Source organism: Lingula anatina, chromosome 3 (assembly GCF_051362555.1).
Source record: "Lingula anatina isolate TDL-2025a chromosome 3, LinAna3.0, whole genome shotgun sequence".
In the NCBI taxonomy this organism is placed as follows: Eukaryota; Metazoa; Brachiopoda; class Lingulata; order Lingulida; family Lingulidae; genus Lingula; species Lingula anatina.
This window is the reverse complement of record NC_141769.1, coordinates 20,535,781-20,814,573: the sequence shown is the minus strand read 5'-3', so window position 1 is coordinate 20,814,573 and position 278,793 is coordinate 20,535,781. Positions and strand designations below refer to the sequence as shown.

The 278,793-nt window shown below is 36.5% G+C and overlaps 16 protein-coding genes, 1 long non-coding RNA gene and 1 pseudogene across 28 annotated transcripts; 10 read left to right on the top strand and 8 right to left on the bottom strand.

Moving 5' to 3' along the window:
* The first annotated feature begins 1,536 nt into the window (after positions 1–1,536).
* LOC106161381 (uncharacterized) lies at positions 1,537–5,218 on the top strand. Of its 2 annotated transcripts, none has more exons than XM_013538321.2 (5): positions 1,537–1,693; positions 1,861–2,040; positions 2,347–3,705; positions 3,997–4,240; positions 4,437–5,218. In XM_013538321.2, exons 2-5 carry the CDS (start codon positions 1,927–1,929, stop codon positions 4,589–4,591), a joined length of 1,872 nt encoding a protein of 623 aa, XP_013393775.2. In that variant the 5' UTR covers positions 1,537–1,693; positions 1,861–1,926; the 3' UTR covers positions 4,592–5,218. The 2 variants fall into 2 exon arrangements, with proteins under 2 accessions (XP_013393775.2, XP_086865571.1); XM_087009445.1 differs by having other exon boundaries at positions 1,597–1,674.
* Positions 5,219–9,915: 4,697 nt separating this feature from the next.
* Positions 9,916–12,782, top strand: LOC106172277 (collagen alpha-1(XII) chain-like). Its single transcript, XM_087009593.1, has 3 exons — positions 9,916–10,050; positions 10,250–10,831; positions 11,508–12,782. The coding sequence occupies exons 1-3, from the start codon at positions 9,972–9,974 to the stop codon at positions 11,888–11,890; spliced, it is 1,044 nt and encodes a 347-aa protein (XP_086865719.1). The 5' UTR covers positions 9,916–9,971; the 3' UTR covers positions 11,891–12,782.
* Positions 12,783–31,115: 18,333 nt separating this feature from the next.
* On the bottom strand, positions 31,116–37,934 carry LOC106172286 (uncharacterized). Of its 2 annotated transcripts, XM_013540691.3 has the most exons (6): positions 37,790–37,934; positions 34,627–34,740; positions 34,047–34,088; positions 33,290–33,427; positions 32,735–32,797; positions 31,116–32,360 (listed from the first exon to the last, which is right to left on the bottom strand). In XM_013540691.3, exons 2-6 carry the CDS (start codon positions 34,680–34,682, stop codon positions 32,066–32,068), a joined length of 594 nt encoding a protein of 197 aa, XP_013396145.2. In that variant the 5' UTR covers positions 34,683–34,740; positions 37,790–37,934; the 3' UTR covers positions 31,116–32,065. The 2 variants fall into 2 exon arrangements, with proteins under 2 accessions (XP_013396145.2, XP_086865008.1); XM_087008882.1 differs by lacking the exon at positions 34,047–34,088 and having other exon boundaries at positions 37,790–37,929.
* Positions 34,869–44,460, top strand: LOC106163176 (uncharacterized). The gene is made up of 3 exons (XM_087008883.1): positions 34,869–35,031; positions 40,155–40,428; positions 43,278–44,460. Exons 1-3 carry the CDS (start codon positions 34,964–34,966, stop codon positions 43,503–43,505), a joined length of 570 nt encoding a protein of 189 aa, XP_086865009.1. The 5' UTR covers positions 34,869–34,963; the 3' UTR covers positions 43,506–44,460.
* A 7,306-nt stretch (positions 44,461–51,766) lies between these two features.
* Positions 51,767–74,995, top strand: LOC106151760 (anoctamin-7-like; annotated as a pseudogene). Its single transcript, XR_015333317.1, has 26 exons — positions 51,767–51,917; positions 52,943–53,382; positions 55,219–55,333; positions 55,813–55,913; positions 56,275–56,341; positions 56,563–56,613; positions 57,051–57,393; positions 57,683–57,760; positions 58,119–58,213; positions 58,557–58,678; positions 58,915–59,004; positions 59,299–59,452; positions 59,684–59,720; positions 59,922–60,031; positions 60,519–60,664; positions 60,909–61,098; positions 61,764–61,893; positions 62,704–62,837; positions 63,517–63,597; positions 65,116–65,216; positions 65,548–65,679; positions 66,059–66,219; positions 67,371–67,454; positions 71,017–71,149; positions 73,016–73,048; positions 73,770–74,995. The product of XR_015333317.1 is annotated as an anoctamin-7-like (transcript).
* A 432-nt stretch (positions 74,996–75,427) lies between these two features.
* Positions 75,428–88,649, bottom strand: LOC106179484 (serine/threonine-protein kinase PLK4). Its single transcript, XM_087007479.1, has 19 exons — positions 88,347–88,649; positions 87,747–87,842; positions 87,293–87,388; positions 86,868–86,982; positions 86,390–86,502; positions 85,903–85,991; positions 85,340–85,572; positions 85,071–85,141; positions 84,475–84,740; positions 83,295–84,201; positions 82,854–82,958; positions 82,345–82,481; positions 81,777–81,892; positions 81,327–81,460; positions 78,037–78,128; positions 77,491–77,620; positions 76,326–77,144; positions 76,036–76,142; positions 75,428–75,753 (listed from the first exon to the last, which is right to left on the bottom strand). The coding sequence occupies exons 1-19, from the start codon at positions 88,362–88,364 to the stop codon at positions 75,657–75,659; spliced, it is 3,741 nt and encodes a 1,246-aa protein (XP_086863605.1). The 5' UTR covers positions 88,365–88,649; the 3' UTR covers positions 75,428–75,656.
* Positions 88,650–88,753: 104 nt separating this feature from the next.
* LOC106179492 (heat shock 70 kDa protein 4-like) lies at positions 88,754–104,964 on the top strand. The gene is made up of 18 exons (XM_013563136.2): positions 88,754–89,063; positions 94,763–94,961; positions 96,125–96,247; positions 96,740–96,839; positions 97,362–97,495; positions 97,928–98,172; positions 98,547–98,623; positions 98,872–99,127; positions 99,474–99,616; positions 99,914–100,053; positions 100,452–100,562; positions 100,712–100,756; positions 101,012–101,164; positions 102,209–102,334; positions 102,805–102,912; positions 103,258–103,377; positions 103,691–103,852; positions 104,084–104,964. Exons 1-18 carry the CDS (start codon positions 88,957–88,959, stop codon positions 104,294–104,296), a joined length of 2,562 nt encoding a protein of 853 aa, XP_013418590.2. The 5' UTR covers positions 88,754–88,956; the 3' UTR covers positions 104,297–104,964.
* LOC106151772 (uncharacterized) lies at positions 104,909–109,062 on the bottom strand. Its single transcript, XM_013525175.2, has 7 exons — positions 108,890–109,062; positions 108,265–108,361; positions 107,950–108,061; positions 107,294–107,450; positions 106,892–106,961; positions 106,481–106,665; positions 104,909–106,197 (listed from the first exon to the last, which is right to left on the bottom strand). Exons 1-7 carry the CDS (start codon positions 108,930–108,932, stop codon positions 105,872–105,874), a joined length of 990 nt encoding a protein of 329 aa, XP_013380629.2. The 5' UTR covers positions 108,933–109,062; the 3' UTR covers positions 104,909–105,871.
* Positions 109,063–109,194: 132 nt separating this feature from the next.
* Positions 109,195–111,360, top strand: LOC147763059 (uncharacterized). Its single transcript, XM_087007480.1, has 2 exons — positions 109,195–109,536; positions 109,868–111,360. The coding sequence occupies exon 2, from the start codon at positions 109,922–109,924 to the stop codon at positions 111,149–111,151; it is 1,230 nt and encodes a 409-aa protein (XP_086863606.1). The 5' UTR covers positions 109,195–109,536; positions 109,868–109,921; the 3' UTR covers positions 111,152–111,360.
* Positions 111,361–117,783: 6,423 nt separating this feature from the next.
* On the bottom strand, positions 117,784–121,452 carry LOC106151769 (uncharacterized). 2 transcript variants are annotated; one of them, XM_087009026.1, is made up of 3 exons: positions 121,127–121,451; positions 118,829–119,102; positions 117,784–118,780 (listed from the first exon to the last, which is right to left on the bottom strand). In XM_087009026.1, the coding sequence occupies exons 1-3, from the start codon at positions 121,192–121,194 to the stop codon at positions 117,896–117,898; spliced, it is 1,227 nt and encodes a 408-aa protein (XP_086865152.1). In that variant the 5' UTR covers positions 121,195–121,451; the 3' UTR covers positions 117,784–117,895. The 2 variants fall into 2 exon arrangements, with proteins under 2 accessions (XP_086865152.1, XP_013380624.2); XM_013525170.2 differs by having other exon boundaries at positions 117,784–119,102; positions 121,127–121,452.
* A 1,290-nt stretch (positions 121,453–122,742) lies between these two features.
* LOC106179496 (uncharacterized) lies at positions 122,743–137,980 on the bottom strand. 3 transcript variants are annotated; one of them, XM_087009024.1, is made up of 22 exons: positions 137,662–137,980; positions 137,376–137,445; positions 136,854–136,921; positions 134,618–134,711; positions 134,136–134,258; positions 133,757–133,868; positions 131,756–132,055; positions 131,396–131,466; positions 130,818–131,043; positions 130,202–130,278; positions 129,675–129,975; positions 129,272–129,342; positions 128,666–128,849; positions 128,322–128,461; positions 127,937–128,033; positions 127,533–127,720; positions 126,793–126,969; positions 126,170–126,400; positions 125,515–125,609; positions 124,918–125,207; positions 123,335–123,486; positions 122,743–123,079 (listed from the first exon to the last, which is right to left on the bottom strand). In XM_087009024.1, the coding sequence occupies exons 1-22, from the start codon at positions 137,748–137,750 to the stop codon at positions 122,897–122,899; spliced, it is 3,339 nt and encodes a 1,112-aa protein (XP_086865150.1). In that variant the 5' UTR covers positions 137,751–137,980; the 3' UTR covers positions 122,743–122,896. The 3 variants fall into 3 exon arrangements, with proteins under 3 accessions (XP_086865150.1, XP_013418608.2, XP_086865151.1); XM_013563154.2 differs by having other exon boundaries at positions 125,515–125,606; XM_087009025.1 differs by having other exon boundaries at positions 130,818–130,998; positions 137,662–137,979.
* A 1,348-nt stretch (positions 137,981–139,328) lies between these two features.
* Positions 139,329–141,447, top strand: LOC106179491 (uncharacterized). Its single transcript, XR_001240046.2, has 3 exons — positions 139,329–139,461; positions 139,656–139,753; positions 140,700–141,447. It is a non-coding gene; the product is annotated as an uncharacterized LOC106179491 (long non-coding RNA).
* Positions 141,448–151,329: 9,882 nt separating this feature from the next.
* LOC106179486 (glycine receptor subunit alpha-2) lies at positions 151,330–164,596 on the top strand. Its single transcript, XM_013563130.3, has 8 exons — positions 151,330–151,550; positions 155,618–155,682; positions 156,062–156,129; positions 158,675–158,904; positions 159,256–159,338; positions 159,600–159,746; positions 163,280–163,626; positions 164,276–164,596. The coding sequence occupies exons 1-8, from the start codon at positions 151,474–151,476 to the stop codon at positions 164,459–164,461; spliced, it is 1,203 nt and encodes a 400-aa protein (XP_013418584.3). The 5' UTR covers positions 151,330–151,473; the 3' UTR covers positions 164,462–164,596.
* A 581-nt stretch (positions 164,597–165,177) lies between these two features.
* Positions 165,178–189,654, bottom strand: LOC106151774 (ELMO domain-containing protein 1). Of its 3 annotated transcripts, none has more exons than XM_013525181.3 (9): positions 189,450–189,654; positions 186,085–186,132; positions 185,405–185,585; positions 176,685–176,811; positions 171,692–171,821; positions 170,425–170,558; positions 168,382–168,450; positions 167,297–167,430; positions 165,178–166,746 (listed from the first exon to the last, which is right to left on the bottom strand). In XM_013525181.3, exons 3-9 carry the CDS (start codon positions 185,559–185,561, stop codon positions 166,586–166,588), a joined length of 912 nt encoding a protein of 303 aa, XP_013380635.2. In that variant the 5' UTR covers positions 185,562–185,585; positions 186,085–186,132; positions 189,450–189,654; the 3' UTR covers positions 165,178–166,585. The 3 variants fall into 3 exon arrangements, with proteins under 3 accessions (XP_013380635.2, XP_013380634.2, XP_013380637.2); XM_013525180.3 differs by having other exon boundaries at positions 185,405–185,589; positions 189,450–189,653; XM_013525183.2 differs by lacking the exons at positions 185,405–185,585; positions 186,085–186,132; positions 189,450–189,654 and adding an exon at positions 181,576–181,851.
* Positions 189,655–189,930: 276 nt separating this feature from the next.
* Positions 189,931–233,107, top strand: LOC106179494 (transmembrane protein 131-like). Of its 4 annotated transcripts, none has more exons than XM_087007975.1 (38): positions 189,931–190,105; positions 190,308–190,363; positions 190,826–190,891; positions 191,058–191,092; positions 199,481–199,549; positions 202,839–202,962; positions 204,982–205,095; positions 207,314–207,436; positions 209,629–209,709; positions 210,255–210,405; positions 211,678–211,796; positions 212,091–212,199; positions 212,537–212,642; positions 212,779–212,938; positions 213,283–213,453; positions 213,851–213,961; positions 214,252–214,374; positions 214,659–214,763; positions 215,110–215,196; positions 215,462–215,614; positions 220,713–220,906; positions 221,163–221,319; positions 221,628–221,737; positions 221,945–222,023; positions 222,258–222,430; positions 222,569–222,711; positions 223,085–223,280; positions 223,560–224,611; positions 224,858–225,272; positions 225,505–225,662; positions 226,880–226,987; positions 228,233–228,460; positions 228,617–228,785; positions 229,275–229,393; positions 229,719–229,850; positions 230,370–230,521; positions 230,765–231,028; positions 231,387–233,107. In XM_087007975.1, exons 1-38 carry the CDS (start codon positions 189,991–189,993, stop codon positions 231,486–231,488), a joined length of 6,129 nt encoding a protein of 2,042 aa, XP_086864101.1. In that variant the 5' UTR covers positions 189,931–189,990; the 3' UTR covers positions 231,489–233,107. The 4 variants fall into 4 exon arrangements, with proteins under 4 accessions (XP_086864101.1, XP_086864100.1, XP_013418592.2 ...); XM_087007974.1 differs by having other exon boundaries at positions 229,716–229,850; XM_013563138.2 differs by lacking the exon at positions 190,826–190,891 and having other exon boundaries at positions 229,716–229,850.
* Positions 233,108–233,234: 127 nt separating this feature from the next.
* Positions 233,235–249,461, bottom strand: LOC106151765 (sushi domain-containing protein 2-like). Its single transcript, XM_087007977.1, has 20 exons — positions 249,191–249,461; positions 246,486–246,604; positions 244,805–245,025; positions 243,998–244,124; positions 243,636–243,779; positions 243,070–243,241; positions 242,619–242,870; positions 242,079–242,251; positions 239,013–239,188; positions 238,326–238,607; positions 237,873–238,005; positions 237,410–237,545; positions 237,105–237,236; positions 236,573–236,752; positions 236,215–236,351; positions 235,945–236,041; positions 235,370–235,621; positions 234,863–235,066; positions 234,372–234,510; positions 233,235–234,145 (listed from the first exon to the last, which is right to left on the bottom strand). The coding sequence occupies exons 1-20, from the start codon at positions 249,264–249,266 to the stop codon at positions 233,926–233,928; spliced, it is 3,372 nt and encodes a 1,123-aa protein (XP_086864103.1). The 5' UTR covers positions 249,267–249,461; the 3' UTR covers positions 233,235–233,925.
* A 5,983-nt stretch (positions 249,462–255,444) lies between these two features.
* On the bottom strand, positions 255,445–264,493 carry LOC106179489 (uncharacterized). Its single transcript, XM_013563133.2, has 8 exons — positions 264,357–264,493; positions 264,064–264,120; positions 262,658–262,865; positions 262,056–262,269; positions 259,413–261,759; positions 259,083–259,290; positions 258,164–258,386; positions 255,445–256,941 (listed from the first exon to the last, which is right to left on the bottom strand). Exons 1-8 carry the CDS (start codon positions 264,469–264,471, stop codon positions 256,807–256,809), a joined length of 3,507 nt encoding a protein of 1,168 aa, XP_013418587.2. The 5' UTR covers positions 264,472–264,493; the 3' UTR covers positions 255,445–256,806.
* A 2,614-nt stretch (positions 264,494–267,107) lies between these two features.
* Positions 267,108–272,711, top strand: LOC106179482 (uncharacterized). Its single transcript, XM_013563124.2, has 5 exons — positions 267,108–267,335; positions 268,376–269,262; positions 269,734–269,936; positions 270,433–270,561; positions 270,839–272,711. The coding sequence occupies exons 2-5, from the start codon at positions 268,383–268,385 to the stop codon at positions 272,099–272,101; spliced, it is 2,475 nt and encodes an 824-aa protein (XP_013418578.2). The 5' UTR covers positions 267,108–267,335; positions 268,376–268,382; the 3' UTR covers positions 272,102–272,711.
* Positions 272,712–278,793: the final 6,082 nt, after the last annotated feature.

Genomic DNA, 278,793 nt, shown 5'->3' with positions numbered 1-278,793 from the left:
CCTTGGTACTTGACGGCACGGTCATAACCTGTTTTACTGTTTACTTATATTGTTGTAAACAAAACATATAAGAAATATAATCATGGGATATTGATTGAAAATAATCCTGATCTCAGTTGTAAATATGTGTAATAAGGTCTTTAAGAACATCACCTATGGTATATTTACATAAACACTGGAACTGGGAGAAGAGAGCTTAGAAAAAAGGTGCGGGCTTAGAATAATCAAGATGAGAAAGCGTAGTGTTTTTCTGTTTAGGTATATGCAGGAACCAAGATGAAAGGCAAGCCTAACTATGTGTTTTCGCGTCCACGGACCCACCCTTTCTCCATATATTTTCATTGTTACTCAGTGGCGGATTTAGGCGGTGTCAGGGGAGTCCTGACCCCCCCCCCCTTTCTATTTCTGAAAAAGAAAAAAACACCAATGGTCCCCTCTTGAAATGAGAATTTGACTAGCTGATTCATAGTTCTAAACCGTACTAAATGGCACCTTTCGCCCTCTAAAATCACAAAATTTTTCGGCCGCCCCCGAATCCCATGCCAATGGGGGGGGGGGGGGGGGGGGGGGGGGGGGGGGGGGGCGGCGTTGGCTTCGCATCCGTGGACAAACCCCACTCTCCCACTTCAAGTAATCCTTAATCCGCTCCTGTTACTGAACTGGTAAATATATATGAACACCACATCCGTTCCTGTGAAATTGCTTCAGTTATCTGCCGTTATATGGCCAGCAGACCCTTACTGTGGGGTGTTTTTGATATGGGGACTGTGCATGGAAGTTTATACTTCCGTGGTTATAGTGTACTGGTAACCAGCACATACCGGTACTGCTACGTGATGATAAGTGCACGTCCTGGCGAGTGAAGGTGACACATTTTTAGAAGTTCTTGACTTCAAAGACTATCCCTGAGAGTTCAAATGAGCCATGAACCTATTTGAACCCCCATATGTCTTGTTGATAAACATCGGCGTGGTAAATATAAGCGTTTGGATCCTGGTTTTGTCGCTGTTTATTCTCAGTCCGGCGTAGAAGTCAAGGACAAGCAGTGTATAAAGAAAAATCATTGTCGGGTCCGTTCGAGAATTAAATAAGGTAGTATAACTGGGGATAAGTACTCAGATTTAACCACGAAAAATAACATGTCGTAATAAACGGGTACAGCAAGCAAAGTTCAAGTTCGAAACGAAAAGGTACAAATCTCGTATTACGGTTTAATTTCATGTCCAAGGATGACATTGTCAAGTTAGCTTTAAGGTATACATTTATCAGATTTTATTAGAAATTCGTATTAATGCTGTCTAAGAATCTAAATCAATTTATAAATATTATTCTTCAAAAGCTATAGATTATGCAAAATGTTATGCAACAGTTGATCCCGATACAAAAGTAATATTTCAATGGATAAATTAAGTTAAAGTTGTGGACTTGATTTAAATTAATGTTAGCTTAAGACGTCACACAAACAACGCCTATTGACATTTGAGACAAACATAAATACTTTTAAAAAATAGGCGCATGGTGACGTATTTCTCTAGATTGGATTGCGGAAAAAAAAACGACTGTTGACAAGTGGAAGGTGACCTTGCCATGCTGCACGAACCCTATATAAAGGCTCCGATTGCTAATAGTAACAAAAAAGTGAAGCACGAAGTAACAAGACACGTTACGTATGTTGTAAGTGGAGTGGAAGTAGGTTAGTGCAGATATACCGAATAGAGGCGACGTTGTATATATGCTAAGTGTTAGACGCGGCAAAGTTATCGGGAGCTACCAAAAAATCAAAAAATATTTTCTATTTGCAGCTTTGTAATTTTATAATTGCATGGCGTGTTTCACTTTTATTTCATTTTCTAATTTCAGAATTAAGAGAGAAACGCGCAATTCAGAATAAAAAAGAGACACACTTCATTCGGAAGAAATCATCAAATGGCTGAGGACAAAACTCATCTCAGTCTCACATTACAGTTAATGCAGGAACGAAAGCTGATCAGAGATGAAGAAACCTTCAAGGTTGATGGGAACTCACTGAATATTGCACACGTACGTATTAGTTTTCTTTGCAGATATCAGCTTCATATTTACAGACGTAATGGATTGGGACGTTTCTCTACATCTTAAAATAATTTTACAAACCTCTCCACATTTCTTGAACTTCTGAGCCAAAAAATTGTTATGCGCTTTCTTCAATTTGAAGACTATATTATGACTATTCGGTATCAATGGTTTCGATCTTTTAGTGGGACACTAGTGCAATCTATGCTCCCTTTATAATATACATTTAGCTTCAACTGAACAAGTTCTTTGAAGCATATTTTTCTAAGGGCTTTATGAAATCTAAATTTCCAGGTACACGAGTGCAGCAAAAATACGCACATCAGGCTGTCTACTTCTGACCATTCCCTCATTGAAATGGCTCTAAATGCCGAATACCTCCGAAGGAAGATCACCGAAGAGAGGCTGGTTATATATGGCGTCAGCACAGGGTTCGGTAACAGCGCCGACACTCGGACATGGGAATTTGAAAAACTTCAGCAAGCGCTTATAAGACTTATAAATGCCGGGATGGGTCGAACATTTCCTCCAGACATGGTGCGCGCTGTGATGGTTACAAGGGCCAATTGTCTCGCTAAGGCTTACTCAGGAGTACGGCCAGACGTGGTACAGTTACTGGTAGCCATGATTAACAACGATATCGTTCCTATCGTTCCTCTGCGTGGTTCTGTCAGCGCCAGTGGTGACTTGATGCCTTTGGGTTATATAGCAGCAGCCATGATCGGAAGAGAAGATATCAACGTAATGGTCAGAGGTCAAATCATGCCATGTCCTGTTGCCCTTAAAGAAGCCAATCTAGAACCATTGGTGATGGGACCAAAAGAAGGACTCGCCATTATCAATGCCACCTCTTTCGCTGCTGGGACTGCCGCTCAAACCATTTATGAAGCCAATATTGCTGTCCTGCTAACACAGATTTGCACAGGGCTGGCCGTAGAAGCGCTACAAGGTAAATTAGAAAGTTTCCATCCTGTCCACTATACTTGCCTTCAGCACGTCGGTTTGAAAGAAGTTTCCAACAACATGTTGAAAATATTGGACGGAAGTCAACTCGCCGTTTCGACGTTAGAGATGCATCTACCTGATACGTACGGGTCTTTGAAGCAAGACCGTTACAGCATAAGGACGGCCCCACAATGGCTAGGCCCGGTGATCGAGACTCTCAAAGAGGCGTGTCGGCGAATAAACGTGGAACTGAATTGTGCCAATGACAACCCGGTCATCGACCACCGCACCGACACCATTGCTCATGGAGGCAATTTCCAAGGTGAAACGCTTTCAATAACATTAGATCAAACTCGTCAAGCGTTGCAGGTCTGTGGGAAGCTTCTATTGGCACAATTCCAAGAAGTTGTCAACCATCGTATTAACCACGACCTCCCGCCAAATCTCTGCGGGTCAGACATCAATCTCGATTTTGGTTTCAAAGGAGCTGATATTGCCATGGCATCGTACATGTCCGAGTTAGACCACCTGGCCAATCCAATGTCCAACCACGTGCTCTCTGCTGAATGCCAGAACCAATCTGTCAACTCCATGGCTCTCGTCAGTTCTCGTCTTACTCGAGAAGCGCTAGAGATTTTACAGATGATGTTAGCCAATCATATGTGTCTACTGTGTCAGGCCTTGGACCTGAGATATCTGCGTAATGTGGTAAGCATTGACATTGTCATAAAAGATCAATATAAATATAATATAATTTTCGTTTTATTTTTGCGCAGTTTAATTCCCATATAAACTAGAAATACGCCAATAGCAAGTTATATTGAACATTGCTTGAGGAATTTACCATAGAATAATTATCCTATTTAAGCGTGTTTTATTTCAAACAGCTTTTCAAATAACAAAAATGGGAATATATTTAGCTGATAACAATAAAGACACATCCAGAATGTCAAAACAAATGACTGTTTTTGATTGAAGGTCAATGTTATTCTTTTGTAGGTGCTGGGTTCAATATACAAAATGGGAAAACGCCATAAGGAATTCCTTGCCACGTTTCTCAAAGAAAACAAATGGTATGATTTCCTGTTCCACCCAGAGGAATCTGCAGCTAGGTTTGCTGAGAAAATTCCTAAAAATGGTCACAAAGAAGAAGACATCCGCAGTGAGATATGTGGCGCTATGAAATCACTGATGTCTGATGCGTGTAACGGTCATCTAGGGACTGCTGAATGCCTAGGAAAAGGTGAGCTCTTTTGCAAATTTTAAAATCTGCGTGCATTGAGCGCTTACTCTTGAGATGTTGTCTTTGAATAAAGTCGTTTTAACGAATTGCTTAAATAAACATTTGTAGAATCGAGTCTTCGGCCGCTTTACCTATTACTAAGATATCTGATCTGACTGATTTGAGCACACTAAGTATGAGGTTTATTTCCCTTTAGGTTCACAGAGAGCGTACTGGTACATACGTCACACGGTGGGAGTGCCATTTTACCACGGCCAGGCAGCAATAGACACGTGGCTGGAGAAGATTTTATCAGTTGTTCAAAATGGAGACTTTGAAAACGTTTTAATTTCCGTATTTGAGGAGGCTTGATTTTCAAATTATGCAATTATTTTATAATTCAATGCACTTATTTTGTATGATATATTTCGGAATATATATATTTATATGATCTCAACTAAATATATATGACAGGGATTCTCTTCCCGAAAAGCATGAGCTTGGGTAGGAAATTGAAAGTATGTTTTAATTACGCATTTAACAGTTATTTAGTACGGGTAAATTGTGGCCCTTTAGATTACGTTATACCAGTGCACAATTGTTAATTTTTTGCAGGTTGTTATTTATGTTATATTTCTAATAAGAATGGGACATGTTATTTTGTATGGGTAAATTGTGGCTCTTTAGATTAAGTTATACCTGTACACAATTGTTAATTTTTTGCAGGTTGCTATTTATGTTATACTGTATTTCTATAAGAAATTTTTTTGCAGGTTGTCATCCATGTTATATTTCTATTAGAAATGGGACATGTTGCATTAAGTCAGTTTTCAAGTGAGGCCAGTAATTTATCATATAATATTCATTACAAGATGTGATATCTGTAAGCAATTACAAGTATTTCGTTTACTTTATGAACCAAAAACTTTTTATAATACTTTTATATGGACACGGTATTTGTATACATTTTTTCAATAAAACAACTCGAAAGGCGGAAAACGGGTAAGCTGTTGTCCTTACGGTACTATATAGGGTATATAAATATATATATAACCACTCAAACTCTAGTGTACTTCAACAAACACCAATCTCATAAATATCCCCGATCCTTCCTGTTTCATACATTGAAGAATGACTGTGAAGAATGCACTCGTGAGATAACAACTATTTGTTCTACGAAGAGTATTTTTCGTGTCAGTGTACTTTATCAACATGAACACCGTGGCATATTATACGAAAGAAAGACTTACGGTTTTTCTTAGTGTGCCGCTTGCGATTTTAGTGGAAATGTCAAACCACCGACGGACGACGGGACAGGTGCACGGGATAAAATATCCTCCTCCCTTTATCACGAAATCTGGGGGAAGATAACAAGCGGCGTATGGTCCATTTCAAATATAATGGCTAAATTTCAACAAACTATCAGATATTATGTAAAAAAAATATTGAAATGTTAACCTTACTTCATCATTAAACGTCTTCTGCAGAGCACCTTTCATTTTTGTTGAGAGTACTGTTTGATAAATCTTTATCTTGACTGTATCCTTTGTTCATTGCTAGTGTACATTACATATATGTATATCCATTTATATGCCTGTAAATTACCTGTCAATAACAGCAAGAAGGGGACAATGCTTAAAAAATCAGCTGCACGTTTGGCAAAATGGAGAAAGAAAGGGAGAGAAATTCGGTATAGCAGATATGTAACAGAAGGGAGGCAGAGTTAAACAAAAGATATACGTTATATGGAGAAAATACTGATGAATCTTTAGACGGCAAAATTAAAAAAATTAAAAAAACATGACACATAAACATCCGATCTCCAATGAAAAAAAAATTATAGCATGGGGGGGGGGGGGGGGGGGGGGGGAGGGGGTTATATAAAAAGATCAGCACAATAAGTTGGGAATTCTTTGCCAAAATTAAGGTCCAAACACCTAATTACAGTGGAACAGTGCCTCTATAAGCAAACAGAGAGTGTGTGTCTAAATTCTCTCCCTGCAGTGACATTCCTGGTGGTGTGGGACATGCCAGAAAGAAAATTGGTCGTCCAGTCTACTAGTAATTAGATAGTTAGCCCAAAAGACAATATAAACAAGAATGATTTAATTCTTCTTCAGTCAACAGCCAGGTTTTTACCAGGTGAATAGCCTCTTTCAGGAGATACATTTGCCCCCCCCCCCCCCCCCCCCCTCATTCCCTGATGAAGATGTTCTGCTAGACATCGAAATATTGGAGGTAAAAACTCAATATTAATGTCAATATTAGCTGTTGACTGAAGAAAAATTACACCATTCTTATAACATAACACAGCTAATGAAATTCTTCTCTGACTTACAATATAAACAAGTCTAAAAAAAAAAAAAAAAAAAACAACTAAAAGGCTCTCAAAAATGAAGTGTCTTGCATCAAAGAATGCTTGAGTAAAAAACACCATACTGATAAATGGAATTTGCCTAGAAATAATGTGCAACATAAAAATCAGATTCAAATGTGTATTATTAAAGTGAAAACATATTCACAGTTAATCATCGTCCATTAGTTTAAATTCCATATGACTTATTTAAGCGCAATTCAAGTCATGCTGATACTATGTTCATTTATAAAAAGATAATTTCAGATTAAAATGCTCACATTCATTTTTAATAAATACGGTATTTTTTTTTTAATTAAAAGCAAGTGTTACCCTCCAGTCCTATTTCTCATAATAAAACATAATCCAATTACCTATGGAATTGACGAAATTTTGGATCCTGAGAATAATTGAGTCAATATTTTTTTTAATTGGCCCACATCCCTCAACTAGCCAAGGGGTGCGCCCGCTGCCCATGCATAATTTGAATGAAAAAATACCAAACAAATAGAGGTATTTGGAATCTCGGGAATTTGAGTACGAAGACATTTGGGAGTGTGATTTCGATATACCAGTAAAAGAGATCTCCCAAATTAAACATTGCATCGACAACGTACAAATTGTCGTTCCTCTTAACCCATAACAGACCTTTAATAGTGAGAGAAGAATCGCTACTCCACTGTTTTGTAGTACAAGCACGTGTGAACAAATACGCTACATTGATGTTTGTAGTCTATGATAACAAGCACTGCTTGTACCTTGTACATTATCTCCATGTTGTGACCGCTAACATTAAAACATATAAATCGTTGATTCTTTCAGATTCATGCCTTGCTAGTATGGGGAAGAATAACGAAAGTTTAGCCTATTTTGGTAACGAATTAAAAAATAACAGCCCTTTTAGATAATATTTGGACGTCATTAATACTAACAAAATTGAGACCGCGCAAGAGGGGTAAGATGCACATTTACTTTGCTGACACATTTTGCTTTCAATTTCAAGTATATTTTTTTCACAATGCCTGGTAACCACAGTTTCTGCAAATTACTTTCTATAGGAATGCAGTTTTGCCGTGTTTCGTCTAAAATCTACATGTATGTCCTGTCAGCATATTCTCTTGCTTATACCGGATAAAACTATATTGAATATTTTATTAATGACTAAAATATTACAAAAAAAAACGTAACGAAGGTTTTTCAATTTTTGAGAATCCAGCGACGCCATGAAAGTAGCCGCTACCTATTTAATGAGTTAAGCATAATAAAAAAAAAGAAAGAAAAAAAAACATTCAAGACATTTTCCGAGAACTAAGACACCAGGCTCGCTCTCTGACACGTTGCAAAATTTCTTCTTTAGTAAAAATGAACTATATCGATTGGAGAATGTGAGATGGATCTGCGAGCGACAGTAACGAAGGTTTAAAATTAAGTCCGTTTATGTTGTTTGCGTGAGAACAGATAAGCTAGTAATTATTATTATTATTATTATTATTTTTGTAAGTTGATACACTCATGATAGTTAATATCCACTTAGACAAACAATTCTTCCGCTCTCTTACTTTTAAAAATATGAAAAGGTGTTAATGGAAGAATTAGAGTATCATTATTATTATTATTATTATTATTATTATTATTATTATTATTATTATTACGAGTGTATGCTTACTGGGACATGGGAAACAGTTAACCTCAAACATGGTAACAGATTGATTTTTTTACTAGATAAGTCTTTGGCTAATTCATGACTCGATTCTCTATTCGCGCTGAAGAAAATTCCGTGAAATCTGGCGCTACGACACGCTTTCCTACAAGGACTAAGCAAGGGAAGTCTTTAACCAAGCTCTGTCACTTGAAATACGAGAGTGGAATTAGTGATTTAGCATATTTTAGCTAAAACGTCAAGTATTTCAGCATTTGTGGGGAAATTTTATAAGAAAAATATAAGATGACACTGTTGAATTACACTTTTTTATTTCTATTTCATGGACGCCCCAGGTAAATTTGGCCAGAAGTTAAGCCGGCTTATAAGGACAACGTACAGGATTAAGGGCTATTTTGCTTATCTGCTAGACAAACAACGTTACGAACGTCATGTTTTTAACCGATGACCTCATGGAGATCAATTATAATGAGCGGGACGAACGACATGTAGAAGTATCATCCGATAACAATTATATCGTCATCGCTGCCTATATGCGGCCCATGCACGATTTAAACTCTTCGAAGCATTGGAGTTTTTTAGGCAAAAATGCCCTTTACTTTGACACTGACAGTGTCATCTTCAAAGACGGTTTTAGTCGTGAGACAAAGACATTTCTAAAATCTATTATGGGCTTTTATTTGGTGATTGTACAGATGAGGGGGATTTCATTAACATTACATCTTTCTTGTATGGGTGTCCCAAAAATCACGGATAGGTGACCTGAGAGGAAAAGACCGTTTGTAAAGTGCCAGATATCAGTTTGAATTTCACTACAGCTCAATCAGTCAATTAAGAGGCTTTGAATAACATGGTTCAAGGAATAAGCCCATAAGACGTCATCGACATTTTGTATAATTTACTTTCTGGTGACCATGTTTCAGGTTTTAGGGTTAAGAATTCATTGAAGAAGCGCTCTTGGTCTGTTTTATACATTAGATATTAATCTTCAATGGCGCATGTGTGCACAAGTGACAATTTTTTCAGTTTCCGCCTGGTGCGCCACCCTGTTTCGGTTTGGAATTTATGATCACTAAGACGTAGTTTATAATATTTAGCAAGGACTAATAAGGTGTCGTCATTTGTGACGGTATCAACATAGGTAATATTAAAGTTATTAAAGGCTCCAGCATAATACCCTTTGAAAATATTTCAAAAGACAACTACACGCATTTCTTCAAATAAGTTCCTCCTTTTGAATTTTAACTATTTATTTTTACCTGTATAATAATAATAAATTATGAATGCTTGTACTCGTATCTAACCGTGATGAAATTGGGCAGACTGTCAGAAAAAGTCCCTGGATCCGCCTCTGATATCCAAAAATTAACATCTGACGCTGGGAATTTATTTTAGCAAAACTGATGAATTCCTTTTTCATTATCTAATCTATTTCGATAATTGCAATATTGTATAGTATATCTCATTATTGTCAAGTCTCTTCATAGAGAGTGGCATTGTAAACAATAAAGAACTCTAGTTTATTAATGTGATAGGAATGTTAACAATTTCATCTGTCGAACGCAACGCAATGAGTCGATAGGTGATGGCATATGTCAGCAGACCTATTCTGTTAGATAATGGAGGAAGCTACCAAACCTATATAAACGGTTAAAAACACCCCACTATCAGTCCGTGCTCACTTTCTCACACTTGTAAAGCATTAAGTGAAACAAATCCACCGGCTTCACCGGTAGAGGATGGGTAATACAATTTATGCGTATCTGATTTTGTTGGTCATCTCTTTGGTTTTAACTCAAGGATCAAAAGATATTTGTGGTATGTTTAATTTTGATTTTATAAAACTAAAAAGGAAATGTAATGTCATAAATAAATGATAGAATTATTACCATTGTAAAATATAAAGAAGTGCACTCTTGTTCTAACTAAACGAATTTTTCTTTGTTGGGTTATGATGAATTTTATCTTTTAAGAAAAAACTTTTTAAAAAGTTCAAAATCCAATATATTTGTTTCAGTAACAGACAATGCAGACGTTGGCTTTATGTTAGACGCGATTGGATGGTCAGATGAGGCTGCAAGACTTCAGCAATTTATCAAGAGTATGATAAATACCTCATTTGTGTTGGGTCCAGAAAACGTACGAACAGCAGTGTTTTCTGTTTCACCTAGAAATACGCCCCGGTCAATTTTCAGTCTCAACAACAGACTCACGAGCGATTTAATAGACTTCTTCATCGCGAAAATTACACTTTTCCCCTATTTGAAAGATGATAGCACATATTGGGCGCTGTTTTTCTTGAAATCAGTTGTTCTTTATCCGGGTAATTTAGTGAAACGGACAAACGGCACAAACACCAGGAAAATTGCAGTGTTAATTACCACGCAGAAGCCATCCTATTTGTGCAGGGTTGTGAGGGAGGCGGATAACATCAAGAATAAGGGCGCCGAGTTGTATATCATAGGCGTGGGGGCAGGGGTAGATGTCCTGGAACTACAAGCTATGGCCACAGCCCCCGCAGAAGAACATACTTTCGTCTTAAACACATTTGATGACCTTGTTCATTTTACCAGCAACTTTTCCAAGGCTCTTTGTTCAGGTAAGTGAATGTTATTATTATTATTATTATTATTATTATTATTATTATTATAAAGCAGATATCTCTACAGGATTTTTTCATACTAGTTTGGTATTAACGATCAATATCTCTTTTTCAAATATATGTACTATCTCTGTTCAAGTGCGGAAGCGGGGACAATTAGCCAGTCACTCTTAGGAATATCCAATGTTACATTTTCCTCGCAAGGCATATGATAAAATTTATATGCTATATTTTATTTCCTTGCTTTTTTTGTATATATTTGATGTCAAACTGTAGAGTCCGAAATGTAGGCACCTCTTTACATTTGCACTGCTTATTTATTCCAATAAAGTGGAAAATAACATTCTTTTTGCGGTTAGAATTTTAATAGTAAATTTCTGTCCAAAGTAATTTTACCAACAGACCTTGGTATTGCTTATTGACAAGATTTTCTTGTACTTGTATTAACCTTTTTGTGCAGTATAATGTAGCTACATAGGGCGCATTCAGAACCATCAAGGCGCCACCCACATAAAAGCCTAGATTTAATTGCTTTGCCCCTGATGGCACGGTGCACGTGAGAAGCCGGAATCCATTGTCTATCTTGAATCCACTTGCAAAATTTTAGTTGATATACTGAAGATATTGTTGGGTCCGTATGTTCGTTTTGAAGGCTCCGGTCTTTTTCCTTCAGGTGGCACTGCAAGCAGCACTGCAACACCAGAAACTTCAGACTGGTATAAACACTACCAATCTAAATGTCCAAAGCCTACAACCATTCAAACGACATCATCGGGAAGCGAGACAACTGTGAGTTCCGGGGACAAAATAACATCAGTTTCTTCCAAATCTGGAACCACAAAGGGCCCCATTTCATCATCTGTGGCATCTCTGACACTTTCACCCAAAGAAACAAAGACTAACCCTACAGCCCCATCTTCAAAAGCCCAATCCAGAATGCCTGGCAAGACCGGGATCTGCATGGCAACGATCGCAGCACTACCAGAAGGCGCAACGAAAGAAAACCTCACTTGCCAATGCAACGGAGTGGACGGAGTGGTGGCGTGGTTGCCTTAATTGCTTACCTGAAAAAGCTGCCACAACGTGTTTGAGCGAGTATGGTAGAGTTCCAAATGGAATTTTAATGATAATAATAATAATAAAATAATAATAATAATATATTTATTCAAAGTCTTTTAAAAATTCATTTCAAATGTTTAGCACACTTTACAGCGGTAGATTCACACAATAGGATAAATAAAATGAAATACAAAATAGCCAGCTAAAATATTAAGATAATAAATATATAGTAGTAAATACAGTATATAGTCAAAGTCAAATCACTTATAAACTTTAAAAATAAATATCTCAAGTTCTTCTTTTTAATTGTCCTCAGTCTCTATGGTTTTCAAATAAATTAGACGGCTGTTCCATTTATCAGGCTCATAAACTTGTAGAGCTAGGTCGCCATATACATGTATGTCTGGCTTGACATGGTGTCCTATATACTTAATCAAGTGATCTTAAGTTAAGTTTTGGCGTATTATGTTTGACCAAGTACAGTAGATAAGAGGGTCCTCATTGATACAGTATTGCATGTGTGACCAGGGCATTATATCCGGTACAATTCCCCGGTGTGACAAAGTTGTTGTCTTTATCTTTTGCTGATGTTACGCGAGGTAGCAAATACAACTCGGAGATTATCTTTCTTATTATTTATTTAACTACAGTTCAGTTGTTACCCGCGCCGCTCTCTTCATTTCTATCAATGCCTGCAGAGCAGAATTGGGTAGATACCCAATTCTTACAGATATGATTATATCCATGCAAAAATACTACATCAGATTTAAAAATCTCCCAAATACAAGAATATTGAAACAAACATTTAACGAAGAGAAAGAACCTGCACACATTGTAAAACAGAAATAGAGGACGAGAAACATTTCTTCCTCACTTGCAGCAAGTACCAAACACAGCGACAAAGCATGCTCAATTCCCTCCCAAATACTGAGAGACAAAATTATGAATTAGGTGCCAGTGATCAGAAACTATTTATCCTACTCAACCTTCAAGATCATAAATCACTTAAGGCAATATCACAGTGTTATCAGTTAGCAGCACAATGAATAAGCACTCATCACATTTTTTAAAACTTTTCGCTTTGACAGATATATTATTCTTTATTTTATCCTTTATTTATATTTTTAGATATATTATTCTTTATTTTATCCTTTATTTATATTATGTAAGCACAATAGAGTAATATAATCATCGGAAAGGCTGTGGCCCCAATTTCTCCCCCCCCCCCCCCCTATTTGCCCCCTTCCTCCCGGAGTCCTGGGCCCCTTACTCGACAGCATCGCGCATTGCGAATAGCGGTATCACATAGAGGCTACAATGTTTAATATGGGGCGAGTATGGGCGAGACATGGAATCGAGGCGCTTGCGCTCGGTCGCAATGCGCGATGCTTTCGAGTTACGGGGCCCTGATCATAAGCCAGTTATGGGCGAGGCGACCCAATAACTGTCGGTATTATTGTAAGCCAACAACACTTCAATATAGAGTCACCTGTAAGACTGCTTGGAAAATGAAAGTTTGTGTGACAATCATTCTTCATTTCATTAATTTTTATAATTATCCTCTGTACCTCTTTGTTCATTCAAGGAATTTCTTTGTGTATTTACCTTGGTTATGTACATGTAATTTTAAGTTCTTTGTATTATTATTTGTTTACCTTCATTATTGTTACTCTTTTATTTGTGTAACTGTCTTTATTTATCGGGGTAATTTTAGTTCACGATACGATCGGTCAATAAACGACCACTTCACCATTTGTCAGTTGTTGAATATGTGCACTTTAGAACAATGTAAAAGCTTTATTATCTTATCATCAAGCACTATTGCTTGACTTTTGTATCGCTCAAAATACGACCTTTACTCCAAATATTTTCTATTTTACATCGAAAGGCTCGGGTAGAGCAGCGAAGATAAAATTTCTGAACGGAGAAAACTAGACAATTTTTTACAGCTTGGTCCAAAAAGATGTTTCCATATTTGATATAGTAGTATTTTCTACTGAAAGGAAAACTTAACTTTTTGAAATAGACCTGTCTTACAGACATGTAAGTTTTGTGTGGTGTAATTTTTTCCTCGTACATGTATACCATTAAATTTCGAGCACAGCTCAATAGTTCATAATGTTACTGAATCACTGTGGCTTCTAGCACACTGAATTTTACAATAATAATGTTAATTTGTCATAGGGAACTCTCTTGATCATGATCGCCGTTCGAATGTTATTTTTGAGAGCATCAATAGCTTGTGGATTGTAAGGATAGACACTGTCTTTTAGGTATTGCCAAAGAAAATACTCCAAAGAGGATAGGTCTGGGGGATGAGCAGGCCAAGGGACGGTGACTGATTTGAAACTTACTGGCAATTACTAGCACTGTTACACATAGGCACATGCAACAGCAAACATTAGCACTGTTCCTTTTTAATTAAGTAGGCTAGGGGAAGAGGCTGTCGTGTAAAATAATCAACGGGAACTACACCCATTCTTTTCTTAAAAACTATTGTAACATATGCATGAAAAATATTTATGCATCAAATGATCATCAAATGATCGTGCCTGCTGTACATTTTTATTTATTCATCTGTGTCATGAAAATTAATACCTTTTAAATAAACCATCCCTGCAAATCCCTGCACCAAATCATTTCAACAAAAGCAATATACATTGAGGCATATTTGATATGCATGTAGTTAATCAATATACGGATAAATTGATGGTATTCGAGATTAGGATCCTCCTGCGCACCCTTGTAGATAGATTCATAAATGTTGATAGTAGAAGAATATAAAAGAATATATTTCTACAAAGGATATATTTCGTGTGAATGTACTTATCAACCTGAACATTACAACAAATTATCCTCTACCAGGGCGACAGATTGATTTTCCACAGATATTCGCGGATCCGTCTATAGCTAAATAGACAGTCATTTTGGCTCTCAGTCGATTCAGCAAAAAATGTCCAAAATAATAATTGCGGCCCTGGTAGAGGGTAACAACAAATTATATGACGGAAAGTTTGGTGGTTTCAATAAAAGTGCTGGCTACGCTTTTGACCATTTTACCTGAAGACTGGCAATAAAATAAGCTCTGTATATTAGGAGGCTGGAATGATACATTTAGGTTATACGGCACTTCCGGCCTTCCTTGTTTAGCAAGTTTGAATCAAGAAGATTTGCATATAAGAGAAAAATGAGTTTATTTTTCAATTTTGGATCATTTGAAAATTTTGAAATAAATTTTAGAAATTAATTTGTTCATTTACCTTTAATTTGATGTGTTATTTTTCATATCAGAGTGAAATTTTACTGCCTGGGGCCAGTTTTACATGCCCTCCCCTCTGCTGCATTTTAGTGCTTATTTTGGCTGACTGGCGGCAGCACCTTACGGGTCATGTCATGTCACTGGCAAGCTATGCCATTAATGTACCCTGATTTTTTAATATTGTTATTGAATAGAAGTATTTAAACCTGAAGTGTTGTGTTTGTTGATGCATGGGAAATATTTTTAAGAGAATTAAACGTTACAATGGAAGTGAATGGGATTTTTAATAGTGGTTTGTAACCTAAAAGCAAGCAGACGTATTGTGCACAACCACATGTATTGCAATCAATAAAGAGCAATTGTCACAACCGAACTTTGCACCTAACACAATCATGTTTTTTTCTGAATTCTATAAATTTTTTTGTAAACGGAGATTCTAGTTTCTGTTTAATGGTCTAGGAGGAGATAGTGGAAATCACAAAATAATAATAATAAAAAAAGAATCGTCACTCCCAGGTGTCCCAGAATTCCGAAGGGTCCATGCATATTGTTATAGATGGTTCAATCACTCTAATACCCATATTCCACGCCGACTACGAATTCCACGAACCGCGTGGAATCGATTAATTTTACAAATCGTGCGGAATCGTGGAATTTTACACATTTCTGGTAGAAAACTTGTCCCTGTGGGATTAAGTTACAGATTTGTTCAGATAGAATTAAAAATATTCATAGGATCCTGCTTGAACCGTACGTACCGGTATGTTGCCAAGAAACAGATACGAATTACTTATGAAAACATCACAAAAACTCGGACTTTTTATAAAGACTTTTTATATATAAATTAAAAGCAAGCGTTACCATCCAGACTTTTTTTTTCATAATAAAATATAATCCAATAACCTATGACATTGATGAATTTTTGGATCCTGAGAATAATTGAGTCAATATTTTAATTGACAAAAATATTTTAACTTGCCAAGGGGTGCACCAGCTGACCATGCATAATTTGAACGAAAAGACAACAAACAAAAAGAGGTATCTGGAATCTCGGGAATATGAGTACGAAAAATTTGGGGGTGTGATTCCGATATATCAGTAAAAGAATTCTCAAATTAAACATTGCATCGACAACGTACAAATTGTCGATCCTCTTAACCCCCAAGAGGCTTTTAATAGTGAGAGAACAATCGCTACTCCACTGTTTTGTAGTACAAGCACGTGTGAGCAAATACGCTACATTGATGTTTGTTGTCATTGATAACAAATACTGCTTGTACCTTGTACATTATCTCTATATTGTGAAGCTAACATTTATCTTTTTAATTACATGTACGATGGTTTTATCAAAACAACAGTCATGTTCACATGTAACAGTATAAGCTTAATACATTATTATTATTATTATTATTATTATTATTATTATTATTATTATTCATTCTCAATATAAAAGTACATTTGAAGAAACCAGAAAAGTGAAAAATGAAGTTAAAGATATAGTCGCGAATATTTTTTTCTAAATCACTGACAGAAAGTGATTATTCTAGGATTTTTTTTATAAGTCATTGATTTTTTTTTTCAAATTCATGCCTTGTTAGTATGGGGACGAAGTAACGAAGGTTTAACCTAATTTGGTAATAATAATAATAATAAACACTTTTGGATGATATTCGCACGTTATTAATACCAACAAAAATTAAACCTCGCTGAAAGGGGTATCACAAGAGGCTCATTTATTTTACTGACACATTTTGCCTTCAATCTCAAGTATATTTTTCACAATGCCTGGTAACGAAGGATTTGCAAATTACTTTCTATGAGAATGCAGTTTTGCCGTGTTTCATCTAAAATCATTGAAGTCAACTGTGTCCTGTCACCCTATTCCCTTGTTTATAATGGATAAACTAAATTGAAGATTTTATTAATGGCTAAAATATTAAAAAAAAACATTAAGCAACTAAAAATGCGTGCACCAATAAATAAATAAATGAACAAATAAATAAAAAATAAATAAATTAAATAATTTCAAAAAATTAAATAAAATAAAAACTTTACGAAGGTTTTTCAATTTTTAAAAATTAAAAATCCGCCGATGACGAGCTATTTAGAGAGTATAATTTGAAATAAACACTCAAGACATTTTTTGAAACATTAGACCCCCATACTCGCATTCTGACAAGTTGCAGATTTTCTGCTATAGTAAAAATGAACTAGATCGATTGGAGAATGTGAGATGGACCTGCCACCAACAATAACAAATGTTTAAAATTTAGTCCGTTTATGTTGTTTGTGTGAGAACAGATAAGCTAGTAATTATTATTTCATTTTGTAAGTTGGACAAATTATTATTTTATTTTGTACTTAGGACAAAAAATTCTTCCGCTCGCTTATTTTTAAAAAAATATAAAAAAGTGTTAAATGGACCTATATGAGTGTATTATTATTATTATTATTATTATTATTATTATTATTATTATGACCAGCGTATGCTTACTGGGACACTGGAAACAGTTACCATCAAACATACTCACAGATTGATTTTTTACTAGATATTCACATATAAGTCTTCGGCTAATTCATGACTCAATTCCCTTATTTTGTCTACCTTCAGGGCACACAACTTCGTAATGAACGTCATGTTATTAACCGATGACCCCCTTTTGATCCATTATAAAGGGTGTGACGAACTACATGTCGAAGTATTATCCGATAACACTTAATCATTATCGCTGCATATAATAAAGGAGGATACAGAATTAGATATAAAAACTTGATCACATTCCGCTATCATTCTAACACTGGAAAACTGTAGTATTGACGTTCAGTCCACCAGCGTGAATCGAAGGGAGAGGGATGGGTAATACAATATACGCGTATTTGATTTTGTTGGTCATTCCTTTGGTTTTTACTCAAGGAGCAAACGATATTTGTGGTGCGTATAATTGTGTCCTTTTATAATAAAAGGGAAATGACACTAGTAACCGTCATAATTATAAAAGAATGATCAAAGACCACTGGTATAATTCAATATCAAGAAAGACTTTTCCTGATCTAATTGATAAGTTATTATTTGCTTAATTATTATGAATGTCACATTCACAAGTTCAAAATTCAATATATTTGTTTCAGTGACAGACAATGCAGACGTTGGCTTTATGTTAGACGCGGTCGGTGGGGCAAATGAGAGTGCAAGACTTCAGCAATTTATTACCAGTATGGTCAATACGGCTTTTGTGTTGGGCCCTGAAAACGTTCAAATAGCTGTATTTTCTGTTTCGCCGACTGATAATAACCCTAAGCCTTTCATCAATCTCAATAACAGACATCCGACGCCTGTATTAGACTTCTTCATCAACACAATAGAACTAAACCCGTTTTTGCAAAGCAACAGCACAAATTTCGCCCTATTATTTTTAAGATCGGTTGTTCTTTATCCGAGTAATTTAGCGAAACGGCACAAATACCAGGAAAATTGCTGTGCTTATTACCACGCAGAAGCCATCCGATTTGTGCAGGGTTGTGAGGGAGGCGGATAACGTCAAGAATAAGGGGGCCGAGTTGTATATTATAGGTGTGGGGGCAGGTGTAGATGTCCTGGAACTACAAGCTATGGCCACAGCTCCCGCAGAAGAACATACTTTCGTCTTGAACATATTTGATGACCTTGCTCATTTTACCAGCAACTTTTCCAAGGCTCTTTGTTCAGGTAAATTATTATTATTATTATTATTATTATTATTATTTTTATTATCATTATTATATTAAAGAAGAGATCTCTACAGGCTGTATTATACTAGTTTGGGTAAAACGATCTCTTTTTTAAATGCATGTATCTCTATTTAAGTGCAGAAGCAAGGACAATTAGCCAGTTACTCTGAGGAATATCCATTGTAACATTTTCCTTGCAAGGCATGTGATAAAATTTATATGCTATATTTTATTTCGTTGCTTTTTTTGTCATATATATATATTTAAGGTCAAACCATTGCGTCTATAATGTAGGCACCTCAATACATTTTTCCCTGTTTATTTATTCCAATGTAATTTAACTGAAAGATAACATTCATTATGCAGTTAGAATTTTAAAAGGAACTTTTTGTTAAAGTAACAAATTTTACAAACAGGCATGGGCATTACTTATTGACAAGATTTTCTTGTACTTGTATTAACGTGTTATGTCCAGTATAATGTAGCTACACAGGGCGCATTCAGAACCAACATAGTGCCACCCACTTGAAAGCGTTCCGAGATTTAATTGCTCTGCCCCTGATGGGACAGCGAGAAGCGGGAATCCATTACCTATCTTGAATCCACCTACAGAAATTTTGTTTACGTACTCATAATATTGCTGGGTCCGTATATTGATTTTGAAGACATTTTTTCCTTCAGGTGGCACTGCAAGCAGCACTACTACACCAGGGAATTCAGACTGGTACAGACACTACCAATCTAAATGTGCGGAGTCTACGACCATTCAAACGACACCATCAGGAATTGATACAACTGTGAGTTCCGGGCACAAAATAACGTCAGTTTCTGCACAAGACAACACTGATGCAACAAAAGATACAAAGACCAATCCCGCAGATGTCAGCGATACCACTGTGCGTTCTGAAGACAAGATGACATCAGTTTCTGTCGAATTTGGCACCACACAGGTCCACACTTCACCATCTGTGCCATCGCTGACAGTTTCACCCAGCGAAACAAAGACTAACCCTACAGCTGCCCCATTTTCAAAAGCCCAAACCAGAATGCCTGACAAGAAAGAGATCGGCATGACAACGATCGCCGCACTACCAGAAAGCGCAACGAAAGAAAACTTCACTTGCCAATGCAACTGAGTGGACGGAGTGATGATTGGTATAATCGCTGGCATCACATCTGTGGTCTTCCTTGGTGGCGTGGCTGCTTTAATTGCTTATCTGAAAAAGCTGCCACAACTTATGGTTGGGTTCCAAATGGAATTATAATAATAATATAATAATAATATATTTATTCAAAGTCTTTTAAAAATTCATTTCGAGTGTTCAGCACTCTTTACAGCGGTAGATTCACACAATCTGAAATAAATGAAATGAAATAAAAAAATAACCAGCTAAAATATGAAGATAATAAAAATATAGTACAAGGTAAGATTTAAAATCCAGTCCAGTCAAAATCCAGTCAAAATTATCGTTAAGGGTGTGGTCCCAATTTCTCTCTCTCTCTCTCCCCCCCCCCCATTTGCCCCCTTCCTCCCGGATTCCTGTGTTATTGACATGTGACGTTGACTCAACGTTGTATTTTGGTCATTGACACAACCTTGCAGACATGGATTGTAATTTGAAATATAAATTGTTGAAAACGCGATACTTTGTTTATCAATACTGTAATTAACTTTATCAAAATAATAAAAAAGTGTTTAAAGTAAAAGTGACAGTTGTTTTGTGTCTTAAGTGAACTAGTGAATTTTCTTAACTTGTTATTCAGAAATACATTCCAATAAACTGAATTCCTTGCAAGGTCAGCTAACACTAGGATGAATACTGTAAATGTGATGGAACGTAGTTAATTAAGTTGACAGTTCTCTGTACCCTGTTATAGATAGACAGGTTGAGGTGACTGTGACTTTGTCATATATATATATATATATATATATATATAATCCTTGGAAATTTTAACTTAGGGTGTATTCACAGAGATTTAGATCGATCCAGAGATTAAAATTTAGATCGACCTAACTCCCTGGGGGTTCACGCTAATTTGCAGTCAGCCGAGCGCGCACCATAGTTAATTACCCCCTTACATTTTTTAGTAGGCGGGACAGACGCTTAAGCCGGCTAAGCTGATAGATCGATCTAAAATCTATGGAAATGGGGTCTTAAAGGCCATACATATATACCCTACATATATTTAGCCATCAAACATGTCCTACTGCTAAACACATCCAGCCTAAAAGGGTGTACCATGCTCAGTTGCAAAACATGCTTAGGAGCTAAATGCGTTGAAAAAATCAGACAAAGCAGGCACTTGGATGTTTTTACAGTGTACGTTATAATTATGTACCTGTGTTTTGTACCAAAAATAAAAACATTTCAGGTCATTTTAATGTCTTTTCATGCAAGAACGCTGTCTTACAACTGGGGTTGATAAAATGTTGTTATCTGACGTAGATACAACGTTGTTATCTGAGGTTGAATCAACTTTCAAATCCAATGTTAATCCTAAGTTTTATCAACGTTATGGTTCAACGTTGAAACAACGTTAAAACAACATAATTTGCCCGCTGGGTAGGTACATGCAACAGCAAACATTAGCGGTGCTGCTTTTTGATTAAGTAGGCTAGGGGAAGAAGCTGTCTTGTAATATAATCAACAGGAACTACACTAATTCTTTTCTAAAAAATCAACTATTGTAATACTGTATATGTATGGTGAATATCTATGCAGTTTGTTCATGGCTTTAGTAGATTCTCATCAAATAATCGTGCCTGCTGTACATTTTTATTTATTCATCTATGTAATAAAAATTATTAACTTTTAGAAACCATTCCTGCAAATCCCTGCACCAAATCATTTCAACAAGAGCAATAGGTAGACCGGGGCTAAACGCCCAGTCGGGGTCAAACGCCCACCCGCTTTTTTCAGGTATTTCGTATAAATACGCGTCTCTTGATGTTTTGTCCACTTACGATTTCCAGCAGACTAATCCTCCATGACGGAGATGACCACAAACTAAAAAGTAGGCATTTTATGATGATTTATTCATTTTTGCCTTATTTACAGTTATCTAACCTTTTCCTTAACATCAGTGACACCACCTACCAAATGCACGAATTTAAAAAACTTTGTTGGTGACAGATAGGAAGATATCAGACCTCCATACAAGTCTCGATGAAGTCAAATTGTATAACACCTTTCCCGCCGAAATTTGAAAAGATATACAAAATCTCACTTTGGGGCAAAACGCCCATGCTGATATGGGGCAAAACGCCTATAGTGGGCGTTTTGCCCCTTTTCGTTTTTCAATGAAAAATAATTCTAAAAAGATGCAGAAGTGTTCGTTCATGCATGTTTTTTATTGTTTATCATCAGTTATTACACTTACATAGGGTAAAGCCAAAGCAAGTGGCTTTACTAGGAACTTAATTTTGGAAGTATCACAGTGCCCTGCCGTAGAATTACAGCTGAAGTTTCAAGTCATTGACTTGCAGAGACGAGTCTAAGGGTTAAAAATCCTTACATTTCATGTAGTAGAAAATGCGCAGGACGCCCATCCGTTTGTGTGCAACCACATGTATTCCAATTAATTAAGAGCAATTGTCACAGCCGAACTTCACACCTAACACAATCATTTTTTCTAAATACACTTTAATAAAATTCTTGTAAAGGGAGGTTCTAGTTTCAGATATTCTATTTAATGCTCTAGGAGGAGATAGTGGAAATCACAAAGTGATAAGAAAAGAATCGTTATTCCCAGGTGCACCATAATTCTGAAGGGCCCATGTACATTGCTAATGAGGGGTCTATCAATCTCCAAGTTCTTCACTCTAATTGTCGTAGAGGAGATAGCGGAAATATCAAAGGCAATACTTTTTTCACGAAAATGTAGGGATTATAAACGGCATATGGCCCATAAGAAACCACCCTGTTCCTAGCTTGTTAAAATGAAGATTTCTGCAGGGTAGAAATTTTTTATCTACTCAAAACATTATCTCCCTCCCAACGTGCGTACTCGAGACGTACAAATGTATGAGTAACAAGTTTAACGAACCCCTTGCGTTTCTCTGCATGCTCTTTAAAATATTTAGTGCACAGATTGCAAACTATGTTTTATTATATTAGGGTCCAACATGAAGTGTATCAAAGTTTAACTCTCCTGGCACCATGAATAATAGAAAAATAATTCATCGTCTAGCCCTAAAACTGAGCGTAGGCCTACGTTACTGTCACAAATGCAAAACGTTCAGAGACAGTCGTGGATTTTTGTTCAATAAACATATAGGCCTATGTTTTAAAAAACTGAATACAACTTGAATTCATTAAATTTTATTTTTTGACATTTCAACATGTGAAATGCACCTCTTTATTGGGTTTGGATAATGAGGAATTTTTCTCCTGCGTTAGTGCTATACGCTAAGTACGACAGTACCTTAACGGCAGTCGTTGTCAAGATGCACATATAAACAAACTTTTCACCAGCCTTGCCACTAAAAAATCCGAGAGAATCTAATAAAACATTCCGCTTATGTAATGAAGATAGATATTACTATCTGGTGTGTACCACATGCATTGTGAAATTAGAAGACGCGTCGTTAAGATACCATGTATCAGTTTCTTATCTTCTAATAATATCCCGCGACTACTTCACTGTATTGATACATGTAATCCACCCTTACGATTTATCCCAAAGTAAACGGCAGCGCTCTAAACTTGTTTCAATAAAATTGACAGATTTATTATTAATTGCTCGGGCTCTTTCAAGCTTATGAGACAGGCGCTAATTGCAGTAGCGAAGTCAGATTATGTGATACATCTAACAACTGTTTAATTACTGAATGTGCCCGTTTATGTCATTAATAAAGCGCCATTATATATGTATATATACACATTCAAACACAAAATATCAAGCGATAACGGAAAGGTACGTCTTTGGATCTCAATCCCTTGATAGCATTTGAAAAGTAGGCAGTCAATTTCAACTCTGGACTGATACCTGTATATTCCATGGTACAGCAACAGGTGAAAAGAGGCACGTTTTTGCTATAACATTGAGGTCCCATAGAAAAGTACATGTCTGCAGAAATAAGATTTTTGTGATTTAATTAGTGCATATAGGTTGTATTTAAGACAAACTATTTTAAAGTTCACTTAAACATTCTGCACAATTAGTGAAATTCAAATCAGTCAAACACACCGTACAAGTATCACATTTTCTACATTTTCTTGGCTGGTCAAAATTGGCCTAAGCATAGAAATTGAGTTTCATAAATTATCATTCATAGTCAGAGGATAGAAAATGTGAGATTTTGAAGATTTCAACTCCGGAGATTTACCAAAAGTAATTTATATCAGTCTGAATCATTAACTCTTTTTTAAGAATCTGTGGCACCGCTGACGAATATCAATTTTGCCTTGAAACTGTGAGTTTTGTTAGTTTCTTTCAATAACCAATGACAGTCAGTGAATCATGAAGGCATGTCTTATGATGGATAAAGACTTACCATGCTTAAGTCTTTAATAGATAGCAAGTATCACTTACTTATCTTCTAATAAGAACCTGCGACTACTTCACTTTATTGACACACACAATCCAGCCCTGACTTATCCGAAAGTAAACCTGGGACGCTGGACATTTATTCCAGTAAAATTGATAAACTTATTTTTCATCGCCCAATCAATTTCAATAACTGCAGTATATTGTCAAGTGCCGTTATAGAAAGTGGCATTGTAACCAATTATGAACTCAAGTTTATTACTGTGATAGGGATTTAAACACTTCAATTCAATTGTCGACTGAAAGGAATGCACCGTCAGTGGTGTTTGATAACTTCACATAATCTTGTAGTTTTAGAAAGATTCCTCTTTTGTGTCGAGCATGACAGATACTCAAACCAAATCTCGTAAACGTCCCTCCACAAATCAAAATAAGCCGATAGGTGATGTCAGATGTCAGCAAACCTATTCAGTCAGATAATAAAGGAGGCTACTGAGCGTAGATAAACAATTAATAACATCCCGCTATCAGTCCGCGCTCACATTCTCACACCTGTATAGCATCAACTCACTTTAAGTATATCCACCAGCTTCACTCGAAGGTAGAGGATGGGTAGTACAATTTACGAGTACTTGATTTTGTTGGTCATCCCTTTGGTTTTAACCCAAGGAGCAAACAATATTTGCAGTACGTATAATTTTGATTTTATACATACAAGGAGAAATGGAAAAGTAAACGTCATAATAATTAACGAAAAAATTGTGAAAGACTTTTGAAAAAATACACGCATGTACCCTGTTAGTATAGACTTGATCCCATTTAACTATTATAAATGATTGTGCTCAAACATCATAAATTCAATATATTTGTTTCAGAGACAGACAATGCAGACATTGGTTTCATGTTGGACGCAGTTCATTTTTTGGATAAGACGGAAAGACTTCAGCAATTTATCAAGGGTATGATAAATACCTCATTTGTTTTGGGTCCAGAAAACGTACAAACAGCAGTGTTTTCTGTTTCATCAGCAAATGCGCCCAAAATTATTACCAGTCTAGATATACAACTTTCAAACGATGTGTTAGACTTTTTCATCGGCAAAATTACCTTTAATCCGGATTTGCGAGCAGACAGCACATATTGGGCAACAAAATTTTTTCCATCAGCTCTTTATCCAAATAATTTAGCAAAACGAGCGAACAGTACAAATACCAGGAAAATTGCAGTGCTTATAACCACGCAGAAGACATCGGATTTGTGTAAGGTTGTGAGGGAGGCGGATAGCCTGAAGCAGAGGGGCGCCGAGTTGTATATTATAGGCGTGGGGGCAGAGGTTGATATCCTGGAACTACAAGCTATGGCCACAGCCCCCGCAGAAGAACATACTTTCGTCTTAAACACATTTGATGACCTTGTTCATTTTACCAGCAACTTTTCCAAGGCTCTTTGTTCAGGTAAATTACTATAATAATAATAATATTTTTGTTGCTTTTATTTTTTTTTTTTTGCCATATACTTCATGTCAAACTGTGGAGATTGAAGGGCACCTCATTAAACTCTTTCTTTGCCTATTCATTGCAATTTTCTTTATTTGAAAGAGAACACTTGTTTTTGTTGAAGATTTCAACAATAATTTCTGTCCAAACACATACATTTTACCCACGCTACAAACATGTAAGTTACTGACAAGACTTTCTTGTATTTCTGCGAATGTACAGAGAACTGCATAAACTAGTGTAGGAGGAGACGGCATCTCTCCTATATTCCAAAATAAAATTCCAGATCAAGACTTCCGACTCTAACTTAAGGGGGTTTGAAGCGAGTGGAAATGTTTAAAGGCCTACGGAAGTAATTCAAAACACCCCAAATTACACCTTATTTCCAATGTTTTCTTCTTAGCAGGGATATTCTCATGCCGATATTTAGATTCCGCATGCGAAATTTTAGTTTAAGTACTGAAGACATTGTTGGGTTCATATTTTATTTTGATAATTATTTTTCCCCTTAAGGTGGAACTGCAAGCAGCACTGCTACCCCAGGGACTTCAGACTGGTACAGACACTACCAATCTAAATGTGCGGAGTCTACGACCATTCAAACGACACCATCAGGAAGCGAGACAACTGTAAGTTCCGAGAACAAAATAACGTCAGTTTCTTCACAGGACAACACTGCACCATATGTGACGGCAAGGACAGATTCAACCAGAAATACAAAGAGGAACTCGGTAATTGCCAGTAATACCACAGTGAGTTCCCGGGACAAAATAACATCAGTTTCTTCCAAATTTGGCACCCTTCAGGACCACACATCACCATCTGTGACATCGTTGGCCGTTTCACTCAGAGAAACAAAGACCAACCGTACAGAAGCCCTATCTTCCAAAGCCTCACCCAGAATGCCTGATAAGACAGGTATAGGGACGACACCAATCGCCGCAGAGCAAGAAAAATCCGCGAAAGAAAACTTATCTGGCCAATCGAACGGAGTGGACGGTATGATGATTGGTATAATCGCCGGTGTCGCCTCTGCAGTTGTCATTGGTGGCGTTGCAGGTTTGACTATTTACCTTAAAAAATCCCCGCAAAGTGTTCGACCGAGTATGTTAGAGAACCAAATGGAAGAGAAGCATAAAAGTGAAGAAAAACAGAAAGCGGACTCTATGGTTGATGTGTCGATATAGGATAATAGAAGCTTTGTATCAACTCAGTGGATGATAAATGAATCAATACTGTAGCACTGTAAATAATCTTATCATGAAGACATGCAATTGCTTGAATTTTTGTCAAAAATGCGACCCATATTCCAATTATTTTACTGTTTTACATTGGATGGTTTAGATAAGGGTGTCGAGAACATTTTTTCTTAAAAGAGAAAACTAGATACAAATTCTGCGCATGGTTAATGAAACAGAATGTTGTAATAATTGCTAGTTCAGTAGTGTCAGTTTTAGCGACAGATCGAGGAATCTTAGCGCAAACAAAAAACGTTATCGACGATATGTTCAAGTAAAAACCGACCACCACACTTCCGAGTTTCTAAAATCAGATACAAGGATTAAGCTAATATATCTAACGGTCACATGCAGATTTTCAATTTTCGATTTTTTTTTTACTTATGTTCATTATTTTAGATGATGTAACATGTTTTCGAGACAGAGCAAACTAGGGGAAAATGGCACTGTTATTAGCATGAACATATTTAAAGCGAAACAGCAGTTCGAACAGTAAAACGATCATTCATTTTTTTACATAAATGCGATTAAATTCCAAAGTTGCATACCCTTTGATATGGGTTAAATGTTAAAAAGTATTCATCATTGACGTCAGTTAATGGCCATTCTAATGTATATAATGTACGTCATGATGAACAGTTCAGTTTTTGACTCTTAGTACATAAACGTTTTTCAGTTTCATTCAATGTTTGTATGGTAGTGCCAGTAAAATGCTGTTACCTTTAACTCTATGTTATTTTAGAACGTATGCTTTTTCTTCATTAGCAGTTTTTTTTCACTAAAAATCAAAGAATGTTAATATAAGTATATTTTCAACGGCTGAAAATGCAATGTCATTAACCGTTATTTCGGTATCAAATTCCGTCTAATGGTACAGGTCTGCAAAATTGACCTTCCTTTAAAAACACACGAACCCTACTTTGTATAATTTGGCAATTGTTATTTGGCAAACATATTTGGAAAATTTAGGAGTTATGATATCAAAATACAGGGCTGCGTGGTTCAATGTGTATTTTACCACTCAGGTACTACCATACTGAGATAGAGAAAAATTCCAATCAATATATTTTCATCAGCATCCAAATATACTTAATAATAAACAACTATAGGGCCATTCAGAATAGATGTTCCGAGTACTAACTGATCAGCCGATTAAATATGGCCTACCACACTTCAAAGCGATGCCGCTGATTCCCGATTTTCTTCCCGCCTCCACACGCGCTATTAAACGGATTAAATCTCGGCTTCGATATTTAATTGTTAGGTCCCTGCTTCATTTGTTCTGAATGGCCCACTATGAATACAAAATTTTAGACAGGATAAACTCTCCAACATGAACATATGCATGGCTACTTGTTATTTATTGCATTCCGCTATCTTTACCTACACTACAAATTCAGTTTACGAGGATGAACAATCTCGTATCCAGCAAAACAGTTCTTAAATTACCACAGCGGAATCTTTTATCTTTTATGACCCTGATAACGTAAAATTTAATAAAAAATGAGCCAGGAACCACTTAATAATGTGGTACCCATGGAGTTAAATAGACATTAAAGTGAGATGTAAACTACAATGAATGAACAATCATTTGCATATATCACTATTGAATTGGTCTACTTACCTTTTTGTCAAAAGCTTGCGAAACGACCCCGTCGTCAACAATCTATCATTCGGTTAAATGCATAGTGATGAATTATCAGAGAGAAATACTGCATAAAAAATACTATGATAGCGTAATGTCTACTTTTCCTTTCGGCCGTCAACGTCAACTTCCCCGCACTGATTTGACAAGTCATTAATTTGACATTCCCAAATGACAAAAAGCCTTAAGTATTGCAGCATAATAATAAAGTTATTTCGATTGAAGAGGGTCTAGTTGTTGGAACGTAATATTTGTTGCAAATCACCCGTTCATTTTTACAGAGGTCATCCCGCTAAAAAAATGAGCCTACGCATTTTATATAAAATTTGCATAATTTTGCCCAGAATCCATTATTTTTTATGTTTCATACAAAAGTACCCTCAAATGTGGAAATAATCCAACGGTAATTAAAAATCACGGCAAAATACTTAATTATATGCTAATTTTACACAAAATGGATGCACCTCTGTCGTTGACTCAAATGTTCACTTTTTTGGTGGAATATCCCGTAGATTATTCGCATATAATTATCTTTTTCATTTCTGAAGTTTAAATATTTTAGGTAAAGTATTCAACAATGTTCATCAATCTAAAAACAATTGCTAAATGCTGATACGAAATAAAATCGACTCCGTTACTTTTAAAATCCAATCCCTTTGTATATTAATTGGACCACGAGGAATTTTTGTGTACGCTATTTTTGTAGGACCTGAGTGGTGTTGCTTATACTAAAATCAGGTCGATATGTTTATCACGTATGAATACAAAAGTTGTCAATTGTGATATTGACCGTAGTTATAGATGTGTCCATAGTAAACATTTCTCAAGAAATAATCAATGTGCCGGGCAACGTAGGTTATTAAAATGCCAAATAACTCATTAATACAGATCGATCACTGCGGCCAATAAGCGTCCACTAAGCTGATGTAGGACTGTGTTAAAGTCAAACGGACGCATTAAGCTTGATTAATTGTGTGTAACGCTGACAAATGAGAAGACTGATTAGAGACACTGTGTCATAAGTCCCCTCCTGACATGGCGTCTTCCGATGATACTGACCTGGCAGAGATAGCGGCCGGGAGGAGGAGGTTCGCCTGTCTTATGACATTATTAATGGAGTATGGAGGCGACGTTGTTAAGGATGTTTTGGGGAAACAACTAGCATTGGAATATCCAACGCGGTACGACAGCGACAGAAAATGCTTTGAAAAAGTTTTGATGTTTCATTCCGTGAAGACGACACTGTTTAGCTTACCTCGGACATATTTCAACTTGTCTCTGAAGGAGCAATTGTATCCGAATGGAAAACCTTGTCCAGGTATTTCCTTGGAGCAGATAGACATTGCAACCGCTGTAAAATTGTTGTTGAACATAACGTCACTGAACAAAAAAGCAAAGGCCTGGATACGCCCTACTCCTCGCGATGCAGCCGTTCGCGCTTTGATATCTCGCATGAAAACGCACAGAGACATCATGCACGCTTACGCCAACGGTGCCTCCCCACTCAGCCAGGCAGACTTCCTGAAGCATTTTGAAAACATAAAAAACATTCTCCTGCGACTCTCGCCGTTATATAGAAAGCAAACATACGACGCTATAATGAAAGACGATGCCAGCATCGGGTCGCTGGGTGAGCACATCGAATCCCTGCAAATTTGGTGTTCGGACATAGAACGAGCAAGGACAGCGCCTGCGAGAACAGGCATTACCAGCTCTCACGTGGTTGATACCCTTTAATACAGCTACACAACTGACTAGTAAAAGATCACTAGCAACTAGAGTTTCTTAGCTGTTTAAAGGGAGATGGCGAATCGATTAACATGTGCAATTATCAATATCTCCACAATGTAACAATATTTCCCATACCTTTATAACATGGTATAATTTCGGTTTTTTTTATGAATGTTAAATAGCGGATGCTACTGCATTCTCAAATCATGTTCCGATGCGACAGCATTTAACGTGCGCATTATTGTTAGATGGGTGACGTAAAACATTGTCGATAGATGTGACTTGATCATCAATCAATTAATGAGGTAGGAGAGAAACAAATACATGTATGTAGGTTATGCGGCAGTGAAGTAGTGTCTCTGTAGTTTTGTAGCAAATACCACATCAAGCCACAATTTAAAAGCAAAGTGCATGGCAATTGAGCTACAATGTACAAAGTCTTCCCTTCTATTCAAGTATTCGTTTAATAATCAATTGAGTTGATACCAGCATTTACAGAACGCAAATTTATTTATTGGCATTTTGCTTTGGGTCTATTTATTATAATGGCGGGAAATATAAGTCAATTGATAGCAACTTTATTTTGATATTGAAATGAGTTTTCGTTTTTACAAAATGACTTATGTACGTACACAACAGACCAGACTCACAAAGATTCTTGGTTGCAATGCTCTTTATTTGTCACTAATAAATTTACAGTGTGTACAGATTTCATCTTATACAACATGATGATTGTCATCTTTCTTGGTAAAAACGGTCATTTGAAGCAGCTCTCTGCTCAGTTATGAATAAAATGAAAAATACAGTTTTGAGAATCAAAATTACACTGTAGAGCTCTTCATTAAAAGATTTCGTCCTCATACAAGTCTTGATTCAGCTTGCACAGTACATATTTATTAAATCAAATAGTGTAAAATATCATAATTATGTAGAACTGTACTTTGTACAAAGATATACATGCACAATGACAGTGATCAAATATTTTTTTCTCCAACGCGCCCCCCTTTCTCTGATACACGCACCCTTGTTAGAGATGTTCTATTTCTCATCCTAGGAACACCCTGTGAATAAACATAATACTTTACAATATCTTTATATTGTGCTTTGAAATGTGCCATTTACTAAACAGCAAACTCAAAGTGACATATTTCAAATTGTGCTCTTTAATAACATAATACAGTATTATCAACTGATTTACCAGTTAATTATGCTTTTCTTATAGCCTGTGAAACATTTGTAAAGATTTCTCTTAAAAAACTGTTCAAGTAAAATGGGCATGGAATGAATCCTGCTCTTGTTCAACTTCTGCATCCCTGTGTTATTTATTCCAAAAAACCTTCAAAATGTTAAAAATCGCAACAGTTAGATCCCCTTTTTTCTCTTCAAGTAAAAGACAATGACACATGGGTAAGCGACACTTTACCACAAAGAGTGAAAAGCACTTGTTGTGGAACTACATCAACAGTGAGTGAAGAAGCAAAGCAAAATGAATATTTTGAAAATTTTGAAAAAAACCTTTACTGATGTGAAAAGCATCACAGATTTATAACTCATAACACAGCCTGACATTGGAATAGACAAGACAGAGTTCCTGGGTCACCATTATTATGCTGACATCTTTCTTTTCTTTTTCTTGCTCTTCTTTTCATGTTCTGAATCACTGCTAGAGTCCTCAAATGAAGATGATGAGGAGGAAGATGGTGAAGAAGGAGAGGAGCCCATGTCCATTGTGTGTTGTCTTCCACCTGCAGGGGCTGTGTGAGGTCTCTTAGACTTCTTTTTCTCATCTTCAGATGAGGAGGAGGAAGAACTTGAGGAGGAGGAGCTGGAGGAAGAATCACTGTCCTCACTATCTTCAGAGTCAGAGGAGCTTGAGCTGGACTCACTTGAATCAGATTCACTGCAAGAAAGACTCACATTATTGCTTCACTCTAAATGATGGTTATTAAATAATGCCTACTCTGACATTAATTTTTTTTCACTGGCTATTAAGTATTCAAAAAGTTAATTGAAAAAAAAAAACAAGTATTTTGGCAATTTGTCAAAATGAAATACAATGGAAATATACCCATGGAGCACAGGGAAAGTTTGAATCTTATATGCAGATCTATCTTCACCAAGACATAAAAAATAAGCAATGGAATGAAAAAATACAAATTTACATCAAATGAAATTTACATTGTATAAACACACATTAGGACAGCACTTCTAAAATTTAAGCTCAAATACCTACTATACAAACTACAAAGCCTAGAAAAGAAGTTACATCCTTACCTTCCCTTCTTTTTCTTCTTCTTTTCTTTTGTTGCCATGGTAGCTACTGCAGCTCCACCAGCTCTGAAATTGAAGAGATACTAGTGTTTAGAAGAAAAATAAACATAATAAAATTAAACTTACTAAAATAAACTTTAAAAAATTAAAATGTTTAAGACAGAGATTACAAGATACTATTATAAGTACTGATTTTTCTCCCTATTAAAGATGCACTTGAGGACTTTTTTTTTTTTGCTACAAAAGCCAACCAAATGCCACCATACTGTATCAAATAATATAACTTAGAAAAATACCAAAAGATGGCATGTCGTATTTCCCAAAAATGATATTTTAACAATATTTTATGCTTGTTTTCTCTGATGTATATACAAGTAAATGGGTTAGATAAATAAAATGCCTTTCTAGGAATCCACATTCCACCAATGCTCGGTTCAAATGTTCTGTTTTAATTTGCAGATATTTCATTAATACTAAATTGCTAATTGGTTTTTGTCTATTATTTCAAATTACTACTACTAGTATATATGTTTGTCCGTAAGAGTCAAATGTACATACAACATAGCCAGTTTCTCTTGTTTTTTCAGCTCTTTGGTTCTGCTTGGACGGTAAGTATACTTTCTCTTAGAGGTGCATTCATATGTGTAATGGCCTCTCTCCATGCACTTCTGGCAACGGACATTTTCCACTGGCCTCCTATACATGTAAATAAGTCATAAATGAATGTCCTAGCAAATAGGAAATAGCAACAAAACAGAAATATATAAAGCCTCATAAAATATTCATTATTACAACTTATAATGAAGATAGTTGCTGTATATTATTTACTAATAACTACACTGCATGTAAAAATAAATTTTGAATACTCAAACATTCAAATACTCTTTTTATATATGTACATTGTTTTATCAATTGATTTTTTTATCAACGCAAAATCAGATTAACCTGAAACAAGTACTAATACTATACCAACTTGATTATCAAAAAGGCAATGAAAAAACCTTTCAAGGTAAGCACACAAGGAAATATTCTTTAAAAATTCAATGCAAAGTAGTGGTAGAGCTAGATTATATGTATTGTTTAATTCTAAAAACTGTAAAACACAAAGAAAACAAGCCTGTATTGTCCTAAAAGTAAATGCATAGTAAAACTCAAGACAAACAGGATCGCATCCTTTTTTATCACCTAGTATCTAATTCACTTTCATTTCTAGATATCACAATTTAATGTAAAAGTTTGTTATTTCAGAGAGGCTGATTTCTATAAAAGAAAGAAAGACTGAAAGAAAAGGTTTACTATCTATATAAGTACTTACCGACAATGACCATATCTATTATACTTTGACTTGGACATTGATCTAGAGAGCAACATTTAACAACAGAATTCAGATTTGTTTGCCAGTTCTAAACCTGTGCATCCTTCCCTAATCATACATCACTGATAAAAACCTTGTTGTCATGTTTTGCATAAATGAGGTACTTGTTTAAAACTCAGTAAGTTGGGGGCGGCGGGTGGGGGCCTTACTGCGTTCATTCTGACATATTTAGCAAAGGAGACACCCACGTAAGGTCCAACTTTTTTCAAACAGCAAGTATTTTTTAATGGACTCGTATAGTAAAATTCAGATTACTGATGTGGAAGTGTACAGGGAAATAATGAAAGAGTCGGTCAGCGTTCAACATCACAACAACATCAACAATTTTACACAATTTCACAACATTCAACAAAAATTTTCAAAGCACTAGACCACAGCACTGGCAGGGCAGAAGTAACACTTATGGCATTTTTTTCAGTTTCATAACTGAAGTATTTGTTGATTCATTTCGAAAACAAGTAACTTGAGATTCATAGTTGGATAAAAATAAATATTCGAATATAAAAATCTCCTTCCTTACCCGCCATGATTTCTTTTTGAGCCGAAACCCATGTATCTCCTCAGTTTTGAAGACATTTTGATCTTGTTACTGGACGTAATTGCTTTGAGGGAATGGACTTAATTCTCGCAGTGCCTGAAGAAACAAAAATATTTAATTTTCACAACTTTTATGTGGTAAATGTGCTCTATGGTCTTCATACAAGTGAATTATTTTATTATTACTGTCTTTAATACTTTGTGTAACTGTTATCTGTTCCGGTTTGATCTCGTTATTAGATGATATCGCAACCGGAAGTTTACTCAAAACTAAACAAGTAAGCTTCCTGTAGATTTGAGTGCAGGTGAAATCGTGGAGCATGACGTTGTTAGCAGGGGCGTTGTTTCTCTGTGGCTATGTTGCTGTTGCCACTGCAGCGGAGTGCACGTAAGCAGGATTTTACTTTTGGTTTTTGTAAATGTATGAAATTGCCTAAAGGAACATTATTATTCTAAAACCCAGTTTAAAAATTAAAATAAAATAATATACTAATAGTGATTAAAATACAGTTAGTGTTAATATCATTATTACAATCAGAGTTGCTATCTTACTTGAAAAGTTGGGGAAAATTATTTTTCAAGGTCTGTGAATTGTCAGGGAAATTAACGTTTTGGTCAAGGAAAAATTTAATTTTAGAAAAGTCGGGGAAAAAATAAAATTCTAGGTAGGGACCACACATGACTTTTGCTAATTGGGCAAGGGACTTGATATTTTTTAATCTCATTTAGATCATAAGTTTTTCCACTTTTAGTGATGCCATGTCTGTCATTTTTTTCAGATGTCACTTTAAAAATGAATCAAAAGCTGCCCCACTTGATTTTCATCCCCTAAATAATGTCATAGAAACTTGAAATTTACCACATCAGAAGTAGAGGAGCTAGGCATGAACACCCAATTTAAAATTTGATTTTTTGACCCCATTCCCAGAGATTAGATCGATCTAATTTAGATCGAACTAACTCCTGGGGGTTCACGCTAAATAGCTGTCAGCCGAGCGGACACGAAAGTTAATTACCCTCTTACAGCTTGTAGTAGGCGGGACGGACATTTAAGCCGGATTATGTGACAGTAATCTAGTGAGACTCCCCGCGGGGATAGATCGATCTAAAATCTATGGGAATACGCCCTTAGATATTTACAAGCATAGTTATATGTTTGTAAAGTATACAGAGTGATAAAATTTGTTTGCAATATGGAATAACAAATTGATACAATGATAAAGTTTAACATTTGAATGATTGTTATCTGTGTAAGTCATAGTAAAAATTAGATTGGTGAAAAAAAATTATAGTTTTGGTTGGATTGGGTGGTTGTAATGGAGGTAGAGGTTGAAAATAAGGTGGTATTGGTCAGCGAAAAACAGGATTTGGTTAGTTAAAAGTCAGGGAATTTTATTTAGCAAGTCAGGCTATATGTTGCCTTGTGTGCTGCATCAGTGTGTCTTTTCCTGCTTGTGCATAAATACAAATGTCATATGTTACTTTGTACTGCATCAACATGTCTTTTCCTGCTTGTGTATTATTACAAATGCCATGTTTACTTGTATTTTTATGATGCAATTTTTATTTACGAAAGTGTAATATTTGCTCATGACAATGTTTGTATTCTTGTATATGATTTGAGTGCAAAACAAAATTTTATGAGTATCCTGGTTCAGTTGTTTAAAAAAAACTATGAAAAACTATCGAAAAAGGCACTTAATTTGCAATCTATTTGTAATTATAAAAGTAATTAGGTGGAAGTCTTCTAGTCAGCTAGCCTGCCGGTATATTGTGCAACTCTCTGAAGAGATGCAGGTTTTTAGGTACAGCACGCATCCCAGGAAATTTATTATAACTCAAAATCAATAATAAGATATCTTTCTGAAATTTTCTGACATTGTTTAAAACATATTTAGGATGTTTATGAAAAAATTTCAACAAATTATTTGGTAAATTGAAAAAGAATGTGCATGCTGAAATTAAAGTTTTGTTTTTTACTTCTCTTCGAGAAAAGCAAGTCTCATATTTAAACTCCTGCTATTTCTACCTAAGTTAAACAAATGTGAATAAAACTGATATAACTTTTAAGCTTACATTCTTGGCTTTCTAAGAATACATGTACAGTTCTTAGGTGTTTTCTAGACAAGTGAATACATTATCATTGATTAAATGAGGCCGCCTGTAAAATCGAGTGCATCCGGGTAGAGGGCTCAGGACCAAGGGCACTTTCTAGGTCACATACTGTCAGGCTCTATGGGGTTACAGGCCCGTAGCCAGCAATTTAGAGGGAGGGGGGTCGTTTTCTGAAAAAGTGGACCTTTTACCATAAAATCCTCAAGTACATAGATCAAATTGTACCCAGAGTGAACCTTTTCCCAGCAAAAAGGGTGGTTCTTTCGAACCCCCTGAACCCCCCTGGCTACGGGCCTGGGTTAATAACAGGCAATGAGTCCAGAGTATGACATGAAGCAGTAACCTTAAAATTTTGACTTTTAGGTAACAACATTAGTGTACAAAAGGCTAAACTTATGCAATGCATTACTCAGCAGCCACCTGCTTTTTAGGGCAAATCTTATTGTACATTTGTCTGGGAAATTTGAAACATACCCTTAATTCCCACCTTTATGCAAAAAATCGGTAAAGACATTGTTTACAGGGATGATACTGCATTTGCCCTGGGATTTTCAAATTTTGTAATGGCTTCAAATGAATAGAAAGCAATCACAAGCACCTAAAAAGTGCTTTCCTATTGTGTTAACGGCATTTGGAGGAGAAATGCCATTTGACAAATATAAATGTGCTGGATTATTTGAAACAAGACATAATCATTGACATCTGTGGCAAACAAGGGCTTTTAAGAAGTGAAGACGAATATGACTTTGATAGCACAGTTTTATACCTACAAGCAAAAAACGAAACCAATGACAGTAAGTTACCTGTAACGTACACTGTTACACATCATTAAGATAAGTGGTGATTCCGCTGTTAAGCATAATGTAATATTGCACTGCCACCACAAGACTTACAAGAAGAAAATTGCATTACTTCTCCTCAAAACAAGAATGATTGTTAGGACTAAAACACAGCTACAATGGGAAAACCAGTCTGATTTGATTCTTATTCTTGTAGCCATGCATTTTTTAATTAATGTGCACGACACTTACCTTTTTCACCTACTTCCTTGCTCACCTGTATTAAATGGCAAGTGAGCTAGATTATATGAAAATCCACCAAATTTAAACCACTATTTCCTACAGTCAAAATAGAAACTTAATATGCTCTCCCACTTTAAGCAGCTGTTGTTACAGTTCTTGTTTATAAAACGGGAATTATATTGACTTAGACTGAAATTGTGCTGGCCATACATGAATGTGTTTATTGTCTATGTACGAATCTATTGTTTGAATAAGGACTGACATTGTGTTTTCATGGGTAAGACCCAAATTGAATGCCTGCATGTGGTGGATAGGCTGGGGATTAAGATTTGGTGGCCCAGTAAATATAAAAGCATAAATTTTATGCTATTTTGTCTATTGCAAGCCTGTATCTTTTTGAGAAGCAGGTTTTAAGCTCTTTTCAGCTATTAAGAAGCCCAGGGTTAAACAAAATTCAAATACAAAAGTAGAATACGACAATGAACAATATAACTAGAAAAGCACTTAGAGAGCACAAACCTCTGCCAAGGACTTTACCTGTAAGAAATAATAAACAACTGACATGGCATGTGCTTAGAAACACTTTATATATATGGGCCATTTGTGTCCTGGGCATAAAATTTTCAAATGTATAAAAATCAATCAAAAGTTGCATTTTCTGAAAGAAGAGACTTCAGGGGATAAGAATTTGTAAAAGATTTACCTGTATTTTTAGAATTCATGATTTTATAGCGCGTTAAACTTGAAAAATGTGAAAATTAGCATTTTTATTTTTTGCCTATAACACTCAAAATAAATTATATTTTTATTATATATATATATATAATAAAAATGTATTCAGAACAGATGATCAGTGGACATACTGATCTGTGGATTAAATGTGGCCAACCTCATAAAGGTAGCCGCTTAGAATCCCTAGATGGTCTCCCTGCCTCTACATGTGTCATCCCTGCAGGGACCTAGGAATTAAACCTTGGAGCCATGTTTAATCAGTTTAATGGTGCAAGTGGAGGAAGGAAGACCATCATGGATTAAGTGGCTTCTTTTTATGTTGGGTCTGCCATATTTAGTTCCCAGATCAGTAAGATCATTTGTTGTGAATGAGCTCAGAATTGCCTATATGTGTCAGTGGTGGATTTAGGGGGGTGTCAGGGGGGTCCTCCTCCCCCCTTTGGTGTCTGAAAAAAAATCACACCAATAGTCCCCTCTTGAATTTAGAATACTGACCAGCTGAATCATAGTTCTGTACTGTACCACTGTACACCCTCCAAAACACCAAATTTTTTTAGTGACCCATTAGCCAAGGGGGGCTTAGGGTTGGCTTTGCACCCTAGGCCTGTCATTCCAAATAAAAGGGGACCCTTCCTTCAAATAATCCTGGATCTGCCCCTGTGTGTGATGTGTGACACAACTTGACATTTTTTTGATGCAGCGCATGGTTGTGTGTGATGTGATAATGTCAGGTTATAGTTCTAGCTGTATATAATTACTGTACTAGTACTGCTTGTATAGCTGAGATGCAAAGCATGTCCCAATGGTAATTTGTATCACCCCCAAAAAAACCTAATCAATTCTTTCTTGTTTTATTTGTGACCTATTCTGGGATTTTTACCGAAGTCCATGAATTCTTGCATAATGCTATAAACAGACAAATAAATGAATAGAACATGTGTCCTCTTTATTGGAGGTAATAAAAGAATAAATAAGTTATGACAATAAATTAAAAGACATGAAAAAAATGTGGGACTAGTGTTTAGCTTGTACATGAAATCATTGTCTGAAATCTTGTACATGAAATCATTGGTCTAAAAGTAAATGTAAACAATCTAGCAAAGAAAAATATTATGTAAATTTCAGTAAGTTTCATGGTACTGTTAATGGAGTGGACAAAGATAAATGACATTACGCAACATGCACTAGTCTCTTTTACAAACTGAGACACATCTTAAATGACTATCAAGTTATTATTTCCTTGAATCACAAGGAATCCGAGACCTGGTTTACACCATCCTGTCTTGTCTAGGGACACTCAGGATTAGGATACTATAGTAATACAAGGACTTATACTTCATTAAAAGTCCTTGAGTAATATGACTAACATCTAATCTAATTACTTATAGCATAAAGGAAAATGGCAAATATTTTGCAGTGTTAAGTAGTATATATTTTTGAAAAAAGTTTAATTTTTAATTTGGCTCAAGTGAGCCATCTGTTTAGAATAAGGGAGTTGTATCCTAGAGTAAGCTCAGCCATTCATTGAAAAGTACTATTAAGTTTTCTGTGTAGAATAAGCTGGTTATAAGGCGAAGTCAAGCACATGAACTAGTACTTTTGTCATGCAGTCATTATATACATCTGTCATATTAATTTCCAGACGAGCATGCTCCGTTCTCACTGATCCTGATCTTGCACCTTGCTGGCAGCAAAGCACAGAATACTTTGCTCAGACTCTGTCCAAGGCCATAGAGGACTTTGCTGCCATCAACGTCCATGTGTCTAGGTGGAAACAGAACCACAAGGAGCAGAGTGACAAATATGCTGAGTTTGACCATGAAATTGTAAACAAGACGCTGGATGGAATGGATTTTGCTGGAACTACACTAAGCAAAGAGGATCTGGCTGAGATTTATAATTTGATTCTGAATAAGGCAAGGGGTTTAATTTGATTTAGTGGCAAGTTTGATTATAAATTCATTTTAAATTGTGTAGCTTGCTCCACATTTAAAATGAAATATATATTTGTACCACCAGCGTAGGCGCTGGCGGTACACATGGTTTTAGTCCCGACCCGTATGTTCCGCCGGCTCCTGCGGCTCCTGCGGCTCCGCCGCCAAGTCACCGTTACCGCTTCTCCTCCTAGACGGTAAGGGCCTCCATACCCATCTCTTGGATTTAGGTCACCTATAATCTCAACTCGTTCCACGTAAAATTTGGGCTTTGTCGGTATTGGGGTCTAGGTGTGGCACTCATTGCAATGCACCCTTGTCCAAAAATGGCAAAATTAAATGCTAATTATCTCCCCTACAGAAGGAATTATGGGAAAAATTTCTACAGACAGCTTTCCAAAAGTCATATGTGTAGATTTCAAATATGCCCTTGGATTTGACCTTTGACCTTTATTTTAAGGTCAAACGGGCCAAAATTTTCAAAAAAACAAAATTTTTGCCGAAAAAAAAATTATTTGCGGTCTTATTCAGACACCACACAGACTTAACTAATAATATTAATGGAAAGTGTTACCCTTCAGGTCATCTTTCATCTCCGTGAATTTGGGGTCAATCGGTGCATTTTCACGGGAGTAGCGGCCATAAGATATCGAAACTGAAAACTGTCTCTAATTCGGGAACCGTTAATGCTAGACACCCATTCTTTTTTGCATTTTGTAGAGCATGTAAAGCCCAACACTGGAGGTGGTCTCCGTTTTTTTGTATTCCATACGGTTTTCGAGTTACGCTGTATCAAAAAGTACATATTGGTGGTGAAAGCAAAATGTGCAGTACGGTAATGGATAATAAATTTTGAACTCCGGAAAAATAAAACATAAGGCTTGGCAAAGCAGACAACTTGTGGTCAAAAATGACATTATTTCAACAAATTTGAACATCTGGAACTTCAGAGCACCTCCCATTTCAAGAATTTTGACCAAAATGACCTTTTCTTTATTTTAATTAATTTTTTTTGTAGGAAATTTATGGCACATTATGGTAACTCCAAAATTATAACATTTAGTCCCTTATATCTCCAAAACTGGCAGAGATAGGTCCATAGTTACTATTGAACTTGAATAGGAAGTCATATACTGGCAATCTAAATGTGACCTTAAAATTGACCTTTGACCTACTTTTCACCATGAACTGAACTTTGCAAATTTTGCTTCCCATTTATCTCCAAAACTTGCAGAGATAGGTCCATAGTTACTATTGAAGTTGAATAGGAAGTCATATACTGGCAATCTAAATGTGACCTTAAAATTGACCTTTGACCTACTTTTCACCATGAACTGAACTTTGCAAATTTTGCTTCCCTTTTATCTCCAAAACTGGCAGAGATAGGTCCATAGTTACTATTGAAGTTGAATAGGAAGTCATATACTGGCAATCTAAATGTGACCTTAAAATTGACCTTTGACCTACTTTTCACCATGAACTGAACTTTGCAAATTTTGCTTCCCTTTTATCTCCAAAACTGGCAGAGATAGGTCCATAGTTACTATTGAAGTTGAATAGGAAGTCATATACTGGCAATCTAAATGTGACCTTAAAATTGACCTTTGACCTACTTTACACCATGAACTGAATTTTGCAAATTTTGATTCCCTTTTATCTCCAAAACTGGCAGAGATAGGTCCATAGTTACTATTGAAGTTGAATAGGTAGTCATATACTGGCAATCCAAATGTGACCTTAAAATTGACCTTTGACCTTCTTTTCACCAAGAACTGAACTTTGCAAATTTTGCTTCCCATTTATCTCCAAAACTGGCAGAGATAGGTCCATAGTTACTATTGAAGTTGAATAGGAAGTCATATACTGGCAATCCAAATGTGACCTTAAAATTGACCTTTGACCTTCTTTTCACCAAGAACTGAACTTTGCAAATTTTGCTTCCCTTTTATCTCCAAAACTGGCAGAGATAGGTCCATAGTTACTATTGAAGTTGAATAGGAAGACATATACTGGCAATCTAAATGTGACCTTAAAATTGACCTTTGACCTACTTTTCACCATGAACTGAACTTTGCAAATTTTGCTTCCCTTTTATCTCCAAAACTGGCAGAGATAGGTCCATAGTCTCTATTGAACTTGAACAGGAAGTCATATACTGGCAATCTACATGTGACCTTAAAATTGACCTTTGACCTACTTTTCACCATGAACTGAACTTTGCATAGTTTGCTTCCCCTTTATCTCCAAAACTGGCAGAGATAGGTCCATAGTTACTATTGAACGTGAATAGGAAGTCATATACTGGCAATCTAAGTGTGACCTTGAAATTGACCTTTGACCTACTTATTATCATGAACTGAACTCTGCTAATTTCTTTCTCTTTTAACTCCAAACCTGGCAGAGATAGGCCCATAGTTACTATTGAAGTTGAATAGGAAGTCATATACTGGCAATTTACTGTGACCTTGGAATTGACCTTTGACCTACCTTGCGATGAACTTAACTTTGATTGTACCATTTTTAGTAACATATATATTTTTTGCATATTTTGAAAATTCTTGTTGATTGCATTTTTACAGCTTGTCAAGCACAAGACTGGTGGCTGTTTTCCTTATTTTGTATATGTGGGGGTCTATATGAATGCGCTTGCTCCAGCTGGTGGTACAATATTCGGAGGCGGTATCGCCTCTCTGATCCTCTAGTTATGATTTTAATTTTAAGAGAATCTTTGTTCAGTCCATAGTGATACAGGCAGTATTTTTAGTGTAACATTGAAATTTATCATCATTATGTTAAATGGTTTTTTCATGCAGTTCACTCTTATCTTGCAGACAAGGAAAGTTGAACCAAATTATGAGCAGGAAGATGAACTGGTTGAGCTGCCTCATGTCGAGTGCCCTGTTCCATGCTCGTACACAGTCACCATGTGGATTGCCCTGTTCTCAGTCATGATTGTTGTCACTTTTCTCACATTATTGGTGACAGGTGCATACTTGTTTACTCTCCATAGGATGCAGAAAAGTCCACATTCCAAACCCTTGGTGTCTACTCCAAGCTAATGTGTTATTGCAAATAACTGTCACAGTTTTTAGGACTTCCCACAGCTGATTTAGATGCCTGTGAGTCTTATGAGGATAATTTTCATAACATTTATATTGGTACTAAATTTTCAAAAGATATCTGATTTTGAAAACAATTCAACACATATGTTTGTGTTAAACTTCATATTTGATTTATTTGTTTTGGAAAAAATAGCTGTTTATCTGCAACAGAAAGTATGCTAACATGACCACAGAGCTGAAATGACTTATTAACCGAAAAAAAAGCATCCTTATTTGTTATTTTGGGCCCAAATGTGGGTCAAAGATAATTTATAAAATCAATCTTCAATTGAGGGCTTCCAATCATTCATTTGATGTGCATATTGTTGAGCTTGTGTCTTTGTTCATCAGCATTGTTGTAGTCACTCTCTGTTATATCTCTAACATTTTGATACACTACATGCAGTTAAACAGGTCTGTAGAAATAATCTCATTTTAATCTTCAAATATTTTATTTCTGTAATAATTCAGGCCATTTTTGGCAGAGATTTTATCCAGCCTGACCCTTAAGCTTGTCATTGTAAATTATACATAAGTGTAATGGCAGCTTGAAACAGGTTGCAGGAAAAAATATTTGAGCTTGTCATTGTAAAATATACATAAGTGTATTGACAGTTTGAATCAGGTTGCAGGAGAAAAATATTTGTAAAATCCTTGATAATTACATGGATATGATGAAAAATATATCAGATAAGTGCAATTGTCATGTAAGGCAGGTATTAAGATTTTGTTTTACTTTCCCTGTAAAGGAATCTTTTAAAAGGTTGGTAGTCATTGTGTGTTGTTATTAACAGTTCTAACCTTCCTATTTCTAAGACTTTTAACAGATCAGCATCTTTCTATTTTTCTTTTCTTTTTCTTTTTTTTTGTTACGATTGTTAAAATATGAAATAAACTATTCTTTGAAATGTTATTCTTGACTCTTAAACATTTCATATCTGGCATTTGCTGGGACTTGTAAATAAAAGTAAGTGTCACTGTTCTCCAGTCTCCATTGGGACCACCACTTCCCTATTATTTACTGATCTGAAGTAGGAGAATTTCAGTGGTAAGACTGAACATTTTCCCCTATTGCAATAATATTTGTAATAATAAGACCTTGATTTTGTCAATTTTTTTAAAAAACAATTTTCAAGTTACATTTCAGAAAAAAATTAAATCAAATTGCAAACTTTTTTGAAAACTTACAGAAAAAAATTAAAGAAAAAAAAAACAGGTGGTACCAGCAGCTGAAGGTAAAGAACCGCCATAGACATCTGTGAATGGCTCTCCACGGATTATTACATTTTTCTTCTGAAAACATATAATAATTAAAATTATACCACACAGAGAGGAGGGGGGGGGGGGGGGAGGCAAATGCATTTTAAACTTATTATTAAAAAGGGGGTGAACTGTACTGGGAGACACCAGCCTCTGGCTTCTCCACATTATCTGGCACCTAAACAGTGAGATCTTGCACAAGGGTCGGTAACAGACTGCACCAAATGGTGAAAGAAAGAAAGAAGGAAAATAAAAAGACAAGAAAATGGACGGTCTTCATAAAAGTATTCATTTTTATTCAGTGTGAACTTTTCAAAGAAAATAGAAGAACAGCAATTTCTGAACATTTCAGCATTACATAAACAACAGTACAGTCCAAGTACTGATTTTGAATGCATAATTTTTCTGAAAAAAATTCTTTTCTGAGTCATTTGAAGTCTCAGAATGTTGCTTGAATGGAGATACTGAAAAAAAAAAAAAAAAAACAGATTTGTAAAACTTGAAAAATATTTTCAACTTAAGCTTATTTTGGATGTTTTCATGACTTTTGTTTGAGCATTTTATCAAAACAACATGAAGCATATAAAACTTTCCATTCATTGCTGGACATGCTTTCTGACAAAATGTTTTTTGGATAGAAATCTTTTACAGTATGTATATCACTGCTTTTATCAGAGTGTAGGAATTTTGGAAAAAGATTCACCAACTTATTGTTTTCCTCTTTTTTTCTATTCCATCAAGATATCTCTCCTTTTTATTATCAATAACGTTTCTTGGGCTTTTTGCTGTTATCTGGAAGATTAGTAAATCGGCAGATATACACATTGCAGCAACAAATGAAGGATTCATTTTTTCATGTCACATTTTTGATTGAACAGTTAACAGGTTAACCTCTGACTGAAACGCCAGGATCAACAAAACTCTATGCATGCAATGATGAAATGAGCAATCGAACTGAAGTTAATTGACCTGTTATGGCTGTCACCTGTCAATCAACTGGTTAAAAATGAAGGGATGGTGTCAATGAGTGCAAACACCTGCTGGTAGGGCAATCTCCCACTAGAGAAAACCATTAAGATGAGCAAAATACCAATGATAGAATAGTGAAACACATTTCAATTAATTTTTATGTTTCTGTAATCATCTTATCATTTTATTCATTTATATATAAAACTTAATCTATTGAGGGTAAAAACATGGTAAATATAAAATTTATCTTCCACATGGCTGTCATATGATATATAACATTTTTAATGATGATAAATGTATGCATGCAAAATGTACAATATCATGATTTTATTTTAAGTGACTCTCTGTTTCTTCCACATTAGGGCATCTTGATGTTGTAACCATTTGATTGTAAAGACCACAATGAAAGGAGCAACACACATCTCCTCCCTTGCTCTCCCCAGCCCCCCCCCCCCCCCCCCCCCCCCCCCCCCCCCCCCCCCTTCCCGGCTGCTAGGCTAGCCTGTGTATCAAACAGCATAAGTTGCCGCCTGTTCTGAGACCACGCTTGGTCGCGTTTCCCGGGAGCTGAACAATTAACGCGGTCTGAAATATTTTTGGGGAGAGACGGATGAAATATAAGTAATTTTTGCGTCACAATTTATCTGCGAAGGTAAACATCATGAAACTGATGACTTTAATTAATTTTGATACAAGTTGGAAATAAACTCTGCTTTTTAAAGTTCCTGTGCATACCAAACAGTCGCTGATAATTTGAATAACTTTCTCGCCTGTCTTCCCCTGAAAAGTTCCATACTTAGAAAAATCAATAATCGTATGGCAAATTTATACGGGCAATTGCCTTACTTTTCCCCCAATGCAGTCATCGTCGCTAAAGAAACATTTTTATGGCTCTTGGGTGGATTCGTGATATTCGCCTGTGACATATGAAAGCTATTTATGATTATATGATTAATAATCATCATCTGCCAACCAAATTTTCCTCAATTTGTGAGCCACAAAAGGAATGCAACTTTTAAAAGCAATAAAATAAATTGCACACATCCCAAAAGTCAGGAAAAAGCATTTTTCTCTTGTATGCAAATCACCTTGCCTCAAGTAATATAAGGCTGGCTTTTGGGGGGGGGGGGGGGGGGGGGGGTTGGGGGGTTGGGAGGGGTATAGTGATCGATATGAGTTTAGGCGATTTATATATATATTTTTAATCATAGCTGATGAAAGTGTGTATCTGGTGAGTGACCATGTGAATTTTTCCATGTATTAGGATCTATTTGGTATTGAAATAGAGGTGGTTGTTTATAATGATAAACTTATATGCAAATTTATGATTTTCTGTGGCGTACATATAGCGGTTTTATTGAATTAGTTCAAAAAAAAAAAAAATTCGACCATTCATTTATTTTTTTATATTTTTGTCTTTGCATCATGACAGAAGTTCATGAACTATAATCATGCGTGCTGGTATTTTGATGCCATGAATAGGGGCCTACAATACAACAAAATAAATTTTTATTTCATGTCGGGTATGAATTGAAACATTTGCTTTGCAGCTATTCACCGACTGAATATATATATATATATATATATATATATATATATATATATATATATATATATATATATATATATATATTTTTTTTTTTTTTCAAAATAATCTATTTCATTCCCAATTCCCTTGCCAATCGGTTTTGATCATTCATTCAGGTGCAACAAATATAATATATAGTAACAATAATAAAGAATATATAATCCACAATAATAAAACCAGTCTCGCAATGCGTTATTTATTTATTTATTTGTTTATTTTACAATATGACTGTGACATTCGATCCTGACTTCAACACTTAACGCACAATCATGCAGATCGCCAGGAATAGACTCCGCTGAAGACGACATAGCTTTAAAAAAAGCCATAGTCTATATCTTGACGTATTATACTATATAGGATCGTTTAACAGCTTTTCACGTCAGTTTTAGGGATTGTCTTGTCTGATCACAAACAATATGCAGAAAAATGACATGTCCATTAAACTGGCAAATTGAAAGTCTTGAAAGAAATGCGCATAAAAAATGCTCTCGATACTAATATAGGCTAGACGCTACGGGCCTGAAAAACGGTTTTTATTTCCTCGGTGATCTATACTCGGTTTGACACTGGATTATGATGAACAAATGTATGACGGTTTATTTCAGGGTGGTCGTCCTATAAAACCAATGGGCCGTGACATTGATAGAGGGCGCCAAAGTCAGAAAGGTGCGAAAATTTGGACATTTTAGCTTTGTTGCCAATATTTTATCGGTAATTACGTAATTTTACAAGTGACTTGAATCCCCAAAATCTTTGAATCAATCAACAATATTTCTTTCAATAAGATAACTGATTTTGAAGGTTAAAGAACAAACAATCTTTTCAAAATCTTAATTGAAACATAGTCTACTTTTCTATACTATTGCGGCAAATTTGCTATGTTGGTGGTCTTTGGGCGATCATATTCTTTTATATATTGCACTGAGAGTAATACAATTTTCCCTGTCCATTAAATGTTATATTTCTATCTGTCTTATGAAGTTACACTTGTATTACTTCAATATACGCCGTAATGCTGCCCATCAAATGTAAATAAAAATTCTGGACCATCAAGCAACACTTTTTTTTTCAGTTACAAAAACTAGCTTAAAATGCATTAATTTCACACATTAAATATCCGAAGTGCAGGCTAAATGATGATTAAATATTTGTAGAGATATGAAAATGCAAAATAAAAAAATGTAATGTATCTATTTGTCATCTTGTGCGACGCGCATCTATCCGCTAGTACAGGCCTACAGGGTTGCTACCTAATATGGAATATTTTTTATCATTGCTATTTTTGAGTGCTGATTAATTTTTTTGGCTTGAGTCATTAAAAAAAGTATGTCACTGAGTGATAAAAATATCCAGTCTTCTGTTGTGAGATATTTTGGTCAATGATATCAAATCTGACATAAGATGCCATTCAAAAGATAAGAACACTCCCAGAAAACCATATCAACAGTTTGATGTTAGTATTAACTTTAAGCTAGGATATTAAAGAAAATGATAGCCTCCGGACAGTGATATGTTACACAGTCAAAGAACTCACTACAGTAAATCATGAAAAGTCAGTAATTGCGGGTATGACCTCCAGCAGCCGCTTGCAGCGCCTACATGGCATACCCTGTGACACGTTTTTTAGAGTTTGGGTGGGGATATCATTCCACGCAGTGATATTTAACTGTCGCAGTTCATCACTATTTACCGACCGATGACCATAGCTATTAATTATGTGAGTTACTTTTGCCCAAAGTTTTTCAATTGGGTTCATATCTGGAGAGTTTGTAGGCCAGGGCAGTTGCTGAACCCATTGGTTTTGAAGAAAAACAGTAATTCTGCGGCCTCGATGTGGGGTTGCGCAGTCGTCTTGGTACACAAAGTTGTTCCTGAAGATGATTCTTACCAATCGAAGCATTGTTTGCCGTAGAATGTCTCTGTAGGAATCCTGGATGAGGTTGCCTCCTAGAAAAACAAACTGGTTCTGGGCACCAACATGAAATGCTCCCCAAACAGAGACGTTACCATCCCCTGCTTGCACCCTAGGCAGTGCACAATCATCGTTTTATGCCCCTCGTACACGTCGGTGGACACGGATTCGACCATCATCCCTAAAAAATCCATATCTGGCCTCATCACTGAAAACGGCGTGATTCCAGTGTTTTGGCTGCAAACGCACGTGGTCCGTAGCCCATTGTAGACGTCACTGTATGTGACCTGCTGTTAACAGTGGTTTCCCTACTGGCCTTTGTGCAAAATAACGGGCTTGCAGTAATCTCTTGTTCACGAGGGACCCTAAAACGGGCATTTGAATGACATTCTGCCTCTCTTTTCTGAGGACACTGGTTGTCTTTGTACGACCAGCACGGCGTCCTCTAAGGAGAAGGCGATCCTGTCTTCTTGGTGTGATACACGGACACCCTGGTCGAGGTATTGGAGTAGGTGCCCCTGTTGCAGCATTTCTTTGGAGGACTTTACAAACGGTTCCTGATAAATGTTGAATTACCTTGCAATGGCTGTCCGTTTCTGGCCATTTTCTCTGAGAGCAAGAACCCCATAGTAAACTGCGTTACTTAGCTGTCTAACCATATCTTCACTATGGTACCTGTCAAGTTTCAAAGCGATCCCTTTGTTGCTTCTCTAAACACAGTTCATAGATTGACCAAACCCATGCGTTTTTATGCAAGGGCAGAAATTGCCGAAAAGACCACCCCTCACATTTCTGATCACAGAACATGCAACTGCATGGATCAATTGTTTCGAGAGTTGTGTGGTAATTAGGTAACACACCTGGCTACACATGGAGTGACACCTCAGCTTTGGATTTAAAGTAGTTAGAGAGAAATTAAATATTTTGTAGAAAATTTACTCGCCAAAAAATAATATTCCATATTAAGGGGTAACCCTGTATATGATACACATTACACATGCATTTATTATTGATAAATTGGTTTTTAAAACAGGTAATTGAAATATTATCAACATCAATACGTACAGTATATAAGGTGCGGTAGCATGTAACAAAATAGTTTAGATTTAATTCATAGAAAAAAGCCTTACCGTTCTTACGGGATGCCAGACCCCAACATGGCTTATTACTTCTCCGATATATTCATTTTTGTATACATGAATAATTATACACAAAAATATTATATTTAATTTTTAAAGCCCTCATCACAAAAAAAAAAAAAAAAAAAAAAAAATGGAAATATATCAATCAGCACATGGCAATGTATGTTTGTGAGACGTTAGTACATGTACACCGTAACGTCATGTTACAAGGCCGGGATTTTGAATCGGACAGGGGATCTAATCTTACAAGAGTAAAAGAAATCTCATACATGCCTCTGCCTCACCCTTTTTGTCTATTACAGAACAGATATCTAACAGTTGCTTAGGCTAATTACGTAATGTAGGGGTCAATATCATACTTTGCACAAGAAAGTGTAGAAAAGCACATTGGAATGTTTGGAAATGGCAGTCTGTAAGGGGCTAGTTTTGACATTGCTCTTGAATTAGATTCAGAGAAAGCTTTCGACTTGGCATTTTGCATAATCCTTGTCTGGTCCAGTACAATTTCATTTAATATTGCTGAAAATAATACACTTACATGGTAAAAAAAGACCATGCCTTGCAGTTAAGAAGATCGAGGGCGTCTTGATAATCCGAAGGCTCATTGGTCCGAAAAATCATATGCACGCGCCTCTTATGAACTTCGCTTTATTACTGAGTACACTATACACTTTATTCTTGCATTAATTTGGACTATCGAACCTTCGGACCAATGAAACTCCACGTGTGCAGACTACTGGATAAAATAGGCCCAATGTTCATATGCCTGGGTGGGGGAACTGTTAGTGGTCCATAATAATTAAAGTCGGTCTCTTCGGTCAATTCCTCAACAAACAAAGAAACAAACAAATAAAGAAAGAAAGAAAAAAGAAAGGGACGTCTTCGAATTATATCTTTATTCATTGTATCGCATGCATCTACATGGGTAGATGAACATGTACAATAGGAACGAAGGGGTACGAAAGGAAAAGGTCTACTCTGGGTAAAATTTGATCTAGATACATGAATTTTTTATATGAAAAAGGTCCCCGTTTTCAGGAAAAGAACCCCCTTTCGAAATCGCTGGCTACTGGCCTGCTTGATAACCACAAGTGATCAGTGCTATGTCCTAAAGGTCATAAGCGTCACTATCTAGCCTATAACTATATGTAGCCACGTAAATTGTAATGCCACTTTTATAGCTGAAAAATCACTGTTTATGCCTACGTTTCAATAAAAACAGATATTTGTTGCTATCGTTTCTATATTAAAAAAAAAGGGGGGGGGGGTCTGTAACCTGAACGACCGAATGGAAAAAAATGATGAGCTCATCTTGAACTTATAACGCTACCTTAAGGGGAAAGGGCATAGCAACTGTCACGTGACCAAACAGCAGCCATCTGTGGACACCTGCTACATGTAACTGGGGCTGATTATCGACCAATATGTGACATTTAGTCCGTTGCAGCGTTGAAGCTTATCTGTAATTTTACATTCCGTCCATGTTTCAAGTATCAAAGGTAATTTAATATATTACATATGAATATTGCCAAATTGTAGGGCTGTCAAACCAAGGGACAGCCTATGAGAATGGAAAATTTTTGTTTGCTTGGATATTACTGGTAAGGATTTTAACGTTACTGGACGCATATGTGACATTGTTTTCTGAGTATCTGACCAACCAATTGGGAATTTGATTTTAAGTGTGCATATTGTGTGCATATTGCCTTCACCATATTGCCTTCACCAACATATTGTATACCGTATTACGACTATTGAAAAAGAAATGAACCTGTAATTTCATAACAGCGTCTTAGTATGTTCAAAATCGCATGCGGATCTAAGATTTCAGAGGGGAAGGGTGGGTGTGGGTGTGGGTGGGGTGGGGGGGAGTAGATTCTGATGCAATTTGGGGATGTAGAGCAAACACTTACATTATATTAAAACCCAACATTAGATCAAAGGTCCTTTCTACTTGGCTAAGTTCAAGGTATTTTTGTTACATTGCTTTTCATCATTGGTACCCGGTATGGTAATTAATTATAAAGTCAATCAAAAACATTAAAACACCCCCTCCACTTCAGCTCTTATGAATAGATCACTGCGAGTATCAAGCTAAATTGTCTATTATAAAATATCACTATGCTTTTAAAGTTGTATGGTTAAAGCACAAATTAATGTTATCTGTGATAAATTGTCATGTACCATGCTTAGCACTTACCCCGACCTGGGGTAGTGCTAGAATTTTTTTTTCACTTAGCCAAATCACCACATTTATGCCAATTTGATATCAAAATGGTTATAATTTGGCTAAAACATGTCAAATCAAGACCTCTTTCTTCAGCTGATTTAAGTCAGTTTTAGCATTTGGCTAAATTGGCGAGTGTTAGAGCTACCCCAGCCAACTATGTAGAATTGTGCATGCTTCATTAAATCTATGCAGCTTTCTTTACAATCACTGGAAAGAGCAAATGATTTTGTGTTTTTGGTACCAGCACCTTGACTGATCTGAATTGCTGAAATGTCACTGTTTTCTCTTCCACAGCTGCACTAGTTAGCATGTCTGCAGGCTTGCACACTATGAATGGTGGGTCCAACCTGCCTCCCATCACTGAGGGGAAACCCATGGACAGCATCCTCAGAGCTAAAACTACAGTTCTGAAACATAAGAAGAGGAAAAGAGAACGCTCAGTAACAGGGATATCAAGTGAAAATGCCAATAAAAAAAGAATTGACTATGTTTTGGTGTATACAGAGGAGCAGCTGAAGCCAGATGCAGATAAGGAAGAAATTGAGGAGTTTGAACAGAGAAAAGCAATGAGGACAAAGTTTCAGGGAGCTCTGATGGCTGAGGGATTGACATTGAATGAACTGCATGTTGTGGATAAAGATGATAAACATGAAGTCTTTGTCTTGGTTCACACTGGCTTTGAGGATCTGTGTCTGGAAGCTGAGAGTGTTCACCTGGAGATGCCTTTAAAAGGGGTAAGTTTAGCTGTCTGGGGTGGTTTGATAGGCTCCATTCAGAAATGGGGACTAACTAGTATGAGGGATAAAAAATGGTGATTGACTTCAAAGCTTGCCATCTAATCCGCTAATAGACACTGACTAGATATCCCGTGGGGAAGTATTCAAGTGAGTTGGCCATATTTGACCCTTGGACTAGTTAATCCCCTATTCTGAATGGGACCATAGAGATTATTAGGGAGCTGCCAAGGCCACTAATATTTTGATAAATTAAAATCTTATTTGCCCAAGTTAAAGTGCTGGGGTTGATCCAGTATATCTTGTGACATTTCTTTTACTATTAGGCAGTAGCTGAGTACTTAACGTATAGGCAAAAAATTTTGAACTAGATTACAGATATTTGGAGGAAGCAGTTATATGTTTAACATTATTTTTAGTTGGAACAAGTAGATATTTAGGATTTGAATAGATGTAAACATTGCTATGCTTGACTCTAGCGTATGCCTATACCTGGTGCAGACTACTAGTAAAGACTTTTGAACAAGAGAATACTACAATTTAAGTCAAATACAAAATGAAATTGATCTCCCCCTCCACCCCCCTCCCCCCCCAAAAAAAAAAAAAAAAAAAAAAAAAAAGAATGTGAAGACCAAGGTCACTAGTTTTGTAAGTTATGCTAAAAGTGAAAAATAAATAATTTGAAGTAGTAACATGTCCTGGGTTTGATAATATTTAAGCTTTTAGCATTATCAAGCTGGTCAAATTGAAACTGGGATACATCTGCGTAATTCCTCTTAAGATCTGCTGTGCTGGATGACCAAGAGAATATTGCTTAGAAATTATATAGTATTTACCTGATATAATAGTAAAAATGATAGTGTAAATAAAGAGATTTGTGTCTTTGAATGTGAATGTAAATAAAACTAATATTGACAATTAGAACTGGTAGAATTGATTTGTACCACCATTAATGTTTTAGACATGATCTTTCCAATGCAATACATTACTCATATTGGACTACGTGTTTGTGTTTTCCCTGGGTAAACATTTTGGTTTACTCTAAAGATTTCTGTGACTTGTTATTAGCAACGGCAAAATTTGCATGGTCACTCTGTGTTGATTCATGGCCACTTGAATCTATAGCATTAAATTACCATACATTAAATCAAATTATTTGAAAAGCATTACCAGTACCTCACTGAAATGTAAATGATATTCATATTTTAAAAAATGATAGCATGACTGTTCTGTTAGTTCATTTAGAGAAAGGTGCTTAGTTTGAGTCTCTAAAAGATGTCATTTAAGAACTGTAGAGAGGGCAAAGATATCTGTCCGTTTAGTAACCATTTAGTTACCAATTATCTGAACTAAACAAGCTCATCTTATGTAAAAAAGAGGAAAATTTAAATTTAAATGTTAATTGGTAATTACTATTAGACTATCTGGAGAATCTTACAACTCATATAAATGTCAAAATTTGAGGTGAAGTGAAAGATTAATGATTGGTATAAGTCAGATTTTCAGACTTTCGGTTTCCAAATGACTTTTTTTTCTATGCTGGAAAATTAACAGTGATACTGACAATCATATTCTGGTATTATTTAGATAGAAAATAAAAGAAAATACTTCATGATAAATTGATAAAGGTTAAATTTGAACTATTATTAATTTAAAATGTTGAATGTTTGATTTGTGCCAAAAATCAATGTGAAAGCACAGGCTAAGTATAAAAATACAAAATTGATACCTAAGTGAGTAACTGTGTAACTGTTGATACCATAATAACTGTGAATGGCATCTTTAAATAACTTTCTCTTACATATCTCTTGTATTGTGCTGCTGGAATCATTTCAGCTGAAGGTCAGTGAACAAAGAGTAGACATTGAGGAAGAGGAGAAGTCGTATGGTAGAAAACTACAAGACTGGGTTCAAGAATTGCAAAGAGTCTATCTGCAGACAGATAATGAAGGTAATTATAATAAAAAGACACATTTTTCTGTTGCTCTTCAAAATTTACTCTTGCAACCTGAAAGAAACAATTGAAGCAACTCTGCATTCTTTTAATTAATATACAGCAATCCTGTCTCTATGGAATGCTAAATATTTAGCTCAGTTGGCTTAGTTATAAGAAAATTGTTTACCTTGGAAGTTGGTTAATGTTAATGTCCAGACTGTTCTACTGGCTACATGTACATAATTTCAGCAGTATGTCTGGTTCTTATATTGGTGTCTTAAGTGATTGAATTTTTTTGGTATTTTAAATGCATCAAGCAATAATGTCACAAACCTCATTTATGTATTGTTTCACAGTCTTTTTTTTTTGTGGATCTTATTCTTGTGTGTCATATCAATAGATCCTCCATGGAAATAAGGTAGACATTGATAATTGATGCAGGTGTGGATTGTGCTACAGATTATAATGAATGATGGTGATTTCTTCTGTTCCAGAGGACTACATCAGTGCACCCTTTCAGTGTTCAAAATCTAATCACTTTAAAGATTTTGAGGACAAGGACAAGTTTTTCCGTAGTTCTTTGCGAAGTTTATTGGTAGGTCTTTACTTTAAGTTATTTATCCATGGCTGCAATGAATAATTGTATTTTTATGATATTTTTGATTACACTGATTGGCCCCCATAATCTAGTTTAAAAACTAGGTTCAGCTGTGAAAAAAATGGTTTTTTTTTGATTGACAAAATTTGAAATTCTTTATATAGAAATAGAAATTTGCTACCTATGTTAAAATGCATGGTACATGTATATATAGGAATCTATTCATAGGGGTCAATTTTAAACAGATCCCTTTAGAGATGTATCTGTATCTGTATATAATTGTTACAAAGATGCTAAAATGCATGTTCATTACTGCATGTAAGACTAAGTTCTAACTTATCTGATCTATTATTTTCAGACGCACAACATATTAATCAACACAGATGTCAGGGACAAGACAGAAAAGGAATCCATTCTGAAACATGGTGGGGTGTAGTCGGCTGATGTACTGTTGAGATAATTATTGTATACTAGTAATTAGGGCCATAATGAGCTGTTATTTTTAATTATCTTATACAAGGTTTATACACAAACTTATATATTAAGAGAATGGTGTAATTTAGGTGTTAAACTTGAACAATTATGTGAAGTTGCTTACTATAATGATAGTATAGCATTTTTATGCAATGCTGTTTGTATTCCTCAGCCAACCTAAAGAACCAGAATCATAAGAAACCGGATATCCTGGCCAAAAAAGGTACAGTACACTTTTACATGCAGGTATCATATTTTGAAGCCTGATAATATATAGTTTGAATGTGTAGCATTTTACTTTTGACATCATAATATATTTTCAGTGTTTCTTTTTATGATGTTGCAAGGTACCCAACAGTTTTCCTGCATGCATTTTGTTGCAAAAAAAAATAATAATAAAAAATAAATAATAATAAATAAATAAATAAATAAATAAATAAATAAATAAATAAATAAAAAGAAATTAAAATTATGTTGAAGTCAGAAATAAGCCCAAGAATTAAGTAATATTTTTCTTCAATCAGTAGCTCCAATATTTCAATGTCTGTCAGAGCATCTTCATCAGGGAATATTTAACTGTTACGATATTTTTCTCTGAGACCTAAGCCCACAATGTACAAAATTACTAGCTGCATCATTCTTGTCTTTTTATTTTTTCAGCTCTTCCTTATCTTCTTCACAAAAAGATCTACACAGATGCCTTCATCATCCATGATGAATCAGTTGATGATCCTGAAAATCCTAGCAACAAAAACAAGAGTAAGCCTTGTAGCTCATGTTGTGAGGAGGAGTTTGTCAACCCAGTGGGGTTTGATATGGACCCTCGCTGGACTCTGAATCACACATGGACTAGGGTCTTCAAGTACCAGCCCCTCTGGAAGATAAGGAATTACTTCGGGGAAAAGATTGCCCTGTATTTTGCATGGTCTGGTTTGCTCATTACCTCACTATGGATGCCAACTTTGTTTGGCCTGAGCATATTTTTCTATGGGTTGCATCTGAGGTGAGTAAAAAAGGAACATCATTCAAAACTCAAGGCTTGAGTGCATTCAGATTTATCAAAACATCAACTGCTATAATTGTTTTATTTAAACCCTTGTGTTTCCCTGTAGGGGTAGAAGTTAACACTGACTTCCTGACTTGGATGTTTTAAGAGGGGTCTCTACACAGCAATTCCAGTAACTGGGGAAATTTACCCCCCATACATTGCAACATTGAAAACATATTCTACAATTAAAATTGATTCAGCAAAGTAATTGCTTGAGTTAATTCAAAGAATTTCTCCATATCAGTGTCCAAAGACTTGGCAATCCATTTCATGTCAACACCACATCCACTGAGAACCAGACAGAGCTGGAACTTATTAAGAGGTTTGTATTTTGCCATAATATATGATGCACTGTGTATCTAATAATGGTACACCTTTAGCTTGACACAAAGTATGTCATTTTACAAAGAAACTGTGTCAGGAATACTTTAAAATTTATGTTTGAAGCTAAAATTCTTTTTTTTTTTTTTGCTGAAAATGTTGTATTAATCTACATCTGTTTTTGAAAAAAAAAATTATTTAAAGAAATAAACACCCTACCAGGTGTCTTGTCATGCTTTTTTTGCCCTTGTTTTTGATCTGAATTTGTAAAAAAGAAAAGAATCGATCACATATTATTAATTGAATGTGCAATATGTGGGAATATGTTTGGTAATACAATTATTAATTTATCTTAAAAGGCTTGTGGACACAGCAGAAAACCTGATGGACGTGATCAAGGAAGCCTGTGATAATGAAGTGACTCCATTCTTTGCTCTAGCCATATGTCTCTGGGGTGAGTTGTTAACAGGATTGTGGCACAGGACAGGGAGCTCAAAAATGTTCCTACAATTTCTGAGGGAGTTCAGCTACACCAAAATTGTTGTGAGAGGGAGAGGGTGGGATTTAACTATACAACATGGCTTTTTTCATTAACTGTTTTTTCAATTTTTTATTTGTTATTGAAATGTTTAATAGTAAACACAAAAGAAAAATGCATGCCCCCCCTCCCAAAATGAAAAAAAGTTGTTGAACCAATTATTACTTTCATTGGTAGATTTTTACTTGCTTTTCTATCTTTACACTTTTTGTAATGCTAGTGCAGCAGCTGTTATTTACTTGAAAACAACTTTTTCCAGGCACAATTTTCCTTGAATACTGGAAGCGGACAAATGCTACGCTGGCCTATGAGTGGGACGTGAACAACTTTGAAGTGGCTGAGCCAGATAGACCAGGGTTTAAAGGGACTCACAGTAAGATGGTGAGTGGAATTACATAGTCGATTACCTCATGCTTTAGCTACATTTGGTTTTGCCCTATGTTTAACTGTTTATGATGGTTGGCTTTTTTGTTTTGTTAGATATTGTGTATCCCTTGTTTTCATTTTCATTTCATAAAATGAGAATTTTCTCCCTCTCCTTCTTCAGGCTCTTCCAGCCTAATATGAGGACATATTCAATTTGTTTGTAAAAGTTTCTATGATTTATAACTTTTCAGGATCCAATAACAGATGAGCTGACGTGGTACTACCCCTTCTACCGCCAGTGTACCAAGTATGCCGCGTCCTGCATGGTCCTAGTGCTTATGGTAACCTCTTATTTTGGCAGTGAAAATCAAAATTATAATAGTTAATAATTTGATTGTGCAACACAGAATTTAAATTCCATACTTACCCAGTACACGTATCTTTATCAAACACATTTATTGAAATGATTTTCTGAAAAAAGATTACATAATTTCCCAATCTTCCCTGTTCTGTTAGCAAAAATTTCCATCATTAAATCATTGTTATCGTTATTAAATCATAATTTTAAAATAATAATGGTGCATTGAGATCCAGTTTTAAAAAGAATACTGATAAGACTAATTGTCTGTGTCCAGGTGTGCCTGGTGTTCATCAGTGTGGCTGGAGTGATATTGTACAGGGTGGTGATAACTGTGGACTACTGCACCATATGGCCCTCTACCATGTCTGCTCTTTGGCACAATAGCTTCCTCACTCATGAATGCCATATCCATACTCATTCTGGGCAAGGTAAGGAGGAGGTTGGAGGAGAAAATATCCACTGACTTGAATTGTTATTTATTTTCAAATGTGTATTGCTTGTCAGTTTTGTTGTTTGTGGGTGGTATGACACGTTATGTCAATAATTTAACTCTAAATTGCACGCAGTATTGAGAAATGTGCACACACATTTTATTCATTTAAATTTGACCTAAAGTGCAACTGTTAAAATGTCAAAATGTATTTTTAATTATTTTTCAGATTTATGACAAAATAGCATATATTCTCACAGATTGGGGTAAGTATATAATTTAAAATATAATGATGACTTTCTTGAGTGCAGTTTAAGACAGTTTTTTTAACTATTGGGTTTCACTTTCCAAAATGTATAAATTTATCTAGTTAAAATGTAAATTGCAGGTAAGATCTAAGAAACTGGATTCATGTTACGCCAGCCTTGCTGTTTAGTTTTATAAATTATCCTTTCTGCTTTTTCAAGAAAACCACCGAACACAAACAGCATATGACGATGCCTTGGTGATCAAGCTGTTTGCTTTCCAGTTTGCGAACTCCTACGCCTCTTTGTTTTACATTGCCTTCTTCAGAGGGGTAAGTCCTGCTCCCTTGGATTACCAGTATTTTAAATACTGAAACATTAATTAAAATATCAAGCTTATGGCTAGCTTACTTGAATCAGTGTGTGTTCTAGCTTACTCGAATCAGTGCACATTAAATCTTCATGGGAATGAATTTTAATTAATCCTGACACCCTGAAAGTAAAATTTGTATTACCAAGAAAATCTGTTGGGAATAGTTCTAATAAACATCATTACAAAATGATTATTGTCAAGTAGGTATCATGATGTTGACCAAACTTCAATTAAATTTTAATCATAAGCCTCATACTAGTATGAAGAATGCATTGTATTTTTTCATGATTTAATTGAATGAATTTCTTATTCCTTTAATTAAACTTCTTAATGCAATGTGGGTTTTTGGTTGAAAGTAGTGTAACATCAAAGTATAGAATAAAAACTAGTGCATGTGCCAACTGTGACACTATTTCATCTTATTGTGTTTACTTGTTATATTGCAGTTAGATGAAGGGTTGTTTGGTTTGGGTGATAAGTATGTGGACACCTGTGGTACTGGCAATAACTGTATGTCCATGTTATCCTTCCAAGTGTTGGTGCTCATGATTATCAAACCCTTCCCCAAGTTATTGAAAGATGTCTGCATACCGTAAGTAGAGCAAATTTCCAGTGTAAGTTATTGTAGGTTTTTCAAGCTGTAAAAAAAATTAACTTTCTGAAAATCATTTGAAGATTATTCAAGTGTGATTTTCAGATATTATTTGATGGAAATGTTGTGGTAGATGTCAGTAATTTTAAAAAGTACTCCAAGAAGAACATTAAATAAATATAAAACAGAGACATGCAAATAGAGACTTTCATATGTAACTATACCAATCCAACCCTCATTTCAGTTACCTGAAGCAGTTGTGGAGGGAGAAAATCAAGGGCTGTTGCAGTAGAAAAGAAAACAAAGTCAGCCCAGAAAAAGATGTCAAAGTGGCAATAGATGACTATGTGGAAAGAGAGAGACAGAAACCAAAGCTGGAAGACTTCACACTGAGTGAATACACCGAGAAGGTCATCCAGTATGGCTACCTTATGGTCAGTGATGACTTTTTTTTCAGCTGTTACATTTTAGTTTTTTACTTCCGCCAAGGAGGTTGTTTTCACCCCTGTTTGTTTGTTTGTCTGTCTGTCTGTCTGTCATCAACATAACTCCCAAAGTTATGGATCGATTTTGATGAAATTTTCAGGAACTGTCAGAAGTAGGCCAAAGAAGAGATGCTTAGTTTTTGGTGGTGATCCAGATCAATAATCAATCAATAATCAAAAATCAAAATAAATCATTATAGAATGAAAATTTAGGGGTGAAACAGCATTTGCTGCCTTGGAGGAGGTCTGCCCTCTCTGGGTGCTTTTCTAGTTCTTTTATTATTTTGAATGTTTTGTAGTTGACAGTCAGTTGGTTTTACCTACAAATATTTACCCACACACGCCTATGCATATGCATACACCTGCTCACTCACCTGTCCAATCTGTTAATATTCACACACATTACTTGATTGGCTTTCCCTTACAATAAATAAAAAGATAATTTACCATAAACTTATATACACACTGTAAATAACATGCTATATAATATATATAATGTAATTGCATCATGCCTGTGGTGCCAATATGTGAAATATTCTTCGAATGCACGTGTTCCTTGCCATATTTTTAATGATTCTAGAAAAGGTTGTGTAAATTCCGTTTCGTCCTTGCAGTTGTTCTCGGCCTCACTGCCGCTAGGACCTTTGATAGCCCTGCTGACCAACCTGTTTGACCTGACAGTGGATGCCAAGAGACTACTGTGGTGGTACCGCCGACCAGTGGCTTTTGTAGCACAAGATATAGGTGAGAAGTCAGTTGAGTGTATGATACATGTGTGCCTTAGGGGACAACACAGAGATGTAACTTTTTTTGTGACATGTTGTAGCTTTACCTTGTCATATAAGTATTACAAAGGTTAAAAGAAAAAAGAAAACAAAAACTGAGGATGTAAATTCCTAATATGTTAGATGACCTACACCAAGAATTTTTGCCACAATTCATGATATTTTTATATACCAAAATGTCAAGTTAATTTCATTTAAATATCAATGTAGTTCAACATGGCCACAGAATAAAGAAGCCAAATTTCAATGGGCATAATCTTTTATTTTTCCTAAATGCCAGACACAGGTGAACAAAAAACCAATGACAACTCATTGTTAAGCACACAAATTAACTCATACTTTAAATGCCTTTTCTGCTAACAATAGGCATTATTCAAAGTTATGAACTATATTACCTTTCAAATTGAACTGAAATGCATTGCCACAAGTTCATTCAAAGAATTCTACTCTTACAATCCTTGACCAATGAAAGTCATTACATGACCAAACTAGCATTTACATCATTAGAACATGTTAAACAAACACATTTAATAAATTATATACATAAATATTTCACCCACCATCATATGCTTCTTTCCAATAAATTCTGCTACTATCATTGTGAGTCTTACTGAATGGCACACACTGAAGGGTATGACCGTAAGAAGTGTTCAGTTATGTTAATAAGGTGCAGTGGATGTGCATGGCTTACACACCCACAGCAATACTGACCACTTTGTTCTTACAATCAAGATGATTGTAAATGATCATTTCTTTTTTTATCTGCCAGGCATGTGGTACTCCATCTTGCAGTTTGTCAATGTATGTGGGGTGGTAAGCAACGCCTTCCTCATAGCTTTTACTGCACAGTGGGGAAAACAGTTTGGTGCAGTGGAAAAGCTTTGGCTTGTCATCATATTTGAGGTGAGAGACAAATAGTTTCTTTGTTTGAATTGAAGCAAAAAATATAAAATGACTTAAGGCTGTGCCATTAGATGTTTGCAATATATATAAATACAACCAGACTGAAATAAATCATTATTCCCTGCTTAACACCTTTACCAATGTCCTTTAATTTAGTCTTTTTAATAAAATTGTTGATGTGATAGTTACATTTTTAGTTCTGTTTGTTAAAAGAGGAAGAAATTGTTTTAAAGAACGCTAAGTGGCATTTTTATATTTTTTTAGAAATTTAGGTAAGAAATCCAAAAGTTACCAGAATCCCTTATATCCCACTTTGTAATTTGTTTAAACATAACATTTGCTTGCTATACATATATACATGAGATTCTAAGTTATCTTAACTTTGTAAGTTACCTTGCAAATGCAGATATCATAGGTTATAAAATGCACTGCATGGTTTGCATCTGTTCATACAGTAACTGTATCTAAAGTGTAAGATTGAAAAAATGAAAAAATGAGCATTGCATGAAACATTCATTACTTACCAGAATTTAAAATCATGTATTGCTATGGCATGGAACTTAATGTAATTTTACCTACATTGTTATACAGAACAGTATCAAATGAAGTGAATTTAGATATTATATAATGATTAGGCAGGGTAAAGAATATATATATATGATTTTGTTGTATCCTGAAGCACACTGTGTTTGCCCTGAAATTTCTGCTGACCTATATCATCCCTGATGTCCCATACAAGATAGAGATTCAACAAAACAGGGTAATTTTTGAAAGAAAAAAAAACAGCACACAAGCAAAGCAAATTGCTCATTAACCACTAATGCAAACTGAGATGGTTTTAAGATTCCAGCAATACTAACTGCTTGCAACAATCTGTGATGTATTCTAACCAGATAGCCTGTGTATTAACTAAATTACATGTGTATTTTTTGGTGAATTTTGTGAAAATGTGGGAAGATGAGCATCAAAAGTGGCAATTTCAGTGATGCGGTATAATCACCCCAACAGTGAATATCTCCAACATCTGCTGAATTTTAATATTGAACTAAATGTTTAAAATCTGTTCATTGTTTCATTTTATCATGGCAGCATGTGGTATTTACAGTGTATCTCTTGCCACGCATATCCAAGCCATATATTTTTCTTAAACATAGGGTAAGAAATGTGTTTCAGTTTGGAAACCAAGCATGTTTTTATAATAACTATATAAGAATGTGAAAAAAAGCCCTTTTATCACCATATTTTCACCGTTTGATATTTCATGATTAAAAAAAAAGGAAAAGCATCTGCAAATATATTGCTACTGTTCAACATGTTGTTTCCTTTTTATTTTATTCAGTATCCAGGACACAAAAATCTCAATACAGATTTTCTCATCAATTAAGAACATTCTAAATATTCTTCTGCTTACCCTACTTATTACTGTTTATTTCTGAAGCAATTGAAATTTAACAATTAAAACTAAAACATTCATTATCCTTGTTAACTGTCCAACCTGAAGACCATGATGCCACATTTGCTGCATTTTACACCCAAACACTGGAGAATCTGTTTTATGTCAGACAGCAACACATGGGCGGATCCAGAGATATTTTCTGACAGTCCTCCATTTTATATTTGTTGATCCATCCTCCATTTTTGACCGTCTTCCGTCAGAAAAAATAAGATACCTGTCAATGTAAACTTGAAAATCTGACCGTCTTCCAGAAGACCCAGAAGACAGTCTAAATCCGCCCCTGTCAACACTAACATTGCACTCTGTCTAAGTCACTGTTTGCTTGGTGCTTGCAACACAAATCACTGCTTTTTTTCTTCTCCTCACTTTGATTTTAGCACACTGTGTTTGCTGTGAAGGGCCTGCTAATGTGGCTTATCCCAGATACACCACTTAATGTGCGGAATGCTATTGGAAGGGTGAGAAACACTGTACTGCAATTCGAGTTTGTCAGGATTTTAGGGTTTTTGCTACTAACCACTAGTGTCTTGTTGCTTTTTTTCTAATTTTTATCACTTTTATATTAAACACTTAATTTTTGTTTTGAATTTCTAAGATATTGTTTAACTCTTTACTCCATAATTTGATTCAAATTTGGATTCCATATTTTTGATGTTATAAAATGCAGTGTTAAGAAAAAATATCAGCATGCAATGTTATTCTTAGCTTGTCTTTGTGTACTGTTAGTAATTTTCAGCAAAACATTTGGTTTATATTCTTTATAAATTGGTAAATAAAGAGAGTTTCCTTAGTTGTGTCATGTCATTGTATCTCTGTATGCAGGAAAAGTACCAGGTTGCCAAGAAGCTGGAGAGTGGGCAGTTCTTGAATAAAGCACAGATGAAGATGGACATCATAGCACAAGCAGCCACCTATGTAGCAAGGTGGGGGAATACAGTGTGACATGTTTATACTCAATAAGCTTGTCATTGAGTTGTTTAGGCTCAGAATTAAAAAAAATACTATGGTTGATATTTGAATCACTGTGTTAAAAAATTTAAAAATTGAAAAAATACATCAAGCAAAGCAGAATTTGGAATCTAACTAATAATTCCATCATATAATTTGGAATCTAACTATAATTCAGAGACATTCTGATTATTTGTAAAATGATTGAAAATGATGTCCAGTTGCAGTACTACATAGTGTCTCATATAACACAATTTAAAATACTGTAATGCAATATATTATTACCCAGCATTGATATTGTTTCAGAACTGGCTCTGTTGATGCTTTACAAAATAACCCAGACTATTTAAAAGCAGAGGAACCCACACCACAGGGTAGTGCATCCTCAATAAAACACAGGCACAAGAAGAAGAAACACAAGCTGAAACCTCTGGATAAGTGAGTGGATCTGGAAACTGCTCAACTTAAACTGTATTCAGTTGATTTTAAAAGAAGAGTTAAAAGCAATTTTGGTGATTATCAAGATAGAAGGAAGTCAATCAATATTTAGATTTAGGGAAAATCACAACCAAATTGAATGATAAAAGTGTGTTTCTGTGAAACAGTATCGATGATAAAATCCTCAAAATATTGAAATTATCCACAACACCACATACAAAATTTGCCAATAGGAACAGTAACTTTGGACATATTTTTACTAAGTGAGAGACATGGGGGAAAAGGCATCATGGTAGTAACACCTGTATTACTATTAATAACTTTTATTACAATAATTTCAATTCCCTGACAAACCTAAATATCTCTACCCTGTTTTCAGACTTGGAGTTGCTGATCAGTCAGCCTCCAAGGCCAGCTCCAGGGCGACACTGAATGATGCTGATGATGGGACGGCCCTGGTACCTAGCTCAGAGAGGAAGAAGAGGAAGAAGAAGGGTCATCATCACAAACATGGAGGGCATGAAGACCAAGGTTATACAGGTAGGAACCATGATGGCTACAGTAATATCACCACAGTGGACTAAGTAACGACTGCACTTCCAACATTGAAATCAGATTTTATTTTTCAGATGATTTGATGGATTTATCGTTATCAATATGGATTATTTTCATTTATTTAGTATTATTATGCAGTGTAGGCTTTGAACTTTTGGATTATAACTAGCACATGTATGATTTCACTATAAAGCACCGTCCAGTGCAGAAAGCAGAGGAACAGCAATATCTTTAATAATATATAATTTTAATTAAAGTGTAATTCTTCTCAAAGATGAGTTTTGAGTTACAACATTATACTGCTTTAATAAAATTTGTCAAATATTGGGTCAGATGTATATTTTCTGCTTTAGAGACATTGCATACTTTGACCTAGTAGCTAGGTTAGTCAGGCTGTAATACTCCCCTTATAGGACAAAGATAGAAGCTAGATGCTACATGTACAAGATATTTACATCCTTTTATAGAATAGATAGAATAAATCATTTAAATCGTGTAGGCTGTAGGCTTTGATCATACTTTTTTTTATTTTGAAAAAAAAAGAGTTTTCATGAAAATGTTATACTAGTATTTTTTGTAAAAGTTCCCTTTTAATGAAAGCAAAGATGGGATAATTGTGATACAAAACATGAGATGTTTGTGTCTGAAGATGAGTGTTCTTTGTAAATCAACATCATTATATTAGACCATGTTTGACCATAAATGAAAGCTTAAAAGAATAGGGTGACTTGCTACATAATGGTGAGTTGTAGACCAGAAAATCAATGGCAGTTCAGAAAAACATTTGTCCTCCTTATGAGAGTGGATATGGATATTATAAGCTAGAATTCAGTGATTTAACATGTAATCAATAAAACATTATGTTATCCATGTAGAAAACAGTAAGTAGTAGCTTATTGTATGTCTGTCATTTGATTGTTGTCATATTTTATTTGGTTTAAAGTAGTTTGATAAATACAAAACGTCAAATTTGTCTAAAATATGTTTAATTTTCAAACCCAAGTACCCACTCACGCTTATAGTGTCTTCCAACTGAGTGCTTTTCTTCTACTGCTTTTATTGAGTGATTTTTACCCAATACCGTCTTCAATTAGGACATTTTGAGATAATTCTCTATACCTTGGTTTATATTACAGGTGTTGGTGAGATGAGTGTTGAGGAGTGCAGTTCAGAGAGCACTGTCTCTCCTGATTCTAACATTTCTGCCACTTCTTCTAACAGTAACTATATCTTCTACCTTTTCCATTCCAATTTTTAAGTCCAATTAAAACTAATTTTTACATTTTTTCATTTAACTTCACCATCTTTTTTTATTCTTTATTACTAAAATATAGCCTTTGGTCAGTATTATTTGCTTACTATAACAATGACTTCTTTATTAAATTTAGCATGGAAGGACCATAGCCACTTATGATTTTGAATCATGTTATTTGTTTTTACAATGAAAAACTATATAATGATATTAGACAGGCTTAAAGTACAGTTACTGTATTACGGTATTTGGTTTACCAAACATAACCAGGTTTTCCTGGTTATTATCATTAGTATCTGATCTAGCAGTAGTTATTATAAAGTTTACTAGACTAAGTTTCCCTTGTTTTATACAGTGTTCAGTGCCCTCCTACTGTCAGATTTGATTGATATTGTGGTGTTCAAACTCCTTGGTTACAACCAGTTAAACAATTTTCAAACCCCCCTTGCAGTGCCCTATGTATTGTTAAGGTCCACTAAATGCATGTGATGAAATCACTCATTTACATATTATGTTTACACTTGTAATCAGTCAGCATATTATCATTCGCCTTACTTCAGTCTTGAATGAATATTTATCATCCTCTGTATAGGTATACCTGATAAGTAGAACTGATATAACTTAAAAGTAGAAGCCCTCAATTGTTATCTATTGCATTGCAATTAGTATTTAAATGAGTTGCTGCCACTGTGGCATGCAGATAGATTCTCTGGAGATAATGTGTATAAAGGCTGAATGCTTGGACTTAATAAAGGACTTTAGACTTGGAACTGAAGATGTGAGTCTGTGGATATATTCCCTCTCCCAAGCATCAGTGACAAGTAAAATATTAGAAGAACCTGGGTAGGGTGGAACATGGACCCCTACGTAATGGCGAGCTCGACCAGGGTCACTGCGGGGGAGGGATATAACTATGGATCCAACTTTGAAGATGAGTATGCGTACGAAGATGATGACTGGGATTCTGAAAAGGACTATAATATTAACGGCAGACTGGTAGAATGCCTGTCCAAGCTAGCCGACTTGTTACAGAGACAGTATGGCAGTTTGCAGCAACAGAATAATGACATTACTGCAGAATCTGAAATGAAACAAGAAGTTAAAGAAAGAAACCAAGGCAAAGTAGATGAATTATTAGAAATGGAGAAGGGAACTCATGATGAGACACTGACTACGGCTAAAGAAGATGAATGTATGATGGAATTTGTGAAGGAACATGATATAGGTGAGGAAAATGATGGGAATGAACTCAGCAAGGACATTATGATTGTAAATGATCCAGAGGTAGAAAAGAGAACTGATTTCAAGAAAGGGGAGAAATGTGAAGGGTATGTCGAGAAAGAACAAGAGCTAGGATTGAAAACTGATGATGATGATGACAACGGATTAATCGGAAGTGAGAGTAAAATGGGTGAACTGAAGTATTATGAGAAACCTGATGTAGTTGAAAAGGCTTTAACAGATGATGTAAAGAATACGGATAAAGGACTTGATGATGGTGATGACCCAAAGTATGTGGAGAAACATGGTGTAGATGAAAATGCTGTAACGGATTATGTAAAGAATGCTGATGAAGGACTTAATGATGAACGGATGGAAATGGATTTTTCTAATTTCAAAAATACAGACGGAGACAAACCTTCTGAAGTAGAGATGGAACAAAGTGCAGGTGAGGAAGAAGTTGAAGAGAATGAAAAACAAAGTGCAAGTGAGGAGGTACTTAAAGTTGTAGAGAATGAAGACAAACAAGGTTCAGACACAGAAAATGTTTATGAGAATGCAAAAGAATGGACAGGTGTAAAATGGGATTTTCACAGAGACAACAAAAAGGTGCAGAGAAAGTTTATGGCAAAGAAACTGAAATGGACACTTCTTCCACACTGCAAATTAAGATATGTTTTTTTTTTATTCAGTTAAAGGATGGTAAATCTGTCAGAGCAGTAGGTTCAGAAAAAGTAGATATGTTGATATAAGCTATTCACCACTCAGTTCAGTATTTGATAGTCTTGTTTCGATGTTCACTGTAAAATTGCACCAAATGATTCATAACTTAAATATTTGAAAATAACAAGATAAATTGTGTTTACAGATACGGTTTAATTGAATTATAAAGAATATGTGATGGTATTTTTTTTTTATTTAAAAATGGTAAATTTCCAACAGGTATTATGGAAGAAAGAATTTAATTTCGTGATATACCTGATACTGAATTGTTTAACTGATGAGATTTTAAATGTACAGTCCATTAGAAAAGATGTTATTTAAACCATCTGTATGATAACTGGACATTTTTCTTTTTCAAAATATTTTGGAAGCATAAAAATTCAAATTTAATTTCATTAGAATAATGACGTCTTTGTAAAGCAATGGAATAGACAATGAACTGAATTAATTACAATTGTTAGTTAAAGAAATGATATTTGACAGAATAATATATGGATTTTTTTGTAATTGAATCATGACATAGATATTTTGCATAAGTGTTTAGCTGTTTAAATTTTATCTTTGAGCATTCTGTGGAATCTTTATTTCAAAAAATTATGTAACCATAATTTTTTTTGTGGGAAAAGAAGGAATATGTTAAGGTCCACTAAATGCATGTGATGAAATCACTCATTTACATATTATGTTTACACTTGTAATCAGTCAGCATATTATCATTCGCCTTACTTCAGTCTTGAATGAATATTTATCATCCTCTGTATAGGTATACCTGATAAGTAGAACTGATATAACTTAAAAGTAGAAGCCCTCAATTGTTATCTATTGCATTGCAATTAGTATTTAAATGAGTTGCTGCCACTGTGGCATGCAGATAGATTCTCTGGAGATAATGTGTATAAAGGCTGAATGCTTGGACTTAATAAAGGACTTTAGACTTGGAACTGAAGATGTGAGTCTGTGGATATATTCCCTCTCCCAAGCATCAGTGACAAGTAAAATATTAGAAGAACCTGGGTAGGGTGGAACATGGACCCCTACAGTATGTCAAATTCTGACAAACTTGAACAGATATAGTCTGAATCAGATCAGGAATTGATGAGAATTCTGCCCAACAGACTGCTAAGCAGTTGGTTAATTATGACTAAGTTATAGTGAAACAGAGTGTTGAGAAAACTTACAAGACCATGCTGACTTCTGTTTTACTGACTAAGCCTATTGTGTATATAATATATAATATTGTAATAATATGTAGGATTGGGAAGATAATGTCTATTCCTGCTATATTGAAAACAGAGTTGTCATCTCCATGTGTTTACACTTATTGTACTTATTTCCACTGATGATACCTGCTGTTGTCTGTGTTTTATATATTTTGTTTATGACATTGGTGAACATGTAGATGAAGCACATAAAGAACTATAATGTTGGTCACTCTTGTATACATATCAACCATACTAGGTTAGGTCTATCAAAAGTGTTACACTGCAAAGCAGCACCACCAGATACTCTGTAACAATAAATACCTGTGTACTGTTAAATGATTTGTATTAGAAAATATCAACACAACCATGTTGTATTCTCTGTAGGTGACACAGACTTGACTCCACGGCTGGAACAGGGCACACTCGCCCCCCGTGTTGATGTGGGTGCGTACCCCATGGAACAGGTGGAATATGAGTATGAACCAGGAAGACAGCATCTTCACAACAAGTCTGACAGGTATGCGTGTCGATGTAGAAAGGAAGGAAGTTCAGAGAGAGAGAGAGAGAGAGAGAGAGAGAGAGAGGGTGCTGATAACATGTCCACAGGTCTTATATATTCTAATCCAGTGTACAGAGCAGTACTTCTCAGTGACCATTTAGAACATGACACTGAAGCTGGAGCAGCCAGGCCATGTGGGATAGAAAATATTTACCCCCTCCACATATTTGAATTATATTTATGAAACTAGGTTCAGCACAGTTTAGTGTCTGGGAGGGGTAGAGGAGGTCCATGCCAAATGAGACAAGATGTATGAGAAGATAGTCTGAAGTCAACAGCAGCTCACCCTGAGTTACCTCTACTCATATAATGTTCTGTCCCCCTTCCTGGCCTACTAATAACAGACTTATTTTGTGTGGAGACATTGAACCCAGGGGCACAGCAAGCCAGATAGACCTGCTTATTGCCAGAGAGTGTCCATGGCTTATATTATGCCCTTATCCTAGACACAGCGGAGAAGAAAAAAAACCTCATAGGCTGACTGGGTAGACATACTGAAGATTGATAATACGAACAGAGACATTAAAAATATGGATACTTGTTGTACATATGCTTTTGTTGAATTATGACTTTGCACAAAAATGTGCGTATTTTAAACTACATACATAACACAAACACTTTCCCAGTTTATTTAAATAATGGACCAGTGTCAGTGGTAACGGTAGGTTGCACATTGTGGAATCCTGCATAAATTCCACATTGTGTAGTCATAGTTAATCAACATGTTACTATCTAATTTGCGTCTGTCCTGTATACATTTAAATATTATTTTCTGTAAAGGCCCATAGGTAGGCCTATGCTTGAGACAGATGCATATCACCTGTTAATATTGCACAACAATTGGTATGTAAATAAGTAGCAGCCACATGTACACGTATGTAAATAAGAAGCAGCCACATGTACACTTAGATTCCCTGTAGATAATCTGTATATAACTTGAAACTTGTCCATAATAAAGACACTTTTTGATCTGAGACTGAAGATGTGAGGTTGTTCTGTTATGCTTCTCTGTGCACGTAAAGTGAAAGACTGAGTCGAATCTGGAGTCATGTCGGAGCCCATAGATTAGTTAATTCGTTAATGGAAATTGATACACTGAAATTCAGTACAGTTGTAAATTAAAGTTAAAGTCATTTTAGACGGTTCACAACAACATGTACTTATTGCTGAGCTTTTTGCATTTTATTTGGCTTCAGATTCCTTTGCCCACCCTGTCAACATGAGAGGCGTCTTAAATTAGGTATTATTTTTTCTTTGTTCTCTTTTTTGATGGCCTCCTGTAAATTAACATTTTTGATAAGAGTGCAATGCATGCCAATATGATTTCATGTTTTCTTATTATTTAGTTTCAAATTTTGCATGGAATCTGATATATCACCATCCTATTTGTATTTTGATGAGTTTTGACAGCTATAAAAGTAATAATTCAATTAAAATTTTTACAAATTCACCTTCCTTATGCATATCAAATCCTACAGCTTTATGGATTATCACTGTATAAAAGCATATAAAGCTCTAAATCTGAAATCAACTGATGAAATTGGCTGATACAAATATGAAAACACTATCATTTTCAGCTTGCAGCTGAATATATTTTTATTATTATCAATTTTCATGAAGTCAATATCTTATTTTGATTTGCTTTAAGTGCTTTTATTTTGAATTAGTTACTGTTTCGAATGTCATTCATTTTCATGTACTGCAAGATATTTTTCGAAATACATTTTTTGTGCAGGTTTTCCCTTTATATTCATAGGTTTTAACAATAAACAGGTTAATTGATAATAGTGAAATATTCTGAGCAAATTCTGTTATTGTTTACAGACGCAAAATATATAAGAAACTAAAGCCTATCAGGTTAGTCAGTTTTTGTTAAGTTGCCTATCATTGCATGCTTCATACTAACACAGAACAATGCAGAGGCAAGGAAGGGAAAGTTGCATCGCTTTTTTCTTTTCGCAGTGTTGAGATTTTCATCAGTGGCACTTTCTGACATAATTGGTTCTTTGTTTTATTAAGCTAGGTACCTTTAGACACCACAATGTTGAGACAACACCAAGCAAGTTTGCACTGTACACTATCAAGGTGGCATTTGGTGTGATGTACCATTTTTTTTTTTTACTGAGAAACTCTTTTTTGTCGTCATTGACAAACACCAGTTGTGTTGAAGACAGCACTGACTTGTGTGTGATCTACAAAATAAATTCACTTGTTCTTTTTCAGATTCTACTAATTAACACTCTGCTTTGCTTTGTTGTTGATTGAGTACCAAATTGAGTTAAATATGAAAGTTAAAGATTTAAGACAGTCAAGATACTAATTTCACTCAGTAGTAGTTGCATTCTGCAAACTAGTGAATCTGTGTTTTCATTTTAAATTATGTGGTGCATAATTGATTAAGTTGTGAAGACATGTAATTCTCTCGTTTTTCTGAAAATATTTCTTGATTCCATCCGTATCTGAACTTTAACCCCTGAAAAAGTGAAACTTAATACACAAAATAAAATATTGAATAAATATTATAATAATGATATAAGGTTGGGATGTCTTTGAAACATGCAGCATGTTATCATTCCAGCAACATCAGCTATGACAAGCAAGGGATGACTTACCTGAGTATGGAGGAGAAGTTTCCAAACTCCAGGCCTGGACCTCCCCTGGAGAACAAGACCGTCCTGAAACAACTGCCCGCCATTGATGAGGTGAAGGTGGCTACTCCTGCTGGCATTTACCAAATTCCTTGGGAGAGTCATGCATGAAAATCGTCTCATGTCATCATGTCATCTGTGATATCTCTGAGAATAAACTTGTTATCAAATGTTATTGCAAAAGAATATACTAGGATCTCTGATTTGTTTGGTAACTTCAAGAATTAAACATATATACATATTATTATTAAAATAAAGGGTGCGATAATATTTTATTCAGGGTTGGTATTTTACTTAGGGTTCATTTGACAATCTCACAGATTTGCAGAATCTTCGTTTTGTTTTAATTGCAAATCCATGTAACGTTTATTAAGTGAAAAAAAAAGCACGAAATTGGATATTTTTGTAAAGCTATACCAGTATTGAGGGTACATTTTATATAAAGAAAGACTGATCAGTGATGAATTGCTGAGCATTTTAAAGATATATGTATGAAGTTTTCAAAGCAAATTCTTCAAACACCAGAAATATGTATAATTTTATACAAAGGATAGCAGGTCTATTTATAACAATAAATTAAGATAATTATAGATTTTTAAAAGGAATACAATTGTAGTCTTTTTTAGTGAAATGTTGGTACATTTCAGGTTTTTATATTGTATGAACATTGTTTAGATTCTGTATTGTTATCTTTTTTTAGCGTCCATTTGAGACCATGTAATATTATGTGCCACACAAAAAGGCCCTATTTCCCATGGTAAAGGTATGTAGGGCCTCCTTATCTCTAAGATATTCTGGAGGTAAAATTTATCTCTCTTCAGTCAAAATTACTTAAAATTATTTAAGGATTTTGAATGCTTTGTTAAGAAAATAATTGTCCACAACTGTACAGCAATAAATGCATCAGCCTTATATCTAATCTCAGTGAGATCAACCTGGGTGCCACAGAGAGGGGAGTCATTAATGTTATTAAACTTGCATTTTGTAAGAAAATCATTACACATTTATCTTTTCATGAAAATGTGTAGTTCATTTTGTGAAGCTTTGAAAAACATAACCATTTTATTCTGTGATATAGTATCTTAAATGAGTTATAGTTTATAGGTTTTCATCTGTCTCAGAAGATGTTTACTAGTAATATGGAATAGATAGTCTTATTTTTTTAAAAATTAAAATGTTTAAGATGGGACTGTTACTGATAAATGTTTAAGGACAAACCTTTAACTTTAGATTCTGTTACCTGTTATGACTTCATTTTTTTCCGTTTGTAATTATTGTTTTGGGACCCTTTTAGTCAAGTTTACAAACACCTGTAATTTGTATGGGCGATTATTTGGTATTTCTTTTGACCAAATTTGTATACAATGTACTTGTTATATTCTTACTTTTGTAGAATAAATATTTAAAAATATATCTCTCTAATCACGTTTTCAACTGTTTGGTTGATGACTAAAACATATATCCAAATATCTATATATCCACTGCAGAAAGACCAAAATAACTAAGATGGGTATAAAAACTGCATTGCTTTACAACCAATAATCCTGATATGTACAAAAATATACATAGAAATAAGTAATGACTCGAATATCTCGCAAAATATATTTCTCAAAAAAATAAAAGTATCACACAGTTTTCTTTTTATCAACAGACAACATGTTAAAAGGGTTTCTTTATAAATTTTGTGTATTACTTTGCATATTCTTCAGATGAAGCAGGCTTCAATATTCCTTCATCAAAACAACTGCCATGAATAAGTTAAGACATCTATTAAAATAATTGTCTAAGATAATGAATGAATTTAATAGTCTGTTAAACTACGAGTCCCCTGTTGCTGCCAACTTTTCAACCACTGCAGGAAGCTTTTCCAATTTCTTCATCACGTGACTTGGGAGATGGTCTGTCTCTCCATACCTAAAATATGGAAGTACACAGGGCCTAGTTATCTATTCAAGGTGGCAGCATAACCAGCACACCTAACAAATGTGTTTATCTTTCTTCTCTAAGCTTCTTTAAACTTCTACAAAACAAAACAAAAAACCTTAAACTTTCAATATGGCAATCTCTTTTCTTCATTACAAAATTAAATCCCCCCTTTTTGTGTGCCACACACCTCTGCCTTCCTGCTCTCTCTGTATTTGCCCCCCCCCCCCCCCCCCCCCACCACCACCATCACCACTCCTTCCAAGCACTTACCTTGACACTTTTCCAGCCTGATCCACATATTTGATGGCAGTCTGTGAAGAGCTGACACACACCTGTGTCCCATCATTGAACTGCACCCACACTGAGCCATCACAGTGCTGGAAAGAATCACAATCAACATTCTAAATGGAGGGCCTCTATTGCAAATGGACATAAACTCTACTGTTTAAATCAAAAATTATTGTGCTATGTGAAGAAGATAAATTTATTAATCTTATAAAATTATTTAATGATCTTTTCTCATGTTATAAAATCCATAAATAAGAGTGTTTCAGTCTCACCTGTGATGCCCAGCCCACATCTGGCACAAACATCCTCTTTAACACTCTCGCTGATGGTGAGGTCACCTCAGGTGATTGTGTCACCCGTTTCTGAGACTTCTGCCGATCTCTAGTGTGACTGGCAGGGGAGGATTGATTGGAGTGGTGACGTTTTGCACTGCTACTCCGTGTTGGTTCACTAGGGTAAGGCTCTGCAGTACTTCCAGCTGTTGGTGTGTTGTGTCTGTGGCTCCTGCCTTCCCCTGGGAGATCTCTTCCTGAATGTGGAGGTCTTTCATCTGAAATAATATTACCATCTGACCTCTTGTGCATAGATGTGCTTTGGCCTGTATTTTTCAATTTTTCCTTCTCCCAGTCTTGTATTCTGTCACTGCTATTACCATTTTTCACATGCAAACCCCTCTGGTGTGACCTTGTAGTCCTTCCAGTATGTTCAGCACCACGTCTAGGTCCTACTCTTCCAGTATTATCGTGATGCTCCATGTTTTCCTTCTGTGATAAGTTACACGGAGTTTTGCTGTAGACCTCTTCCTCTATTGACTGTGTTCTTTTCTGAGATTCTTTCTCATGTAAACTTTTATTTTTCCTGCCTCTATCATGTAGTGCTACTCTAGCCTGACTGTCAATAGGATGTTCCTGGTTTTTTTGCACACCTAGGTCTCGTTCTGCACCATGAGCCTGTCTCTTGTTATCTGAGTTCTGAGATATGAACAGTTGTCCCTTTGCTCCAGCGAGTGTGTTATGAACGTCTTTGGTCGCCCGTGGTTCCTGAACTCTGGTCACATGACTGCTCATCACCGTCCCATCAAATGACAGCATCTGATACATTATTTAAAATACATGATAAATTAGAGGCTTGGTGGAAGTTTTATAAAAACATCAATGTTCTGTACTTGTATTAAACTTTCAAGTCAAATTCAAATGACAGCAGTCCCTGATCTTATCAATCAAGCAACAAAATTAGACATTTGACTGTAAATAATGTTCAGAGACGTTAATTATAACATGTTAGTTCTGTACCTATTGAAATTTAAATACATACAACAAGACAATTCATCATAAAGTTTAACAAATTAAGGCAACCAAAGGGTTTAATTGATTCGCAAAATCAGACACAAGATGCAAAACATTCTGAATCTTTTAAAATATCAGGATTAAAACTTACAGTTGGTGCTGGTACTGCCACTGGGGAGCCCTCAGTCTGCTGCAGGAAACCCCTGTTGTTCTTCTTCTCACCAGATGGCACTTGCTTCCCATCAGAACTACTGCCTGTTGTACTGGGCATTGTGGGCCGCCTGAATGAATACAATCAAAGCAACTTTTTTTAGTTTTTTTTCTGATGCATATCTGTTCCATCAATGCCTTGAACTATAGGACATTCAACTTAAGTACACAATGCACATTATACCTTCATAGAGCAAAAATTATTTTGAAATTCCTTGAAATTTCAAGCAGTTTCCCAGCTATGAGTATGTTCTATCCAAAACTGGAGAAAACCTCTAAAATTCATAAACCTTTTTTGTTATTGCCTATAATGTACACCCACCGATTTGCTAATTTTAATTGAGTCGTCTGCAGAAAACTTGCATTCCTCTGTCAAAGTACCAAATATCTAAAGGTCTGGTAGTATCAGCAAAGAAGCAGTACACTAGAATAACGTAATTGTTCAAATGTTTATTACTTAATCTTTATTTTAAGCAATGCATATTACCTGCCAACAATGACTGGGAAGTAGTGGCCTATCCCTGCCTTTTGTTCAGCGATGGACAAAGCAGCCTCCAGGTCCAAACAGTGCTGACGCAGCTGAAACAGATATTTAATAACAATTAGTTAGTTTTGGCAACTGCCAGCATGACATTTCTGCTGTAAGAGAAATAAATGGCATTATATTGTAATTATGAGCAAAAACAGTTTTGCATATTAATATATCATTCAGGCATATAGTTTTAGTATGTTCATATCTAAAGAACAACTCATATTATCCAAGTCCATTTGCCTTTTCTGCATATTAATTGAAACAAATTCAAAATATTTTTTAGAAATCATTCATTCTTTTTAAAATCGAGAATTAACTTCTAGTGGAACCACACTATATACAGTTTCAACTTAGTTATTATTATTATAATCAGTGTATGAAATTCAAGGAAATTACTAGCCAGACCGCCGGGCAGGTAACTCTGAAAAGTTACCAGCCCGGCCATGTAGTTACCTGCCCTAGTTATGATAACCCCTAGAGTTAAGAGAGGTATGCTGAGGGGGTCTAGAATGCATTCTTGGGAGAGTAATTTGGAAATGAAAGGGCAATATCATGCCTTATGCATGGACATTTAGAAATTGGTTGGAATTTCTACTGAATGATACTTGTCAGTGTTGGATTTAGAGGGGGGTCAGGGGGGTCCTGACGCCCCCCTTTTAATTTCTGCAAAAAAACTCACCTCTTGAAATAAGACTTTCACTAGTTGAATCATAGTTCTAAACCATACCAAATGGCACCATTCACCATCTAAAATACCAAAAATTTTCAGGGCCCTTTAGCGGGCGGGGGAGGGCGGGGGGGTAGTCAATCATGGGCGTAACTAGGCATACGCACGGATGCACTGTGCGTACAATTTTTGGCCAACCATGATACTATTTTATATAAATTTAGTGTAATTTTCACGGAATATAAAAGAAAATCCTATGCTTATTAAAGTCACCTGTACTAGTATGTACAAATCCTCTGTATCAATTGTATAGGCACAATTGTTCTGACTCCCCCCCCCCCCCCCCCCCCCCCCCCCCCCGGCTTGCATACTTTTATTGAACTGAGGTTAACAATACATGTAACTTTAACAAGTCCTATCTAACTGGAACTTCCTTTACCTCTTAATTGGAGGGTTCAGTGGCCCTCAACTTTCCTGTAGCCTCTTTCTTTCGCTGGCGATATTTATCTCAGGTAAAAATCTACCTGAGTGTTATTTTCAAAGAGCAGCTCCCGAAACCCTGGGGGCACTAGATAAAATCTGGACACCAGGTTTAATAAGGAGCTAGAGAAACAAAGGAAGATTTTTTCCTGCAAAGCTTCAAAGAGTTTTGACACGGACTTGACGCAGCTTACCCCTCCAAACTAACAGGGTGACATGGGCAATTTTTACAAACAAATAATTAAACTTAGATGTATCAGAGCTCTGTCGTGTCGTACAATTGGTTGTTTTTGGGAGCCATGCATCCACATGTAAGGTGAATGAAACCGTATGTTAGTTCAACTCAGAGGCGGATCCAGGTTTATTCGAAGGGGGTTCCACGTATGCGAAGCTAGCCTCCTTTTAAATAAATATACCGTTCTGGGTAATAAGAATATTGAAACTTTTTTAATTGCGAGAATATTTCTGACTTAATGATGATTTTATTATAAATGGAAATTAAGCTGCGATGTGTGGTACATATGCTGTGATTACGCTGTCCTTCATCTGTTGCGTTAGTCTACATTTTGCAGGGAATTTTAAAAATCTGTGCGTACAATTTTTAAAGGTCTGGTTACGCCCCTGTCAATTCAGTTTATGTTCACCTTGCAGGCTGTCTCATTTCTTCTTCAATAATTCATTTATAACTATTATTCCGATTTCATGATATCATTTGATCATAATTTTTGCTTTTCTGTGTAGCAACAAGTATGACCAAATATATATATTGTTGTCAAATAAATCGATCTCTGTGCTGACAATAAAGAAGAAAGAATTCAGCATGAGGGTCCCTTTGAATATCGCTTTTAAGCTTTAAAAAGCGGTCGGGAACGGTCCTGCACGCTAATCGCCCATAGACAGTCCTGCAGGGCCCCGTATCTCGAAAGCATTGCTTATTGAGAATAGCTATATATATATATCACATAGAGGCTACAATATATTACATGGGGCGAGTATGGGCGAGTTATTGGATCGAGATGCTTGCGCTCGGTCGCAATGCGTGATACTTTCGAGTTACGGTTTTACAAAAAATGTTGCCGCTCGACTAATTGCAAATTGAAGTCACCTTAATTTCCATGGGTCCCAATTTGTTCTCTTTCGATTGGTTCTGTCGTAATCTTTGTTATTTTTATTTCTTTCCTCAATTGTTTTTCTTTTGTGAACTTCTCTATCGGACTTGATAGAATTTTTTTCATTTTTGACAGCCCGAGATGAAAGCACGTGGGAAAAGAACTACATCTGACGCACGGCGTAAACTCGTACGTTCACTCATAATTTTGGGATTCAAAGTTTTGTAAAATTCTCCTTTAATTTGCCTCCGTTGCCTTTATTACTGTTGATTATAAGCACTTCATGTACCTATAAGTCTATTTAATCAATATCGTAACTTTTTATACTTTCACATTTTTATTACTCTCAACCTACAAATTGCTACTCGCGGTATCTCCTCTACACAAAACAATGACGTAACGTTATCTGCTGTGCACCGAAGCTGGTTAAGAACAATGTGCCTCGTTTCAAATTGTCTTTCAACTTCATATCACACAGACGGAACTTCGAAAACGAGGCCACTGAGAGGGAGACTGTTGGTTACATTTCGAAACGAGCGTTCGATTGCAAGCTATGGTTAGTTCTTTGCTTCTGTGAAAGTGGGTGAAAACAGTGAGTTTATTTTGCTGAAATCGCTTGTGAACATAGACAAAATAAAAGGTGAAAATAGGCTGTAAATTAGCCAGCCCGTCGGGCGGGTAATTTGCAAATCTTACCCGCCCGGCCTGAAAGTTACCAGCCTCGGGCTGGCGGGCAGGCGGCCATTTCATACACTGTTATAATGCTAGTGGTAATTCTCACTACTATACAACGTTCTCAGGCCCATAACCAGCAATTTGAGAAGGGGGTTCTTTTTCTGAAAAAGTGGACCTTTTTCTATGAAACTTCCATGTACCTAGATAAAATTTTACTCAGAGGGGGACCTTTTTCCATCAAAAAGGGGGGTTCTTTCGCACCCCCCCCCAAACCCCCCTGGCTATGGGCCTGGTTCTCCAGCTGGGCATTTTACCTGTTTAACATTCTCCCACAGTTTCTGGGCATCAGCAGAGAGGTGGTGGACTCCAGATTCCGTCCCCAGGGTGATGGTAGTGCCATCCTGCTCAATTATCCTTGCACCCTGGGGATTGCAGTTTACTTTGGCACCTTGGAAACAAAATACAGCACCGTTTTGAAATTTAGTTCACCTATGCCACCAGGGCGGTATCTCCTGCAGCGAACCTGACGCCACAAGGAAGAATCCTTCATCCTTTTTCATTCACAATTTAAAAGCTACTCGGCAACAGAGACGGAACAACTTAAAAATAAACACTTGCCTCACATAATAACTTTTTTCAATACTTTCCCACATTCTATTTTACATTGTTGAAAAACATTTTGATGTCTTGCCTATAATTTATCTGTACTTATTTCACATAATTAAACTAGAACATTTCTTATACAATATGATCTTCCTACTCACCATCAGCAAACACCACCTCGAAGTCAGCACTGGGGGAGTTCTCCATCAGCATACACTTGGCTTTGGTGGTATACATAGTCACCTTGGGGGTTTTAGAGCGCACCAATTTGACAAACCTAAAAAAATGATAAATTTATATGTTAACCAATGTTCTGCAGTTCATATCTATAGTATCTAGCAGAAGGAAAATAAACACTGAAATTGGAGATAAACAAGATTAATAACTATGACAATTAAGTTAACATGTTCACGTGCTATTTATGGTGTCAAGTGCTAATCTGTTCCTCTTGATACAAAAGCAAAAACAAACAAAAAGAGTGTATGTACACAAGGAAGTGCTTTGGCTTGATAAAAGATAAAACTCTAGAATTCCACCAGTATCCAAACAATTTGATAAAAATCCAACAATTTTCTAGTACATGTAAAAGTGTTTTGGCCTGTTAGAAAGAAAAAGTGCGCAAACTTTTCAAAGCATTTCATTTAAAATCCTGCAACTTTCTATACTTCTAAATTCCCATCTAGGAAGCAATTCAAAGAGTTTAAGTGGTCATGATTTTGTTCCCCCTACCTGGCAGCATACTGGTATTTCTTCCAATATTTGCTGGGGAGGTCATGGTAGGTGTAGACACAGGCAGTATCACCTGGCGGAGTGGGGGGACGGTCCTGGACAGGCTGGTGGGGAATCTTGGGCTGATACACTATGATCTAACAAATATATACAACAATCTTACAAATACTTAAGTATGTATATGTATATGCATAGGTTTGATTTTAATCAAAGAGAATAATTCCACTTAATTCCCGTTTTAATTCTTAACATAAATATTTATCTTAAATACTGACTTGATTCATATTGAGGAAAAAAAAAACAAAAAACAACCTATGAAAAATATGTTTACAGTGAAAGCAGTTAAACAAACTCATCACATCTTTTTCATTGTGTGTAAAAACGGTCAGTGAGCCATTTCAACTTCACATGGCCAAGACAGAAAGAAATAGATAAAGAGTTCCACCAACACATCATCTCCCCTGAAGGATCCTACCATTCATCAACAGTTCATTTTGTTATCTGCTCACCTTTCTCCCATCTGCAGATATCTTACAGACCTCCACAACTCTGTCTTGGTTGTCTTTGCTCTTGAAGAACTCCAGACACACTTCCCCATCTTCCAGAATATTCATCTACAGTCAAAATATGATATTATTTGTAAGTTTTTCTCTTTATCCAAATAATTTTTTTATGTCAGATAAAAAAAATTATAAAGATCACCAAAGAATTATGTGATCAAAGAGCTAAATAACATGATGAAAAAGCAATTTTCTTAAAAAATATATGAAATTTAAAATGTATACTTTACTAATTTTGCTTGAGGATAGGAGGTTAAATGTAATTTTACTGATCAGAAGTTGCACTTAAATTGTAAATGAATATGATATTATTTCAGCACAAACAACAAGATGGCATAAATATCATTATATTGTATTCTTATCTAGCACGTCAACTCCAGGCCAGCTTACCACAGCATTCCTGGTCTTCTGCCTGATAGGTCTCAGTCTGAGAGAGTTCAGAGGAGAGGCCAGGTCCCTCAGTCTCCGGCCATCTTTACTGACCACCTCTGTTCCTGTAGTGACCAGGTCATTCTTACCCCTGGCCTGGGCATTGTCCACTCCATCAATAGCCTGCTGACCACTGCTAACTGATTTCATATCTACATCTTTGTCTTGTTTCAACCAGTTTCCTGTGGTTGTTCCTTCAAAGTGACTCCTGTTCTGTCCTTTCCCAAAGTCCTGGTCTTGAAGTTCATCTTTAGATTCCAACCTGTTTATATGACAAACACTGTTCATAGATTTCCCCCTTTCTGATGGGAAGACCATTAATTCTTCCTCCCCTGCCTGACTATTTACTCTGTGATGATGGTGGTAGTTGCAGTGGTGACTTGCCGTGGGTGGCTTCCCTGTCAACTGCTGCTGAGTCATGGAGCTGTGGCCTCTGCGTTCAGCTTCTATGAAGCCTGGTCTCTCAAAGTTCTGCTTCCTCTCAGGAAATCTTGGAAGTTCAGGGTGTGGATTTTCGTCAACTTGACGACCATGTTGAGATGGGTCGTTATTATAGTTATTATCACCATGGTAACTACGGAGCTTAGCACCATGGTAACCAGGACCATCTTCTACATCATTAAACCCCCTTACAGATTGTTGCTGGCTGAATTTGTGTTCTTGGTTTTCAGCACCCCTGAGGTAATGAGAAAGTTTAGACTGGAAATCTGTGCCTTTATTTGAGTTCAAATTAACAGCTTGATGACTGGAGAAAGTGGGGTTTGAGATGGTGGACAACATGGCGGAGTTGTGGGAGCTGCTGGGATACCTGGTCTCTGCTGATGTGCTCATGGTTTTTTCTGGAATCTTCTGCACCCTTTCATTTGGACTGAAATGATTCAATAATTTTTTTATCACACAAACTACATGTTCAATGCACTTCACTTGCATTTATGCCAGGGTATAATATTCAGTTATCCAATATTGTTATTTGAGAATAAATAATTTCAGGGAAAAGAAATAATCAGTACACGTACCAAAATTAATAAAACAGACAAGTTGTATGTCAGGTTGCTCATGTCAGATTACAAAATTTTTACTTCTGTTTTTGTCCTTGCTGACGATTCTAATAACTATCACCACTGACAGCAGTCAAACTCACCTGCTTCTTAGTCTAACAGGTGGGGAGGGTGGGTGTGTGGGGTGGTGCCCAGTCACCCCATTATTTCCTCTCCATGACCACCCCGAGTCCTGGGCACTCCCTCCCTCCTCTTCCTCAGCAGTGGAGGTGAGAGGGCCCAGGCTGGGGGAGGGGTAGGCCCTGGTGGGGCGCAGACGTGAGGCGGAGGTGTAGCGAGTGTTACTGGTGTTGGTGGACATGGTGTTCATTGTGTCGTGACCACTGTCCATTGAGGCTTCATTGGTCAGCTGAAAGATGAGGCCAAATGGGGACAAGAAGTAAACAGCTAGATCCCTTGCAGCAGTACCACATGCAGTTTCTCTGTTCATCTTTTAATGCACAATCATGGTGTATTTTCTGGTACATAGGTAATATTTTCCTACTTAATTCATTAGCATGGCTTTATCCAATGGCTAGAAGATAACTTCGAATGTTTAAGTCTGATCATTTAAGCAATCAATACACAGTGTGACTTGCTAGTGTGTGTCTTTGTATCATTTCTTATTTCCAATGTATAAATTTCCAGTAATTTCACAAATTAGCAGTACTTTCTAAAATCTCTATAAAAGTCCTCTTACCATGTTATGATGCACTCTAGATTTATACTCCCTCAGTGATGTGTTGGTAAGAAAGGGGTGCTCCAAAATATCTACAGAGGGGAAAAGAAAGAAGAGACAATCATCAAAGTATTAATTTCTGAAATTTGCAATTAATTTTTTCTTTTATCTTTTGTTGGAAATTCAGACAAACACTTACCTAGTCTACTTTAAAAACTGCATTGAGCTTACAAGCAAAACATGTAGAAGAGTGTGTGCCCTGAATAAAGGCATAGCTGATACCCTCTCACCATGAAGACCAATCCTCTCCTTGGGGTTTTTCTTCAGCAGTGATTTGATAAGATCCTTCGCCTCCAATGACAAGTGGTCGGGCATGTCAAACTCGGCTGATATCACCCTGTTCAGTGTAGTGCGCACAGCCTGGGTATCAAAAGGAGGCTTGCCCACCAGGAAGGTGTACAACATACAGCCCAGGGACCACACATCTGCTTCCAGCCCATGGGCTCCACGCATAGCTATCTCGCTGAATATATCATATTATAATTGTTTCTGAATACTGTGAACTATGACCATTGTTATTAGACTGTGCTTTGTATGAAAAAAGGTGAAAAAGAAAAAAAAAAGAAAAAAATCAAAAGAATATTTTTTCTGTGCACAAAATTAACCAACATACAAACTTATTGTCATAAAAGAAATCAAAACTGCCATGTTTAGTATATTATTTTCCTTAGTCAATCAGCTGATATCATTTCTCATTTCTTTATGACTCATCAAAGAACAATACTTTATACTAAAATAGATATTTTGGTAAGTAATTATCATTCTGGATATCAAATAACACTGCCATCCTTACGGTGAGATATAGTTCGGTGTTCCACACATAGTGAAGTGCTTCTCATCAGGCACACTCAGCTGGGTAGCCAGACCAAAGTCAGCTATTTTCTGAAAAAGATATATGGTTTAATAACAATGATAATAGTTTATTTTACTGTATATGAGTCCTTCAGCCCAATAACAATCATTAGTTCACTTCATTCTGAATACAGTTAATTGATAAACTTTCCTGCTTTATTTCCAATACTGATTTCAAGTTTCAAGTTTCCTAAATCATCCAGGAAAAAAATTGAACTGATGCAACAACTAAGGTTAAGATAATATTTGAACTGATGCAACAACTCAGGTTAAGATAATATCTGAACTGATGCAATAACTTAGGGTAAAATAATATATAAATATGTATACACTGTGCATTTATTTCTCACTGTGTTCAGTAAATATCTAATGACTATATCCATCAACTTCTACATAAGTTAATAATTGTTGACCACAGCAGCACATACCACGTCCATATCCTTGGTCAGAAGAAGGTTGGCCAGGGTCAGATCTCTGTGGAGAATACCATGAGAGTGAAGATATAACATACCCTGGACTATCTGACGCAGGAACACACGAGCTGGAATGGGACAGACGATTGCAATCAACATATGTAATGTAAGCTGATATACAATGAACTTGCAACATGGAAACTGTGTTGACTTGTCAGGAAACAATTTTTTGTGTTCTGATTTTAATTGTACACTGATCAAAGGGCAGTAACTTTAAAATTCCAAAACTAATTTACTATTTTTGAACTCAAGAATCTGATTATTGTATGCACAATTCAATTGTATTTTTTACAAGTGGGGCACTGTCTACAAGTATCAACATTTCCTAAAATTTTGTGTTGTACTTTATAATTTTAGTGCTGTTAGAAAGTAAAATGATCCTACATATGTAGGAAGCTGCAGAACAACAAATAAGATGAAAGGGAACACCTACCCTCCTGTTCAGAAAGTACCTTGCAGTTAGTTTTGAGGTACCTGTACAGCTCCCCATTATGACACATCTCCAGGACAAGATACACATAGTTGCTGTCTTCAAAATAATTGTACAGCTGGAAATACAGTTAATTCTTTAAAGCAATAAGCATATCTTTACATTTTAACTTCTTGGTGTGGTGTTTATTTTGAACATTCATAAACAAATGAACAAACCTACATGTAAAGCAACAACTTTTAAATTTGAAAATGTTTCATTTTTAATGTGACAATTTGCTTTTGTCCCTTTTTCCTATTATATAACCATTCAATTGAAAGTAAAATAAAAATTACAGGTTTCATAACAATCCACACAAATTTTAGATATCTTTTTTGTAAAGTTCTCTTATCCTTTTTACTTAATTTAACCTCTGCACTGGTCATTACCTCCAGGATGGCTGGGTGTTTTAATCTGGAGTGGATCTCAACCTCCTTCCTCACCCGTGCCACCATCCCTGCAGCCTGCATTAATTTCTTGTCAATCTGGGAAAAGAAATTCAAAATTCACTGTAACCTTTAGAGATAAGTTGCACTGGCAAATAAATAAAATTATAATAAATAAATAAATAAATAAATTAAAAAGGATAAAAAATATAAGATCAGAATCAAGTCAAACATTTATATAGAAGTTTCAAATGTGCTGTCACTGGATGTGACCCTTGTCTTACATGGCAAAATTTGTACAACTTTGATCATGAAAATGGAATAAAAACACATTTATTTAATAAAATAAGTTAGTTTAAAACAGCAAGGATCCTTTTTTAATGTAAGCCTTTTCAAAAACCTATTCAAAAGCTATGATATATCATACAAAATTTGTTTTTAATGTTATGGAGCTCACCATTTTGATAGCCACCTCCTGTCCTGTGGTGAGTGCTCTAGCTCTGTACACACAAGCAAAAGCCCCCTTGCCCAGGAGGTTGAGCACTTGGTAATCCTGGATGAAATGTAAATTATTTTATATACAGAACCTATTTGGCTTCAAAGAAGTGGGCGAGTTGATGTAGAGGGGTTGATAAAAAATTCAGTGCTCCCGCATCATGGTGCCCATCTGGACATCATTTCATCCTACTTAAAAACCTTTGCTTTCGTGTGTTAGCACATCGTACCTATCACAAACCTTAGATAATTCATCCCATATTTCGTGCTAGTAGCACTAGTAGTAGTGAAGGCAAATGACATAAACGATAAACAGCAGGCGTTTGCAACACAGTATTTTTCTCGTTCACTTTATCTTTTGAATCAAGAATATTTCATTTTTACAAACACTTTAATTTAAGTAACAGAAATCTAAGACTTCAAAACTGGAAATATTGGGATTGATAAAATCTCACTTGATAAACATTCCCAAGTTTGAAGTTCTTGATTAAATTCAATCAAGACGCTCGTGTTTGAAAGGATCAGATTTGGTTCGGTAGATTTAAAGATTAAAAATACCTACCTCTATACTTTCTCCCATATTTCCAACGTATCAAATAAAAATCATAACTTTATGCAGTACAAATGTAATCATAAATAAATGTAACTCAGCTAGTCGCCATGTTCAAAAACAAGACGTATGCCTCGCTTTCATAACGAGTCAGCGTAGTATAAGTGTCTTGTTAGCTGCTGTCTTATTGGTTGAAAGCACTGTGTGGCAACTTGATGTGTTATCGAATGTTCCTTTCATAATCTAATTCTCCCTCTATTTGTGATCTGGAACTATGAATCAAAGTCATGACCATATGCCTTTGCAAGTTCTAGTCGGGTGAATGATATTAAGGGAAAAAACTGTCATATTAATCTGAAGAACATTACAATTTTCTGACCAATGAAAAATCAAATAACAACACGTAATTCGGATAATTCCGGAACAGATCACGGAAATACCCGAACGTAGCCGGCATGACAAAATTGTGTCAGTAATCCAGAAAATTCCTGAAAGTTCATTAATAGAATTTTAGTGTAAAGATTCACTTTAGCCGGTAATTTAACTGGTGGTTGTGTTGGAAGAAAATTCAAAAGGCTTCTGTTTAACTGGCGTGTCAAAGGAACATTTTATTCGTCACAAAATGGCCTGTGTCGGCTTTGATTTTGGGACATCCTCGTGTTATGTTGCTGTGGCAAGGCAAGGTGGAATTGAAACAATAGCTAATGACTACAGTGAAAGGCGAACACCGTAAGTATTCACTTATGATATCGATCTGTCAGACTGCCCTGCCCTTTGTTCAATAGATTTTCCAAATCGATTTCAAAATTAGTGTTGAGGCGCTACCAGAGAGGTAATATCCCAATTTTCTGAGTGGTGTGCCTATTTTTAGTTTAGAAAGTATTTCATTTTCAGTTTCAGGCTGCATATAGTGTGTGGAAAATGAGGGTCTAACCTTGATCCTGTAGTATTGTTCTTTTAAGATTAAAACGACAAATTATCCTCATATTGGTATAATATGGTGGAATGTTTTAGTTACAAGAAATCCACTGTGATTCTCGGGTGAAATATGAATGTGTTGAGAACTGATAAGGTGTGATGGCTACACCCCCTCATTGTAGCCTACGGCATATCTCACTTTGCTGGGTGATTACACAGTGTTGTTATAATAGAAAAATATTTGGCAGTATTTCAATAATGTAGAAATGCATACTAGTATGAGCTTGTTCATTTCCTGTCAAGTGACCATTTAACAGATTACACACCTATTTTATCTCCTTGAAAGTGATTCTTTTGTCATGCCAAAATGGGCATATGTGCCAAAGTAACTACATCTGGTGATTATCAAGACTGAAAAGCAGCATGTTGATCTGTTCAGCAAAGTTTTATTTCTATACTTACATAAAATAGATTTAAAGGAATCTAAAATATCCAAGTCACTTACTATAGTAAAATTTAAAAAAAAAAAAAAAAAAAAAAAACAGAGATGACATAAGAATGATTTTCAAATGTTACTCCCACATACACATACATTTTTCTTGGCAGGACACGTGTATAGATTTGGTACCAGGTCATTATTTGTACTCGAAACTGTTCTTTTATTCTGGTGGTGAATAACCGCTTTATGATATACCAAGGAGTGATATTCTAAACACACCAAAACAGGTGCATGAACAGGTAGTGTACACTGGTCTTATAAACAGATTAGGCATTTACTAACACTACCTGCAGATCTTGTAGCACTAACACCCATATTAACCACAAAACCCACGAGTAAGCCAATGCGTAATCCGTTTATGAGGCCTGGTACAGTATCAAGGTAATAAGCAAGAAGAGCAGTACTCGGTCTTCTTACTCCTGGAATTTCCTTTGTTGCTTGAAAAACGGAGCTACATTGTTAAAGGGTCATATACAAGCATTTTAATTTAATGTCTTCAAATTTTTTTATCCATTTTAGATCTGAAAGGCATGTTTAAGTTTTCAAATAACTGCTTATTGAATGGATTCCCTTTCTTCAAGATAATACTTGTCAGTGTGCAAAATTAATATTCAAAGATTGCATGTGGCCATTAAGCTGGTTAAAACAAAGTGACAGAGGAAGTTATTTGAACAACTTTATGTATACAGGATATTTCTTAGTTGGTTAACAAGAATGTTGATGCCTTTTGTGTTATGCCAAAACTATATGCTGGTCTGTTAAAGTCCTTGCTTGAGGAAGGTTAATTATTAGGTAATATATCCTTGAGCATGCTTTCTAAAGGTAAATTTCCTAGTTTTCTATATATATCAGTATAATGTGAAACCCAGCAGAAAGCATGCTCTTGGTTGAGCCATTGCCAGAATGTAGAAAATGTTGAAATTATTGTTTTCTGTTGATTTTCGTTTGATTTTAGTTATATTTTATTTTCTTTTGTTATGTCAGAGTTTTTGCCATCTTCCATAGCTAATGTCATAGGGGAGTGTACTTAGAATGCACTAAAAATCTATTAACAGCAAATGTGTGCAAGGATTTTACATTGTCTGCCTGTCGACTGTGACATGCATTCATCATTATAGAAGTTCTGCTGAAAAGGTGGTTAAACCTGGAATATCCATTTATCGTATGCAAATAGCGACAGCCAGTGTCAAATCCGTTCATTTCTGGTAATATGTCATCAGTGGGTTACTCTGTGTGTGTGTGTGTGTGTGTGTGTGTGTGTGTGTGTGTGTGTGTGTAGAGATGTTTTGAAAACGTAGACTGTAATTCTAAACTATTCATAAGCGTAGTATATTATAAGGGCAAAGAATGAAGAAAATGATGAAATGATAATCCAACATTTTGAGTTGCTCTTTTAGGACCATCTAGAACGTTGATAAAAGGGGATGTTTGTCTGAAACGATAAAATGTCACTTTCACACAAAAACAACATTTACAGCCCGTCAAATAAAGCATGGATACTGCATACTTGCAGCAGTGGTAGATAAAAAAGATTCTGGAATCCAGGGTAAATAGGATCTACTGCTGGTCATAAAACTAGTTGATAGCTCTCCAGACATCGTGTAGGTGTGCTGTGGAGGTGAAGACAGGTGTGGCTTCCAGATTACTACATGTTCCTAGGAGGAGGAACATACAACACGCACACACACATAGTTTGTAAATGAGTTCATAGCTTGAGAAGTGAACCATGCCAAGGTTATGAACTATACTATAGGACGTTAATTTAATTTCTAGGAGATGAAATAGTATTGTATGGAATGGTGTATTTCTGCACCTTGCCCACTTTAGTTCGTGGATCGGGTATCTTTATTAGAGAGCTTTCGCACCTGCACGTTTAGGCGAACGACTACGTTTAGGTCATCATAATTTGCTGTCTAGTGACGTGTACACATACGGTTAGAGAGAACATTATCCGCAGCTAGATTGCTACCCGTCAATGAAAAACGGTTTGACAAATCAGCATAATTTCATGAAATGAAGCCTTTCAAAGTTGACCGTTTCTCTACTAAAATCGTATTGGACATTTTAATTTTGCAATATATGTGAAACATTTTGTCTCTGTTATTTGTGTGTATGTTTTTGTTACTATTGAAATATAGGTTATACCCGTAAAAAAGGCATTTCCCACTGACCACAAGGTAGTCAGAACTGGCCTTCCGCACGCGTGACGGATTGTATTATAAGACTGTTAGGTCATCATCTTGTGAGCAGTTTTTACGAGTACACATGCCTTTATAAGTGGTCTATAGACTAGCCGTCTGCACTTGACGTGTAACAAGCAGGATATCCGTCAGGTAAAGGCCGTTTAGTAAGACACTACTAGTAGCTCGATTTTCTCCATAGTTGACAGGAGACATATCCCCTGACTTTTAATGCAAATTTTTATGAAGCCTTGTTTCGAAAGTCACACGGCGTCCTGTTTTGTGTATTTGAATGAATCTGTACTCTGAAATTTTGGGATGAGAAATATTGATTAATATTAATTATATTAGTAACAAAACTGACGCTGCATCAATTGGTGACACTGTTTTTTAGCTTAAAATTGCGACAACATGCCGCCAACTAAGAAGCGCCGAACTGATTCATCAGCAGATTTCGTCAGTTACCTGAAAGACAAGTTGGCCTTCGAGAAAGAACGCTTTGAATTAGAAAACAAAGAGCGAGAAAATAAAATTGGAAAAGACAAACACATGATGGAGATGGTTATATATATGTCTTTGGTTAAAAAGAAAAACTGAATTGACATACTAGGTTCTTGCTGCCTACAACATACACATGGGATGGATCTTTGTTAAATCTTTGTTTTTCTTCAAGATTTCATTTCAATAAAGTTTGCTTGCTGTATGAATTTTAGATTTTACTCTTTAATTTTTCATACGCACAATTTACCCGTGTACAGTTCATGCTAAATAGTTCTCCAGGGTGGGAGGATCTAGCTGAAAGTACCGACTGGTCTGATTGCCATACACACAGGTATGGCAGTTAACCAGAAGACCACCTACCAAGTAGTACTTAGCTACAGGAGACAACAGAACTTTTAAATTCTTTCGAAAGCCCAGGAAGGCAAAGTTTCGCAATAAGTTTCCGAACTCCCACTCGACGCATTCCCGGACAGATGACATTCTCCTATTGAATTCTTCTTCTTCGGCACTCAAATTTGCTCCTCTGAAGGGACTCAACAGATACCTTCTAATGGGGTAAGCCGGATCTCCATAAATTGCGTATGGTAGACCATTCCTATCAGTAAGCTCTCTAGCTTCCATTTGTTCCATCAGTCCACTCAAACGAAGCAGTGCACAATAATGCCTTCGCCCTTCTAGAGGACCATAAAGATGCGCAATCAACCCGCTAGGTATCACTACTGATTGAAATTTCAATGCGTGGATGCGCTTGTGTCCATTGTAACATACACGTTGATTGCGTGTTGGCCTGCTTATAGGACGAACCGTGCCATCCACAAAACCTATGCACCCTTCTCATGTTTTTTATCAGCATAAATTTGAAGTTGTGCAGGACCCAACCACGGATTATCCAGTGTATCCAAACGATGATGATGACTGTCATAGAGTAGACCAACAGTGTGATTGATGATCACGGATAAGGTCGATGCAGGTCGACCAAAAAATCTTTCCAAATCACACGATTTGGGTGCGAAAATATCTTTAAAACCATACATTAGGCAACAAGTCCGCTGCACCTGCATCTGTTACTTACAGTTATCATGTCAGGAAGTCCTAATAACGTTACCAAGCGATATACATCTTCCTTTTCAAAGCGAAAGGCGTTCAAACACTGATCGTTAGTAAGGGTACCGAAATTAAAACTTGGCCATTCAGGGTCATAGGTTATCAGCATTTTCTGAGGTCTATCGCGAAGGAGAGCGTATATCAAATCCTCATCATCGCCTTGAACTGCCATTTGCAGGAGGTCCATGCTGAGGCGTGTGTAGTTTAGGTAATAGATAGACCCCGAGTCAGCGAGGGTAATGTGGCATACACGAGTGCGTAGCACGAGTGGATGTCACATAACCCCCGCTGACGAGGGGTCTATCTTATTTTGACCACGGTCCATAAACAGGTTATAACGCATTCATTCGAGACGTGCGGTTATGCGAGTTACACCACGTCCGAGTCTTTTGTTCTTCACTTGCACCGTGGTCTAAAGTGTGTTTACCCCTGTAATGTTTATCATGCCTATTCGTTCATCACCCGCGTGCAGCAAAAATTACCTAACCTGTCCAATGGCGTATGACCTCATTTAACGTCTCTGCTTACAGCACGGGAAACATGTATCAGCCTACTATACAATTCGACTATCCGTAAAGGCTAACCGGGTCTTTCTGCGAAATCACGAAAAAATAAACGTTGGTCACTTTACGGTTACGGATAGCTAAATGTAGTCGGTCGCCTAAACGTGCAGTTGCGAAAGCTCTCTATTATCCACTTTTAGACTACTTGACCTCCTACATTGTAAGACAGTTTCTTGCAGAGCAATTACTTGACTTAAAGTGTGCATCAGTTTTCAGAGCTTACAATTTAAGGATATCACAGTTTGCAGTATTTTGACCGTTTTGACCTGGATAATGGCCATTTGTAATTATGGTGCACATGCACTGTAGTGTTGCATTCTTTCAGAGGGTTAAGGGGTGCAGATATGCTCTCTCTGATTAGAACTATGCTGCAAGCATCTGATGAATATCATACCTCAGATGTGAGCTTTTTATGCGGAAAAGCGGAATTCTGCATTTTTAAACTTGATTCCAGAGATGATGGTTCCTGAGATTCATCAAGGTTAGGTGTTAATAAATGTTCAGAGGCTTTTTTTGAAACCTAGGCTCATGTCTGATACCAGGCTTAGCATCTTGGCCCTTTCATCACAGAGCTGCAAAAATAACTAAATTGAAATACATTGTCTCATTATTAAAAATAAATGAATTTCTGATGAATACCAAATATATTATTCAAAATTTCAGATCTGTCGTTGCCCTTGGTGAGAAACAGAGATTTCTAGGAGTAGGTGCCAAGAATCAGGAAGCAACAAATGTGAAGAACACAGTATCAGAATTCAAACGCCTTATTGGCAGGAAGTTCAAAGATCCGATGGTGCAGAGAGAAATAAAACACTATCCAAATGAAATAGTGGAAGGTGTAAATGGGTCTGTGGGCATTAAGGTAAGTTGCCAAACTATAACTGGGGACAATGACGTGCTCATTTGTAGTCAAGATCCAACCTCGGGTCTTGGTAGAATTGAGAAAGGCGTGACTAACTAGATTAACCAGTTCAATTCATGCCTAGGGTGACCTTAAGCAATGGATTATAATAAAGATGAGCACAGGTGTGTCTGTTGTTGAAAAAGGTGTTTGGTTAGTATCTTAGTGTTATGACTGCTTGGAAAAAATTATTTTTTAAAAATTGCAAAATTTGGCTTTCTGATGATCACACCTTCCTTTGGAACACTGGAAATTCCCTTAATGCTGTGGATCTTACTTATTATTTTGCTGATGTGTTGTCCTCAAAGTTCAGACTTGAGTCGGACAACATGATCTCAGAAATATCCACTATTCTAGTATGGTGTATGAACCCAGACTATGTCACTCCATGCCTACAAAGCTCTGTCTGATCCTTAAAATAGATAGCTGGCACCAGATATACGCAATAAGGTTTAACACTTACACTTAACCTGGCACAGACAGGAAGATAGTGATGTATGTTACTGTCATCTGCATGTCACTGAAGGACAACCTCCCTTAGTCATTAGCTTTAGCTTTAGCAGGCTTTTAAAGAACACTGCAAATAAGGCAGTGGAAGGGTGAATAAAAACCTACGTCAAACATAAGTTCCTTTTTAATTGCTGAAATTTGATAAAGATGAAAATTGCGCATGTATGTTTGACACATCATTTACAATGAGGGGAAGGTATACAAGATAATATCAAACTAGTCAGAAACTTGCAGTGGTTTGCCACAAACATTGATGTCAGACCTAGTCTTAATGCTAGTTGGGGTCAAGTTGCATAGTTCAAGCTGATGAAGATGTATTTTCTGTAAATGGCATGTGATAATGTGACAGATGATCATATAAGATATATGCCTCTCTGGGACATTGAAATCTAGCTGATATTTCATTCAACAGATGGAATAGTTGTAGACCATTGATATGTATGCGAATGTTAAAACCTATTTTATTTCAAATTAATTTTGTAAAATTGATAGCCATATCTGCAAATTTAATGTCTTTGTTACTAAAAGTGTTTATTTTTGGACCTTAAGTTAGACAAACATTTTAATGAATTTCATTGAGCCAAATAAGGACTTGAATGATGTTTTTTTTTCAGGCACGTTACTTAGGAGAGCAGCATGTTTTCACAGCAGAGCAGTTGGGTGGTATGATGCTGACCAAGCTTAAACAGACAGCAGAGCACGGAATGGGTACCAAAGTAGTGGACTGTGTTATTTCGGTGAGTGCTTTGTGATCAGGCATGCACGCACACACAGGTTCATGCACACATTCTAATCTTCGTATACAGCAGATGCTGTCTTGCCACTTGTCTACCATGCTTTATAAAGGTTTGAAAGTTCTGCAGTCTTCGCAGACAGGTTCTTTATTTTAAACCTAGAATAATAACAAGACTGCAGAGAAGGTTGACCTAATGTCAATGTGAACACGACTGAATATAGCAGGATGTGGTTGTAGCATGAGTGTCACTTCCACGCGGTAGAAATGGTATCTATTCTCTCCAATTTAACATGCATTGGGTGAAAGTTTTCAGTACTATGCCCGTTTTAAGGATTTTTATTCTGCATTTTGACTGTTTTATATACCAAATTATATCTGTCTTAGAATTTCCACTTTTAGTATTACAAATGTACTGTCCAACTTTCATTTGCAAATAATGATTATTTAATAATAATTAAATTTCTGCTTGATTAATAATTGTTCTTATTTATAGGTGCCAAGTTTCTACACTGATGCCGAGAGGAGAGCTATGATTGATGTGGCCAAGATGGCTGACCTAAACTGCCTGAGGATTATGAATGACACTACTGCAGGTTTGTCTTGCATGTTTGTGTGCATGCACGTGTATGTGAACGCATGCACATAAGCATGTTTATTGTAATGTTTAAACTATTTCCAATTTCTTCATTGAATCAGAATGAATCTTAAGAATGGCTTTTATGTGTACACAAATTCTGAGACTGATTTTCCCAGAGAATGCATATTTCAACCCACTGCTGCTGATACACTATACACCAGGGTGGATATTTCATATGCTATATTCATGTTATGTGGCTCTTAGCATGGATGTCTGTCTACTGTGGCATTCTTGTCTCTCAACCACTTTACACAGTTTTTATAAGATAATCAATGTATTATTAATAATAATGGCTGAAAGTTTCCACAAATCAATGAATTTAACATTTAAAGAGTATATATATTTTTATTGTCACACACAGTGTTATTGCTTACAACTTTTTCCTCAACCTTTGATGTTGTATCTCTGTGTGGATATTCTTTTAAACTCCAACCATGTAAAAGATTATTGTATTCAGTGAGTTCGTACTTTGTTCTAGCTGCCCTGGCGTATGGCATCTACAAACAGGATTTGCCAGAGGAAGAGGCCAAGCCACGGAATGTCGTCATAATCGACATGGGTTATTCCTCCCTACAGATCTCTGTCTGTGCTTTCAACAAAGGAAAACTAAAGGTATGCTTGCTGTGATGCACTCACCCCAGCTGGCCCAGTGCTAGCATTCCTAATGTTTTTTTGGTTGTTTGTAAATGGGTAACACAAAATTCGTCTTTGATGAAGATTTGAGGAGTAATGTTTGTTTTCACAAGAAAAAGCTAGGTCCTTGAATGGTTTTAATCTGCATTTTTGTATGGTATGTGCAGTTTTTTTGTGATGAAACATTTTTTTTTATTATTCTGCAAAAAGACATTTTTTGCTCTTCATTTCTAATTGTTATTGGTAAGTTATTGTTTGAAGAATAAAATGACGTTTCATAAAATTCAGTTGCAATAAAACTGTTCATACATGAGTTCAACATAGTGAAGCATTCAATTATAGACAATACCCGTTCATCATATGATCTTTGTTCAACTTCATTTATTTTTTTATGTGGTCACCTTTTTCCAGGTATTAGCAACAGCTTGCGATGCTTTCTTAGGTGGCAGGGACCTGGACAGACTTCTTGTGGATCACTTTGCTGCAGAGTTCAAGGAAAAGTACAAGATAGATGTGAAGAGTAACGTGCGGGCCATGGTTCGCCTGAAGACTGCCTGTGAGAGACTGAAGAAGTTGATGAGCAGTAACACGGAGGAGCTGCCAATGAACATAGAGTGTATCATGGATGATAAAGATGTCAGCGGGAGAATGAAACGGTAAACTACTGAAATGGCAACTTTGTTCTAGGCTAATACTAGCACAGAAAACTTTTTCCAAATGCTAGTCATGTATTGATATTAGCAGTGTGGGTGCCTGTTATTTTTGATGCTTTGCTGACTTTTAGCAGGTAGTTTAACATGTCTTCTGTTAAAGAAAAAAAATAAGAAGTAGTTTGTTGTTTATATATAACTTTATGCCTTGAGAATGGTTAAAAAAAAGGCCAAAATGTGGTTAATATGAAAAATTGACCACAGGATAAAGTTTAAGGACATAATTCAAGTTGTCCACTTATTTGTCTGCTTTCTTGAAAAGTGAAACAGGAAATGTTCCAAAGGTCCAGCATTTATATTCTTTTTTTGTTTTAATTCAGAGCTAAACTTGAAGAGTTAGCAGCCCCACTAGTAGCAAGAATTGAGACAGTGATGAGACAGGCGCTACAGTTATCAGGTAGTAATCAAACTAATATATTCATTTACTCATTTAGTTCCTGCTTTTTCATCAAAAAATAAAGTGAAGGTAAAAAAAGAAAAGATTTTCAAGTTTGATTTTAAAGTTTGAGACTTGAAGCAAGCAAAAGATGCCATTTTGTACTTTTCTCTTTTTTGTCCCATCTTATGCTTTGCACATAACATTAGAATTGTGTCACTTTAAAAAAATGATGGAGATCATTTAACTTTGCCTCTTATATTTTCCAGGGCTGAAAACCAGTGATTTATATTCAGTAGAGATCATAGGCGGGTCATCCCGCGTGCCAATAGTGAAAGAGACTGTGAAGAAAGTGTATGGTCTTGAAGCCAGCACAACGCTGAATGCAGACGAGGCAGTGTCGCGTGGGTGCGCCCTGCAGTGCGCTATACTAAGCCCTACCTTCCGTGTACGCGACTTCTCAGTGACAGACGCCCAGCCTTATCCAATCAAATTAGTCTGGCAGGGTGTAATGGAAGATGAGAGGTGAGCTTGAACTAACTTTTCTGTATTATTATTATTGTTAGTTACTGAAACAAAGAGGTGTAATGTTTTAACAGGCCGGTTTGAATAATTTGAAAGATTTTTTTAAAATAATTTTGAATGTGGGTTTCTGGTGAAAAGGAACCTTGCAAAGTTTTATTCAGGGACTTCTTAAAGTATGTCAGACTGGCTGTAGTGATGCAAGCCTGACATTGGCACTGGAAACAGAGAGTCCTCAGAATTAAATTGCTTTATGATAGTTACATATTTGTTTGCAAGTATTCAGAAAAGTCCAGAAAAAATAGACCAGTCCTTGTTAAATGGATGTTGTAATGCTTTTTTATTCCAGTGAGGTCAATGAGATGGAAGTCTTTCCAATGTTTCACGCCATCCCCTTCACCAAAATGCTGACATTTTACAGACGAGATGCGTTCACACTAGAGGCTCAGTATGGGGCCAGCACCGCCCTGCCTTACCCCACAGATACCTTAGGTACGGGCTTGACTGCAGACTTTTTTTTTAATTTATTGTTTGATTATTTAATTTATTGCACCATGTGAATTTAGCTAAGATCATATTTAGGGGAAAAAAGTACTACATGCTGTGTAGGAATTGTCTTACTAATTGGAATAGTTTCTGTGGAAACCATATTTATAAGATAAGATATCCATCCCTTTAGGGGTAAAATGGACTAGATACCACAGTTTTACCACTAGATGTGATCTTTTAACTTAAATGCAGGAGTAGTCTGTTGACTCGATTAATCTTCAAAGTCTGTTTCACTGATAGGTAGTTTTACCATCAAAGACGTCAAACCTCAGCCAAATGGAGAAAGTGCCAAGGTCAAGGTGAAGGTCAGAGTGGATATTCATGGCATCTTCAAGATTACCAGTGCCACAACCACAGAGAAAATAGAAAATACATCACAGGTGAGGAATTGTCACGAGATGGCTTATTGTATATGGTATAATACAGTCCATGCTTTATGTTATTAATATAAAATGTGATGTGATTTATGAGAAATGAACAGAAGTCTTTTCAGTTGTAGATATTTTTTTACGACATGCTCTTTGTTGTATAGTAGGGTTTAGCATAGTGTAATAAAATGTTTTCAACATGAAAGTCCTTTTTCTGTAAAATATCTCATGATCAAGTGTTGAATGTTTTTGCTGATTCCATCGTTGAATAAATACTTCAAAAACAAAATGAACAAAACAATTGAACATTTTTGATAGACTTATGATTTTTGCCAAAAAATGTTTTATACTTAATTTGAAATTCCTAGATAAACTGTAGATAACTAAGTATGTTTGTTGAAATGATGTAGGAAGAGCCCATGGAGGTTGATGAAAAGGTAGAGACAGTGCAAAATGGCCCTAAAGAAGGAGAATCTAGTCCTGCAGGTGGAGAGGCAAAACCAACAGAAAATGCTGAAGAGGTAGGAATACTGGACACAGTAAATTTCAGCAAAGTGTACGTTAAGATATTTGAAAAGTACACTAGTTTCAAATGTAGCTCATGTTTGCTGTCATAATTGATATTCCGCACCCAGTGTAACAAAAAGTTAATTGTACGTTTTTGTTTCAGACTCCAATGCAAACGGATCAACCTAGTGAAGGTCAAGTTAAAGAGGTAAAAAGTCTATTTTGTACATTCTGCAGGTATTGGTGATGATTGCCATATCACCTTTCAAAGGCTATCATGTTTTTAAATTTATTTCAGTGGAATTACTTAGGCAAGAGCTTTGATGAAGTAATGCTTGCTGTTTTAAAATTATTATAGCTTTCAGAAAAAAGGACAAATTTTATTAGGGTCTAATTGCATATTTGAATCTAGGTCATAATATAAAAGAAAGATGGAATAAACAGTAAATAATTCCTATTGCAGGATGAAGAGAAGAAAGAAGAGAAGGATGAGAAGAAAGATGATAAAAAAGAAGCAAAGAAGAACAAAGTGAAAGTTAAAACGATAGACCTGTCAGTTGACTCTAATGTGCCGGGATTGGATAAAAATACTCTGAATTTGATGATAGAAGAGGAGGTAGGGTACATGGTGTTTTGTTATTGAATTGAAAACTGAAAACAAACATGGTTTGAAGTCATGTCATAAGAACCAGTGATGCAGTAGTAGTTTTATACTTTGAATAACCTTTAAATAGATTTCATTCAATACATGAGTGGAAGTAAAATTACTTGCTGGACACTCTCATACAGATAGTATAAGGCTTCGTTCACATGGAAAGTCTATTTTCTAAAAATCTATTTTCTATTCGCGGTATATCTTGTGATCACGGTCTGCGGCCTGAATATCCCGCGGCGTAATTACTGGCAGCGCGAGCCAGTTACTTCCAAAACTGTAATTAATTCTCAGCTATGCTCGGAGGAGATTCTGATACCTTGACGCTTGCGCAGTAGGAAGTTAGTGGTGGTCGCGGTTGCTTTGAAAAAGGTGTTTGTCGATTTTGTGCAACAACAAGACGAAGAAGATGAAGAAGCTATACACACGACAGATACGAGTGCAACCGTCATGATCCGATGGCAAGCGATGCGGCAACGGAGGATGAGATTTTATAGAATGCGAGCACAGCAGGGAATTAATTACAGCTTTGTATAAGTAACTGGCTCGCGCTGCCAGTAATTACGCTGCGGGATATTCAGGGCACAGACCGTGATCATGAGATGCCGCGAATAGAAAATAGATTTTTAGAAAATGGACTTTCCATGTGAACGAAGCCTAAGCTTTGATGTTTTTCCCTATCTCATAGACTTCCTCGGGGAACTGAACTAATTGTCACTGTTCCTGTTTGTTCAGTCTCTGATCTAACTTCCATTCTTTAATTGGATGAAACTACAACAGGATGAATTGAAATCTATTAATTTGAAATTGGTTTTTATGTTTTAAATATGGTTTGTATGAAAATACAAGATTGAATTTTAGTTACTATGAATTCATCTTGTCAATTTTAGTTATTATGAAAGAATGCTGATTTTTTAAATGAATCATTAACTGGTTAAGGACCATTTGCTTTGAATATTAGAAAAACAGAATATTAAAGCATGATAGTAAACATTATTATTTTTCTAGGCTAAAATGATCATGAGTGACAAACTTGAGAAAGAACGTGCTGATGCCAAAAACTCTGTAGAGGAATATGTCTATGAAATGAGGGATAAGATTTCTGGCCCACTGGAAGAATTCCTCACGGAGAAGGTAATGCATTGTGGAAAGTCTTGGTACTTTTGATAATATATAATCTGTCGTGCATTAGTGTGTTTTTTTGTTTTATACATAAAGTTTGAGGGTGTGGTTGTGATTTTAGGTGCAACTCTATGGTACTGGTCTGATAAATTCATTTAGTGTATTTCATTTTCTGTTTTGTTCTGAATCTAATTTTTTAAAGACCAATTTTATTCCAGAAAGTGATATCTTTGTATAAAGGTTGAATACTCTTGAAAGAGAAGAAAACTTACTGTATCTTATGATCTTATGCAGTCGTAGCTTCAAGTAATTCAATAATTTTTTATTGATGTATAATGTTGTGCATTTTAACTAGACAAATGAAGTACATTTCAAAGACAAATTTTCAAAATGATTTAAAACATAAAGAAGTGTGAGCTAATATCCTAGAGAAAATTGTGGTTGGCAGTGCAGTTTTGTCATGATATCTATCCATGTTTCAGGACCGTGAACAGTTCTCTAAGATTTTGACGGAGACAGAGGATTGGCTGTATGAAGATGGGGAAGACTGCAAGAAATCCGTGTACATAGATAAACTAGCTGAATTAAAGGTATTAAATGACTTGGATTATTGGGTCACATAAGAAGGGAAAAAGAGATGTAGTTTGATTCTGTGAAGTTTCTGTGATCATTATCCTTGCAAGTACAAAGAATCAAATTTTTTATGAGAAACTTATTTTTATAAAAAAATTATTATATGCAAATTGATTATAGTAGCATAAAGAATCGGATTTTTTATGAGAAATTCATTTCTTAAAAAATTGTATTACATGAAAATTGATTCGACTATACTAAACTGAGTACTGTAAGTGCTGAGTTTCAGCTGTTTCTTCCTTGATTAATTTGGTTGAGTAAATTGTTGTGTAACTGGGGATTATTTTCTGACGTATCTGCAGAAACTTGGTGACCCTCCAGGGAAGAGATTCCGTGAGTTTAATGAAAGGCCTCAGGCATTTGAACAGCTTGGTGGAGCGCTGCAGTTAATCCGCAAGGCTTTGGATCAATACAATGCCAAGGTAATTACTGCTCATTTATATGTTCATCTCTCTTTATTGATTCAACAGCAATCATGTTATTGAAAAAATAATGATTAAAAAATGAACAAAAAGAAGAAAAAATATATTTTGAGGCTAAATTTTAACAGTGTCTGGAATTGAAGATGTATTTTGATTATTGTAGTGATGAAAACCTAGATATTTGAAAGAGGAGTCCCCCAGTTTTTTTACCATTTTTTGACTGTTCATAAAAAATCCAGCAACTTCCTAAACTTGCTCATAATCAAGAGTTAAAGGAAATTAAAAGATCAAATGTTGACTGATTCTGTTTTAGGATGAGAAGTATGAGCATATTGAGGCCTCTGAGATGAAGAAAGTGGAGAAATGCCTCAAGGAAAAACAGGATTGGTTTGACAAACAGTTCAATCTCAGCTCACAGCTACCTAAACACAAAGATCCAGCGGTATTAGCATCTCAGATAAACTCTGAAAAAGAGGTATGTAGCATCAGAATAACATTTTTAGTAATATTACAACATAAATAGATTTTTTTTTTTTTTTATTATTAGTAATGATTGAAATTTTTAATAATCTCGGATTATACTTGATGTGCAGGTTATGTTGGGAAGCTTCTTTGTTAAATTCAAATCCCCTCTCATCAAAGATATGTCTGTTTGGTCAATTGCTGAATGCACATGTATTACATAAAAGCATTTTCCTCTTTTCAGGCACTGCATAGACTGTGTTTCCCAATATTAAATAAACCCAAGCCAAAGCCTAAAGAAGAGCCCCCAAAAGATGACAAGAAAGATGAAAAGACAGCAGACGCTGCAGCTGGCGAGCAGACGGCTGCTGGGGAGGGAGATGGACAGAAAAGTGGAGAACAGAATGAGCAGCAGCCACCTTCAGAAGCTAGCACAGCAGAGATGGAACTAGATTGATACTAACTTCTCTTAGTAATTACATCACCTGAACTGGAATGTGGATCATTTTTCTTTAAAGACAGACTGGAAAATGTAAACTGCAGAACATAAATATGGAAAATTGCTGTAAATTCATAAACAGTGAACCCAGTTGGCAGGGAATATTCCAATTGAAAGATCTTATGCATGATGACTGACATGATTATTGGTCAGTTGAATTCTTTTTTTTCACTGATTTGCTGTCTTACAACAGTATTCTTTTCAGTGATTTGTCATTAGCTGCAACAGTTTCCTTGTAAATGATCTTGAAATATAGTCAAGGGATGTGTATACTCTGGATGCTTCAATCTAGACCACTCAGTAAATAATTAAAGCAATTTAATCACCAGTGATTGACTGGTAAATGAACAAAATAGGCCCATTCTCTGTTGATCTCTCCCCACATGTGCGAACTATTCAATAAATAATTTAATGTGCAGTACAAACATTCTATTTAATAACAATACCTGTCATACAACTGGGTATATTTCTCTCTAAATTACAGGTTGCAAATGCAATGTGAAAGCCGTCATAATAGTCTAAACAGTGAAAATTGACTGCTTTTGGTGTAGAGATAATTCTTAAGCAGTGTAATTTATTAACTTTTATATGTCATCAAAAGAATCATAAAGTCTGTATATCAGAAAGTTTGTTTGTTTCTTCTTTTCCAACCATCATTATTTGTAAAAATAAGTTGTATTTCCACAATCATTAAAACGGAAATAACTGTTTAAGTTAGCATGAAAACTTCGGCTGCTCTGAAATCTTAGTTTGAGTGAAACATTTGTGCTGTCAATGTTTCAAGTCAATTATACACAAACATCAACTGTAATATTGCCATGTATATACTGTGACAGTCATGTACATAACAAGGCCATACATTCTGATGGCCAGCTGGTCACAGGTGCTTACTCTGCTTCAGGGGAGTTTTCAAGTTATTTAAAAAAGCTAAAAAGGCTGTTCAAAAACGAAAAATGGCTGTAAATTTCAACGTTGTAGTACTTGTTATTAGCCTCGACAGTGTTACAGTGCTGTGTTTCAGTTGTTAATAAAGAGAACAGTTGGTAATTACAAGTATGCATGTATTCTTACATTTTTTCATTCTATTTTTTTTTCATCAAATTGGATATTAATTAACCGATTGTCAAATGTTAATTTTCGCTTGCAAACACAGAAATAATACTTGCCATAATGTTTTAACTGAGACAAAAACACTTATAAAATTAAAATTCCATTAAGATGAAAAACCTGCATCTTAGCTCTGGCATAAAACAACTACAAAAAATGTACTCAATATTTCTCGAGAGCTGCCTCTGAATTTTTGCACTCCACTTATGAAAAAAATCTTAAGAACGCAGACAAGAGAACAGTCAGGTGCATTATACTTGGCACACTGTTCAACCAAGTTCTGCGACATGGAGTGTGGTCTTGTTTACTGCCTTAAACAGGGCAAAAACAGTAGACCTTCCTCTGCTTGCAGACATGCTGTGTTTGTGAGCATGTGATTTACTGGGTAAATGGTGCACTGCGGTAACGCGATAGATGTAAGGTCTACTACCTCTCGCTCTGAGTTGGAATTGGTGGGAGAGGGCTTCCTTGTGATCCCAATCTTGATCCAGAGCGACTAGTTGGTGACACTGGGTGAGCTAATGGTGACCTTGACCCAGATACTCCTGTTGATGACCTTGAGCCTGTGGATAGTGCACTTGGAATTCTGCTATCAGACATGTTAGATGCCCTTGAGCTAGCCAACTCTGGTATTGCAGACTGGCAGCGGATTGCTTCAAGTTCTACATTATGAAGTTTGTGTTCTTTAAGTGTGTCTTCAAGACGCTGCTGTGATCTTAACAACATATCTGAGGTGAGTGTTTTGAAGACACCTGGAATAAGATGAAATACCTATTTATATCAACATAACATTTCTTTCTTAAGGCATATGAGCCTTTTAATTATCCCTTTGGCATAATGACTTTATAAAAACAGTTTGACTTAGTAAACAGCCACATCAGAGATAATTTTTTTTTGCACTCAATAAATACCTACATATTTCAAGCCTTTAAGGGCAAAAAGTATAATTTTTTCCCCACATAAAATCACAAACCAAACCTATCGGCAAAAAAACTGAAGCAGCTTCTCTATTTCATAATGTTCACATAAAATAACCTTTGATTTGCTCTATGGTGTGTTCAACATCAGCAGCAGCATCAACATTGTTTTCTTCTTCTTCCTCCTCTTCCTCTTCCTCCTCATCACTGGATATAACATAACCCACAGCCCTCTTCTCAGATGTCCTGACCTCCACTCCATCCAGCTGGCGCAGTTTGGGCAGTTCTTTTATCAACCGAGGCCTGGTGTTGTAATACAGACAGGCATGGTTTCAAAAGTCAGCATAACTTTTTATTATAATAGTAGTCTCACACGTGTAAAAAAATATCTAAATCCTTCAAAAAAGGAAAGAAGCAAATAACTTATCAATTAAATATTATATTAATGTGATGTGGTTGTACTGACTTCCAGAAACAGTACTCTGTAATTTCTCAAGTTGTCTATTACCAGTGACAGCAGTACACATACCTGTAGCCATCTTCTGAGGTACATTGGTTCTCTTTTAGGGACAGGATTATCAAGGACTGCGGTAATTCCTCTAGAAGTGATAAAATAATTCCTTTGTCAAAGATTTTAAGCAAGTTATTCAAATGCATTGTAAATGTGCTTGATAATAGAGTTTTCCTTTGTACATCATAACATTACCATAAATTCATAAATTATGCTCCCTGTCTTAAAACTAGGACCATGAAATATTTCCGAGTTCCTAGCTCACAACTAAATTTCAAATGGACTGAACTGTTTTCACTTATATCTAGGTGCATCTTTCTTAAGATATTTCTCTGTAACAAGTACATGCAATATGTACTCTGTTTACAGATAGTCCCAGCCACAGCCAGACTATGTTACAATAGTTAGGGGGTGACGTACCTACATCCAGGGTCTCTATCAAGTTTTCAGACAGATCAAGAAATGCCAGCTTTGGCAAACACATCAGATTTTCTATTGTCCTGATCTTATTTCCAGCTAAAGTGAGGAAACGCAGAGAATGGAGACAATCAAGGTTCTCAATTCTCTTGATTTTGTTCTGAAAACAAAAATCATTATGAATCAAAATTATATTGAAAGAAAAACACAGCTCACCTTAAGAAAAGTCAGTGGCAACATGGTATGAATTAAAAAAGTCATTAGCTTCTCATAGTGAGCAGGTTAAGGATGGAATGTAAATTATGGAAAAGTTTTCAGTAATTAACATAGCTCTACAAGTACAGAGTGAGTTCTTTGTGTTCCTTTTGCCAGAATGATCAATCGTTAGGCTACTTTCAACTACAATAGCAAATCTTTGCAAATGAAAAAAATTTAATCTAGAAATGATAAAGTGTATGTTTAACTATAGAAAATGTCACCCCATTCAAATAACTTGCTAGGAGCTACTGTTGTCTAAGTATTTTCTACTGCAAAATTAATTCAACAAAAAGGAGGGATTTTTTTCCTCAAAAAGCAAACATGAAAGAAATGGAATCCACTGTCTTTTTTACTTTCTTCCAAATAAAGTTTGCTTCATGTAAATATTGTTATAATCCTACCTGCTGCAGATAGACGTTGGTGACAGACTTCCCCAGAAGTTCTAGACCATCAATGTCTCCAATATTCTCTCTGTCTAACCTCAGATGGGTGATTTTGTTTAGTGACTCCACACTGAAAGGCAAAATGCATAATTTGTCTGAAGTCTCATTCTTATCAGTTCCATTCATCAAGTGCTTTTAATAATTTTTTTACTAGTACCCTAGTACATTACAATGTGCTGCTCTATTCATTAATATACCAGAAAGCTTCAGTGTTTTCAACAATGCACTCAGATGCTGACTATTTCCAAGTGCACTGTGTACCACTGTGCTTACATGAGGTCCTGTGGCCAGTCAGCAGCTTCAGGCGGCAGGTGTCTCCTGACAATCATGTGCAGTGACAGTCGCTGTGGTCGCACCTCAGGCTCAGGCTCTGTGGGAAGAGAAAACATTGAATTTCATTCCAATTATTCCATTAACTTCTTCAGAGACATCAAGTTAAACTGGTCACTGTGCAATTAGTGTGATCGCAGCAATCAAGTCATTTTCTTGTGTTGCATAATTATATCATTCATGTTTACTAGTACTATGGACATATCAAATACATTTTTATTGATAGACTAATTTTAAAAATAAAGAAATAAAAAAAAACGTCCAAGCTTTCTGCTTATACTCCTTCAACAGGGGCAATCAATTTATAAATTGATCTTTACATGTACTGCACAGAGCCAATTAAAAATCCATTTGTTAAACTATATTAAATACAATGGGGCATGTATAAACGGTATACTAGTATCAGAGTCAAATATTTTGAGGCCTAAAGACTGATCTTTCTCAGTTTTGTCTTTTCACATATCTTCGGCCATCTAATTTTATGAGAGAGAGAGAGAGAGAGAGAGAGAGAGAGAGAGAGAGAGAGAGAGAGAGAGAGAGAGAGAGAGAGAGAGAGAGAGAGAGAGACCTTGTTTTCCCATGTATTCTTCAAAGTCATCTTCTACATTCATATTGGCCCGCTTTTCTTTTATATTTCTCGGAGAACTGCTGTAACTGTTTACCTTAGATTCAAAATGGCCGGATGGGACTTCACCTGTACAAGATAAGACCCATCCAAGGTTTCAATGACGTCCCAAGAACGGGAGGCGTGTATGCACGATCATTTGGCGGATATAAGAAGCACCGGTGACTTAACATTGAAGAAAACAATTGGAGAAACTGATGATAGATATGGGTCAGAGTGGGGCATTTAAATTTTGTTAACATGGACGAATCTATAGAGCGAACTAATTATGACGTCATCATTTTTCCCGCGTGTCCTAGCGTCGCCATATTGGTAGTCGGAAGCAACATAGCGGTAGCACCGGTCGATTTTCACTATTTGCTTTAAAATGCCGACGATGTGTGCCGTATATGGCTGTTCAAACAAACATGGTGCTAACAAGGAAAACAACAGGTCATACTATAGGCTGCCAAAAGTCATTGCCAATCAAGGGGACAGGACAAAAGAACTCTCACTTGCGAGACGTGTAAAATGGCTTGCGAATATTGGGAGAGCAGATATCAAGGAATCAAGCTACAAACACATTCGTGTTTGTTCGGATCACTTTATGGGTAAGTTATATGTGAAGCAATGTAGTTATGTTTATATTTGATCGTTTCTTTTAAGTATTTTGTGTGATATGTACTTGCTGTTTCAAGTATAATTGACAAGTGCATAGTACGCCATTTTTGCTTTTTATTTCCGCATGCAGATCAATTTTGCATTGATTAATAGCCTTAATTGGAAATAATCATGGTGAAAATTGATTATTGCTTGTAATTACCAGTAAAAAAATCAGAAAACAAAAATCATTTCACGTTTTCAGTACACAAATATTCTTTCATGGGTTCAGTATATGACATGTGTATTATCTTTTTTCCCATAGATATTTTTGTCTTCTAGATAAACCAGCTGCTTGTATGACCATCTGAATCCTGACTGGGTCCAACCGTTAACATGGGTAGAACTTCTCCAAGTGACAGCATGCTATCTGGGTCTGCCTCTGACAGATACACTCGGTCAGTCCAGAGATCTGTGAAGCGGAAGAGGCAAGATGCAGCCGAAACATTACTGTCATTGCAAAGTGCCCCTGAACTTGACACACCAGAAGACCCACAAGAAGACCCGCAAGAAGACCTTCATGAAGACCCCTTGCCAGCTGAGACGGGAACAGCTTGTCAAACAGATGATGACATGAAGTTATATGATGCCAAAGATGCTGAAATATATAGACTACGAAAAGAAAACGAAGAACTGAAACAAATTAATGAGAAATGTACATTCGACATGGCTTTTTTTGAAAATGATGATGTGTTGGTTAGATATTACACTGGGCTGCAAAATTACCATATTCTCAAGTGTTTATTTGATTACGTTGAACCAGATATTATTATTCAATGCAAAAGTATACTAAACAAATTTCAGCAGTTGATCTTGGTGCTCATGAAGTTGAGATTAAATCTGGGCAACAAAGACTTGGCTGTAAGATTTGGCATATCTGATTCAACAGGTTCTAGAATATTTCAGAATGTCTTGAGTGTTTTGTATGCTTGTTCACTGCCTCTCATTTATTGGCCAGAAAGAGAGCAACTTCAAAAAACAATGCCCATGAGTTTTCGTGAACATTTTGACACTAAAGTTGCTGTTATTGTAGATTGCTTTGAAATTCCAATGGAATGTCCATCCAATCTTAAAGCCAGAAATGAGACCTGGTCTGCTTATAAACACAGCAATACAGCAAAGTTTTTGATAGGTATCACTCCGCAGGGTGTTGTCAGCTTTATATCAGATGGCTATGGAGGCAGGGCTAGTGATAAGCACATAACAGAAACTTGTGGTTTACTCAATAAACTTTTGCCTGGTGATGTAGTCTTAGCAGATCGGGGGTTTGATATACAGGATAGTGTGGGTAGCATGTGTGCAAAATTGTACATTCCCGCCTTTACCAAGGGCAAACCACAGTTAGGAGCACACGATGTTGAGCAAACAAGGAGAATAGCAAATAGTAGAATTCATGTTGAACGTGTCATAGGAGTTGTTCGTCAGAAGTATACTATATTACAATCAAGGTTACCTATTGATTATTTTTCAGCAACAAAGAATGATGCTGTTCTTACAATTGACAAAATAGTTGTAGTCTGCTGTGCACTAACAAATCTATGTGATTCTGTTGTACCATTTGATTAAAAGAAATTGTAAGGAACTTAAAATATTGTTAATTTTAAGAAAGCATATATAGTGTTATTCATTTTTGTAATCTCAAATTGATATACAATCGAAAGTCATTTTGCAGCACTTTAGAATTATGTGAAAATCATTGGATGTATTTGCATCCGCTACTCAAATGTTTAAACTTGGGTATGTGTCATGAGATCAAATAAAATTTGTGAACAACATATTTCTATTCATTCATTCATTTATTACCATCATCATTTTAATATTTCTTTTTGCAGACACCTGGGTATTGCAGAACATAAATACATAATGGGATTGTACATACTGCACTTATTACAGAAATGGCAAATTAAATTTTATTATTCCCTTGAGCATCAGTGGAGATGTTGGTATATACCCATTTCTCATTAAATTTTACATATAACTTCATAAAACTTAAAATTAAACAGTTCAGCTGTATATAAGACAAGTAACATGGCAAATCAATCATAAAATCTACAGGAAGGGCTCGAGTCTGACACTATGGCAAGCAGTAATAAAAAAAATGTAGCAGTCCCAGCACCAAAATTACAACTTAACGAACTAAAGCAAATACCTTTCTTACAAATGTAAAAGGACAGGAAAATGCAAAATTCCGATATAAAGTTTGTACAAAATCACAACATCATTCTAGGTACTACTATGACTAATTAAAAATATACACATATAAAAATTCAGTTTAAATTCCTGAGCATTAACACATTTATGCACAATATCACATCCATGAACTGGAAATACAAAAAAAAAAAAAAAAAAAAAAAGTGTAAGTACTAAATGCAATTGCACATACAAGTTCACATTTTGACCAATTCCTCACATTTAAGCAAAATGACACTAAGCACAGAAAAAAAAAATCACACTGGTAAGTATAATCACATTTCCATGGTACAGAATATGATTTCACATATAATGAAAGTTCCCATTCTTGAGTCAAGACACGTCTATGCATAAGTACCACCAAGTATAAAGCTATCTAATCTGTGCAAAACCACAATTTTACAATCTGAGTAATACTTGGACTAGTAAAAAAAAGCAAACAAAATTCAGTTCAAATTCTTGAGCGTCTGTTGACCATGTGGTAGTTTCATATGGGTCTTTACCGTCTATAATGCCCAACTTGTCCTCATACCTCTTCCTTTCTGGTGCAGGTAGACTTAACTTATAACTGTGAAAGTTGTTTTCCTGATTTGAAACGGCGTTTGTCTTCGTATCTTTCACCCTAACTCTCCTCATGTTAATCGTGCTCGACGCCATTTTCCGGTCTACCAATATGGCGCGAGCCCAAAACGAGGCCGCCTAGAGAGATCGCTCTATAGGCTACCTGTCACCCATCTGTGGGAAATTTTACATCACAGTATTGTCGACCGCCACGTAAAACGACTTTGAATTAAACAATTTTAAAACGTTTTCAATGAATTTATAATTTCAGTAACACTAGGGGCCTATATACATGAGCAACTATAGGTATCTAGGTCTAGTCGATGTAGTAAGAGATCCTCGTACACTGCAACACAAGAAACATAACTGAGTCGAGAAACCTCGGTGTCAATTTATATTTGAATCTTCTTGCGATTGGCAGTGGTCAAGGTCTAAAGTGTCGCTTTCAATGAAAATCACGCCTTTCCGATACCTGTCTCGAAGCACGTTATTTGACCCTTATTGCTTGCTTTTAATAAATTCCCCCTTTGCGCTTTCCAGAAACCATCTATAGGGCCTAGGCCTTAACCATGCTTAAGATATGAAAATATCTTGGCTTCGACAATTATTGTCACTTTTTTATGCCACAGATACTGTAAAGACCACGTACCCAAAGTAGATTTCCATTTACCTTGCTGTCGCAAGTGAAAGGACCTTTAAATCGAGGTTTGTGTCCATGAAGACCACGTCCCCAAAATATTCCATAAATCTTTAAGATACTGGAACTAGATCTCTCTGGAAAAAATATGATATGGCGATATGACAGCGGAACTCTTTTAATAGTCGAGTCGCCAGTCCCATAGGCCCAATAGTCGAACCCTGCAATGTTCTTTCCTGTAAACTTTTTTTGCTGAAATGCATTCTTCAGGCCAGGAGAAGCAAAATTAGCTTGGTTGCTATTTCCGAGACCTTGAGCATTTTTCAATATGGCCGTCAATTTATGAGGAAAAATAGAAAAACGACCAGAAGTCGCCGGATAAACTTTATTGACAACTTTTTTGAACGTGTATCCTATCAGGAGAGCACAACAGTACTAGTGAATACGCTTAATCGCGTACCACTCAGCAAAAAAACCAAAATGGCCGTCAAAACATAAGGCAGAAGATGATAAAAGCTGCAGAATCAGTTTGTTTTTTGCGTATTTATTTTTATTAAAACCATATCCCCTTTTTATATTTATGTTAATTATAATATTTTGTTAGTCATGATCCTAAACTCTTGGAATCACTTTATCTGACAATTCAATAACCCCCCCCCAAGAATCTGTTTGCTACTTCCCTGGGTCCCCTAGTCAAATACTTAGAATGTTATTCCCTGAAATTTTTAAAAGAATTTAATGCTTGGGGGGTATAAAAGCCATTTTGATTTGGGCTTTCTTGGCAGTGGCTACATACAGAACATTGATCAATTTTCAAAATTCAAGATGGCCGTCAATAAGAAATATATTATAATATCATTATATAATAAATAAATAATTATGTAACATAGCAAAGAGTCGGTTTTAAAGTGGATGGTATTCCGCATTTCAAATGACCGCTAAAACATGCCCAAAAAGGTAAAAAAATCAGTTAAATTACACTTTAAACTGATAATTCGGCATAAAATATATATCAAACCCTTTTATTTATTGACAAAGTGTACTTGAAAGGTACAGTTAAACTAAGACTATAAAAGAGGATAATGCTGACCATTATGTAAGTTCTCTTTTTAATACAGGCTCAATCTGATGAAAAGTTAATCAAGGGCCAACAGGAGGTTCTGCAGGAATTTGGGCACAGGGAGTCCAAAATCTTTTGGTTATATACTGACAGCCATTAAAATCTTTCAGGCCATATTTTTCAAAATAATTTTTATTTTGAAGCACTAAACTGGATTATTTTCATATGAATAATTTGTTTAGGACATTGGTATACAGAACCATAAAATCTTAAGTTTCATGAATATTTTCAAAACAAAAATGGCACCAGCCCAACACAAAGTTACAATAGTCAATAGCCGGTACGATCTCCGCTTGCTTCGATGCAGGCGGCAATCTGTTGGCGCATGTTCGGACAATAAGTGTGGATGGGATGGTGTCGTGCGAAATCCTATTCCAGCCTTGTCATAGTGCCTGGATCAGCTGCTGCCTTGGCCAACGGACGGCCAAGATATATGTAGTACCACAAGTGTTTAATCGGATACATATCTGGAGATGAGACAGACCGGGGTAGGACATCCACCCTTGGGACTCCAGGTACGCTTGGATCATTTGTGCCGAATGTGAACGGGTCTTGTCCTGTTGGGTAACGGTGGTACCAGTTTTCTGCTGGATGAACGAGGTCATGTGAGTTTGCAGAATCTGATCTATGTAGTGACGAGCACTTACTGGTATGTTGCCATCAACGACCACCATCGGTTGACCCCCAGCAAGCGTCGACGCACAGTGGGGCTGCTGCTCCGGTTGGCGAAATTGGTCCCACAGCTGATGCAACCTGATGTAGCGATCCTGGTCTGGAGTTGACACTCTCTCGCCCAGGCTGCGGTATATGGCTTACAGAGCCTGGCATGTTGTGGCATTCAACCAGGTTCCTGATTGTGGGGTGGGAACAGCCCCTACATTATAGCTCAAATCAGACTCCCCTCACACCCAGTGCCCAGAGATGTACGTTGTTCACATGATAGACATGGCATGATTCTGTTCACTCGACTAACAACATGGGTGGCCTTTTTTGGGCCTTTATAGGCCTCCAAAACCAATCCTCAAAATGTGCAGGTGCCCACTGAGTATTGCTCAATGTGTATTTGGTCCTGGTCCATTTTTGCAAAAAAAAAAAAAAAAAAAAAAAGCTTACCCATGTGCAATGAACCATGTCAACATTACAACTCATCATTATCTTAACTACCCGAGCACTAAGTCATCAATAAATCCACAATAAATAATTACATCTACCCTACAAGTAGAAAAATGCATACATTCCTGTCTCAAAGCTTTCATTATCTGTAAGTATAAATTGGCAAAAACAACATTTCAAATACATGATGTCGATGGGTAGCCCTCGCATATCCCCGAACCATGTCATGTTGTCAAGAATAGCTGACCTCATGGGCCCTTACCGCTGGGTTTGTATACCCCTGCTTGGATCCTGATTATTTATAATAAAATTCATTATTAAACAACAAAAATGCCTTTACCCATAGGTGTTAAAATATTTAAAAAGTTTACAAAAAAAAAAAAAGGATAAGAATAGTCAAACCTGAAGAAAAAAGATTTGGCGCATTTTTTTTATTTCAGAATGATTTAGTTTACACATACTAGAATGATAATGCCTTTCATTAAATCATCCACGATGTAATTTTTGATTTAGAATGAAAACCTAGTTGTCAGGACTGAGATATCCGCTACCAATGTTTGGTTTGATCATAGAGTAGCATTGACGGACATAATGGTTTTCGTTTTTCGTATCATTTAACCTTAAAATATGTTTTATAGTGTGCTATGTTTTGAACGCAGGTATATCGTTTTTTACTTTATATATGTATTTATATTTGTTCCAGTTAAAGTCTATTTCAGTTAAAAGCCTTGTAGTTTTACAGTTGTTTCTTTGCCCTTCCATTATGTTTTGGAGGCCATTTTTATTAAAATAACTTGCAAAAATTAAATAAATGATCGCACTTTGCATGTATATAAACATAACTATGCAATGATGAACAATGAAGTGAAGCATCAAATTTTTTATTTGAATGTATGGCTCTCGCTATTCATATAACAAATTGACGGCCATCTTGAATTTTGAAAAATTATCAATATCTCGTATGTATCATCTGGCAAATAAAGTCAAGCTTATAAGCTTCTCTAAGTTTTGTAACCCAGATGAAATGATTTCTTTTAAAAAAGCTTGCAACATATAACAAAGCAAGCTTTGATTATGGGGCTCGTCGAATGGCATATGGACTCTCAGGAGATGGCACCGTCTGCCACCATCTGATTAATGTCAAATAAGCAGTTTCTGAGAGTTTAGGATCATGACTAACAAATTATTATAATGGATAGAAAAGGCAGATATGTTTTTAATAAGACTAAATTAAAAAAAAAAAAAACGAACTTATTTTGCAGCTTTTTTCACATTCTGCCGTATGTTTTGACGGCCATTTTGGCTTTTTTTTTTTTTTGCTATATGTAACGGGCTTAAGTGTATTCACTAGTACTGTTGTGCTCTCCTGATAGGATACACGTTCAAAAAAGCTGTCAATGAAGTTTACCCAGTGACTTCTGGGCTTTTTTCTATTTTTGTCATAAATTGACGGCCATATTGAAAAATGCTCAGTGTCTCGGAAATAGCAACCAAGCTAATTTTGCTTCTCTCAACCTAAAGAATGCATTTCAGCAAAAAAAGTTTACAGGAAAAAACATTGCAGGGTTAGCGTTCTGGCTACTCGACTATAAAGCCTAGATCACATTTGAAATGTGATGCTCGTACGGTGCACGCATACTGCCCGTAATACCCTTTTCGTACGGCGTCTGAGCGGAGGTAGACAGTGGCCGTGCGAAATCGCACGGACTCATACTGATTAAAGGCCATGTAATGTAGACATACTCAGCGAAGCTCGTAGCTCCTTACGATTTCAAAAAATCGTACGGACAATTTCATCGCACGGTGCCTGTATAAATGAAATCCAGGCTTAAGGTAATTTTAAATACCGCGATTCGTAAAAATCCAATTGATCAGCCATTTATTATTATTATTTCATTTACCTTGCTTTCGCCAATAAAAGTACGTATGCCTTTTAATCGAGGTTTGTGGCCATGAAGGCCACGTCCACAAACTTTGCTCAAGTATTTCATAAACTTTTTGAAACTAGAACTAGATCTCTATGAACAAATTAATATAGCATACCGATATGACTGCTAAACTCTTTTAAGCCAATTTTAAATACCATGATTCGCAAAATTCCAATTGGCCAGCCGATTTATTAATAAATGCATTTTGCAAGAAATTTCCTCTTTGTGGTTTCTTGGACTTGGCTAATAATAATAATCAAAATTTAAAAAAATGTAACCAACGGTTAAAATAATTATATATTGTCAGTTTGGCAAAGTTCAGATGTTTTCAATTAAGTTAGTCCTGAGTGGGATATCCAGCGTACAGCATGCGCAGTTTTTGAAAAAAAGGTTCAATTTTGAAGTACGCCTCTATATCTGGCTCATGGTTTTTGTGGGCCCTGTAGAATGGATTTATGCGCTAGATTTTTTTGTTCTGTCTTTTTTCTTTTATACAAAAAATGCAAAGTCAATAATTTTATGACCTTGCACGCATATGATATACTGGATCTGAAACGCATGATCTTCTGTGTTTAATCATATTGTTGTAACTTTCCATGAGGATGTGCTCTTTGAACAGGGTTTGAACATGATTATTGCAGAAAATTAGTCAGAAGCAAGGTAATTTATTGCAAAGATTAATTTCACAAATTAAGAACACACTCTTGACTGATTCAAATTTTCATTAACATTTGACGTTTTATAGTTTAAAGAGAATTCATTTACGCAGCAGTTGGTCGTGGCCGTTTTGGTCTATCACCAGTTGGCTTTGGTCGCTTCATCCCTTCTGGCTTGTCACCAGTTGGCCTTGGTCCTTTTGGTGCCTTGCGCTCTTCTGGACCATCACCAGTTGGCTTTGGTCGCTTCATTCCTTCTGGCTTGTCTCCAGTTGGCTTTGGTCGCTTCATTCCTTCTGGCTTGTCACCAGTTGGCCTTGGTCCTTTTGGTGCCTTGCGCTCTTCTGGACCATCACCAGTTGGCTTTGGTCGCTTCATTCCTTCTGGCTTGTCTCCAGTTGGCTTTGGTCGCTTCATTCCTTCTGGCTTGTCACCAGTTGGCCTTGGTCCTTTTGGTGCCTTGCGCTCTTCTGGACCATCACCAGTTGGCTTTGGTCGCTTCATACCTTCTGGCTTGTCACCAGTTGGCTTTGGTCCTTTTGGTGCCTTGCGCTCTTCTGGTTTGTCACCAGTTGGCCTTGGTCCTTTTGGCGCCTTGCGCTCTTCTGGCTTGTCACCAGTTGGCCTTGGTCCTTTTGGCGCCTTGCGCTCTTCTGGACCATCACCAGTTGGCTTTGGTCGCTTCATCCCTTCTGGCTTGTCACCAGTTGGTTTTGGTCCTTTTGGTGCCTTGCGCTCTTCTGGACCATCACCAGTTGGCTTTGGTCGCTTCATCTCTTCTGGCTTATCTCCAGTTGGCTTTGGTCGCTTCATTCCTTCTGGCTTGTCACCAGTTGGCCTTGGTCCTTTTGGTGCCTTGCGCTCTTCTGGCTTGTCACCAGTTGGCCTTGGTCCTTTTGGCGCCTTGCGCTCTTCTGGACCATCACCAGTTGGCTTTGGTCGCTTCATACCTTCTGGCTTGTCACCAGTTGGCCTTGGTCCTTTTGGTGCCTTGCGCTCTTCTGGTTTGTCACCAGTTGGCCTTGGTCCTTTTGGCACCTTGCGCTCTTCTGGACCATCACCAGTTGGCTTTGGTCGCTTCATACCTTCTGGCTTGTCACCAGTTGGCCTTGGTCCTTTTGGTGCCTTGCGCTCTTCTGGTTTGTCACCAGTTGGCCTTGGTCCTTTTGGCGCCTTGCGCTCTTCTGGACCATCACCAGTTGGCTTTGGTCGCTTCATCCATTCTGGCTTATCACCAGTTGGCTTTGGTCGCATCATACCTTCTGGCTTGTCGCCAGTTGGCTTTGGTCCTTTCCCCATTCCTTTCCATGTCCTAAAAAGCAACAGTAAAAATTTTATATAGTGAAGACATATTTGCAGCATCTATTTGCAGCATCCATCATAGTTGATGATTTTGTGGTTGTTTACAGTCTTTCTACGTCCTTGTTAACTTTCCTGTGTAATAAGCGCCGTTGTATATTTTTGAGGTAATGAAACAAAGAACCCTGCTTAAAACATTTTTTATGAAAATATAGGAATTACATGCGGCAGCTTCCGTGGCTTGGGCAAATAAAAAATTGTATATCTGTAGCATTGCTGAGTTTGGAACTAGATAAAGTGATGCCAGTTAACAGAAATAGAAAATGGTCAAGTATACCATATCTATGAAGTAAAGTCAGCAAATTTCTGCGCCAAAAAGTAGACTATAATACTTTAACTTTCTTCACATGACTGTGCATATCTTAGGACTGCTAATGGATTTAAATCCAAATGGTAAAAATTGCCTTAATCTAAATTATTGACAATGGAAAAGCATTTCAGGTCCAAAAAAGGTAATGTTTCTAGTTGCCGCGCGTGTCACATGAATGCTTGCGCACCACATTTTTACGTTTTTTGGCCGGAGATGGTGCGTGGTCTTCGGCACCAAGTCAGGGTCGGAGACTGGTAAAAAACCTTATGTCGTTTGTATGCTTATTTTGAATTCATATAATAAAGTTAACTTTAAAAATCGACTTAATGGAATACCATTTACGGACAATTCGTCTACACGTTATCTAGGCTTGTCACTTCTTTTTCAAAATGTCAACGTTAACCACGCGAAAGAGCACTACATAAAATTGAAAACTCTGGGTATATTCTCAATAAGGTACGCATATGAGATTCCTTATAAAGATTGCATTTTTCTCAAAACATGTTTCGAACATTTGTGATGTCGTTGTCATCCTTGATGCTGTACTCTTTGTATGATTGTCTTACTATCAGGGCTCTTATTAGACTTGAGTCATGAATCACGCTCACCCTTAGCCAACGATCAAGTTTTATATCAATGATATTTCAAAAATCCATTTCAGTAGGTCTTATACATAAACAAGGACAAAAAATAAAATAAAATAATAAATGCCTTCAATAGGATTTAAAGCTTATATATGATAATAATAAAATACAAGCTGAATTTTTTCATACATGTACCGTAACCATAATGTTTGTCTGTGAAGCATAGATTAAATTTGCCACGCGCGCCGTACGATTTTTTTGACATCGTAAGTAGTTACGGACTACGGCGAGTATACTACGCCTACATTAATTACGTGCTGGTGCCCTGTGATTTCTCCGACTACGGCGAGTATACGTACGCCTACATTAATTACGTGCTGGTGCCCTGTGATTTCTCCGACATGTCAAGTAAGGAAGATAGGTTTTCGGTTAAAAAGTGGTCGAATGGAGCCTCTTCAGTCTCAGTGCAGTTGCTGCACGCCTTCCGCGCCGCTGCCTTTCAGATGCTTTCATAGTGCATTAGTTTTTTCACCCAAGTGATTACCGCAAGCCCAACAAAGAATGCCCTTACGGGAAATGATTTTGGCCTACGGTCTTACGATTTAAAAATAAATTGTCAAAGTGTGTTATCTTGACAAAATCGTATAGGCTACAGAAGCCGTGAATCCGTACGATTTTGCACGATTTCGCACGGCCACCGTGTGCCTCCGCACAAACGCCGCACAAAAAAAGGAATTTACGGGCAGTAAACGAGCACCGTACTCACATCGCATGGCAATTGTAATCTAGGCTTAAATGGTTGTCAGTAACAAAACTAATTTTTCCCAAACAAGGATATTTAAAAAGGCAATTTTCCTCGCAGTAACTTAAAAGTAACAAACAAGGTATCATTTTTTATCAAAATTAAAAGACAATTGTCATTAATAACGTAAACTATAAAATTATGAGAATATACCACAAAGAAAGCTTTTCGACTTAATTTGTTCAAATGAAGTCGAACGCGTTCCATCTACCATCGCAAAAATACTGCCATTTCGGTTAAAACACAACGTAACGCTAAATAATGATAAGTGATTTACTTACTTTCCGCGTGGAAAAGCCAAAGCAGCGCAGACCAGCGCTGTCAATACGACGAGAGTTGCAAGCTTCATTTTCAGTTTTCGGAGACAATCTCTTCGAGTAAGTGATTTGTCCTGATTTTCCGAGAACTTTTATAGATAATAATTGATTGACCACCTGTAGGTCGTGGGCTGGTCAGTTTTGAAAAGCATGCAAACAGGCATGCGTCTGAATCTACATTTTAAAGTAGAAACAATGGTTCTGTTTGACCTGCTGCGATTCGTTTGTGGAATTAAATTGAATGTTACCCTTTATGTAACCCACCACTTAGTGAGATCATAAATTTCATATTTTTCAAACCAAAGGAAAGACAGTTACTGTAGTTAAAACTCAACTCAAGTTTCTTTCTTTCTTTCTTTTTTTAAAAATAATTTACAACAAAAGAATTCAACCCTGGATCTCTGACTTAAAGCTATTATCATAACATTTCACGACCGAATTTTCGTTATATGTAAAAATATTTCACGAGAAGGCGGACACCCTGGAGGGTTAATTTCTTAGTTAACAGCCTAACGGATGTTGACAAAATTTTCGTTAAAGGTAAAAAAAGGCTAACTTAAAATACATTAAAATTTGGTGGAGATCCATCAATAAATAGATTAATTTATTATGAGAATTGAGCTGCGTTGGCGGAAATCTGGACTCTCTATTTAATTGTGCAGTACTCTCATGATGATATTAGTTGCCTATCTGGTATGATTCGCGGCGGGCCATTTCAATTTCATTTACTGTTTGTTCATTTCATTTTGAATCTTGCACATATCCCAAAAGTAATCGGATTAAAGGGAGGCACACGAATTGCGGTGACATTGCAACAAAACCTTGTGACTTTGCCTAGTACTGAAGAATTGATGTTGATGTATCCTTGGTTAGTTTTTTTTTTTTTTTTTTTTTTTTTTTTTTTTTTTTTTTTTTTTTTTTTTTTTTGGGGGGGGGGGGGGGGTCGCCCTCGTTTAAGTTCCATTAAAAATTAAAATCAATTATCCAATTATCCTACCAGTTACGTGAATAGCAGTAGTTGAGAAACAGACTGTATAGTGCAAATATCAACTTCACTTTAAAAGGCTTTGAATACCGGTCTGCATGCGTGACTGGCGGTGAGATCAAGCTGGGCAACCATAAAACGATTTTCTGATTACTGAGAATCGTGTCTCGGGGGCGAGTAACGTGTTTGAGATTGAATACAATTTTCCTGCATAAATAAAAGGACATGCTTGAAAGTGTTTACATTATTTGTTCATATATGGAGTCTGTTCAAACAAATCTTAGTGAAACAAACAAGAACGGATTTGGTGTTGCGCAATAAGTGAAGCGGGGGAAGTTCGTTTTTCGTAACACGCCCGACTTCGTTAAGTCAAACCAAACCCCAGTTCAAAATAACAACTTTAGTTTTGCTTTAGATTCATGTACAACCATGGAAAGACACGTTGAAGAAACGTTTTTTTTATTTTTTGCATGTGTTCTATAAGGTAATATAAATAGTGCATGTCTCATCAATTGCTAAGAAAGACTATCCACTGTAGTACGAGACAAGGTCAATGCAAAACGATGTATTATATGTGAGTAAATAGCAATAATCATTTGTTATAAATATCATTATATATCAGTATAAATAGTACATACATTGCTGATTATACATGGTGACATTTTCAAAATATTCTTTTTTAAGTCACAAAATTGAAATAAAGTGCGTCTGTGAGAGTTCTCGTTGAAAAAGGATTGCAAATATTGAAGTTATTGCGAGTGTATGATTTTAACATTGGTTCTGCATCTCCGGAGTCTAAATATCACATCCGGACTAATGTTCAGCTGATCCTGCAAACTCAGGAAGCGGAGTTTTGGGAGAAGTTTTTTGTTAAACAGCTGTTTTACCAACTTTTCTGTCAGCCTCCCACATACTTTGTCGTTGCCGCTTATCTAAAAATAAATCGATACAAAATTGCAATAAGATTAATTTTTCCTTGAAGAATTTCATCTTATAAAATCAGTCTTAAATTTGTCATCTTTAAAACTAATTTAAAATACAATTCTCTATTAGCAGCAAAATTAATAGAGCCCGACTCCTTAAACTGATCCATTGCTTTCAGAAAAAAAGTGAGTTACTATGAAATACAAACTTTGAAGGTTATATTCCTGATCTAATTTCTCGTAAATTTTTAAAACAGATCTCACCTCAAAGCACTCCAAGTTTGAGCACATCTTGAAGAGCCTCTGAAGGGGTTCATCACTGATGCTGGTGAACGATTCCAATTTTAGCTTCCTCAGTTTAGGACACCGGTCAGCTAGGCATTTTATTGCCCGGTCACTTACTCTGGCCCCTGACCCTTAAATGAAGATAGCAAGTAAATATAAAATAAACTTCAGCATTTTTACTTGTCTTTGATAAATGAAATCAAAATTACTTGTTCAGAGTTACCATTTCCTCAGTGTCATCTACAAAATACTAGCCTTTTCTGGTAACAGGACAATTCCCCCCCGGACTATTCCCCCCTTTGGACAATTCCCCCCCCCAGGACATTTCCCCCCCGGACGATTCCCCCCCCCCAAAAAAAAAAAAAAAAAAAAGAATATATATTTATATACAAAATATAAAGTAAAGAGTACAAAGTTCAAATCTTTTCATCCATTTTATGAATATTTCTCAGTTTGATGAAGCAACTCGAGGATAGATAATATTCATTAAATTATTTTCATGTAGTACAAGTACAGAAACTTTAAGTGATATAAGTACAGAACATTTTGTTTAAAATCTGATCAAAGTACATCTCTAGTTAAGGTGGGATAAACAGATGATCTCACTCATCCAGGTGACCCTTTGATAAATTATCTGTTACTTTTTTAAAAGTTAAATTATAATTGCTTAATTACTGTCCCCCCCCTTGATTAAGTCTTGAATCAAGGTGCATCTCTAGGGAGAGGTGGGGTAAACAGATTTTCTCGCTTATCCAGGCATCCCTTTGATTATATGTCACTTTTAATTGCTTGACCACTACCCACCACAATAAAATATTCATAAAATATCTGTTTATCTGTTTACCCAACCTTTACCTGAAGGATAGGTGGTTATACTTTGATTAAATGTTTAATAAAACTTTCTGTACTAGTACTAAATGAAAAAGGACTTTGTTATAAAATAATTTGTTTCATGATGAAGTTGCATTATCACACTAAAATATTAATAAAATGAATGAAATGTTTTGAAATTTACACTTTTTACGTTATATTTGTGTATAAATAGATATTTCTTGGGGGGGGGGGAATCGTCCAGGGGGAATTGTCCTGGGGGGGGGAATTGGCCGGGGGGAATAGTCCGGAGGGTGGGGGGGAATTGTCCGGGGGGGGGGGGGGGGGGATTGTCCTAGAATCGCCTTTTCCATACAGCCTGAATTAAGACTGTCATTGAAAGTCCAATGTATACAAATATTGTTAAATATTACAGTGCTATTTATTAGAAGTCAAATTTTGAAAATTAATGAACAATCTCTTATCCCATCTGAGTATCATTCAACAAGTGTAACTTCTTCTCATCCACAACCAATATTGTCAGTGGTTTAACTTATTTTGAATTTGCTAGCTATCAAGGCATGGGCTGCTGCTTTTACCTCAAGAATGTTGCTCACATTTGGAGTTCCTCCAGTTAAAAAAAATGCCCAGTAACAATTGTCTGAATTCTCCATTATACATAAAATGGATATATTCCAATCCTTGGCACAAGGACTGGTGGGCATGAAACAACTCTTCCTTCAATATCTCACCTGTGTCAGAGGAGCCCATCTCTAGCACTTCCAACTTGGGACACTTGGAAGCCAAAAGCTCAATATGGTGGTCCTTCAGATCCACATCCGGCCCAAACTTAATATTTCTGTAGCCCTGTTCGCCTTTCTTCTGCAGGGCCTCCCCCCAATCTGCATTAGACAAGATGTGGAGAAAAGGTTTCACGGACACGTAGCGGTGGTGGTTGGGGATGTCAATATGGCCGACTCCATCCTCAAAGCCCAAATTGTGGCCATGAATTTCACACATGCGTTTGGAATGTCTGCAGCACCTGAAAGAGAGGAAAACAAAGACATTTACATCATTTATTTTAATATATGCTACCTCTTTCCACTTTCAACTCTTCCAACACAACAGGACTATTTTCCTTGATAAATTCATTCATTTACTACAAGGTAACATGGATATGTGATATACTTTTAAGAATCTTAGAAGAAAACGTCACAGTTTTCGTATATTAAATGAACAGCTTTAGTATCACAAATGACATGATACCTTCACCTGTTGTAAAAAAGCTCTTACTAAACACTGCCCAATTATCTTTTGCTTTTATTTTTCACCTGTCAGAGTTTACTTACTTACTACACATCCCATTTTCACACATCTTCTTGGCCGAGTTCTTACAGTTACCTGACCTGCCTGCACAGTGGGAGCCAGTGTTCCCAGAGGACTGCTAATATAATATAATATAATATAATATAATATAATATAATATAATAAGTCAAACTGATGTATCAATTCATAATTGATTTATCTGTGCAGCCTAGTTAGCTTCATTTTATACCATAACTGAGACCACATTCCCACAGATTTTAGATTGATCTATCCCTGTGGGGAGACTCACTAGTTTACTGTCAGCTTAGCCGGCTTAAGCACCTGTCCCGCCTACTAAAAGCTGTAAGGAGGTAATTAACTATAGTGTGTGCTCGGCTGACAGCTATTTAGCGTGAACCCCCACGAAGTTAGGTCGATCTAGTTGGATCGATCTAAATCTCTGGGAATGTGCCCTTATATTGACAAAAATTGAACAACAACAATTACCTATACTGGCAAAGCAAATTTCCTTCTCACCTATTAACAAGTTGTATTTGTTCAAGTAGATATTTGGGATTAAAAATCAGTTGGTTGATGAAACTCCGCTCATTCAAAACTTACAAAATGTATTGTAGGGGAGAGAAAATAAACAAAACAAAATCCAAGATAAATCCATACAAAAGAAAATTTAGTACCTACCTTAGGCTTGGCCTCAGACTCTGGAATATGTTTCATCAGTTCCTGCACCAGTCCAGGCTCGTCTCCGTAGTACTTGAGGATGTACTCCATTGTATACGGCAGAGGAGTGCAACCTTTAAGTATAGCCCTGACCGCCTCCTCGTCCATATCACCCCTGGACCTGTCCAGTAGGCCGTACTTCTCCAGGGCACTACTCAGGCAGTCTGTATGCCAGAGCTGGTACGAGGCTTTCTGTAAGGTTGCCAGTCAAGATATTTATATTTAACTTGATGGTGAATATCTTAAAACTGATAGATACTTATCACTGGTGATCAGTTATATTTAAATCAAACTTCCTGCAATATAAATATATATATTTTTTTTGTTATAACATTTGCACAACAAAACTTGTTTGATTGTGTTGGCTGTGATGCAATTCTGTTGGATATGTGCAGAACCTAAACCTTTTTAATGTTTTATTTGTTCTTTCCAAAAATGTAGTTTGATAATGCTTCAGCCAATTTAAAAAGAATTCAATATTTTGGCTAAAACAATCACAAAATGACTTGAAAGATGTTAAAACTTCTCAGTCAAAACATTTCCAATCACTTATATGACACTGCACCTGTTCTTCCTAAAGTTACCTGGAAAAAGAGTATCTTGTTTTCTCTGTCCCAGCCTGCCATATCCGCCAACTCCTTGAAGACATCAGTGGAATATTCCCAGTCCACCTCCATATCACACGTACACTCTGGTGTCTTACAGCGGCACTCATAGGGGTCCCGGATCCCATAGGTTAACTTTACATATTCATTCACAAACTGAAATAAATGAGTCAATTTTAATTTAATCCTTTAATCCGTCAATTATTGTAAAGAAAAAACCAGCTAATGACTAAGGTCCAGTCTTAATAATCCCTTACAAGGTATTATTAAGAAAAAAAAACTAGGGACTAACTTTGAATGTTAATTGGTATGGATTCATGAACCAATGTTTAGTATGGGAAAAAGGATACCCCCAAAATATTCATTTTTTTTTTTTGGCCAAAATGAACATTTATACTCCCTTGAAAAAATACCAAAGGGTATCATCTCATATACTTCCTAAAAAACATTATTTGAAAAAGTCAAGAAGGAACACGACTCCTCTCTGGCTGAGAGCCATGCATATACTAATTATCCCTGTTCTCCTTCCAGAGATCATGTCCATGATTGTGCACAGCCGGGGACTCACCAACTGGCATTGCACTTGCTGCCTGTGGCAGTCTCGACTATACATATGACAATTCACAAAGAGGACCATTACTAAAAAGGCCCGACTTTTTCTTCATTGTAAAATTGTTTGCGAGTTTTCTTCTGAAATGAACACACCAACTGCCACATACCTGAGCCATTTCATCCACAGACAAGTACATGGACATCCCCAGCAAAGCCCGAGCCCTGTCTATGCAATTATACCCTCCCTCCTCCAGCTTCTGAAACAGATGAGCCACTTCCTTATTCCCCCAGTCTGGGTGGTTCAGTTGTAACAGGCCAGCCAGGAGACCCCCTATGAATACCTCAGCATCTGTGTCTGAAAGTATAGCGGTACGTAGTATTGGTGAAAAGAAATGCATTAATTTACAGTTTTAAATCAGCTTTTGCTTGCTGTTGGGTTATTAGCCATTTTTCTATCAGAAGAGATGCAAGACAAGTTTTATTGAGAGGATATATGCCATGACTAACTGTATGTAATGGTGGTACAATAAAAACTAATTTAGATCTTTCAATTTAAAATCATGTAGCTTACATTTTTTGGCCATCAACATTGCAAGTAATGGTGCAGATTTCCTTCGAGGTTCAGGAACATCAAGACTGACTTCCAACTTTGATTGTTCGGTTTCATTCTGAAAACATCACTGAAATGCATATAATGGGTCAATACTGTGAATACACATGAACTCCCAAGGGGAAGACTTAAAGCCCAAGGGCAGTGGGGGAGGGGGGGCAGTGACATATTGCAATGGACTTTTAGCTGGACTTATAGCTCACAACTGATTTTGTTACCAATTCTGGTACCTGCACATTTTGGAAAAGTATCACAATAGTTGGTTTTCATTATAGTTTCCATGAAGTGTAAACATTTTTTAAGAAAATCCCTTTTCAAATAAAATATTTAAATTCTTGAGATAAACCTCTGAACCAGGCTTTTCTGGCTCTGTTTCCTCAGTGTCATTATCAGGAATAGTTTGCTCATGTTTATCGTCTTCAAAAGTCTTCTCTTCGTCTTTCTTCTCAGAATTTTGAGCATCATCTTCCTGGGTCTCTTCAGCTTCTGCAAATAAACATGGAATTGATTAATTGTTGAAGGTAATATCTCCTATGATGATAGTTGAAATATTTCTAAAAATAAGTAGGAATAATGCCATCCTGGCACATAGTGTAATTCAGTTTTGGTTTCATTTACTGTTATTTTAATAAATATACATTAAAAAATATAACTAATTGACAAATTCTCACTTTGGCAAATGGTTTTTACCTTTTTTTATGCCTTCATCATTATTATTGGTATCTGTGTCTGGACTACTGCTGGCAGGTATTGGGATATCCTCCATTTCTATCCCATAATTTCTGAGGATTTCTGGTGGCAGTGATGAGACAAATTCCTCAAATGGTATTTCTGCCATTTCTTCCAATTCTTTCAGTTCTCTTCTTAGGGATTCCTTTCAGTATTAAAAAAAGTCTGTTAAGAAAATATCAGAGACTGTAAAACATTTAAAAAAGGCAATGTTCCGTGGGTGAAAGTTGTAAAAAATGAAATTCCTGATAACAATTTCTCCTGGCATATGACCATATGAAAAAAATGCATAATCCAGAAAACTTTCACTCATGATCTTTTCATACCCAAAATGTTGAAACATAATGAAGAGTAAAGCATCACCTATACCTGAATTAATTGATTAAACCACAGCACACATTGATGATACATTAAAAAAAAACACAGTTAACTATTCTTAAAATTTTCAATAAGTTTGCTTAATTATTTATCAATTGTTTATTCAATTGGCAATTAAAGAGAAATTAAGATAAATATTCTTAAAAACAAATCACTTCCTATATAACAGAGAAACATGTGACAGTAAACCTCATCTGTTTCTGCAGATGTGCTATCTTCATCTGTGGTACCTTCCTCCTCTGCTGGCTCATAGTCTTTATCTAAAATCAGAACATGTTGTCAAGTATTGATATGTATACTCATGCCTTGGCCAAGGCACCCAAATGTGCTATTACAGTCACTGACAGTGGAAATAATTGAGAATCTGCACTCTACACTCACAGTGGAGTCCTGGAAAAATTTTTTTTCTCCAAAGTACAGCAGACAGCCAAATTGTGACTGCTTGGGTTAATTCTTGAACTTTTTGAATTAAGCTGAATTAAACTACTTCTTTCACAAAGGATAAATGTATCAGAATTACTAGTCTCTGAGTAAAAGCTTGGACCTAACTAGAGTCTCTATTTAGGTCCAAGGTAAAAGAAATGTTTTTTACCTTCCAAATCATCTTCATCATACAGTTCCCTGTCAGTGGCCAGTGCAACTGCCCAGTATTCCTCCTCCTCCTCCTCACCTATCCCATCATCCACTTCCTCCTCCTCCTGATCCTCATCCTCAGCCATATCCCCTGCCACTCCTTCATCCTCATCTTCTTCCTCCTCCTCCTCCTCCTCTTCATCGTCTTCTGATTCAGCATCAGGAGGCTGGAGAACTTCTGGTGGCAGACTACTCAGTAGCTCTTCTTTGGACATCTTGGCCATGGCTTCCAGGTCTTGGAGCTCCTCCTTGACAGCAGCCTGCAGAGAGAGGAACAGAGAAGAACTTGAGGACAGTGGTAGTTGTGTCAATTGAGGGCGTTTTTTGTACAATTTGAGAAAGCGCAATATTTGTAGAGATACACAGGTCACTTATTAGCTATATGCAGATACATTTACATAATTTATGCTGAACTGTGTGACCAGGTTTGCTGATCTTTTTAACCATTTTAATTATATAAATGTAACAAATTATGCCAAAAAATACCTCATCAGCTTCAGCTTCCTCTTGAGCAATGGTTTCTTCATCATCACCCTCGCTCTCCTCTGGCTCATAATCTAAATCTGTTTTGTATAATTAATATAAAACCAACTGCAGATTTGGTATATATTTCTGATTGCTTGACACTAATTCAAACAAACTGTCATCAAATATGACTGACAATCTTAAGGAATTGAACAAGATTCAGTAACAGCAATATAGAAGCTCAACTCGATTTTCTTGGTTATTTCTGCTAATTCATCTATTTGTCACTTAGAGTTCATTCCCAATGAAAGTATTGGTCTACCCGCAAGAAAACGCAGTAGATACTCCAGCGCAGTAGACTACTGCAATCATACTGCAAACATGCCTCAAAGCTGCTTCGAGTAGGGAGCTCATTAGCATATTTGAAACATGCTTCTATCATGCTGCTAATCTACTGCATTAATGCTCCTCCTCTGTACAACCCTATGTAAATTTTGAAGTAGAATTGCAGTAGGCTATACTGCATTTCCTTGGTTATTTCTGCTAATTCATCTTTTTGTCACTTAGAGTGTCCGAAAAAGTGCCCTGGTGTGTGTGTGTGTGTGTGTGTATGTTTGTTTGCATGCATTCTACTCACCCTCAGAGTCGTTCTCCTTGTATTCTACCTCAGTTAGAGCTGTGAACCAACTGTCTTCATCTTCCTGATCTGGGTCCATGATGTGTGGCTCTACTATGTCATGAGGCAGGCTCTGGATAACCTCTTCCAAGGTCAGATTGGCTGCTGCTGACAGGTCCTCTATTTCTAGTTTCACCATCTCCTGCAAATAGACACACAGATCACCAATCTCTTCAATCACCACGCGCTGCAAATAAATAAATAAATAAATAAATAAATAAATAAATAAATAAATACTACTGACTATATATATTTTAATAATGATATATATATTTTAAATATTTTAATATCTTAAAATGACTATATATATTTTAATATTCATATTTTAATATTTTAATAATTAAAATGGTTTAGAAAATTTTAGAAAATGTACGTTTTTCAGAAATATCTAAAAAAACAAGACCTCTACTGGCAAATTCAGTTTGTTATCATGATTTTTCAAAAAAGTGCCAAAGCATCTTCTCCAAAGATATCACTGATGTATAGTTAATATAATGAAGATGCCTAATTAAGAAATAGAACTTATTAGGCAAAGGTACCTCGTTTTCTTCATCTTCTGTGAAATCTTCATCACTTTCACTCTCCTCAGAATCTGGCTCATAATTTTCATCTAAAAATACAATTATCATTATCAATCTAAGTTCAAGGGCCAAATTCATTAAATAAAAAAAAAAAAAACTGAAATCCCCAAAGTTACACAATTATTGATGTTTGTAGTACAAACATATAAAATAATAATACTATTAAAATGTACTTATAAGGACAATTGCAAAAATCTTTTATTTTAATATTATTATTATTTATTAGTATATTACTTATATTCATTATATATTTTCATGTCACAAACTTTATTATTACATCTTATGCACCTTTTTATACATCGCACTTTTAAAGTTTACCTTCAATCTCACAGTCATCCAGAGCGGCATTCCAGGCCTGAATCACCTCCTCCATGTCAACCCACTCCTTCAGTAAGTCAACTATGGCCAGGCATAGCCTGGCCCAGGCCTGCGGGGAGGGCCGCCACAGCCGGAATAGAGGGCCCATCACAAAGGTGAGAGGATGGTAGTACTCCTGGCATTCTGTCTGGTCACTTATGTTGAATGCTGAGATCAACTTGATGTGGTCATCCACTGACCAGTCCGTGAGGTCATACTGGTTGACAAACTTGCGGAAATTGTGGCAGATTTCATCAAATTCTGGAGAATGCAAAAAATTGTGTATTTATACTGTGCATTATCTGCTGATGAAAGGTTCCTGGTAATATCAAATGATATAGTTACCAACAACTATCTTTTTCTTGTGAAAGGTATTTTATTCTGCTCACACAGACTACACCGAGTTGAAGATGTGACCATGATGTCCCCTGCCCCGTCTACCATCAGTTGCTCCTTTCTATGGCTCTGTTACACGTCTATTTTACTTGCAATTAAAGCGAAACCTTTGCTTACCACTACCAGGTTTTTTAATTAAACATGCCTCAGCTACTTTTTAATTGAGATTGGAAGGTTATTATATTTGGTCATTGCTTGCACATGCTTGACAAGATAAGACTCAAATCCAAAATGCTATTATAATTACTTATCGAGTTATTGCAAAAATGCATTATTTACTTTTTTATGTTTACACCTTTAACACTACCATGTTAAATAACCTTTGGTCTTCGAAGAATTTGGCCAGCCAAATTAATCATTAAAAAAGAAAAAGAAATATTAAACTAAGTAAAAGGTTTTATTTCCCTCAAAAAGCTAGGCTTGTAATGCAGTGGGGGTCGAGGGGAAAAATAATCATATTCAAAATTACTTGAATTTGACTCATACATGTATTAAATTCACATTGTCCATTCTGGAGATTTTAACTGAGGTCTGGAAGCTCATCCTCCACACTGGCAGGAAAGATGTTGGTCGTTGGAGATATTGATTTGTGTTTATAGGGCTCTTGGAATTCGTCATCCTGCAGACTCTGGATCCTCACTGGCTCCGACTGGATGTTTATAGGGGACTCTAGGTGGGTTGTCCTCTGCATCCCAGTCAGAGTCTGATGAGTACACCAGTCTTCTGGCACTTCTTCTGGGTGCTGGGCTTGGGGTGTCCTCTCTCCTTAGGGATATAGTAGGGTTCCAGTCATGGCATTGTGGATGATCATGGCCAAGTGGGCTCGGCCTTGTGAGACATGGGTGTCCATTCTGTAAATTTGGATGGCCAAGCCCTGCAGGAGATCTGCTGCTCTGGCCAGCTGAGTTTGAATATCCGGGTGAGTGGTGAAGCAGCTCACTCCTCAGTCCTCTGGCCTGACAATGGTCTGCTCATATGGCCCTAGCTGGTAGACAAACCAAAGATTTCTCCCACAGTCACATTCGGCTTGGGTGGGCAGTCCCTGCCAAGGAACTGTGCAGTTGTAAGTGGCCTCCAATCATCAATGATTATCATTTGAGTGGCTCACTATTGGCACCATATCGCCCAATGTCTCGTTATTCACTATGGCCAAGTTGCGATAGCAGATTAAGTCCATGCTGTAAAAATCTTTTCAGTGTTTGTCTGCCATCCATATGATGTAGCATGTGTTTCAGCATGGCTGCAGCAATGATGAGAATTTCCAAGTTGGTGGTGTGGTGTATTCTTTCTGCTGTAGATGAATGCTTGGTGTTGAGAAAATCTGGGGTTTTATGCCGGAAAAATTTGAAGCCAGTACAAAGGCACTTCAGAAAATAATTTGTTGTACAGCTTCTTTCAGAAGATAATACATAAAAAAAAACTTTGCAAAGATGTGTTAAGGGAAGCCTAATATATGAACAAAAAATGAAAGGACATAAAGAGCAGAGCATTAAGATACCTTATTTACAAAATTAAATGCTATACTTAAAAAAAAACAGTAAATAAATACGACTGAGGGCAACTGACCACAAAAATCTTTCCATTCCACATCCTCTATGTTTTCTTCAAGTTCTCCTCTCTCTTTCTTCCTCTTCCGTTCTTCTTTTTCCTGTTCTTCCTCCTTAAGTTGATCAGCTACCTGAGACAGAAATGTAGTAAAATGGTAACTTTGTTGTAAGCCTGAAGCGACACGTGCTCTTGATGTTAATCTTACATATGAAAGGAGCGTGGATTGCTAAAAAATCTTTTTTCAAATGCTAAAATAAGTTTAATGACTAAATAAGAGAAAAATGTTCTTTGTTTACTGGATTATGTTTGATTTAATAATTCTCGGGGCATTTTGCTTATACATTGTAACAAAACTCATGCCAATACATACTTTACCTGTCTTTTATCTGTGCCTCACCTCATTTTTGATGACCTCCAGTTTTGATAAAGCTTTTTCTAAGGTCAACTTTGACTTTGGTTTTGGCTCTCGGAATTCAAATGGTTGGATAGAACGTAATCTCTCTTTCTCAGCTATTTGTTCCTGTTATAAATATATGTACTAGTATAGTAAATGTGGTGACATACAACAAACTGAATATAGATGGAGCTAAAAGCAGTGATTCTCTTCTAAAAAGCTCATTACAATTTTCAGATTGCATTATCAAATTGAAAAAATAATTAAAGTAAAAATACACCAAGGAAAAAGTATAATATAAAAGTAAAACAGCTGCAACAAATTTGTTTAAAATACACAAGATAAAGAATTAAAAACATTAGTGAAACATTCAAACATAAATTCACCCATATGCTATGTTCATTATTAAAGATGTACGTAATTTTTATAAATCAAAACAAGGTGAACTTAATGAAACAAAACAGTGTTTTCAAACTCAGACTTACTTTAAGTAGCCTAGCATTATGTTCCTTCAGCTCTTCTAGTTCCTTTTTTCGCTTTTCTTCCTTTTCTTCTTTCTCCTTGCTGACCTGCTCTGCCCTAGAAAAACCATCCAAACACAATGTAATTCAAATTCAAAGTTTAAATTTTCTTCATTATATTTCAGGGGCAGGTCCAGAGATATTTTCTGACAGTCTTACAAATTATTTTTGTTGGCTCATCCCCTACCGCCCCATGCCATTCCCTGCATGAGCTCCAAAACATACACACACACACAGAAATTTATTTATTTTCAAACGTGTTTCGACTCGCTAATATGCAGATTTATGAAAAAAAGTAATCCTTGTAGTCAATTGTCAAATGTATCCAAGATGCCCCAAGAGACATTGCTCATATGTTATTTTGGAGTCATCGTTTCTTATTCTATTTTAATTATTGAAACCACAGCCGACTTTCCTTACGCTACCTCTTTGGTGAAACAAGACTTTGAAGGAAAAACCAACTGTTCATTTTTGCCAAAATGGATTTACCTGGGGATAACACCATTTCCCCATACAAACCAATGGTTAATGAATCCATTCGGCCATTCACAGTTAGTCCTGTTTTTTTTTTTTTTTTTATAAAAATTTGGTTACTTCTTATAATCTCTTAAGAGATGATTACAGATTATAGTCATCTATGAAGGTGATGTGGTCTGATGGAAAGCAAAGATTCCAGAATAATTGTGATATCAGCCGTTAGGTAGTTAAAAAGAATGTAAGTTGTTAACATTGTTTTAATTGTGAAATATGAATCTCACATGAAGAGTTGTTATCCTTAAAAGAAAGACAGGAGGTATTAAATAATAGTTAATTTTTAAATCTGTGTTTATCAAAGGTGACCTTTATGCATCAATGCATGACCTGTCCCAATATAAGTATTCGATATTTTATCCAATCTTGATTTCATAATTTTGTTCTAAATTCTTAGTATATAAATAGCACAAAAAGAATATATTCAAGGGAACACTCAATCAAATACATTTTCTCATGGTGTGTTTAAAATTATTTCATCTGTTTGAATATTAAATTTTATGATCAATTCCCATACTCGTTACGTATACATTTATGAGGTATAAAATTGGGCGCCCCTGTTAACATGTAAAATTTTATGATTTATTCCACATATAAATATTCAGCCATTACAAATGGACATCTCGACGCCTCGTTACTTCCAGCTCTAACGACTGAAGTGGCTGGAAAAAATGACGGGAGTAAGGGTAAGGGGACAGTTCTTCTGAGGACAATGGAAAATGTGTACACAACTCAAAACCAAGAGAAAAGGTGCATTTTTCTCTTATATGCAAATTAGATTGCTTCGAGTTATAAACTGGTCGGAAGTGATGCTCATCTCTGTACCGAGGCCGTGCAACACATTCTAAAAGACTAAAAGACGCTGCAAACAAATTTGTCAGACATTCGTATTTTGGAAAATTTCAAAGAAATACAAAAATTTTCCAAAATTGATGGAAATGTGAAAAAAGTTATCATAACTGGCAAATAAAAATTTTCTCTTTTAGATTTAAGAGCACAAAACTGAAGATGCTTTTATGCTATCAAAATATATTGAATAAAATGCTAAGTGAATAAAAGAAAGTGTTTGATTAAAGTTATTTTCATATAATTACTTGTACATTCACAAATTTAGAAAAATGAAATCCAGTGAAATATGCATGTGTTTGCAACTAATGTCTAATTTCAAATACCTTATTTTGGCATAATTTCCCCTCAAAACAAACTCTCCCAAGTCGGGAATATTATTTCAAATAGAAGACTTATTGTGTGAAATATATAGACTTCATTATATTTGAGAAATACTGCTTATGAACTCAGAAAGTGTGCATTGGTATATCGAAAAATTCCGAGGCTTGTTCTTTGAAATTCTACCCCCCCCCCTTTCTACAGCTACCGTTCAAATAAACCGCTTTCAACCGCGTGTTGAACCTTTAACTTATTAAAAAATATTTGTTATATATTTGCAAATCTTCCGATAGAAAAAAGAATATGCCCGTCGACTTGAAAAATGCTGACCGTCTTCCGGAAGACCCAGAAGACGGCCTCTCTGCGTCCCTGTATTTAGCCAATTAATCAATGACTTCTCAATAAAGGTCACATAACATGCCTGCTTTGCTTCACCCTTTACCTGTTGAAGTTTCACCAAGAAAAATTAAAAGGGCTCAAATGCCATTCAGATAGTGCTTACCCAATGTGCCTGTACCAGCAATTGTCACCAAAGGAACAGGATCCATCTCGAAGGTAATTTTTGCAAGGCTAAAAGCAAAAATAATCAGCTAAAAGTCTAAATGATATAAATATATAAATAACAAATCAATATTCTTAACTTTATGATTATGCATTCACTTACAAAAAAAAAAAAATAAAATAAATAAATAAATAAATAAATAAATAAATAAATAAAATAAAAAAATCTGCTTATCTTTTGTAGTAAAAACTAACAATCAATGTTGAGTTAAACTCAGTGATACTCTACATATGATTGTAAAAGACATTTTCTTTTTATAAGGCTCAAGCAGCTTCAGCATTTTAAGTGCTTTTATCATTATTCTCATGGGATTGTAAAGTCTTTGGGATATAATCAAAAGCTACATACAAAGAAAAAAGAAAATTATATGTTAAGAATACCAAGTTTGGTTTTCTGATTAAAAGAAGGTGCATTACACCGCAGTCACTGAAAAGTGTTGAACATAATTAATATGGTATTTACCTTTTTGTCAGTTATATCGTGTGAGAAGTAGCAATCATTCCCAAATTTACAGCTACCCCTAGCGAAGTATCTGAAATTGCCATTTTTGGATTTTGATAATAAAAAATAACACTTGTGCTAAAGAAAAATGTCGATCCAAGTCTAACGATGTCCTGACACTAGTACAATGCATTATAACTGAAAATAATGTATTGAAGTTAACAGGTATAATATTTTACTATTTCATTATCACCGATATTACGATGCATTATCAACTTCAAAAATACCCAAACAAAACTAAACTCACTTGCAAAAGATGTGGCTCGTGTCGGGTGAAGAATACGATGATTTTCGAAAGGCGTGGTAGAAGAAAAACTCGTCATCGTCGCAGAACATGGCAGGCTGATCAGTGTCAGCAGTGGGCGTGGTAGCGACGGGGGCCGGAGGGAGACCGAAGGCACGGACCGAGGTCGGCAGCAGCTGGCTTTAAGGCGACTTTCTTGGCCACCCTTTTTGCTTACCAAATCTCTTGTCGGTCTCCTTCTCGACAGCCTCTGTCCCCACGCTGTGCGTCCTCCTGGAATGAGAACGTTTATCTGAGGTATTCAAACTACGGCGCCAAATGTCACGTGCACTGCGCTAATAATAAGGTGGCGACACCATTGCAAGACGGACTTTACACGTACTGGTTAGATAAAGAATTGGATGGGAGGCGTTGAACTTTCAGAATTTTCTCGTGTTATTATTGCGGTTGTATCCTTTTTTCACACAAGCAATGAGTTTATTAAAGAGTGTTATGTAGATTGTTATAAATGTTGAGATCGAAGTCAATATGCGAGACGTCAATTTGACCAATTTTATGAACTCTTTTAGGTCACGCACCTTTAAATGGGCGAATGCTTACATGCCACTGGGGAATCCAGGATGCCGACAAGGGTGGGCGTTAAAGGGATAATAACTCTTCGTGTGAGATCTATATTTCACAATAAAAACATAGTAAACAACTCACAGAAATATAATATATCTGTTTTACCACAAAAAAGGCAGTTATAGCTATTATTCTAATATCTGAGCTTGTCATCAGACCACGTGAGCTCCATAGATGGCTATACTCTGTAAATTATGTCTTAAGAGATTATAACATAAAACCAAGCTTTTTAGAAAAAAAACAGGGACTAACTTTGAATGTAGAAATGGATTCATTAACCATGGGTAAGTATGAGAAAATTGTTGTTTACTCCGGGAAAATTAATTTTTTGGCCAAAACGAACAGTTATTATCGATGGGCCTAAATATATGGAGCGGAGGGGGGGGGGGGGGGTTAAGCTGATGACCCCTACCATGTCTACAGCTCTTGGTACATGTAACATGGATTTAAATCCATATTATGGTGTAAAAGGCAAAATGATACATTAATTGGAATAGCCAAAGAAGCTGTGTCATCCCTTTCTCTCTTTCTTTCCACAAAAAGTGAACACTTTAGTCACATCAGTCACAAAAACATTTGGTGTAATATTTGCATCGTTTTGCCAAGCCCCATTATTTTCTCTGTTTTATATTATAACGCTCTCCAATATAACGGAAGGACATCAACGAATAAAAGTGGAATAAAACTATTATGCAAATATTACACAAAATCTGTGCGTCACTGACGTCAGTCAGGTGTTCGCTTTTATTTTTGTTGTAATATTATTGCAAGAACAATAACCTGTTGCAGTAACGTAGTAAATGTAGCATCATGTCTTCTCTAACACAATCCGGCGCGCGTGATTTTCATTGAGTTTATTCAGTCGATCTGTGAAATTGATTGCTGATCACTGAACAAGAATTATAGTGGCTGATAAAATGTGAATACTTTTGCCTTTATGTAGAAGCCGATTCACTTTCTCTTATTATAAAATTAAGACAAAATATTTAATCAAAGCTTTCGTACGAAAAATGGGTGAGCAGAACGCCAATATGTAAATCAAGTGAGGATTTTTGTGTGAGGTGTTCAGGTAGGACAAAGGTCAGAAGGAAATGGTGCATATGGAAGTTTCATGCCACATTGCTACAATTTCCACATATTGTCCGAAAATTTGGCTCTGAAATACTGCAACAGTCTGTTGTAAGTACCACACAGATGATCTAAGATAACCTTGTTTGTTTTGCGTGGACGCAGTTTGCCAAATATTGGTATGGTGAACTTCAGGCATAATGGCCATGGGGAGATTTTAACTGAAACGAAAGATTCTCCCCGTTTAACTAAAAAGTCGAAAATCATTTTGAAAGTAAATGATTTATTATCTCTTACTTATCCAGAGGGAGCGCATTCGCCTAGAAAGATGAAAGAAGAAATGACCTATTCCAGAGGTCCAAGGTTCGAAACTTTGCCAGTATAACGTAAGGTAATTGAGCAGGTAACTTCACAAGCCACTACCTCTGTATTGCTGACAGTAGCAGTTTGTATTTAAGTATAAAATATAGCCTGTTTTTAAAGTACACTAACTGCAAACAATTCTTTCTAGATACAGAATCAGACGATAGCAAATAGATTTGCTTGATTCTTATGAACGAAACGAGACAAATCTATTAACAGTGTAACTAATTCCCTAGATTTTATTTTTCATCGTCCAACCGGTCGTTTACACTACGTGTTTGGCGAGCACCACATGTAAATCCATCTCCTCTTTTTTTTAGTTATATATATATATATAATTCTAACATGTTTTAAAATTATTATAATTATATTTTGTTGAGCTTCGATGGGACCCTTTCTCCCTCCTCCAAAACCAATCTAACGAACGAAACGAAATCCCCATTCGCACCGTTGTGCTCTACAAATTACAGTAAAATTGTTCTCTTCTTTCGTTTTATATTTTTCTAACAAAGTGAGACGATTATGTTATCCTAGACCCCCCTCCAAAATCCTGGATCCGTCATTGATCACGTGTCTCGATTATGATTATTTCGTTCTTTTCTCTTATGTGAACTAGATCATTCTGTCAAATGTTTTAATTAATTGCAATTAACTTCCGTGAACATCTGTGCAATCCGACCTCTCTTATACAACCTTTTTAATATCGATCTTATATCAATTAGTATCAATTAATGTTTTAATACAGTATGTTGTCGTGTAACATTGCATAGGCCTATATATTATATAAATGAATGGAAATTATATTATTGCATCAAGTGTGTGATTGTATAGAACGTGTTGGTTCAATGCACTCATGATTTTAAAGTTGGATAATGATTTATTAATATACTATGTTGCATACCGATTGGATTGCTCAAAGGATTATTTTGGTTTATCAAGTCCTTAAATATCATTTCGTGAATGTGTTTATCATTGTTTCATTTCAGTGACTCTTACCTACGGTTCACAAGGATACTGGGGTCCTCCATCAAAGACACGAGATTCATGTTCGACATCACCCGCACCCAAGCCAAGATTGTCTCGCTTGTCGAAGTTGGTTTTAGTGCAACAAGCATTTTGTTCATGGAATTTTGACAGAAATAAGGGAAAAAAAAGAAATGATACTAAAGCTATACGCTATACGCTGGTTGAATACTATACATATGCTACCACGTCGCACATGTGGCACAGTGCGTTATCCTTTCATGGTGTTTTTGTTGTTCATTTGTTTATACACTTGGGTCCTGAATGAGTTTGCGTCAGATCTCGAAACTAAAACATTAAATATTATCACTAACAAATGTTCGGCTAGAGTTCTGTGCTAGTACATATGTACGCCCGGTTTTCACTTTGGCAGTATTAATGTGGGTAAATGTTCAATGCATTGTTTGTTCATTTTAAGTTAAATTCAAATGTTAATAATGATGAAGTTTATTTCTGAAAAGAAGAAAAGTCTTTACTCTATAACGTATAAAACAAGTAGGAAACTTTTTTGAGGCGCACATTTTGTGCGTTCAGTTGAAGGAGAAGGCGAGATGTAAGGATATTAAAACTTCAAAACACTCTAATCAAAGTTACAAAACTCTGGGAATTACAGCATTATAAAAGTGACAAAAATGTACCCACACTATTGCAGAATTGCCCACATGTATTAGAACAAACTTCATAATATAGTGAATATGTGGTTGTAACGTATTCAGTATTTTGAGTGTTAATATAGTGTAAATGTACTATTATAAGTAATGCAGCCATATGTTCTCTGCTGGGAATGTGTCTGAAATGTTTGTGTGAAGAAAATGAAAGCAGGGGTTGGAAGAGATCTTCATGTCCAATATTAATATATTATTGCTGTAGGGGGTTATGTGTTGAAAACATGATAAGAAATATTGTTTGGTCTTTCCCAGCATTGAGCCCATTTTTTGTTGTTCAATACTTTTTGCTAATATCACAGATTATAAATGGAAATGCTTATCTAGAAAAAAACAGTAAATCATAGAAACTATTTTATTTTATTTGAAAATCTATGTAGAACTGGAATTTATAGTTCAAATTTTTGGAAAATTATCAAATTTTGCTTTTTGTTTTTTTTTTTTTTTTTGGGGGGGGGATATCTTAATTAATTCGGTGATAATTTTTGATTGTCAACTTTTGTCAGTTTTGTCCGAACAAAATGTTACAATCTAAGGGTCAATATAAAAACGTTTAAGGAGAATCTCATTAACGTTTTTTTTATATATTTTGAACATTATTGTTCGGCTTTTGTTACATTTTGGTCAGTAACTTGGGAATTCGCTGAATCATTGTTAAAACTCACTTTTTTCGTAGCATTTTCTTTTTCTAAAACTTTGACAAATAATTTGCAGGTGAACGTTTTATTCAGTTAGGCCGGTCTTGCACCTAGCACTTTCTTAATGCATTTTTTTTTTTTTGGTCGGGATCCCTGGGTTATCGACTTCGAGAGGGATGATAGTTGCCAGTCCCACGCCCTGATAATTTATCTTTACTGAGTGTTTTTTTTAAACACTGAACACCATTTTGAAATGCCGATATCGTCCACACAGTAGAATTTTGATTGAAATTAACCTCGATGCAATTTGCACTCAATTATAATACAGGTATATATATGAACGTCAAAGTTTAAGAGAATGAAAAGGTTTATCATCAATATGCTTTATTTTTCAATCCTGACCAAAACCTTGAAGATATTATAAACTTTTCTTTAATAATTGTTCAAATTTGAAAAGGATCCTTTTGTAGCTAACATGGTTTTACTGTTTTATTATCATGTATTAAGTATGTATCGTGTATATCGACCAACTTGAGTATAATTTCGTTTTTGTAACGCTGATTATATATATATTTAGTGCATTCTGGGGTTTGTATAAATACTTTGTACTTTCTGCTCACGTTGAAATAAATCATTTAACTATTTATCTAGTAGTTTAAATTTAATTTAAATTTAAATTGGTCTTGTGGACTTTTTTTGCAAAGGGTAATTTACTGGGACCTAGTAACACCAGGAATCGAACTCGGGGACCTGCTGGTTCGGAGGCAAGCGCGCTACCTACTTCTCCAAGTGTTCCCACCCACCCTCCGCGGATAGACTTTCGTTTTATAGTAACCAAAGAAAAAATTTTATAGTCCTTCTATAGCACGTCGAATTTTCAATTACCCAAGTAAGAAATTGAACCCTAATCCCTGTTTACCCCTTAGCTATGCAAAAATTAGAGAAAATAATAAAACTTTTGAATATTTGAAAAGGCTTTTTATTAAAAGCAAACGAACAAATATCAGTTTATACAGTACAGTTATGTATTCATTTATGTTAAATTTTCTTACTGTAAAAACAGTTCTTAATATTTTAATCAATACAATGTTGAATGTTTGAGTATGTAAGTAATGTCTGAATATCTTACAAGTTACAAACCTTATTTCACTTGACAAATAAAATATCAACTACATTACTTGCCTTATATTTTGTCTTAATTGATATCAAAGAAAGTAATTTAAAATACAAAGACATTTATACATTCTTCGTTAAAAAACAATGATGGACATGGACCCACCGACCCCCCAAAATGGGGTATCTTAATCAAGAGAAGCAAGAGCAGCATATTTTAAGAGATGATCAACCCTTTTCCCAGAATCAAAAGTAAATCTCGAGAAGCACATATTGAAACTGAGACTTTTATATAGCAAAAATTTAACTTTCTCGGAAATTTCACTGTTTTTCGTAATCACCGAGATATACCAAATACGATTTCCAAAGTTCTCGTCTTTTATTCGCAATGGAGACAGAGAGCAGTGACAAGCTCGTGACGATAAAAGTAATAGAAATTTTGAACTCGAACTTTACTTTATGTGTCGTAATTTTCTCAACTGAGATAAATGGAAATTGTAAAAGTTTCCAGGACCTTTTTTAATTCTGCTTCATTTATCTTTTGCCATATAAAAGTCTTATCCGAGATGTTCGCCTTTATAATAAATAATTGATTTTCTTACGTTCAAAGAGAGTGAAAGTATCTTTCATGCTTGGTGCAAACTGACGAGTAAAATGCTCGTAAGTTAAAAACAAAAACTACCATCAGCATTTAGTTTAACACTTAATGTATACTTGTCAAATCATCATTGAAATTGGATAAAAGAATGGGTCTACTTAAAATGTAAAGACCAATTACTTGAGGCTACTTCTATATCTCACTGATTACATTTGCCATGGATTCCGCCTGATGAAAACGTATACGATTATCCGGACGATTTTTTTGACATCGTAAGTATTCACGGGATACGGCGAATGCGTTAACATTACGTGCAAGTGCCGAACCATTTCTCCGAAATCACTTTTAAGTCACGTGGGCAAAAAGTCGGTTTTTCGGTTGAAAGTGATCGTACGGAGCCCTTTCATTCTCGGTGCAGTTGCCATACGCTCTTACGTGCGGCTTCAATCGTTGTCGGCGCAGCCCCCTACGATTTTTTTCGCCCATGAGGTCAGGTTAAGGAAAATCGCAATTTCAAATTTATAAATGCCATCTACGATAACACTACGGGCTTACGATTTGAAAAAATTGCCAGAAGTTTTAGCTAAAAAAATCGAAGAGGCTACGGAGACCGTTTCGCACGGCCACCGCCTGCCTCCGCAAAGACGCAGGACGAAAAGGGATATACGGGCAGTACACGAGCACCATATACGGACATCGCATGGCATATGTAATCTAGAATTATATGAATTCTTTCTCTCCGCTACATATAAAAGTGAAAAATGTTTACTATTATAAAAAAACGTTAAGGTGAAAATATGCAAATATACACGACCAAGACTCAAAGACGCTTGACCATTTTGATAAATTGCTTCAACTTCAAATGATCTTTCTTTTGTCTAATGACGAAAGTGTCAAATTGAACTTAAAACCATTTATCTGCCCCAGGAAAACGTTTTCCTTTTTCGTGCATTTTATTCGCATTAGAACTAAAATACCGCAAATAGTACAATTTCACAAATGTCATCCCGGCAAATTTGAGGGAATTATGTGAAAAAATGATCGCTGATTCTTTATAGAAGCACAGCAAGTTTTGTAACTGATGTTCACACTGTTGTAAAAAAAAACATTCAATATCTTATTTGCAAAAACGTTAAATTCGTGATATCACATAATAATAAAAATATTTTAAGCACAAGTATGATTTTACATCTATAATTAGTTTTAAAAAATGGTTTAAAGCTCATTCATAATTTGCTTTGAAAGCATATAAAGATGTCCCTTGCCAGAGGGTTTGAATTAAAAGCGTGTAACTAGCAAGCCCTTGACAATACGATCAACATCCGTTTCAAATAGTCTGGATGACTGGTGCTATATTTTGGCCAAATTGCTCAAAATGTGGAAAAAGCATGAAACTTGGCACAATTGTTCTTTGGTCTATGCTGATCATTTTCAAGGGCAGTGCCCAAAATTTCCAAGCGTTGTTTAGCAACCGTTGCTATGGAAGTGAATTTCCTTAGTAACAAGCTAATTAGACCTTTCTTGTCCAGTTTAAAATGTTTATAAATGCTAATAACTATGTTTCAGGGCATCAGAACTATCACTAGACTATTTTAAGGCAATTAAAACCCAAATTAACCTTAGCCACGATTGCTAGGCAGCATATTACCCTAGCAACAAGCATTTAAAGTTGCGTTAGTCTATTAAGTAAGGCAAATCTATAATACTAGCTAAGAACTACACTTTTGAGCAAGATATTCATACTTTTAATCCAGTAAGTTGAACCAATTGTGTGTTTACACACATCCGATCAAATAAATTGCCAGTGCAGATACTTAAGGCAGCACGTTCAAAATTAGTAACCAGCCATTTCCATGCTTTTATCACCTTACGACTCTTTATAAAACTTAGTTAATAATAATAATAATAGTTAATTCTCCCTTGTATGTGCAATATACAGTGCATTTTGCCCTTGCACATTGTCAGCCTCTACATCTGTACCTACATGCACACTGGAGCAACTCTGGACAGGTCAATAGCTTTTGGCAAATGTGTCCACTTAGGCCCACTGTTCTGCACAAGTCCAACCAGAGTGAGCACATGGTATCTGATGACATGGCACCGTAGTGCTGATTCAGATATGTTCATCTCGCAAGAATACTCTTATATTGATGTAGAGCAGCCTTGGTGGAAGTAAGATATGGCATCTAACGGCCTTTGGGTGTGAACAGAAACTTTTGAACTTTATTGATTAACAAATAGAATTAAAATAGAACCATGCTGAACTGACAAAATACAATGTGAAAAAACTTTTTAGAAAATATTGAACAAAATGAAAAATATCTTGGAAATCTGGTCTCTGAGAAACCTTTCAATAATAGGAAAGTCAACAGTGGTTAAACCTTTAGTATTTCTCATCTTACGTAGGGCATGTATAAACTCTCCTACCAGCCCCCCCCCCCCCCCTCCCTCAATACTTAAAATATGCATATCATATTTAACTTTATCAGGAATGGAAAAAGATACAAAATAAAATGAGCAAGGATGGCGTCTGATTACAAAAATGGACGGAAAAAGGTACAGCAAATAAAAATTTTTCCAAGGCCCTAAACTTTACATGGCTTAAGAGACTTCTTTATGAAGAAAATAAGAGTAAGTGGAGAGCGTTTTTCTTGGCAAAATGTCAGGAATCGGTAGTAACAAAAGGTGGATTAAAGATACTAAAAGCAACTTCTTATCCCTTTTGGCAAACATTATTGGTTCTTTGAATGAAATTCAGGAAAATTTCAATTTAACCCCATATGAAATCTTATCACAACCATTATGTCAAAACTCAAAAATTGAAAAAAATTAAAAAACTATTTTCCATAAAAGATGGTGTAAAAATGTTTTTGTTTTTTTTTACATCAATGATATTATTAATGACATTTGAACTCCCCTCTGTCTAGAGGAACTCAACAAAAAATCAACCTTAACACTAACTTTCTGGGCTAATTCAGCATGTTAAATACTTGTTGCTAGGGTAATATGCTGCCTAGCAACTGTTGCAATGGTTTACTTGGGTTTTTAATGTCTTAAAATAGTATAGTGATAGTTCTGATGGTTTGAAACATTATTAAAAGCCTTTTTAAATCATTTAAACTGAACAAGAAAGGTCCAATTAGCTTGTTACTAAGGTAAATCACTTCCTTAGCAACGGTTGCTAAGCAACGCTTTGAAATTTTGGGCACTGCCCTTGAAAATGATCAGCATAGTCCAAAGAACATTTGTGCCAAGTTTCATGCTTTTTCCACCTTTTGAGCAATTTTTGCACCAGTCATCTAGACTAAAACAGCATTTCGCGCTATCATGTCGCCCGTATACCTGAAACCTGTAGATCTACAGATAGAATTCGGCTCACAAATTTGACGAATTGAAATAATACAACTTAATTTGTGAAATCGTGCCAAAAATTGAAACAGAAGTATGTTGTAACACCTTTCATATGTACTTAAATTACTCTACCAACGGCTCAATGCACATGAACATGCGGAAATCTAGGCTGTCAAGCGGGCCATTCCACAACATTTTCCCACGTTAAACTTTTACTGTTACTGATTTTTTACACTATACCCAAAGAATTGGAATTGTTACTTGATAAGGTGACGGCGTGACGGACGAAGCAAAATGTTACGTGTGGGGAAATATCGGTGAATGGCCAAAACTAGTTTTCAGCATGAACGCATCAAAAAGCTTTTTTAAGAAGCACAGCATCTACATGTACCACCACTATTATCTTAAAACATTACATCGAATCTGTTATAATTAAAATATTCGTATACTTAATATCCAGGCCACATTGCATCCACTTCCTGCTCACTAAAAACCGAAGAAATGACATCTCTTTCTTGGTTGGAGATTCAATTAGATTAAAGGGGGACCAGGATGAAGTGAGCGCCTTTTATATTCAGCAGTCACCATTATATCACCGGTGAAACTCGATTTGCAATTTACTGAAATAAAAATATATGGGACGCATTCATTTGTGTCCAACATCTTTCAAAATATACCTGCAAAAGACAGATCCCGGACCCTAATCCACCCCCAAATAAAACGACCTTACGAAGGTCACTGGCTGTATGGTCCACTATATTTCACCTGAGCAGTTTTTGCCAAACCCGATCGTACGGCAGCACCACCTGGAGGGAAAATACATGACCTTTACATTCCTTCCATTTTTACAAAATTTCTGAGTTTATTCAAAATTAGCCATTATTCTTGAAATGGCCCATATAGCCATTTCATATCATTTCAAGAAAATAAAATAATACATTTACGCCTGGGCTTTTAGTACTAACACCTGTGAAAAAACGTTACTATCTTTCTCCAATGTTATGTAGTCAAATTGCTGGTTTAGTTTTCCCCGTCCTTTTCAAACAAGGACCGTAGACAATTCTAAGAAATTACTTAGGTTAATGTGCTTCTCAAGGGGATAAGGCGGCAAGTGGATTTATCGGTATCTGGTCTTAAAATACGAGTACGTAAATCTATAGGGACGTAAACGATTTAGAGCGCGTTACCTTTTCAAACGTATCTATCGAGACTCTTTCTAAGAGAAATGCTAAAAATTTTAAAATATATTTTCTACCTCGAGTTACAATACGTCTTGTGATTGACAGCTCTCAATCAAATTCATACAGTTTTATTCAACTTTGACGAAAGCTGTCAAATAAACGTGACTTTGATTGACAGTTATAAACAAACGTCAATCACATCATTGCACAGTTGAGCACAATGGTCGTCTAACATATAAAATTCCAGCTTCTTACATCCTTTGATTGACAAGGTGCCAATCAAATTCATTAAGTTTTGACAGCTGCTGTCAAGTGATGACAGTTTGATTGGCGGTTATATAAACAAACGTCAATCATCTTATGATAGAAGTACCGCGCGAGAGAGAGAGCTATCCCCAGATATTAGTATAGTTTATTCAAATGCAAACCTATGAATGTCCATCAATTTTCATTAAAAAAATATAACATTTTAAGAGTTTATATATAATTAAAGGGCCTTCCGTTTTCAAAACTAATTTTTTGCTAACTTTTTTCAGCGTGTCTATAACGTGATAACAAAATACTTTGTTATTAACCAGTTTAAAGGGTCCAGTAAAGAAAAATGACTTTTTCTGGAGGAGATACACGTTTTTATTTTATTTTAAAATGTCCCAATTCCAAATATGGGCTGAACAAAGGATGACTATTCTGCATTAGTAGCACGGCTTAATGTTAGACATGGATCAATACAATTTGTGGATGAAAAACAAAGACCTTACTGTGAACAACTCTTGTCAGTCTTATTCCCGTTTAAGAAAGATTGCTTTTTGTAAATATATTGTTGGTTTATTTTACTGTCATGTTGGGAATGTTTACCAATTTACTCAACCTTTAAATTAATCTATCAGTGCCGTTAACTATAAACTAAAGGTAAAAGGTGCTTATGGGCAGGTTCATTGGTATGGTATCTAACTTAGGGCCGTCAAGTGAGGAAATTCGTACCTGTACATGAGTCATATTTTTATTTATACATCACTCTGACTGCCCACCAATGGAATGAATCTGATCTTGATTACCCCCCCCCCCCCCCCGCCCCCTCTCTTGAATTCTTACCTGAATTAAAGCAATAGACAACGGAATGTATAAAATATCATGTCACCATAACATCAAACTGAAAATGTTGATCTCAGCTACCACAATTTCCTGAAAATTTATAGTGATCTTTAGTCAAAATCCGTATTACAGTTATAATTGCCATTGGTTGAATCAGTGCCCAACCCCCCAAATGTATTACTTGAAAAATTGGATGTCACCCTGCTTAAGACAAAAAGTTTTATCTCGAAGGAGGCGCGTAAGAACGCAAGAATATTAAACGTGTGTGAATGTATGTGTGTGTGTTTGTGTGTGTGTGTATGTGTATGTGCGCGCGCACGCGCGTGTGTGTTTTCCCGCTTGCGTGCTTGTTGTGACATTATCCATATCTAACAATATCAGCGGACAAAGTAAGTCTGTTACTTTTTCTCATTGGGTATAACTAAGGTGCTATACAAGATATGGTGCATAATGATACCCGTGTATACATAGGTTGCGATTTGAAAGGAATATCTTGTGCCACATCTCATTGTATTATTAACTATAGTTCTTAGCCATGGAATATTCCCAATAAAACTATCCTTCTACTTAGATCAATCCAACTCCGCGGGGACTCTCGCTGAATGCAATCAGATAAACAGATTAACACGCTTCTTTTTGTTTCCTACGTACTCGTACAATCACAATCTCCATTCTGTATTTTTTCAACGCTAGGAGGAGGCGTGTAAATCTGATTGCACTGAGTTGGGTAGATCTACGTAGATCGATAGCTTCAGACTGTCGCGGTGTGCCCATGCGTGTTCTTTATTAGCATAAATAAAATGTGTTTAACGTTTTAAAAAGTTTACATTGAAGATTCACATCAAATCACTGTATAGAACTTTAAGAAGCAATTGGGTTATTATACTGATGCATCTATGAAGATCTACTATAAAGATGTAATATCTAAACCAAGCTGTCGGCCTCTAGGCCTTCTTCAGGGATTTTTTTCAGAAATGTTCAAGCAGAATATGACTCATATATACCTCGGTTACTTTCCTGCTTGTTTTTCTTGGTAATTATAACATGGCTGCCTTTAAGTCGATAAATAGCCAGCAAACTGTGAAATGTGAAAATGTAAAAATGTGAAGGATGACGTGTCAAAAAAAAAAAAAAAAAAGAAAGTCGATTGAATTGTGCGAAAGTCCTTTCAAAACAAAACATCGCACTCTGAAACCAAATAAGCTGAATAATAGCCAAGTTGTATGCTGTGCATTTACATGGATACCCATCATTATTAAGTTGGCCATATGAACTAAAGTCCATATTTAGGAATATGGACTATTAAACATTTCATCTGTCAGGAAAATTGAAAAGATGTGCAAAAGCAATAAAATTCCCTATAGGGTTCTGTCGTAATTGAACCCAAAATCCAAATCCCCTTGGCGACAACACTAACATGGGCACGTATCATTTTTAAAATCCTTATATGGATGAAATATTGACAAATATACGAGTAAAAAAATAAGAAAATTCTATCAGACAGATATATTATAACAGTATGGGTTATGGGACCAGGGTTTAGCTAGCATCGTGAATGCGTGCTGCACGTGATGAAGAAAACGAAGGCGAAATGTGTGTGTGTATGTGTCCATGTGTGTTTTTTGGGGGGAGAGGGGGATAAGCATTCAGAAAACATAGCGGTGGGGGTGGGGTATCCGCAGCCCCTTTACATCCCTGGGGTTGGAACCCCCTCATTCAGGGGGTGGGTGGAGTGGGGTGGGGTCCTCTTAGCTCCTTAAATCCTTGGGGGTGGGGCAGGGTATCAAAGCATGTCCTGCCTTCCGGAGCGTGGGTTCCCCCATCCCGCTTCTTCCCACGCTTATGACTGATAATGTTAAAAACACGGGAGGTGGCTAGCCCCCCCCCCCCCCCCTCCTCAATACTGCTCTGACGCCTCTGCTATAAATCACTGGATACTCAGTGGTTAAATCTACACTGCGCGAGTCACAATGCCTCTCTCTCAGAGCGAGAGGAACCCAATGGTATACTATGCTAGGGTTCTGGCAAATGTGTCAGTGGTATAGATAGAATACGGGAAGACTTGGCTAAGTCAGAGTGCGAGCACCAAAGAAAGAAGAATGGATCTCAAGTCCACGGCGTTGTTTTTGATTTTGGTGTTAATCCATTTGACAATTTCAGAGTCCAAAGCCTCCAGGTGAGTGGTGGATAAATACTGGTGACATTTGTTGAACAATTCAAGTAACCTGGGAATATTTTATTATTTACTAAATATTGCGAAAGGTACAGTGCTGTGTAGTTGATGAAAGATGGTAAAACATGCTTCCAGATGGTAAGATGGTTCACCCGATTTCTCGGAGATGCCTATATAAAAAAATTCAAAATTGATGAAGTATTATTATTGTTTAATGTGGAATAATAATAATATGTTAATATTTTGTTCGAAAATTATCCACCAAGGTTACTATATATAGGACTGTTGTTAAATTGTATGGTATTGCCAGTGCAGAGTACCCTCTACCAGGGTGGCAGATATTATTGGAAAATTTTCAAAAAGCAGATAATGACATGACTGTCTATTTATCTAAAGACATATCTGTGGATATCTGGTGAAAAATCAGCCTGTCGCCCTGGTAGAGGGTAAGTGCAGAGTCAGAATTTGCTTTAAGGTCGTTGCCTTTTATTCTTCTAAATTTAGAATAGTCTAAAGGGGCCCTTGATTTACCGGGTGGTCCATAAAACATTCCTAACCTCTTAGTATCAAAGGAAAGGAAAATTGATTGACTTTTGTGTCTAGGAACATAAATTGCTAGACTCAAGACAATTACACTTTAAAAGCTATCCAAATGTATACTTTAATGGATGTTTTTTATATTAAAATTGACATTTAAATCAATTTAATACCAAACTGGGCATGTCCATTCAGTACTCGTTATTAAAGTTGGTTGAATCTTATCTTGATGTATCTCTCTCTCTCGGACTCTCTCTTTTCCTCTTTTTTCTTGCTTGTGGGGGTACATGTGTACAGAATATATTAAATGAGCTTATCAAAATAATGCCAACTGGGTGTGTGTGTGTGCGTGTGTGTGTGTGTGTGTGTGTGTGTGTGTGTTGCGTGCACCCGTTTCATGTTACTTTTTTCTTTTTTTCAAGATGGGATGATGTCCAAGTAGTATTTCATGTCCACCTAGTGTTTTCCCGGCCTTCCTGACTACAGCATAGTGTGTTGATCAACGTTTTCGCATCAACACAGGGGTGGTCTTCCGTAAATCGATGGATAGAAAAAGTCAATTGAATTTATATGATCGATGCCTAACATTTTGTTTGTTTTTTATATCTACAACCGTTTTTCATGTCTGTTCGTGTTGGCTAAGGGTCTTTAGCGGAAATACCACAGCAGGCAACCGGTTCATTTAGTCTTAGGTACAGGTATACAGGGCGAAATACTGTACAGATACGGTTTTTTTCTACATTTCTGCATTGATGGCCAATGTCAACATGCATTTTTCTTTCCTTCTAATACTGTCATAACTCGATTTCTAGAAAGAAACCGTTATAATGCCTTCACTCAGCTTAGACTCGTTGGTTCTTCCTGCTGCGTTTACAAATATTACTGTTATTGATCACGTTTTAAACGTGTATTTTCCCATTAATGAATCACAAATAAACTCGATCCACTTTTGAGCCGATGACACTAGCAGGCATTTTTTAGTAGGAAATTAAAATTGCTATCTTTGCTGCCATCTACGATTGTGCACATCATTGCATACCTCGCATAGAGCAGAACTTGCCTCGTGTTCACTGATATTCCGGGTGCGTGTTCCATTCGACAAGATCAGAGTAAAGGTCGTGGCACCTGCCTGGAATGAGATTGGCAGGATAGGTGTAAGTGATAGCTACCTGGTTGCCTCAAAGCCAAAATTTATGTAATTTCTCCCAGACTATTTAATTACAAGTTATGACCATGAGATATAGATTCTGGAGACGTATTTGCTTTTCCGTCAGTCTAAGTGTGGGTCCTGCCCCTCATGTCCCTATTACCGCTCTGTGGGCGTGTGCCATTTTCTGGTGCAGTAACTAGTGTCGGCGTGATGAGATTTCCGTGGATGATATATATATGGAATATGGATTTGTGTGTGTGTGTGTGTGTGTGTGTGTGTGTAGGGAGGAGGGGGTCTTGCTGCATATAAGAGGCAGGCCTGTAGCCAACAATTACAAAATGGGGGGGGGGGGGATCTTTTTCTGGAAAAGTGGACCTTTTACCATGAAACCCTCGTATACCTAGACAAAATTTTATCCAGAGGGGACATTTTCCTGTCAAAAAGGATACTTCTTTCAAACCCGTGACCCCCCCCCCCCCCAGTTACGGGCTTTGGAGGATTGGTGCTGGTGGATGAAGTTAGTTCGAGTTCTCGGAATCTCCTACTCTTAGGTTATAAACCGTTTCTTTGATTACAGTACCGCTGAACCATCAGTTGTAACTCAATCATCCAGGAAAGAGTGTATCTTTGGAAAATATCAGCTAAGGTTATGATTTTTTAAAAACTAACTACGCCTTTACATGGCGCTCCATTCAAGTGGCGGCCAGAGCATGTGGTCTCCCTGTCATGGGGCCTACTCTATATGTGCCACAGCAAGTAGAGCGAACCAGACTCATCTGCCGGCTGATTTGTACGCTCAATAGAAACCAAACTCGTTTGCAAAGTGGGTGGTGCCTGGTAAATCATGGTTATTAGATGAGTGTGTGTGTGTTTGGGGGTGGGGGGTGGGGGGTGGCGAACAGATTGACTCGGTAAACCAGCGCAGCTTGATGCTCCACTTTTAAACAAAGCTCATGGCACTAACACCAGGTGCAGCACACCTATGCGGTCTTAGCAAGCGCCATCTTAAGCAGGGGTCATATATATTTATTCTTTTATAAATATTTACCCAATGGCCAATATTTCTGGACATAGAATACCTGGATTGTATCAAGTCCAGTTTGCTATTATACACCTTTCAGCACTGCGTGCTCTGCGTTCGGTAAATTAATAGGTTGTAACTATGTACACATTTTATAGAGACAAGGGGGAGGGGTGTAGGTAAAATATAAAAAAAAAATGTACGACGTAGTTTTACTCAGCTGTACTATAGCTGTGAGCCTCGACCTGCAACACTAGTATAACATCCCCGGTACGCTATTTCTGGTAATTTGTTTAAAACTCTCTAACCAAGAACTCACCAGGGGAATAATTCTGAGGGTCTTTCGCTCATAGCGCGCATTAAAGCATCTGCTTCAAATGGGACTTTTAGATAACTGCACATCTGTGTTCACAAAAAAGGTTGCAGTGGCTATTCCATCTTTATATTTTATTAGATTTGCTTGCTCATTTACTGTATGTCACTAGTAATTTAGCCCATTCTCTGATTATGGACAGCGTTTCTATTTATATTACATGAATGTCGAGTCCGGGATCCATCAAAACTTACGTTTGGTTGTTATAGATTAAATTGACCTTCACTGTTATTTTGCAACATTTACTAGTAGTTGCTTCCTATATATATACCAGTTCTCATCCAGCTAAATCATGTATAGAACAGAATGGGTCATGAGTCATGAGTTTCCAGTTTAGATGGTCAGGTCTATCTTAGTAAGGTCCATTTAAGCAGGTCGTCTGATTACGCTTAGTTCACCCTAGGAAGCCAATCGGATGGCATGCAACTTACCTGTATTACACTGGCCGTGGATGGGGCAACAGAAGGATTAGATGTGGCCCCTATGGCGAGCTAATCGCAATGAGACAGCTTATTAACATAGTCAGTGAGATAAGTCGATTCATCTCCTTGAGAGGTGAACTGTTTCAAAGTGCCTGTCTCAGTTTCTCTGTATTATATGTTTACGCAAAAAAAAAAAAAAAAAAAAAAAAAAAAATCTTGCAAAAAAAAAAAAAAGTGAATTTTTGAGACTTGTCAGTATCATTATTATATTATATGCTTCTTTATATTTATTATATTATATTATTTACACAACAGTTATATAACTTTTAATCACTGTTGATTTATTTCCTTATTGGGAGTTATAATACATGTAATACGTATTAGAGAAAAGATTGCAGCAGTGAGGATTATTCAAATTTTACACAATATGTGTGCGTCACCGACGTGACTCAGAAAGTAACTTTTTGTGTAAGGGCCCAATTAATATCTAGAAATATCTGTAAACAATCTTGAAATGATAATTGAGATGGTACGTCAACATTCATCCACTGTTACATCTGTTTTCAGGTCCAGCCTTCTGACAGAATTATTTAATGGGTATGATGCCAGTTTACCACCAAATATAAACTCAGGTATGAGAAAAATAATTTAGATCTTAAAGACGTAAATTTTAATGATGACATGTTGCCCAGTTCTTGTTGATGCCTTATATAACGGACACACGATGAGGATGGTATGCTGCTCAATAACTTAATATTTCACTGATCATATAAGCTAAAACGAAGACATGAATAATCCTTAGTCGCATTACTTTATGCCAATTTTCTGTTTGCTTCTTCCAGAATCAGACATTTGTTTTTTTACCATTCAACCTCAGGCAGTCGTGGTTTCATAAAGGAGTCATAGTCCATATTTATATATAAATGAACATATGAACATCTTGATAAATATTTTATAGTGATATTCTTCACCGTGATGTACAACGAGCTTTGCTGTTTTGCTGTTTTTCAGATTACCCGGTTGAAGTTAAAATTGAAATATTCGTGAATAACTTTGATTCTATTAATGAGCTGAGTATGGTAAGTGATTTCTGGTAGGAAATGAAAAATATGAAGGACTTCATTTCCATAAAAAATGCGAGTGATAATGTTTTGAAAGAGTGCATTTTAAGTAAGATAGATAAATAGTGTTCGTGTAAAAGATGAAGTTAAAGACAATTTGTTGATAAACAATCCATTCAAACCTTTTACTTCCACCTGGCAACCAAGTGGCAGAGTGGAAGGAGACCATTATTTATTTTTCCATTCTCCGTGAACTTTTTTTCGTTTACATTGCGTATTCCCTTATACCACATGAAACCTTTTCTTCTGGTAAACATTACCAGTAGAAAGAACAGCAGCTTTTTACGTGGTGGTCTCACTCAGAGCGCGTTCAGAACAGAAGATCCACGGACTTACTGATCCGCGACCTAAATATGACTTTTAAGCTTTTAAAAAAGCAAGCCGCGTAATCCCCTGTTAGTCCTCGGATCAACTTGTTTTGAACGCACTTTGAGGCCACATTCACAACAGCGGACTTAGGGATCCGCGGATCAAATATGGCGACCAAGTTAAAAGCTTGCCGCGTAATTCTCTAATAGACAATGAATAGATATTCCGCAGGTATTACGCAACAAGCACATTCGGGTGGGTCGGCCACATTTGATCCGAGGATCTGTCAGTCTGCAGTTATGAATGCAGCCTAAGGCTCTGATAAGTGCTAACTTACTGTAGGGGATTATCTAACTCTCGGAAGAAATTGGGATTTTGGGATTTCTCCTCCTCCTTTGTGTTCACATATCCATTTAATATCTAAAATAAACCAACTTGTTTCTTGTCATGTTTTTAATCAGATGAACAACTTCATGATTTATTCACGACAGAGATGCCTGTTGCATACAGAATGTATTTCTTTGAAATTGTATTTTCGTGTTTGTGAAAAACATGGCGAAGAGTTGTTTGCATAGATGGCAAACCATTACAAGAGACCCTTGATACGGGCGAGTGATAACAAGCTGAGTAGGTTGTTTTTTATCACCTGGGTTCTGCCCCAAGCTCACATTTCATATAGGAAACGGACTCATTAACGGTCTCAAGTAATTTGTTGGCCGTTTGAAATACTGTACAACCCTGACTTTTTTCTTGATTGTAGAGGAGCACGTGGAGAACAAAAAAGCTGCCTGCTTTTTTGATTATCCCTTTTTTCCGGAGATAAAACATCCGGAAGACAAACTATTGAAGAAAAGGCATGTTTCACATTTTTGTCGACAAGATTCTGAATTGCACCACAAAATGAAAAAGCAAACAAACAAACAAACAAACAAATAAACAAACAAAAACAATAAATAAATATGTAGATTAAAGAATAATAAAAAAGACATGTAGATAAATGAATAAACAAAAAAAATGAATGAATAAATAAATAAATAAAATAATTTAAATGAAAAAAGATAACGTTGTAGAGGCCTTTTTAATAAACAAACAATGCCGAACTGTTATTACTGATAGTTGCTCTGTGGAATGAAAAATCCCTTAATCCGAAATTTACATTCGCTCTCACCTAACACAAGAAATGACAGAACAGGACTATCAGTAAAATCTATGAAGTATGCCTGGTAACAATCATTTCGTAAATACCTGTCGAAGTTCCCTCTTTAGAACTGACAAACAACTTCTAACTCTCATCTGACTTAAAGGTAATTGGAACGTAGGAACAAAAACGCCCCTGGAACTACATAATTGCACGTTTGATATGTTAAAAAACAGTCTCTGAATGTGTGTGTTGGCTACAGTAATACACAGCTACAGTGTACTGTATTTACTTAAAATGGTTTATCTCTTTTCTTACTGGCCAAATTTAGTACGCAATCATCGGCTGTGATATTAAGATACTCTTAGAAACATTCAGCTGCAGTTCCCAGGGATTTCATAATTAAGTTTGGCTAATATTCCAAGTATTCAATCAGTATTGATTTATCTCATACCGTGCTTTATTTACTTAGCTGTATCTGCAAACATATGTATAACTGACCAGAAGTTCGACATTCTACACCTGCCTTTCAAATCATGAATCTGCATCTCCAGGCAGTGAGCGAGGATGCATGGCCTTCAGATGGACAGGTGGATTGGCTAGAGAATGACCGCAACAGTATTTATGTCCGAAGAAACTGTCCGAAATAACCAAGTAGTCGTGAAATAGGCAATATTTCAGCTGTGTTGCAAGTTAACCATGGGCCGGGTGATTAAATGGTCTAAATAGGAAAACATAAATCTAGGATCCTTAGTTACCAATACGGTAAACTCATTGTGGGCCCAGACATGTCTGGTATCTCAAGTGCACATATTGTATAAGTAGACAACAGACTGTTAGACAACCGCAGAAACAGAAATGAACAGCCATAACAATCGTTCCTTTCCATCAGATAATATCAGATAATATAAATGCATTACTATAATTTTCTTTTCTGTTGCCAATCGTCTTCTCTGTTACCGAATCTTTTTGTTCGCAGAAGTTTTTCTTTCGTATTGCCTACCTAACTCTTCTGAGGGAAGTTTTAATTAACTTAATATGCATCTTTCTTTCCAGGATTATTCTATGAATATATTCCTAAGACGAACGTGGACAGATTCTAGGTTAAGTTTCGACCCTGAAATCTACAATATCTCCGAGATCAATTTAGACCCTAAGAAAGTGAATGACGTGTGGGTGCCAGACTTGTTCTTTTCCAACGAGAAGAGCGCGAGATTTCACTCCATTACCACCCCCAATCACCTGATGCGCATTGACAGTAATGGAACTGTGTTCTTTAGTTCAAGGTACACGTGACCAATTCACGTTTTCTAGTATTGATAATTTAAGAGTTGGCATGCAAACCTCCCACCCCCACTTATGTGATACGGATATAGGCAATACGATATACAGACTGCTAAGTTCTCTTCTTATTAACTCGGGAATAAGGATATATACCTTCCCGTTTGAAACATGACAGAAATAGAAACCATCTTACCTTTTTATCTATATACAACGTGTATGTCTCTTAGAAAAAAAAACTTTTTTAAGAGTAAGTTCGTTGTCCTGTAAATGGCGTGGCAATATTTTATCATAAACGCTTATGGATAGTGATTAGATTTGATCGTTATTGCACAATCTTAACGTTTGTATTTTAGAATCTCTCTCACTGCTGACTGCCCAATGCACTTGGAAAAGTTTCCTCTTGACACGCAAGTCTGTGCTCTCGTTATTGAAAGTTGTACGTAATCTTTACTCTCTCTTTCTCCCCCCCTCTCTCTCTCGTTTATTACTTTTAACGTACACTGTATAAGGTTATCTGATGAGTTTAGAATTTCTCTTGTACATTTTTGTATTTCGCATATGCATGGAGGTAAAACTTTTCTTTGCGTTCATTTACAATTATAATACAAATAATGGATTCTTGCCAAACATATGTATAAAGTATCACCCAACATTAAAAAGCAGTATAGATTTTGCAATATTGTATCTTGCATTACAGATGCATACAGCACGGACACCATCATATTCCGTTGGACACAGCAGAAAGAGCTGGATAAGGCCGACACACTGACGCTGCCTCAGTTCGTCCTCGAGGATACTTCTTTTCACGAGTCGATGAAATCCTACAAAAGTGGAAACAGTTCTCGTATGGGTCCGTGTATGGGGGGGCAAAGTGATTTCCATTTCGTCAGAAAATGAAAAAACGGCCGTTTTTCCTTTTCATTTGATAAATTGTCAAAGTGAAATGGAAAATCAACCTCGATTTTCGTTTTTCCTTTTAAAATGAAAAATGGAAAAACGAGATTATTTTTCGTTTTTTCCGCTTTTTTGTGACATAAAAAAAAAACAAAAAACGACAGATTTCCAAACGTGATAGAAAATAGAAACATCCACTGTTTTCCCATGTCAAGAGAGTGAAATATATTAGAAAATACGTCCTTTTCTCCTTCTGTGAAGAAATGAAGTATCGAAGCATGTTTATTTTTTGCCATTATGGTTTCAATGGAAAAACGGAAGTCAGTTCGTTTTTCTGATTTTCATTTTGGAAATAAAACTTGGAAAACGGAAGTATATAAAGACATACAGACAGAAAAATGGCAGCCCTTGAAACTTTGACTTCACGAGACTAGGATTATTCCTGGTTTTGTATAAGTATTCGGAGATTTAGTAAATTACTTTAAGAAAAATGAATTAAGGAATTTCAGAAATTCTATAAACTGTGGACAATTATGGAAAAACAATGCGCCCTCGCTGTGTGTGGTTCAGAAATATGAAATAGGCCCCTAGGTTAGTGTCTAGGTCAAAGTGGAGAAGAGATGAAGGTTGGATCTGTTTCTGTAAGGACTTTTTGTGACAAGATTTTGATAGAAAGTAGAAATTTTTATCATGAGAGAAATATTTGAATGTTTATTAAGTCGCCTGGACTGTAGTGCTGGTATAGCCTCAATTGATGTTCTTTTAACTAAGTAGGCCTACTGGTGCGTGCGACTGGGCAAAGCAGTTATGTAGCTGCACAAATTTTGTAGCTGTGTTTCTGTGGATAACACTGGATAAATTAATAAAATGTTTGTTAGAATCTTTACACCCCTGCGTCTTGTTGCTCTTGAATGTTATTGTTCCTTAGTCAAAGAAGTTATTGAGTTAGTTTTTACAAACCTACAGGGCCCTTTGCGCAATGCATTTGCGTTATTATCTTATGTACGTAATCACAAACTAATAAACAAATTATGTATTTCCTCTTCCTAAACATTTTAATGCAACCTTTGGGGAGGGGGGGGGGGGGTATTTTATTTTATAAAAATTCACACATTTGCATCTTGAGTTTGACTCTCTTTTTTAATGCAATACGAGTGTTGGAACGGACAATCTCAAATATTCGTCGTGTTGATAAAAATAAGCTGTACATAGAAGGAAAAATAAGTGCAAGATTTCTCTCTTGTTTCAGTTTTTACTGCTGTTACTGTACAAACCAGCAACTAATCAGGTAACAAAAACAGGGGTGGATCCAAGATTATTTGAAGGGGGGGGGGGGGGGGTCCGCGGGTAAGCGTGTCATTGTTGTAATATTATAATATATTAATATATAACCTTTCGAAAAAATAAAGATGTTCAAAAAAACAGTCCTTGGATGCGAAGCCGACCCCTCTGGCGTGGGTTTCGGGGCCCGCTGAAAGGCATTTTAGAGAGTACCATTTGGTATGGTTTACAACTATGATTCAGCTGGTGAAAATTCTAATTTCAAGAGGGGATCATTGGTGTGATATTTTTCATAAATCGAAAGGGTGGGGGGGGGGGATGTCAGGATCCCCACATAAATCCGCCACCTAAAATGTTCACCAACCTGTATCGATCAACTGTATCGATATTCTGAAGGAGTGAATGAGTATATCATCTAGTAAGGTCTTGACTTCCTAGCCCGTAGCTGTGTTTCAAGCATAATTAGATGTTTTGAAGGTACATTAAATGAATATGACAACTGAATAAAAAACTAAGACCTTTAGTTTAAGAGAAAGTCTTTAAACCCCCCCCCCCTTAATCATGAAATGTTCCTGACGCCTTTTTGGCATTTCACAACCGTTTTGGTGGGTTTTTCTCTCTTAAAAATTTGCTTACAGCTAGGATAGACGATAATAATTTTGGTCCTAGCTTACAGATAGCCCCCCTACTCCCTTTCGGCCCTTTGACCGGAGATAACTGATCAGCATTTTCTGACCAAACTTTCAAATAAGAGGAAACACGTGCTGCGATAAATCATTAAACAATAAGACTGATTTTAAAGAAGTAAGACTGATCAAGGATGAGAACAAAGACAAATTGTTTAAGTTTTTAATCGTGCCGTTGAAGCTAAATGGTAGGCCTATATTATCTACAAATCAGCGGATCTACAATAAACAACAACAAAAATATGACAATAACCAAATACTTTATTAAAACCTAATTTTCCATGAAAGTTATTCACAGTGGGTAGAGGGTTAAAACAGTCTGATTAGAATATATTTTCAGCACACAAACAGCTGGTACATGCACTGGGTGCAATAGGCCTATACCTGTCTGTTGCACAAAGTTGAACTCCCTTGTGCACACTAGTAATGGATCTCTGTTTCTGTTATGCCTTTAAGTGGAAGTTGTAGACCAACGTCAACAGCATATCCCAAATTCTGCATTATTTATAGAAATAATTCATTGCATTTAAGCTTTAACTGACAGAATTTAGTCACCAATAACTTGCAGCTGCTGCCATTTCTCTGTCTGTGTGTCTGCACGTCCGTTTCTCCATTTTCATTCATAAAATGAAAATCAGAAAAACGAACGGACTTTCGTTTTTCTATTTGAATCGAAAATTGAATAATGAACATTTTTCGAGCCTGTCAATTCCTCAAAGACACGGATAAAAGGGTATTTTATGATTTATTTCACCTGTTAAACATTAGAAAAAACGAAAACGGTCGATATTTATATTTTTGTATCACATCGGGGATCTGTCGATATTGTATTTTGCATTTTATAGTAAAATATAAAAAACGAGGGCAATTTCCGTTTTTCCATTTTTCATTTTAAATGGAAAAACGAAAACTGAGTTTCATTTTCCACTACATTTTGGCCATTTCTATAAAATGAAAATGAAAAACGGCCGTTTTTTCATTTTCTGACGAAATGGAAATCACTTTGCCCCCCCATACACTGACCCGTATGTCGACAATAGTGTATTTAATTTTTTTACGGTGGAATATGCATAGCTTCAGCGACTCAAGTTTTATCTTCTACTACATACGTTGATGCTTATAATTGTAAAGTGCCACTTGTAATCAGTCTTCTGTAATTTGGGTCCTATTCTCTTTTCCCTTGACACTGATAATACTCACTACGGGAAGAAAACCCAAACCTTCATATTGATCTGGTAATAAGATTTCTCCCACTGAATCCATTATGTTTGGACGGTGCAATCTCGAATGGTAATTGTATTGATTGGGGCGAAGGGGTTAATTTTTGAGAATACTCCAGAGAAAACTGATCCTTCTTGAATAAAGACTTTAGTAGAGAAGTAATGGCATTTTTAAGTTTATACGAAAGACACGATTCGTGAACACCATGGCATAGTTAGATGAAATATTTAGTACATATACAACTTACCCGACAATGGTCCCACACAAAATGACGGATGTAGTTATTTCTTTCCAGGCGATTTCACTCAGCTAGTGATAGAATTCGTCCTAAGACGTGACATCCAGTACTACATAGTGCAAACGTACGTCCCGAGCATGCTGATAGTGGCGCTTTCATGGGTGGCGTTTTGGATCAGCTACGACTCTGTTCCGGCCAGAATCACGCTGGGCCTCCTCACTGTCCTCACGCTGACCACGCAGACGTACGCCATACGCCAAACACTTCCCCGTGTGTCCTACATCAAGTCCATTGACGTCTGGATGTCCACTTGTCTGTTCTTCGTCTTCCTGGCTCTACTGGAGTTCGCCTTCGTTAATGTCAGTCATAGGAAGTTCACACGGATGAGCACTAGAAGACCAAACGTAAGCCTACTTTGTGTTTGTCTTATTAAAAAGAGCATATTTCACAAGTAGGAAGACGCTTGAAAACGATTCATTATTTTATTAAAGGAAAATCTGAGAGATTTTTTTTACAATGTCCTAAAAATCATAAACATAAATACACGTGTAAGAGGGGGCTTTTAGAAAAACACTCTGTATTTGCCGCATGTAACGAACATGTTGTTGACATTTATTTATGTCACCTTTGAAAGCAGTAGAAAAATTGTCTCAACTGTTGCAATTTCGTAATGAGAAATTAATGGACTCGTCAAAGCATAACGTGGTAAACCATAAACTTTTAAGTTTCAGACGTTGACAATCACATTTCTAATTGTTTTAGTGTTTTGTTTATCAGAATGATGGATATCTTTTCTTAAGTCTTTACATGTAAAACACAGTATTTCAGTCCATGGCTTTTATTTTAATCCATTTCTTTTAGCTATTTCTTTAAGCCATCTTACTTCATATCTTTTTAAAACTGAGACGGTAACATAATTTCCTTTTTATATATCTTATAATATCAGGAATATATACCATGGCTGAGTAAATATTTTTTATTATGATCATTATCATCATCATCATTTTATTATTATTATTATTATTATTATTATTATTATTATTATTATTATAGATTCCTAGCAAGTCCAAGGAGGACGCGGAGGACGGCACTCCAGCCAGACGACAGGGCCATGAAATCCGCGCCAGTACACTGGACAGGATCTCTAGAGTGGTTTTCCCGGTCTCTTTCTTAATCTTCAACATGATCTACTGGACGGTGTACTCGCTGTGGGAAGATGAAGGACCGGCACACAAATAAAGGACAGGAATGACAGAGAGTTACTGACCTTGTTCATCTTTATTTGCTTTCAGTGTGAAGAATTCGATACCCGCGTGAGACTTAAAGTCAGTTGCACAACCGTATTTCATCCAGCTAATCGCGTCACAAACGTCATTATTATCACGTACATTTAACCAGCACGTACCCCAGTTACAATTAACTCTCTTTGTAAATTTACTTTTGACCAAGTTATACAAAATTCGCCATTTTCGAACAAATGCATCGTTTTGTTATAATTTTTATCAAAAATGCAATCCTCCCTGTATATTTCCTTTATACATAGCCCATTTCAGTAACAAAATAATTATTCCGCGGATAACTGTAAACTTATTTTCTCAACCAAGCATTGTGTTAGGGCACAGCTGTCGCAATGGGGATCCAACTCCGGTCGCGAAGACTCCAATATTGTGTTGGCCGCCTTACACGACAATTTCTCATTGCAGAGAGAAGAGTTTGGGCATCCCATATCCAATGAGTACTAGCAACACGTACATGGAATTCTTGGTTTCTTCGACTTAAAATGCTTCATTTTAACGCTCTTCTATTTAACACAAACGAAAACTGGCTACATGTACTGTCGTTTAGAACATGATCAATTTGTTTCATAATTGACAACACGGACAATATAACCAGATTTACAAGTAGAAATTTAAACTGGATTCGATTTACATTGAAAAAAGTCTTTGAAGTCTGTGTTTATCAGTAGGTTTCTCATTTTATTTCATTTACAATTTTCATATCAAAAGACAATATAACAAAATGCCCAAGAAAGTCCTGCTCAAAGTGACATTTCTAGGGTTTTTTTAAATAAATTTTTTCTAAGAACATGTGGTAGTAATTGTCAATCCTGCACACTAAATGCAGGACCTTACACGAAGTTCTATTGCACTGTTCAATGTCTAAACTTTATTATACAATAAACAACGATAAAAATGTAATATTTGCAAATTTAAGTCTTCACTACATTGGCTGGAGTCAAAAATTTCATTAGTGATACATCAAAGCAACGCTTTGCTTCTTTTTTGGCCTTCTTCAGTGAAATATAAATAAACATTCTTTAGTACAATTTTATCGAACCTGTTTGACACTGACGTCCCAATTTCCAAACAGACTGGAAGCTAGGACTGGAAGTTGAGATTCCCTTCTCTGTGTGGTGTTTCATTTCATCCTTAACATCCTAAACATGATTCTAAAAAGTGATCATACAAGCAATGAACAAAATAAACAGACAATGAATTAATCTCTCCTGCTCTTACTTCAAAACGCGTAGGTTTAGATGACCATCCAAATGTGCTCTTTCATCAACTCTCAAACAACTGCATTCCTGTGACACTGAATACATAGAGATTGTACTTATAGGGTAACATTTTAAACCTACACCACTGCTGCTCACATAGCAAGTAGCACATCTGGGCACATATCCACGTACATAGTTACAGCAGGTGCTTAGTCTTTGAGGTGCACAGAGATAGGGGTCTTGTGACATGTTTTTCACCAAAAACTAAACAACTGTTACAGCAATACATCCTTGACTCCATTGTGATTTGATAAAACAATGAAAATAAATATAAAAATGTGATAACTCTGGAGATGTGATAGCTTTGGAGATTTTCTTAGCAATGTATGTCTTAGCAGCATTATTAGTTTCGGGAAGAACACCAAGACCATACCATACTTTGCCAGAGCACATAGACACAGGGCTAGGTCTCCTGCATTTATCACTGACTGGACAATGTCCAGTACTTACTGACCACCTTCCATCACATCACTGACAGCGATTGCTTTACACCATGAACATGAGAATACAGCGAAGGACCTAAATATTGGTTAACCTCTTTGGTATCAGCTCTCCTAGCAGGAGAAGATAAAGACGGAATAACCAGCGATTCCTCTTCCAAGCAGACTGCAGCACAAGTAATGATACACACATGCACATAACCACAGCTTCACAACGCTGACGTGCTGTTATATACCAGTGTCACCAAATAAAAAGATATTTTCTGATTGTCATTTGAAGTCAGCGAGGCGGGTGACACTGAGCTGGGGGGACATGTGTTACTGCCCATCTGTACTTCATAGAGTGCCGTACTCAAGGAATGACAGTCACTTGGCCTCACTTGTGACAAACTTCATAGATAAAGTGGCATTTCTGTCCTTCAGATGCATTACAATCCTTTTAGCAAACTTGGCCTTTACTTTGTTGAACTCCATGATGTGGGGCTTCTCTGCAAGCCAGAACTTGTCAAATTCATGGAAAAGATAGCCTAAAAGAACAAGCAAAACAAAATTCAGTTGTTTTTTTTTCACAAAAAGTTATTCTCTAACTTTTCAAGGAATTCATTTAATACAGCAGTATACAGCAGTTAAAAATTGTGAAACCTCTAAATTAACTTTGAATCATACAGCTCAGCAATAAACATGTATCTCTCATAGTAAGAAACATGCTGTTTGGTTCCAACCAGAAATATACCAGTTTACTTTTCGCATACACAAATAAACACCTATTATTTCCCAGACATGTAGGCCCTTCTCACATTGCACAGTTCAAGTTTTTCCATACCATTATTTGACACTGATAACTTATTAGCCATAATAGTGTAAGAAAATTGCTTAAATGGAGCCCCCACTATTGAAACGGCCAGATTACTGGATTAAATTAGATTGGTACATTGAGGCTTGTGAAGGATAATAGATCATAATGTAATTGCAGGGCCAGTCAAACTGGTATGATACAGAAAACTTCCCCACTCAATGTGAACAGGACTGTGGAACAATTAGCCATTCTGTTCAGGCAGGGAGGCAGGCAGTACTTACAATACACTTGATGGAAGTGATCTAGCTTAGGTTTGCCCTGTACCACATTGTAGAAGTGTGTCTTGAGAGCTCCTGAGATCAACAGCTGGTGAGCCACCCCCGTCAGGTTGATACCCACTATAGCAAAAGAATACCTGAAATATACAGCAATTTGTTATTATACTTTATTATAGAGCTATTATCATAATTATCATTTTTTAAATAGGTGCATGTCTGGCAAATGCCAGAACATCTTTTACTAAATTTTTTTAAAATCATATTCCAACTAAGTAGGATCTTTTCAGCAAACAAAGTCAAAGAGTTTTTTTAATCCCTACTGCATTATAAAAACCAAAGAAATATTGAAAACTGATATATTGTGAGTTAGAAATGAATGGAAGAAATATAAAACCATCATTGTCTGTTCTATGTGTTCTTCTTTGTCACAGGTGTTTGAAAAATAATCTGCAGATTTTCTAATGAAATCTTTACATGACAAACATGTTTATCCTTACTAAAACTATATGTAAAGGTTCCATCATATGGACATATGGCACAGGCGACATCTGTTATTTTTCTTATGTTAAGGTGACTGACACTAGAGGTTATGAACAGAACTGATCAGTCAAATGAAGTAAAGCACACAGTACCTTTAAGACATCAGAAACTTTCTTAAATTTCAGATCACTGCAGTAACTCAAAACAGCATTTAATTGCCTCTGACAAGGACATTATGTATTTTCTGCCTTTATTAAATTGTTAGTATACAGCCTAACTTGAAAAGTTACGGATATCGAATTTTGTTGTTGAGCCATAAATTAATAATGAGAAGAGAGCTGCTTTGGTGGGGGTTGGTACTGTCTGAGTGCTTTTCTCATTCACCCTGCAATCTTAGTAATAAATGCTATGATATAGGCCCCATTCAGAATGGGGGAATAACTAGTCTGAGGGTCAAATATGGTGACCCACTACAAAGCTTGCCATCTAATCCGCTAATAGACACTGAACAGATATCCTGTGGGCAAGTATTCAAGTAGGTTGGCCCTCAGACTAGTTAGTCCCCTATTCTGAATGGGGCCATAGACCAGTGGTTGGGTCAGTCTTACCCATACTGAGGATGGTGCGAGTGAGACAACACTTGTCTTGCCGTGGAGTTATGCTGCGTGGCAAAATATCTGGAACAGACAAAAAATCCTTTGACTTATTCATGTCAAACAATGCAACTTTCTCACATATCAAATAATGCCAAAAAGTATCTTGTTGAAAAAGTTAAGAGACAAAAATCAAAGCTCTGAAATGCTTCATATAATATTTCTGATGGCTCACCACCATGTAACAACTTTTGTGCATGTCTTAGAAACAATGCCAACATCCGTTCATTCAACTATGATAAATACACACGATAAACATGAAGGATTAATTATAAAATGTAAAGTACAATTAATTGTTGAAATTGCATGTCCAGATTGCACTAGAAACAAGGACAGGACTAGGATAGAACAAAGAAATAAGGAAATACCTAGAAATAGGATTTATTTCTGATAGGTAGGGGGAGGGGATTGATTTTCACCACCTTTACGTCCAAAAAATTGTAAACTAAAACAAAACTTAATTTTTTGGGGCAATTTCTTAACAAAGATTAACCAATGGGTACAAAGGTACTCTTTTTCAGAAATAGAGTCCCCTTTAGAATTTTCTGGCAACAGGCACAATATAACACAAGCTATTCCTTCTTTGATTTAAAAACAAATTGCATTGCATCTGGATCCAAGCCAGATCTTGCTCTTTCTAATGCACTTGTCCCTCAATTGTGGTTTCTCTGTCAAAGACCTCCAACTAGTATATATATATACCACAACAATTTCATGCTTTCATGGATAAAGAGCAATTGCACAGTTATCAAAACAACAGCACATCCCACCCATGTTATCATCTTTGTTCAGAAAAGAAATCCACAACTTTACAAGATTAATTTTCTTTAATCATCTAATTTCAAGATGATGCACCTATGCATAGATTTCCACGACTTATTAGATATAGCAACACCAAGGGAGGTTCCTCCTAACCAAACCCAATGTAACATGAAATTCCCTTTAAAACAAGTAAACTGCCACAGTCTCTGATCACTGGTGGCGCATTATACTGGTAAGAAATCAACTGGTGCCATCCCCACCCCTTGCACCAACTGCCACGCTGTCACTCAAGCCAAACCAGGCGATAGCATCATCAGCTCAAACTAGTCATTTGGCCATTAGTATCATTATCATCACTTTAAGTGGCAGTAATCCCAGATCTCAGCGAGCTTTGATAGACAGCCCTTTATTTCCTTGTCTACAGGACTTGCCACTTACGCAGGTTTTTAATTCAAATAGATCTAATAATGGCCGTTTGCTTTGTCATATGTATTTGATCACCAAGTGCATACTGATATACCATGTCACTCTCGTCTCCAGTATAATGCAACATGTATTACTGCACTGGTTCCTGTATTTTCTTGTTAATTCTTGGTGTACTATTTCCTCAACCATGTTTCTTGCCATTAGAAATATAGTTATGACAGTGTCAATGCCATTTCAGATGGTTCATCTGCATTAAATCAGAACCAAAAGAAGAAAATTCTCTCTCTCTCTCTCTCTCTCTCTCTGTGTGTGTGTGTGTGTGTGTGTGTGAAGGTGCACCATAATAGAAAGTGCTTCCTCCCTCCCCCTGCATTACAGAAGGCAAGTATCTTTCTATAACACAATAAGCAATATGTTTGCATGGCATCTTTTTAAATAGCAGATCCCAATATAGAGACTGGTGTCTAGATCTTGTTCTAGAACAGCTAGCAGATGCCCAAGTTTGCTCAGCAGATTTTATCACGTCCTGGGGGAGGAGGGGGGGGGGGGGGGGCTCCCAGCTGTCAGTTCACTGACATAGCCTGATGACATGCCATAATTTCCATCATCTCAAATTAAGAAGAAACCCAATAATCTAATATCTAATGAACTAATTGCCCTTGACACCCCTCATATCTGCATGCCATATATCACTTGAGGGAGTACTGTAGTCTGAATGTCTAGAGATTGGTAGGGGGGTATATTATAATACAAATCATTAGGGGGGTATATTATAATACAAATCATTAAAAAAATGTGTGAAATACATACAGAAGATTTTGTAGTCCCAGGAGTCCCATTCCCCTGAAGTCTGTCATGGGGTCGTCACCTTGGAAGCCAATGTCTCCCCACTGCCGGTTATATCTGGACTGGAGAGGAACGTCTGGCATCAGCTTCTGCCATAACTAGAACAATGACAACAACAGCATTAACATGTTATCTCTATTTATCAATGTCTTTATTTATTTTTATTTTTTTCTTGACATTACAGAGACAAATATTTGTGGCAGCATTATGATTTCGACAAAATTCCACCTAACCCTTTAAAAGAAAATGCAAAAAAAATAAAAAATAAAAAAATTAATTAATGATCAAAAGCAATAATAATATTGATAATAAAATTAAAAAATGATCACGACAACATTAACAGGAGGTTATTATGCTTGGAATTATCTTTTATCAGCTTGAAAAAGAAACCGATGTCGACTTTGTATTTTATCAGCTTAAAAAATGAAATTAATGTCACTTCAGTTGCACTTAAATTGCAATGCGATCAGGAAAGCACAGCTCTGGTCCAGTACCTCCTGGGCAGATTAAATCTGAAAATCTGATCTTTTGGGCAGCAATTGAAACCTTTCTGTAGAATGGACCCTCATCCAAGGTATACAATGATCTTATAATTCTTACCATTATCCCCACTTTACAAACCAACAATCACTCCAACCCAGTAAACAAACATTGTCATAAATACAGGCACCTGATACAGGTATAACAGTGTATTATGTGGAACAAGTGACACTTCAACTCTAGTGTCACCAAGTCAAGTGAATTGTGATCAGTCTAAGTAGAACACCTCCATGCTATTATATATATATTTTAATGATAACAACAGTGTTTTTCATGTAACTTAATACATGAATATACCAGGCCAATGATGCACATAGTGTGTGGTAAGTGGAGGCACTGTCAGAGAACACTTGTGTGAACTGGTGTCCCTGAACTTATCATTGCCCTTTTCAGCACAAAAATGTGGCAATTGAAAAAGTTATTTTTCTTATTTCTTTTCTCTGTTGAGGTGTTCTTTTTGTGGTCTACACACTGTGACACCTCCGCTACACATGGCAAGACATGTGTTGGTTGCTTTCTTCTACTTCTTTCTCCTCCTTTTTCTTTCTTTCTTTCTTTCTTTTTTTGCATCAAAGCTTTATGTTTATATACCAACACATGTTGGTATTAACACCCAGATTAACACATAACACAATCACTTCTGAGAATCAAAATAATAAATGTAAAAAAAAAATTGCAGTAAACATCGTACCTCAAGTAACATTTCTTCATGTCTGTTGTTCTCTGATGAGTACGGTGTTTTCCTAACGCTCTCCAGTTCTGTGATGAATTCTCTGTAGCCACAGATCTGTGTGAGACATATATGGATTGTAGGTTGGAACCTGGCAAAGAATTAAACATACATGCTTTAACTCAAATTGAAGAAATAGTGTTCAATGATAGCAAGGTCCTATGACTTTGACATGAACTGCAGAGGTGGTTAAAAATCTGAAATCAAAATTTCAGTAAAAAGTATAAATATACATACATAATCACATAATCTCACTGTCCAGTGACTCAAGTCAAGACTGCCACCTGTCATCTCCATCCTCCCAGGTGCTCTAATCAGGGGATACCAGAACAGAAACTAAGCCACTGACAACAATAAACATTGCCATTGACATACCAAGGACTTGAGTCAAGGTGACCATCTGCTCAAGCTTTTTTGTTTGTCTGTTTTTTTTAAACTCCTTATGAAAAGTATTTGTGAAAATGACAAAATCAACTGGAATGCTTCTTAAGCACAGACAACAGGCATAAAAAAACTCACTGTGGAATAAGGCATGCTACTTCTTAATTTAAAAGGGTGCTATCAATAAATATGATAAATAAGGAAAGATTACCCCTGGAGTCACTTTATTTGAAAATAAATCTCTATCTCAGCTGCCTTTGTTACTGTTATAATTATCATCAGCTGCCTTTTTTTATACCTTCTACCATAATAAATTGGACACCATAATAAATTGGACATATCTTCACAGACTTAAGATTGTTTTTGCAGAGTTCTCAGCATAGCAAGGAGCAGCTCTAGTCACAGCCCATACAATCACTAATCCAGGTGTCTGTAGCTAGAGCCTATCATAGTGCTATGTGACAGATGTGCAGGTGTCAGGTGAGACAGGTGGGGACTGCAGGTAAAGCAGATGGGCATACCTGGACATCCAAGGCTCCTAGGTGGACCCCCAGCCCAGATATGTGGTGGAATGCTAACTCGCAGGTGGAAATGCCAATACTGTTCTTTCCAAGACCTCCCTTTAACAGAGATTTATTCCTTAACTCAATGCAGCTCCAGACTGGAAAGAGCATGACCCTTTAGGCTGAAGGTTTAAAATCCTCTAAATGATATCAAGTTACTATTGAATCTTTTTTCATTACAACTTGATTAAGCAATTGACCACAAATGGTGGTAAGCTTTCCTAGCTGTCATGTAAAATATGCTATTAGTGAAGAATAATTCATTCTGTCAGCCACTGTAAACTATCTGCCACCCATCTCTCAAAAATACTGATGTTTGCTTATAATTTCCTGACAATTTCATCATTTTTTAAAAATGATATTCAAGAGATCCAGGTAATTCACATTGCTTGTACCAGAATTGAAACAGTGAGGTGTATAGTTATATCTAGTATGTCACTGCATGGACACTACATTCTACCAACTGAAACAAGTCAGTTGGACACATTTTAATGTCACAGTTAATTTTAGACCCATATATAGCTGAATCAAGTCATTTGTATAACACAGACAATACCACGAATCCACCAAAAACTGACAGTTAAACCCTCCCCTCCGCTTAGAGACAGACAGCCTCATTAAGGCTTGTATAGGTCAATTACAAAGCACATTGCCACATGGCTTTTGCAAGTTTTTTTATGGTACATTCAATTCATCCCATATTTCACTTTGTTAAGAGTTCTACTGCCATCAGAACTGTTCTTTTTACATTCACAACGAAAGGACCATCAATTCACGTCAATCTAAACACTCCACCTGCACAAAGTTTACTTCTCTGTTGCACAGTTTATTTACCTGCTGGTCTGCAAGGTAATTTCCCAGGGCTGTGGAGATCATGGGAGGCCATTACTGTCTTCTACACAGAGGATACTATGTCACTTGTTTTATACTCAAACCCTGAGAACTCTGACCACTGCATGCTCACAAGGAGACTTCCCACTACCTTACAATGGAGGAGGCTGTAATCTGCTTGGGAACAATTTCTTTCTTGTCTCCATAGTAAAGGTTTATACAAGTACAGCAAAGCATAATTATAATGACAGGAGTTCAGCTAGATACAAGTGAACCTATGTTCACAAGACAGTTATATGGCACAACTTTGTATTTGGAGTAAGAAGCATGAAAAAACAATGCAATCTAGGTAACAACATTAAATCTTTGTATAAAGCAACTCTGCTTTAACACTGGTGTGGTTTTTACACAGAGTGCTTATCAAGTTCTAAAATCTGATGAATTTGGGATATGATAATGACTGCAAAACAATTTGCTAAATGCAGTAATTCAAAAATATTCCTCTGGGCAGCAATTAATTAGAATAAAAACGAAGGCCTGAAATTTGTCCTGCAGAGAATTGAACTCCATTAACAAGAGTCCACAGAAAATGTGCCAAAAAAGCTTTATGCTTTAATCATTTTCACATTTTCATTATTTCACTGCCAGAATCCAATTAAAACACTGCTGCCTGGAGTGAAACTAATTAATTTTTACCAAGCTGTGCAAACAGTAAGACTTCTGTATAAATCATCCCGACCTTAAATTTGAGTAAAAAATGTGGGCTACAGCAACTGTGCAAAATTAGCTCACATTCATTTCTCCCAAGATGGTGAATAAACTTATTTTCCTGAACCATTTGTAATCATGTAACAAAACCTGAGATAACAATACTTGTAAGTCTCGACTTGTAGATTAATGTTATGGATGTTACTCCACAAAATCAGTTTTGTTGTGAAAGAAAATAAAGATGGCAACATGTAACATATACAGCTGTGCATGTGTGTAGATCATCACTTCATACTTCCACAAACTCTGACAATTTTCTGAAATTAACTGAAATCACAAAGAGCACACTTTTCTTATAGATATTTCTTGTAAATACAGACCACAATTAACAAACCAGATACTCTGTTTGCCAAAAAGTGGAACATTTTTGGTTAATTACAAAAAATAGAAATCAATTACAAGTAGAAGCACTGTTAATCCCATAGACAACAAACATTTTGCAACTTGATGCAGGAAGATCAACAAAAAGGAATCCCCCAGACAACAAACAATTTCTGCCACTAGATCTAGCAGGTGATTCCAGTAGTGACACCTTCCTCATACAACCTGAGCAGTAAGCAAACATGGTCATCCTCATGTGTTGTTACTCTGAAGATACGTGTAAATGATGGCAATCTAAACCCATCATCTAACTGGGACCCCTCAGGAAAACACAACAGAGATGATCTGACGCTTCCTCTCCCCTCAGATGACACTGTGTTGGCAGATATTCTTATCAAAGAAACTTAATGTTACATATCTTAGACACAAATCTGTATCCTGGAAAAAAGCTCAGCTAATATTTCCTTGATTCTTTCATTATAGTTCACTGACTGATCTCCCTAAGACTCAAAATAAATAAGATATCCTGGATTATATTTGCCTTGCTCCTCTAGCCAATGTTATTCAGCATTACCATTTTTTGTATTATACAACTAATCTTCTTAAGACTAAAAAATCAATTTTGTGTGCGTGTATCCTTGATTTGGGAACAGCTCAAGTTTCCTTAATAATTAGTTCATTCCTTTCAAGCTCTATAAAGAGAACCCAGAAAATTTTACTCATTTGACTCCCAGAAGGATTGTTAACTTTCATAAGAACCTAAGAACAAAGCAGTATCCTGTCTATAATTTTGTACATGACTTAAGCTATTCATTTTTTTTTTCAGAATGATCATGCAAACCATTGTGTAATGATACCATAAACTGGGCTAACAATTTTCAACAGAAAAGATCAATTTGAGACATTTGGGAAATATTATTTCTTTTGCAGTATATCCTTTCCTGTGGAATCATTTCAAAATCTGGAGAATTATTCTAGATCAGGTAATATTAAACCTTTTTCTAATAAGTGGACAGTAACCACATTGGTTGGTAGTGGACAATGTTCACTCATAAATAAAAGCAATAATATCACATTTTCCTTATTTCTTTTTCTCTTGCTATTACACATATTGGGCAAAATGACTGAACAAAACGTGTTTTATCTCCTAATTTTTGCAAAAACTTTTTCCATTTTGGCAGCAACTAGAAAATTGGAGACTTTCTAATTATAAGTTAAAACCCACATCAGAGTTAATAGAGCTTCCCCAGCTGTCAACATACTGGCAACTGCAGCACATTTAGTATTAATTAAATATCTGTATTGTACACATAACTGCTGTTTAATATTCACTACGCCTTTTTCCTTTTTTTTTATTGCACTACATCTTTTTTATGTCTTTTTTTTTGTAGTCCCTGTTGTACATAGCCAGTAGTTTAGAGAACAGACTACTGTAAACTATTCAACGAATTATTATCATCGTGATCATTAATAACTGGATCTCATACATCTGTCCCTATAGGGACTCATAGTGGTGATATATGCTGTTTGTTAACAAGCTCTTCAGTCCTGTATCATACCCTCATTTGTCCTGGTAGCACTTCAATGTCCATCTGTTTTGATTAATTTACCACAGGATGCTGTTATGTATCTAATGTTTTACAAGTGTAATTTACAGTTATGCTGCTTTGAAGACCACCGGAAATCAAAAGTAGCCAAGACCATTTCAGGAAATTGAATCTAGCAATGCCCATCACAGGAAATCAAAAATTGTGACAGTATTCAATATAAGAAAATCTTTATTAAAAGAAAAGCACTAATAGTCTAGCAGGTATATTAAATTTTTTACTATACATACTGCAGCCACAGTTATCTTTTCTAGTCTCAATCCTTTAATTTTTACAAGTACTTCAGTTTAATTGTAAAAATAAAAATAAATAAAATAAAATAAAAATCCAACATTCTCAATTAAGCTATTCACTCATTTGTATAGACTAAGGGCAATGTTTCAAAGTATGCTGACAAATTATAAAAATTAAATCTGAGCATTAAACTCTTGGGCAAGACATTTATACATATAATAAAGTACAATGAAATACAGCCCAACTTACTGAGGGTGGACTTCCACTGTGATGGACTTGATGCTGAGGATCTGTTCTACTGCCTGATCTATGTTCACATGATTGTCTGTAAGCAGACGCTTCAACGCTTGGAACTTGGAATGTTTTAACGACTTTTCTGGAAAAATAAGATACATCAACATTTATATTGTATATATACTTCATATCATTCAAAGAATTAAAAAAAACATTGTTAAGCATATCGTGGGAACTAAGGTTATCCTGTGTCATATTCTTCACAAAAAGTTGAGAACTTCTTTCATGAGAAAAATACAATCCTGAGATCATATATGGTCATTTCAAATAGAAAATATTTAATCTCACAAGCACCTTTTTTTGCAAGCAATGATTATGCTTTACATGAACGAAACATAATAAATCTTAAATATTCTAGCACATCATTTGTAAGTAGCGTCAAGTCAGAAAGGAAAGTTGAATCTGTTATTCTAAAATGCAGCTTTCTTCCTTTTTGCTTGGATGAAAAATATCAACCAAATTTCTAACAAACAGAGCAGACAAACAAACAAAAAAGTCAGCCTTAAACCCGACACAGTTTACAGGCAGCCGACCATGGGCAATATCATGACACAGGTACTTAACCAGTGATTTGTGACTACTGTCCACCCAGCAGCTATTGAAGTAATGGTCATCTTACTCTGGCTGCAGCTTGACCACAGGAAATGAGGAGGGCACTGCCCATTAATAGGACCAGGCACGGTCTTGTGACCACTAAGAGCTTTTAATTCCTTTTCTCTTACAACAGGTATGTGTTTAATCACATGGTCTACTGTCCACAATATTTGACCACTGTCACCAAGATGACCTCATACCCTCTCCAGGACACTAATTGCTGACCGGTGGACGTGAGGATAAAGATTGTAATCAAGAAGTTTATGAGAATTAAATGGCTGTTGATGCAAACTGCGAAGTACATGTTGTTTATGTATATATATACACACACACACACACACACACACACACACACACACACACCACTGGGGGGAGGGGGGCACATAATTATAAACAAATCATTAAAAATTTTACTTATTCATATTTATACTACAGCTGCAGTTCTTCCAACACCATGAAAAGCTACCTGAAAAGAAATATCATTTATCTTCTCAGGGTTGGCTAGATTATAAGTATTATGCTAGTATAGGCAATTAAAAAAATGTCTCAGTGCATGCAAACCTTTAGAAACAGATTTCAAAGCCCATTCTTAATATCAAACAGTATGCCCTTTACAAAGCATCTGCCTACACTTTTGGAAGACAGTTTTGAACAAACTTGAGTTGTGGAAAGCTGATAAGCAACTCCAAATTACAAATCTATAAACATGCTGATACCATCTATCTCACATCTCCTCACTACCTCACTCAACTCATTCCCATCTACACAAAACTTGCATTAATTTACACAACTCAACCTCATCCTTACCCAACATACAGATAACAGTGGACAATAACTGTGAAGAAGGTTGCCACAATAGTACACTGAAATTGGCAACTCAAATTTCCTACTGGAACATTGTCACCTGCATGGGAACAGGAGAACCAAAACACACCGGAGACCCCACAGTTTACCATATAGAAACCCTTTATCAAAGCCTACTGGCATGGGCTAGGTTGTGGTGGGAATTCTTCTACAAAAATTACAACTCCTATTGTGTAATAAATGATACTTTACTTATATTAATTGAGGCAATCCTCTTAAATGTCAAAGCTGGCTATAGCAATACTAGTAAATATCACGCAGGGTTGGTAAAACATGACAGAGGTATTGCAAGGCATATTTCACTTTATAGCGACCCTAAATATCACATGTACCAGCACGTTTTTGTCTGCCCAGTAAATCCTGGCAGTTAATAACACAGTCCAACCCACTGTGAGCCTTTAAGAAATGCTACATTCAGTAAATTGTCCATAATGGCCCTGTTTAGCTAAGTGTTGCGTAAGTACATCCTTCACCACAGCTAGAGGTCTGAGCCTTCTCTCTAAGGGCCTGTGTTGTAGCATGCTTGCTTCCATCACACACTGGATTTAATACTGAGATGTCAAGATAGGAAAGGTGAGAAATAACAAGATTAAAAAAAAAAAAAAAAAAAAAAAAAGCATATTTATTCACACAACTCAAAGAAACATGTGGTTTAATTCATGTATCCCTGTATCATTTCATGGCAGATTTAATCAACTGGTTTCTTTGATCTTTACCAACTCATGTAATATCCTCTTCTTAATATCAATTTCAAGCATACAAGTCGAGTACTTCAGTCTCTTTTACTTCCACACAGAAATTTCACATATCACAACTTAAGAGTTTTTTTTTCGCGAATAATAGAATAAGCTGCATACCGAGTCAAATCAACCAAGACAGCTGGTCAATGGAGAAAAATTAGTTACAACTGCTGAATAATTAATGAAGTTATATTTTTCAGTTATCTTTCAGTAATCACTAAAACTCTGGCGCTCAAGAAGTATCAGCTATAAGGAAATCTGTCTAGCCAGGTAATATTAACATACTATATTTGCATACAATGACACAGAAAGTGCTTCCATTTTAATTGATCTTAGTCATTCCAGGGTGAATCCCCCCCTATACCTGGGACATCCCTGATACTATCAGGTGTATGACTGTTACGTGGACATCAGTCAATGTGTCACATGGGGCATTCCCATACCTGAATAATGATTTAATGGGTGTTCATTTCAGGCCTTTCTTTTAGCTGAAGGTGTCATTTATTTACCTGGTAGTTCATTGGTCAGGTATTTCTAAAGATGGAAATATAATTATTAAAAACCATATAAATGATACCTAAGGCCACTTTTTTTTATTGCAAATCAATGTCACTTCTTTTTTTGCTAAAAGCGATGTTTGAGGAATGAAAATATGCTGATATGATAATGGTGATATGATAATGCCTTTTAATACTATATGTTTATGTTATAAATTTGTGTACAAAGAAATGAGTTTAGGATCTCCTACATTTTAGTGCATTTCAATAAAATAATTGTGCAAATGCTCCATCTACAATTAAGTGCAGCTCACTGCCAAATTACTTCATCACCTACTTATATGTATATGAATCCTCTTGAAAACCCCTGACTATGAAACGGAAATTTAACCTTTTAGTATCAGAAACAATCCTACAAAGAGATAATAACACAAATCACACTTCCTACTCTAACTGATTAAAACCACAACTGTTCAGAAAGATTATAACATAATCAAATACAAACTCAAAAGATAAGTGCATTTAGTTGATAAGGAATGCTCTTTAAAAACACACACACACACACACACACACACACACACACGAAAACACACACACACACACACACAATGTGCCACACTACCCATGACAAGTACAAAATTTTCAACAATGAAATAACTCAATTATTTCATATTGTATCATTGGATTAGACCAGCAAACAGTACAAAAGCATACTACTTTCCGTATACCCTGCATTAATCTTTACTTGTTCTTGGCCCAGGAGGTAAACGTACAATCTTTTCATGACCAGGTCAGAATAGGAGACTTTCATAGTAATTTCCCTGGATCAAGTCACATTAGCAACCACTGTGATATTGTCCATGCACAGCAAGTACACAACATTAATGAGGAGATTGCACAATTTTCTCTAATACAACGTGAAACAATATTCTTTTACTAACAAGAAGAACATTGACGTAAACATGCACTTGTTAGCAGCTGACAGCACTCATCAAGACTGTAATTAGTGTTAATTAGCAGTTAAGTAAACTGTTATACTGATTGTATCTACGTATAAAAGTCAAACACTCCCGCCAGGAATTTTATCAGCTGATCTGTTGGTGTATAATTCCACAAAAATTTCATCTCCAGGAAAAGTGAAAACCTACTAGTAATTCTATCCTTAAGTCAAGCTGTCAAGATGTTGCAAATCAATATGCAAGTTACATTTCTACTTATGACAGCTGCTGTAATATTAAAGCTTATGACAGCAGCTATGATATTAAAATGCTAATACTTAGATGAACTAGTAAATTTCAACATTTTGCTATAATAACATCCCTTTTTACCATGCAAATACCGTTTTGAAAATTTCTCAAGTATAAAAATTATTTATAATTTGGTAGTAAAATTAAAACAGTTCTGTCATTAAAATATTTTGAGATTGTAAACTTGACAATCAAAGGAACAAAAATGTTTTTATTTATGGTGATGATTATTCTGACCTTCCATAAAAAAAGATATTAATTCAATCCATTTATGAGTAGTCACCTTTTTGTTTAATCAGTTGTCTTAATTCATCTAAGGGAGTATTTAAAAACTAACTGACATTTATTCCCATCAGCTTCTACATTGTTTGAGACACTTTTCAGGACATTCATCATGCAGCATGCTTAAACCAAAACACACTACATAAAGAAGGCCCAAAACCATGTACAATCTTCTACATCTTGATTATGCTCAAAAATGCAGTCAGACACTCAGAGACAATTTTCTCTTTCACACTCAATCCTGATCATACACCATAAAATGGTTTCACAAAATTCCCCCATAGATAAAATATTCTACATATTTTCTGTGGCAATCTATGAAGATGGTTGGCCATGCATATCATAAGTCACTTTTATCTGTATTATACTTAAACTCCCACACATTTCTCGAACTTCCTTTTCTCATATACCATAAATAGAGCTTGGGTAACAAGTGGTTATTGGATTCATAACAATAGTCACAACTTTTATTTGAGATAAACCAATGACTTATATATCCTTAATCTTGATGAATCACAAAATTATTTCACCACATATGATTTGACTTTTCTCTTCTGAAAGAGATTTCTACTTAGAACATTCTATCTGCCACAGTAATGTACTAACCCAATAGAAAACTTACCAACATTCTGTGTTTTTTCACCAATACTGGCCTTCTTGTTGGTACAAATCCTTTCCAACTTGTATCCAAAAATAAGAATTAACAGGCAAGACATCATGGCAAATGTTCAGTTACTAATTCCAGTACCTAGCACGGCAGACCTGTGCTAGGACTCTCTGACCACCAGAGCTGTATTTTACACCTGTGTAGAGACCAATAACTTGTAGAGAAACACCTTCGCTGAGAGCCCTGTAATGATACTGCCTGTCACTTCACACTGTAGACCATGTGCTACCACTGAAAACCCCCAGCTGTCTCCTTCAACCAATCACAGCCTTGGGATGTGTCACATGACCATAATATGATTAAATGGACCATCAGATTATAGAGGTTGGCCTCTGTATTCTGTAGTCAGGTGAATGAGGAAATATTTCAAAGTGAAAAGAGATTAAAGAGGTACAATCAGTAATTAATCATTGCACAATCCCAGCCGATATTTTCTCATATTGACGGAGGCATAGTCAGCATTCTTTCTAGAAAGTGGTGTGGGGTGGAAATCAATTCTCTTGTTTTGACTCATAACACCATGTGTTTTCATCATTCGTTCACACTAATTTCATCACACATAAAACATGAATTTTTAATGAAGTTCATTGAAGGAGCTTTAAATAGAATTTATAAAACGGCAACTGTTCTTCAAACTGATTCATTTAGTACCTGATGTCATGGATTTCAATGAAAAAGATATTTCAAATCTTTAATTTGGTAGAAAATAATCTCTAATCAACAAATGCCTGTGAAAACTACATAAACCTTTACATTAAATCATATATTAAAAGGGGAAAATAATTGAAAAATAAAATATTTTAAATACTAATATTTAGACTTATATTTCCATCAACATGCAGTTAATGATTTTAACCATTTAAAAAATTAAATGTGGTTCCCAGTATTTACTTTTTAATAGATAATATAAAAATTAAAGGCCATACTCCTGAAACTTTCTCTTGTCACTCAAGAGTATGGAGAATTAAAGTAATTTAATTTTCTGTCCGTCTCCTACTTGGACTATGAATTATACTTGACAGGAGAGACAAAACTGAAGTCTGTACTTCTCAGGATGCATCTCCTCAGTTTCCCACTTAACAAATATCCTCAAGCCTCTTTCTTAATGGCAACATCCTCAATTAAATTAGGTCAATTCTGATAAAGTCTATTTTAATGAAAATCACAATGTCCAAGCTTTTGCTTATTGAGAGAGAGAGAGAGAGAGAGAGAGATGGAGGGGAAAAGAGGGAGAGGAAGAAGGTGAGAGTAATTAGTCTTAAAAAAAAAAAAGCGAAAAACAAAATAAATAACATACAAAAACAAGGCAGCAAAGCTGTCAAAAGTACAAACACCAAGACAAAAAAATAATCCAATCAAGTCGGTTTGTCAATTTGCCAAACTGATAAAATATCCTGATTAAAAAAGAATGACACAGGCGACGGCTACATGTACAGACACATCTAGGACCCCATTCCTACAGATTTTAGATCGATCTAACCCAGTGGAGAGTCTCACTAGATTACTATCAGCTTAGCTGGCTTAAATGTCTGTCCCACCTACTAAAAGCTGTAAGGGGGTAATTAACTTCTGTGGGCGGTCAGCTGACAGCAATTTAGTGTGAACCCCCAGGGAGTTAGGTCGATCTACTTGGATCGATCTAAATCTCTGGGAATGTGCTCTAGGTCTATACATAATTAAAAGTCATTTATTATTTGGTTCATTTAACCAACAACCATATGATGCTGAAATCAACATAAATGTGTGACTCCATGCCACTGAAGGATCTGCAGTTAATCCTTTCACACCTACAACTTCTATACAAACAATCAGGTACAAGCAGACAGGATGAGCATAGAGGACGGCACAGTCTGTCCAAATCATCATGGCAACCACAGATACCATAAAACGTAGAGAGAAACACCATACAAGTGTTAGCACCCTAGGTGGAGACGAGACTAATATGTTTATCTCAAGGATTACAGAGAGAGGGGAAGATCCAATCTTCTGTCACTCCCTGCATTTCCAGGAAATACTCTTCGTGGTTCGGACACTAAAGTAAACACATGTTGTGCCACAACTTAACCACTATTTATCCTGAAAATGCTTCAATATCTTGCTCCATATTTCAGTTAAGTTATAGCTTGGACATATATCATATTTCTAAATGTAAGCAAGTCACTTTTTTCTGACATGACAAGCCAGTTGAGGTAGTATTCCCCTATTTGTCAAATTGCCTTGCTTGTTTAGTTAAGGCTACATAGCTCAATACAGATAAACTAAACCACATTTTTCCCTTATTGTTCCACACTAGTATGAAATAACATTCTATTTCTAGTAATAAAAATATTCTTCTGGTGCATTTAAGATCTTGGGTAAAAAAAATGTTAAACATTTGATTTTTTTGTCTGTATCTGTCCTTGTTAAAATATGTTTCAGTAACTCTGGTATTTAAACACTGCTGCAAAGAGCCCTAATCATGACTGCGGCATTCACCAGGATCATTCAGGGAATATGTATTGATAGGCTATTTGTAACAAAAACCTGTTGGCAGACCTCCAGTTTGAATGTTTCATACAGCTGTATTCCCAATACCCATCTTTACTTCTCTTAAACATACACTGTATTTTGTATTATATTGTTATATAACTACACATTTTAACACCCTACTTAATTACACAGAAACAATATAATCATAAATTGAAAAAAAAAAAAAGAAGAATAAAACATTAAGATAATATTTACATGTTTTCCATGAATGTTTTCCCAGAACATTAAACTAATGTTTTCCAAAACTCATTTGAAAATGTTTAAAAACATTTTTAATACCATACAAAATTAGGTAATAAAAATATTTTTATAACATTTGCAAAAACATTTTAGTGTTTTCTGGGTTGTCTTCAGTGTGTTAGCTGCACCCTTGATTAGTGCACATTCCAACAAATCTCACCTATCACAATTCTTTTTCTCCCATTTAAAAATCATGAAAATTATTTGTGAATGTCATCATCATATTTTTACTATTTACAGAGCTGTTGATTTCATTCAGTTAAGAAAGCTATTGGTTGGATTTTGTTGTCTTGGGCAATGTTCAAAATAGAAGTTATTGATTGAACTAGCAGGATCAGTCTACATCAGCGAAGTTTCTCTCTAAGCGCAGTGAATGTAATCAGCTTAATTGTCTGGCAAGTCCACTTTTAACTTAACGTACTTGTCTGGGTAAAGTCGGAAAATCTTTGTTGTGAATGAATTGGTTCATGTTGCCTTGAAAGGGGCCTGCCAGACAATTAAGCTGATTACATTGACAATGCCTCAGTGAGAATCCCCTCCTCCCCAGATAGATTGATCCTGCTACTTTGATAACCTATTCGGAACACAGATTTAGGGGACAAGAATTCCTTTCATAAACTTTGTACCATAACAAAATGTTCCATAAATTCCAAATATTTTCCTACAATCAAATATCAGAAACCAGTCACAGATTTATAATCCAAAAATTTATCAATTTTTTTAAGCTCTAAGTTTCAGAGACATTTATGTAATGGAGAAACTAACAGGTTAATTTTCTAGACGGTAAAAAAGAGACATCATGATACAATAGGCTTATAGATGGCAAAAGAGTCAACAGTTTAAGACGGAGCATACCCTGATCAAAAATAGCAAATTGCTGAAATTTCCACTTTTCTTTCTGCTACATTAAGGTCTAACATGTATTATATCCCTTCCAAAAAAAAACAAAAAAAACATGTTATTGGTGCTTAAGTCGGTTACCTAAAAAATGATGGCATTAATGATAAAAACTTACCAATAGCTCTTGTTCTTGGAGCACCAACTTGCTCTCCATAGCATATTCTTAGGAGCTCACACTTCCCTGTGACCTTCCGCAGCAACCACTTCAGCATGGGGTGCAGCAGGGTAAAGTAGACGGCATACCAGACACGATTACACAGCACAGAAAACATGAGGGACTAGGAACAGACACACTACTAGCTGGAAAGAATAGAGCATAGTCAAGAGCAGGGTAGCAGATCGGTATACAACAGTAATAAATAGGATTGAAGAAAATTAAGACAATCTTTTTCTGAGACAAAATTAAACTTATTGTGCATATCACAGTCAGTTTTTAATGTAGTTTAGTCAGTTTTCTTTTACTTCTTTTGTATGGTACTCACATCAAACCTGGGTACAAACGGACTATTTTTTTTTCTTTATCATTTAACTTTAAAAAGCCTTCTCAGTTCAGAAAATGGCACAATCTGTCTTCTTGAATTTCAACCTTTCTGAATTTCTTATAACCAGCGTGGGCCAGTTCTCATAAACCAACAAAATTTTTATTTATACTAAGGAATTTCTAAATCTCTTCAGAATATTGAAATGTCAGACTTTTGAATAAGAAGAAAAGTCAAGGCAAAAGTTGAAAAAGTTTCTAGCAGATGAGAAACTAACTCATAGATATTACAAATGATAAAACTATACCAAACTCACATCAGCAGAAAAAGAGGAAGAGGCTGCTTGGTCTCTTGGGAAGTGAACCTGGAAGTAGTAACAGATAATGATGTTTACTGTTTTTGATCTTTTCCCCTTTTATAATTACTGGTAGTTTTCATTAAAAAAATACTCATGCCCCATTAGCTTCCATAAAATCCCTCAAAAAAAAAAAAAAAAAAAAAAAAAAAAAAAAAAAAAAAAAAAAAAAAAAACAGTGGTAGATACACACAATAGCAATTTTATTAATATCTCATGCTTATTGTGTTATGGCTTAAACCATTTAATTAATACATTAATATGGTACCATTGAGTTAACTTCACTTTTTACCCTCCTTTCTATAACCTTACCTCAGCCCCATCTGAGTGTCATGTCATAATTGTGCTAGAGAAGACATCACATCTACCACAGCTGTCATTTATAATACCAGCCTTTATTTAGGACATTGACCCAACATTGTAATAGTAACAATTCTATTAACCTGATCAGATAACTGCAGACAATGGCAGTTTTTCTTTGTCTTCAACTTGTAGGTAGATTGGCATGTTTGCAAACACATTATCATTTTATGAAACACAAGCTTATTTAGTGTACTAATCAGAAAGCTAAAAACTTCTCAAAATATCAAGTCCGAAGGAACCAAACTACCATAATATAAAACAACATTTGGCTTTGTGTCAACTATCTGCAATATAAAACTCATATTAATTAAGTCAAAAGAAGTGGTATCAGTAAATAAGCAGTATGTACTTACAAATACCATGGAAGAAAAGAATCAAGCCTATTATAATGGTGGTTTCCAGAAACCCTATATCATTCAAGTCTTAGTTCATAAATTCTTCGAAGCTGCTCTATCAATGAGGACAAAACTAGCATTACTTATCATAATTTTTACTTCATTCCCATGTGGCAGAAAACATATCATCACATCCCATGTGGCAGAAAACACATCATCACATAACACGTAGCATATAATTCCACTCAATATGAAATGATATGACTCAAACATGACTCAGGAATTAATATATCTGTTCCTTTGGAAAATGATCACATACCTAGATGAACATCGACTCTTTGATGTTTGTTTGGTGATTCAGGCGATATGACAATATTGTCATCACTGATAACACAATACTCATGCTGCTTACATACAATTGTCTGGAACTGATGAAGATGACTCTAACTACCATAAATAATACCAACTTCTTTCTTTTTTTTCAACTTTGAACAAAAGTTTGAAGATATGGGTGGTAGGTGCATTTTCTCAACAAGGCAGCAAAGCTGTCAAATGTACAGACAAAAAGCAGGAAATAACTATGCACAAAATAGGCTAATGTCAATTCTGATGCAAAAGTACATTATGTTAAACTGCAAATTTAACATCAAATTTTAATTATGCTCAACAGGTAATACCAATGTAAGTAAAATGTGTAACAAGCATAAGGCTTCAGGCCCATGGGAGTTCAAGTTCACACTTTGAACATGTATAACTTCCAGAAAAAGAAGCCAATTAGACTGCTTTTCCAACTCAGGCTGCATGCTTGACTTGCGTTTTAGTAAGATCAATTACTCCTGTGAGTTTCATGACAACAAGCCTATCGGTTTTTCTTGAAATGTGTTTACAGTGTTGCATATATGCTGAAAAGTGAAAAAAAAAAGCATAACTTCTACAATAAAGGCCCGATCATGCTGATTTTTGAACTTGACCTGTGTTTTATGAATATTCATCAGCTCTGTAAATATAAAGCCCAAAAGTAAAACTGCCTTCCACTTATCGTGCTTACAATGAAAGTGCACGGCGACGGCGATGACAGACACAGGTGATGTCAATATGTACAGACACATCTATATATATTTACTGTACTGTTTAAGAACAGTAATTGACATGGTTTTTTTCTTAAATGGTCATCATGGGAACAGTGCCCAAAATAGGTTTTTTTCAAATTTTGATGCAATATTACATAATGTTTAACAGCATAATGACCATCAATTTTTAATAATAAAATATTAGTATCATGGATGTTCAGAAAATGTGACTAGCAAAGGTCTTCAGGCCCATGGAACTTCAAAGTCACAACTTGAAAATGCCAAAATGTAAACAAGACAGCACTGTTCTGAAATGTTTTTTTTTTTCCATTTTTAACAATTTTTAACATAAAACAAAATTAACAGTTTACTGCCATTTTTATATGATCAACTAAGAAAATTGATGAGATGGGAAAAATATCAACAGAGCAGTGTTAAATGTCCAATTTCTTCCATTCTGAGATTCTGAACATAGTGAATGATTGAATCTGACAAACTGCAATGATATGAGTTTTTTTCTATTTTTGAAACTTTATTACACAATACATGATAACAAGTTTACCATCTTTTTTACAAAATCAACTAACAATGTTGTAAAGATGCAGGAAATGTCAAACAAACACTTTTATGTATCTTATTAGTTTAATAATGAGACTGTTAACATGCCTAAGAATTGAATCTGAGGAAATGTGAAAAATATGCTGAAAAGTGAAAAAACAGCATAACTTCTACAATAATGGCCCAATCATACTGATTTTCGAACTTGACCTGCGTTTTATGAATATTCATCAGCTCTGTAAATATAAAGCCAAAAAGTAAAACTGCCCTCCACTTATCGTGTTTACAAGGAAAGTGCACGGCGCCGGCATCGGCATCGGCATCGCCATCGCCATCGCCATCGGCGACGACAGACGCAGGTGATGGCAATATGTACAGACACATGTGTCTGTACATAAAAAAGTACTAAGACATGGCTTATATTTAAAGGGATCATGCACAGTATTGTCTTTAACTACCCAAATTATGGGCCCCTCAAATTTCATTGAAGTCAGATGTAAATATCCCTGTTCACAAATGCATTTTCCTCACAGTGGAAATTCAGATTGCAAATTTAGTACCAAATAAAAAAGTGGTCTTCAAAATATACACAGTTCTTAAGATTAAATTTACAGGGAACCCAATTATGGTGTAATTTGGAAATGACATTAGCATTACTACTTTTTTTCCCCAGTCCAAACTTTATCATCAGAGTTTTTCATCTCTAGCACTCCATAAATCATCATATTTTTTCGCTATCTAATCATATCAACGATTGCCTTTGGAGCTGATTCTGTACTGTACTGTACTGGCATTGAAGGTAGGCAAAATAGCAGGGTGATACCCCCCCCCTCCCATTTGAACCCCTCCCCAATTCCATATTATGCCATTGCTGTGATGGGTCTCTTCAGTCTGTTAAAAGTGGGATAATAGGAACCAATAAAGTGGTACACGACCCACAACTAAATCCAGTAAATTAATGCTCTGAAAATATATCCATTCGACACGTTTCCCTGCTTACCTCATCAGAGCTTAATCCTATTTTCCAATATTGCGCTTTCTGAACACTTTTGTTAAAAGCAATTCTATTGGACACTTGTGTTGCTCTCTCGATGGAAAAATGTCTTTGTTTAACATTTGTCTGCATCAATTAATGAAACAAAATATACCTTGTGATAAAATGGTATCTTTTAAATATGGCAAGTTAATTTTGTAGTTCTGAGATAATAAAAAGTAACGCACAATACCACTATTTTCTTTTTTTATCACATAGACCATTTGCTTATGTGGACCAATCAAAATAGGTATTTTAATAGCAGCAGTCTCCAAGTAACCAAGCAGAGCTAAAGATATATTTTGAATTTACGTGAAATAAAATATGTTTGTGTTCTATAATCGAATAGAAAGAGTAGATACATTACGAATTTATCATCAAATAATGAGACAAGCAGTCTTATTACTTTAACGCATTCATAAAATATTCATGACATTGTTTTTGTTTACATGCCGAAACTATGTCTCCAAGTTTTATCTATGGTAGACGTAGTTCCAAATAAAGAAGCATGGCGGGCAGTGAAAGAGGGGAGATTGTTTTAGAATTCTTGAATATACTTCTGTTTTTAAACGTTTTTACCAGCAACACACAAGGAATTCAAGGATTTGATAGCCATGGACAAGGTAATTTACTACATAAACATCACTCGATCTGTGATAAATAATATAACCTTGAAGTAAAGTGGACGTATGTCTGTGTGAAATTTATCGTCTTGACATCATTCTCACTTCAGACTTCGATATAATCTCCGATGTAATTTTTTTTTACATAGATTGACAAAAATCGTCGTTCAATTGGTTCAGAGTGTCGTATTTTATATTTCAGTATTTATCCAAACTGACAATGAACTCAGATACATGGTGGACGGTCCACACTTGCCTGTGAGTGCGAAATAACCTACATCACGTACAGTACATGAAATTTCAAAACACGTTGATCTACATCGACGTGAACTTGTATTGTAGAGATTACAGTGCTCATGGTGTTCTTTTTATGTTTTTTCAAGATTGTATCATCAAGTACATTTCACAGAAATGATTACAGTTTTGTAAATTATAGTGTATTATTTGGCTCTTGGACACGTGTATACTTAACATTTAAGTAGTCAGATGTGGCCATAGATACATCTTGATCAAGACAAGGGGGTTGATTACTAGCTTTCTGTTTTCACCTGTGGTCTTGTGCCAAGTCATATAGAATGAGATTAGAACAGTTGATAAGAATAAGTGGCCCAACTGCCCCGTCTTCTGTACTGTGGCTATAGTGTCTCCTACCTTCCAAAGATGTCCATACAGATGTTGTTTGGATTTTGGTCTTTTCTGAATGTGTTCTGTTTTCTCCAGAAGTTTGTTCTAGATTATACTAAAGGCAGAACTATGGGGACTAACTGTAACAGATCTGGAAGTAAAGTACGTATCTGGTTATATCACATCGTTTGCCAGGTTGATTATTTGATACAACATTTGGGGCATAGGGAATATACTACATATATAGTTTTTGAGATTATACAGTTGTTATATGTTATTGATATTAAAATCTTCAGTGTTCTCAAATGAAATATAATTTATTTTTCAGAATGTACCAGGAGGAGAATTCCCAGATATTAATAGGTAAGGCAGAAACTGAGATGTTTGTTTTTATCTTGAACTTCTAAAACTGGGACATTGATAAGTTGGTTATTATTTGTATGCTTCAAATTTTATCTTGATAGATATATGAGAAGCTGTAGAAAGCATAGGATAACTGTATCGTGTGTATGTACATTACTTTCCGTTAAAATATGGCTGTTCCTATTCATTTTGAAGCCCCAAAATAACTAGCTGAATAACTTATGTTTATCTTTTAAGCTTCTGTAGTAACACAGTATAGTATTGTAAGCACTGTTGTAGGAACAGTAATCTCTTTCACAGTCATTACAGAGGAGTGACTAACAGTTAACCCAAGGGATATCAACTGTAATATTAATTGAAAGCTTTGAAACTATGCACAAAAAAGGAAACTGAATTTGGTTAAGGAAAAAAAAAAGACATTTGAAAGGTTTAAGCCTCTATACTGCAAATCTTTGCATCATTTTTGCTACTGGTCAGAAAGTTATTCTAACAGGAAGAAGGTTAAATGATAACCGCAGGTGAGGGGACAGTGTGCTAAGCACAAAACCATTAAGAGTGCAGAGATAATGGGAAGAGAGAGATATTCAGCATGATAGCAGCTAGCCATGAGTAAAACTGTAATTTTGAGCGGGCAGAATATTTTATAAACAAGGGTAATTACCCAAATTATGGCTATGCATGATATGGTGTGTGTATATACATGTGCCGTGGCAGCAAAATTTTCTTCTATATCGTGCTAGCAGTTTTTGCTATATAGCTCATTGTCTGTTCATTCCGGGAATGAAAAACATAGCTGCATCAACAAATGCTCTAAATAAAGATGTTTTGGGTCAAATGGCAAGAATAAAAGATTCAGATGGATTTACTTGTATTTTGATGCTTTGCATCAGAAAAGCTATTGATCACTTAGCCAACATGGCAGGATTTCATTGGTCAATGGAGAAGCTAAGGTAAAAGGGACTCGCGCAAATCAATAGTCTGGTGTTGGTGGGACGAGCTCTAATGGAGATATTGATTGACTATCCAGGAGCTCATCAGCCAGGCGAGTATGCTCCTTAACAACAATGATAGTGGCTTTCTCCCTGGGATAGCAGACAAATGTATGCAAACACTACTTTACATATCGTTTAAAAAGCTTTTTGTAGCCAAGATAAAAGAGGTGAATATCTATTTGGGGAATGCAAAGCTTAGGACTTGTATGAAGTAAATTCTGTTTAGCTAAGTAAAATACCTGATATTTGTTGTGTAGGTACTTTATGTTGTGAAGATTTGGAATTAGGAAAGAGAACATTGAAATGGTATTTGTGTTGAGACGTTTAAGAAAGATATACAATTTGAAGATAGATGGGCCACTGCCAGAAGATTGAATGAGATACTGCAGAATGAAACACGGTTGAAAAAAAAACAAGCTAATATTATACTGAAAGAAAATAAAATTAAAATTTGAAAAATAAATAGGAATGAAAAGTACAGCTGTAAAATGTTCACTGTTTGAAATCTTTAGTCCTGTGCATAAGAAGGAATCCATGACTAATTATACTAAATAAATAAATAAATAAATAAATAAATAAATAAAATAAAAAATCAAATCCAGAAAAATCAAAACCTGGGTCTAATTTTTTTCCTGCAAGGTTCCCCAAAACATTTTATACTATTATCAAAAGTCTGATCTTCCCTCCATGAACAGAAAAGATCAGAAATATCGTAGACAAGGAAAGAGTGGTAATTATAATAGAAGACAGTCTAGCCATGTGGTATGCTGAAGGTATAAATTAGCTCTTTGATTGGACAAAACTTTGCAGTTGCTTTAATAATAATAATAAGTTTCTTATTTGGCACCTTACAATGGATAATATAACTAAAATTTCACATTTACTTCTAAAACGGATGCATCACTTCTCTCATAACTGCTATTTAATAAAACCGGCTGATTAATACAGACTTATCTTTACTATTTGACCCATATTACTGTAAGTGCATCCAAGTAAATGGCAGTTATTCCATTTGTTTGTATTTCTTGTCTCTTTAAAATGATTTCATTTTGTTTATCAATAGTTATAAAAAGCCAAAGTCGACCAGTCTGTTCACTTAAATGTTCAGTTCCAATTATGGCAATATTTATTCATCAAGGCCTAAGAATTGTTGCTGCTGCTATTCTGACAGAAGATGGAGGAGGAGGATCATAGCAGAAGTGATTAATTTAACTAATTGGTTTATAGTCATTGCCTGCCGCAGACCTCTTAGTTCAGTAGTCTGGATGTTTTCAATATATCCATATAGAACATCAGCAGTGAGATCAATATGTGGAGTGGGGACTGCTATGTGATATATGGCCAGGTGAAGTTGAAGTGGAACTTCTTCTCCTAGTTTGCCCTGTGAGGTCTCTAATGGGATACTGATTATGTATAGTGGTTTTTGATGACCGGAGGAAGTGTGTATGTGGATCTGTTTGGGGGTTTGTGGTCTGCCATCACATGTATTTTGAAATTCAATGTTGTGGCTGGACAAAGTGGTCATTTGTATAAATTTGATATCGTGTTGGGCCTTGCAGAATCGGCTTCACTGTGTGATAACAAAAGGCTAGTTTCTTTTACCTTTTTCATAAGCATTGCTTATGAAAGCCAAGAGGTAGACTGCATGAACCAATAGGAGAGTTCATTGACACCATTGGAATAAACATTTTTCTGTTTGTCATTGAGAACATGAATATTTGTTGTACTGAATTGTTTTTTTTTAAATACGACATGATTAAAGCATGACAAAATTTTCAAACATGGTGTATGTATTTTTTTCCTCAACTTGGAACAATGCAGATTTTAAGTAAACTCATTCATTTTTTTAGTTTAATAATCTTATCAATTAATTGCAGGTGTAATGATAATACAAGCACTTGTGATTGCTTCTATGAATGCAAAAATAGCTGTACAGAGTTGAAAGGCTGTGACTTTTAACTTGTAGAAATGCACAAACTATCACTTTTTGGTTCTGTAAGTGTTCAAGTTGGTTGGCCGGTAGAGATATTGTACTAAAGCACTGAACCACTCCTTGCCATTGTCATTTAAGGTTGTTTCTTACGTCAAATATTGAAAGCACCAAGCAAGCCATGCATTGTAGTTTTCTATGGGCATGGGTTGCACTGAAGGCTGCTGAAAGTTCTGTTTATGGTGGTGCTGTAATGAAAAGAAAATGCAGAGTGATGAAAAGAAAATGTTAGAGAATAAACTACCTTGTTTATGTGAAGGTTGAACCAACATTGAGGCTGGATAATTCACTCACTCATTTGAATTTAAATCTTCTAATCAGTCCCAGAAGGCCTTACCCTTACTTTGTCTACCTCTGTCTAGCCAGGGTGGTAATTCTCAGATATTTGAATTTCATAAAACTCCTGCTTTTGCTCTTGATAGTTTTTAGTATGGGTATTAAGTGAATCTGGTATCCAAGTGACATTTTAATAGGGGGGGTTATTGCTTTAAACTGGTCAGTACGTCCATAAATTTAAGATGCCACTAGGTTTGAAAGTGACTTTTAAGCCATAGCGTCATTTATAATAATTTTTGCCAATGGCAGTAAGTTTAACCAATAGATATTGTAGCTAATTAAAAAGTTTTTCATTGATAAGTTTGAAATTGATTGTGTTGGACATTTTGAACTGATTGACTTGAGCAAATTGCGCTTGCCTGGGTATATTTGGCATGACCCCCACCTTGCCGTAATGCGTTTGTGAACGGGCACATCAAAAACCTGCCGCTAAGTGGCCTAGGAAGTAACCTCAAGTATAACAACAACCTGGAAAGGTATCTATAGGGCAGCCTAGGTAGTAAGTTGTGAATGTGCGGAGTGAATGATTGTGATAGGTTTTAGATGCAGCCTCCCCCTCCCAGCTCACTAGGTTTGAGAGACATTTATATACAGTGCTTGTATGTTGGAAATGAAAGGGAAAATCAAGGATCAGTGAATAGAAGTAAATTATGTAAAGACTGATAATCAAATAGACATACCAAATAATAGGATTAGTGGGTTGTTTTAAAGATATATTTCAAAATGTAATTTTTATAATATAATTTATTGGCTGTTTTGAGTTGTATTTGGTGTGTACTAGTACAAACAATCTGTTTACAGCAGTGTAGTCTTGCACAAGTCATTTGTAGGATACATAGTGGCAGGTGATATAAGAAAAAAAAACATCAACCAGGTCATGTGCACTGATGCCACAAATGAAATATTAAGTGATGGAATGTGATCAGGCAACTGAGTCGAGAAAAACAGGTGTTGAGTCTGTCTCCACAGTGACATGAGGTGTGTGTGTGTGTGTGTGTGTGTGTGTGTGTGTGTGTGTGTGTGCAATCATAATACAGTCGTGTGCTTGTGTATGAATTGAAAATCCTGTGCATGTGTGTTTTTATCTGCATGCATGCACGTAAGCTTACACATATGTATTCATGCACACAGGCTGAAACAACATAAAACATTGGCTGTGCAAAGTATATGTACTGAGTTCTGAATTATTGATTGACAGTGTCAGGGTACATAGAGTAACAGCTGAATCATGAAATAACACCTGAGCATACTTACCTCCGTAATACTCTAAATTATTCCATGTGAAGGAATTAACTCTGGCTTAAATGAACAAATATTCTTCATTAATTCAGTTTTTTTTCCAAAGGTCAGGTAAAGGTAAGAAGATTATGAAATGAGAATATTTGTTCCGGGTGATAATTGAGATATGCATGAAGAAGTTAGAAAGTTCCCCTTAATTACTATCTGTTATAATTATACAGTTGGTATATTAACAGCATAGGCTCTAAATCCCCTCCAAACCAGGCCACAAGAATGAGGTGCTACTGATGATTGTTATACCTGTAGAAAGTGCACAATGATTGGGTTATTTTGATGGGGGAATGTGTGAAAGATGTATTTACTAGTACAGTTGATAATCGTCTGTGAAGGAGATTGGTATTGGATAGTGGACCCAGGCTGTGGACCCAGGAGCAGATTAATTTTCACTTGAATGATGGAAGGTTGCAGGAATTTGTAAAGAAAAGAGGCCTGAAGAACTACTTGCTTTGTATTCCCTGACCTACAAAAACTAAAGGTCACCATACTTGAGATGTGCACTTACCATGCCCATTGCCCATTACAAAACAAGAATTTGTTTGTAACAAAACTTCTCAGTTTATTTGGAGATGGCACGCTCTTTCTGGCGTGACTTTTAAAATAACTTTTCCATAGAACACCAAGTAGTCTGGATATATAGGGTGGATGTATATTGTAATCAGAGTATGTTTTGTTCATATTTGGGAATTGAAAATGGATCCTTTTAGTCTCAAACATTTTTTTGTGAAATAATGAGTTTTATTTATGATCCTACCAATATAACTTTCCTAATAGCTGTTCAAAGTTACTGCCTAAGTGAGGGGTATACTACTTGGTATTTTGAATGATCTCTATGATGGGCAAGTGCTATTAACACCAAATACATTGCCATACGTGATTCAGGACTTTATCTCAAAGAATACATGATTGAATAACCTTTTTTTTCTGCACTTCTATACCTGGTGGTTGTGCTTAAATTTAAAAACCTCTTATAACCCATTGAAAACAGTAAACACTCCACAGTTTTCAGATTTGATCCTGTTAATCTTGAGATTTCCAACCAAATACCCTGACAAGTCGTACAGGATGCTCTGTTTAGTTGTGGAGAATAGGCATTGTTTGGAGTGCCCCATTTTTGAAATGATTTCTTTGGTCGAGGATGAAAGGTTGTGTTAATATCATTTTAATATGGCTCGCTCTCTCTCTCTCTCTCTCTCTCTCTCTCTCTCTCTCTCTCTCTCTCTCTCTCTCTCTCTCTCTCTCTCGATGATTTGGCTAAGATTTTCAGGTTTTTGGTTTGAAAGCAATTTTATCCCAAAGTCTTCCCAGGTAGTGCAGTGGTGTGTTTTCTCAGAGCTGCAGCAGAAAAACTATATCATGTGAAGAAAAATTAAAAACCAATATATTAATCCCTTTAGATTTTACATTGAATTAGGAGCAGTTAAGTCTGTGAATGCTTGCATACACCAATTTCCTCTCGTAAATTACTCCAAAGTAGATTGAAGTGGGTGTTCGCTAAGCATACTCATTCATAAAAAATCTATCATTGCAGACCATGTAAGGTGTGACAGGACTTCCTCTAACATATTGCATTTGGCTTATTGCTAAACATACTATATTCTAATATGACTAATGAAACTAAGTGCACTGTTTAGCCAAATTTATCATTGATCACTGTCAATATTTTGATTTGGCTCAAATGATCCAGCTATTTGGCCAAAAGGCATTGGGCAAGACACTCCTAGGGAAAGCCCAGTATAAAGAAGACATGGGGACCCAATACTCATTTATTTCACCTACTGGTGACAGATTGATGGTCCATATCTAGGTACTCTGTAGTAATTAGGACATGACCCACTTGATCCCTGAAGGAGGTGATATATAGGCTTTAGTACGATAATCACTGTCATCTAATCTTGTCAGAAGTAACCTTTAGTACAACCTCTCCAAACGTGACAGCGACCAGGAGATGGGTGAACAACGTGTGCCCTAGTTAGATAGTAGGCTATAATGAAGTGCATCCCTTGAGTGCATTTTAGTGTACAGAATTTAATGTCTGCAGTTGTTAATAATATATTCCCAATGCATTCAAAGTGATATTTGTTGAGAAAGAGTAAAAAATGTGCTGAGGTGAAGTTCATTCAGGTTGTGTATGTTTTGTAAACATAAGTTGCGTGAATTGAGCCCTCAACTTTTGACCAGGAAGTTATAGTATATTGTTATTTCGTATTGGGACTATTTTGAGGGGTTTTGTAAGATTTGATAGAAATATTAATATATGAACCTTTTCTCACAAATGGCCATTCTAGCATAGTGTTTATGCAGTTCTTTCTCATAAAATTTGCAGCTTCTTTTTTTTTAAGAAGTTGAGGAATTTTGAATATAGAATAGTGTTAATTGTGTTGTGCTGTATGTGGAAATTAATTTAAAAGAACTTGAGTGTGTGATTTTGTATGTATCTCTGTCTGGCTTAAGCTTTGGTTTATAGGAGGAGATAGCCATGTAGAGTAACATCCTTGTAATGAAAAAAAGAAAATGGTTTGATTATCATGTGGCTTTGCTGGCACATTAATATTGAAAACAAATGATACAGAAAAATGGACTCTTTTGATGGCTGAACTGCAAGATGTTTTCAGTTTGGAAATTTCTATCTGTAAACAAGTACTAGTACTTCATTATGCCCCTATTTCACACAGACCACGAATCCCACGAATGGCCATGAATTGACAAATTTTACGATTCGTGGTTGAATCGTTATCAGTTTGTGAAGTTCTGAACAGATTCGTATATATTCGTAGTCAGTTCTTGCACTTCTTGACCAACAGGAATTGGTGGCAAAAACTTTGATGCCCCTATTTCACACAGACGACGAATCGCCAGGAATTGAAAATTTCATGATTCGTGGTTGAATCGTAATCAGTTCGTGAAGTTCTTAACAGATTCGTATACAATCGTAGTCAGTTCTTGCAATTCTTGATCAATTGGGAATTCGTGGCAAAAATTTTGAGCTGTTCAAAGTTTTGGCCACGAACTCACGATTCCAAATAATCGTAGTGAATTTCTGGACAATATTCGTGCAATTCCAGCCGAATCCCACGAATATTCGTAACACTATCGCACCTGTATCGTAACTGAATCGTAGAGCGTGTCGAATTAGACCAGAAAATTGGCAAAATCTCACGACTCTAGCCGAATCCCACGAATATTCAGAACACTATCGCACCTGTATCGTAACTGAATCGTGAGCGTGTCGAATTAGACCAGAAAATTGGCAAAATCTCACGACTCTAGCCGAATCCCACGAATATTCAGAACACTATCGCACCTGTATCGTAACTGAATCGTGAGCGTGTCGAATTAGACCAGAAAATTGGCAAAATGTCACGAATCCTCACGAATCCTGAAATTTGTCAATTCCTGGTGATTCGTGGGACTCGTGGTCTGTGTGAAATAGGGGCCTAAGGCAGAGTTTTATGGTTTATTTTGTTAGTTTTAGGATAACTTAGAAATAATTGAGTAATCTTATTAGGGCTGATCTAAAATCTTATGATGTTCATCTTTTTCAAGTGATAAATGGATTAACTGGGTTTTTTTTCAGTTTTGTTGACTGAAATGCTATTGTTTTGATTGAAGTAGTTAGATTAAACTTTAATTCATTTTTTTTAAAATATTCATATTAAAATATGAAAGAAATGCTATGAATTCTTGTAGTGAAAAATACCCTGTATTATCTAAGTGATTGTTATGATTATTATTTTTAACTAAAATAGAAAACATTTTGTTTTTCTTTTACAGTTTACAAGAAAGTAGGTTGCCATCTAGTCCTATAAGGTTTGATCCACCCATGTTAGATTTTGATGAACAGTAAGTACAGTTCATTTTCATTTTGTGGTTGAAATTTTCAGTATTATTATTATTATTATTATTATTATTATTATTATTATTATTTGCAAATATGCTAATTTACATCTTTAGAATTAGTATTTATTGTGTTTTATGTATATATGTAATTTTTTTTGTGGCATTTTGATTGTTTCTGTTATTCATATATATAAATTGAAAAAGGCATTGATGCAGAAGTGGCAAACCAAAAAGGAACAATGAAAATACTGTATTTGCATCATTATTATTTTTTTTTTAACACAAAATGTCATTGTGATGTTATGCTGTAAGAGTGCAATGCAAGCAGGGATTTCCCTATTTTGGCAGCCTACAATCTCTTAGTTTATGTCATCCATATACTCATAATTACCTAGACACACATTTTAGGGTTCTTGGCTTGCACTGGTTAAGCTAAAGAGGTGTGGCAGTGAAGTATACCCATTTAAAATGGTTAAAAATGGAGTTACGTGGCAAAAACTTCTGGTCCATCAGCAATATAGTAGATTCTATGTAATATAGATTTCAGTCAAAGATGTACTTTAGCTTGGCTTACCTCTGCTCAGATAATAACCCTTTGTAAATTATATAAATAACTAAGAAACAGTTGCTATGGTGATTGTCCCATTGCCTTAGTAACCACTGTTAAGTAGAGAGGATTGATGTTGCTATCTTAGGTAAGCACAGTGTACAGCCATTGGCCTCCCAGGAAATCAAACTAATTAGTTTTGTTCTGGAGTACAGCGAAAGGCTTGTGACATGATCGTAGAGAGAGATCGGGAGCCATTTGTCTCCATATTGCTTACTCCATGATTCCCAAGAAGGCAAGCTTTTTTTTTTTTTTAGACTTCTGCAGATGAATGTTGTAATCATAGTAGATGAATGCATTTCAACTAAAATAAATTAAATAAGTATAAAGATAAATTGATGAACAGTTTTTGCTAAATGTTGTGCTCAAGACATTAACCATTGGTAAGTATGGGAAAATTGTTGTTTACCCCAGGAAAAAAAAAATTTTGGCTAAAACAAACAGTTGTTATTTCTTAAGGTTATCATTTGAAGTATAACAGAAAGGAAATAATCAAATGTTTGTATGTGGTCTTTTAATTTGACAGTAAAAAGAAAAAAAGAAACTAATTGATAGAAATAATGAGACAAAACATTTCTTTGCATTCACATGAAGGACAACCTTAGTTGGTGCTAAACCTCCTTCCCCCCCCCCCTCTCCTCTCTTCTAACCAATCATTAATTCTCTTGCTCACTTCTCATATTTCTCCGTTTATGATAAAGAAAATCACCAGAGAACTAATGGTTAATACTGGTGATTGAAGATGAGCTATTATTCTGTGGTTAATCACCACAAAAGCAATCATTGTCTCCAGTTGCCTTTATTTCCAAGTCATTAGAAATTGAAGCAGATTAGGAGAACTTCTCCATGATTTGAGGTACAGGCCTATAGCCAGGTTTTTCAGAGGAAGAGGGGGGGGTCTTTTTCCAAAAAATTGAACCTTTTACCATGAATCTTTTATGTACCTAGATAAAATTTTACCCAAAGTGGACCTTTTGCTGTCAAAAAGGGCAGTTTGTTTGAAAATTGGAAAATTGTTAGACCCATGGAACAACATTAAAGCTCACAAATGCATGTGGTACTTAAACATGCCTGAAAAGAGCAAGCAGTTGTTTTAAGATACCCCTGGGCTGGTGTCATCTCATATTTATATGGGTACTGGTACTGGCGAGATACTAAACATTTTTATGGGTACTGGTTGTCACAGGTGAGATACTGAAAGTTGTGTAGTTTTCAAAGCTGAATATTTGGGGGCACAGTGGTGTTTTAAATATGAAATATATTAGGATGGACAGAAAGTTATAACCTTGTCCTTTTTATATCTCTGTTATTTTCCCAAAGCCATGAAAGTTGTTATAAAATCTCCTCGGTTTTCCAAAGCTGCCTCTTCAAATAACAAATGCACAAAATGAAATACCACCTTACTATGTCAACAACAACTGCAGAATTATGCACTAATTGCCTTCAGTGGAAAATGATCCAATAATCAATAGAATAAAATATCACTGGTGTGGTATGAAAATAAGGTGTGTGGTGTCGTGTGTGGAGAAGCCATATGGTCGAATTGTGCTAAATGGTCTATTTGATGCACAAAGGTAATTTACAGGGTTTTTGTTCCATACTGGTTTTTATAATGATTGAGCTAGGCATGTGAGATGCTGTGAGCATTATGATCACAAACAATGCTGTCATGTTCATATAAATTTGTTTGTATTAATGTATTTATTCTTGGTGATCTTAAAAATAGCTTTGTCTGGTATTGATGAAGAGTTATTCAGATATTGCATCATTGTAGCCAAAGATCCATTGCCGTATATGATCCTTCTTTTCCAAAAATCTTACAAAAATAGATAACGACTTGAAAAAAAAATTTTTTTTTCCGCTGAAGTCATACAGGTGTATTTTCAGTTTGACGTTCTCAGGTACAGATAAATACCTGAAAGTATAACCTGCTTAGCTGAGAATCCAAATGCCCTCGTTTAATTATCCAATTGTCACATCAATATGTACCAACTAATTGATCTATTTGGAATATTTATGCATAATTTAAGATAATACAACTGCACAACATTTAGTAATAACTGTATATTGACAGGAGGTTGTTACTGCTTCGATAAAAGTGACATGTGTATATACAGTGCTTTAAACAGGAAATAATACCCCAAAATAGCATTCTCACCTCTTCAAACAATCAATAAATATAAACAAGACCTATTCCATATTCATAGCAAAACATGCACTCAATCTAAGAAATAAATAAATCAAAACTGCATACATTTTACAGTTTGTGATTATAACATGGTACCTCTCCAACAGTAATAGTTATGAATAACCTTGTGGTTTTGTATATTCTATTTATAAGAAGAAGAAATATTATTGTAAAAATGTTTTTTGTCTGTAACAAAAATGTCTTTTGTCTGTAACATATACCATGATAGATGTTGAGAACAAAAAATAAACGGTGTCAACGTTACTCGTATTCATGCTTAACGTTAATGTGTGGGAGGTGAAAAATGTGTTGGTGTCTTGTTCTTGCTATCCCTTGTGGTATAAAGTGTAAGAGAATGCTGGAGTGTCCAGGGACATGCATGCATGCGCGCACACATGTGCGCGCACACACACACATACACACATGATTATATAAACTGTGAAGAATAGTAGATTTGCTGCTTTCACTTAGTTACCTTACACTCTTGTCTATTTCAGTGCGGTGGGGATGCCACACATGGAAACAGTAACAGTTCACAACCCAGACACAATAAACAGCTTGCACCTTTTATCAATATCTGGGAGCACACTACATTTCCATTGTTCATTTTTTCAAGATAAGGTGAGTAGTCTGCTTTAGATCATTTTCATTGATCAGGTCCGTGCTGTTACTGTAAAACTCGATGCTGTCAATATTACTGCGAGACATCTATGAATATCAGCTGCTTGACACGAGGGTGACTTTGTTGGTTGAATTGTGGTAAGAGTTTGGTTTTGTCATTTGAGAGAAATGCATGACTGTAAATATAAATACTAGCTAGGCTAACGAGTTCAGGTTGCTGACAACTATGTGGCATAGTTCATTTCTTCACAATTTTAAGTGCTTTTCATTTGTATTTTATACCCTAAATAATGTTGCAGGTATAGTGTGTAATTTATGTTCTTTTCTGCTGGATTTGAACTGATCATTTTGATAATTTAATGATCAGTTTCATTGACATTTTATGAGTATCACAAATATCAGCATGAAACAATGATAGATTATTGAATAATATTTCATTCCCATGTAGATATTTACCGAGTAGAATCAAAATGTTTGTCATTGACCATGATTGGTGATAACTGAGAAATGATTAATTTCCGTTCCTTGATGAATAAATTGAGACCACTGATGTGGCTGCATTTAATTTGATGCTACATTGTGTGATGAGACGAAGCCACGTTTGACGAACCATTCTCCAAAATGATGACGTACGACTGCTGTCCAAGAATCCAGCGTATTGCTTTTTTCATTCCAGACTTTTTAACACCCAAACAAGTGTTACTGACGGAGTATATTTGCTCAGTTTACAAACAGTTTTGTCAGTGTAACAGCTTCTGTTTAGATTATCATGATCAGGTTGACTGCATTACTCCATTTTATGACTTTAAATCACATATCAATTTTAGAATTAAAATGACAAAATGACAATTGATATATAGTGGTGCCCTTTGGCATTTACATTGAGTCTTCAAAATGTAACTCAAATACAACTCTCGTCCTTAAGTTAATTTTATTTTTCCAAAACTTAGACCCCATTTCCATAGATTTTAGATCGATCTATCCCTGTGGGGAGTCTCACTAAATTACTGTCAGCTTAGCCGGCTTAAGCGTCTGTCCCGCCTACTGAAAGCTGTAAGGGGGTAATTAACTATGGTGCGCTCTCGGCTGACTGCAATTTAGTGTGAACCCCCAGGGAGTTAGGTTGATCTAAATCTTAATCCCTGGCTCGATCTAAATCTCTGGGAAAACACCCTTACTTCTGGATGTTTTCTGTTGATAAATTTACAGCTGTAAAGTTCTGTATCTGTTCACCTAGACCTATCTTGTTGACACAATTCTAGTCATAGGACATTGCCCTTAATACACTAATGATAGACAGCCTATCTATCCATCAATTCCTGGTTAAGCACATAGCAAAATTATAGTACATGCTGAATTGTATGTGTTAAAATATGAAAACATTTCCAATACAGGACATAGATTCTCTGCTTAAGCTTGGGTTGACTTCTTGTTGTATCTATAGGTGAATAGCTGTCACAGTGTTATTCATGGCTCATGATGGAAGACCTAAGTCAAAATGAATAATGGGCAAATGCATGATTTTTTTTCTGCCCATTTGTTATGCTTTCATTTTTACAGGAGTTAACCAAGTTTATAGGATTCAGCCAGTCCAAATGCCAAATACAAATTGTATTTGCCAGTATGAAGTAATGCAATCAACTTGTGTTTTATTTAATTATTGATCAAATGTCATCTGTATTAGTTGAGGACCAAACCAATGCTATAGTAGATAGACATGATTTTTTTATGTAGTAAAAGTTAATTTTCTCTTTATTCTTTCTATTTATTCAATTACAGTTTCTCTGTAGCTAACGTCACGGAAGGGGAAGAGAAACATGAGGGCGTTTTTCTTTCTTACAAAGACACTAATTCATGTGGTAGATTTTTATAGGAAAAATTACCCATGTTATACTATTTGATGATATTTGTCATTTATTTTAAAAAAATGTCAAGGGAAGTCAGTGTATAGCATTTTAAGCCTCACTTTTTCTACTGTTGTCCTTTCTGCAATGTGATGAATTGTTTTTGTCTTTCCAGTTGGTTCCTCCTGGAGGCAACACAACATTTGAAGTAGTATTTTTAGCCAGACAAGTAGGAAATGTAGAAAACACATTATATATTCATACATCCCAGGGCACCTTCAAATACCAGGTGAGTGTGTGTGGGGAGTATTTACTGCCGTCAAGATTGTTCAGAACATTGGAGTCAAGGCGACAGAGATCTAATTATTATAGTTATTTATAAAGATGAACAGTTATCTTGGAGTTGGACCATGGGGTTATGATTATGAATTTTTTTTTTTTTTTGAAAAAAATTCATTTATGGAAAATCTTAGAGAATTGTCTTCTGTAACCAGAAAATATCTAATAATTTATCTGAAAGAATTTTTGTAATGTTAGTTTTAGATATTATATGGAACAGGTTTAAATTTTCTCATGAGTGAACTAGTTTATGTCAGATATTGAATGATTTACAACACCCCCATGAAGATTATTAATAATTACAGGGTAGATGGCTAAGTATTGGACCATGGCCTACATTTACATTCCTTAGATATGATTCGTAAATAAGGTCATTCAGGTGAACTATAAATAGACAATTTTGGTCAATATTTGGATCATATCAATGGTATTTTTAGAAAAATAACACCAGGATGAGTAACTCATTAAATCTTGGTGAAACTAATGATGAGAAGTTTCAGAAAGTATGTATGCAATAAAAAGTGAGAAAAATATCAGTAACACTTTCAGGTGAATACAACTTCCATATCAGATATTGGACTTTCTGCAGCGTATTTTCTAAATCAACCAAATCACTAATAGTTCTAAATCATGGTAGAAATAGAAAAAAGAATTTTTTTATGAAAATATTTATAGCCAATTAGAAAGCAAAATAAATTTAAATTAATAATGGCTCAAGTGTTATTCATTTAATTTATGGGAGCCTTGAGATTTTCCTCATAAGTAGATGATGGGAGAAAAAAATAACATGGTTAGTTAGGCAGGAAATTATTCAACAAGTTTATCTCTTTTATATATCTGTTTTGTTATGATGTTTTTGTCTACTGTAAGGTTTGAGAAGTAGAACAAGTGAATACTTCCCATGTCAAAGTGGTTATCCAGTAGGCGGAGTTAAATTGAAGAGTTAGTTGTGTTATCAGTTACATGTTCTTAAAAAGACAGATAAACCTCATGTTTAACAAGATGTGGTTTTCATGTGACAATGGTAAAAAAAAACCCACTGAGATAATTCTAAAGCTAACGCATTTTTTAAGTGTACTTTATCAGGCGAATTATCACAAAAGAGATCTTTGAAAATGAATGGGCGGAGTGGGAGAGGGAATTCCAGGCTTCTAACATGGTAGATTTTCATGCATTTTGCACATTATTTGGTCAATGGTTACACGTTTTCAGATGTTTTTCAATCATTAAGAACAAGACAAACATTTGATGGAAGTCATTTTAGAACTGCTACGTTGACAACTGTGTGATTTATTAGCACCTACTTACATAGTCAGCCATTTTGATCAGGTAAACCAAATTGATGTGAATGTTATCTGAACCATCTTGGAAGAAAACATTCTCCAAAAAGATTGAGATGATTTGCTGCATTCAACAGAGTGACATGTCACATGCATGTTCGAGGCAAACTTGTCAGATCTTCACAACGATAACCCAGACACGTGTGGGATAGAACAACCAACATTTACACAATAGGGGCCATCTGACGTTATAGGAAACTTAAAAACTTGCAAGAATGTGTGCGAAGTGGGGTTAATTTTTGAACAGTTATGGTGAAAGAATCTTTGCACCGGGAAAGTTTTAGACAGCAAAAAAATAAGGCCTGTCCTTAATTGTCATCTTACCTCTACAGCTGCCCTCAACTTGTTTGTTGCCCTTGAATGAGTTCAGGGAGATAAGCCTCTTTACTAACACAAATGATTTCCGCTGTGAGGATGTATTAATTTTGAAGTAAACAGCAATAATCACATGTAACTATGGTCTATTATACCAGCTATACCTGGGTGTTACACGCCTACAGAGAGTTATCATAATTATACTGGATCAGACGTGAAACTGTGGTATTATATAATAATTAATGGGATTCTTAGTGTTGTTGTCAGAGATTAATACTTTGTCATCTTCATAACCATGTAAATATTCATGGCAGTAATCTATCTGTGAATTCAAATGCCTGTAAATGACTAAGAGTCGAAAAAAACTAAGTTGCTCTTAATTGCCTTAAAGATTACTGTGGTTAAGATTTCCATAGTTCTTTATATTAATCCTAAGTCGTTTATTCTCTTAAGTACATTATATTTGTGCTACAGCAGTGCATTGTTATGATATGATTACTTCTACTGTTTCAGGTATTTGGAGTGGGTATCCCTAACCCCTACAGATTACGGCCCTTTCTAGGGGCCAGGGTGCCCCTCAATAGCAGTTTCTCTCCACTTATACACATGCACAATCCTCACAGTACTGCTTTACAGGTAAGTCCTCAGCAACAGTTTTGAAAATCAAAACCAATGCGGTGCATATTTAGGAGAATAGGGAGCAATGTTACATGTTTCAGCCATGTATGAGCCGTGAGTTAAATTAGCTTTGGTTAAAAGAGGGTCAGACAAAAGATGGTGTCATTGCCACCAAGTCTGCTGTCACAGTGTGGTAGATGTGAAAGTGTGGTAGGTGTGATAGTGTGGTAGGTTTGAATGTGACAGCTTATCATGTGTGACTTTTAGTCTAATCTTTGGTGAAGTAGACCCAAGACCTTGTGAGCTAATGGAAAATGGACATTAGTGGACATGAAAATAAAATATATGTGACATATTCAGACTTATAGCAGAAATAAGCAAGGTTAGTACTTCCAAACGTTACTTCCATCATAGAATTGCACAGAATTGGAATTAAATGAATTTAGCAGATTTAAAGCTTTGTGCAGTTTTAATCCTAGAGGTGCACTTTGCTCGACCTTCTTACCCTAATGACCAAGATTAAGTAAATTCATCTGCGAGGTATCTGCTGTTACTAAAGAAAATTGCGTTTATCACGTCAAGTGCAAATAAGGTGGAGAGAAGACATTAGGGGGAGCCACCATAGGATCCACTCAACATTCAGAAAAAATGAATAGGTAGAAATTGCGTGACAGAGGTGATTTCTATTAGGGAATCAGAAAGCTTTTCCACTTGCCTTTAAACCGATGAGAGTTCTGAGTGTTGTAGCATCCTTTGGATGCTTTTAAATGATGATTGCTATGCAGTCAGCTTTGTTTTGTGTGATGGGTTAGGCAATAGGGAGGGAGCACAGGTGATGGAGACGTGGCTCTCTGGATTCAGCTTGATTGTTCCGTGGTTTGGGACAATTGTTTTCCTCGTTTTGTTAATGTGTTGATTGCATGCATTCAAACATCACCAGAGAGATAGAGGAAGAGAGAAAGAGAGAATGGAAGAGAGATAGAGAGAGGCATTTATTTCATTTCTGAACTCTGTATCTACTGTTTTCACCAGCTGATACCAACAAAACAAATATGTGACAATTTAAGTTTATAAATTTTCATGGGAATTTTTGGTTTACCAGTTTTCTTCTCTAAAAAATCTTCAATTGTTTGATAAGTAACTGGAAGCTGTATTCTATATTTTATTATTGAGTTTAACTTAGTAATACTTAAATGTCATCATTTTTTCACGTGAAATCAACAAATTCTTGAGTGAACTAAAAAAAAAACAAAACATTAATTAGGAATGTTCCATGCAAATGGTTTGAGGCAATGGGTTTCCCCGAGGGGAATGCAGCACACTTTTTTTTCTCAAGGTGGTAAATAATTTTAAAACCATCTGCAAACAAACTCGGTCTCACTTGATTATGATATTTGCTTGATGAATATATTGATTATTAATGCACATAATAAGGTCAAGTATCGCTTTAGATTTTGTGATGAATAGAACTAGCAAACTTGGCACACAGCTTCATTTTATCAATATAAACATTTTAAAGGAAAGTTGGGAGCAACAGTGGATTTTATGTATTATGGGATTTAGAGCTTTTTTTTAATATCTGACATTGAAATATCATAGTTTTTTTAAAAATTAAAAAATTAAAAAATGTTTTGAAATAAGATCTGTTTTGTTCAGTAAAGCCACCTAATTAATCCCTTACAGTTGTGTCGCACATGGTAAACAAGAAATAAACAATAGCTGTTGAAAAACAAGGTTCAATTTTAAGGTGGCAGATTCCAGCCAGGGCCATATAAGACAATATTTCTGTGGAAAAGATGTTCAGTAGATTCAGTTGCTTTTAAAAGTTATACATTGTTGGAATTTCACCACATTTTTATTCAGCAAATAAAGAAAATTATTCTTAAACTATTAAAAGAAGCAAATTTAAATGTTACATGATAGAATTAGTTTTAAATCATATTACTTTCATGAAAAAATCCAGAAAAAGAGGAAAAGGAAAAAAGTGCATGTACTGCATGTAAAAAACTGGAGGCATTAAATTTTTTTGTGGGTCTTTGAATGAAGCTCAGGCATTTTGACCATGTCTGTCTGTCTTTTTGCCAGTAACAAAAATATGGTGAATTCAACCAGTTTGATCTTTGTAACTGAGATGACTTTGTGAGTATGAATGGTTGCCATGTCTTTTGTTTGTAATTATCTAACAGTCACATAATTGTCTGATATTCCAGGTGGTCGAAATGTATGCCAGCGGGGGAGACCTCCATCTAGAGTTGCCCACTGGAGAAAAAGAAGCTCCTAAAAATTTATGGGTAAGCACTTAAAGCCCTTTATACATCACCATCAGCTTCATGGAGTAGAGACACTGAACACATACCTGCATTGTATGCATATTCCTGATTTTCATAAATCAAAGTACATGCATTGTATAATCCTGATGTGCAAGAATCAATGTATGTTCATATATTTTCATTGTTAAGAATTCAACTTGGACATTTCCCTTTTAGACCTTTCTTCATCAAGGATGGTATATAGAAAGTACAAATATGTAAAATAAACAATATACAATTTGACAATTGATTCTGTCACTGAGCTCTGAAAATAACCAGGTTCGTTAAGATTGTATTAAGGAAATGAATATAAATGAGTAATGAACTTTTACAGTAAGATCAATAGTTTTGATGTAGTTATATCTGGCAAATCTGTGAATGTTGAAACTGTTACCATCAGCAGTTGGAGAAAACAGACGGCTGGGGATTTTTTATGTTGGGTGTCTGAAAGATTAATTTTGGTGCAGAATATGATGCTTTTTATGGCAGAAAAGCTTTTTTTGTCTATTTTTCCTTGCACATTTTAGGAGATTCCTCCCTACGAAACTAAACCAGTGATGCGGGCCAGCTTTGTAGGGAGGAACGAGAACAACCATACAGCATTTATCCGCATCAAGACGAGTAAGGACGAGAAGAAGCAAATGTTAGTCTTACCAGTGGAAGTGGAGGTCTCCTCAGGTAACGGTTCAGCTGGACAGACATTTTTTAATTGGCTATTTTGGACAGAAAGTACACGCATTTTCAGTCATGGGGCATGAAAAATAACTTATGTCTGGAATTTTCAGCACCTGATAAGCTGATAAATGGCTTTCAAAGCGATTAAGGTTTCTTTTTTATCTGAAATCCCATTGATATGTAAAAATTAACCAATGTGCTAGCTAGTTAAATTGAAAAAAAAAAAAAAAACTGTAATTTTTTACAACCTTTGGGTGTTGTTTTCATTAATTTGTGGCTAGCTGTTATCAGACCACACTGTAATATAAGGAGTGTGCTTGTGGGTTTATTCTTCTAAGAAAATAATACAGGCTTATATTTAACTTCTTCCACCTGTATATTAAGCTTAAAGTGTGGGAAGTTAATTAACATTTGATATGGCTTGTCATAAAACTGGTTGCATGTTTGATGATGGGTTCAGGTTGCATACGTGAAGCACGCGTTAGATAGACGTCAAAAGAATTATGATCTTGGAGACATGTTCAAGTCTATTTTCATGATATTTTTGATTAGTTTTTCTCTACGAATGTATTATTTCATTCTGCTTGATAGAATACCAAGAGTATCATATCCTTTCGTCAAGTTTTTGTTTTGTTTCTGAACGTCATGATTCTTGGAAAATTGCAGGGCATCTATGGTGAGAGTGTCTCCCATAGCATGTCAAGCTTATTGCTTACAACTTCTTTTCGTGTCGTGAGGATTAGATATTAGAGTGAAAGGATAGTGACCACCAACTGATGACATTTCTCATACTGCTGAGCACAGGATTACATGATATATTATCTCTGCTAAATTCGGCTTATAATGTCCTTGCTTTGTTCGATGACGTGAAATGAAATTTCATAGCTGTAACTTCTGTCTTGATCTGATACATCTGTTTGTCTGTTCAGTCATACTGTGGTGTTCTTTTTTTCTTCTTAGTTTGGAATTTGATTCCAGTAAGAACTTGTTACGGGTTAACGATAACAGAATACTTCATTTATGATGACTAAGAAAGTTGTCACTTAAAGTAGATAGTAAATGTGTAGTATCAGTGTTTGCCTCTTTGGAAAATAAGTTGCTGGACCAAAAGTCCAGCCATCTTGAAAAATAACTGGACTGAATGTCTGCCTGGTGCGAAAACTTCTCAGCCCGTTCTGAAAGTTGTCAGCCCCGGGCAGACGGTCCAGCCTTAATTTCTAACACTGTGTAGTATGAAATTAAAACCCACATTTATTTTGCACCTTGTATTTTCAGCACCAGGACTTTATTGTCCCTATGAACTGTTAGATTTTGGCATTTTAAGGACGCATGATAGTCCCAGAAGTTTGAGATTAAATTTAGTCAACTCAGGAACAAAGGCAGTTCATATTCAAGTGAGTGGATTTTTTTAAACAAGCAGTCAATTTATAACATTATGCAGTTTATTTTGAAGAAAAAAGAAATACAACAAATAACACAAATAACTAGTGTTGTTTTGCAGAATTAAGTATATTTATTGGTATAACAAGTTCATCTTAATTTTTTGTGATATGCTCCTCAAAAACATTTAATAGTAAAATACTACTGTTACAGAAGCTGAACTAAAAATGTGTTAATTCTTTGTTTTCAAAGTATTTCGAAAATCAAAAGGGGATTTCTTTTTAACTGAATCCATTTTTTCCTTGCAGAGTGTCTCATTATTTCCACCGAATGACGCAGTCAGCATAGATTTCCGACCAATCAAAATTCAGCCTGATGTTTTACAGCCAACAACAGTAGCCACCATTACATATACAGGTGAGGGGGACACGGACGGACACATAGACAGACACACAGACAGACACAGGCATTTTTCCCCCAACCAAATGTCTCTTTTAATATAGAACTTCATTACGAGAATTTAGACTTCTTACTATTGTTATATGTTCTCTGAACAAATTGTTTTACCAGCACTTATAATTAGACAGTGAATTTTACCTACCATTTTTTCATGTCTGCTTTCTACTTTATCCTAAAGATAAAAATACTCTCTAGATAAACGTAAAATTAGGCCGAGGATCATTTTGATGAATGTAGAACTTGTAGCTGTGATACATCAAAATCCACTGTTATGTGTGTTTCTTGTTGTTTGCAGCATCAAAAGGTCTCAACCCAAAACAGTATTCTGGTCGTATCCTGGTTAAATCCAAGAACAACCATCATCGTTTATATATACCCTATGAGGCAGAAGTTCTACATGGGTAAGAGAAAGCATACGGTGTCTTTCAACTAATTGATATTTTCAGTTTATAAATAAGATACAATGTTTTTTCATGTAAAGTTGTATATTTAATTTAATTTTATGCAAATAATGCGATGTTGTTAAATGCGTTTCAGGTCCTTGGTTTATGAGCTGGCGAGTACAGAATTTTATGTAGGCAGCAAGAAATCACCACCAAAGAATGTCACTGTGTCTTTACCATTGACAAATACCTTCAACTTTACACTGGTTATATACAATGTCACATTACCACCTAATATTAGGGAATACTTTACAGTAAGTTATCTTCATAAAATTTATACATAAGTTCGTTGCAAATACAGTCAAATGGAATAAACCACGAGAAAGGAAGATGACATGTTTGTACATTTGTTTAAAAAAATCTGGATACAGATGTTGCTGTACTGTACTGAATGGTTTACAGAATATTTTTTGTTAAAAAAAAAACTTCACTCAAAGGAAGATAAAATTTTACATGCAAAGTGTTAAAACTCTGTTTATGTTGATATAATTATAGAATTTGGCACAGCCTACTATTGTCAGTGTATGTACATTTTTTTAAAAGTAGTTATTTTAAGCTGGCAGCCACATGGTGATGATATTTTTGATGTATTTTTTAGGTACTGAATTTTACCCATCCAATGCTAGTCCCACCCCGGGAGACAGTAGTACCATTTCAGTTGAAGTTTCACCCCAATTCTTCTGACCTGCACTTCACCGGTCCTGTCAGAGTTTACACCAATGCCTCCGTATTCTTCATACCATTGAGGGTTTACAATGGGAAACTTAAGGTAGAGTTCAACAAAATGTGGGCATTGTTTCCAGAACTGCACAATTTTTTAGATGAACTTTCTTATTATTGCTTGATGAAATTTGGTCATTGTAAGTCGCCTTCTTACTAAAAACCAAAACAGGATTGGAAAATAAAAACAACTTGATATATAAATTTTACATAGTATAGTGCAATCATTGCAGTAATATGTCACAGTTAAATTTTCAAAATACAATATTTTAAAAGAGTCATAAGAGCTGGGTGTAATTGACAAAACATAAAAACTTCACTAAAAATGCTGTGCCTCTGCCAGCATTGTATAATGATTGTAACACAGGGTTCAGTAGATAGTTAAAAAGCATGAATATGAGTGTTTTCTTTAGTTATGATCTAAATAAAGTACAATTCTGTTTCAGGTAATACATCACAGACCGGAGGTGTTCAAAGGGCAGCTTGACTTTGGTGTGATGGGTGTGGGAGACAGGCGGAAGTTAACTTTCACACTGCGCAATGATAACCCTATAGATGTAAGTGTATGGAATGCTGGGACAGCATGGGATATATTGTAATAGAAACAAAGATTGTTGAATGTAGTAGATGTAGAAAATATTTCAAAAATGAATTAAAACATTTTTCAGTTATTCTTGTTTGTCAGTTCTGTTTAGTAACGAGAGAACTGTAGATTTTTGGGGGGCAATTCAAAACAATTTTCCTCATTAAAAATAGCAAGAAGTGGACTTGATTATTTGTAAGCATTTGCATTCAAATAGTATAATTCTTAAATTGTAACATATTATTTATTTAATATGGTTTTCAGGTCACTATATATGAGTTTAGTTCCAATATGCTTAGAACTACAGTGGAATTACTGGGGGTGGAAAAAGGCAATGGAACAGCACTTACACGAGAACACAATGTATCAGAGATAGACACAAGCCCAGTAAGTGGCCTGGAATAGGAACTGTTGTAAATGTCAACTACTACAAAAATATTCATTTTTATTCCTGTTTTCATGATGCAGAGAAGTGGCAGCATTGGGTTTATAGAGAAATAAGTTAAGTGTAGTGTTTTGTATTGGGGCTATTCAGGGGAGTTGAGACTAGGATTTTGTAATATTTTTCATATCATGTCTCTCTGTTTACCTTGATTCTTTTACCTAACATTCCTACTGAACATATCCTACTGCTTGGTTTCCATGGTGACACCCATACTTGTCTCTTCCAGCTTGTGCTAAAACCGTACCATTTTGCAGTATTCCGCGTCAACCTGCATGCTCCAGATGAAGAAGGCAGTTACGCTGCCGAGGTGCTAATTTATACAAATTTTGAGGTAAGAGAAAAGAAGCTCCCCAGTCTACTTAGAAACAATTTCAATATATTTCTATCTTTACACAAGAAATGATGTGTATTTCATTTCACCAAAGCACAAAACTGGTGCAAGGAGTGGAATAAGCTGAAGGAAGCACATAGCCATTTTTTTGTGATTGAAAGGACAAAGGCTGTTGTGGCAAAGTTAATTTCTTTATGGGTCAGTTAATTGCATCACTCATCATTTGTTGAGAAATTTAGTTGCATAGAATTAAAGTCACACACACTTGGTATAATTTGAATAATATTCTCAGTGTGAACAATTTATGATGCCACTTTTTCTACTAGAATAAAATGTTGGATTTCAGACCCAGTATATTCCTCTCACACTGATGACTGTGGAGGGAGGCCTGATGGCAGTGCCAGAGGTTCTCATGTTTGAAAATGCCTTCCCAGTAAGTGGACAAATATGGCAAAAACTTCTCTTTTCTTTAAATCATTCAAGATGAGACTTTGGCTTGAAATTAGAAGTGCTTAATGCAGATGGACCATTGCCTGTTTTGTCAAAAAGATTTTTGGCTTATATAGTATATATAAATAAAACATCGTTTAAATTGCATATTTTAGATGAGGAATAGGTATTGAATTACAAAATAACCTGCACTGAACACTTTAACACATGAAATAGTTCAAACAAACTGTTACATGCTTTTGTTGCAGGGTAAAGTGCTGTCTCAAGATTTCAGAATCAACAGTACATTTGATGGGGTCATAGAAGCAGGGGAGGTGATCTTTATTCCTGAAGACAGCAGGTTTCACTATGAAAGAGCCAATGTGAAACCTCTCTGGATTTACTACCATGATCATAATATTGTAAGTCTGCCAACTGTTATTGATCTGGTCATATTTTTTTGTACTACGATAAAAACTGTCATGAAATGTTCTCTTATTTGAAGTGCTTGCTGCTGAACTATCATTTTAGCTATCAGCAAAAAATCAAAGTTAAATGAGATTTAGAAGTTTAGTAGTGGCTAATGACCAATAAAGAAACCGGGGGAAGTTACAAATAAATAATGGGACTGAAAACTCATTATATAATGGTTAGAGTATCAACATTGCTCTAAAAGTATGATTGAACATCACAACTTAAATTAAGATGATGTTACTAATTTTTATGTACAGACACAGATGTGTCTGTACATATAGCCATCATCTGCGTCTGTCGTCGCCGTCGTCGCCGTCGTCGCCGTCCTTGCCGTCGTGCACTTTTACCGATAACACGATAAGTGGAAAACTGTTTTTTATTTCAGCTTGAAACTTACAGAATTGATGAATATTCATAATACGCAGGTCAAGTTCGAAAATCAGCATGATTGGGTGACTTGTAGGGAAGTTATGCTGTTTTTTCACTTTTTTCAGCATATATGCAGCACCGATAACACGATAAGTGGAAAACCATTTTACTTTTTGGCCTGAAACTTACAAAACTGATGAATATTCATAATCCGCAGGTCAAGTTCGAAAATCAGCATGATCGGGCCATTTTTAGGGGAGTTATGCTATTTTTTCACTTTTTTCAACATATATGCAGCACTGATAACACAATATAAGAAAAACAGATAGGCCAATTGTCATTATACTTACAGGAGTGGTCAATCTTACTAAAACGCAGGTTGAGTTCCAAAATCAGCATAATCAGGCCATTATTTTAGAAGTTATGCTGTTTTTTCACATTTCCTCAGATTCAATTGTTAGGCATGTTAACAGTGTCATTATTGAACTAATAAGATACGTAAAAGTGTTTGTTTGACATTTCCTGCATCTTTATGACATTGTTAGTTGATTTTGTAAAAATGATGGTAAACTTGATATCGTGTATTGTGTAATAAAGTGTCAAAAATGGAAATAAACTCATATCATTGCAGTTTGTCAGATTCAATCATCTACTCTCTTCAGAATCTCAGAATGGAGGAAATTGGACATTTAACACTGTTCTATTGATATTTTTCCCATCTCATCAATTTTCTTAGTTGGTCATATACAAATGGTAGTAAACTGTTTATTTTGTTTTATGTTAAAAAAGTGTTTTAAAAATGGAAGAAAACCCATTGCAGAACAGTGCTGTCATGTTTCAGCATATATGCAGCACCGATAACACGATAAGTGGAAAACCATTTTACCTTTTGCCTTGAAACTTACAGAACTGCTGAATATTCATAATAGGCAGGTCAAGTTCGAAAATCAGCATGATGGGGTCATTTTTAGGGAAGTTATGCTGTTTTTCACTTTTTTCAGCATATATGCAACACTGATAACATAAGTTAAAATTCATTTTACCTTTTGGCTTGAAACTTGCAGAACTAATGAATATTCATATTACGCAGGTCAAGTTCGAAAAGCAGCATGATCAGGTCATTTTCAGGGTAGTTATGCTGTTTTTTCACTTTTTTCAGCATATATGCAGCACCGATAACACGATAAGTGGAAAACGATTTTACCTTTTAGTTTCAAACTTACAGAACTGATGAATATTCATAATACGCAGGTCAAGTTTGAAAATCAGCATGATCGGGTCATTTTTAGGGAAGTTATGCTGTTTTTCACTTTTTTCAGCATATATGCAACACTGATAACATGATAAGTGGAAAACCATTTTACCTTTTGGCTTGAAACTTGCAGAACAAATGTATATTTATAATACGCAGGTCAAGTTTGAAAATCAGCATGTTCGGGTCATTTTTAGGGAAGTAATGCTGTTTTTTCACTTTTTTCAGCATGTATGCAACACCTATAACACATTTGTGCTATATGATGGTACTGTAGGAATGGGTGATCACTAATTAAATTAAGGTCTATAAAGTCACTTGCCTACTCATTAATTTTCAATTGGCCATTAAATGAGATTACATAAAACACTCCTTGAGATTTCCCTGTAAAGTCCCATAGGTTTAGCTCTCTTAACTGTGTCACAAAATTAGGATTTGGTGATAATTGTGCAGATAAATGGTGTTTAACATTGCAAATAAATTTACAACAAAAAAAATGTGTTATGCCAACATGCTATAGATGAATAACAGTGCTTTATTTTTCTCAAACTTGGTGGGGTTATTAATATCAAGTTAATACAGCTAGATTGAAAGTTTGAATAGCAGCTTTATTGGAAATTTTTACGTTTTATTTAAAAATTTTTTAAAATTATTTTTCAAACACTAGCATCCTCTAGATGTGATTTTTAACTCCCATCCACCAGAAGTGCTGTGCATTTTCTGTATTTTTGTATATAATTGTTATTTCTTCAGATTTAATTCTTGGGCATGTTAACAGTCTCATTATGTAACTAATAAGATATGTAAAAGTGTTGTTTTGACATTTTCTGCTTCTTAACAATATTGTTAGTTGATTATATAAAAATGACGGTAAACCTGTTATTGTGCATTGTGTAATAAAGTTTCATAAATGGAAAGGAACTCATCATTGCAGTTTGTCAGATTTAATCATTCACTATGTTCAGCATCTGCAAATGGAGCAAATTGGACATTGAAAATTGTTCTATTGATTTTTTTCTTATGTCAACAATTTTCCTAGTTGAACATTTAAAAATGACAGTTTATTGATTATTTTGTTTTAAAAAAGGTGTTGAAAATGGAAAGAAAATCATTTCAGTACAGTTATCTCTTGTTTACATTTTGGCATTTTGAAAGTGTGACTCTGAACTTCCATGGCCTTGAAGACCTTCCCAAATCACATTTTCTGAATATTCATGATACTTTTATTTTTTTATAAAAAAATTGATGGTCAATATGCTGTTAAGTATTATGTTTTATTGCATGAAAGTTGAAGAAAACCCTATTTTGGACACTGCTGCCAGGATAGCGATTAAGGGAAAACCATGTTACTTATGATAATCAACCTTACTGAAAAGACTGAAGTGCAGCTTGTGTTGGAAAACCATTGTAATTGTTTTCTGTTTTGAAAGCAATGCAGTAGAGTGCTATTTGGTGCAATAAATGTATATGGATAGTAGGCAATTATTTCAGGGTTATAAAGTAATTTGCTTAATTAATTTTCAAGTTATTTCAGGGTTATAAAATAATTTGCTTAATTAATTTTCAAGTGGCCATTAAATGAGATTACATAAACACACATTGAGATTTCATTGTAAAGTCCCATAGGTTTATCTCTCTTAACTGTGTCACATAATTAGGAATCGATGATTATTATGCAGGTAAATGTTATTTAATATTGAAAATAAGTTTACAAAAAAAAATTTTGTGTAACGCTTACATTAATGCTAAAGATGAATAACAGTGCCTTATTATTCTCAAACTCAATAGGGTTATTCATATCATGTTAGTAATTGTACAGCTAGATTAAAAGTTTGAATAGCAGCTTTATTGGTATTATTTGTTATGTTTTATTTTACATTTTCTTTTAATTTTTTTTTTCAAACACTAGCATCTTCAAGATGACACTTTCAACTGTCATCCACCAGAAGCGCTGTGTATTTTGTTTTTCCACATTAGCAGTTGTGCTGGTTTTTATGTCTTTAAACATTGTGTAATATTATTTTATGCACTGTCATCATTTTTCACATATAGGGATTTTCATTATGTGAATTTGAACTCTCACATATGGTCCTGAAACTGTAATCTTATTGACCATGTTATTCTGTTGTATATATTTTTGAAATTTTTATCTTTTACCTACTGGCATTTTCAGTGTGGGACTTATAACTCCAAAGGGTATGTAACAGTTCACTTTTATTGATACTACCTGTTGTGCAATATTTGCAACTTGACTTTACAGTTAAAGGGATAATAACTGTTCTTTTTTGGCAAATAAAAAGTTTTTTTTTTTTGTTAAAATCTCTTAAGAAATTATTACAAAGTATAGCCACCTATGGAGGTCACATGGTCTGATGACAAGTTCAGATATCAGAATAATAGCTATGACTGCCCTTTTTGTGGTAAAACAAAATATATTATATTTCTGTGACTTGTTTACACTGTTTAAACTGAAGTTGGATGATTCATATCATGGTTATGCAGCTAGACTGAATGGCAGCTTTAGTGGAATATTTTTTGTAATTTTTTCTTCAATTTTTAATTTTTCAAACTGGCATTTTCAAGATGTGACTTATCACTCCCATCCACCAGGAGCCCTGTACTGTAACTTTGTAACACTTTCTGTATTTTTTTAACTTACAAGTATGATTATATATATATATATATATATATATATATATATATATATATATATATATATATATATATATATATATATATATATATATATATATTTTTTTTTTTTTAATTGAGTTTAAGCAATGAGTTTAAGAAATTTTCACTTTAACTCATACTGGCATTTCCAAAGTTTAACTCTTATCAGCCTCAAGCCTTAGGGACTATTTCCAGACCCTATCACGCTAACTGTGGATCGATGTATCTCCAAGGGAATTCTCGCTAAATTGCAATCAGTGTAAGTGGCTTAGCTGTCTGTCACGCCTACTGAAACTGGCATGCCAGAATCCTAAGCCGCTTAAACTGAAAGCAATTTAGTGAGAAACCCCTTGGAGTTGGATTGATCCTGTTAGATTGATCTAGGTATGGGAACTCAGTCTAATGCTTGTTACACATTTTACTTTCATCCTAATTCAATGTTATGCACAATTAGAATTTGATGTTGGCTATGCAGTTACAGTAAGCATAATACATTAATGCATCAAAATTGACAGTATCCTATTTCCTGCGCTTTTTTTTCTGTTTTTTGTCTGTACATTTGACAGCTTTGCTGCCTTGTTTTAACTATAAGAATAGAGAGGAATTTGTCTTGTTCACTGAGCAAAGGAAATTAGGGATGTTTTCCCTGACTGTAAGAGAAAAGCTGCAATCTCTCTTGTACACAATATCTACAGTTGTAAGTGTAAGATGTATCATCCTATGCTATAACATCCCATACTGCTTTGTTCCAGATAGGGAAGCTGTCATTTGATGCGCGACAAGGCTGTGAAGAGGACTGTTATGTGGGCCTGCCAACACACACCCCCGCCGGTCATCAGTGGCTACTGGGTCTCACACTAGACAGAGAGGTGACCGACACTGACCAATACTTATACACAAAGCTACAGCAGAAGTGGGAAAATGTGGGATCCATAGAGAAAAATCCGTAAGTTTTAAAGGGTGACTTCTTGACATTATAGATTTCATAGATTTATCTTTGACAGATCATGTTAGTTTGGTAGTGGATTTAAAAAAAATTGTCCAAGCTTGAAAGTGATAGACTGAATGTGAAATTTGATGTGAGATGTTTCTAACAAATGTTAATAAATCACGGTATTTACATTAATGTATTATGTGTATCTTAAGCTTCCTGACAAACAATTAGAAAAACACATCATCTACAAGTTGTTATTTCCAACCAGGTTCAACGTCACAATTCAACTGAACACTGATTACGTGAGGGGCTTCCTTTTCCCGGCACAGGTCCAGTTCAGCTGGCCGACGCTTATTGAAGACAACTTTGAGTCTGATTATGACAGAGTTTTAAGGTTTCCTCTCACACAAGTAGGAAATAAGTCTGTAAGTATCATTAAGATATTGGGAAAAAATAGAGAAAAAATAAAGTTACAAATTAAATCAATGCAGGCTAAGTTGATGGTAATTGTTCTTTTTTCGTAGACACAGACATAATTACTAAGACCGTAATTGTTTACTGCAGATATGTGGAAATTCAAGTAAATTTTTTTTAAAAGCTGATTTTTTTGTGCCTGATTCCCACAAGGGCAGTGACTTTGTTTTGGTAGTCAGTGAACAGTGCCTTTTCTTAATGAACAGAATATTCAAAAAGGAAGAAGCAGATCTTACCTAAGAATGTAATTTCTTTTCAGGATATATTTTTCATGGTTGTGAACCCCTCTGATGTCCCTGTGATCATCCAAGTCCTGCCTTTATCTCTCTACCCAAACCCTCAAGTGCTGCTAGACATGCTCAGCTCCACGTAAGAGACACATTCTCGTATAGAAATGGTTTTAGACAGTCCAAGACTAAGCACCTTTGTTAATTTTTTGCTTAGAAAAAGTTAATGAGTTTTTAATATGTGATGAATTAAAGAAAAACAATCAATAAAAGGTCAGTTTATTTTATTGGTGATAATTTCATTTAATGGGTGTTTCATGTTAGTTAATTTTTTATCATCTCTTTACAGGTTTTCAGATCATTTATCAGACTATGTTGAAACAGATGACCAAGACATTTTCACTCTAGAAAATTTAGAATTATACGATGTAAGCATTATTATGTGATTTTTTACATATCTTCCTTTAAGTTAATTTCTAATCAGTGTACTTTTATTTAGTATTAATCATTGAAAATAAAATAGTACAGTAGGTAAGAAACCGAATATATATCAGGAGACTCTTTAAAGCTAATAATAAAAATGTAATAACATTGGGATAGAAATGGATCAACTTTAAACTTAATGAATAGGTGACGCTCACTGGAGTCACGTTGTTTTCCAGAAAAGACCAGATAACGCTGTGCCAGAAATGCGCCAGTGGGTCACCGATTATTTTGGCGTCAAACCCCACAAACATACCATAGCAACCATATTGAATGGGAGAGGCGGAGTGCGGTGTTTAGCGGGATTTTCCCCAAAGGATGACTCCATCAGATCAACCCTCATAGTCATTAGGTAAGTCAGTGAAGGATTTGAAGAAAAACTGTTTTAATGGATTTTGTACTTGAGATAAACTGATGTTTTTTTGATTATTGGCCTTTTATAAAGATCACTGATTGTTGTCTTGTAATGTAATGAAATTATTCTTTCCAGAAACAATCTTACCATCATAGATGCAATAGTAGTAGAAGGCAGAGGAAGCTATGGCCAGTTAAAATTCAGCGGTAGAAAACCAGGGTCTCCAAACCCTCTCTCTTTTGAAATGACTGAAAAAGTGTTGTCAGGCTGTGAGAAACGTGAGTTGGTCTTATGGAATGTTATTGACCTTGCAGTAAATGTCAACTTAACTTGATATAATATATGGAGATTGCATTTTGTTGGTTTTGGTTTTGTTTTATAGGTTTTGATGTATGCGTAATACTGTAACTGGTTTTGAAAAAGTGATATTTTGTAACTGTGTCATATATATATATATATATATATATGGAGGAAATAGTGTTGATTTATGAGGCATAAGATTATGATGCAAGATAATCACAAATAAGGTGGGAAATAACCTAACTTAATATTACCAAATAATTTGTTTAAAATGGAATAAATTTAATTTTTCTCTGATTCATGTTGTTTTGGTGTCCATGGTGTAGATTTATATTTTCTTTCTCTTTTCAGCTTGGAAACCAAGTCGCACTATACCCCCCAGTTTTACCGTGAAGAGAACCTTTACTACCAGGAACTCCGGGGAGCTGCCAGTCTACGTCCATGGTTTTAGTATCAATGATGAACCGTGTCAGGGCTATGGGTTCAAGGTGTTAAACTGTGAGGGGTTTGAACTGAAACCCAATCAGACCAAAAAGATAGACATAGCGTAAGTGTAAAAGAAACAGAATTTGTTGTATTCTTCAGATTGTATTTTATTTGGCAAATTGTGATAGAATGTCTTATGTTCAGAACATGTTGTAATTTAAAATGAACTGTAAGTTTAGAGTATCATTTAGTTGTAATTATCACTAAGCAAAAAGGAAAATGTTTTTTTTCTTTCTGTTTGCCTTATATTCTCTTTACAGTTTTTTTTCTCTGTAGACAAATAACATAAATTATTATTTCCGAAAAAAAGTGAACTCACTCGTTTTATATCAAATTTCAGATTCAGTCCAGATTTTACCATGTCAAGAGTTAGAAGACTTTTAAAAATCCACTCCAGTCTTGGAGAGACTATCAACTTCACTCTTCAGGCCACGATACCGGCCAGTATGTTGACTAAATGTTCCGCAGCACTCCCGCGCCCTTCCTGGGAGCCTATCATTTATTACTCCACAGTCTGTCTAATGGGTTTTCTCACTTTCTGCATCTTTGTGGCATCTTATTTTGAAGCAGATCGCATCTTCACCACAGATCTTTTACGCCGGCAGAAAGCTGTCAACGCTTCTTCACAATTACATGACAAGTCCAAGATATTTGATCTGAAAAATATTGCTGTCCCAAGACAGCAGGAAAAGTCTATACCTGGACCACAACTTTTGGGTAGTAAGTCCATTCCAGAGATGGGTAACGGACACGCTGATTTGAAAAGGAAAAAAGATCCCACTCCATCCATAAGCATCAGTAGTATTTTCTGCAGAAGCACAAGTAGACAAAATTCCTCAGAACCGCCAGCCAAACAACCTACCTATGAGAGACAGTCATCATCTGGGGAATGTGGTAAAACTACTACTACTGCAACCACACAGTCCTCAACCACACAACAACTCAACAACCTTAAACTACACCCAGCAGAGAAGAATACAAGTTACGCTACAGCATCGGAAGCCAATCCTGCAGAAAAAGCACCACAGCAGTCTTCGACTGTGAATTCTAAATCGAAGAAAAAAGCATCCAAGCAAAACGTAAATGATATATCGACCGTAGAAAATGGATACATTCATGGTGAGAAAAAACAAGCCAAGTCTGAACCATCAAATTCGGCCTCTGTACCAGCTAATTCAGCTGCGTCACCGCCATCGGTGACATCAGCATCTAAAAATACCGAACAAGAGCAAAAGGCAAGCAACGATAAAGAAAAAGTGCAAGCTGAAAAGGTGAAAAAGTTGGTGCCAAGCAGCAGTGGAAACAGTGTGAACCACCTTGACTCATTTGAAGTACCTGAAGTTCACATTGTGGCTGAAAATTTAAACGAAGAAAATTCGGGAAAAAAGGAAGGTGAGTTTGAAATGATTAACCTTGTTCAATTCATTTTCTGGAGATAGTATGTGTGTGTGTGTGTGTTTGTGTGCATGTGCAGGAATGAATTTACAAGATAATAAGTGTAGTAGTGAAAATAGATGCATAGTTAAGACAGTTAGAATATATTTTACAATGTGTATGTTTTAGCTGTATTTACTTTAAGATTTAAAAGTAAAATATATCTTATGTAAAACGAACATTTTTTAAATCATTCAATTTCAGCAAAACCTCGTCCAAAACGTAAATCTAAGACTGCCCAACGTCGAGAAGACAAGGAACGGCGCCAGAAGGAAAAGGCAAAGAGAAAGGACAGCAACACTTCCCCCGTGTCTCCCTCTCCTACCTCCAGCCCCGCCACAGTGGAAGACTACAAAGACAAGGATGACACGTCCTCGACGACCACAGAGTCCTCTGGTGGTGACGCTGATGACAAGGCCAGCAGTACGCGGGACTCCACGCCAGAGCCTCTGCTGAAGAAGACCAAGAAGAGTAAGAACAAGGGGAAGAAAAATAAAGAAGTGATGGCAGAGGAGCAGACTGGGGAGGATGATTTTATCCTGACCAGCAAGTCCAAGGCTCACACACGCATCAAGGTGGACCCCAAGAATGCATTTGGAGGGAATATTCATAGGCCAAGGTGAGTTTTCAAGTACTTTTTGCTTAATATTCTATAATTATGTTAATTATATTTTTTTCATTAAAAATACTTTTAAAAAATTAGTTTTGTGTTATAATTCTGTGTTTTAGGAATGACATCTGCTTAATAATGGGGGAATACATTTGGAAAATTATCATTTCTATGACTATCATTAAGTAATTTACTATTGAATTTAATTTATAAACCAGATTCTGTTTATTTTTTTTATCAGCACAATTGAACTACCGTACACAACTAAACTTGAGGAGGAAGAACGCGCTGCCATACGAGAAGAGCCTACATCTCCCCACGCTCTGGCTGCTGACATCGCCACCAAGTGTTTGAAGAAGAACATCAAGGGGACAGACAAGCAGGCCAAACAGGCCAAAGGTAGATAATGCATTCTATTGAGTGCTGTAATCTGTATAAAGATGTATTTCAAACAACTTACCGGTAATAAGTTGTGACAGTGAATCGTGTCAATGTGTGATCTTCTTTGAATTACACTTACATTTGAAGTAACATCTTTATTTTTAAATGTTTATTGTTTAAGATTTTAAGCATGTGTTTGTTTTTCTTGTTTGTTGTTTAGAATTGCACATGCTGTGTTAGTGCTGTGCCACCTTTGGCTCTTTTTCTTCATTGAACATTTTCAGTGTCAGTTTTCTTTTTAAAGAAGATTTGCTGTAGTTGTTGTCTTGTTAAACTTTGCATGGTGCCCCTGTCTATACAGACTGCAGCCTTTAGGAATCTTCACATATTGTAGTATTGTGAGCATAGCAGATGGTATTAGATTAATGACTTAGTCCTAGAATTCATGGTCATTGCTGATAGTATATGATAGCAAATTGTCACTTGATTAAAAAAACCCATGGTTTAAATGCCAGCCTTCCTTTTCCTTCCTATAAGTTTAAGACGTATGCATCCTGTCACTTACTGTGTTTCCCTTTACATTTCTTTTATCTAGTTATATTAATTTCCTTAGGTAACATATTATATATAATTATTTATATATAATACACATCCCTCACAACACCATAGCACTTAGACTAGCGTCCTAACAATTTGTAGAATACTTCAGACTCTGAGCACTATCTCAATTTCAGAGAGAGAGACGGAATTCTTACCTTTTGCAAGCATTTGTTTTGCAATGTTTTACTCTCCCTACCTGAAACCATTTTGTCTGGGGAAAATGAGTTTTGAGAAAAAAAAAAGAACCCTCTATTTATACTGAATTTTTTTCATAAGTTGTGTATTGTTGGTTTTGATAACCATTTATCTTATAAGAAAAAAAACTGTAGACTAAAAATGGATTTATTGTTAATCCAATCTAAAACAATTAAAACAAATTAATGTCATCAAACTGAGTTGCACATAAATAAATACCCATTACTAAAGTTACTGTAATAATTTTCCCTGGGAAAAGATTTGCTCCTCAGAAATCCTGTCATGGTATTTTTGATATACAAAAAATAATTGTTTGGCTGAACCAAAACAGGAAGCCAAGTAAAATGCCAAGCAGGGATAATATTTACCAGTAGACTGCTCAGCCTGCCACTGCACTGTGTTGTCATTGTACTCATCTTGTCCTTTTATGTCCTCTATAGGCTCAATTATAGAGTCTCATCTCACTGGTGGAGACCCAGATAGTCCGTGGAGCGGGAAAGACTCCCCTCCCCCTCTGTGGGACCAACCAATACCAATCCCATCTACCGGTAGATACTGCTTTCATTTACTTTGGCTGCTGGGTGTGTTGTGGGTGTGTTGTGGGTGTGATGGGTGGAGGACTGAGGGAGGGTGGGATGGGGTGGGTAAATGTCTGCGGGTAGATGATGGATGGGTGGAAACTGGGTGTGTGGGAGGATTTTATGTGGGTGTGTGTAGGATGGGTGGACTGAGAAAGGGTGGGGTGGGTAAATGTTTGTGGGTGGATGATGGATGGTTGGAAAACTGGGTGGGAGGGAATTTTTTGTGGGTGTGGTATGGGTGTGTGTAGGATGGGTGGAGTAGTGAGTGGGGTAAATGTCTGTGGGTGTGACATGGGTATATATAGGATGGATGTATAACTGAGGGTAGGGTGGATAAGTGTCTGTGGGTGTGTGTAGGATGGGTGGAGGACTGCATGTGTGTTTGCACAGGTGTGATAGTGTACAGCAGAGAGGGTATTTTTATGTTTGCATATAACATTAAAGTGGAGGTGCTGTCTGTTTTTTTTTTGTTTTTTTTTCTTAAAATTATATTTATTTTTAAAGGGAAAGTGTTTTGGAGTCTCATTTATGCCCATGGTAATTTGTTTTGGCATGTTTATTTATTTTTGAGTTTATTTAGGTTTAAGTGGGTTAAATTTGATGCAGGATAAAAAAAAAAAAGATTGAAAGCGGCTAATGAGAAAGTGTGGTTAACAGTGAATGGAAAACGGGGCAGATGTGTTCTTGATACTGAGAGACAGTCAGTGTGCGAGGTTGGGTGGTGGTATCCAAGGCTGTCACTGACACTGAGGGTTGTGGTCAAGGAGAGTTTCTAAAATAAACAGTCATACGTCATGGTAATTGGTTAATATTTGGGCACTGAAAACATTGCAGGGCTGCACTGATGGTTCTTTGAATTCCCTGTGCACTTGTAACAGTTGATGTTAAAGGGAATGTAGCAGTTCCATATGTAGCAATTGCTCTTATCTCTACATTTTAACATGTTTCCGTTACTAATTTCTCTGTTCATTAACATTGACTGTTGCTGTTATTGTTGTACTGATAACAATGTTGCATGAACCCTAAGAAAAGCATGTGTGTATTTCTGTTTTGTACTTTGGATATTCTTTAGAGGTTGTGTATCAACGTACAACACATAAACTTTCTATTTATTACCATATTGTGATAATGACAATGAGGAATGTATGAATAATCCACAAAATTTTATAGGGGTTGCTGAAAAGATTTTTTCCTTCTTTCTTCCTTGTATAGGTGACTTGAGTGAGCTGGCAGAGCAGACGGAGAACTTTGCTCTGCGCCATGGCAAGCAACTCTTGGGTTCCCCAGACCACCTCAGCAGTAGCAGTCGCTCCAGCAGTTACAGCAGTGTCGTCAGCAGCAGCAGTAGCAGTAACAACAATGACAGTAACCACGCCCGCAAGCAAGCCATTAAGAAACCCACTCCCTTCAATCCACTGGCCAATCCATTTGATTACTCTGGTGAGTGATGACCATTTGAAATATTACTTTTTTATTACTTTTTCTTTCGACATGTTTATAAAACCTACTGTCTCAATGATTTTATAAATGTTTAAAAGGTCGTTTGAATTCGAATGTGAAAATTGAATAATTTCATATTTTTCTCCCACTTTCCAGCCATCATGGCAAGCAAAGCTGCTGCAGCTGGACTGATACCTGGCAAGGCAGTCAGTGCAGTGGGTGGTCAGCAGAACCCCAGCCTGCCCCAGATGACCAGTCCCAGTACCACCTTGACCAGCAGAGTGTCCCCATGGAGCCCCAGTATGGGCACTGGACAGGAGCTCGGGTAATGGCCTATTTCACAGGAATGGAGTTTGAAATCACTGAAGCCCAGTTTTAGTCTGGTTTTAGCTGGGTTATCCTGGTATCAGTTTCACACACACACAAAAAAAAAAACTTAAGTCAGGTACCCTGGCTAAGAATTCAGTTTCTAAGGTTACATGGTCACATCTTACCCTATCAGGAACAGTGTTACAGCACTCTCATGGAAATCTTAGTCAACTAAGTCCAGGAACTGACTTTAAGTTTTTTTGTGAAATTGGGGCCTGGTATTAAGGGGACCAGGTTTTATCCCGGGTTTAAGTTACTACAGCGTGCCTTGTTTAAAAAAAAGTTTTGGGTAAAACTTAGACCATATGATATATGTCTTATGAGTTTAAGAAATTTATGTAAGGGCATTTAAATTATTGCTGTTTTCATGGTGTGATTTTGACAAGGGCTGTCACAGATCTTGGGAATCGGCTTGTATTAACTTACAGTGGTATTCTCCTTACAGAGCCAGCAGTTTGTTTGTGCTGCCATCTATCCATGAGAACAGCATGAACAGCCAGAGTAAAGTGTCGCCAGTGGACAGCTTCTCTCAGCCTACCACACACACCTATGGCCTGGGAGATGGTGAGTGATAGCTCTGAATTTGTTCTAAAACAAACTTGAGCAGTAGTCTCATAACTGATAAGTCTTGTGCATGTCTGCCCATCCATAAAAATAATTGTCACAACTTGCCAGATTTTTCTCATCAGGGCATAAGTTGTAAAGAATCACAAGCACCATTTTACTCAAACACCTTTTATGACCGAGGACTACAAACTTTCCATTTCTGATAGTGAATATCACCTAATGGGGATGCATATTATATTTGCTTTTGTGGGTAGATCTGACATTCACTATTCTAGCCTGAGCCCAGCTTTAATTCTTTTGCAATCACTGTTTTTCTCAGCAGGTTCCAGCTTCCTGCAGCCGCCCTCCACCAGCGGCTCCATGTTTGGAGGCCAGGAGAACATGACCATGATGCAGAGGTTACAGCAGGAGAGACGCCAGAGACTGGCAGAGTACCAGCAGAAACTGCTGCAAGGTAACCACACATGCACGCACGCTTGTGCACGCACGCACGCACACACACACAGGCACACTAGCGACACACACATCTGCACACACACACATGCATGCACAAACACACGCACACACACCATCGACACATATCTACACACACACACATACCAGTACATCTACACACACACACGTACACATTTTTGACCAGGGTTTCACTTCATTAAAAGGTGTTTGCGTGTATGTTACCAGTGGTAAACTGGGCAAGGGTATATCAGATATTTGTATACGATGACTTAAGATATAATGAAGAGCCTTGCAATGAGGGGAATTGAACGGTATGCATCATTGTTCATGTGTTGTCTGGTGACTGTAAGGAGAACTCTTATGGGGATAAATCCACAACTCGGTCAAGTTATTAATACTGTCTTGTAATCTCATTAATCTCTTGAAGAAGGTTACTGCTCCTAAGTATTGGAGATCAATAACACCAATTCTCAATAACAACCGAGTGTTCACCCTGACTGATGGCACTGTTTTCCAGGTGAAGACTGGCCCGGCTTTGACATCAACCCAGTCCAGGCGGAGAGTCTGTGGGACAGTACCTGTGCACCCAGTGAGACGTGGTCCCCATTGGCGGAGACCCCAGCTGGAGAGACTTGGCCCACTGTAGCAGAGTCGCCACCCAGGGTACAAGTAAGTGTGTGTGCATGAACACAAGGGAGCTGTCCTCACCCTTTTCTCTTTTACCAGTGGCCAAGTGCTTTGATTTTGCTTAAATTTTGATTAGCTGCTTTGAATTTTTGAGTCAGTTGATAATGAAGTTGATGAAAAAATTTACAATAAGATCTGATTAAAATGAAGTAGAAATTGTGAAGTGACCACATTTTGGTCCTAGTTCTCCACGTATCTCAATTATGTTTGTTGTGCTATTCCCAGGCCAGCTTGTGGAGTGACATCCCCACCACCATCTCCACCTCTGACACCAACAGCTGGTCACCACACTCGGCACCAGGGATCTGGAGTGGTGCTGCCACCAGTGGCGACACAGGCAGTCCATCTCTTCTGAATGGTGCTGGTGGTTCCCTCCTGGGGCCTGCGGGAAGTGGCAGCGCCTCTCTACTGAGTGGCAGTGCCAACTCTCCCCTGTCAGGACTCGGCAGTGTGAACACGACAGCTGCTGAGAATGAACAAGGGGTACAGGTTAGTAGAGGGGGGTTGAGGAACTGGCCTTGTGCGTGTGCGCGTGCATGCACACAAGTTTGTGTACATGTCAGGGAGAGATTTGGGGGCTGCTTTCAAATTCTCCTGAATGAGTCCAATAGAAGGTAAAAAACCAATTGAGGAAAATGAAGCAGAAGGTTATTTTGAAAAGCATCAAAAAGATTTTTATAAAGGTTAATTTATGTTCCTTGATCAAAGTATCCTTGTGAAAAGCATTCTGAAAGAACTGTATTTTAACTAGTTTCAATATATCGTCAGATTTTCTGATGAGTTATTTGATAAAGGTTCAGATATGAATCTAGGGGTTTCTCTCAGTGGGCTAATGTGTGTTTTCCAGGATGTGGGCAGTTTTGATCCATTCAATACGCTGAGCAGTATCTGGGCACCAGGGGGCAGCAGTGGATGGAGCTTTGGACCAAACAAGACGGAGGATGAATAAAACTTCAACATGATGAAATGGATGCAAACCTCCAAGGCACATACTGATATGGTAAAAGTGTGTAGAATAAGGAAATGATTTGAAAGAAATTTGGGTTAAGATTGAAAACAGGATTCTGTGACTTTTGTTTGTCACATGAATAATAAGGTGTAAAATTTCTAGGATGCTGCTAATCAACTGTGTAGCAATTCACTACAATGAAAATATTCAATATTTAAAAGTTAATACCACTATTTACCACATTGTTTTTGTCTTGGAGGTTTTGGAGTCATTAGTGAGAAAGATTTGAAAAGGAATAGTATTGTATTTTTCACCACAGAAATAACCTGGGCATCTTTAGTTAGTAGCTAGGTTTTGTGCATATAGCAATGATTAACCAAAAGTAAAATTTCAATGTTCAGGTTTGGATTTTCAGTGTAATGTTATATTTTTCTTGTTGTATTGGTTGATAGCCAGTTTATTGCAATCAAGTATTCTTAGTTAAGAAGATAGTATTTATTAAGGCGACCAATAAAGTGGAAGGTTTCATTGTCTGATTTATGGGTTTGCTGATTTATGATAACAATACCTGTGAAGTGGTCTTTTTGTTTGATGATTATGATAACTGCTTGAAGGGCAAAGGTGGATGCATAGTGGTTAGAGGAAAAACTTCTTTCTTTGGTTGAAGTATGTTAATCCATTTGTAGAAGAAGCAATATGGTTGCTGAGTTGGACTAGACTGAGGCGAGAAAGACGAGGAATGTTCTTTCAATGTACTTAAATTTCTTTCCGATGTTGTTGAATTTTTACCTTTGTAATTTGGTACTTTATTATGGAGTGTGTAAGTTTTGTCATTAATTATATAGTTTCTAACAAATTTGTTGTGTTTGGCTTTGTGTTTTGGATGTGCCACTGTGGCTTCCCTGTGTGGTTTGATAGGCGTAGGTAAAGTTACCGCCATTAATATATAGATAGGTGTTTACCTGTCATTGTTGCTTTTATTATAGTTGAAACTCTTAAATTGTTATAAGAATATTTGTTAGATTGTTCAGGTTATTTCTGTGGTGATTATTGTGTTATGGTTATTAAGGAAATCCCTCGGCAGAGCTGAGGGGTTGCGAAGCAGTTTGGCTGCGAGGTAGCGGCTAAGTTCGAACTAAATACACTGAAGCGAGGACTTTGATTTTCAGATACCGGAATTCATGTTTAGTTGTGGATGCTTTGCTTGCCTGAGAAAATTGTTTTAAAAGGGACAAAATCCCGGAAAAAAGGCAAAAAGAGGTAATATTCTTTTTTGAGGTCATATTGATGAAATATCGAGGGCCAACAAAAGATTGAAGATTGGCGCGTTTACTTTGCTCCTGTTCTTAGGGGTATTTTATTGCCAGCTACAGGTGCGGCTGAGTGATATTTTAATTTTTTAAAAAAGTGCAGCAATGCACCAAACTTGATGCTGTAGTGTCAAGGTCCTAGCAGTGTCCAGTTGGACTGGACAGTGTCCTGGGTGTGTGGACATGACATCAAGGTTGTTGGGTTAACTATTTAAATGAAAAATACTTCATCCCTGATCCAGTAATGTGCTGGAACAACTGTATGACCATACAAAATAAATGTTCAGTTTTAAGCATACTTGAAAAGTACATGGTTTGTGTGTGTTGACTTCATGCTGATCCCCTCCACATCCACTCTCCTTAATTGGAGCACACCAAAATATTATACATATAAATCAACAGCAACAATAAATAAAGTACAGCAATATATTTGAAATAAGACATAAAACATTTAATATTAAAACAGACGACCAAAAGTGAAAAAATTACACGCTGAACAAATCGTCTTTCACATTTCAGCTTTACAGCGGCTGTTGTACTACTATTTATTAAAAAAAGGCACTGCCCCTTGCTTTACCAGGGGTTTGTAATGTCTCAAAACAATGTCCAGGTCCAAGTATTATTAATTCCTTGCAGGCTAACGAGCAGCTGGCCAGTGTCACGGCCCTTGAATTACACGTTACATGGCACTGTCCTATGATTAGCGACTGCCATCGTCGTAATACTGAGATGCAAATCTCTATGGTGTTACATTACGAAGATTGGCATCTCGTTCTCTAACATCGCTCAAAATTCGACAAGTAATCGTCATTTTTAAACATAATCTATACATAGTATAAATGCAAATTGCTTTCGAGTTACTTATTAAAAAAAAAAAAACCTCTGGCATTTGGCACAGTATGAGCGCTTTGCTCAAAGGTGACATAATTGGGAGTGAAGCACCAGGTTACAAAAGGCACGCCAGTCCACAGTCGTCATATAATGAAACGCTGGAAATAACCCCATGGTGGACAAATTCATATCGTATTGTGAAAAGAACTTGTGAATTTGTTTCCCATGCTTGGTATAAACTTGCAAATAACTATCAAGCTTGTGAGTTTCACCTGTCGACGCTTGGACTTCCACTGTCACACATGAGTTGACTTGCCAATGCTTTCCTTTGACTTATTTAAATTTGGGTTTGACTTTTCTAATGTTTCTATCTCTGCTTGATTGACAAACACATAACTTTCGTCTTCCTCGGCTAGGGTATACAGGTTTTCTTTATGGTAGGCCGTCATTCCATGGCCCTCTCCGCCGTCACCCTCCTGGCGACCGCCTGCGAGCTCATCTTCCGGGGTGCGAGATCTGGAAATAGGCGATTTTATGGCAGAGTTAATATGGGCGATTTATCTGTTAATTTTTATTAAAGAGTTAATATGGGCGATTTATTTGTTATTTTTTTTATGGAAGAGTTAATATGGGCGGTTTATCTGTTATTTATTTATCTATTTATTTATTTATTTTAAAAAGCCAAATGATCACTTCATGGGAAATGCAAGATCATGTATCGACTCTGTACTATTACACTCACTTTGTTACACCTCGTGACCGTGAATGAATCCACCAGGTGAGGCCGGCCCCTAGCACCAAGAAGACGAAGAATGTCGGTAACAGCACCGCCAGCACAGTGGCTGTGGTACGCGCGTACTGAATCTGCGCCTCGTTACTGGCTGGAAAGAAGACAACGCAAGTGTTTTTTGTATGTTATTTTAAACATGATGAGAAATTGTTGAAATATGTCATAATTTACTAATTTCATTCATACTCATAAGTGACACAAGCAAAGTGAGCAACATTGTCGATATTTGCACGATGGCATTTGGCCATTTTGATTTTTTGTTTTTTTAAATTCTATTTGGATTTTTGATTTTACTAAACTGTTAAAGTGGTTACCGCTCTTTCTCAAATTCGATGCTCTCGAGACGATTTTACTACCGTAGGCATAATGCGCAAAATTAATATTTTCTTTCAAAGGCCTCCTATTAAAAGAGTTCTGACTTTAATCTGTGAAGTACCACGAACCTTCTTGTTCTATGACGCAGGTGAGGGTGGGAAGTGGGGACCACGCCGCCGCCCCGGTGCCGTTTAAGCTGCACGTGAAGGAGACATTGTTTCCTGACAATTTATAGCCTGGCTGGCAGCCCGTCACGGTCACCCTGCCGCCAAGCAGGTAATTGTCGACTAATTTGATGGAGTTTTCAATGTCCAAAATACCGCAAGCTTGGACTGTCACAGAAAAAAGAAAGATTGGATGCTTATCAGACACACTTAAACAATTAGACGTAAAAATCCGATTCCAAGCAGTCAAATACTCTGGAATAAAGATAATAAAATGCGCCTCTTCAAAATAAGAAAAAACAAATATGAAGAATTAATCCGATGTTCAATTATAATTTTGATCAAGAAATATTAGGAAATATTATGTGAGATTTTGTACTACAACAAACTGAGAATAGGCCTATATGTTGAGTGATTATCTGATAACATGCTTGATATAATAAATCTGAGCGACAGTTGAACAATATTCACCAGGTTTTGTCCTCTCCTTCAAAATTTCATATTGCCGTGCCGCTGCCAGCGTCCCTCTTGCAATCGCCTCATCTCCTGTGACAACGTAGTCGTAGGCACACTGTTGATTACTGCCGCATAGCGTCGCCACCTCCGGTCTCCTGGAGGGAATGGCGGTAAAGTTGATGGCGGCCGGCTGAAACGCCAGATCCTGGTAGAACGCGTAGCTCCGAGGTCCGTACGTAAAAAGGGAAGATTTTTCTGAAATTCGCCCTAAATATAAAAAAGCGTTTTTATTTAAAATGCAGCAAGGGGTAGTACACCTGCTAAATAATCAATCTACTAGTATAAGATTCATTTACAGTCATTCATACGTAGGCGTATTAGCTTAATTGCAAAACTGGAAGCATACATGGAGACGTACGGCTGGCTGCGACTACCATGAAACAATTTCACTTACTTAACAGCCCTGATAATCTAGCTAATGGTTATTATTGTAATATAACAACCAAAATTCACAAATAATTCAAGCAGACTAGGGAAAATAGAGAAGCAGCTAGTACAACGAAATCGCATATAGTAAAACATTTTCTTACACTGTTCGCTTGAGTTGTGAATTTGGACGGCCGAGGTGCCATTTAAATCATTACTAGCGTCGTCATCCCAGCTGCCAAATAATCCTTGTGTCTGAAACTTTAAAGTACAACCAAGAATCAAATAACCTTATTCAACACCAAAATCATATTTTCACTGACAATATAAAAGTGATGAAAAAATCATCCAGTACCAAAAACACATTTTTTGCTCATATCTTTTTGAACCGCACGCTGGGCGGCTGTCATCACCACAAGGGTTGCCATAGTTACCTTGACAGATGGTGGTGCCATGACAACCACGTTAAGTAGACCCTCCAGCGCTGTTGCCTGCACCCCTATGCCACACTCAAAGTACACTGTGATGTTGGACGAACGCCGTGGGTCGTTGTTGATGACCGTCACGCCGCCTGGAATAAGACAAGATTACATATCGGCATTTCTTAAAAGTGGATGAGAAACTGAGTCGAGTTTATTGCAGAGGAAGAGGGGACATTACAGGAAATTTTTTAAAAAAATAGCCGAAAGCCGTTTGTATTTCTCCACGCTGCAAACAACATGAAAATCATTATCGTATAATTCCACTTCATATATTTGTATTATCTATAATAATTACACTGTAATATATTACCTTTAAAATCCTGCGTTCTTTCACCTTTCCTTTCAAAATGCTTGACCTCGTGGTTCACCAATATGGTCAGATCTCTCTTCCAGTTGCTTCCTGGGGGATTGATTCTGACTTCTATAATATCGGACAGCGCCCCCTCCCGCATTGCTATAGATTTTATCACCGTGGCTTTGACGTCTGGAACTATGGGGAAAAACATCCCATTTTTATTTAACAGTTTTAAAACGTTTAAAATCTCTGTTTATGTCATCATCATCATCATCATCATCATCATCATGCCGAACGTCATTTGGCAGATCATATCAGTTGTAGATACCCGGTTTACTTGGCTGTGGGTGCACATTTAGTAATAGGCTGGGGGCAGAAATACCCGATTGTAAGAAATAAACCCGATTTTGTTTCCTTAGGATGTAAATATGTAAAAATATGAATCTTGATTATTTATAACAATAAAAACTGGTCTGCTTCAATTTTGACACATTTTGGGAAACAAGCCATGCGTATGTGCTACATGACAAATAAATAGCCTACTCACTTGTTTGGCTAAACCTTCCCTGGAGTAGGAAGTTATGCTTAGTGTCTCGCAGTAACAAGTACTCCCCCTTCCCGTTAAATGTGTACAGTCTACCGTCCAGTGTGATCAGGTGTGGGTCGCCGTATGCCACAGCTAAAATGGGAGAGAACATTGGTTGGATTGGGATAGCTATGGATCTCCTCTCTCTCTCTCTCTCTCTCTCTCTCTCACACACACACACACACACACACACACACACACAGTGCTGGTACTGCAGTTTTTGTTATACTATTTATATTAATTTTGCATTATATTCATATTGTAACCTGGTTTGGGTGGTTTGTAGTTCTTGCAGTCCGAGGTGGGTCTCTGTTCCATGTAATAATGGCAACTATCACCCGTCCACAAACAGCAGTAGAAGAACGGGACAACATCATGAATCCAGTGAGACAAGGCGGGCACCTGGAAGTCGTGAATGGACCAATGTTAATTTGGAAAGTGATTCTTGGTTCCTCATTTAAAGTTGTCATTGTTAAGTTGCATGGCACCCAAGACAATTTGCATTAATCCTGCCTGAACATATTTTTTGTGAAATATGGGCAAGGATACGTCACAAATTGAAGTGTTCAAGTGTGCAATATATGTCAAAAGAGAAATAATTTGCTACAGTAACAGAAAGACCCTAGTTAACACGAGAAAAAGTACTTGTTCACAAACAATTGCCTTATCAAAATCAAAGATAGCAGATTTGGGCATTTTTCATAATGGCTTGTGTACAACCGCCCTTACCTTGGGCGGTGTTCCGTAAGGCCTGTCCCCCCAGGCATGACTCCGGTCTGGCGTGCTGCCGTTGAATGTGTCCACAGTGGTCATGAGCATACCGTCCTTTCTATAACAGCACTGGTTTCCCGCTCCCGCGGAGCTAGAAAGAAATTCACAGGCACATATAATACTGTGCCGACGCCCCTCTTAAAACATTTTGGTAATGAATTTAATATAGTTCCTAGTAAAAGTTTTGATTATTTCATCAGTGAGCTCCGTAGGAGTCCTTAAATATTCCACACATTTTAGATATGAAAAAAGCTTTACAGGTGGGATGAGCAGACATATACAGTAGACGACAACTGTTTTATTTGACAACATTAAATTTGATAACATGAAATTTCTTTGTCCCGAATTATTCTAATTTTGCTTAATCAGATGGGGTACTATAGAGAATTGAGATATCTGCTGCCTGCTTACGTGGCCTGAACCGATCTCACACAGTGGATTGCGCCGACGTGGAATGCACACACGCTCCCGGTGTTCATGTCACACGCCACGTCTGCCTGCCAACGGCCGAAATCCGCCAAAGCTTGGTCCAAGGTGCACGGGCAGGCTGGGAGTTCGGACTGCCACGCCTCGTTCTTTCGGTCTGCTTTGTACCAATCCACGCACTTCTGCCGTGACCACGAGTTGCCGTAGGTGTTGAGTGCAGCATTGTAAAAGTACCACCCCAATGATATGAGCTTGCTCCATATTCTTCTGGAACACAGAATCAACGGAAAATCGTATGAGTCCTTTGATCAAAGTTTAGAATAATTTGCTAGGGAGATATTGGATGTCAGGTAAATGTTGAGAACTAATAACATCTCAGGCCTAGTACTGAATATCATACTAAAACCAATTTGCAAAATGAAGGTACCATCTACAAAGGACCAGAGAGATTTTTCTCTAGATATTTACAATTCACAGATATTTCTTCTGGCTCATTCTGTGCACCTTTCGGTACTGTGACGTATGCGAAATTGCGTGCTGCTTCAGAAATCGCGAGAATGAACCACTCAGAAATTATATTAAATTTGCAAAAACAAAAAGGGGGTTTTGTTCTCTAAATTTGCAACAAAAAACGTTTAATTTCTTAATTTCACAGTATATCATCTGCCTCACCTGGGGTTTCGTGATTCCTCCCCTTCATGCTCCACTCTGGTAACAGTCACCGCCCCCATCTCGTAGTCGAGACAATCGCTCTCACCAATGCCGCACCTGTGCCACTGCGGACTGAAGCTCAAGTGTCCAGTGTTGGCAATGTTCTTCGCTAAAACCTTCAGTACTTTCCAGGTGGCCTAATAAAATGTGATTTACTGAGAAAATAAGCTGGCAACGGTAATATTAATGTGCATATGAAGAAGTCAACTAAGAAAAGGCACTGCAAAACTGGTTTCAGTGCGTGTGTAAATATATATATATATGCCTTACATACACTACACACACACAAGAAGAGAGAGGAGAGAGGGGCGCGAATGGGGGGGGGGGGGGGTAGTCAAATACAATGCTTCTTCCACGTTGCCTACGTTTTCAATTCAGGTCTTTTATAAAAAAATGTTTTATAATATAAAATAAAACGTATATAATACCATAGACTTCGGTTGAATAATGAAGCTTCGTGCATGAACCCAAAAATATGCTATGTACAGCACTATCAAAAAAGAAATATATCTTCTTGAACAAGAACAGTCTCATGAGAATTCACCCCCCCCCCCCCCCCACCAATACGCCCCCTTTCTATTGATACCATACAAACTGAAAGCTAGTTCAAGTATAAGATATGCCATGTAAGGGTTCTTAGGGGAGTTAGGTGATCTCCTTTTGCGTTTTTTTTTTTCTGCCAATTTTGAGAAGAAATGTCAGTGTCTTTAATTCCACTTAGTCAATATATATTTAAGTAAGATAATTTTCTTTCCTTTATTATGTAATTCGTTAGTTTGATTTAATTTAAAAAAATCCCTAGAAAACCTTTACCCCCTTGTGTAAATGCAATGCGTCGTCTGCAGAGCATCAGCGTCTGCAACCACCCTGGACGCTTCGTGCTTCCCGGGAGCTGAACAGTTAACGCGGTCAGAAATTTTTCAGGGAGAGACAGATGAAATAGAGAGGGACCGTGGCATCTATAAAGTTCTACATGGTGAAGCTGGAGATTGGGCTAGTTTTACTCTTTTCTTTTAAAATTTGCAACATTATCTGTCTTTCCGTTACCCTATGCAACCAAAATATTTTCCTGGTATCTTGATACATCTACCACTTCTGTCTCCCCCCTAAAACGGTATGGCAATTTTATACAGGCAATTGACCTACTTTTATACCCATGCAGCTATCGTTGAGTATTATGGCTGTGGAGTGAAAACGTGATACACGTCTGTGATATTAAACTTATTTCTTTACATTATTTACAAACAATGCATGTGGATCAAAGGTGTCCCAATTTGTGAGCAAAAGAGGCCATTACTTTTTGAAAATAATGGAAAAAATTGGAGACAAACCAAAATCAGAAAAAAATGCATTTTTTCTCTTATATGCAAATTAGGTTCCTTGAAGTAATATATGACTGGCCGGAAGTGATGTTTATATCAGAGATTTGTAACGATGATGATCTTGATGGCCTTAATGATCTTAATGGTGATTAAAAAAAATATTATCAAAGTTTGCAGTTGTCATCTGTCGAGAAAGAAATTGTCTGCACTAACACAATCATTCCACGAGTGAAGAATAATTAGTAAACGCGCCTCAGAGATGCGCTGCAGACGTCATGGCTTTTGGGCAAAAATCACACGCGATATTTCGTCATAATTATGATATATAGGTAAAAAACTGTTGAAAATGAATATTGGCAAACCATCAAAATTTTGACAGCATTTCGACAAGGATAAATTTAATTAGAATACTCTCTCTCTCTCTCCCTCTCTCTCTCTCTCTCTCTTTAACGAATGTAAGAGAGAAAGCCGAGAGAGAAAAATAATAAGCATAACAGTCAAAATAGTCAGAAGTAAAAAAAAAAATCAGCGTTAAAAATCTTGTTGGCCACTACAGTTCCTCTTCGTAGGTTCACAGGAAAAATATTAAGGCAACTAGTAGCCGTATAAATTGATGTTGTAAAGTAAATGACTTACACTTTCACAAACTGCAGATAATAATTAAAACGGAATCAAACGAGTTAAAGGATAGGGAGTTATTGAGTGTAAGTTTTAACTTAATTATATGCACGCACGTTTGTTTTTACGTCGGAAATTCCTCTTTGTTAGATTGTCATACAGAGTTTAACATCCATCGATACATACATTACCTATGTTTTTAATAACTGTTATTCACATGGCACATACGTTACCGACACATAGGGGAGACCGGGGCCAATTGGCCGGGCCTGGCCCAGTTAGACACTTTTGGCCTTCTAGAGTCAACTTGGAATGAGTTAGAGTAACAAAACCGGTTTCAAAGTGAGCCCCATGAACTAAGCGACGTATGCACCATCATTATTTTTCAAATATGATGCCAGATGGCTCACAATTTGACAAAAAAACGTAGTTGACGTCAGGGGGGCCAACTTGCCCCGCCACGGTAAATGTCATTGAGGGACCATTAAAGGATTATGCGGTCTTCCTTTCATGTAGGTCCGCCATATTTAGGTCTAGGCCTTGCTAGACCTCGGCTCTTCTTGATGTGAACGCTCTCTTGGACAAACTGCCTAAATTACACTTTTTTGCGACCGACGCTTCCTTAGCACTATTGGATACGGTCACTTTACTAAATGATGTGATCAACTTACCCCGGGGTCCAACTAGCCCCGGTCTCCCCCATCATACATATATCGCTTTTAGGTGACTGTTTTGTAAAATATTTGTTACAAAAAAAAAAAAAAAAAAAAAAAAAAAAAAAAGATTTTGATCATTATCATAAATTAAATCGCAAAAATAAACCATAAATGCTAACATATCCAGCAAAAATTGAGGTGGGTGGGGGTAAATACGAACTATACGGTCTCATCTCTTACATGTTTATATACTCAACACTGTAGACCTATATACAAAGAGCGGTGCCATAACCTAGCTGTAGATTGCATCATATACAGTATTCAAAATATAAAAAAGTTAAATACTGAGATGACCAAAAAATCTTAACAAAATTATTTTCTCCAGGTAAATCATGTCAAATTGAATTTCGTTTCTCATATCTGGTACCCACTTTTGTTGTTTCTTCCCTGTACCCATGAAGTTCGACGTTGACCTTGACACTTGGGTCTCGAGCGGGATCTAGCAGAGCGGTGTCCCACGTCAGCTCGAGACGCTCGGGGTTATAAACACCCCAGGCAGTGGCGTTCAGTAACTGGACACCTCGCGGGAGAGTTCCGGGGTTAGCTAAATGAGATAATAAAATATAGTTATGCAAAAATTTTGACATTTGAAAATGCTATTTTAGCCCGAGTTCAAATTATAGCTATGAAAAAATGTTGTGATTGCTTAAAAATGTTAACGCTGTAAATTTGTATTAAATGTAAAGTATCCCCGCAAGCCTTCAATTCGAATGTATCACATGCAGATTTTCTGTCTTCTTAAAGCGTATCATGCATTTTAAAAGTACATTGTAGATCCCGCTAGAGATTAAATGATTCATAAGTCTCGCAACATTCGAGTTACTGAAGGAAAATGCTTTATGAACAACTTCACATAGGAATAGTGAAAAAAATCTACTGAAACTTAATGTGGTATTATAACAGTGACATACCGATGGTATACGTTGTGGAATATTTATGTCCACTATTGAGTGACACTGTCAGCTGCACTTGCCCTCTGACGGTGAGATTTGGAACTACACACTGTGCTCTGAGTCTGTTAATGTACGTCGCGCTAACTTCGACATCATTAAACGTGCACGTGATGTGATCAGACGGAGAGAAGCAAGGGCCTGTGAACTCGACAACATTTCCACCAAACATGTCGCCAAAGGTAGGACTCAGCACTAGGCGTATTACATTACCTGTAGCGTAAAGTCCAAAATTACTTGTGGGGCTAATGCATCCCCAATATGTTAATTTACATGACTTTTTATTTGTTAGATTATTCTTTTCTAAAGAACAAAACTATTTACATCTACAATATCTATACAACTGACTCATTCGCTACAACGCACAGAAGCATATTTATATACAGATAATATGAATCCGAATATTACTCACTACTGGTTTTAAGGCAACCTCCTGGTTTAATGACGTCATCAGATATCTCAAATACATATCTTCCATCTACATCACTTCCTCCTAGTTGTGGCAGACAGAGTATTTGGTCATCCTTTGTTCCCGATGATGGGAGATGAAACCCGTAGGTAGCATTCCCGGCGTTAAAAAATGCCTATAGTAATCGAATAATGTCAGTTATTGCCAGTCATAGTTACCTATATGTATTTTAGAGATGCCAGTTCCAGTATGGCCAACGCGTGTTGCGTGAGAACATTACGAATAGTTACTTTGGTAATCTTTTAAGATTCAATAAATTACCAGGAATGCCCATTTGAATAATTCAAATATGTTATTGTACAATTTAACTTGTTTATTCAAAATCCACATGAAACCAGAGACGACACGGCACAAGGAACAGTCCTTCAACATTGTCCTTTCAAAGGAAATATTCAAATGAAATATCGATTTCCACATGCATGGTCCTTTAAAAACATTTAGCCAGTCATTTTCATTTGGATCAACGCACCACAGCTAAGATGACGTACATATCATCAGTGATGACGTACCTGTGCTGGCGGATACCTAGCTCCCGTCCCTGTGGCTGCGTCTCCCCCTGTCTGTGAGCCCCCTGTCCACGTTAACCTCGTGTACGTGACCAAGGCATACGTCCTGATCTCGTCCGTCACTACAGCAACTTGGAACGTGTTTCGCTAGTTGTATAAAATATATTTTAATAAAATTTATAGTGAGATAAAAGCTCATTTTAATCTCCATTTTTAATTTCGATAGGGCAAATTTTGAAATATCTTAACATTTGAGCCATATTTTGAATCAAAATGCAATAAAGGTCCAACGCATTGGATTTAGGCACACCTCACTCAGTGAGAAGCCGTATACTTGATGTGATGTCTAAAGGATAATAACTTACTGGATATTGTTCCAAGTTCACGTTAAAACATCCATTGCAAGTAACATTGATCCACGTGGCAAGAAATGCATGAGTAGCCTCGAAGTTGTCCACATCTACCATAGATGTCCGCACTGTTTCCGTAAACCTGGCGTAGCAAAGAAACGAACACAATTATATATATGTATATTATGTTGAATGGCGGTTCTCCTTTAAAGGGTCAATTTAAGACGATGATGCAGCAAGCCAGTCTTACATATTACCAGTGGATATTAAAACAGATAATCTGTAACTCTGTACTTTGTTCACAAAAATTTATACGGAGAGATAGCATGTACATGTACGTAATGTTTTCAAATACCGACAAAACGCCGTTTTTTTAGCGGGATAAAATATATTTAACATGCGATATCTTTAATTGCAAGCAGATGCTAACGTTTCTGATGATATTTTTTTGTTGTCTCGAAATTTGATAATGGGTTTGTTTTCAGTTGATTTATGAAGACCAAACATTAGTCAAAAGCACTAAATTTCTCTTGATAAATAGAATGCAAGTAACATTTGGCATTGTAATTACAAGAAAACGTCAGCAATTATTTTGTACCTGAAGACATGTTTTGCAGAGTGGCTATTGATATGTACAGGTATAGGCCTACTGTAAAACCTGTCCCACTTACGTCTTGCTTACCCTAACCTGTACGGATATAACGTTGGGCGGACTCTCTAGTACCCCCCCCCCCCACACACACACACATACACACACACACACATACCCGTTTCCTTACACCGGGCTAAGTTCAAAAGGCACAAATCACCCGCTGAATTTACCTCTGTAACTCTGCAGAATCAGACACTATTTTCCACAGCACCTCTCCGACATTTTCCGGCCCTTGCCAAGTTGACGGGGTTAGTTGGACTTGAGCATAATATGGGGCTATCAGCGGCGGATCCGGTTTGGAGGGAAATCCCTTATTTGGCCACGTGCCATTTCTGGGATGTTGGAAAGGTTTGGCGTCAGGACTAAAGGCAAGATAGCCATTACTCGAAACCTGCAAAAGCATGGTGAAAATAAGTTTTAAACATTACTGATGATATCATAAATTTAAACGTATCTTTACTGAAAAAAACGTAACACTAAATAATTTTAGACGGCTTTTAAAAATGCTCCCTTTATCAGTTATACATGTACACGTAGCTTTCATTGATATTATTTTTCTTCTAGTAGATTTTTATACATTCTTATTATATTTGTACTTGACAGAACATGCTTTTGTTTTCCCAAAATTCTGTGGAGGGTGTGAGCTGTAAAGTTATTGCTTGAGTTTATAACATCTAAAATGCAGTACTTGTACCTTATCGATAAACTTTTATTGCAGAAGGTAATTTAAGCATCAATTTTTACATGCAATACGATAAACAACTAAAGTTTCATTTTCAATGGCTTTAGAAAAATTAGCTGAGATTTGCCAGCCAATATTTTGTCTGCTGACAGTCTGACTTCATCAGGTAAATGAGGACTGTGAAAGAAATTACATGTACCACCTGTCACCCCTCAGATGTGCTGGTTCAGTCAGGTGCCTCTCCCTCTCCTCTGCCCCCCCCCCCTCCCTGAGGAGTGGAAAATAGAGGCTAGGTAAGTCAGTGCTATCATTTCTACTGAGCTTCACCCATGTAGCCCGATTTTTATAGCCTCTGAGGGACCACGAAATTATCCTGTCTCATATAGTTTTGATAAAAGCACTAACATATCGGAAAAGCTTCAACTTATCAAGGCGCTATTAACTTCACCTGGCAGCATTGCCCCAGTCCTACATTTCTCATACAGAGCCACTCTTTAAAACAAGCCTAAAGGTCTGATTTCATGTGGACTTAAAATGAATAGAAAACTTAAAAGAGCCTTGTTCAAAGAGACTCAGCAACTACACACGCCGCGTCTTTGGCTAATCGCAGAAAAAAACGGAAACTAAGCATTGAGCAACTCGACGCTGTATTAAGGACCGTCCCGTTCAAAGTAATACATCATAATACAGTGTAATATTTCACAAAAACTCAATAATTCAATGACAGATTGCTGGGGATGCGAACAGCTGAAGTTGAGATGACATTATTGACAAATAATTTGCAAACATCATAACAGCTTATCCGACCAAAGGAAATCAATAAACATCACGCTTTGTTGACGCGATAGGTGTGGAATTCTATCGAAAGCCGTGTGCCGCTATACTATCTAAAAGGCCTGCAATTTCAGTTCTACGTTTTAATCATTGGGCAAAGAAAAGTCTCTGTAAGGCTAAAAGACTCAAATATAATTTTGTAGTCTTCAGCACCTTTTTCGTCTAGCCTTTAATGCTCTTAACTTTCTTCCAGAAACATATCAGTTGAAATCAAGAACATTGCTCATCATTAGAAACTGTTCAAAGAAGGTACTTTAATTTTTATGCAAATTTTACCAGTCGGCCTACACGTAAAAAAGTTGAAGAAAACAGTGAGATAGTCCCACAAAACTTACGTATATAGATGTATAGCTATGACCATAGAACGGCAAAGTAAAACCTAGCTGGATTTCCCCTGACCAAGCATCACTGCTTCGATCTGTGAGCCTTTGGCTTCCAGTGACCGGGTACAGTTCTGAAAAGATAACAAATAATACTCAGCTTTCCGTGGAGTCTTTTCGGTTAGATAAACTGTTGTTTCTATCGAACTGTTGGCCTTCTGCATAAGCCAATACTGAGAAACCAGCGCTGATTAATGAATAATTCAAACGGCACATTATGTTGTATTTACTAACAAATATTGTGACATTTGGACATCTCTGATTAGTTCTCAAGAGTTACAAATAAAGCAGTGACCACACGCTGTTTGCCCAATAAAACAAAGGATGCGGTTTAAAAAAGAATAGATTAATTTGTGACCGAAAAGAAATGGCGTGATCAATCGAAACTACATGTAGGACCAAATGTCCGTACTTCGGGTCCTAGGGGCGTTCGGCCATCGTTACTGAAATGTAAATATCGCAATAATACGACTTCGATTGTTTCCCAGTGCAATAGACAAAAGACGCTGCGAGCACACGCCTTAACGAGAGCGAAACCTGGACTTGAGGAGTGCACTCGATACTTAAATGTGTCCTTGAGACGGATATGTTATATTATTAAGTTACTCCTTCAGATTATATAATGAGTAAATATCATTCACTTTTGTCGTTTTTGGACTCCAATACATGGAAGCATCTTATTTTAATTAAAATTAATAACATGAATGTCAAAGATGTAAGATGTTCACTGTTTGTGTTTACAGAACTTTTCAATGCCTCACTGAAATCTCATTTCGATTTGTATCGTTTCTCTGTCCTGTCACTCATGAAGGTTAACATCATTCAAAGCTCCAAACTGATCTTCATATTCCGGCCGTATCGACCCTTGATTTCCTGTGAAACGCTGACGTCTGAGAGTCAGCCAATAAGACGGGATTGGCGTTATTTTAAGTTATCGAACTCTCTTCGTCAATGCCTATTGGAGGGTTCACCAGGCGCTTGGTTTTCATCAGAAGGATCCGCACGAGTTTAAACTAAACAATCCTTCTCAGTTGTGTCAACTTTGTTCTGGCTTGAAGAGTCTTTAATGTTAAATGAAGGGGATGGATTTTGTCGATTCTTCATTATCCCTAAGGCACACACACATTTTCCGGAGAAGCCATGAACAAGGAAATGCATGGGTCTATTTCAATCAAAAGTCACGTCTGTCAACGATTGCTTGCCATGACAATAGCCTGCGGATGATTTCTTCATTGCGCACAAGACGCTCTTCATTCATTGTATTAAGAAGTTGATGTTAAATTTTTTATTTGAGTGAGTCAGTTTTTTTAGCACTACATCAATACAGTGTCATGTATTATTTCCCAGCGTTCTCGTTCGATTATCATGACTTCGCCTCTTTTATTTACCATTTGAGTCAGAGGTGGAGAGTGTGTCTTCGGCAAAAATTGGCAGTTAACCTTAAGTAAAAGGTTACTTCATTTATGCCATCAAATAAACCCTATCGTTTTACTTTTTTGTAAGAGACCCATTTATTTTTTTTTTTTGGGGGGGGGGGGGGGGGGGAGGGGGGGGGTAAACCTAACAAATTGAACCCAACATTGCGCATGAGATGTTTCGCTACGACTAAGTTAGGACGAGATCATATAACAAATCAAAATATATATGAACTATTTTATTAACCTGACCGGCGTCAGAGTTATAACCACTGATTAGGGTTTACATTCCCACGTCTCCAGTGTCATGATACATACTGATAAGATAAAGAGATCGAATTCAATTATATATATCATATATATATAAAGTTGATTATCACACTAAGGGACGCAAAGGACATGATAACTGTATGCAGACGGTACGTGACACAATAAATGTTGGACCAGGGCGCTAAAAATCTAGTAAAATGTGTGGAATGACACAAATGGGGTGCTACCCTGGCTGTATCAGACGACCCTTCTAGCCTGTACTAGCCTATCATAAACACTGGAAGCAGCATTTTTCACAAATGCTAGCGTCTCCAACAGCTTACCGTTTATAGTGGGACGACTTCGAGTATCTCTTTCTCTCTGGGTCACTTATTAGCGACATAAGTCAGTGTGATAATTCAAAGGGATTTGAATGTGGAAGTAAAATTTTTAACAAAGTATTGATATAGGAAAAACATTTACATTGTGCCCAGGTAAATGTAGTACACGTGTCAAAGGTAACCAAGGCCGTTGGGGTAGCCATGCATTCGTTCTTTTTAATTTCAAAGTCAAATTCATTGCATTTTTACCTGTCACATGACTGAGAATGATGCCATTTTACAGACCACCACAGAAATTACACATGTGCTGTGTATATAACTTCAAAACGACGTATATATGCCATGTACGTGCTGTTGTATAGGAACTCTGATCTTTCCTACATTATGAACCAGGTCCATAGTGGATACTTTCTGAAGCATCGCTTACAGCCAACTGAGTAAATTGTCTCAAATGTCACGAAGACTTTCACAACCTTATACATTTCAAAATTAGATAACTAAGCGTGCAACTGATGAATAAAAAAGCTGTTATTTTAATCTTTAAGGACTGAAAACATAACGATTGAAAACTGTAAAAACAAATAGGCCTTGATTGACAAGGAATGCTACACATCTATCTTGTGAGCAGTGTATATTAGTTATAACATTTGCTTACCTGATTTCACCGCTGTACTTAGCAGCATGCAAACGGCACTGGCCCTGACTACGATTTCTTCAAAGGACAGGAACATAGTTTGCAAATTAGATATCTCAGTTCAGTACAGCCACCACAAACACATATGACACCAAGTGGCCGGAGTCTGCCACTGATAACTGAATACTAGGCCAGTATACACACAAGTGGGCTATGCATTCAGATAAGTCGGTAACGGTGGCCACGTGACTCACTGGATACAGTTTAAGACGAGGACATAACGTGCGGTGGTTAAAACATCGATATTTTAGCATTTTACCGATATTTTGGATCTTTTCTAACGACTGGCAAATCCTCAGAGGAGGCACGGAAAAGGAGAAGCGGCTTGAAACCTGTATATTTAAACCCCCATTTCCGTACATTACCTGATAAAGAACCAATTATAGACACAGGAAATGAAACGCTACGCGAATAAGTATCGAGATTTCTAAGAAAAACAGGAAACTGAACGATCAGGAAAATGCGTGTTTGTTTTCGAAGAAAAGAGACTTGTAGTGTCATTGCTGGTAAATTCTATGTACACACGAAAGTACATTCACCAGCTAATTGCTGTATTGACAGTGAATCAGCTCACAGACTGGATTGCAAATAATTTCAACTTGATTGATAATAGTGAAAAAATAACGCAAGATTTGGAATTCTAAGTACACAATTGAGGCAATGAAAATATAAACTTGTTGGAAACAATAAGGAACATCAAATGCCACAGTTCATATATATTCGTTACAAATGCAAATATACACACTATTGACGATCAACTTAATCCGAGGAAGTAAACATCAAATCTAGAAATGCGTCCCGCTAAAAAACGATTTCTCCACGCAAGCATTGTCTATTTCTATTTGTTCACAGTTATTTTCAAGTCCTTTATCAATCTTTGAATATTGTTCTCCAGACAAATTGTCTATCAAAATATTTCAGAGAGATCAACGAGATGGAATTATCACTTTGACTCTTGAGAAGGCATTACCAAAGGAAACAGCAGCACCACGTATTATTACACACAGACAAATGACGCCTAATGTTAAATTCAATTGAGTTAACGACATTTGAAAAAAACTCGGCTAAATTTTGTATTTCACATAAAGTGAACTCGTGGCGCCTTGAATGGCTGAGAAAAACAAAAGAGGAATTCTAAAGAACATCGAAATTCAAGAACAATGTAAAAATGATTGAGAGAACGCGTTTTGACAGTGTTTGAAAGTACGAATAAAGTAAAATTGTTATTGATCATTACGGGTAAAGTGTACTAGGACTACTATGCGTCAATGATTCGTCCATTTTGTTGTTAATTACAAGTAACGACCTAGTGCACCATGCATGTACGAAGCTGCATACTTAATCTGTTGGTCAGCCTCTACACGGACGTCCCCAAATTATATATCAATTGTCGATCCCGACTTCAGAAAAGATTCAGACTTCGTAGTGGCAGTTGGTAAGGGGAATTTCTTCGCGGTGTATTATAACAAGAATAAGGCGCTGGCCATATTGATCGATCAGCGGTCTACTGTGCATGTTATGTTACCATTTATACATATTTTGAAAAATTTTGATTATAGACTCATATATTCTCATTTTATAACTGTTCCAATGGAGAAGTGTGTAGATGAAGACTGGAAGCCTGTTTTTTAATATTTAACCCCACAATACCTGGGCACATCATATTACTCTTTTAAATCTAATATGTATATCCATTACAAAGTAACAGATATTAGGCCCCTATGAATCGAGTGATTTACAGTGTCAGCGGACAATGTATTGAAAACAATCTTGGCATGACGGACGAAATAAAGAGTTCTAAGTGAGGCGAGTTATGGGATTGGTTAGCATGCTGTGCTTAAAACGTTTTATCCTTATAAACTCAAATCCTGGTAAACAACACATCGATATTAGAGATCAGACACGGAAGCTCACAATTTATGTTTGAACTGAAGTATTCGAAAATGTTTTTATCACTCAGTGTCGTAGGACGAGGAAAATGCTTGAGAGAAGGGAAATAAATGATGATCAACTACAATACATGGAAGCACGTTATTTAGATCAAAATATGCACTCGATATTGAATTGCAAGTTATCTGTTTTAACCAAATGAGAATATCAGGTAAATAAAAGCGCCACAAAGTGATGCCATGAGAAATGGAACGGCCCAATGCCAGAGGGGGGGGGGGGGAATGTGTGTGTGTGTGTGTGTGTGTGTGTGTAGGGGGGGCTAACTCCTTTAGGTTCAATCTTATCGGTAAAATAAATCAGGAAATAAATTCCCCTCATTCCACCACGTTCAACTTCCCGCCTCCAACAATTACGTATCTAAAACATCGTTTGCCGGCTGATATTATGGCACCTGGATATTCCGCGTTTCCCGGGACCTGAACAATTTACGCGGTCCGCAACAGTTTAGGGGGAGACAGATGATATATAGAAATGACATCATGCCAGCGGATTTTTACAAGGTGAAAATGGAAAAGTGGGCTAGTTTTACATCTTTCTTAATGTCTGTAACATAGTCTGGTTTTTATTAGTCCCATTCATCCCAAGTATTTTTCTGGCATCTTAATACATCTCTCTCATCTGGGCCCCCCTGAAACGTTCCTCAAGTAGAAAAATCAATAATCCTATGGCAAATTTATTCAGGCAATTGACCTACTTTTTGTCAGTGCAATTATTGCCACTGTTTTTAAAGTCTTTAGCCTGGGGCTTTCTGGAGTGATATAATATGATATAAAGGTCTAGAAATAAGAAAATAATATAATCAATAGGCAGCGCATGTCAAAGGTTTCTTAATTTGTGACTGAAAAGAGACATCGGGGGGACGGTATTGTTTGCATTGTTATAGTGTTTAAGATTGGTAGATTTTAACTGGGGTTTTATCACCATATTTTTCATAGAACGTGGAATATAGGGCTATTCCTATTCCAGAATATCAATAAATTGGGACGTTTTTAAATATGACCAACTATACCAATAATTGTGATTATAAATAAACATAACTACAGGGTTACCACTTAATATGGAATATTATTTTTTGGCGAGTAAATTTTCTACAAAATATTAAATTTCTCTCTTACTACTTTAAATCCAAAGCTGAGATGTCACTCCATGTGTAGCCAGGTGTGTTACCTAATTACCACACAACTCTCGAAACAGTTGCATGTTCTGTGCATGTTCTGTGGTCAGAAATGTGAGGGGTGGTCTTTTCGGCAATTTCTGCCCTTGTATAAAAACGGATGGGTTTGGTCAATCTTTGGAGTGTGTTCAGAGAAGCAACAGAGGGATCGCTCTGAAACTTGACAGGTACCTTAGTGAAGATATGGTTCGACAGCTAAGCAACGCAGCTTACTATGGGATTCTTGCTCTCAGAGAAAATGGCCAGAAACGGCTGCCATTGCAAGGTAATTCAACATTTATCAAGAACCGTTTGTAAAATCCTCCAAAGAAATACTGCAACAGGGGCACCTACTCAAATACCTCGACTCAGGGTGTCCGCGTATCACACCAAGAAGACAGGATCGCCTTCTCCTTAGAGGTCACCGTGCTGGTCGTACAAAGACAACCAGTGTCCTCAGAAAAGAGTCGCAGAATGTCATTCAAACGCCCGTTTCAAGGTCCCTCGTGAACAAGAGATTACTGAAAGCCGGTTATTTTGCACAAAGGCCAGTAGGGAAACCACTGTTAACAGCAGGTCATAAACAGCGACGTCTGCAATGGGCTGGGGACCACGTGCGTTTGCAGCCAAAACACTGGAATCACGTCGTTTTCAGTGATGAGGCCAGATATGGATTTTTTAGGGTTGATGGTCGAATCCATGTCCACCGACGTGTACGAGGGGCATAAAACGATGATTGTGTGCTGCCTAGGGTGCAAGCAGGGGGTGGTAACGTCTCTGTTTGGGGGACATTTCATGTCGGTGCCCAGAACTAGTTGGTTTTTCTAGGAGGCAACCTCATCCAGGATTCCTACAGAGACATTCTACAGCAAACAATGCTAAGAGTCATCTGCAGGAACAACTTTGTTTACCAAGACGACTGCGCAACCCCACATCGAGGCCGCCGAATCGCAGTTTTTCTTCAAAACCAATGGGTTCAGCAACTGCCCTGGCCTGCAAACTCTCCAAATATGAACCAAATTGAAAAACTTTAGGCAAAAGTAACTCGCACAATTAATAGCTATGGTCATCGGCCGGTAAATATTGATGAACTGCGACAGGCAAATATCACTGCGTAGAATGATATCCCCACCCAAACTCTAAAAAACGTGTCACAGGGTATGCCGTGTAGGATGAGGGCGCTGCAAGCGGCTGCTGGAGGTCATACCCGCAATTACTGACTTTTCATGATTTACTGTAGTGAGTTCTTTGACTGTGTAACATATCACTGTCCGGAGGCTTTCATTTTCTTTAATATCTTAGCTTAAAGTTAATACTGACATCAAACTGTTGATATGGTTTTCTGGGGGTGTTCCTTTCTTTTGAATGGCATCTAATGTCAGATTTGATATCATTGACCAAAATATCTCACAACAGAAGACTGGATGTTTTTATCACTCGGTGACATACTTTTTTAATGACTCAAGCCCAAAAAAATTTAATCAGCACTCAAAATTAACAATGATAAAAAATATTCCATATTAAGAAGCAACCCTGTATATGTATAACCTATATTAGCTTAAGTAGTCAGATGATAAAAAGATATCGTGATTTATTTAATTATCAAACAAAGTAACGATCTAGAAGAACATGAAATCCATAAGTACTTCAGGAAAAATAAGCGGAAAACACCGAACTAACCACAAGACAAGTGAGTTCACGAGAGGCGACTCTGCAAATAACAGAGTCGGCTAACGAACTTTGCATTGCAGTTTAATTAGTTGCAAATGCTGTAATTTTTTCTTCAGTTTTACTCTAGGAGAGAAGGGAAATCAAATCCACAATGTAACGAATTTAAATGCGCAAAAATAGTTTCCAAAAATAAAGTTTTATTAATTTGAAGGCCAATCGTATTATGAAATTAATATTTCGTATCTGCGTAACCAGTGCACCGAAGAAAGCGAAAATTTTCACTTTGACCTTTTAAATTTGACCAGTTAAACGGGTTTTTATTGTACGTCAAAACTAATATGTGTGTAAAGGATTATAGATATCGGATTGCCGCTGGACAGTAAAAAATTAATGAAATTAATGAATTTCATTATGAGATCGATTCATTTGTGTATTAAGGCCTGTGGTTCAGTGGCAAAAGAATTTCTTGTGTTTACCAATAATTATTTGTATGTACAATTTGTACAATTTGTAAGTTGATATTATTGAGCGTGTCGCTTGGTTTCGTCTTGAAGCTGGATAACAAACGAAAGGGCACGGAAAATTGAGTATAAGTTCACATTGAGATTTATGGTAAAATGTTTTCTCAGTTTTCTCCTGCAAACCTAAGAATCTTCCAAGGCAAAATTGCAACACTAACCGAGCAAGAAGGCCTTGGTGTCTGGCTTCTATCCCCGACACCGGCACTCAGGAAACACCGAATTATTCTAGAGAATCATATTCTGAACTTTCATTTGGTTACTATATGAATGAAAAGCCTTGTGATATGTATTGGTCGTTACCTAGGATAGCCAGTCGCTTACATATGAAATTTAAATGGCGGATGGAAAAATCTTCTGATCTCTTAAAGATGCATACAATTTTTTGTCACAAAAACCAACCAAATGCCAGCATATAGTTTCAAGTAGTATAAATAAGAGAATTACCAAAAGGCATTGTTTAATTTTACCCGAAAATGATGTTTGAACGGATTTTTCTGCTGGCATTCTAAGCTGTACAATGTATGTCAATGGGGCAGGAAAGTAGGTCACGAAAGTAGGTTAAATTTACAACCAAAAATTTAAAGAAAGGAGCAGTCTAAAGGTCTTTTATGGCTGATCAAGTGATCTATTCAGTTTATCCCTTGGCATGTCGAATTTATTTGAGTCATATAAGAATCTAGTAGAAGTGGTTTACATGTGTTACTGGGAATCCACGCTCCACCGATGCTCGGTTCGTATGTACCTTTAACCAACCAGTATGGCGTCTTTCGTGTTTTGACCGACCTAGACTGCGATTCCATTGGATGACAACTATCGTTTGATCAAAGATAAACCGAGGGTCATGGGCATTTTTCGTTTTTTAATTTACATTTCTAGGTTATCATTAAAAAAAAAGAATTGATGAGCTATTCTTCGGACTTGGTTTTTATTGCTAACTTATTTCGACAAGAGAGAAACATCAGCTACTATCATTGATAATAACTAACTTTTTAACTGGGGTATAAAATGAATAGTTTTTTAGATAGTAACTTGCCCATAACCCAAGATCTGTAGATATCTTTCATTACTGACAACAGTTTAAGTTCTATATAAAATATATACTAGGCAGAAAAGAGAAAAGAAACGCAAGTTTTTGTTTTGACCACAGAGCTTAAAATTGACCAAAAAAAGCACATGTTAGTCTGCGAACTGTCTCTGTCCTTCAGTAGAGAACTGATACGCTTGAGTTATTTAGACAATGGCTTGCTTTAGATAAAGTCTTGCAGAAATGATTTGTCCACAATCAATGCTAATGGATCCTGAAATCAGAAAACCAAGTTTAGGACACTGACTTCCATACTGTCATCATCTTGCTGATCTGGACAGGGATCGTGTCATTGCCATTGGCACAGTGTTATGGTTTGGGCGGGCGTACGTGGGAATTTCCAGAAAGAACTTATGGTGATTGCAGTGATTGGTATACATCTGACTGGTCAGCAGTACAGAGACAAAGTCCTAAGGACAGCTGTTGTGCCATTTATGCTGCAACACCCAGCCCCACCCTTTCTCTGACAGGACAACGCCCGTCTCCATACTGCCAGGATAGCACATACTGCCAGGATAGCCTCTTCCATGGCCAGTTTTTAGTGCCGATGTAACGTGGCAGAGAGTGCCCCATATCAGAGAGTCCGCTTCTCATTCATTTGCACAGGTGATCCTTGCCCTAGATTTTGACCCACTTAGGTCTGGCTAACCCTAACCATTATAACTATATGGAGGGCGGACTTTCTGTTTCGTTACACCGGCATATCTCCCATTGAGCGAGTCTGCGATGAACTGGGCAAACGACCTCATAACCACCAGCCACGGCCTACCATCGTCATAGAGTTAAGAATGGAGAAGGTTGTCCAAGGTCCGCATTCGAGGTCTCGTCCGGTCCATGAGTAAGAGGACTGTATTGCAGCCAGGGGAGAGCACACATGTTACTGGACAATATACTACCATTTAAATCCATAGACATAACAAAACTTGCGTTTCTTTTTTGGCTAGTATATGTGCCATGCAAAATATAGTGTGTCATTTAAAGCTAGTGTTCACCTTCTCATTTTCTCTGATAAATTATTTCATTCTTATTATAAACATGAAGCTTTTAATAGTTAGAAAGACTTCTTCAGTGTTTTTTCGTTATGTGTTTGATGAAATTTCTTTTTCCAAGCTTCAAAATGACACCTTGGCAAAGTCCTTCAGTTGTCACGGTAGTTGGTAGTCTTGATTATGCGAAGATTGTCACCGCACCGTTCACATCAGTGCAGACTGGGTGGTCGTAGTTTATGTGGAATGGGCAACCGTTTACGGGGTGGACCCGGGGAGGGTCTCGGACTCACGGGCTTTCTTGGGACAGAACGACCGTTGTCGGGCGCTGGGCCTCGTCCGTTCACCTAAAAGATACAAACAAACGGAAGCTAAGTTTCAGATATCCATTAGTGACGATGAACATCTGGAACAAGAATCGGTTTGAACATAATTCGAGCCCAAACAGGACAGGGTTACTCTGGATTCGCGCCAGCGTTTTTATTTTCATATCTCCATAAGTGGACACTGGTGGTCGTATATTACTACTATAATCATAAACGTCCATTTTAATGTCCAGTTAAAACTTATAGTGCCTCCGTAAAAGGGCATGTGACGTAACTACTAATCCTTCTAATTGATTTGCTTGGCTGAAGCAAGTCTGAACAAGCAGGAGGACCCCAAGAATATGCGTTTGAGGAACATGCAGATAGGATCTGGGAATCTCTGGCAAACTAGTGTCTTGGAAATCACTGGCAAACTAGTGTCTTGGAAATCACTGGCAAACTAGTGTCTTGGAAATCACTGGTAAACAGTGTCTTGGAGACTTAAATAAACGTTCGACAACAAAAAGAGTGTTTTTGGCTAATGGCGCCACATGTCCATTTCTGTCCACCTAACTTATTAGCATTTTAACTCCCATTTTTACTCATTGTGTTGTATGTTAAGCGTAAATAAATAAGTAAATAAATGAATGAATAAATAAAAAAGTACTCTTGCTACTATATTTAAGCCTTTTGCGTTACATAAAACACTTGGGCATTGGATAAAAATGTGGTCATAAGTTTATTCGAGGTATTTTATGACAGCCGCTCATTTCTCAGATATTAAAATACATTTAGTCTGTGTGCGTGTAAGGCTTTTTTAATGAAAAACTTTTATCGACCAGCGGGGCACGTGTTTTGATAAATTGTTCATTTGAAGTGCGCTGACGGTCAGATCCCGATTAGTGACCAGATGTGGAAATCCAAATATGACGAGCCATTAGATATAATTTCGTGTAGACAGAAGATATGGATATGGTAGCACCAAGAATAAAACACTGGATTTGGATAGCAGGTCATACGAACCGAGATGGTTTGCATATACTAGCACGCGGAACTAGATGGATATATATAGCATGGTATATGGAAATAGATGGATGTATATCATGGTATATGACTATGGGTATGAATATCATGGTATATGGAACTAAATGGATACGGATATCATGGTATATGGAACTAGATGGATACAGATATTATGTTATATGGAGCTAGAAGGATATGGATATAATGGCAACTGGACTTCGCACTTTGACTGTTGACATACCATGACTTGGCATATGAAGTTTCCCAGCGCTGCACACTTTTGTTCCTTCCACTTTGGGTTTCTTTTCGTGTTAATGGCGGCACAATTCTTCCTTGGATTAGGCCTTGATTCACCACCTCCTGCTCCGTCCCAGTTCACGTAGGTTACAGCAGTGCCATCTATCCACCACCATGGGCGTGTCTTCCCTCTGGAGAGCCCTATCCATGTGGCGAACGGTACGACGCTGGAAAGAAATGAGGAATAATTGCCGCAGAACCACATATATGAAGCCTTGCACGCCTTATCATTAAATATGAATAGAAAAATTCTAACACTTGAAAAGAATATCAAAATCGTAAGTCTTTGGCGCTGTTATTTTTATTTGTCACAATTAGTGTTGTTTTTCAAATTCGAGACTTTGGTTTCTAGGCGCTTTTTTAATTGCAAGGCAAAGCAAATCGTGTGTTGTAACTGTCTGTATTGCCATCATGTATGTTTATCATCTTTATTGCTGACTGATCAATAAACTTTTGAAGCGTTTCATAATCAAAACAAAAATTAATGAACTAGCTATAACGAGAGTCTCCATTCCATGTTTTTAAATCGGTTGATATCAGTGGCTGAGGACATTTTATACCGTAAGCTTTTAAATAGTTATTTTATGATTGATATTGTTTTAAATACAACAGCTGTGTAAGTAATGGTCATACTGGTGTGATGAAACTGAGGGTCTGTGTAACAGAAAGTCCGCCCTTCATTTAGTTATAATGGTTAGGGTTAGCCTTACCTAAATGGGTCAAAATCTAGGGCGAGGCTTACATATGCAAAATAATGAGAAGCAGCCCCTCTATTACGGGGGACTCTCTGTCGCGTTACACTGGCAACTGTCAAACATTCAAATGCGTCAAATCACCCATACCACGACATGAATTACAATTACCCTTTTGGTATCAGACTCTCAGCCAAATCCTCTTCATTCTGGTGTAGAATCACAGATAAAGTTGCCCCAGCTGCCAGCTGTGGACATAGACTAGAGGCAGAAACGTAGTCGACATTCACAGAGTTGTTTGTTCCAAAGAATTTGAGGCATTTAGTTCCATCTGAGGTAGAGTTCCAAGTCTCTGTACCCGGCGGTCCACCAGGGCAAGCTGAAAAATAAAAAAAAAAACTCATTATTCCTTATGATAGTTTGATGTTAACTGGTCAAGACTTCAGTTAAATAAAGTATAATGTCGAAAGATATTATACATTCAATAGGCCTATAACTTACTTATGATTTTTTCGCATGTTATGCCGTCACCACTAAAACCAGCGTGGCAAGTGCAAGTGAATCTGCCCATGGTGTTGGTGCATGTCGCATCTTTGGCGCAGTTATCCGTTTGCAGGAAACATTCATTAACGTCGTTACATGCTGTGCCGTCGCCACTGAAACCAGCTAGGCAGGTGCAGGTAAAACTGCCCACGGTGTTGGCGCATGTGGCGTTCTCGTCGCAATTATTTGTGTCTAAGTCACATTCATCTACATCGGCACACTTTGTGCCATCGCCGCTGAATCCAGCTAGACAGGTGCAGGTAAAACTGCCCACGGTGTTGGCGCATGTGGCGTTCTCGTCGCAATTATTTTTATCTAAGTCACATTCATCGACATCGGCACACTTTGTGCCATCGCCGCTGAATCCAGCTAGACATGTGCAGGTAAAACTGCCCACGGTGTTGGCGCATGTGGCGTTCTCGTCGCAATTATTTATATCTAAGTCACATTCATCGACATCGGCACACTTTGTGCCGTCGCCGGTGAATCCAGCTAGGCAGGTGCAGGTAAAACTGCCCACGGTGTTGGCGCATGTGGCGTTCTCGTCGCAATTATTTATATCTAAGTCACATTCATCGACATCGGCACACTTTGTGCCGTCGCCGGTGAATCCAGCTAGGCAGGTGCAGGTGAAACTGCCCACGGTGTTGGCGCATGTGGCGTTCTCGTCGCAATTATTTGTGTCTAAGTCACATTCGTCTACATCGGCACACTTTGTGCCGTTGCCGGTGAATCCAGCTAGGCAGGTGCAGGTAAAACTGCCCACGGTGTTGGCGCATGTGGCGTTCTCGTCGCAATTATTCATAACTAAGTCACATTCATCTACATCGGCACACTTTGTGCCGTCGCCGGTGAATCCAGCTAAACAGGTGCAGGTAAAACTGCCCACGGTGTTGGCGCATGTGGCGTTCTCGTCGCAATTATTCATAACTAAGTCACATTCATCTACATCGGCACACTTTGTGCCGTCGCCGGTGAATCCAGCTAAACAGGTGCAGGTAAAACTGCCCACGGTGTTGGCGCATGTGGCGTTCTCGTCGCAATTATTCATAACTAAGTCACATTCATCTACATCGGCACACTTTGTGCCGTCGCCGGTGAATCCAGCTAGGCAGGTGCAGGTAAAACTGCCCACGGTGTTGGCGCATGTGGCGTTCTCGTCGCAATTATTTGTATCTAACTCACATTCATCTACATCGGCACACTTTGTGCCATCGCCGGTGAATCCAGCTAGGCAGGTGCAGGTAAAACTGCCCACGGTGTTGGCGCATGTGGCGTTCTCGTCGCAATTATTCATAACTAAGTCACATTCATCTACATCGGCACACTTTGTGCCATCGCCGGTGAATCCAGCTAGGCAGGTGCAGGTAAAACTGCCCACGGTGTTGGCGCATGTGGCGTTCTCGTCGCAATTATTCATAACTAAGTCACATTCATCTACATCGGCACACTTTGTGCCGTCGCCGGTGAATCCAGCTAGGCAGGTGCAGGTGAAACTGCCCACGGTGTTGGCACATGTGGCGTTCTCGTCGCAATTATTTGTGTCTAAGTCACATTCATCTACATCGGCACACTTTGTGCCATCGCCGCTGAATCCAGCTAGGCAGGTGCAGGTAAAACTGCCCACGGTGTTGGTACATGTCGCATTCTCAGCGCAATCATCTTTTTTCAAAACGCATTCATCCACATCATAGCACGTTATACCGTTTCCAGTGAAACCAGCCGAACAATTGCACTCATAACTTCCGTATGTGTTCTTGCATTTTGCATATTTCGAACATAGATCTTGGTCCAAGTTGCACTCGTCTACGTCCGAACATTTTATGCCGTCACCGGTGAACCCAGCTACACAAGTACATGTATAACTTCCATAAGAGTTAATACACTTTGCTTCTTCACTGCAGCTGTTTAACCCCAGTGTACACTCGTCAATGTCATTGCAAACTATTCCGTTACCGCTATAACCCGGTAAGCAACTGCACTCGAAACTTCCGTAAGAGTTTGTGCATATGGCATTTAGTGCACACAGGTATGTTTCAGTTTTACATTCGTCAACATCTGCACAAGTTGTGCCATTGCCGCTGAAACCAGGGAGGCAGGTGCAAGTAAAACTACCAATAGTATTGTGGCACGTTGCAGTTGGAGCGCAGTTGTCTGTGTGCAGAAGACATTCATCTATATCCGTACAAGAAGTACCGTCGCCGCTAAACCCATCCAAACATGTACACTTGTATCCGTCTCCGGTTGCATCGCATGTTGCGTCTACTGCACAGTCGTCTGTACCAAGTTCGCAGGCGTCTTTAACCTGAAATATGAGAAAAATATCAAACAACTGATCACATTTGAACTGAAAGTTGTGGATTGGATACTTTGCCATTGTCAAAATTCATATCTGTGACAATGATTAAAGATATGCAAAAATAATCAACACTGAAATAGTTTGTTTACAGGCCCGCAAAGGTCATTTAAAGAAAACAACCCAGAGAGAAATTAAATGCATGTTGCAAATGACAAAACTGGATTTTTATGAGTTAATTGTGAAACGAATGCACCATTGGTGCCTCGTGGCTTAATAACATAACAGTTGATAGGTTTATTTACTTTAACTTGACAAATGACGTTCCCAGGGGTTTTACACCGTTGTTTCTTCCAACAAATCGTGTTCCTTTTAGTGTTTATGGCGGCACAGTCCTTCAAAGGCTTATTTTCAGGGTTTCCGTTCCAGTTCACGTAGTTAAGAGGACTACCGTCTACCCAATGCCATTGTTGGCTGGCGTTTTTACGGAGGCCTATCCACGTGACGAAAAGTGAACCTCTGCAACAGGTAAAAACTGACCTTACAAGGGGTCATTATCATTACGCATGCGTCAAGCTACAAAGACTATCCATGGTTGGTTCTGACAGCACTGTTTACATCTTTTGTACTATGCATAATTAAAATATAACCGTAGCGGAAAATATTATACTGTGTTATCTCACGCATATTTGTTTAAAATGGTGTAGGTAAAGATTCTTCTGTTACTTTCTGAATGCCTTGTCTTTAGAGAAAAATTGAAAGTTGCCTAGTTTTGCAAAGTTCATATTACTGCATATTTCATTTTGGAATTGGAACGTTTTCGTGGAATGGTTGCTTCTTTAGAAAACATAAGAACCATGTCAACTCCTGGTTACAAATTGGGTAAAATTTCTTTAATTTTATTTACCCAGCTGGTATGAAGCTCTCTGCCAGGTCTTCTTCTTCTTGGTTCTCAATCACCGCCAACGTGGCCCCTTTTGCCCGCAGAGCACAAAAACTAACAGCAGTATTGTAGTCGACACCCGTATCACCATTTGGTACAAAGTATTTGTAGCATTTTGGTCCAGCCGGAGATGCCGACCATGTCTTCGTACCCGCTGGGCCACCTACACAAGCTGGGGAAGGGAAAACAGAAAGAGCCATTCTTAAGACTGTGACTTTGCCATTTATAACTGATGTAGCAGAAAGGACACATTCGTTACTTGTACTCTCTCTCTCTCTCTCTCTCTCTCTCTCTCTCTCTGTTTTGTTCAAATCTGTTGAGCTTGCTATTATTTAATCATATTTCGATCAAAATCAACAAAAGATGTAACCAGTATAACAAATACGTCTAAAGTGCACAAAACTCTAATTTCTATAACAAAAGTTTAATTCCTCTAACAAATTTCACAAAATGTTTCGGTGTATGGTTTACAAGTGAAACAAGTGTTTGACTCATCAAGAAAAATCTTTGTGGCGTTGGACATAAAAGTGATGGCTGGATTATTTGCTGAATATTTCTTCTATATTTGTTTTTACATGCTCTATCTACTAAAATACAGATTGTCCAACTTCAGCAAAAATCTATCGTTATCGGAGGTAGTGAAATAAGAAAAAAGTATATATACGTCAAATGCCATTATAATATATACCAGATTAATTTTGTGCACTTTTCTTCACAGTACAGAAATGTGCCATGACTTACCCAGAGGCATATCTGTAAATAACTAGTGAAAAAAATATGTGGCCCTGGTGGAGAAAAATATGCCACTTTGTATACGACAATTCCAAGTCACATGACGGGATGCCTCTTGATTAAAATGATCTGGATCATTCTTGGGTTGTGGTGATACAGGGGTACATTGTAACACAGAGAAAATGGTCAGTCGCTTTTGCGCACATTTCAATATTGTATGGCAGATTTTTAAAAATCTGAAACCATCTACACAAAAAGACAATGGAATAGCACTGTTATCCCTAAACTGAGCGTCCGAAAGCAGGGATACAGTCTACCACGCTGGTTGAATACGTTGGTTGTGATCTTGACCCTGCTATCTGTAGTTCAACGAGTCAATTGGTTCCAAAAGTCAACAACAATAATCTTCATTGCTCATCGTTTTAAATTCATTTGTTAGTCAATTGCTGTTTGACAGATTTTCATTTCATTTTGGATTTTATATATTTATTTATGCACTTATGCATTCGTGCACCTTTTATCCTTTGATACATTTATTTATATAACTCTTAATTTCATTTTCTCTCAGTTTGTTCTACGTTTGTTAATTTTGGTGGTTGGTATTGTTAACTGACATATATTGACAAATATCAACTAACCTTGCCTAGCTTTGAGTCCTGATGTCTGGAGCAAATGGACTGGATCGGCTATGTGTACTGTAAATAGTCAAATATAATATTGTGAACAAAACACGTGTTTTGCTGTGTCATCTTATTTTGCATCATTCTGATTGAGATCATCATGGGACTTCCGTCATAGCACAAGCCTTTGTTATGTTCTTTCAGAAAAATGTCAAATGTAAAATTGAAAGCGCATTTCATCGGCCAGAAGAAGCGCAATTTAGTTTCAGTGTCTATGTTATGTTTTTGAGCCGTCAATAAAGAAAACGTACCTGGAAAACTCGACAACAATACCACCCAAAACAGAACTCGATACTTTTCATGGTAGTCTAACATGTCCGCCACTGTTCCTGTCTCTAAACTGCAATGGCGGCCAACCACTGTCATATCCTTATCGTATTTTAGTTGACAAGTGAAACACGTGAACTATATGAAATCATAAGAATTGAGCCTGAAGACGAATCATATGACGATGACACATGAGAATCCATTACTCTTTAAATATCCCGAAGACACTTTACGCTTTAGGCGAGTGTCCGTTAAGGTGCACAGCAAATAGTTTTGGTTCCGACAGTTTAAAAACTGCTTAATCAAACCCGTCTAGGTTTTAAGCAATAACTAAATTGATTAATTAACGCTCTTAATTGCTCCCCCCCCCCCGCTTCCGCCCACGGCACCTATATTTTGCAAGCGTAGACGTGTTGAAGGTGAAACTGATTTATGTGAGTCAAATTTCTTCAAATAAATTAGGGATCTATAGGGTCGCATTACCTTCAAACCGATTAACAATGCGTTTATCTAACATAAAACGATAAATAAAGATGGTTTGCATATTGAATCGTGTGAAATCAATACGAGATTAACTACCCCCCAAAAAAAATGTTTGTAAGTATCAGTACAGTCCTTTGGATAAAAGCTGTAAGGAACTTCAAGTTTGAATTTATTTGAGTAATATGCTTTATTTACGTCGATGTATTTGCTTTGAAGAAGCAACGTTTAACAGCCTCGTTTTTATCAGAATATGTAATAAGCATTCTATGGCATGGGCTACTGGTCGAAGTCTCAGCAGAGATGATAGTGCATTTACATGTACATTACTATAACTTAACTCATACGGTCGTACATAAGCAAACCTTTTGTCCGAAGTCAAATGTGCATCTCGTAAACATAAATTCAAAAAAATTACATTCTAGAGCCCACGCTGGATAAATTGTTCAATGTTAGAGTAAAACGTAAGTATTTAATTGCGTAAAAAAACTAATGTAATGTTGATGGTCATTAAAAATTTTTGATCTGGAGTAACGCCAAATTAAAGTTAAAATCATTCGAATAATTTTTGTTCCACGCCAAATGTGAGCATATCACTAACGTTTATTAGAAAAGGTTATTGATCGAACTTGAACAATAACAACAGCGTTGAATAATCACGACAACATCCTTACTGGGTACAAGATTGATGTATATACAACACGCAAGCGTAGCATATTTCTAATATTGTCGTTGGGTAAAAAAAACCCTGTACAGTTTACATTCAGTAGTCTAAGGAATGCACAGGGCGGTTTCCGGCTGACATGGGCCGACCTATGTAAGCCAATAATATCGAATTACGATTTCTAACCACAGTGACTGATCTAATCCATTTTGTGACCCACCCCTTGCCGCTGCCGTTAGACTGGTCTCAATCATAGGTCCCTGCCTCTAGAAAAAAAAAAAAAACAAAATGCCGAGAAACGCCGTATAGCATTCAGGATTGGGTGTTTCAAAAATGCCTTAATCCTGAAAAAAAAAAGGTGTAAAGAATTAGACAAAAAATTAGTCTAACTCAAGAAAAATTAGAGGTTCTCAATTTGATGCAACATTGGGACTGTTTTATAAGAAGACAACCAAGACATATATACCAGACCGATGCTAACTCTATAGAAGTGGATTGGAATGTACTAAATGCATTAAACTTAATCCGAAGTAGACCGAATATCTGGTCTAAAAACTAAAACCAATTTTCGGACCAAGGACTTTTGTGATACAGTCCCCAGATGTTAAATTAGGCAGAGCAAACAGCACCGAATGACCTCGAGCTATGTGTATTATACACGTATATATGTATTTGTCATACACTCGTGCCTTATAACCAGGGGGTAGTGGCCAAGTGTTATTTATTGAAACATCAGTGACTATCTTACAGTTTGTGGTGGCGAGAAGAGTGTGGACTGGTCAGTGTTTAATGGGCAGTGGGCAGTGGTTGAGCCTGTTTGTTGTGGGCTCAGATGCATTTCCAGTGTTCCGCACGCTCTTCAGTTTTTGTTGATAAATATGAATTTTTGAAAGAGTTGCCAAGTTGCACTTTCAAAAAGAGGACAAAAATCTGGATTGCTATTTATCGCACATCAGTAGGGGTCTACAGTGCAATCTGTTACATTCTTAAATTCTTTTCAATTTTTAAATTCTTAAAAGAGTCTAAATAAAGAGAGCCTTGTGGACCATTCACACACAAACGCACACAAGCTCACGCTCTCGCACGCGCGCGCACGCACACGCACAAGCACACAGTTGGCGGGTTAGAATTCAGACAACTTAGGCCTACTGCTGCGCCACCCATGGCTATCAAATTACACACCGGAATATTTTCAAATGTGCCTCTTTTAATAATATAAAGTTTCACCGAGATGGCGTAGGGGTAATCGCTTTGGATTGTTGGTTGACCCTAAAAAAACGTATTCACAAGAAGTTGTGTTGTGTTTGGGAGAATGAGTGCGGTTGTAGTGAATTGTAACGTCTCATCTGTCACAATTGGGCGTTCTCAGTGCACATTTTGATTGCCCGTTTCGTTGATATTCCAATGTAAAGTCATTGTGCATTTGAATTCGGTTTACTCTCTCATATACCATTTCACACAGTGACATATTGCCAATTATTCCGCGTGCCATGTAAAGGCAAAAAAGAAGAAAATAAAGGCGTGACAGATCCTGGCATAATATGTGAATAGCAGGACTTGCTTTGTGTTTCCATCTATCCATCAGTGATCGATCTAGGTTTTTGTCGAGGCATGCAAATAGCGTAGAGACTGCTCTCATTTATCAGGTGTGTTATACTAGGAGCAATGCAGTTGGTTAACTCGACACAATGTTTGACCTGGTTTGCCTTACTATCAACCACAGCGCTTTTTTCAGGTCACGCGCTTCAGGTAAGACAACGGCACACGAGGGTGTGACAATCTCGACTTGCTAACCTCGTCATCGAAAGGTACATAACAGGTAAGCTAGATTTCCTTCAAAAGAAATACAACCCAGGATAGATAGATACGGGGAAAGATCACGACAGAGTGGTGCTGGAACCGACGGTTGTGCGGGTAAAAAACATCCACTTTCCTTGAGTACAATCAACTTTGCACACCGTCGCTTTCATTTCGCCTCATCTTCTTTACTAGGTGAATCTATAATTCATTGTACTTGGTATATGCCTAGTATTGATTTTCCTATAGAATGGATTGTATTGGGTTTTACTGAATGGATTTCAGGGCAATGGACAGACCGTAAGCTAGGATGTCTTAGACAGTATATATAGAAAATATGAAAAACAGACCCTAGACGTCTTTGTAATCAGCCTCCGTTACCAAGGATCGCACGCAGCATGTATAGACTTACTTATGTGACGTGATTTCAGTGCTGGTGTAGGCCAAATATAGGCCCCACGACAGATTGTTTTTAAATGTACATGTACTGACTTACACAGGTAATAAACGTGCATCACTAGACGATAACATAACAAAGGGAAAGTGTCGCATTTAAAAGGAGCAAAGATCAAGCATCATCAGTTTGAGAAGTGGCTCAATGAAGTTTATTGCCGTTACAAGTTAGGACCATTATTTATTAAATCAAATTCTGCCTGAACCCTTATTTGTTTAGGCGAACAATTTCATACTTGTATTATGATTCACAGCAGTGCGTGTGCCTTTTTACTAAAAAGAATACCGTCATCTATATCGGCCTATACATTGATAATGGCAGCGAGCATTGCTATTATGTTGAGCATTTGACCCATGAACAATGCATGTCAATTCTTTTGAACCAAAAATAGCTGTTTGTAGTAATAATACACTCAGTACTCAGGGCGTAGGACAGGATATCAACATATTTTACATTTTCATTTAAAACGCCACCTTCTCTCTCTCTCTCTCTCTCTCTCTCTCTCTCTCTCTCTGACACACACACACACACACACACACACACACAAAGAGAGCTATACCAATTGTAAAACATTTAATAAACACAGATATTTCACGTTTTCATTGCAGGAACACTATGGAGGAAAACGCCCCATCGCTACTGACCAGTGAAGAGTATCAGAAATTAATGAGTGATCTTCACTCGCCATTTGCATTCAGAGCCGCCCCCTTGCCAGACGACACATTACCAAACAGCGACCGAGTGGACGGGAGCAGACGGCAAATTTCCACTGAGTCTGTAAATGCAAGGGGAAAAATAAAAAGTGATCCTTTCCTGAACCGATACATAAGCTATGTAGACACCTACGAGGCAAGACTTCTGAAGGATGCCGAGGATGTGGAAGAGCGAGTTCGTTCGTACTTAAATACGGAAATTTTAGACAAATTGAACAGATCACAAAGTGGAAATATATCGTCAAATTTAATGTTGAATTTTGAACTGATGCCGGCAGGGAGCTTCTACGAGGGCGTGAAAGTCAAACATGCCAATGAATTCGACTATCTACTTGTCCCTTTCATTGAAGACACAGCCAGCAAGCGGCGCATCGAAATCGGCTCAAAACTAACCATGACAAGAAATTCTCTACCAACTATCAAAAATATACGGGATCGTCCTGTCCAGCACCTGTCCTATTTCAGCCTTGGTACAAATGACCACGAAGTTGAGAGGGCACTCCGAAGTCTTACCGGCGCGTCGACAGGTGGCAACGGAAAGATATCGGCACGGAATGTGACGGAGGGTTTACGGGCAATGGTCTGTGAGGCTCTTGGGTGTGGCAATTCTAATTCTGTCACCACCAAAGGGCCTGCGGTAACTCTGTACCTGAGTTGTCCAGGAACACAGGAAAACGGCCTGTACTTGAGGTGTCTTGGGAGAGAAATAGGAAGAGCTGGGATCCAATACCCAGTAAAAGTTGATTTGACATTGGCGCTTAAAGTGGAGGTTCCATTACAGTGTGAGTTCATGTATGGTTTGGTGGGATATTCAAACGATTTTCTCTGTCAAAAAAAAAAAAAAAAAAAAAAGACTTGTTGCACACGCACGCACGCACGCAGCACGCACACTTTTCTGTGTAAAGCATTACCGCATCACTGTTCATTTCTGCCTGACACATGAAAAATGAAAATCCTTTTGAAGAAAACTGAAAGTTGATGAACATCTGCCTGTCTGTCTGTCTGTCTATCGGAATGAAATATAAAAACATAAAACAGCACATCTATAGGTCGTGGATATCAACTTCTACTTCTTGTTCCTATTCTTCCGAAAGCCGTTTCCATCGCAGGTTCTAGTAAGTAGTCCAGGTTCTAATGTTTGCTCTAATCTGAAACATATAAAACATTCTGTAAATTCAACACTCAGCTACTGTAAATTGAAATATATTAAATAATTTTCCTAAACCTGATGTTACAACAATATCGTCTTTCAGACTTCGATGAGGGTGACAATAAAACAAAGATAGTGGAACTGAACGAACTGACCGCTAGACGTCGCCACGACCTGACGAACCAAATTCGCCACTGTTTCTTTGTCACTGCTGGTGATTTTTGGCAGTGCAGCTTTAGTTATCATCAGACCTACATCATCCGTGAAACAGCTGAGGAAAACCAAAGCGGATTTAGAGCCATCAAGGTGAGAATAAAGTGTTTTAAACACGAACTTTTTTATTCTATTTTAATGAGTTTAAAATCAATGAAAGAAAGAAATGAAGCGAATGAAGGCAAAAATTCAAATTACACAATCGTGTTATTAAAAATGGCCTGAAAGGGATATAAGCTGAACACCGCAGTGATATTTTTATATTTTGTCAAATGGAAATACGCATGTTGAAAACTGTCCTGAACTCATTAGAGGATTTCTTGAATTATTACGTTTTTGCGCAGATTGCACTTTCATCTGAAAAGGCAAAGCCGCACACATGAATATGCGAATTTCATTTTTAAAGCTGCTTCAAAAGTAGAATTTCAGTTGATAAACAGAACAGGAACAATTCATCGATTCCTGAAAAACTCCCAAAAGAAAGCGATTTCCGAGCCATTGATTTGCATCAATAGTCAGAGAAAAATAGGTTTACAAAAATGGCTATTTAATATTGCTAAGGCGTGGTAAATGGTATTTTATGTTTCAGAGTTTGCGAGATGACCTCTCCCTGTCCGACCCTCTGGACAATACCATCCTCAGTACGTATCCTCTTAAGGTCGCTTACCTCAACAAAACCTTCAACATGGACGACGAGGACGTGGAACGTCAGGGAAAGGTAAAGAGAACGTGTAAAAATATACTCGTGCGTCCTACACCCAGATTGAAAAAAAAAAGAGTCTGTTGCATTTTGCTTCAACACCTTACATTTCAGATGTAACATGAATTAACAGACAAATGACAAGAAATTGGTATAATTTACCCAATGGAAGTGTCTTTGAAGACTCTGTTTAGTGTTGCAGCGCACCCTTCAGGGGCAGATTCGTGTTTCCAGATTGGTCGTAAACCCTTAGTGCTCCTGATCTAAAAACTCATTATTTGCCTATATTTTTCAGGAAACAAAATGGAACGCTGCTGAAATTGATAAACATGTGGTTGACATGCTTCAGTCAATTGACGAGCAGGGAGCTGAAAGAAGCATGAAGGATATCTTCATTAAAAACAACGCTGTGTTCCACGACGCCGATAAGTCTTATCTTGAAAGCCGACGACTTCTGCGCCATCTGAAGACAGAAAAGAAACTGTATAAATTACATGGGCGTGGCCACTGCTGCTGCCTGTCAATCATTATAGTGCTACTCATTTTAGTTGCTATAACGGCTCTGACATTTAATGAGGCCATAAATTACAAAACATTACCAAAAGAAATATGTATAACAGCATCCATTAGTAGCGGGTCGGTTATAGTTGGCTTACTTTGCTTATTGATGGGGATTGTCTGTTTTGCTCTGACTTCCTGTTCCTTTGTTTTGTTTAACCGCTGCTGTGTGAAGCGCCAGTCAAAACTGTACCAACTGTCATTTTGCTGCCTTTTGTTTCTCTACATTTGTGCTTTGATTTTTGCATTAATTGTCTTCGGCATTGTTTTAACCATTTTGATTCTATTCTACTTTGCTCGCATGGACGCGTGCCAAGTTGTGTCGGATATGGAAGACTATTTCCACGTGGCCGCAGGGATATCTTTTGCCGGCGTTGGGCTGGTGTTTCTTTACATCTCCATCTTCTATATATGCCTTAGATATTGTGGGCGTCATTGCATGTGGGGCACACACTCATGGCCGCGTTGGGACCTTTGCTCTAGTTTCAGGGGAACATGCGTGGGCGTCTGCTGCCAAAAAAGCTACCACAACGACGTTTTTGCTTGGTTCATGTGTGATGACATCTTCTGTCGTATTTGCTGTCGTAGGATGTATGAAGAGGGCTTCATTCGTGGACCTCTGCGGGCCTCGGTCTTTGACAGGGCCACGGCACGGTTTCAGAAAACAGTTGGCCTGAGTGGAGCAGTTGAGGAACGAGTGGCCGTCACTTACGAACGAGAGACAGGAGGAGCTTTACAAACCGTAGACCAGTCTGAAGCGTCAGTTAGTGAACAAACAAGACATCCTGGAGAAAGTGGGGAAGCGTCCTTTTCTCAAATCAGTTTGGTTGAGGAGGTTTCCCGTTCTGAAGTTACCATTGATGACAGCCAAGATCCTGGAACCGACAGAGATCACCAACAGGAAGTCTCAGATGTGGAACAAGAACCGGACGAACAGCTTCAAGACCCAAGTGTTGAAACTGAAGAGTCACCAGGGTCACAAGTCACCGATGCAGACTAAAAGGGAGTAAATTGATGTTTTAACAGGCTTTAACGTCTTACACTGGATCGAAAGGCAAAGGCAAATAAAAAGAAACGATTCTTGAAGGTACCAAACAGGACAATCAATAGCCACCGGAGCATAAACAACGGGTGGATAATATTGCTGCAGATGTGGCGGATGAGTTTAGTATCTGTAGAATTAGAAAATTAGCTAAATCTACGTTATCACATGCAAATGCACGATTGCAATCTAATGCTTGTTATATAAGTAGTCGGTTGTGAAGACATGTAATGTCTTGTAGCAGTCAGGTTGGTAGCTTGGTCAACTAGGGCTTGCAGGGAACCAGTCTTGGCTGTTTCTTTTTCAATAATTACTAACTTGATAAAAAATCCCCCGTCACCTTACACAGATACTACAGACATTTTTGACGTTTTTTCCTTTTATAACCAACAATATTAAAGCTTTATTTTGTTCAGAAATAATAGAGTTATGAAAAAATGACTTTTGAATAAGATTTGAATTTTAGATTGTTGTTCAGACATGCACATGCTGTTATCAACTGCATGTATTCCATTTGAATAAAATATCTTTGAAAATACATAATGACTCTGTAACAACGCATTTGTAATAAACCGGTATTTTCTATATTCACAGCTTTCTGTAAGCACGACCAGCGTCAAAAAGTTTGCTTACCCCCTCCTCCCTCCCTCTCCCTCTCTCTCTCTCTCTCTCTCTCTCTCGATACTCAAGGGGTTTAAACTCCCAAAACGGAGTTAATTGATAGACCTGATATTATGTTTCTTTCACACACTTAAAATGTGTAATCCAAGTGTCTAAATATAGTCCGGTGGCTTAAGGAAAAAATCGTGACACGGCGGATAAAAGCACCAAATTTGGCATGTAGTTACCTTTTGACATTCTAAATCAAATAAGAGCCGTAGCCCTCCCAAACAATTTACCGTTTGGTAAAAAAATCCAAAATGGCCGCCAATTTATGGTATTCTTTAGAAATATGTACATACCCATGTTGATTTTTATCAAATAAATCATTTTCTCAGAGTTTTCCACACCCTAATTACCCATTTTATTCATATATGTCAGATAGCAAACAAGTTTCCTTGGACTTTTTGAAAAAATCCAAGATGGCTGTCATATGCCGTAGAAACAGCCATAGGAATACTAGTGCACAACTAATACCAGCTAGAAAGATACGTTGTCCACTATCAAATTACCCACATAAAATGTCCGTGGTGAGTAACTACTAAATGTTCTTGGGCATTTTGGAAAATCCAAGATGGCTGCCATGTGCCACAGGAATTCTAGTATACGCGGGATTTAACTAATGGCAACTGGAAAGATTAATTTTCCACTATCAAATTAAGTTTGTTTCTGAGTGTTTTCCACATCCTTTCCACCCACGAAATATGTATATGGTGAGTAACTAACATGCATTCTTGGGCATTTTGAGAAAATCCAATATGGCCGCCATATGTCATAGGAATTCTTCTAGTATTACAAAGGGTTAAAACTAATGGGTTAAATCTATTCTGAGAAAATCCAAGATAGCTACAATTGACATAGGAATACTAATGGGTAAGTTTCAATTGCTGCCTGTGGTTCGTTATACAATTACATTACCATGAGTTTGTTTTAAAAATAATTTACGTTTTTCTTTCCATTTATTATTACCCTATGGTGTATACCTCGTCTGTAGCATGTGTGCATCTTGAAGTATTCTGAAGAAATTCAAGATGTCTGTCTTTTGTCATTAGAATATTCGTACAGATAATCAAATAATGAGATACACTGAGTACAATTTAAATGTAGTTAACTTAAGATTGTTTTAAATGTTTTCCCTTTCACATCCTATTTATCCTTTTGAAAGACTCTGTGTGTGTAGAAAGTGTATGTATCCTTGAGTAGTATTCGGAGAAAAACCAAGATAGCTGCCAGTTGCGATAGGAATATATCATTCAAATGCACATAGGTGTCAATTAATGGAAAAGTTCAGACATTGATTCCAACATGAAATAAAGTTTGATGTTCAGACATGTTTACATCCTTATTAACCTCACTCTATATAAATCTGGTGTGTAGGAAGTGTGCATCTTGCGTATTTGAGAAAATTCAAGATTGCTGCAATTCACAATAGGAATAGTACAGTCAACTAGTGCCAGAGAGACATTGGGTTTAATATAAAATGAATTTTGTTTCTCGGTATTTCCCACATTCTTTTTGGACTTTGAGATATCTGTCTGGTGGGTAACAAGTGTGTACCCTTAAGTATTTTGACAAAATATCATAATGACCCTGATTTTCCTTAGAAGTGCCTATAAAATCCAATGCACCAGGTTTCTTATGGGGAAAAGAAGGCCATCTTGGATTTCCCCAAAATGATCAAATATGGACATTAATTACCTAACAGATATGTATCACGGAATAATAATAATAATAATAATAATAATGATAATAAAAAACAACTGAATTTAGCTTCATTTTATATGGAAGCCTATCTCTCGCAGGCATTAACTTAACCCCACCTTCTATGGCTAATGGCAGCCATTTTGTTTTGTTTTCAAAAAGGATATGCATAACATTCTCATCACATATGTAAAAATACTCAGAAACAAACCTAATTTATCAATTAATATTATATCTCCATGGCAGAAGAAGCCCTATATGTATACTATAGTGTTCCTTTGATATGGCGGCCATCTTGGATTTTTCTCGAAATGCCTGCGAATAAAGGTTAGTTACTCACCACAAATATATTATTTCTGTAATAAGGCACTCAGAAACTAAATTAATTAGATAGTGGGCAATGCATCTTCCCAGTTGGCATTAGTTAAAAACCCTTGTACATGTTCTAGTATTCCTATGCCATACGGCGGCCATCTTGGATTTTTCAAAAAGTTCAAGGACACTCGTTTCTTATCTGACATATTTGCATAATATGGGTAATAAGGATGTGGAAAACATTGAGAAAAAACTTTATTTGATAAAAATCAACATAGGTATGTATATATTTCTACAGCATTTCACACATTGGCGGCCATTTTGGATTTTTTGGCCAAACGGTAATTTTTTTCCGTGGGCTACGGCTCTAATTTGACTTAGTATGTCAAAAGGTACCCACATGCAAAATTTGGTGCTTTTATCCGCCGTGTCACGATTTGGCCATTTTTTTGCCCTAAGCAACCGGACTAATACCCTAGCTTATACTTATAAAACAGCCTCGGTCTTTATCAGCGTAATCTGAGGTCAGCAAAACAGCATATTGACCTCAGTCAAACAATTGTATGATAAGACATGGGGAGTTAGATGAGATACTATATCCACGTGTTAGGCTTAATATACCGTGGACATTGAACTTTTTAAGATCACAATGAAATTTTTGCTGACAGATAAATTAAAGTACCACCTTGGTTGCGCGATACTATAAACAGTGTCGAGGTATACACATTATAATTAAATAATCACCATTTTAGTTTCAATATAAAGTAGAATATCATGAATTAATAGATTTCATACATTAAACCCACAGTTATCTGGTAGTTATGACAAAGTATTGTTAAATAATAGTTTACAGTAGGTCGCAACAGGTGGCTTTAATTTATTTGCTAATATACATGTACATGTAAGTGTAAATAGACATGGCTTGTTTAAATTTAGATAAGTTTTGAACCAGAACCATTTTTTACCCGAGTAATCAACCGTGTGTGATAAAGTAATTCAGCAGCGAGCTCAACTAGTTCAACATTGTGCAGGGGCGGGTCCAGGATAATTTGAAGGGGGGGACCAGGTTTTAGAAATGACAGCCTACGGATACTAAGCTGCCCCTGCCCCCCCCCCCCCCCCCCCCCACCCGGCGTGAGCTTCGGGGCGGTTAAAGGCCCCCGAAAATATTTGGTATTTTAAAGGGCGATCTGAGCCATTTGGAAAGGTTTAGAACTATGATGCAGCTCGTCAAAATTCTAATTTCAAGGGGAAGACCATTGGTGTGATTTTTTTTTCAGAAATCGAAGGGGGAAGGGGGGTCAGGACCCCCTCACCCTTTTAAATCCGCCACTGTTGTGAAAGGTTCGATTTTCTCTTCCTCGATCTAGCAACACCTAGACCACCTTGTATAGGTAATCTTAATGTGAGGTTTAAATGAACCATCCTCGAACAGCTAGGGGGGGGACTTTTCTGTTCGTTCGGTGGCACTCAAAAGGAATTGAAAAAGTTAAATATACATGGCTTTCTTCAAGTTTAGGTAAGTTTTGAAACAGTATGATTTTTACCTGATCAACCGTGCGTGATGGTTTTTATTTGTGGAATATCAAAAAAGAATATTTTGTCATAAAATAAATAATAAGGAGAAAACGAGGCAGAAAAACTGTCAAATGTACAGACATAAAAACAGAAAATAAAGATGCAGAAAATAGGTCCTTTTGTCGATTTTGATGCAATAATAAATAATGCTTATAACAGCACAGTCAATCAACACTTTTAATCATGCACAGTTTTAATCATGCACAACAGGTAACATGGTAAATAACAGAACGATCCAGAGATATCTTCCGACAGTCTTCCAAATTATCTTTGTTGTTCCATCCTCAATTTTTGATTGTCTTCCGACAGGAAAGAGATACCCGTCAATGTAAAATTTAAGAATTGATCATCCTCTGGAAGACCCAGAAGACAGTCTCAATCCGTCTTTGCAATAAAATTATAGCTTCAGGACTATGGCAGTTCAAATTCACATAATGAAAATCCCAATATTTGAAAAATAATGACAGTACATAAAATAATATTACATAATGTTTAAATACCATAAATACCAATGCTACTGCTTATGTGGAAATACAGAAATTGTGCAGAGATTCAGAATTCTGGGAGTTAAAAGTCACATCTTAAAAATGCAGTGATTGAAAAAATAAATAAAAGAAAACACAACAAAAATATTCCAATAAAGCTGCTATTCAAACGTTTAATCTTGCTGTATTAACATTGAATAACCCCAGTGAGTTTGAGGATAATAAAGCACTGTTATTTATCTATAGCATTAATGTTGGCATTACACAATATATTTTTTGAAAACGCATTTGCAATATTAAATAACATTTTCCTGCAAAATTACCACTGCTTCCTTTTTATGGACACTGTTATCTGGCAGAGTGCTTAACCTATGGGAGTTTACAGGGAAATCTCAACGTGTGTTTTATGCAAATTCAGACTGACCACCCAAATGCGACCAGCAAAGGTCTTCAGGCCCACAAGTCACGCCTTAAAAATGCCAATATGAACACAAGATATAACTCTACTAAAATGTATTTCTCTCTATTTCAACACTTTTTTTTACATAAAACAAAATGATATTTATATTTATATGATCAAATGTGAAAATTGTTGAAATAGGAAAAAATATCATAAGAACAATTTTAAATGTCCAATTTGCTCCATTCTGAGATTCTGAACATCGTGAATGATTACCCTCTACTCTCTAGCTAGATAGATGGTCATTTTGGGCTGAAGTCACCCTGTTGAGGAATCCCATGTGGGAGCAATTATCTCTGCCCGCGCGCAGAAGGCTTTATACTCGCTCTGCAGGAGCTTCGCTTCGTGACGATGTGCTAAATGCCCGTTACGCAACCTGTCTAAGGCTCTGCTGTCTGCAGAAACCAGTCACATGGTTGAAGGGGTTTCCCGAAGTAAGCTGTATCCCACAATTCCGTACTGCAGCTTTAAAAAAATGTCTATCACGTCAGGTGTTTCCTCCGAAAAAAAAAAATAGAAAATAGAGAGATAAGACGTTCTAACAATAAATTCCTGGAGGTATTGTCTTTCTTATGCAATAATATAGACTCTATTTTAAGGGGCGTAACTGTGCTCTATTTAGTCTTTTATATGACTTACTTATTACTGACTCTTTGAAAAACGTCTCGATCCCGCAGTTAAGGTATGCTGTAGATTGGTGTTCGCTGGTAGTAGTACTAGAACTACGAAGTGCAGCCATCTACGTACGTTCGCGGTACAACGCCAGTTTGATTTCATAATTTCATTATCAGTGGTTTATTGACTCTCCCTTTCTTATAGTACTTTTTATAAAATTATTTACTTCGGCCAGGGAGAAAACTGTGACATTAGTACATGTACACTGCACCTGTAGGTTAAGGCAACGTAATTCGGGTAAAATCTAATCTTCTGAAATAAATATATCTTTGATTTAGACTCAAGAGTTCAATTGCAGTGGGACTAAAGAGTTCAGCCCAAAATGACCATCTATCTAGCTACAGACATATCTGTGAATATCTGTAAAAATCTATCACTCTCCCTGTAGAGGGTAGTGAATGATTGAATCTAACGAACTGCAATGATATGAGTTCATTTCCATTTTTGACACTTTATTACACAAAGCACGATAACAAGTTTACCGTCATTTTTATGTAAGCAACTAACAATTTTGTTGAGAAGCAGAGAATGTCAAAAGAACACTTTTACATATCTAATTAGTTCTATAATGAGACTGTTAACATGCCTAAGAATTAAATCTGAAGAAAAACCACGTTTATATAAAAAAGGCATAACTGCATCAAAACTTAGCTGATCAAGCTTATTTTCAAACTCGATCTGTATTTTAGAAAGATTGATCACTCCCGTGAGATGCAAGACAATAGGCCTATCGGTTTCCCATGAAATATTTTATCAGTGTTGCATACATGCTGAAA

What these genes read in the sequence shown, in the direction of transcription:
- LOC106179489 (XM_013563133.2), bottom strand. Translation starts at nt 264,471, where the DNA reads ATGACAGTGGTTGGCCGCCATTGCAGTTTAGAGACAGGAACAGTGGCG. An exon ending in ATTGTTGTCGAGTTTTCCAG is followed by an intron (nt 264,121 to 264,356) that starts GTACGTTTTCTT and finishes GACTATTTACAG; the next exon opens with TACACATAGCCGATCCAGTC. An exon ending in ACGTCATTTGTCAAGTTAAA is followed by an intron (nt 261,760 to 262,055) that starts GTAAATAAACCT and finishes CTCATATTTCAG; the next exon opens with GTTAAAGACGCCTGCGAACT.
- LOC106151772 (XM_013525175.2), bottom strand. Translation starts at nt 108,932, where the DNA reads ATGAATGTAGAAGATGACTTTGAAGAATACATGGGAAAACAAG. An exon ending in GACTGGCCACAGGACCTCAT is followed by an intron (nt 108,062 to 108,264) that starts GTAAGCACAGTG and finishes TTTGCCTTTCAG; the next exon opens with TGTGGAGTCACTAAACAAAA. An exon ending in CCAACGTCTATCTGCAGCAG is followed by an intron (nt 107,451 to 107,949) that starts GTAGGATTATAA and finishes TTTTGTTTTCAG; the next exon opens with AACAAAATCAAGAGAATTGA.
- LOC106179494 (XM_087007974.1), top strand. Translation starts at nt 189,991, where the DNA reads ATGGCGGGCAGTGAAAGAGGGGAGATTGTTTTAGAATTCTTGAATATA. An exon ending in AGCCACCATTACATATACAG is followed by an intron (nt 212,200 to 212,536) that starts GTGAGGGGGACA and finishes TGTTGTTTGCAG; the next exon opens with CATCAAAAGGTCTCAACCCA. An exon ending in CCAGCAGAAACTGCTGCAAG is followed by an intron (nt 229,851 to 230,369) that starts GTAACCACACAT and finishes ACTGTTTTCCAG; the next exon opens with GTGAAGACTGGCCCGGCTTT.
- LOC106179482 (XM_013563124.2), top strand. Translation starts at nt 268,383, where the DNA reads ATGGAGGAAAACGCCCCATCGCTACTGACCAGTGAAGAGTATCAGAAA. An exon ending in AGTGGAGGTTCCATTACAGT is followed by an intron (nt 269,263 to 269,733) that starts GTGAGTTCATGT and finishes ATCGTCTTTCAG; the next exon opens with ACTTCGATGAGGGTGACAAT. An exon ending in GCGGATTTAGAGCCATCAAG is followed by an intron (nt 269,937 to 270,432) that starts GTGAGAATAAAG and finishes TTTATGTTTCAG; the next exon opens with AGTTTGCGAGATGACCTCTC.
- LOC106151774 (XM_013525181.3), bottom strand. Translation starts at nt 185,561, where the DNA reads ATGTTTTCTGTGCTGTGTAATCGTGTCTGGTATGCCGTCTACTTTACC. An exon ending in ACAGTGGAAGTCCACCCTCA is followed by an intron (nt 171,822 to 176,684) that starts GTAAGTTGGGCT and finishes ATTCTTTGCCAG; the next exon opens with GTTCCAACCTACAATCCATA. An exon ending in TCACTTCCATCAAGTGTATT is followed by an intron (nt 166,747 to 167,296) that starts GTAAGTACTGCC and finishes TTGTTCTTTTAG; the next exon opens with GCTATCTTTTCCATGAATTT.
- LOC106172277 (XM_087009593.1), top strand. Translation starts at nt 9,972, where the DNA reads ATGGGTAATACAATTTATGCGTATCTGATTTTGTTGGTCATCTCTTTG. An exon ending in AGGATCAAAAGATATTTGTG is followed by an intron (nt 10,051 to 10,249) that starts GTATGTTTAATT and finishes TATTTGTTTCAG; the next exon opens with TAACAGACAATGCAGACGTT. An exon ending in TTCCAAGGCTCTTTGTTCAG is followed by an intron (nt 10,832 to 11,507) that starts GTAAGTGAATGT and finishes TTTTTCCTTCAG; the next exon opens with GTGGCACTGCAAGCAGCACT.
- LOC147763059 (XM_087007480.1), top strand. Translation starts at nt 109,922, where the DNA reads ATGGGTAGAACTTCTCCAAGTGACAGCATGCTATCTGGGTCTGCCTCT.
- LOC106163176 (XM_087008883.1), top strand. Translation starts at nt 34,964, where the DNA reads ATGACGTTGTTAGCAGGGGCGTTGTTTCTCTGTGGCTATGTTGCTGTT. An exon ending in GCCACTGCAGCGGAGTGCAC is followed by an intron (nt 35,032 to 40,154) that starts GTAAGCAGGATT and finishes ATTAATTTCCAG; the next exon opens with ACGAGCATGCTCCGTTCTCA. An exon ending in ATAATTTGATTCTGAATAAG is followed by an intron (nt 40,429 to 43,277) that starts GCAAGGGGTTTA and finishes CTTATCTTGCAG; the next exon opens with ACAAGGAAAGTTGAACCAAA.
- LOC106179486 (XM_013563130.3), top strand. Translation starts at nt 151,474, where the DNA reads ATGGATCTCAAGTCCACGGCGTTGTTTTTGATTTTGGTGTTAATCCAT. An exon ending in CAAAAGTGGAAACAGTTCTC is followed by an intron (nt 159,747 to 163,279) that starts GTATGGGTCCGT and finishes ATTTCTTTCCAG; the next exon opens with GCGATTTCACTCAGCTAGTG. An exon ending in TGAGCACTAGAAGACCAAAC is followed by an intron (nt 163,627 to 164,275) that starts GTAAGCCTACTT and finishes TTATTATTATAG; the next exon opens with ATTCCTAGCAAGTCCAAGGA.
- LOC106179496 (XM_087009024.1), bottom strand. Translation starts at nt 137,750, where the DNA reads ATGTTCTGCGACGATGACGAGTTTTTCTTCTACCACGCCTTTCGAAAA. An exon ending in TGCTGGTACAGGCACATTGG is followed by an intron (nt 134,712 to 136,853) that starts GTAAGCACTATC and finishes TGGTTTTTCTAG; the next exon opens with GGCAGAGCAGGTCAGCAAGG. An exon ending in TGGAGGTCATCAAAAATGAG is followed by an intron (nt 133,869 to 134,135) that starts GTGAGGCACAGA and finishes TTTCTGTCTCAG; the next exon opens with GTAGCTGATCAACTTAAGGA.
- LOC106151769 (XM_013525170.2), bottom strand. Translation starts at nt 121,194, where the DNA reads ATGAAGCTTGCAACTCTCGTCGTATTGACAGCGCTGGTCTGCGCTGCT. An exon ending in TTGGCTTTTCCACGCGGAAA is followed by an intron (nt 119,103 to 121,126) that starts GTAAGTAAATCA and finishes GTTGCTTTTTAG; the next exon opens with GACATGGAAAGGAATGGGGA.
- LOC106172286 (XM_013540691.3), bottom strand. Translation starts at nt 34,682, where the DNA reads ATGTCTTCAAAACTGAGGAGATACATGGGTTTCGGCTCAAAAAGAAAT. An exon ending in TCAAAAAGAAATCATGGCGG is followed by an intron (nt 34,089 to 34,626) that starts GTAAGGAAGGAG and finishes GTTGCTCTCTAG; the next exon opens with ATCAATGTCCAAGTCAAAGT. An exon ending in AATAGATATGGTCATTGTCG is followed by an intron (nt 33,428 to 34,046) that starts GTAAGTACTTAT and finishes TTACATGTATAG; the next exon opens with GAGGCCAGTGGAAAATGTCC.
- LOC106151765 (XM_087007977.1), bottom strand. Translation starts at nt 249,266, where the DNA reads ATGTTCCTGTCCTTTGAAGAAATCGTAGTCAGGGCCAGTGCCGTTTGC. An exon ending in ATAGCTATACATCTATATAC is followed by an intron (nt 245,026 to 246,485) that starts GTAAGTTTTGTG and finishes ATGCTTTTGCAG; the next exon opens with GTTTCGAGTAATGGCTATCT. An exon ending in ACAGGGAAGAAACAACAAAA is followed by an intron (nt 239,189 to 242,078) that starts GTGGGTACCAGA and finishes ACATTTTATTAG; the next exon opens with GCCACCTGGAAAGTACTGAA.
- LOC106179492 (XM_013563136.2), top strand. Translation starts at nt 88,957, where the DNA reads ATGGCCTGTGTCGGCTTTGATTTTGGGACATCCTCGTGTTATGTTGCT. An exon ending in GGTGTAATGGAAGATGAGAG is followed by an intron (nt 99,128 to 99,473) that starts GTGAGCTTGAAC and finishes TTTTTATTCCAG; the next exon opens with TGAGGTCAATGAGATGGAAG. An exon ending in CAACAGAAAATGCTGAAGAG is followed by an intron (nt 100,563 to 100,711) that starts GTAGGAATACTG and finishes TTTTTGTTTCAG; the next exon opens with ACTCCAATGCAAACGGATCA.
- LOC106179484 (XM_087007479.1), bottom strand. An exon ending in ACACCGAACTATATCTCACC is followed by an intron (nt 85,573 to 85,902) that starts GTAAGGATGGCA and finishes TGATATATTCAG; the next exon opens with CGAGATAGCTATGCGTGGAG. An exon ending in ATGTGGGCTGGGCATCACAG is followed by an intron (nt 76,143 to 76,325) that starts GTGAGACTGAAA and finishes GATTCTTTCCAG; the next exon opens with CACTGTGATGGCTCAGTGTG.
- LOC106161381 (XM_013538321.2), top strand. Translation starts at nt 1,927, where the DNA reads ATGGCTGAGGACAAAACTCATCTCAGTCTCACATTACAGTTAATGCAG. An exon ending in ACTCACTGAATATTGCACAC is followed by an intron (nt 2,041 to 2,346) that starts GTACGTATTAGT and finishes CTAAATTTCCAG; the next exon opens with GTACACGAGTGCAGCAAAAA. An exon ending in TGAGATATCTGCGTAATGTG is followed by an intron (nt 3,706 to 3,996) that starts GTAAGCATTGAC and finishes ATTCTTTTGTAG; the next exon opens with GTGCTGGGTTCAATATACAA.